This window comes from Pyrgilauda ruficollis, unplaced genomic scaffold, assembly GCF_017590135.1.
Source record: "Pyrgilauda ruficollis isolate IOZ18807 unplaced genomic scaffold, ASM1759013v1 scaffold37, whole genome shotgun sequence".
In the NCBI taxonomy this organism is placed as follows: domain Eukaryota; kingdom Metazoa; phylum Chordata; class Aves; order Passeriformes; family Passeridae; genus Pyrgilauda; species Pyrgilauda ruficollis.
The window spans coordinates 3,246,985-3,535,342 of NW_024525156.1; the positions used below are offsets into that span (position 1 = coordinate 3,246,985).

At 40.5% G+C, this 288,358-nt stretch overlaps 3 protein-coding genes across 14 annotated transcripts; all 3 read left to right on the forward strand.

Annotated features, from left to right (window-relative positions):
* The first annotated feature begins 52,534 nt into the window (after positions 1–52,534).
* GRB10 (growth factor receptor bound protein 10) lies at positions 52,535–197,434 on the forward strand. 10 transcript variants are annotated; one of them, XM_041475897.1, is made up of 19 exons: positions 52,535–52,671; positions 52,772–52,996; positions 67,836–67,870; positions 88,822–88,919; positions 113,899–113,992; positions 141,227–141,443; positions 144,156–144,297; positions 173,192–173,348; positions 179,052–179,167; positions 181,163–181,237; positions 184,307–184,444; positions 184,971–185,081; positions 186,352–186,450; positions 187,867–187,944; positions 188,600–188,752; positions 189,586–189,652; positions 190,639–190,726; positions 193,406–193,499; positions 194,331–197,434. In XM_041475897.1, exons 4-19 carry the CDS (start codon positions 88,869–88,871, stop codon positions 194,475–194,477), a joined length of 1,827 nt encoding a protein of 608 aa, XP_041331831.1. In that variant the 5' UTR covers positions 52,535–52,671; positions 52,772–52,996; positions 67,836–67,870; positions 88,822–88,868; the 3' UTR covers positions 194,478–197,434. The 10 variants fall into 10 exon arrangements, 8 of the variants coding, with proteins under 8 accessions (XP_041331831.1, XP_041331829.1, XP_041331830.1 ...); XR_005955822.1 differs by lacking the exons at positions 52,772–52,996; positions 67,836–67,870 and having other exon boundaries at positions 194,331–194,561; positions 194,949–197,434; XM_041475895.1 differs by lacking the exon at positions 67,836–67,870.
* A 22,074-nt stretch (positions 197,435–219,508) lies between these two features.
* Positions 219,509–272,595, forward strand: DDC (dopa decarboxylase). The gene is made up of 14 exons (XM_041475927.1): positions 219,509–219,568; positions 225,099–225,335; positions 231,959–232,072; positions 232,732–232,851; positions 237,229–237,363; positions 241,061–241,204; positions 247,467–247,533; positions 249,654–249,748; positions 251,599–251,666; positions 256,824–256,900; positions 260,636–260,655; positions 261,393–261,491; positions 267,756–267,857; positions 271,325–272,595. Exons 2-14 carry the CDS (start codon positions 225,135–225,137, stop codon positions 271,538–271,540), a joined length of 1,458 nt encoding a protein of 485 aa, XP_041331861.1. The 5' UTR covers positions 219,509–219,568; positions 225,099–225,134; the 3' UTR covers positions 271,541–272,595.
* A 4,753-nt stretch (positions 272,596–277,348) lies between these two features.
* Positions 277,349–282,477, forward strand: FIGNL1 (fidgetin like 1). Of its 3 annotated transcripts, none has more exons than XM_041476032.1 (2): positions 277,349–277,387; positions 279,966–282,477. In XM_041476032.1, exon 2 carries the CDS (start codon positions 279,974–279,976, stop codon positions 282,041–282,043), a length of 2,070 nt encoding a protein of 689 aa, XP_041331966.1. In that variant the 5' UTR covers positions 277,349–277,387; positions 279,966–279,973; the 3' UTR covers positions 282,044–282,477. The 3 variants fall into 3 exon arrangements, with proteins under 3 accessions (XP_041331966.1, XP_041331967.1, XP_041331965.1); XM_041476033.1 differs by having other exon boundaries at positions 277,381–277,391; XM_041476031.1 differs by lacking the exon at positions 277,349–277,387 and adding an exon at positions 278,509–278,619.
* The last annotated feature ends 5,881 nt before the right edge of the window (positions 282,478–288,358 follow it).

A 288,358-nucleotide genomic window follows, 5' to 3' on the forward strand; every position in this document is an offset into this window, starting at 1 on the left:
GAGACCAAAGGGACAAGACAATTATTGAGGTTAATGATGTCTTGGATTGCATCGACACAATTTTGGCTGATCTCAGAAGGAATTTATGGTACTCAGAGATGAGACTCTGCACCCACATAGACAACTGGGCATTCCTCCCACGACTGTGTTATCTGGCCTGCTGTGTGTCGCACATAAATCTGCTGCTGGTATTCTGTGCAAGGAATCCCAGGACCAAAACACACAGGACCAAAAGGGCTTGTGGTGGTCATTTTCCTGGCCTGCTCCTCCTCCTCCTCTGAGCTGCTCAGCTTTTGGTGACATTGGCAAAGCACTTGGCACCATGGTGTGCACACAGACATATGTGTGCACAGGCACATGGCAGAAGGAGTGCATAGAGAGGTTCTGTCCCAAATGCTTCCTGGAGACTTTTCCCTCTTCTGCCACTGCATTTCACTGCAGCTCAAGGAAATCTGCTTTTGCACTGTTGGCTGAAAGTTATGAGAAATATTGGCATTGACAGTTACCGTGAAAAGGAGCCCTTCCTCTATGGCTCTGCAAACTAACTTGGAGAATATATACACACAAAAGAACATCCACAAATCAAGAAAAAGAGATGATTCAAAATAATATAATTAAGTACTTCTTTTTCATCATGTTTTAAAATTAGTTTTTCTTCATGACAGAGTTCTGCTGGAAAAAATAGTCACTTCAGCTATTGATTGCAAACAATTACCCAAAAATGCTCACTTGTTTGCTTGCAGACAGAACCTCATTCATCACCCCAGAGAACAGGTAAAATGGCAAATTGCTCACCATGACTATAGGCTCATCCTCATTTAAGGCCTGTAATTGATACACTTAATGACGTGATATGTTTCTATTCCCTTGGTGCTGTGATTAGATGAGTGGATCTCTTAAACAGAAGAGTAGTGAAATAATGACTAGTGAATAATAGATCTTTGTTTGCATGCTAATACTCCATGGAATATCAGGTGTGGTAAAAAAAGTGGCTATCCCCCAAACAATTTGCTCAAACAAAACCCTTGTTCTGAATTCAAATGCTGTTTCTGCCATATCCAGTCATCTGTAGCCAGAGGCTTTGCAGAGAAAGTGTTTCAAGGAATGATTTAAATGAAAATGGGCGGCTGCTTGGATCATAAAAGAGGGAAAGAGTTCCAAGAGTGAGAAACTGCAGAAAAAGGGCCAAAATCATAAAACGTAAATTTGTGCTTTAAAGAATTGTTCCCTACTTTTCAGACAAAGGGAACTGCTTACCCTCCTCTCGCTGAGAAGCTTGTCTCTGGCTCTGGGAGAAGGGGAGGTTGTGAGTTTGATGGGAAGACGATGGAGAGCATAAAGAAGCGGCTCCAACCCCAGCATGTGCTGCCTTGTCATGCTGAGCTCCGGCTGTGCCCGAGGCCCCGTGCTGCTGACAGGCCAAGGATAAGCTCCGGTGCAAGGCCAAGGGCCTTTGCTGCTTGAGGAGAAGGGCACGAATTCTGCACCAGCATGGCCTGCAAGGATTTCACTGCTGGTGTTATCACGGAGATCAAGGAAGAGCGCGGTTTTAAAGAGCATTACAGAATATGTACGCATGCACAAGCACCGTGCATACAGGTAGCAGATATGATGGAATGCCCATGGAATGTGGGTGCGCGAGTGTGCACACGGGTGCATAAAGCATCAGATTGACAATTGAAGTTGGTTTCTAAGAAACAGTTTGTTTCTAACACACTTTGGGTACGTGATAAGCCTGACTGCTTGCTGAGGCTGAAGAGTTAAAACTGTCGCATGCTGTGAAAAGGATTTTTATATTGTTATATTAATCTTAAATTAATTTTAATAGTTTTATTAGATTTACTTAGGTATCTGCTTTGTTTGCTTCATTGGATTACCCATTATGAGGGCTAGATTTCCCTCAAACGTGGCTATATGCACGTTGCTATAGCTACCCCAGTTCTGGCTATTTTTTTCCATAAAGCCAGAGTTCTGAACAGCCTTCCTGTTCTAGCATCTGAAACAGTTCATCCATAGTTTTTGTATTCATGTGTGTCTTGCATTTAAGATCGCAGAAGCTTCTGTATCATTCTCCTCTTGTGAAAGGACCTTTATCTGAGGACAATTAAGCTTCAGTTAGGTACAGGAGGGGAAAAAAGGTCTTTGAAGAACACCTTTGAAGAATTTAAGAATTTACAAAAGACACAGTGAGGAAAGCTTGGAGAAGGAGAGATAAAAGCCCTCCTCTGCAAAAATTAACTAGCAGGAAACTAAAGAGGAAAGGCCAAAAAACTAAAATGCATCCTACAGACAGAGAAAACATGCACAGTTTTCTCATGTGTTCTCTTCTGTTGATGGAGGACATCACTGGAACTTACTCGCTACCAGGGCCAGAGGAGTAATCTGGCCTGAGACTCAATTTCTCCATGCAAAGTCTCACAGGAAAGAGTACTCTTGAGAACAAATACCATCTGTGTAGAGTGATCCAGGGGCACAGTGCAGTCCACATCCACAAACAACCCTCTGACATTTGTGTTCAGGTGAGACTCGAAGAATGGAGGGACATGCAGGCAGGTGGGTGAATTCTGATGTGAGACAGATGTTTTGTTGTGCAGACAGGACAGATGAAATCTTACCACCTTGGCAACTACTATATATCCTATCTGACAAAAATCTAAGCAATCCTTCTTACGTGGCTCCTAGCCCTAACCCTAACCCTAACCATGGCTCCTGAGGTTGCTTCACCTACAAGCAAACCCAATTTTATAGCTCAGAGTTTCTTATGCAATGTTCATACCAACAGGCTGACTGAGAAATAGTGTAGAGTTGGTGGCACAAATGCAGAGCATGGGGTCAGGGGGTGCACCAGCGTTTCCCTATTTGTGCTTGACAAGCCGAGTAGACATAGCCTAGAATTATCACCATCCTCTACTCCATCGACATCTCTGGTATTTCCTCTAGGCCCTGCAACTGGCAGCACTGGATTCTTATTTTACCTGGCATCTGTTGTTTCCTTCAGACCAAATGGTAGCCAGTGTGTCTCATACACTTTAATATCATATTAGCAAAGTCCCAAAATATGTTTGAACACTGGGAATGTGATTTCCTAAGATTACACATTGTCAACTATTTAAAAGTGCAATTCAAGGGTTTTGAATGGGGTAAACAAAATAGGGGAGAGAAATTTCTACCCAAGTAGGAGTTTTTAGCTTTCAGTTTGCCTGAAAATCCTTGAAATTGAAAAAATAAGGAAGAAATAGTTGGTTCTGTGAGGCATCCCTATGTCCTTGCAGTGACTGATTGCCTCACCTCAACCAGCCCCAAGTGCTTGGACTGAAAAACTGGCATTTAACCTCAATTTCACATTTCATTGAATGCCAAGTCCAAAGACTTTTATTATTCAACAGTTCATCGAAGCAGAAGGGCGTGACTCTTTGCAGAAACTGAGATTTCAGATTTGATGAGTACCAAGCTACGCCCTTATCACATATTGAATTACTTTATGATTTCTAACAGCACAGGATATACTGTCCAGGATGTACAGTGAAATCTTGCCATTCATCAGCAAATACTGTAAATGTGACCTTATGTTCCTCGAATGAGCTGTAGACACAGTTCACATTTCCCTGACCCCAGCTGTCGCCTATCTCGCCTCTCCTGAGAGCTCTCCCAGCTCCCTAAGGGCATCCTTTCCAAGAAGTACTCAGGGCCCTTCACGTCTTTCTTGGTGCAGTGAACTAATGATGTCTCCTTACTTCAGTCTGCAGGCTATACCCTCACGACAGCAGAGCACAGTGCCCTTTACATGCTGTGGGGTCTCCGTCTGAAATTAAATTCATGCTTTAGGGGTGCATAACTCAACTGGTGAACTGAGCCCTGGTTGCACTTTGGGCTGAGCTCCTCTGCATGCCAGTTTTTGCAAGTGAGAATTTCCTCTCTTCCCTGTTCCAGGAATCAGGCCCTGAGCAGATTGCTGTCTTTCAATTGCTCTCCTCTAAACTTTGGCAAACAACTCTGTTGCTGGGCTGAGGAGCACGGACTGAGGAGTCACCTTGAGACTGTAAATGTGTTCAAGGGGATGCTGCTTAATTAGGGCACTGTTTTGATCTTTCCTGCACCTTTTTTTAGCCACCACTTATGATCGAATGTTAATCATTTAGATAAGGGTAGTCTGCAACACAGACTCACTGAGGTTATATGATATGCAGCTAAGTAATACATATTAAAGCTCAAACTTTGTGCTAAGAAGCTAATGATCAAGTTATCTATGCCAAGGACACCTTGACCTGGTAACCTGAACAGAGACAGCTTCCCTTTTACCGTGGGCAGATGCAGAGGGCTCTGTTTATGTGACGGTGACTAATAATATTAAAGCAGTGTTGTGCTCAGAGATTTCTATTTTTCCTTCACCTCCTGCAGCACAATCTTGGTCATCACCCACCACTATATTAGTCAAATGCCTTCTGGGTATCAAGATTCAAAGTATACAGAATGTGCATAAAAAGTCAATGTCCTGACAAAATGTAGCAGAGACTAGCCTCCATAATCTCTTCTAGACAGAGGCACCAACATGTTTGAAAATCAAAGATAAGAAGGAAGTGGTGCCTTTCAAACCACTGATGGCCTTTTTTCATGAGAGCTTTCCCTTCTTTAACCATTATAATTTCATGTTCACTGCTCTCCCACTTTCATCCTTCACTGACATAATTTTCTTTGAAACCAGTTGATCTTGCTGTTACCCTCCCTTTTTTTTTTTTTTTTTTTGGGGGGGGGGTTGGTTTTTTTTTTTTTTTTTTATTTTTCTTATACCCACAATCATCTAGTGCAGAGAAACTTACCTCTCTTTTATTTTCAGGAGAGAATCCTTGACTAAGAAAGGATTAAAAAGCTTGACCTTCCATTTCTCTACTTCATGGATTTTAATCTGTTTGTACTCATGGTGTGTCCAGCACAACATATCTGCTATCTGCTGACTATGCTCATCTGGGTCTTTGCTTTGTAATCTGTATTTTGAGAACTCGCACTTTGCCATTATCAAGAAACTATGCTTAAGCAGGGAAATATGACTTATTTTGAACATCAACAGAATGAGATATTCATCACTAAACCATGTAGGAGTAAATTTGTTTACCTTAAGTTTTAGAAACAAAGAAAGATATTCTTCATATTTTCTTGGAGCAGCCCATTCTGCAATTCAATTAACTGTACCAAAATAGCAGAGTAATAACATTAAATTACACTGGGATATCCTAAACTCCCAGCACATTTGTTTAATCAAAAGTAAATGTTGTATCTACACAAAATTTTTAACAATGTGTTATGACTACAGCACGTCTCATAATATGTTATTAAACACAATAAAGAAAGTAATATAAAAACATCTGTTTGGAGGAATAATGGTATTTTAATGCAAATATCTGTCTATATTACCAGGCTGCTACAGATAATAAAAACTATATTAAATATGACTGAATTATCTAAAGTTTTATCTCCTTATTTTCTGGTTTGGCTTGGGCATCTTTCAGTTTTCAACTACTGACTGCTCAGCATGGTATTTAAGTTACCCAAAGACTTATTATATAATTTATTTATGTAATTGGTTCCAGCAATATGCTGAGTGTTGTTTGAAGCACAGTGATAAAAACAGCTCTCACTGCAAATTATTTACAGTCTAGAGAGGCATGGTCCAATTCCCTCACAGTTTAAATGCTCAGGACACAAACATCTTTTTAAAGTGTTAAGGATCACAATAGTATCCAGAAATTTCTCTCAACAGTAACAAGCTGACTGTGCACCTTTTGCTCAAAGTGTTCTCTGTTGTGGTTGGCAGTGTCACATGGGGTTACCTACTACTCTGTCTGGAATCTTCAGCCATCCTCAGCCTGGTGCTGATGGGCCCCAGATCTGGACAAAAGGGATTTTGGTTGTGATTTGCCTTGTCTCCAGTTCTCACACATTGGAGTGCTGGAGTTTGCCATCTCAGGAACAAGACAAGGGACTTCCTCTGCTCCTTACAGCAGTGAGGAAAAACCTGTTAAATCATATAAGGAAGGGATGGTCCCTGCCTCGGAAAAGAAATCTTCTGCTAAGCACTGTGAATCATATTAAATGCAGTAACATGATGGTTGTTAATTAAGCCATCATATAAAAAGGGGCTGCTTTAGCAATTTACTTGCATCAGGCATTTCTAAAATATATGCTGTCCCACCCAGATTTTTCATGAGCTGCGATCTGAGGACATGGCTCTATTCCCAGCTGTGCAGGGGAGATAGCATTTGTCATGCAGCGAATCAGGGCCAGATGAGGCAGAGCTGATTCCTGCAAGGCAGCTTAAACAGGTTACAGCACCTCACGCTGCACCGCGAGCAAGCTTAACCACAAGAAGAGCTTTGCACGAAGCAAAGCTTCAGGATTGCTGCTGCTTTATTTTTACATGAACCAGGTATCAGGCAGCACTCACCAACTCTCTCTCTCTCCAAACCATGTTTAATTTATTGAAACATTTTATTTATCACAACCACAGAGGTGCTTTAAAGCTTGAGATGTATTATGTCACTAAGAAATGCATGCTCAGAGAGGGTGAACTGTCCTGCCATTACTGTCATTACTATGGTCATTAAATAGAAGTTGTTAAGAGTTGTAATTGTTCTCCTAATCATTGCATCACATCTTGTTTGTGTTAGGGCAAAATGTTTTACAGGCTGGTCACAGTGCCAAAAAGTGACAGAAATTAATCACCTGGTGTCTCATTGTGGTCTGGGGATGCTGACTCAAAGCAAAAAAAATCCCAAGTCACCTCTCCATCAACACACTTGGCTGCTGAGCAGTGCAGCTCTGATCCCCCATGTGCTGGTAGGAGAGGTGGGTTTGGCACCCCGGCATTCCTAAGACATACACAGAACAGACACACACAAAAGATAAACACACAATCCCAGCAAATGCCCATTGTCCTCTGCTCACCAGGGAGAGGGGGTGCAGCAGAAAGAGGAACCAAAGAGAAGGCTGGTTTTCTTGAGGGCATTGCCCAGAGCTGAAGATGAAACCATATTGTTTTTAGATGGTAGCTTTCCAGGGGGAGTCAGCATGGATTTTATCTGGCCAACTGCCTCAAAATGAGTTGCTCTAAATCAGTCCCCTGGAATCCAGGCAATGTAAACCTTTCCTGTCCCCAGCACATGCCAACATTCACAGCTGCTAAGATGTGGGCATAGTCCTGCATCCCAAAAATAAATCATGACCATTGCTGATATACCCAGCCCTACGCCCCGGGCTGCAACTGTCTTAGAGGCCAGCTGTGGAAAATGCAAGGCGTTTGGATGCTTTGGAAGTGCTGGCTATAGAAGGGAACACAACAAAAGGCTTTTCATAACTCGTGAGAACCCAGAGAGACAATAGATGAAAAGCTAAGACAGGGCAGGGTCTGAGGTGGACAGAATGAAGTGGTTTTGGAGGTCATAAAGCACTGGTGCATTGATTTCTCTCCAAGCCATTGCCCATGTCTTCCCTGGGTGGCTTTGATGGGACTATGCTGAAGTACACCACCCAGAGGCTCTGACCCATGGGGTCAGATGGACTGAGAATTTTTGTGTGATAATTTCTTAGTCCTTATGAGACCCAAGAGAAGAACGGGAGAGTGGCAACCTGCTGAAGCCAGGCCAAGTGCCAGATAATGTAAAATGCCCACTGGAGGGTCCCATCACCTCTACTATGGTGGACTTTGGTTGCTGAGCCACTGGATCTTAGGAAAACCTAAGAACAGATGAATAGCAATTTCACATTGACACCGCTCAAACTATGAACTGCTTCATAACTTGACAAATACTTCAACTGCAGAAAAAAAGAAATCATGCCCAAAGCTCAGTATTCAGCCTTTCCTGTCCTTTGATCCCAAGAGATGAGATGATTGCCAGACTCCCACTTTATACTGATAAGGGCTGAGGCTGCTCAGCACCTTGCAGAGGCAGATCCTGGAGCTATTTATGAGGAACATTTGCATGCAACGATTTTAACCATTAGCTGAAAGAACATTGCAGTCTGCCAAAGTCCCAAATGCACCAGCTAAAAGTGGTATTAGAAGGATATTATTTGCTGCTACTGACTGTGTTTAAATACTGGGTTCTCCAACAGAAAAGAAATCTGGAGGAAAAAAACCTTATAAAAATATTATATCCTACTAGAATAGTCTAGACACCTTTTGTGAAAGACAAATGGTTTAATTATAAACTGATGCTGGTCAGAGTACATTCTTCTATCATTGCTACTGTGATTTTTGGAGCTGCAGTTTGTGGTTATTGTTTCTAATTTTCATTTTGGATGGAAGACAGCTCTGTTTTGAGAGGAAACAGGAAAGAAATTAGGCCAGGAAATTTAAGAGAAGATATCACACAGCAACTTCACAGCAACTCTTCCTATCAGTCATGAAGTAATTAAGTAATAACTCCACAACACCCAGCAATCACCTTTCAGAGCTGGAGAGTTACACAGACAAGACCACAGGAAACTCCATCTCTCTATAAAGTAAAGAAAATGACAGGACAGACTTCAAAATGCTGACACAGGCAGTAACTTGCTGCTCAAAAAAAAAAAGACGTGGTCAAAATGTGTTGGATAGAGAACACTGATGAGGTAATTTGTCAGATTATGAACTGCCTGAAATCTAAAGGCAGTGTCTGATGATGTACCCCCTTTCACATGCCCTTTCGACTGACTTCTCCCAGGCTCATTATCTAACCACATATAGTATGTGGTTGCTTTTTATCCCCCCACACCAAGCCTGAATAATGGGCAAGCAGTAAAGAGAAGATAACCCAAAACTTCATTCTCAAATGGCATAAAAACAATTAAGCATAACTGAGGATCCTGAGAGAAAAATTTAATTTCACTGCCTATATTTGATCCCATAGTCAGTTTAAAACATGACTTTTAAATGCAGAAATAAAGTTTAAAATATTTTTAGGTGAGAAGTCACACATCCTAGTATTCTATATACCAAAGGCCTGTGTCACTTAGGATGTGATGCTCAGATTTACTTATGTATTTAGAAATTAAATTTAGATCAGGAAAAATGGAGCTATTCAAAACAACATCAGCAGGTGCTGAGACCTGCCTGCCTTCTCCACTGATGCAACCACCCTCAAGGATTCCTCAAAATCATAAGAACATTACCCTGAGAAGGAAAATTCTGGCAGAGCCATTGTCATTTTACAATGCCGTGATAAAGGGACTGTTTGGTTCTCAGCCATGTTGTCCATACCAGTGTGACTAAGTCAGTCTCCACATTCCTAATTTGCCTCTTTTTTCAGGCCCCATTTCAGATAGAACCAGGTAAACTTGGTGAAATCTGGCTATTCTTTTGGATTTTTCTTGGAATGTTAAGAGTCTTGGACTTGTCACAGCCATCATCAAACAGGAAGATAGGAACAAACTTGGTGAAAGAAAAGCTGACCATGAAAATTGGCTGGCCTCTTGCACCCTGGGTTTGCTTGGAGCATGCACAGCTTCTCCAGGCTCCTGCTGATCTCACAAAGAGGTCTTGTAATGGCATTCCTCCACGAGGGACTCATCCACTGGAACATCTTAGCACCTGAGGGAAACAAGTCAGGCTGAGCAGCTCGGTGTGACATGGAGAGAGAAACAAGAGGGTCCCATGGCACGAGCATGACGTACTGTCTGGGCTGAAATGCACTCAGCAGGAGGGCGTGCTCTGAGTCTTATGTCCACATGTGACATGGGATTATATCACCATAAAATATGATGGCTTTGTTTTTTTATAGTTCTGACAGATATAGATATGAGCACTCAGGACAGCAAGGGTCACTGAGTTTCTCTGCACTTGTACGTTGTAGGTATTCAGATCCCAAATGTCCAAAGGTTATTCGTTTTCTGTTAGACCATCTGAAAAATCCTAGAACAACTGCAAAAGCCTTTGGGTTAAAACCTAAAATGAAAGCTCATATTCTGCAAGAGGCAGAACAAAGACCCTGATCATGGGGTTGAATTTCTAGCACAGATGCTCATTTTGGCTTAATTTCAGGAGGTTTTGAGTGCACCATGCAATTAAGCAAACTCTTACCCAACATATCCCAGCACTAGAGCTCTACTGACTTGTGTCACATGCAGATGATGCTCTGACCCTGCAGCGCTGCAACCTCCTTCACACTGAACAAAACTGTACATAACTTTTTTTGTTCTCCTTGCTGTAGTTTCAGGAAAGATAAATTTTTACATGGGAAAGAGTAAATAACATTATTTTGTTCTCACTCTAGATCTGGTAGTCACTTTTTACTTATTTGTTAAGCAGCTGAAGTCCCATAGGATGGTTTCTGAGACATGGAAGATAGTAGGTGGTCACAGCAAACTGGATTGGCAGGCAGCCTGGGGGATGTTGTTATCCTTTCCTAAACTGACACAACGCTGGAGAATAGGAGAATACAGTAGACGTCATATTTCCCTTAGCAATAATCTCCATCCCTTGTAGGGCAAAACTGTTCAGTCCTTCAGCATGCATAGTTTATCCAGTCAGGAAACATATTATTGCCCCATAAAATGGGGCACCTGTCTCATTTTCCATTAAATATTAACAGCAGCACCGTAGAAATTAACTGTAGTAGTGTTATTATAGTAATGTTCTGGGAAATCTTATTAAGGTGTACTGTGGATGTCAACAAACAGAAAGAAAGTAGGAAAACATGAAACACATGAAAATTGCAGACTGATGTGGTTTAGACATCACAGCATCCTTTTTGCACAGGTAACAAGTACTTCTTCATCCTTCAGCGCTGCGCTATAGAAGTGGTAGCGCTTATCGCTTCTGAAGTATCTTCATTATCAGTAGATAGCAAAGCCTCTGCTTAGGACTGCAAAGGGCCCTTGCAGGGTGCTTGTAGCAGAGTCTGGAAGCCAGGTACAACCACCTGAAGCCAGTTGCACTAGCTGCAAGAAGAACATTGCAGAAATAGGGCCAGCACCCTGCTGCCGCTCCCTGGCACCCTCTCTTATCCACTTAGCGGCGCTTGCTATATAAGGGACAGTCTGCCACGTCTACCAGCGACTTATATCCCACACAATCTCCTTAGCTCTTCTGCCTGGCTCCTGACCTTTGTGGGCAGAGTACACTGAGCTGGGGCTCTGAGAACCTTGCTTAAAACAGTCACGTACTTCACTCTTCCCTGCTTCAGCGCAGGCAGGAAGCGACAGTACAGAAATACCACACCGAAGGCTGTTCCTGCTGATTTCCAAGCCTGACCTTCCCGTTCCTGTTCCCTGTGGACAAGTCTCCTGAAACCTCCGGAGTGTGCTGGGAGTCTCCAGGCTTTCTCAGGGGCTTTGCAGTTCGTCCTGGGTTTAGCTGAGCTGGGAAATCTGCAAGAATAGCTTTTGTCCTGCTGCTGCTGTATTCCTGTTTCCCAGCCTTGCTGCAACAAAAGCGGCACAGGGAATGTTTTCGGTGTTGCAGATGAATAAGATTTTCCTGGAACGAATAAAAAGGTCAAATTTGATTCCCATCACAATTCCTGCTTGTGGGCTCTCTCTGAGACTCAGCCACTTCATGCTTAAAAGCCAACCACTGCCTTTCACCCAGATTTAGTCCTTTATACAGCAATTTATTTAAAACACTCAAGCAAATAAATGGTTTATCCTACTTTTGTGGACCCAAATTGATAACAAATGTTATAGATATGAAAGACAGAAAACCAATGAAGCCTCAGTTTTGATGTTTCTTTGTGTTTTTCAAAATTCCCAAAAGCAAAGCTTTTCAGATTAAACCATTCTTAATGTGCTCTGTTCTCACCAGTGGTATCCAAATGGTGTGGCCTGAAACACAGTAAAGACAGAGATGGGAAACTGAGATTTAATTGAAATTTGTAAGTTCATAAGCCAGAAAATAATTACAAATTACCCCAATAATTAGCAATAGGATCTTAGCTATACAGTACCTTCATACATTCTCTGTGGGTTATTTCCAGAAAGAAAGAAAGAGAAAAAGAAAGAAAGAAAGAAAGAAAGAAAGAAAGAAAGAAAGAAAGAAAGAAAGGGTGCTACTTTTAAAAATAATTCAGAAATGTCTATTTTATATAAATTCTATTTGTCATGTGAATCAGTCTGTGATAAATTCAGACTTTTGTCATGCTATGCATCTGCCATACACACCTAGAGGGGGCAAAGAAAAATTGTGGTGGGTAAGTTCTGAATAGAAAAAAGCTGCAGTAGGTTTTCCATATGTCCTAACAATCCCCAAAGGGAAGGAATATGAGAAAGAATATGTACCTGTCTACTCTCTAATCTTTGCCTTGATAGAGTTTATACCTGGGTATAGCCCCAGACTAAGCAGTTTGTGGGAATAGAAGGGAAATAGGGTATTCCACTGTTGGAAAAATAAGTTTTGTAGAGATTTGGAGGGGAAATTAACAAAACTTGACGTTTGAAGCAGATTGGGGCTTGTTTGGCTCAGTTCCAGGACAGACTCTCAAGGATTTTTACAATTACAGAGACCTGATGAACATTGTTTTGGGCTATCCCAGGAGTCAGCTGAATGATGAAAAGAAGATTTACAAATGTGTGTGGATTAAATGATCTTACAGCTGCTTGTAGGGCAGAGCTTTTGTTATTTGAACTGTTTGTAGCATCACATTATTTGTCCCCTTGAAATATTTATCTGATCTGAAATTGCCAGAGGGGTTGGTTTGCTGGCTTTTTTTTCCTTTTTTTTTTTTTTTTTTCTGATTGCTCTTCAACGTTAACCTGTTAAACATTTTCAGCCATCTAGTCCAGGTGTTACAATTATGCCATATAGCACAGCACGATAAAAATCCCGAGCAAACAACTTGCAGAATAACTACAGATAGGCATACCACTTCCCCAAAGCAAGCAGCAAATTTTTTCAACAAATTATATTTTCAGGCAAAAGTAGGAAAGATTTCATGACTGGTGAGTAGTCCAGGGGAAAAACAAAATGTCACAGAAATTTATGCAATGCTGGCTTTAATGATCTTCAGTGATACTTTTCTTCCAATATATGTTATTTATACACTATTTATTGAAGTCAGCCTTAAAGTAGAACAAGAATCCATCAAGTACATTCTTTACCTTATAGAATTTATATTCTGTCACTGAAAAATAATATGAATGGATACAGCAGTGTTTTAGATCATAAAGTTCAATTCTGGATTAATGAGGAGCATGCATCAACGTTATTTTATACTTTAATAGACAAATTGAAAAGTATTTTCTTGCCACACAAGACCAGTGTTACATTTAATGCCACAAAGACCTCACACACTTATCAAAACTGGAGTTTGATTTCTGAAAATGCTATTGCTTAGAAAATTATTTATGTGTAGTTATAAAGACAAAAAAAAATGGAGGCTATGGAGCTGAGTTCTGTGTAACGGCTCTGAGACTGAAAAATGTAAACAAATGAAAAATAGAAGCAATAATACAGTTCAGTTGTGTCTAATGGCAGATAATGTTGGTGATAAGTACTGTAATATGTTCTGCCTTCTTATCTGGAAAGACCACAAATAATGACTAACTACTGATAAAAATAACAATTCCCTTTGCAGACTCGCTTTTTCCCTTCCAACTCTATGTGGACTCTGTGAACAAGAGCCCTGTGATGATGATGACTTCTGAGTAACTTATGTGTTGTCTTGGAATAAATTTTTAATTTATGGCTGTGTTGATTACCCTGGCTGAAGGGGGAAAAGCTTGAAGCTCCCAAAGCCCCCACCTCCTCTGCTTTTTCATCCTCCGATGTTTTATTTTCCCAGCAGTCCAGCTGTACTCTCCTCATACTGTGTGTATTGTTGGGATTATCTTCAGCCATGTGAACTATAAACATGGCTCACTGCAGCCCAGCTAACAGAGTGGCAAAGGGCCAAGAAGGAAAATCATCCTCTTCATCTGAGAGGCATCTGGAAAATGGACCCAGAAAGGGTCTTTCCCTTGGTCTGCTGGAAGTTCTCTGACACCACAACGGCAAAGAAAAGCCCACAAAATAACAGAGCCATTGTTTCTAGGTAATGGAATACTCCCAGGTAATCATCATGACAACAAGGATTTTGATTCTGGTTGGATTTTTTTTTAAGTTATGAGAGAAAGAAAGACTTGTCCCCATTTGCCACCAGAGGCAGGGATATTGTCCAACAACACATTTTCAGAGACCAAAAAGAACTTGTGGCGCACAATTTCCAGTCATTGTGAATTTGGGGAACACAATTCCTCTGTGTCTCAGATCCATCACATGTAAACATGGAAAGTAAATCTGCACACTAATTTGTAATGTGTTCTTGTAGCTATAATGTCCAGTGTTGAGCTTACTGCTACAGAGAAGCACTTTATTTTACTGAAGTCTACCTGGAATAAGGATAACAACAGCAAAGGTTTGAAATCACTTAACACCCCTAGTGGAAAATTAATTCTCTTTAAAATTACTGTGCAGTAAAGGACAAAGTGGAAATTAAGAACATAGAGAGCTCTCTGTGTCTGTGGTGATACGGATATAACAAGGCGTACCAGGGCTAGTCCCTAATTAAAAGAGAATAGTTGTCTGATTAATGGGCAGCACCAGATGGCATCAAAGGAGTTGCCTTTTTTAGCTTTACTTAGCCATTCTTCAAAAATGCTTATTTCAGGCTGTGATGATTTTTTTTTTTTTCCCCCATAGGGTATCACCTATAAATTTATGTTCCCTCCACAAATTCCTCAAGTGCCTGGGAAGCAGCATCCAGAAAAAAACAGCTTATCAACCTTATTGGGAGCTGTTGTCAATGCTCAAGCCATATTTTCACTTCCTTACATCACATGCAATTTCCATTTTGGTGAAGGAGAAACGAGGACTTCACCTCCAGCCCTGGCTACTGATGTGCTGTGCAGCCATGCTGATGCTGGAGTCAGCAATGTTGGAGCACGTGTGGAAGCCCTGTCTCCAGCAACCCTCAGCACATATCTAAACTTTAGCTTAAAGGTCAGACTTTGCTTCTGACTTTTTCTTGACTCAGAAAGCCAATATCCTCAGGCAGGCAAGCTATTTTGTTGCATTTCATCAGTTGGTGGAAAGCAGCTGTACTGCTTAGCATAATTAACGAGGAGGTCACACAGTAATGCTTTGTATACAGTAGTGTTATATGCAGCACTAAGGCAAGTAATTACCCATAAAAACAGTTTCTTGTAAAGAGAGTGGGGAAAATCCCCCTCCCCTGAAAAAAAAAATAATGGGAGCACAGTACTTCCTTCTATTCATCACTAAAAACATTTCCCCTTCAGGTTCTTCAAGGCCAGAAAATCATTTACCAAAATATTCAGGAAGTAATCTACAACAATACTCATTACTGTTTATTGAAAATTTGCAACTGACTGTTACAAATATACTTGAAAAATATCCATGTAAAAGGAAGGCAGTTGCACACCACACTGTATTTACTACCCCTCCTGGTGTATCCAAAGGTAGTTTTAAAGATATTACAAGAGGAAATTCCAAATAGTTTCCTGTAAGTTCCTTTGCATACAACTTTTGTTCAGGTCTTTGACTACAGAATAATATATTTCTACAGGTGGGGCGGGGTGGGGGGGAAGCCACTAGTATATGCTCATTCATGACAAAATATTTCCTTCCCAACCAAGGCTCAAGCAGGAGGCACATTTTCAGAAGTACTGAACAGGCTGACTCATTCTTCAGGAAACAGAGAGTGCTGGAGAAGATGGCAGGGTGAATGGAATCCCTCTTAAGCTTTTACTGTTTAGAATAGAATAGAACAGACTATTTGGAAGGGATCTACATCACCCATCCAGTCAGGGCTGAACAAGTTAAATGTCTTTGTTGAGGGCACTATCCAAATGATCTAAAACACTGACAGGCTTTGGGCATTAACCACCTCTCAAGGAAGCCTATTCCAGTGTATGACCACTTTCTCAGCAAAGAAAAGTTTCCCGATGTCCAGACTGAACACCCCTAGTGTAGTTTTTTCTGTTGTCTAATTTGGGTTTTCTCTTTTTTGATAGAAATGCAGACTGGCTTCTGAAGAACCCAAGGTGGTTTACCACCCAAAGGTGGTAAAAGGCTGAGTATTCATGAGCAGCCACCTGACTCATTCCACCGAAGCAATGATATTCAGGCCCAGTGAAAGGCCTCTGGCTTTGCCCTGAGCATCTTCTCTTTTTACAACTTTTTACAACAGATGATAACACAAAGTGTTTCTCACATGTTCCTTTACCTAAGAAAGCTCTTTCAGTCTTTGCTGTAATCATGACATCTGGAGAGTGTGCTGGCAAACTCTCATGCTGACCTGCTTGTGCACAAAATATTCAGCGGAACTGGAGGATGCCAGATCACAACACTTATTACATAAGTTATAGCATGTATTCAAATCCTCAGTATGGGGCATTACTCTGTGCTAACACAGCAACACCTTACTCCATTTACAAGTATCACTAATTTTGCTGAGGATGTCCCCAGTGCAATACGAATCAGTGCAGCTGATCTGAAAATATCTGTACAAAAAATTTTAGAGCCCTATGTGAAGAAGGTATATTAACATATGAATTCCTCTGTAATCTTCTATTTTATACATTTTGTTTGAGCTTATCAGATGGTACTGCTTGAACATTTACCACACTGTCTAAAAGTAAGGAATCTAGTCCTTTCTAGTCTGTTGGGGAAGTCACCCATGCTCATCAACTATAGAGACAATTCAGGCAATAATTTTGAATTAGACACCTAACATTTGAATGGCCAAAGCTGGAAAATATATATATATATATATATATGTGAATATATATATATAAAATATTATATATGTATTAACAAATTTGTATTATATAAATCTTATACACAGGTTTCAGAATTTACTGCAATCCACATAACAAGCCATTTTCCCTCCAGCATATTACTGCAATATACCTGGCAAAACTTGTAACACACATTTAATGATGTTCCACTCTTTTTTTTCCTGACTCTTCTTTTGATCTACAGAAAGTTACCTGGTAACTAGAATTAAAAGGATAAATAAGATAAAGGTTAACTAGTGCTAACTGGCTTTACAAAAGGCTGCACAGATGTTAAGCATGTTTCCCAGGCAGGGCAGGCACCATCAACCACTCCCAGTGTGGGGAAGGTGGCACTTTGTCTTTCACATCTGTTACACAGATTTCTGCTCCTCATGGCTGGGACATCAGCTCAAATGGAAAGAGCATCTGGGAGTAAACAGGCTTGTCATGATGCACTCTGTGAATACTTTACCTCAGAAACACCTTCACATCTCGGCACTTTTGGCATTCTTGGGGGCTGTAGAATCAAGCTGGAGCCTGGGTCATGGGGTATTTTTGCTGCTGGACCCTGAAATATCAGGCAAAATCCTCAGGAGCGTTTTTCAGTGCACTGAAGAGACATGTTAATATTTCAACCTAAGACACAAAGTTAATAATATCCTAATGGCTGGCTCTTGGACTCCCTCCTCACAGAGACAAATGCTACCCACACATTCCTTTGCCCGATACACAGACAGTCATAACTTGGCGATTAGCGCGGTTCCAAGGTCTGCTGAGATAAATCACAGGAAAGAACTGCGCTGCTTTATATAGACTAATAACTTGAAGCAAGTTAGGAATGCAAAGAAAGCTGTAGGAAGGGATGTTTCTAATGAAAAGCTCTCTGTCAAAGATAACAGCAAGGAGCATGAGTGACAGATAGCACCAGCAAAATATGCAACACAGGAGAACCAGGGAGGAATCTGAAGCACAAACAGTCAAAGATGTAAAGGCAGTTTATAAATTCTCAGCTGATTCTGCCATTTCTGAGACATGACTAATATGGAGACAATGACAGTATGTGGATGTCTCAGAGAGAAATAAAATGGTTCTGGGGAGGGAAGCAGTGTTTGTAATTTATAAACTGAAAAACAGTAGTGTCTGTTTCCTTTTTTTTAAAATTATCATTATCATAGGGACATTGTGGATTATAAGAAGTAAATACTCTCCCAGGTATGGTTAAAATTGGTGTTAAATGTGAGCAGCATCTCAACAAAAAAGCACAATTGCCACATAGGAGAAAAGGAAAAATTTGGGGCATTCATTTGTCCCCTGCAGGATTAATGAAAAGGACAGTTAACTATCCTGAAGTGTAGAATAAAACAGGGTTGTATTTTGGCTTGTCTGCAATAATGCAAGGGTAACAAAAGGAGGGAAATAAAAACGTTCATTTCATGCAGATGTTACATATTCTGCATGCATCAATACTAACTCGAAGTGTTTTCTACTAAATTTTCCCTCCTCAGAAACAAGGACATATAAAAAATATTGTCTGTAGATTTATTCTGGCTGCTGCTTCTTTGATTGCAAAGCTGAAATAATGTACCCTCCAAACCCACTAATATTTCTATTGTGACCAGACTTGTCCAGAGTTTTACAATCCTAATTAGTTTCACAGTTGTCTTGTTGTTTTCCTGTACTCCCCCTCTGTCTGCTCATCACCATCTGCTGTTGTCCACGGTGTGATCTTAAAGGAAGTACCATCTCTTTGTTCTGCCTCTATACAGCACTTAATAGAAATAGCTCATTATGAGAATCCAGGGCTGAAATTCCTAAACACCATGGCAATAAATGTAGTGGACAGAAAGAATAATGAGTCTCAGAAACAGTAGAGAAATGCCCAACTCCTGGCTTTTGGGTAGTATCTCCTGCTTTTTGACTCTATCTTTTGTCCCTGTGCCATTTCTGCTCAGCCCATTACAAGAATTGCTGGAAGGAGTTAGATGAGCACACAGAGTTTGGTCACAATGCAGCCGTCATTTGGGGAAAAAAAGGCAGTGATGGATGTGGGAAAGGGAAAAGTGAACATCAGAACAAATCCTCTTTCAAACTCACACAAGTGCAAGTAGGGAAATATCACCTTTGTACTGTACTGTATAGTACTGCACCTCGGTACCTGTACTTCAGGCTGTCTGCTTGAGGTTTTTGCTCTGTTTTTATCAAGTCAGAAACATTTAAATGAAGACACATTAGGTGCCAGTGTGTCCCAATAGGAAATGGGTGTGGTCAGTGACAGGGTACTAAAGTGCAGCATTAGCTGTTAAGGATCAGCCCTCCTCAGTGTTCACCAACTCTTTCCAAGAGCGGTCAGTAACTGGGCATAATATTCAATGGATGCTTCCTACTTATTTCACTTCTGTCCCCTATTTCTCACAAGTTCTCTATGTTTGTTATTTGTACATACTAAGAACATGATAACTGGTTCATTCAGTAACTGAAAGAACTGATGACATAGGAACAACAAAACATAAGTATCATTTCATCTGGTAACTTATGGGTGGCCAGAATTTGGGATCTCTGCAGATGAACTGTTTTATAAATTCTTGAGGTTTAGGGGTCACGGGGTTGCTTAGATTTGTGATGAAGGGTATGGAAAATCTGAAAGAAATTGATATTTTTCGCTATTACTTAACAGAAAAGGGTAACATTCCCGAGGCAGGTTAGTTCAAAGGCCTTACTTGGACTCAATGTGAAATGTGATCAAATTGCCTCCAAAAATCTGAGGTTTGTGGCTATTAGAAACACAGCAGTTTGGGAGGCAGTGTATTGAACCTCAATGACTGGCTTTTGGCATTTGAACAAGTCAACATAAAATGATGAAACTAAATATTCAGGAGGACTGGTCTTTCAAAATTCCTGAAGAGACATTCATTTTCATAACTCTTCATCTTACATTGTGGTCTGTGGTATTCAGTTGCTCATAAAAATCTTTTAAATAGAATTGCATTTTCAAATAAGGGTGAACTTGTTGTTTACAGAGGCTTATTAATACTTAATCAATTGTTACAAAGTTAATCAAGCCAGTATGTTGCTTATTCCCACAGTTCATGCCCAGTTTCAGCATTCTCGTAAAGTACTTATACCACAAAGAATATTAATTTATAGGACTATCATGTCAAGCCTGTAAAAAAATTATAAATGCATCATTACTAAAAAATATAACCTTCCTGGATATTTATTTTTAATGTTTAGGATATCCACTTCTTAAATGAATGTCCAAATCTGTGCTATTGTTTTAAAATTATGTGACCAATTTTGCAAGCTACAGGCCTGCTCTAAAGAGGCGGATATCTCTGCAGCACATGCAGTCTGTCTCGGTGTAGGAAATTGCTGGGTGATGAGCAAATGCTAAGGTCATACTAGTTAGTTATTTAAGGTGACTTTCAAAGACCGAAATGACTACTCAAAAGATGACAGTGTTCCCAGGGAAGCCCCTAGCAGGGGTAACACAGCAACCCATTGTGCAGGGCAGCAATTAGGAGTGCCAGTGCTGACTGGAATCCTGGGATTCATTGTTCTTCCTGATTTTCAGGTCATTCCACCCAATGGACAGATGCTGGGGAAGTCATAATAGAGATTACCAGTTTGGGGATGCAACTTCAACAGAGGACCATGGGTTAGTGTGGGTTTTTCACTTGTCTGGACTCTGCTCAAGGGAATAACTTCTTTTGAGAGAAAAAAAAAACAAACTAACTATAATGAACACAAGTATTTGGTGCTGTGTTTGGGGAGATAATTGCCAGTGTGCCTCTGGCACCTCTGGGGAGCCATCCAGGCTCACATTCCTTTCCCTTCTGACACCCTGTGATCACTGGGGTAAAGACCATCATTACCTGTTCTCTGCAGAGGTGTTCCCAGGATGCACCAGCAGTTGCACCTAAAGCATGTGGATGCTTGAAAAACTTCAGAGCAGCAGTAAATGCCCCAGAAAATACTTGCAAGCAGTTTGGCAAGCCAGCTTCAGGCACATTCCCGAGAGCTGAACCCTTTCAGTGCCCCCCTGTCTGTGCTGGCCATTCTCAAATGTCATCATGGGGCTCTTGGCAGGGTGTGAGAAAGGAGGAATTGGAAGTGAAAGGCCTCCAAGTTCTGCCATGGAGAGACTGGCTGGTAAAACTGATCTTTCTCATGAAGTAGGGTCCCAGTGCAAGAGAGGTCAGCATATCCTATTGACGAGCTCCTCAGGGAGCTGGTTTTGTTGAGCAGTATCAGTATGTTCAGACCATCTTCCACCACCTGGGATGTTCTGCTCTTCCCCTTCCTTCTGTCTTGGACCAGACCAAATTAGGGGTACCTGTGTGTTCTCTTTTCCTTCCTTTGTCTTATTTTTTTGGCCCATTTGAGCTGCTCTAAGGTTTTTCTGGCAGCAGCACAATGACCACTCCCAATGGGATGAGTGCAAGGTGCATTTATGCAGGAGAACACATTGGGGGCTGCCTTAGCTTTAGCCTTGACCCTGCATCAGGCTCCTCACTGGGTAAGGCAGCCTGGAGGGCAGTCTGCCCCCACTGCTGAGGGATTACTCCTGTAGATCATGGGAATCAAGCAGGCAGATGGCACGGAGGCAGTGTTCCAGAGCATAGTGACCTGAGTGAAACCCAGGAGTAGTGGCACACAGCTGACCTGACTGGGTCTCCAAGTGTGGAGAAGGGATGTGAGAGTCCCTAAGGGGATGAACAAGCTGAGGAGCACTGAGAAGGGAGATTCCTGAGGCAACACAAAGACTGCAGCTGAAAGATGGAGGATTTACACTAAAGAAAGGGCACCAAGAAAGCTGGAAAACGTCAAAAAAGGGCAACAAGAAAAGCTGGAAAGGCTTTGCCTTATAGTAAATGACATAAGGATGCTGATCTAACAACTTAAGAGTGAAGATAAGAAATTGTTAGCACAATTTCCTGAAGAATATGGTCAAATCCAAATCACCTGAAGACTTTAAATCAAACTAGCTATGAAAATATGCAAGACAGCTGAAAAAATATTTGAAACTACAAAACAACAAAATTATGTCCCATGCCCTGAGTGTTGGGTAATCCAAAGATATGCATACTGCCATCTCAGAGCCCAGACAAGCTCTGCATCTTCATTATGAGCAACACATCTTTCTTAGCTAAGCTAGTACCTGCGAGCTGAGCAAATTCCTTATGCTTGTGAGAAAATATCTCTAATTTCAAGCCAAAACTTATTTTTTGTGTCTGTGTTTTGCAAAATTTTTCACTTTCTGTACAATAGGTCATGAGGAGGCAGGGAAATTTGTGATCATGATCTTATATGGGTGTATAACTGTGCAGTGGTAAAGTATTTACTTGTAGCAGATGGAATGAATATGGGAGAACATCTAATGTGGTAATTGACGCTGAAACCTAAGGCATTAATTAAATGTGTGTTCTACTTAAGGAGCCGAATAAATGATGAGTGACAATTAAAAATGATGTCTTTATAATTATTCCAATTCCTATTTATGAAAGTGGAGTGTGACTGCATATTAAAATATGATTGAAGGTTTGATGACTTGCTATTCTTTCACAGTTAAAACATTTGCAATTATTTCTCCCTCAGATTAGAGCAATGCATAGTGATGTAAAGTAAAACAGCGTAGGCTTGATTCTCCAGTCTCTTAACACAGGTTTTATATTGGCATATGGTGACTCCCTTAAGCAGAGCACTCCTCAGTTAGGGTGATTTGAATGGACAATTAAGCTCAGCATGATAAATACTGCAAATTCAATATGAACATCTGGGGATGCATTTAAGGATCAGTGATTCATTTTTTAAAATAATATTAGGTTAGGTTTGGAAAGTCTGGTGCCACTGTAAGAGTGATGATTTCTCCTTCCTGATGAAGCAGTGGGAAAAATCTCTTTCCTTCACAGGGCATAAGATTAGCCTATTCATAGAAGCCAGGGTCCTTTCCCTCAATCTGCATGTGTCTAACATATCTCTTTGAAAATGCTTAATTAGTATGGCAGATTCAAACTTTGCCAAAGGGCTGCATACCACTGTCTTCAGATTATGTTAAATAGAAGTCATAATTGGTTTCAGTACCAAGAGATGTTCTGAACACAATTCTCCTACACTTGCACAATGACTCTCTAAGGTTTCAGATAGTGGAAAATTCCCTTCTTTCGACAAGTGTTGAAAACTCCTCACAGTCGCAGCCAGAGTTGTTTAGGGTTTTTAACTTGTGTATTATGTAACCATTAACAGCCCCCATTTTCATTTATTCTTCAGAAGTTGTAAGGCAAATATTTTTATTCAGGAACAGAAGTTTGATTTTCTATTACACCCAATTACAAGGTAGAGAAGATGAGTCCTTCCTTTATTTGAATTTTATTTGTATTTATTTTTACTGTGCATATTATTTTGCCTTTCTTTCACCTTTCTTTCACCCTCTGTAGCTGTTGTGGATATGCTGTGGAACCAACAGTTCATATCTTTGAGAAGGCAGTAAGCTCAAGGCTACCTGGCAATGCTGTTGATTATTTTTACTGCAACTCTGAAAAGAAAGAAAACAAAAAGTGTGTGTATGTGTATATATATCTACAGGTTTGTTTACACACACACTAAAGATAAATATTCATTGAAGCTTTAAACGAAACGCCAAGCTGGAGAAGCTGGCTTTTGCACTGGAGTCTTTCCTAGACCCAAGGCAAAGGACTTTACCCTTGCCTGCAGAGCAGCAGCATCCTTGCAGCCTCTGTACTTGCTTCTCTCAGGGATGGAGAGGAGGGTGGCCAAGAGCCTGCTTCATCTGTCTGCTTTTCATCCTCTGGTGTTATTACCAAGCCTCCCTTTTCAGCCTCCATGGCTCACTTCTCCTGTTTATATATCCTCAGCATTTTTGCATTAAAAATGCTACCATCTTCCAGCTTAAGCCTTTTTGCTGCTGCCTCACTGTGATAGGCACCCCTGTCTGCTCCTGAGTGCTGCTGCAAAGCACCCTCCCTGCCTGCCCCAAGTCTTATACCCTGCACAGCTCTCCTTACTCTTTCCACCTGCTATGCAAGCATTTCTACATTTTCATTTTGTGTTTCTGTCTGGAAAACATCTTCTCTCTTCCAGTCCATTAGCAGGTCTCAGACATCTCTCTTTTGTGTTGATTGCCCCAGTCGCCTGGTGCATTGCGATACATTAGCTTCTCTGTTTACCTTGTTCAATTAGCTTTTATTCTGCTCTGAACTGGATTTTAGCCACCCATAATTTGTGAGTATTTACAATTAGATATATTTTGTAAGCCATTTGAAAAACAAGGTTATCAAGCTTCCAGATGGCATAAAATACTGGTTTCTGGATTTAGTACTTCTCAAGATAGAACCTGTAAAAATCGTGCCTGACTGGAAGCGTGGAAAAAAAGCAAGAGGGCAGTCCAACCACTGTGCTTCTGGGTTTTGTTTTTCCTCATTTTGTTTTCCTTCCAAGAGGGCCCGTTACAGGTGATGATTACATGGAAATAGGCAGTCAGTTCCAGTATGCATAAGATGCATCTGAGAGATGGTTAGGATGTGCCCAAAAAACTAACCAGGGGCTCAGAGACTTCTTTCTCCTCTTTGTGTTAAACACGATTAAACAAGATGGTGGAAGTGCTGACATTGTAGTTAGCTATAATAGTTTTATTCATGTCATAATAAAAATTCAGTATTATAATCTTATTAAAAATAGACAGCTGTATAATTTAGGATATTTTTTATGCAATGAATGTTAATGCTATGAATTATGCCTAAGTCACAAAATAAGGTGTTTTTTAAGATCAGCTCTCTGCAGCTCATTTGACCCTTAAAAAAGCACTTCACTTTTTACTAGTGCCACTACATTTTGATCTTTCTTCACTTTAGATTCCTACTTACTTTACAAAGCTACTGCTCATCACCTTATCTCCCCTGCAAAGTCCCCCAGACCTTTAATCTGTTTAGTCCACTTGTCATGGACTTCCTCCTCTTTTAATAGCTGGAATTCAAATATTCTCACTGTCAGTCTTTCTCTGGGAATATTAGACTCTCATCACAGCTTTCTCCTGATGTGGAGGATTTCCAAGTGCTGCTCCCTACAACGTCTTTGACCCAAAGCAAAGGCCTTGGTATTGTGCCTGGCCTTCCTTCAGCGGAACACAACTAATGAAACAACATGTGAAAGATAAATCTTATCTGGAAGTTCTTACCTAGGGAGGGGCAAATACTTCTATCACAGACATCCAGAGGAAGTCAGGGCTTGCTAAGAATCACAGACAGTAACTCTGCAGGATTTCGGACACCACAGAGAGTAAACGTCAGAAGGCCATCCCTTGGCTGCCCACAACATGACAGTGCATGGAGGAGGGAAAGCCACTGACTGGCAATCCCCTTGAGCAGATGTCCTACAAGAGAAAGTCTTTTATCTCATCACCTGCTGTGTCAAAACCTCCCCTGACGGCTCAGCACTGAATAACCACGAGAAGAATCTCAATTACATTACTGCCTGTGTTTCCTCCACAGTTATGTCTGCCCAGGAACTGTGATATACCAAGCTACATGTCAGTCACTTCCCAAAAGCCCCATAAAATTGTACATGAGCCATCCAACCCCAAATGCACGTGCTGCAGCACAGCTGGCAAAACAAGGCACACACACGGCGGTCTTTCTTTCAGTGATCCTATTTTACAATGTTGACAGAGGAATCTCTCCATGTTCATTTTCCAGTCTGCTGTCGGTGTTGTAGTATTTATATTACTGATGCATTTACATAATATTTATGTATTGGTACTGCTTTTACTAACCGGCTTTCCCACCCGGCAGTTGGCAGTGAGGCTGGCACCTGGCAATTGCAGATTTAAATGATAGTATTGTGCTCTTTCAGGCAACAGGTAGACACGGGTTTGGTGGATGTAAAGGCCAGGTAGTAAGGTAGGCATGTGGTAGTTATTCCTGTTTATCCATGCAGGCATACTAGGCTTAGGGAATCTTAAGAAGCTTAAAAATGCATAATGCCTGGTGGCAAGTCAGAGGATCGCTAACGTTGAGTAGAGAATTATCCCTTCCAAAAGTTAGAAGTACTGACAAATTACTGCTCTAAACTAATAGCAGTGTTGAAGACCTCTCTGCTAACACTATCAGATAAATGCATCTACAATCTCTGCTTCCCACATTTGACACCTCTTAAGGGCTTGCCTACACAATGAAGTTGTTCTTACATTGATTTTAAAAAATGTCATTTGGTTTATAAGTGATTTAGTTCAACATCATTTAAATAAATTCTTTTGAAAAGCATGTGTTTATATAAAACAGTGGATGCATGAGAGAATAAAAGCTCTACAGAAACCAACACCATCCAGGTTCTGACTTGGACAAAAATTGGATTGTTGTACGATTTCCAGTCTTGGATTCAGATGAAGCTATCTGCTTTGTTTTGTTTTGGTTCAGTTTTTTTTAAAATAAATTGTCTCTAGGCATTTTAAATTAATGTTATTTTTTTAATTACTGTATATGTGTATATATATTTATATAGGGTTATATACACACACATATATAGACATATTTTACCTCTGTTGACATAGCTAATGCTTTTATTCGAAGTCTTTATCTGGTTAGAGACACTTTCACTGAATAAAATGAAGTGCTATCTGAGACACTCATATAGTCCTAGTATTTCTAGACTGAAGTGCTTTCCTCTGTGAGATACAGAATGTTTAACAACTCCTTATCATTAATATGGTTGTAACTGATGTGACATATCCTTTCTCTGTTGTCCATCAATGTTCTAACACCCAAGTTAAATGAGAATTGGCAAAAGTGGTATTTCTTCTGTTCTGTGATATAGAAAGAATAGTCATTCATGGTTTGTATAAATTACTTCATAGGCACAGTTATATACAATACAGTTTCCTAATGAGGCCAATTCCCTAGGCAACAGCCCAAATCTGTAAATGTCTTAAGCACAGAAATACAGCCAGCAGGATGTCTAATTCAGTTGAACTCACTGGAGATTGTTTGGTACTCATATTCACCTCATCTCCATGAGCTGTATGCCTGTTTAAAGCTATGTATTGAGGAAGAAAAAAGTACTCAAATACTCCTTCCCAAGGGAATTTTTTTAAAACCTCCTTGTTTGCCCTGGATATTTTACTGCCCATGTTTTGAAAAATTGTTTCTCTCCTGAGATTCAAAACAACCTTCAAGAAAAACAACTAAGAAATTAAACTAAAGAAGCTATAAGTATATTTAATACAATGCCTTGTGGTTTGCATAACCAAAGAAGTCTGTTTTTGACTATTTTATTTTCCTGAAATAAAAAGAAGTTTCAGTCTTTTAGATTACATGCCATGAGATTATTTACTTTTCCTTTGGCTTGTCTCTCCATCATTATACCTCTTCTCTCCCACATCTCTAGTCATCTGTGTGAAAAGGTTCCATTACAAATCAGTAGCATATTTTGTCTTGTCAGTCCTTTCAGACAACTTCAAATGCACTTTTGCATGTGCAGCAACAGATGCATGTACTGCACTTTGATCAGCTAATTTCTTACAAGAAGACCGAACGGCAATGAGATAACTACACATGGGGATGATTCAGCTTGCTGTGTGTCTGGGGCACCAGAAAGTTTGGCTATGTCCTAACAGTACTCATAACTCTGAAACACACCATTCATTGGACCTGATAATTGCTGGTGTAGGTCACTACAGCATTATCCTGAAACCTCAGTGAAATGGCCCCAAGATAGAAAGAAAATAGACTTCGAAGCTGTTCCTGTACCGCTGCCTGCCATCCGTGCTGAGTGCTGCTCAGCCGGTCCCTGACCAGGAACTTGTGCCACAGCAGCTTTGCAAGGGCAATAAAAAGAGCAATCAATTTTTACTCCTCCTAAAGGACAATGCAAAGCATACATGCCTCAAACCCGAGCTTTAAAATAGACAGTGCGAAGGTTTTACTAGGTCATAAAAGTGTGATTCATTGCAACCTGTCTGACATGATAGGACAGAGATCACCTATGTGTTGGTTGCACTTTTGTTCCAGTGAACCCACAGCACCGTGTAATATTAACCTGCTAGACACGAAAACAAAAAGAAGCTTGAGGAACCCACAGGTACATTGCTCCCTATCTGTCAGAAAACTGCCTAGGGAAATTAGGTCAGCTAACTACTCAGAAACCGCGCTGGAACACAAGGGAGCTGAGATTTCTTTCTCTAAATTGCAGAGGGTTTGGCCTTCCTCACAGGGAAAGTGAAGGAAATTCCTTCTGCACTTTCATCAAGGTAGGGTCAGCAACTTTACAAAGCACAAGGATACACAAAGCAAAGGGACTCGCTATTTGGGCTCAATAATAAAGTTTTTTTAAGTCTATGTAGTGTTTAGTTGTGTACTGCTAAATGAAGGACTAAAATACTCACCTGTTTGATTTTGCTTGAACTATCCTCCCACTGCCTCTCATTTAGCTTTGACTATCCTCCTGCCAAGACCATGACCCAGTGGAGACTCATTATCTGATAAGGTATGTTATCAGGAATAAAAAGAAATTACTTTTCTTTAATTGTATAGAGGCATTGGTAAGGATTCGGCTCCTAGTATGATCTTGAATCTCAAATTGTGAACATTTGCTTAGCTGCTCAAGTAGATTTGAACTGCCACTTAGTAGGGGAAGAAATTCTCCTAGATCTGACTGGTATCTCTGCTGTACTGTCAGTTTGCACATGAACTCCTTTTAGCTAATCGTGAGCAAGGGATAAAAATAAATAGCTATCGAAAGAAAGCCTCTACAAATATGTCTCTTTGGAACCAGAATATCCAGGACCTGCTCTCTCCTATGCAACATGTGAAAAACACCCTGTAATTTGCTCCCCTTTCTAATTCCTATAAAGATAGGAAGGAACAAAATCTGTTCTTTTACATAAAATTAATAGGGGAGGTTAGGGAGAGTTCTCCAGCAGACACAAATGGAAGAGGCTTTTGAGGGAAAGCCCTTCCACCTTAAAGGCCTCTAGTAGGAAGTTCCTAAAAATTGCAACAGAATCTAGATGACTAACTACTGAGGTTGTTTGAGGACTTAGCCACAACACAAATATATAAAGACTGCAAGGTCTAAGAACTAATCATCATACAAGGAAGAAACAGTTTTTTGTTTTCCTTGTTTAGATTTTATGGGTCATCTGCCACTGAACTGTGAACAAGTCTGGGAAATGTGGGACTCTTCCCATTTCTCATATTTAAAGTCACATTGTCCAGCTCTGGATTTGGGTGTAGAATGAAACCTTTCATTGTGGGGCAATTCATTGATGGCTGGAAGACATTAGAGTTATTAACATCTGTAAAGTATTTCAGAAATTACGAGGCTATATAGTGATGAGCAACACAGAGGCCACATCAGACTAGAGCTTCATAGTCACCCAGGAGTTGCGTAATTGAGGAAGAAATGTGGATTCTTTCCAGAAGATGTCAAATTAAGTCCATCTGTACCGAAGCAGGACTGAAAAATGTGCATTGTATTCAAGTACCAATTCAAGCAAAAGCTCAGTCAGAATTTCCCTTTTACAGCTCTGTCTGATGTGTAGGTCTGCCTTTACTCTGATAGGCTCCTTTACACTTCTGTAGCATACATTTCTCTTTGTTATCTTTAATACAGACAGATTTAAATCCACATATTAAATTCCACTTTTCTTCTGCTAATTCTTTTACTGTTGCATATGCATTCCTCCCTCATTTTTCTTTGTTGCATTTCCTAGGGAGGCGGGAGAGCTAATTAATGAATACTCTAATTATTGGGAGGTAGGAATGTGTAGCTGAAAAACAGGGGCATTACAAATACTTAACTGAGGTATTGTAGGGACTGGGTGGTCACTTCATCAGAAGTCTGGGACCTCATAGGTTTTGGGCAAGAATGGTTTAATGCTCGGGTCCTGCTGCTGCATCCACTGCAGGAATTCCCCACTGGATGTCCGATCCCTCACAGTTGACCGCAGAGTGATTCTCTGTTGTGGGTTTGCAGGAGCCTGTGCTGTTTTGCAGCATAAGGGGATGCTTTTAGAATGTCAAGCTGTTACCCTTCATATTGTATTTTGACTGCATCTCTCTTCTTCCCTGCCCCATTCACTGAAGTGGTGATTGCAAAGCTGCTGTCGTGGTAGCTTTCCTGGTGGCTTGCATCCATGTAAATGAGGTGTAACCTCCCAGCAAACACGGCTGCCATGCATTTAGCCATGTCTGATGGACGCACTGATGAGCCTGGGTAACTAAGACAGAGGAAAGTGGTGAAGGAGACAGAGAGAACTTACAGGAACCAGTGTTGGAAAGAAGTCACTTAGGATGGCAGGCTTTGTGCAGCAACTTATGACTTCTGTATTACTAAAGCAAATAGTTTCCACCTCTCCCACCATGGTTCTTTTATTTTTGTTAGAGGTTTTTCTTTGCCATGGATCCACTTTCTCATGTATAAGCCATCAACTAGAAATTAAAATCCCTTTTCTCTTCAAAGAGAAGAGATAGTTTACCCATCCATTTTTTGGAGAAAGGAGTTTGCAATCACATTTTTCTAAATTTTGTTTTCTTTCACATACTGTCATGCAGGACTTGCACAAACAAGGAGAACTGACTAGCTAAAGAGTAAAGACATTAAAACTTAAAATATCAAGAGAGCTGTCAAACGTATTGAGTAAGTGGGGAGGAGTAGAAATTTTCTTCTAATCTCTTTCAGCTATTGTAAACACATCTCACTTGCAGCAGCACATCTTATCAACAGATGTTGGTTGTTCTTGTCTTTAATTGCTGCCGTCACTTTAGCTTCTAGCAGTTCCCGCTTCTACAGCTCAGTTGAACAAAAGGACACTTCTCCTCTAACCTTTTTGCTCTGCTATCCTGCCCCTCTCTGGGTGTGTGTCTAGGGGGGATGGATGCAGCTTCACTTTCCTGCTGCCATGCTCGCAATGCAGTGTCGCTGTGTGGAGGCTGGTGGTGTAATCCCCGCGTGCTCAGTGTGTACCACTGATTCAAAGGGTGAAAACTGTTTTCTTCCATCTGGTCCCAACCCTGGAAAGCTGCAGGAAAACTGTATGGCAGGTGCTACTTAAGGAAAGCTCTTCTCATGCTCAGACAGGATACCCTTTTTATCCCGCATAAAAAGTGGCAAAGTATTTTTCTCCACATAATCCTCTCAATTCCTATCTATTTGCTGCTCTTCTCTTCCTACCCCCACTACTGCCTTTTCTTTCTCCCATGGGACTGGCAGAATCTCAGAGGAAATAAGTAAAGCTTTCCTAATATAGAAGCTCATCTTCTCTGAAAACACTTCTCATTCTGTTAATGGAGTTCTGGAAATGTTTCAGTTCTCTCCCTACACTAATACTTTATTCTTTTCCTCTGATAGCTGTCCAAGCACCAGTGTCATCAGTTTTCCTAGCTTTATTAGCTCATTCTGCAAAGGAATGCTCAGGCAGTCTAACAAAATAATAATAAAAAATTGGCTGGAGAGTTTTATAGCTATGTACTCTCTTTAGAAAAATAAATATGCATCTGGAGACATCTTTCTGAGACCATTCCTTTACAGGGGTTTTGGGCTTCACAAATATATGTGCTCTACATACAAGTATCAGTGGAAGATAACATAGGTTGCTTAGTAGATTTACATATGTTCCTTTCCCCTTCCTCTCTTACCCTGATATATGCCTGGCCCAGAGCTCTTCTTCCTGAGTCTCCCCACCTATGATATCTGTGTTCAGTATTTGCAAATCCACTTGTAAAATTTTATGTAACAAAAGCATGAAGTGCCTGCAAATCCTCTGCGTAGAAGGGAGTGCTTTTTCTGTGCCTCCCTCCCCCACAGTTACACTAGTTCTGGGGAGAAGTAAGGGAAGCGCAGAGCAGCAGACATGGAAACGCTCTCATTCTTCAATGAGAGTAGGGTTTTCCACCAGGGAGAAGGTGCGGCTCAGTACCAGGGGCACGTGGATTTGCTGTGCCCAACGGTGGTCTTACAGGCTGCAGCAGAGAGGGAGGGAAGCTCAGGTACCCTCTCGTCCCCTCAATACCACAACTTGGAGATGGGGTGGGGCAGGGTGAGGAGGGAGCCTTCCATCTTCAAAATAGAAATTGTGGGGAGCAAGGATGTGCTAAGCACAAATGCACATAAGGGTGGGAAGTTGGTGGGAAGTCAGTGGGAGGAGGAAGAGTTCTTCAGAATGGTGGCATCTGAGGAGACTATGGCCAATTATGGCCCATAAGAGGAGAAATGCCTGCAGTTGCGCTGGGAGAGAACTACTTATACAGAGAGTATGAAGCAGGCTCAGTAAGCACAGGCTTAAAATACTCCACCTGCATTTTGGAGACATTAATTAGCACAGGCTACCTTCCTTGTGCTTCACTCTAGCTGCCCAGGATGCGCTTTCTCGCCTGCCCTTTTCCAGACACAACTCGTGCAGAAATAGGAAAAATAGGAACTGACTGAGATAAGCATCACACAAGACATGGACAACTGCTGCCAGGCAGAGCCCTGTCTTAATGACTTGTCCCAAATGTGCAGGAGGGGGGATAGGAGAAGAGTTGCCTGGGACGGGCTTCCATTTCAAACAGCCTCTCCCAGGGAAAACTAGTGGGTGCCCCAGTCAGAGTGCCCCAGATCAGCACATACAGAATATCCAGGAAGGTTGCAACATCTGCTCTGCCTGGTACCCTTTCCATTTTTGACCCATGAGGATGCCAGTAGAGCAGTTCTTTATCTGTGGTCTACCCAAAACTAAAAGTGAGGGCAAGAAAAAGAAACTGGATACCTGCTAGAGTAACTTGGTTGTGTGGCATGTAGTTTGGGAAGTGAACTGGTCTTGATAAAGGCTGGCCATACTGGCATCAGCATTTGGAGTGCAGATTTGGTCATAGCTATGTGCATAGAGTGCAGAGACAAAAAGTGTGTTCTCCAGCAGGAACACAGAATTAAGGTGCCACTTTTATGCTGCATTTTCATTAGTGGTATCTCAAAAATATCACTTTCAGCATGCCTTTTTCACTTCTCCCACAGAAGCATGAAAATTAACATCAGCTAACAAAATTTTCTATTGCTCTGGAGGAAATGTTGTGGAGAGCTGTTAATACATTATTTTATTATTTTTCTCATTTGCTTTTTTTTTTTTTTTAACTTTATCAAAGTTCAGTCATAATGAGATGCCTGATTATTTTCCTCTGGTTTGGGTTGGGTTTTTTAATATTATTTAATTATTTTTTTTCCCCTCCCAGAGTTTAAGACACACATAGACACACCTCAACAAGCAAAACACAAGACCCTTCATGTCATTTCCCACCAAATTTCACACTGGGCATGATACGCCAGCTTAGATAGAATATAGCAGTGAAAGCCACGTGGTGCCAGCACACATCTCGCAGGCACAGGCAGCAGGCTTGCCCCCTAGATGGCTGAAGAACATCTTCACCAACTGGATTCTGCCATGTGCAAGAATATAGCTGTGCTGCTCATGGAGGTGAGGTCACATTTGGGGGTTGCAATTCATTATTCTCTACCCATCCTTTATTCCAAGCGAAAGGTGTTTGAGCTTGCATCTTCTCTTGGTTGCTGCTGTGCCACCTGGAGTTGTCAGAAAGGGTCTGTTCCCACCACCTTTCACTTTACCTCTTGGTGTCAGCACCATTCATTCCAAACCAAGTGGGCTAAAGAGATATTGTGACTGCACATGCAGGAACACACACTTCCACAGTGCATAGGAGGAGAAATCATAGTCAAGTCCTAAGCTTCTGCAGCCCTTTTCCTGCATATCAAAATCCCAGGGCATCACACTTACCTGTCTTTCCCTGATCCTTGGCTGCACAGGAGTGGTTTTTTTCCCCCCCAGACTGAAGTTCTATCACTTACAGGTAGGTTATGCAATCCTGTACAAGAGTTAACTATACCCCAAACAGGAACCTAAACAGGGTGAAGGTCAATTCCTGTGAAAATATACTATCTGCTGCTTGGTCTATCGTTCAAATCACTCAAGGTCAGGTTTTATCTAATCATGCTTTCTTCCACAATTTTTTCCCTCCAATATTAAAGTAAAAGAAAAGCAATTAGATAACGAAGCATATGTACCTTGTTTTCTTGGATTGTTTCTCAGCTTTTTCCTAAATTGTCACTGCCCCTTTGGACTTCAGCAGTGGGATAGTTGCCAGGTTTCCACAGAGATGCAAACAAATTCTATGCAATAAAATATCATCTCTACATAATTTAAGTCCCAAATGTACATGGTGACAGTTTTATGTTTGAGTAATATGAAAATCCGAGATATTGGATGTGACTATAATTTAGGATCGAGAGCTGCAAATATTTCTGTGCCCTGGAATCCAGTTAAAATGCACCATTGCACATGCCGTGTTTCGGTGGTGAAGTATTGCTTGCCTCTGATTGCTGCAGGGTAAGAACTTTATTTTCCTAACCCATGATTTAATGCTTTCCACCCCCTGTAAATTGTAACTAACAATGCTCTCTATGTGAGCTCTGGTAGCCGAGGAGACAGGGGGAGATGGCTGCATCAGGGAAAGGGAAAGAGGGGAGAAAAGAAGGGCAAAAGAGTGGAACATCTGCAATGGGTTAAAAAACATTCACAACTTGCCTTCTAAAAGAACTGAAGGCTGAATATTGGGCCAAAACCCCAATTAGATGGTGGCAGTAGAACTCCTCTGATTTTGAAGGAGCTGAGCCAGTCTGAACCAGCTGAGAAGCTGGTCCGCACTTTCACATTTAGTGCCCAAAGTGGTTGGAGCTGGGGAGGTTTGAAACTGTACTCCTCACGTAGCATGGAGGGGCCTGCAGCAATAATGTTTGCTTTGGCATGGAGGTGGGTTAGTGTAGACCCAGCAGGTCCTGCAGTGAAAGGCTCCTTTCTGCTCTGAGTGATGGTGACTTGCATAAAGACAGCAAATTCATCCAGAGATACGCCTTAACCCACATCCTTCTTTAATGTGTAAGTCCTTGCACAGTGCAGACCTCAAGGTGAATCGATGTGGATGCTCTTGCCCTTGTTTTCTTCCCTGGATGTCCTCTGTTTCTCTGCATGGCACAGATCTCATGGCGTTTTCCCTGGATATCTATTCCAGACTCCCTCTTTAGCACAGCAGCAGTCAGAGTCTGTGTCAGGACCTGATAAACTCTGATGCTTTTGAAATGTCTCTTTCTACAGCTGTGGGTCTCAGTCAGGGAAAATGAGCTGCTGCATTTCCTCTGCCTTCCCTTTTCCATATAGAAAGCCCCTAAGAGGAATTTTTTGCTAAGATTTACCCATTTCTGGCATGATTTCTGAAATTTGCTCTCTTCTTCCTTCCTATCTTCTTCTCTTTTCCCAGGATGCTTGCTCTGGCTCCATCTCGTTAGAAAGATTATCTTCTCACAGCATGTGAAATTAAGAAGTAGCTGTGAGGAAACAGTGCAGATAGATAAGGGTTCCTCTCATCACAGGCAGCTTGATGCAAAATTTTTCAAGCAGTGCAAGAAGGCCTGAATGAGACTGAGATATAACAAAGCTCACATCCATCCCATGAAGGCCACCTTCTTTCCAAGAGATGAGTAACAAAGCAGAGGACAGGTGGACAGGGAATAGAATCTGATTTCTTTTATGATATAGTGATCAGAGGATATAAAAAAAAGAACAGCAGGCACCAGGTTTAAAATAGACAGAGATACTACTTTATGCAACTTATAATAAGCAGATCCTCAGTTTAATCACAGCATTTTGTGAAGACTTAAAAATTGTATGGGTGCAAAACCTGATTGGCAAATACATTAAATTAAAAGAAGATGACTCTCATGCAGGGAATCCCTGAGGCACAAAACATGAAGAACAGGGAACTACTGAAGGAAATACCACTTTGTGTTTGATCTGCTGCTTCATTCTCCTAGGAACATCTATGTATTGGCCATCCCTCCAGGTAGGGCACAGTGCTGGTGGCCTTGGTCTGACCCTGTTATGTTCACAGGCCCAGTTAGTCAGGTGCTGAGTGCCACCAGACCTGCAGCACTGCTATCTTTGAAAACTTAGAAAATAATGTGCTTGGTCAACTTTCTATCAAGACTGAATTCTGCCAAGGAACTGGTAATTCCAGATATTCTGTCCAGGAGTTCTGAACACATTTTCTTTCCATGTAGAGGAAAATGAATGCCCATGACAGATACTGACTGCACTTACCTATAAAAATTCACCTGATGCAAATCCAGTCTTTATACCTGCTGAAGTCTATGGTAAGATGGATATCCCACCAGTCCCAGAGAGATACACCAGTCATTCTTTCTTCGCATCCTCTGGGCTAACCATGTGCCGATATTCCTCACCTGACTACAGAATGGAAAAGCATCTGTGGTGAGAAAAAGAACACATTTTTTAAAACCAGCACTGAATGTGTTTTGTGTGGCACAACTCCAGAGACAACCTTTTCCCCTTAGCAATTCAGAAGAGTGGTAGTGGTGTGGACAAAGAACATATACATGCCACATGCAGGAATGGATGCCAACCCCTGAATGACTGCATTGTTTACTTCTGATGCCACATTAACTTTCTTCCAACATTTTTGCAACTGACACCAGAAATCCTGATGCAGAACATGTGTCTGTTTTCTTGTGGGAGCATCTGCAATACCATGGGTTTGTTGCAAGCTGGTAAATGGCAGTCATATATCAGCTGAGATTTGGTGGTGTATTATGTGTGGCAGCTTGAGCAAGATGCTGAGTTCTCAGACTGAAATGCTTTATAGCCAAAAAGGTCTCAATTTGGATAAGTTGTTATGCCACAGCACACCACACCGCAATACTGACATTTTGCTGCTGAGGCTTCTCAGGACCTATGGCATGTGAGTAACATTTATGATTTGAAAGCCAGGTTAGTAACATGTCCATTTTTTGATAGCTGGAAAAACCTCCACAGTTCTGCCAAGTATATAGGATTTCTTTTTATGATGCCACAGCTTACCAATCACAGTTTCTTCTAAATTATAGAATCTATACCATCATGTCAAGTTTCCTTGTCAGAAATTATTCGAAACATCTCGCTGCTGTCTGTCTAGAATAAACATCTTATGCTCTGAGTGCCTGGTGTCAGCTAACGAGTGTATTAATATTAAGCATGGGATCTTACTAGTTCCCTGCTGATTAAGGACTTATGGCCTGAGAGCATTCAGCAGTGGAACAGATCAATCATCACAACAAACTGATTATAAGCATTTCTAGGAATACATAACAGCATATGCAAATGCTAGATTCTGTCACTCTTCCTCACATCCAACCCTACCTTGCCAAACACCTCCTGCCTTCCAGAGCTATTCCAAGAGCAGGGATTCCTCAGTGAAACAGCAGCAGTGCATTTACAAATAGGGGACCAATTATGCATTTCTTCCATTCCCCAAATTCTCTTGCTTCAGCTGTCTGAACTGGATATCTAATACAAAACAGAAGACATGTTAGTACTAGTTCAAAATTGTGTGATAACTGAATTATGAGAGTTAGGATTTAGGATTTCTGAGGGACCTCCCTGGTAGGTCCTGAAGCAAATGAGGACAAGGAAGGAAAACTGTTTTCTTTCAATGTGATTGCTTTTGGTAGGATCTTCAGAGACTCACTTCCCACTACTTGCAAATTCACTCTACTTCATGAAGAAACATCAGAAATTACCATAATTTCTCCTAAGAAAAATGTATGTCTGAATTAATGTGTTTAATTAGTCGGTCTCAGTTCAGTGTTGAGGGCTGTTTAATTTAATATCTCAAGTTTACATATTTGCTCCCCTCATCTTTTTTTTTTTTTTTTCTTATTTATTACTGTTTGTCACACACCCCTTTCAAGGCGATATCAGGTTCTAGGACTTCACACTCCCTGATGTAGACATCTATACAGCATCTATATGGCTAATCTGGTATGGTGGCCATTGCTCAATAAACCTTCAGAAATAATCTGACCAGATGGATCTTCCTGCATATTTAATTTCTCCACTATAAATTATGTACCTACCTCTCACAGTAACTTCTCGGCACTTTGTAACTACAATTAACCCTCTGAGCTTTGATGTTGTATATAAAATAATTGGGGCCTACCTCTGAGAATGAAGTACTTAAGAAGAGGGATGAAGATGTTTTAGGGATAAACTCCCAAATATCAGGAAGATGTCCTAATGTACAGTTTGTTATGCAAATTAACTTACCCCATTCTGGAATTTTTAGTAATTCTGATTTTGCTGAGTGTGATGCGTGAGACTTCCATTTAAACTCCTCCGTCACAAATTCAGAATTTGGTTGTTTCTTTTTGCTTTCATTCAAGTTTTGATTGCCTGTAACTATTGGAAAAAGAAGGGCAGGAATGTGCTTTCAGCATGAGGATTTTTAGATTGGGTGGCTAGATGGGTCTAAAGGTGAAAAGTTTCGAAATTTACCTTCTTTTTCAGTAAAACCCATCCGATCTCTTTTAGTTCAGTCAACTACAGATCTACCTCATTTCCATTTACATTAATAGGAGTTTTATCCACTGCTTCAGTTGTCAGAACCCTCTACTGCAGTAAGAAATAGTGCAGCCAAGTTTATATCAGAGTTCCCATTTCAAGATGATTTTAAAATCTTTTATTTTTGACAGTGTCTCTTACATCATGATGTGATATACCAAAGAGCTGACACCCTGCAGGTAACAAAAGTTTCAAGGAGTTTTATTTGGAGGGAGAAATGAGACACTACTTGAACAGTAGCTGTCAAAGAAAATAGGAACTTAACATTGGTATGAAGGTAGATTTAATTGGGAGACATGAGGGAAGATGAAGGAGTGAGAAAAAGGAGATGACATCTGTTTATATTGTGAAATAAAAAACATGTTTATAGGCCAACACTGCTGTGAGAGATGGAGAATAATGAAGAAGTCAGCACTGTCTTAATCCTCCTGGTCTTTTTTTAAATAAACCATAATTTCATATGGAAAGTCTCACTTTCTTCATATCCATTTCCATCATACAGATTTAAGTAACAAATTGTTTGCCTTCTCAGAAAGCAATATGCCAAAACACATGCTAAATCCATGAGTAAAACTATGAGACACCAGTCTTCTGCTTACTTCAATCTATCTGTCCTTTATTTTTTAAATTTTAACTTTGCTGTAGTTGCCTGCAGTTGGTATTGGTTTCTGGGAGAGCTTGGAGTTGTGAACATCACAAGATGTCCTAAGCTAAATTTTGTTTCCCTCAGGTGTGTTTTGGTTCACTCAGAATTATAGCTGTCCCAAGATAGTATCTCCAAAATGTTGAAAAGACAAGCAAAAAGCATGTATACTAGATTAATATCCTACCCCTATCTTACCCTTTGACCTTTTCTTTCCACCTGAGTTTTCATCCTTTCTCTTGTTAATTTCTTTAATAAGGTGTGAAAACGCAAAAATGGGCAGCAGAAAAGTGCCTGTGGTAGTTCTGTGGCACCTCTTCTGTTTGATCTCCTCACAGTCTGCCACTCATCACAACTGCTCGCACAGCACCACACATCTGTCCTTCTGCCCCTTCTTGTCCCAGTCTACTGTTCCTTGCAATGGCAAACTGCCTTTTCCTCCACAGACCATCTCTTCCACCTTTTCAGCTCATTCCGGCTCCATTCCTTTCTTTCCAGAATAGTTTTGCGGCTTGACAAGGCACATGTTATTTCCCCTAGAAACACAAATTGATGGGTATGGTCTACCAAGTGTTTACATTGACTTTAGAGATTTTTGGATGTAATCCTCTCCCTCAAAAATATGGACTGTAAAGCAATATGTTATTTCTTCCTTGTTGGTTCTAGAGTGTTCCATGTAATACTGCAAACTCAGTCCTCGCCTTGCACACAGCATTCAGAAAGTTGCTGAATGTTGCTTCTGTGCTGTACATTTATTGACTGAAACATTTGAGTTGTTGCTTTTCACACTGGTAATTTTAGAGCACAGATGCCTAGCATGTTTACTCACATACCAGGGCTCACATTTAATGAGCAAAATGTCAAGTATATTGTTATCCACCATAAAAACTGTGAAAAATATCCTTGCCATCTGCAGTGTGCCTTCTGCTTCAGCCTAAAAGACTTTTACAAGCAACTACATGAAATTAGCATTAAAGTCAATATTTATAAATGGAACCACCTCTAAAGGGCCGGATCTTCTCCCCTCCCACACCCCCTGTTCCTCTGGGATCTAATGAGCTGGAGAGGCTGGGTGCAGGAAGGGAGCTGGGTTGTGCCTGGCTCCTGGTTGCAGTCAGGCAGAAGAATCTCCCTGCACTGGGGAAGAAGTGGAAAGAGAAGAGTGGTACTAAATGGCATTGACAGCATCCGAGGGCCAGATCCTGTGCTGGTGTCAGTTGGTGTAATGTCATTGTCCTCGCTGAAGTGACACAGCCAGCATAAATCTGCACAGTTTGGGTGACTGGCACAGCACTGTATTTGATCTGTGCTACCTGAGGATGGAGTCCGTAATAAGACTCATGGAATAGATGGTGGATTGTAGAGCTGAAACTGGGATTTGATAGACTGCCATCAGAAAAAAGTAATGTCTTCCAAGAAAATGTTTGCTAATTCTCCACCAAATGTAGAAAAAAATTGTCCATTTGTTCTGGCTTTTTACGCTGCTGAGGACAATGAAGATCGTCTGTTGCTGAAGTCTCTAGATTATACTGCAAGAATAATAAAGTGAACAATTAACAGTAATGGATAACTGCTCCTGGGCCTTCTCCAAGCAGCCTATATGAACTTTTAATTTTGCTCTTACAAAATCTTTAATCCAACCATGATTAGTGTGTTGCAGAACTGATATCTAAGCATATTTTGAAAACTGTTGCTGTCCACTGCTGTTATCCCAACATCCATAAGCAGCTGAAATTCCAGCCAGGTCTTCATGGGGCAGAGCTGATGAACCAAAGTCAGAACATGGTCCCTCAGCTGGGTGACCAAGATAACTTTTGCCATTTGTTCCAGCGGTTCTGCCAAGTGGCTCACATACCATTGGCTCCACCAAGCTCACATGAACCACAGCCTAACACAGACATCATGAAAGCTGGTCACTGCCACAGCTGGAGGCTAATGAAACAGAGAAAGGTAGCATCATTATATAATCCACACCACCTTGCCTTTTTCTTTGTACACATGTTGCACAAGGGGATCAGGATGAAAACTGCTGTGGTGATTAGCAAACACAGCATAAATATTTATCCAGAAAATTACAGATCAAATACATTTTAAAATTTTTGTTTATGGCTGTTTAGATGTAAATATATTTCATTAACTGGACTTTAAGAAGGGCACTTACGTGTTCCCTTAGAGTATTTCTAATATAATCATTGCTTGGGCAATTAGGCCACTCACTAAGCCACAAATCTTATCTTTCACACCGGTGAGTCATAAATAAGGGCTGAGTCACAAATAGACCAGACAGACAAATGGTGTCAGGAAGGAAATAAGATTGGCTGTGAATATATTTAGGCTGGAAATTAGAAGATGGCTGCAGACTACCTGAGGAATGCAATTCTGATATAGTTTCCTAATTGGGAGGAACCGAGCTAAAAAGAAGTAACTTAAATTGCTTTGTCATTTAGCTTCACAAGCTCATGAGAGGGGTTGCATGCCAAGTAGGAGAATTTCTTAAGACTGAATTTGAACACAGAAGTCCTCAAGGATTCAGAGTCTTTGCCTGCCATGACTACCTGCAATTAGTGGCCTGCTTACCCAAGTTGTCCCAGCCAGTCCTGTTGTTATCAGTAGTCCTTAGGACTCATACACAGCAGGGACAGATTGGACAGATACAGCAGTGCCAGTGTCGTCATAGAGTCAAGGTTCTGTGCAATGCAGACTCCAGTGCTCACACTGTGAGTGTGAACCTGTGTTGCTGTGGCCGCTGCAGAACCCTCCTGACAGAGAAATTGGGAACACCTTGACTTCCCATGATTGTACTCAAGGGCAAGTTCAATTATGGGGTATTCTATGATGGGGTGCACATGGTAAAATGGAGATCAACTAATAGCTCTATAAGCTAATTAAATGTTTTCCAATTTTAGTCCAGTGCAGTGACTTTCTGTCATGCAACCAGAGTTCCTGGGAACTCTTGTAATACAAATAATGTGATTTACAATGTTGGTTTACCTTTACTGGCTTCTGTATTTCTCAAGGAGTAAGGGCGAGTGGGATTTTTGCCATACATAAAAGACAATTTACTTATTTCCTTGGTGTAAATAATGCTGAATATCCTGATGCAGTGTCTTACATAGGCTGGAAGGATGTCTGTATATGAATGCTATCTGCTAAATGAAAAGAGTCCCATGTCTGTCACAGCATGGATTTAACTGAGCCTTCCAGTTACACATCAGCTCTGTTCTGTGCCAGGAGACTTGTCTTTAAATGTGATCCATGCTTTGCTGAGACACATTATGACTTAAAAATATTTTTCTTTTAATCAATCTCTAGAGCATGGATACACATTCCATAACATATTGCTCAAATCAAGTATTTTTACCTTTTGTATCCAGGGTACAGTCTTGTCTCTCTTGTTCCCTTTCCTGCATGCCCTTTGGTCTCTGTCCTATCATATGATACAGGCACTAGTGTTTCCCAGAGATATTCATGCTCAGTTAGGCAGCAGGAATTCACATGACATGATGATGGAATTATATAGCAATATATAATTCTCGTGTGATACTGGGCACCTGCATCTTCACTATAATGAGGGCCCTGTTCCCCAGTGCACCTGAATGAAAGGTGCTTTCCACTGCAGATATAAGGGCTATCTGACCACAAGATTCAGCATTGGTATTTTACAGAATCACTGAATCAGTTAAGTTGGAAAAGACCTCTGAGGTCATCGAGTCCAACCTATGACCTAACATTACCATGTCAACTATACCATGGTACCAAATGCCTCATCCAGTCTTTCCTTAAATACCTCCAGAGACAGTGACTCCACCACCTCCCAGGGCAACTCCTTCCAATGTCTAATCACCCTTTCTATAGAAAGAAAAACTGAAAACTTACCATCAGGTAGCGTTTCACTGTCCTGGACAAATACTTCTATTTCTTGCTGCTTCTTAATATTTGGTCTGTCCACACATAACAAAAGAAAGATGCCCTACCTCACTGCCTCAATGTATGGGAAGGTGAGAAGGCAAAAAAAAAAGACCTCCACATACCTCACTTCAGTTTCCTGGAAATAAAGAAAAATTAAAATATTAGTGTGTTAACAATCAAAAGAAAAAATTACTTTTAACTATACAGCATGTGCTGCTGAGTTTAGAGGTGAAGAAATAAAGTCTGACTCCAACTTGCATTTTGACTTCACTGGGACCAGAACTGGATCCTAGTTTGTAATGCAGCCTGCTTTCTTGAAATGTAGCCTGACAGGATGTGAGTGTCAGTGCTGACAGAGTAATACATTTATTAAAAACTATAAAGCAAAATATCTTTTTATAAAACTAGTTTTCTCTTTACAAAACTAATTTTCTGAACTGCTAGTAGAAAAATGGAATTTCACTCTTCAGAAACTTGTATTTTTTGTCTCCTGTGTAGTTTGCCACTGGTTCAGCTTTCTTTTTCTCCTTTTCTAATTTACACTGTGAAGATCATTATAAAGTATTTCTGTTATGAAAGAGTTCAATTTTGAAAACCCATGAGAAATCACCTTTCTGTAAGCATGAAATAAAATCCTCAAGAGGAGAAACCCCACTTCAAATCATGCCAAAGTTTCACATCTACCTAAGTTCTACTGCAAACTTTTCAAACCATGACATGTATTCCACACATATTCAACGTACATCTGAAGATAATGTTTGGCTCCTATATGTCTTCCTAGCTTCACTTCATAGAGAGTTTAGACCCAGTAAAGATCTGCTGTTGGGGATATGCACAGAAATTTATAGCAAAGTTGTTTGCTGTGTGCCCAGTGTTGTTCATGCTTGAGGGTTTTGTTTTTTGACCTCACTGCATATTAGAATAAGGTCTGAGATGCAAGCTTCCACCTACTCTCAAATTAAGTTATTTATATTGTACCCCAACATTTAGGCTGAAATTCTTCCCATTTCTATATATGACTGTATTGGTTACTATACCAGTGTAAGAAGTAGGAAAATCTTTCTGCTTCTTCCATGTTAAAAATGCTTCTTTCATTACTCAGGTTTGCTCAGGCCTGACTAGGGAAATATACTGATGCCTATTTATGGAGAGTTTCACCATCTCAGCAGGTTCCCTGGAACTATATATACCTTGTGCTGCAAGGTATAACGCCTAGCAGGTATTCACATTCAGAAATTCAGTTCCACTTTAAACAAGTGCTTAAAGTGTCCAAGAGGTGTTTTTTGTGGGCAAGCTGTTTCAAGAGTAGCTGGGTGCTCCCCATGGGCTCACAGGGAGAGCCTACAAAGCACAGCCCAGGACTGACCTGCTCTGGGTCCTGGTTCAGCTACTTACTTTCTTGTGGGTCTTGGGAAATTCTCTTTTTTGCAAATGGCTTTGTCTCTGCCTCTAACTAGCATCCCTTAATTTCATGTGCATGATGTTCAAGTGCCACGCTTGCAGTAGAATGCGGGGAGTTTAGAGATGCTGATTTTCCTTCAGACGGAGAATGGAAACTCTTGGAAAACTGTGGGCATGGGAATGCTGTAAATCTGACATGCGTCAGTTTCCCTATGTGCTAAAGCAGAGAAATCCCACTAACTCTGCCAGCAGGGCACTATAAAATTATGTTCATTATTGTTTGTGAAAGGCATCAAGTTTCTTAGATCAATACTGCTACTGAAGTACAAAGTAATAGTACTTCTCAAGGAGGAAGAGGATTGCCTTTTGAGCTGCCATCTGCTCCTGGCCTGACTCCAATTTCTTCCTAGTGAGTAATATGAAGGCAATTTCATTTTCACAATATGACATATGTAGCTCTAGGTCTTAAAGAGGGAAGAACAATCCACCAGTAGTCTGCCTCCCACTGTAGAAGCAAATTATCTAAATTAGAGCATAGTAATTAGACAGATTCATTGATTTGCTGTAAATATCCTAGCTCTATCATCAGTCCATTGTGGTACACAGAATGAAGTTTGTTTGGTCGTTTCTTAATATGGCATTTTCTACATTATCTCATCCCTGAGGCATGGCTGAAATAAAGGTCTGTTCAAACGCTTGCCAAACAATATTAGGATAAGAGGATCACCAAATCTTTGGCGGCAGAAGGGAGAACCTACAAAGCAATCAATGTAAAAACAGAAATGTCATCTGTCATCTTAAAACAAGGGCTGTTTGGAACAGAACTCACCCCCTTGAGGTGGGCACATGATCACAGAGGAGCCACATTGCTGCTTCGAGGGAGCCTCACTGCTGGAGCCCCAGTCCAGCTGAGGCCTTTTTGCCATGCAGCAGCCTGTCTTAATCTTCACAGAGTAGTTAGTGCGTGTTAAAAAGGCTCTTGGTCAAGGAGAAACCTGGTGGGTGTAACTGTTCTGAAAGTCTTTTCTGCAAAGATATTCTCTGTTCCCTTTCACTAAACATTTTGAGGTCCAATTAGCATATGAGATTAGACAGATGTGCACCTTTACATGACTAAGTTTAGAAAAACAGGATAAATCATAGCTAAATCTTAGGCAATCGGTGACAAGCTTGCCTGTCCCAAACATCCAGCTAGAGGTGGTGAGAGCTTCCTGAGGAGCACCAGTGGATTTCTTCTCACCTGCTGTAGTAGCTACTGTGAGACTCCCTGAGACTTCTCACTGCCTGTGGATGTAGAGTGCTGCTGAAGATGAATGTCTGAGCTACTGTGTTGTAACACAGGTTTATTGTTTTATTTCATGTCTGCTAAGGCATCAGAAGAAGACAGGGGCGATTTGACCTTCGTAACTTTAATTACATTTTTTGGTAGTGAAATGAAGAATCCTCAAAAATTTACTTCTCAAGAAAGTTACAGATTGCACTAAGAATATATGCAGACTATTAGTATACATCTGACAACCATGGAAAAGAGGTTCTGTGATAAAGAACAGCCATCACAGTTTTGAAAGGAGCGGAATCACAGAATCATCAAGGTTGGAATGACCCCACAAGAAATCTTCATTTTGTCAGGACAGCAACTACAGGGCAGTCCTTTCTGTTAAAAGACTGCTCTCTTATCAAATGAGGTACATCACTTTTTCTATATCATATAATTCATCCTCCATTTCTCTATAATAAAGACACACTAAATGCCTACTTCTGGCCAGACATTATGAAGTGCAAGTCCCATCAGTCTCCTTGGATGACTATTTTTCCAAACAGAAGGAAATAATTTAAACCAGAGAATGATTTCTTACTCCTTTAGTGGAGTTGAATAAATACACAAGACTCGTAGAAAATATACTTTTAAATCACTGCAGACACAATTTCTATTTTAACACAAGTTCTCAATGCTCTGTTTAAGCAGTTAGCTCACTGCTTGCTATGGATGGAGCAAGGGAATCTTTTCCTGCCAGTCAGTTTCTGAGAAAGTTTTGGCTTAATTGGCTAAGAAGAATTAATGAGAGACTATAACTGTACATTAACAAGGGATTAATTTGGATGACAATGCAGTGTACATTGGTTTTGGTTTGGCAATTTTTTTGGTAATTCTTGCACCAGGAAAGCAAAATATGACTTCCTTTGCAAATGGCAGTTTAAATACAAAATGTCTATTTCAGACTTGAATTGCCTATTAGACATCTGCATTTTGTTCATTTAAAGTCAAGGATGGGAATAGTCTCAAAACTTCACATCACCTGCTCTGGAGAATGGCTTGGAATATGACTTGGCTGCTATAGAGTGTGGTGGTGCCTACAGCACGTGGGGGAAACCAATCTGAAACACACCTCAGCTCTGCTCCCATACCCTGCAAGCCAGCAAAAGGCACACTGGCTCCCTGCAAGGCTGCGTTGTACAAAGGTACATTTTAATTCAGAGGATGCTGGGGTCTGCACACAGCTCAGCACACTGACTGAGGGAAGATCTGTTTTGGGTCCAATACAGCTGGATTGCTCTGCCTCTTCTTTCAGCTTAGTAATACCTACTTCTATGTAATCTATTTCTTGTTTACACCATTTAAATGTTTCTGGTTTTCAGATGGCACTAGCCTGATGATCCTGCTTCAGCTGTTGTGAAAATATGCTCTAAAAGCTACAGCCTGCAGGCAAGTTATGGCATTGATACTTTCTCTTTGTCTGTATTATTATTTTAATTGTCCCTCCCTCAGGAACCAAGAAAATACTTGAGACAAAATCACAGTGACACTAAGATCTCTAAGAGTTCTGCTACTGACTGCAGTGTGGCTGGATTTCATTCTGAGTCACAGTTTTTGTTGCCTTCTCTCTTTATCTGTGGCAAAGCTGTGAATGAGCACTACATTTTGAATAAATCCTGATTTCTCATGTCATACATGAGAATATAAAGTATAGTTTGAACTGAATCTCCTCCTATTGCAGTAGAATTTCGAATTTTTCTTCTAGTGTGATTTGGCATCCTAGTTAAAAACTTATTATGCATCAGGAAAGCAACTGACTTTGATTTGGGGAAAGTAAACCCTTTTAAGGTGTCATTTCGCTTAACACCTTTGATGTCCAAAAGTGCCCATTTTCTTCATCACTTCATTGGAACTGAGAGAATACTGCAATTTATAATTCTTAGTGTTGAATCAGTCTATGTGTTAATTGTGGAGCTAGCAGTGGGAACAGATGTGTTTTTGTAGAAGGGTGGGCTGAATGTATCTGTCTTTTTAATGTAGTTTCTGTTTGAATGATCAGTATTGCTTAAAATTCCCCTCTCCTCTACACCACCTTGTGTAACTGCTCTATTTTGTACAGTCCAGGAAGAGCACATCTCTCACTAGAGCTTAGGACTCCATCTCAAATTACAAAATGTCCCTGACTATTCAGCCTTTTGAAAAAGCTGTAAATAGAGATATAACTTACCTAGCAACAAAGAGTAGATCTCCACAATGTGGTCTATGAACACAGTGAGTTTATTCAGTTATGGTCATGCCATAGCTTTTCTTTTTCTGTCACTAGTCTTTAGACATAGACTACTGAAAAGTATTTTCTGTTAAGAAATAATAGATATTTGATATTAAGAAACCCTCTTGATAACTGAGCAGAAGATGAAGTCTCTAAACTTCTAAAACTAATGTATTTGATGAAGTTCTGGCTGCATCAGTTAAAAAACAGAACTAAGCAAATACTTAGTGGAAAACATGCAAAGTTTTGAAAATCTCAGTCTTTTCAGTCTTCTGAAATTCCATTTGTATCCTTTAGCTCATAAAGCTATATTTAGTGACTTTTTTTGCAAACTTGTTTAGTTTTTTTTTTTTCGAAGTGCTTTCATTTCCCCTTTCAGCTTACAGTGTCCACCATATACTGTGTGATAAAATAAATACAATGGAAAAGAACGATGTGGACAGAAAGGAAGGAGTGTTCCCCCTGTTTCCATCTTGATGTTAAAAAAGCTTATTTTTTTCTGGACATCTTTTAAAAATATTTTAAGCATTTGCTTCATTTATAGTAAAACCAACAAAAATAATTTTGAGTTGGTTTCGTTCCATATTAAGCTTTATTAAAATTCTACTCTGTTAGAAGACTTCCTGTCTATTTAAGGTGAAAAGCTTTGTCCATGACAAAAGAAACTCATTATCATTTCAAAGGTTGGTCAGCACTTTTGCCTATATACCTACCAGGAAATAATGACCAAGTTGACCCTTTTTAGATAGCTGGATTCTTTTATCAGTGCATTCTACTAGTTCAAGATCATGCCTAATGCTGACTTTCATATAATGCTTTCATGAAAGTTCCTTTGAGAGGGAAAGCAGTGGCCAGATTCTGATCTCTCCTCTTCAAATCTTCTGCTACTGGATTTTCATTTCCTAAATCAACGTAATAGAAAAGAAAATTATGCCTGTTCTCAGTATATATATGAAATATAATAATGTTTCTAAAGAAAACTTCATATCTACTAGACAGTTTTCATTAGTCTATTTAATAAAACATGAAAATGACCTTTTTCTCTCTTCTAACTAACTGAATTGTGAGCTTAGTGTCCTTTGGCTAAGTTCCAAAATGAAAAGTCACCCTGCAGAGTTCAAGTCTTTGCGGAATGCAAACCAAGTCCACAGTACTTGAAATCCAACAGCCATTTATTATCAGGTATTGAGTCTTAAATGTAGTGCTAAATAGAGAGAGAATGCCTATATTCTGCCTATATTTTGGACCTGGTTTTGAACTCTTAAGACATGAGAAACTTGTGTTAATGCAAGTTTCCTGAGAAGCATAAGTAGTAAAATCAGCTTTTCCTGGGCTTTCTGGATATCTTGAGGCAGTACATTGGAGAATAAAGGGATATCCTAAGCCAAATTGTACCACAGGCTCTGAGCTTGGAAGCTGCAGAGCAGCTCCAGCTAGCAGGGAATTGCATGCCCCGTCCTCTTCTCCCCCAATGGCCTGGATTCCCTTGAGCACAGCCAGGGAGTCTCATTAGTTCTTTCATCTTCTTCCATCATGGGACAGAGGAATCTGTCTTCTCTCACCCAAACCTTAACCACTGTGGAAAGAAGAAGAAAACAGGGAGCTGGGACAAACTTCTCCTGGGTACAAAGTCCTGAAGACATCAAGGCTTTTGCCAAGACTGTTTGCCTTTACTTTTTAGACTGTCCTTGAGCAGGAATAATGTTTACATAGTCAGAGCACATTATAGCCAACATTATTTGTTGTGTGCTTTTTCTTACAGAAAATGATCATCTTTTCTTCTTAGAGAAAATATCAGCATTTTAGGCTGTTATTTTCATGATACAGCATTGTGTAGGGTGTTGCCAGAGATTCACTATTTAGGAGAAAAGATAAGCATGTCCTTCACTGCTACTGAAAAGATGCATTTCTACCTCTCCACTTAGCCATTTTAGTGGTGCTATTTTGGATAAACAATCTTATGACAGTACAGTTTTGTCTTGAACGACACAGCTGTAGTCTAGGAAACTAAACATATCTTTGCTAGTGTTTTTATTTGTCAGATGAGTATTTGCAATATTCATGTGTACCTATTTTTTTAACCCACCACAAAATGAAAAATGTTATACTAATAAGACTTGAGCAGTTTCTTATTTTTGTATGTATTAGAAAGAAATTTAAGTACATGCACATGCTTAATAATAATTCAATTGAACATTTTATCATTGTCAAAGGCATCTTTAGAGGAATCCATCAAATCTTCTGATTTCCATACAAGTCAATTTACTGTCTTCAAAATGTAATGTTAATGGCACTCAGTGTACACACTGTAATCCTTTAAAATAATGTACATGGTAAACGGATATGTTCTCATGCATTAATAATTTAAAAGTTAATTTTAGGTACTTAATATGATTAACTGATGGATCAGCAGTCTTATATATGAGAAACAGTGAGCACACTCAAAGGAAGAGCATACTGGAAGGCAGCCAGGTGGCTGCCTGCGTGATGCTTCAAAAATACCTGAGTTTCATCCCTCCGGTTTCCCTTCAGTGTCAGATGCAGAGCATCACGGTCATAAAGGTGGTCTGGTTTCGAGATGGAGCATGCAAATTACCTCAGAGGTTGAGGTAGCAGGACTTTTGGGGAAGAAGGGGATGTTTTAGAAGGTGGGAATCCCTGCAATGCAATCCTGCTGGTGGCTGGCTGGCTCTGCAGCACCAGACCAGTTATATAACTTCTCTCCTTTCACTTCTCGCTTTTTGAGGACACGCTGTAACGCAGGGCTGTAAATTGATATTCTAGGGTGGAAATACTACAGATGACAAAGTATAACTGTTGCATTGCGCAGCTAAGGAATGTGCCGGGGGCAAATAGCATTAAACAGCGTGTGGAAGAGGCATGTGCTGAAGTCCTTGGCCATGCCCACAGCAGCGGGTTCTGCGAAAGCAGCAACAACTGGACACCTATTGCACAAACCCTGGTCAAACCATACAGGTACATTCATGGCTGCAAAAAAGATGGAGATTTTCTCTTCACTGGGAGGCACAGGGAGCAGACAGGTGGCAACAGGTACAAGTTGCACGAGGAGAGGTTTCACCTTAATTTTGATTCACTGAAAAAAAAGAAATCTTTTTGCAGTTAGAACAATCACCCACAGGAAAATCATCCCCAGGGCTGGGGCGGTGTCCCCACAATTGGAGGCTTTCAAGATGTAATTGGACAGGGTGACAATCTCATCCCTTTGCCATAAAAAGTTGCAGCATGCAATCTTTGGAGTTCCCTTCCAATCTGGGATGGATCTGCGTGTGCAGAAAGTTTCATGTAAGCATGTGGGACTGTGATGCCCGCCTACTGTGAGTAGGTGCCTTCTTGCCTCTGGAGTAATCTCAGGCAGAATCTGATACCACCTGCATTCACCTGGACAGGAGACAGCTTCTCCTTTGGTGATGCACCAGCACTCTGATGCTGGACCCACAAAACGCAAGATCAGGGTGAATACTGGCTCACAGGAAGGCAGGACAAACCAGCCCGAAGGTGGGAAGAGAGGGCTGAACGGGGCTGGGAAGTGACAGCCCACAGAACAAGGTCCTGATGGACTGGGTCAGGACAGGATAGGACAGGACGGGATGGGCAGCAGAGATGCTGACAGACTGAAGAGCAACGCTCAGCACTGCGTCAGGCGGAGATGGCTGAGGAGAGGCTGGGGGCATGAGCGGAGCGAGCAGCGAGCACGCAGCGGAGTGGCACGTGTGTCCAAGAGGCTGAGGTGACACGCTGAAGGAAACTGGAGAGATTATTTGAGGACTTGAACAGGGAGAACAAGTGGTGAGAACTGAGCGAGAACAGAGCGAGACCAGAGCATGGCTGGAAACACGGGGACCAGAGGGTGGGCTGATAAGAAAAGCATTCCTTTAAATACAGTAAAGAAGAGCCACGGAGGAAGAAAGAGCAAGAGCAAAGAAAATAACATGTTACATTTCAAAATATATTCAGCTCGGGCGCTCAGCCACAATACTTCCATTAGTCTACATGCATCTGTCTAGGAAGAAAAGCCCAGAGATTTCTCCCACTTCTCCTTGGGCTCAATTGCCTTTTATAGGGCTGACCACTTTCTTATGAGAGGTGTTTTTGCGTCTGGTGAAGCAAATATTCCTCTCTTCACAGAGCGTGACGGCTCTTGTTGGAAGTCAATACATTTTAAACCAGTAGCTCTTAGGGCGGGGTGCAATTTGCTTCCCTTAACAGAACTTTTCCACAGTCCGAGTTATTTGCAAGCTACTTGCAAATCGGATGGCTCGGAGCTACCGTGGTGAAATAGCGAAGGTCCCAGTGCACAGAAGTTCGCAGCAGCAGTCTGTAGGAGTGCTAGTGGCAGCCTGAGGATGCCGGGAGGGCAGGGCGCTTTGCGGCACGGAGGAGCTCCGAAGAGCCCACCGTACAGTCAGCACATGCCGGGAGCCTGCTCCGTGCTGTCTGGAGCGCAGGAAGGGGAGCTGGGGCACTTGCCCGGCGCAGTTTTGCGGGGAAAAATGCGAGAACAGAACAGGACCGATGAGGTTAAAGAAAAAGTCCACGCACAAATGCCTCGCGTGTGGAGATGCTCTGTTGGTTTTCTTTTAAAGACAAAACAGCCCTTCTCAATAAAAGCACACGCCGGTGCTACCTGCGGGTGAGCTTTTGTTAGAGGGCAGGAGACCCGCCACAGCCCCACGATCTTCCGCCCCCACCGCCGCTCGCTCCGGGACGGGGGAGGGCGGGCAGGGGAGCCACACCGCCCGCGGCCGCCGGGGCTCCCGGCCGCCCCCTGCCCTCGGCGGGCCGGGGCTGCGGCTGCGTGCGGCGGGGGCGGGAGCGGGGCGGGGGCCGCCGGGGGGCAGCGCGCGAGGGGAGAACGCGGCGGCGGCGGGCGCCGTTAGCACCGGAGCCGGCAGCGCGGACAGGCAGGCAGAAGTTTTCTCCGCAGATCCCTCCCGCAGCCCGGGGACGCCTTGCGGAGGCGCGAACGTCCCTGTTCGCGTTGGGTGTGTTTTGCTTTTTTTTTTTTTTCCCTCCCCTTTTATTTTTTTTTCACTTAATTGCTTTTTTTTTTTTTAATTGTATGATTTAATTTTTTTTTTTCAGTTTTAATTTTTTCTTTTGTTATTGTTGGTTTTGAGGCGCGTGGCTCCGAGAGCTCGCTCTCCCCCGCCCGCGCCCCGCTCCACCCGGAGGATCCCCCTCCCCGCCCGCGCTCCCGTCCCCTCCACCGCCGCGCACGACCCTTCCCCCGACCCCTGAGCCCGCCCCAAACTTGGCGGGTGCGCGGCGCCCGGCGGGGACGGTGCCGGCCGCCTGCCCGCCCAGCAGGTAAGGGGCCGGGGGACGGCGCGGGGCGCGCATAGGGGTGGCTGCTGCTGCCCCTGGGGAGCCGCAGCGGGGTGAGGCCAGGCCGGGGTGGGTGAGGGCTCGCCGGCTTCTCGGTAGCGGAGGCCGGTGGGAGGAGGAGGAGGAGAGCAAACTTCCTTTTCCTGGGGCCGCCGGCGAGCCCCCCCCACCCAAGTGCCCGCGGGGAGCGCCCCCCGCCCGGCGCGGAGCCCCCGGGGTCGGACGGGGTTCGCCGGCGGCCGCGGGGCTCGGGGGATCGGCCCTTTTTCCTGTCTCGGGGCTTCCTTGCCGCGTTTTGTTTGCTCGCCTGCTGCGCGCCTCGCCCCGGCGGTGCCGGGAGCCGGGCTTTCCCGTCGCCCCGCGCTGGAGGAGAGCGAAGACCTGCCCCGCCAACTGCTGGTGGTGCTGCTGCCGCCGAAACTCGCCGGTATTCCCCCCGCTCCGTTTAGGGCTGGCAGGAGGGCTGGCGGATGGGCAGATCGCAGAAATGCCACCTCGGGGTGCTGCCACCTTCCTACTGACCCTTGGCGGGGATGTGCCCGGCCCCGTGTGCCCGCCGGAGAGCGGCCCTGCCGAGCCCCCGGCCGTGCCCGCAGCCCCTCGCTAGCCCGGGAGACCCTCCCTGGGGGGCGGTGCGGAGCTTCTCCTGCCCCAGCTCCCCGCCGGGAGAGGCGGGCACGCATGGCTCTCATTGTATAACCGTGGTACTGCAAGCCGGGGCTGAAACTGTGGCATCTTTATAAGAACAGTTTGCAGTTAATTGGTTTGGCAGATGAACTCCTGCACAATCCTCCTGCCCGCTTCTGTTGCTCAAGTGCCAGCGCCCCCTCCCACCCCTTTTCCCCGCTTTCCTTTGAAGCGTCGCATAACTCTGTATTGCCAGTAGGATGGAAAGTGCTGATTCAGCAGCCAGGAGCCCCACTCCATCTGAAGTGGTGGTCTGCCTGAAATGCTCCCATTTGTTGAAATGGGAACATGTGTTGCTGGTATGTCAAAGCAGCATTGATCAGGTTTTCTACAACAGACCCAAAGAATGTGGTTTGCTTTTCTCTTCTCCAAGGCAGAATGAATTTGGGGTTGGGGCAAAGCAGGAGGGGGCAGGATGTGGGCATCTGCCACCTTCAGTTACACTTCTAAGGGTATCTGAAATCGTTTTGTCTCTTGAAGGTCCTTATGTGTTTTAACGGAGATGTTGTGGGATGTGTAGCAAGGATGCATTAACACTCCAGCTCCATCTATTCCTGCATTCTGAGGATAGTAGTTGTACTTACAGCTCTAGAAAAGGTACAGAGAAGGGCAACAAGGCTAATCCTGGGATTAAAAGGAGTGAGTTATGAGGACAGGTTAAAAAAGAAGCACCACAAACACATGGAGATTAGAAAACCTGCTTGGAAAAGGGGAAACTTTAGATGAGAGCTCTGGCTCTGCTTCATGATGCTTTTGGGGCTGAGGCAGGGTGTGGGAGGTAAGCAGGATGCTCTTCCCATGCTGTTAGTCTTTCTCCAGGGCTTAACCTCTCAGAGCAGCATAAGAAGGAGAGCTGTTCCAGGGCTGTATTCCTCTGGCTACCTTTGTACAGCTATACGTTAATATCAGAGCTGCTTGAGATTTATTTATCTAACACCAGACTCTTTTTAAAATTCAGCACAGTGTAGAGCAAACAGCAGAGCCTGAAGAGTACTGTTTGGTAGCCTTCCTGCAAGCAGTAAACCGACAGAGCAGCAGACCCTGACGCTTGCCTCTGGTGCTCATTATTCCATGTTCTGGTCTGATTTATTTTCTTCACTTGGATGTTATTTGTTCTCAAAGTAGGTCTTGTTTGCCCTGGCTACATATTAAAGATCTTGTGGTACTTCCATGGTTTTCCTTGGTTTTGTTAATCAAACTATCCTTTCTCTTAGCACTGTGTGAGTTGGCTTTTATCCTCGCATACAGCCACACCTGGATTTCAGTAGTGTTCCTGTGTTTTTTAATGAGTAGTCCAAAAGCTCTGCCTAAATGCAAAATGGATTTCTGCATCTCACTTGTTCTGCTGAAGTGTATAGTGTGCACTCTGTGAATAAAACAAGTGTTTGCAGCCCTCTGTCTTGTGAGTGCCTAAATGACTCTAGCAAGAATCGTTACGAAGGTTTTTTAGAAATCTTTGGTCATGTTCCCATCTGTGCTTGGGATGTAAATGGGCAAAAAGTATCTGGATCTTTCTGGCAAAGCTGTTCTTCCAAGGCAGGGAGTTCCCAGCTGGCAGAGGAGAGGCATAGCTGGGTCATGCACTGCTTCTGCCAGCAGCGCCGGAGTGTTGCGCTGGGAATTTGTTTTCTGACAGCCCCAAATGAGCAGATGTCCCTCTAGACTGTGAGGCACCGTCAGCTTCCCTGGGTGCAGGTAGCAGTGGCAGCAGGCAAGCTGGGGGGCTCCTGGGTGGTGTCACTCTGGGTGGGACCCTACTGTTGCTCCCTTGTGCTGCGCCTCTCTGCGCGTGGTTGTGGAGGTGATGGTGCTAAATGAGGCCAGATTTCTAGGTATAACTTCTGCCTAGACCAGCTCAGCTCTGTCTTAGGAAGTGTGTGTATATATTTATGTGTGAAATGCACTCAGTTGCTTTTTCAGACCACCAAAATGTGGGGTAGGGAAATAGGTGGTGGGGTGCCTTTTGATGTCTAGTGCTATGCATTTTTAGGATGCATTTAAGTATTTGCTCAATTAAAAATGTCACTGGTTGCAGCAAACACTGTGGTGAAACCCCTTACTATTTTCTGCTGGCCTTTTTATTCTAAATCTCTGAGTGGACTTTATTAATGGGGTCAGGGAAAAAGCTTCTCTTCACTTTGTGCTAACATTTCTGTCCATACTAGGACTAAGGAAGCCTGCTTTTCTTTGGATTTATCTCAGCTATGAGAGTATTGATGCCAGTTCACAGTGCAGTGTTTCTTAAGTGTGCCCACCTGGCCCAGTGTTTTCATAAACAAGGAAGATAACTCCTGAGACCTCTGCCTCTGTCAGGCTTGCATGCAGCTTGCCAACTGGCTTGGCTACAGTGTGATTGCATAAGCCTCCTTCTGTAGGAAAGCAGGCTAAGAAGTTAGGATTGTTTTTCTTGGAAACTGGACCTGCTCCTGGCTGTGTCCAAAATATACCAGTTGCAACTCTTCACCCAGGGAAATCTAGGAATGGAGATCCTTTACCAAAAAGTTAAAACCCCACAATCTTTTTTAGGAATTACAAGGGATGAGGTTGCCAAGGAATCCCTTTATTAGCATTGAGCTTTATTTACAGGTTTGCTGTCTTTACACTGCCTGCTGGTCAGGAGAGCATGTTGCAATCTAAACTTGGATGTGGCAAAATAGTCTTGACTCCCGTTACTTTTTCTCCCAAACCAGTGGTTGTTTTGAAACATAATATTGTGAAGTAAACAGAAGCCACCTCACTGACTTCTCTTTCTTTATACATGTTGAACTGTGCACTTCTGAACTAGTCCTGTGCCAGGTCTTTGCTATTCTCATGCCATCTGTTGAATTGGATAGCAGTTCTCCCTTTAGCTCAATATGGTTCCTCTGTCACATTGGGAATGTGGAGAGCACTATCCTAGAAAGCCAGATTCCACTATGAGGGCATCATTAGAGAAAACTGTTGGTCAGTATGAGGTGTCCTCTCTGCAAACATTCTCTTAATGTCTTCAGTGATGGAACAACTGGAATAGCCTGACTTTTTAAGATTTTGTTGGGTATATTCAACATTCTGTTTTCTTATATTTATTCCCCTGGATACCACCTTGTCAGCAGGTATGTGTGTAGAAAGACAGACAGACTCTACTTTTTTTGTACAGGTCCTTCATCTGAACATGGTGGTTATTGTTTCTAACAGCTTTGGACTTCAAATGTCCATAGGAGCACTGAATATCAGTGCCAAGAGTCCTGAAACTTTAATAAGGAGATGTTCAGTTCACACTAATGTGCATCCATTGACTGAAAACTTCCTTCCTTCTTTGCCTTCCTAGGATCTTTCATAAGTCATAGGTGGATCAGTTCATACAGAGCACATGGACGTAGCTCTCAGGACTGAAGGCATTGCAGGTTCACTCCCTGCTTTAGAGTAGTGTCCTTGTGAACAATTCTGTCTTTCCTGGTCTCTGTAAGAGAAAAGACCAGGGAATTCTGTTTAATGGTGAGGAGTCATTCACAAAAATGTGGGATTATGAGCACTGGGTGAGTCACTTTCCCTTAGAAGGTGGCAGCAGCTTTATGGGTGCTGCTTGGGTTTTTACAGGCAAGCAACCTGTAGTGGCACTGACCAGAGACTCAGGTGTGGATGGAACAAAAATATAGTCAGGATGAATAATGATGGTTTCTTCAAAGCCCAGCACTAATGCTCATTTACAAGTCAAGACAGCTTTTAATGAAACCTGCTAATTGCATCCCAATTAGTTAACCCGTGGGGAATGCAGATTACCACTCCTGAATGGTTACAGTAAAAGCTGTCATGAAGATCAGTTGTTTTAAAGTGGATGATCTTTTTAGCAGAGTAGAACACCTTCTCCCATATCATGGGTAATACAACATGTAACTACTGCTGTAAATTAGTGGGAGGGACCTTCTTCTTTCTGAATCCTTTCAGAAACCTTTGGTAAGTCATTATATTCCTGGATATCAAATGATAACTTTGGAGTGAGTAAAATGGTAGAGGAAAAAGTATAGTTTGCTGACATATGATGTGAAGTAAAATTACAGGTTATATCAAGCTTGTAGATTGCCAAACTAGATTTGGAATAATCTAGGCACATGGCATGAAAGTCTACCTCACTGATACTGAGAGAGGTGAAATGCATGCCTTTTGGAACTCTGCGGCTTTCAAGACTGCTGTCTTTGAGATTATGCTGTTTCAGGTATGATGGGATAAGGCATACTTGCTAGAATGGTTTGACCTCTTCTTGGAGAAAGGATCAGCAGTGAGAAATTCCCCCTTTACCACATGATGATGGAACAGACTCTGTTTATTCTTCCCTAAAGTGAGAACTGGGGAGAGGTTAAGCAGGGGTTGAAAGTCTTGATTATATTATGCTGTGTATTTCTGAAAAGAGCTTTGGGACAATGGTTGATAGTGATGGTCCTTGTATGCAGAGGTGATGAGTGCCCTAGACAAACTTCCTGGGAACACCATGGCCATCTCTGCGTTCTCTGTAGGCAGATGGACCTGCTCCTGGCTATGTCTAAAATATACCAGTTGCAACTCTTCACCCAGGAAAATCTAGGAATGGAGCAGATGCTGTAGAATATCTGAGAAAGAAACACGGTGCCCTGTTTCTGTTGTATTTTTTTGTTGGACTCCAGGGGAAGGCTGCAAGAGCTTTTCCCATTATCTTACCCTCCTGCTGTTGGGCTGTCATCTTTAGGCCAACAGCAACAAGTTGGGCAGCTGTGTTGATTTTAATGCCCAACAATTGTGTTAATGGTTGCAATATTAACCATTGGACAGTCTTGTTGCTCTAGCTGTAATAATCAATGTATTTCTTAGCAAGTCCTTTTCAGCGTTTGTGGAGGCCAAATCCAAGGACCATGGGGACGTTCCAAAAAAGACTGTTTTGCACAGACAGGGATGAATGGGGTAATTGTAAACACATGTTTGGTTAAACCACTAGCAAACCAACCTCTCATTCTTCCCAGCCTCCATCAATGCCAGCTTCTACTAGCTCATAACAGGACAAAAATAGGAAATGACTTTCCTGGCAGACAAACCATAGAGGAAATACCATACCATCCTGTTGGAATAAACCTATAGCCCAGTGGGAAGAAGCTCTCCTGCTGAGCGGCAGTGGGGATTTCTGCATTTGTTCACACAGTAAACATCAGAGCATGGTCCTTCCACTCCCTTCATGCTCTTGCTGCAGAATTTGTGTCAGCAGAGAAATCTGAGAAACTGAGTGTCTGCATCCAAGCTGAGCCTGTGGTTGCTGAAGGCATCTAAGCAAGGGTGGATAATACTCTACGAGACCAGTATCATTCTTCCATTATGCATTCCTGGTGAGAAAATCAATAAGCAGGGAGAATCTGTAAGTCTGCAGTGCCTTTTCATGGTGGAGATTAGCACTTGATGAATACTTAGAAACTTCTTTCAGTGCTCAGCATCTAATTTTCCCTTTTAATGACTTGATCTAGTGACTGCAGCTCTGTCCAAACTCATGTTGTTGGTTTGTAGCACAGACTAAGTTTTCAGAAGTTATTTTTTTACTTTGCTTAACTTTATTTCTGGGTTATCTTCAGGTACTAATTTTAATTTCGAAACTGTGAGGAAGAGAATCCATTAAATATCATCCAGATCTCTTTCACTGCTGATGTTGCTGTTAGTGAATTATCTGTGGTTCTGTGATTCTGATTTGACACTTAAACATATTTTTGGTGATGAAGTTGCAACTGGGCTCTGTGTCTGTGCATGCTTCATATATTTGTAGATGTCAAAACTAATCGGCAGCAAGGATTTGAATCCTTTACTAGACAAAAAACTGCTAGAAAAATTTTCCCAGATACTGACTTTATTGTAGGATGGTAGGACAAGATAGCTGTGCATTAGAAAGGATTGGAGCAAAAGTTTTCAAGGCTGAAAAAAAAATGGGGAGATGATTTTTTTTATTCCCTCCCTGCTTTCTTCTTTCCTTCTTTTCTGTGATGTTCATGTCTGCCAAACTACTAGGTACAGATTCAGATAGGAGAACGTTCTCTCTCCTTAAATGGGAATTGAGAGAGGGGGTGAGAAGGACTGGGGGAAGGTAAAAATCTGTAGGTTGGTCTTGCTTAGTGTACTGTTAAAACTCTGAGCATCCTTGGAAAGGAATGAGGAGCTTTTATTATATCAAAGCACAAGTGTGGAATTAAACTTCAAGGAGTTGGAAAAGCTAAAAATTCAGAAGGCTTTGGCACAAAACAAAAATATCACAAGCTTTCGTAAAAGGCCTGCTTTCCCTTCTGGCTCAAATGTATTAAAGTCCATTTAGGAGAATGTTAAGGGAGAAATATGTATTGCAAGACCATCGATTATTTCTGAATTAATGTCTTGGGGGGGATCATTCTTCATTCTAATAGCTTCTCGTGCTGACATCACCCGAGATGTCAGGGGATTATGTCAGGGGATGTCAGAGAATTCAGGCTTTGATATTGTGCAGAACAATGGCTCAAGTGCTGGCAGATGCTTTCTTGGTGGGTCAGGTTGCTGTTATTTATCCTGTCCATCTCTAACTGTGATGTTCCAGTTACTGTACATGGTCACAGCAAGAGATATAGTAAACAATTTCCAAGAGAAGCTTATCTGTGCAGTGTGATTGTGAGGATGAAGTACTTCTTGCCTCTGCATCTTATGCTAGAGGTAGATTTGCCATCATCTAGATGCACAATGCATGCATTTTTAATGCTTTATGAAAAAAACTCACCAGCTGTAACATTATTTTCTTGTGTTTTGTTGTATTATTTTGTTTGTCATTCCAGGAATTCTGAACTGAAGTCAAAAAGTTGAGTCCAAAAGTGGGTGGGTTTGGTGGTGGAGGTTTTTTCTCCCTGTTCTGTCGGTTGGTTTGTTACTGTTTTTTTTTGTTTTGCTTTTTTCCCCCTCCCTGGCTGTTGGGCACCTAGCTTTAGTTTTTAAATTATTATAATGAAGGCCCTTGTGGTTTAACCTGTCAGGCAGCTAAACGCCACACTCACTTTATTCCCACATCAGTGGGATGGGAAAGAGCATTGGAAAGAAGGCAGAACTCCTCAGTTGAGATAGAGACAGTGTAGGAGGACTAAAAAGGAAGGTAAAATAGTAACAACTGAAAAAGGGTATACAAACCAAGTGATGATTAGTGTAATTGCTCACCACCTGCTGGTTGATGCCCACCCAGTCTCCAAGCATCAAGCCACTGCCTCTCCCCAGTTCTTTTCATGATGCCGTGTATGATGCTGTGTAGTATGGAATATTCTTTTGGCTGCTTGGAGTCAGCTGTCCTGGCTGTATCCCTTCCCAACCTATTGTTCACCCCAAGCCTCCTCACTGGTGGGGTGAGAAACTGAAGTGCTGTTGACTTGGTGTGAGCGCTATTCAACAATGACTACAGCATTGGTGTGTTATCAGTATTATTCTCATCCTAAATCTGAAACACAGCTCTGTGCCAGCTTCTAGAAAGAAAATAATTCTACCCCAGCTGAAACCAGGACAGCCTTGTGAGCGGAAAGAAATCGAAATTGCCCTTTATGATGCTCTAGAAATGAGTAGACTGGAATGTCACAGTCCATGTGTGATTTTTATGAACTGATTCTTTTGATATACTTTACTGGTAGGCTATTATAACATTACACATAGTCATCACATTTAGTAGTTGAAAAGTTTTCAAAGAGGCTTCAAGAGAATTGAGCAGCGAGACTATGAGATGAGCTCTAGGAGTGGAGAGCAAATGCTGTTCGAGTTGCTGACATCTCTAATGTGTACTCAGACTTATTTCACATTCAGCATGTATTTTTTTTGTTCTAGAGCTGATGCTAATAAAGGTCAGGAAAAATCTCTGGAGTTCCTTGCTAGCAAAGGTGGGTTACACTCTTAACACAGGGGGAGTCAGAGGAGCATTGCAAAGGCTCTTGCAGCTGATGCAGTTTGGGTGTGTGGTAACACTTGTAATGCCTAGTTGAATTGCTGGATAATTTTCTTCCCCAGTGTGCTTTGAAAAATAGTGTTGATACAGCCTTCAGTAGGAGAATGGCATTGCAAGACGTCTTGCTAGTGTAAGCCTTTGGTAATTTTGGTAAACATGTAATTGATCTTCATTTACTTGGAAATGATTCCACATCTCTTCCCAGGAGCAGGAGAAGTTCTGACAGGTGTTTGGAAAATGGATGATTTTGAAAAATTCAGGGAAAGAGTCCTGTGCTGTAACAGCCTGAGTTTGTTTTGCTTGTATTAATCTCTGAGAACTTCTTGGGTCCTTCATGTCCAACAGTCCAGCTCTTCCTTAGAAAGATTTATTCCTCAGGAGTCTGATAAAAAATTCATGTGAGCTAAGGTGACATATCTGTAGGTGATGTGAAGTTGCCTTTCAGGTCAATTTGACAGTGCATGGTAGAGTTTCAGGGAGACAGCACATGTGCAGCTGTCAGAGAGGCAGGTCATTTCTACCTCTTTGAGTATTTAAATACTAATTTTTTTCTGTGTGTGAAAGCTCTTCAATTTGGAGAGGTGAAAAAACTTTTCCCTGGGAAGAGGCACGCTTTCATTTCTCAAAGGATGTGGGCCATGCTAAGAGCTGACTGCTACCAAAATCTGACAATGTTTTGCTGGAGTGTTTGGGTGTCTTCCCATGGGCCAGCTTGGTGGTTCACTGCGTGTGTGCATGGCTGACTCTAACTGGGTAGGAAAGCTATCCTGTGTACTTGTTTTTTCTGGGATTGATTTTCTTCTGGGTTAAGGGATGGGACCAGTTCTTGGAAGCATGTGGTGGGGCAGCTAAGGTGAGGTGCTCTTCCAGGGAAAGGAAGAGAAATGAGAAAGAGAAGGATAGATCCCATGTCTTTTCAGTGGCAGCAAACTGCTGGGCCAGCTTGGCAACCCATCAACTTTTTTTCTTTTTTTTTCTTTGTGAATTTCAACAAATCCTTTGGAGCTACACAAGCAAACAAGGTAGAGACTAAACCTGGTTTAGGAGAGGATCTCCAGAGCCTGCCAGTATTTGCAAGGTTTACCTGTTGAAGGGAGTTTTCTGCAATATGTGGGGGTTAAACTTGTGTTTGATCTCTTTGCTACCCTGGAATGTGGATCAAATAGATGCTGTATTTATTCATATCTTTTTAATTTTACTTCTTCTTCTAATAAAATGGACCTGTGGTAATGGGTTGTTTTCTTAAAATGAGCATGAAATGTGTCAGTGCTAGGTGGGGTTTTTATTGAGCAACTCAGCCGTAACAAAAATGTTACTCTTGCTTGTACATTTAAAGAAGATAAAAATAGCACCTTCACAGTTTCAGGAGATTATGTAAGGTATGTGTAGCTGTATCTTATCGTCATGAAACAGAGCAACTGAGGAAATAACTGGTAATAAATCCATCATTATTCATATTATGAAAAATAGTAAGCATGATAGCTGTTCAAACACCAGAGATTTGGTTGACTTGCTCTGAAATGTAGTGGTAAAACATATTTGTTTCAGACCAGTTACCAGCTGAAATGTTTTTTTTTTTTCCCTGGAATGTCTCATCTGTTCCCAGTCGCAGAATCACAGAACTGCTTGTGAGGTGGTTCAGCCCTTCTGCTCTGATCAAGAAGGGTTTCTGTAGCCAAAGTCAAATAAAGGCATTTGAGGTGACTGCTCTGCTATCTGCTGGGAAATGGTCTTGGTGGCTGTGGGGCAGATCTTGCTCTTGAACACCGGTGACTCTTGAGGCGCTGCCTTAGAGCTCCAGTTTCTCAGCCATGTTAAAGCTAGTCTACTTTAGCCTGGATAAATCCCAACCAAACAACAGCTCTGCAGACTGAAAACCAAAATGAGTTCTTCTGTAATTTCAGTTATTCTTTTCTGTGGTAAATGTGGAATGATTTTGGGGGCAAGGTGACATGTCATGGGTTTTCTTCATTTTACCAAACAGGGTTTGGGAAGACTTGGTGTTCAGGTGCTTGGGTTCAGGATTGCACAGCAGTGACTGGAGTTTCTCTTCAGAAAAGTTCTGAATAGTTTTTTCCATAATTTTAGCACAAAAATGATTGAGTTTTGACTAGCTCAGTCCTTCTGGCTGGATACCAGTTCCATTGTATGTGAACTCTTGGATGTATAGAAGACGAGATCTTTTCTCAGCCTTTGTTACAGGGACTTGCCTCCATCTAGAAACAGTTTCTGTCTTTTGCAAGGTCATTTGGAAAGTGACAAAATGCACATTAAATGTTCTCCCCATACCCTGTGTTTTACTTTGAGCACTCTATCAGCTGTTGACAGAAGTTCAGGTTTTGTAGCAGATGCTACTTATGATGCTTCAGTTGTTTGGCATAGCTGTGTCAGGTTTTGGAGCCCTTGAGATGAAGGAAGTAATGAATGAGCAGTAATTTCTTGGGCACACTAATGTGGTTGTGTACAAATAGCAAGTTTCTTCCTCTTTTTGGGGTATGTGGCCAACTTGTATGCTTGCCTTCAGCCATGTCTTATCTGTACTGACTTTGGCAGTGGTTCAGAGAAGATTCATCCAGCCAGAGAAGCATTCATGGGACAAGTACTTTTAAAAATTGTTTTATTTATTTTTCTAAAGTGTGTGGGGACTGAAGCTTTCTTCCTGTGTGTAACTGTGGCTCATCTAAAGTCAATGTTTGACTACAGACCAAGTGGTGTGGTCAGAGTGAATTTTTGCCTAAACCTATGTTAGAGCCATAAATTGTTGCATTGTGTGGGTAATGATGCTTTCATCCAGTACTTGGTCTTAGTCACCTCTTCCTGCCAATATCCTCTAATTCTGCAGTTGTGACTCTGTGAAACCAAGCAAGAAGTGTGTGAGGAGCTCGAGAACTCTTTAAATCCTTAGTGTCTTGAAAACCTGGAGGTTTCCAAAGTGGAATATATATGTACACTGGACATATTACTGTATTATACAGCCCTTTTATGGTGTCTGAGGGAGGTGTATCTCCTCTGCAGTTCAGTGCATGCTGCATCCAACACCTCTTTGGAATCCCTGGGACCTTAGGATGAAGCCTTTCAGCTATGTGGTGTATGGAGGGCTGGTTTGTGTTGAAGTTTGAGTGGGGCAGGGGGGCTGCTGGTCTTGGTGGTAATGTGGGAGCTTTGTAGGGCTGTGGCTGGAGCTGAGAGGCTTGGAGGAGGGAGCTTCTGGTCAAGTCTTCCTAGAGTCTTCTGGGATCCTTTTAAAAGTAGTGCTCTAATGGGGTGACTCAGGATACCTGACACCTTAGCCATGTCAAATGAGGTCCCTAGAAAACCAAGGGACTGAAAGGTTTTAATAAAAGTGATTTTTACCTGAAGTGCTGTCTCTGAAATCCATTAGCAGTTTAAAATTAACCAAATAGCCTAGGTAGCTTAAATGAATTTTAATGACTTTTTTGCTGCTTTTATAAGAAGACTCTATTTACAACCTTGTTGCTTTAAGTGCAGCCTGGATTACAAGTGTTTTATTTTATCAATGGAGACGATTTTGTAGCATAGCAGTAATCTTCCTGAAGGTTTGCCTGGCCAATGAAGAAGTAACAGGATTTGTGTAAACCAAAGCCGAGCAATCTGAAGTAGCTGTATCCTAAAACTGACCTAACCTATAAAGCTTTGAATTTTCATATCATCTTCCACTGGGAAACACCACAAAGTCTTCTGCTCTTTTGTATCCTGTAAGAAAGAATTGAGCCATCCCATTATTAGGGAGGAAAAAACGAAATACAGGCAAAAGATCAAAAATTTATCTAAGAGTATAAATGAAGGCCAACTAAAGATGGTTGGATTTTTTTTTAATTGTGATACGTACTGAAAAAGAAACATCAGAAACTATTTCAGTCTGGTTTTGAGCATTTGATTAGCAGTTTCTAAGTGACCTCTCTGCTCATATATGTGTTTTGTAGCATTGGGAAGGGAGAGGGAAAGCTGCTTTAAAGGGGCCATGCTGAGAACCTGGAAGAGAAGGCACTAAGAAGGGTAATATTGATACAGCTCAACTTTTTCATCCCCTTGATCTTTTGGAGATATTTTCCCTCCTCGTAGTGCACCCATTTCTCAGCAGTGTGAGATGAGAAGGAATCAAATTGACTTCCATCGTCACATGTGGCTTTCTAGTGTGACGCAGAGAAAAGGCGAAGTAAGCTCTTCTCTGCTGAAGACGATATGATGGGTGGGGGAATGTCTTCACTCACAGCATGGCTAAATCATGGCTCTGAAAATCATTACTGATATGATTATCTCTTTGGAGTAATGCTAGTGCTCTCTTGGAGCTGCTGTGAGGCATCTGCATGAGAAAAGCCTGCAGTTTTTGGTGGATGTTTTGCCTGTGTGATGGTTTTATCACTCTGTGTTTGCTCCCACGTCCCAGCTCATGGAAGTTAAATTCTCTCAGAGATGATGGCTTCTTCAAAGGTGGAGGAAGTGTTAGGAAAAAAATGGGGAGAGAAGGAGTATTTATACCACAGTGCGTAGTAAACATCCCACTTGTGATACAGGTAGCTAAGTTGTGTCTAAAACTTGGCCTGGCTTTGGTCCTGGTCTAAACCATAAGTGTTACTTTGGAGTGGATGTTTATGTGCCATGTCCTGTGGCCTGCTGGCCATTTGGACAGTCAGGGATTCCAGGGATAACCACATCGTGAGGCGCCTGAGCAAAAATGCTTCTGCTGAATGTAAATAGTGGCACAGTTGAACTCCATGAAGTGGAAATGTGTGCTTAACCTTTCTTAACTTCAAGTGTCTACACCTATGGATTTTATTTTTTAAAACCATTTTATTATCCCTTCTATTTTCCAGCCCTGTTACTATTTAGGAGTGACGAGTGCTTTGCCTTTGGGGACTGTCAGCTCGTGGTCCAAGATCCCGGTATCTGCAGTTATAAATCTGCAAAGTGGAGAGCAGAGGGTCATTCCTGATAGAGAGGGATGGGCACTGCCACTAATCCTGTAAATCCGCAGTGGGTCCCTCCCATGCACAGAAACCTCATCTTAGCTCCTGCATCTTAACATCTACATCTCCTTCCTTTGCTGTGATATTTACATATAATTCCTACTTCTTTAAACAAGAGGGAGTTGGATCTAGTCAGATTTGAGGAAAGCTGCATGAGCTAGCCTTATGAATATTTATCTTTGCATCAGCATCTTACTCAGGGATACTCAAGAAAAGATGACAAATGACTGTCTTTTTGACATGCACAATATAAAGCAAATGCAATTTCAAAGCCTCCCTTAAGCCTCTGTGGCATGCTTAAATATCTTCCAGTTGCACAGTTAAATGCTGAAATAAGGCTTGTACCCTGGATTTGTGAGATTTGTGAAATGCCTATCCCCAGCTACTTCCATTGATACAAACGGTGGAGGTCAAACTCATGTGTGGGCAGAGGGGCTGAAGAGAGAAAATTGTCTGAATAAGATGGTAGTGCTTGCAGTTATGTCTAATCAGAGTTCATTTCCTGCAGATATTCCCAGAGGTTTTGCATAGTGAGAACAAATGCAAATGCGGTTTGGAATACACTGGTGCTCACAGTCCATGAGCTAAAAAAAATTGAAGGGATTGAAGTTTTCTTGATTACCCCTGCCTGTTCCCCCCAGCTTCCAGAGATGCTTGCTACTGAATAAGTGTAGTGCCAAGCTACAGAACGATAGGATTGCACCTTGCAGTACTGTCTCCAGTTAGTTGTGCTGGTTATCTTCCACCCTCTTCTGCAAGAAGAAATTTCTCTATTTCTTGTATCTCTCAAAAACCTGACAGGCAGTGGAACCATGAGATGGTGATCTACAGCTTGTAGACTGAGGCTAAGCATTAAAAAATACACATTACAGTCTAAGTGGTGCATCTGCTATTTGTGCTCCAGAATGAGACTAAAGAGCAAAATTCATGGGGCTGAGGGTATGGTCCATGTGTCTCTCTATTGTCAGGTTCTGGTTTGTTTGTGGTGTTAGGATGTAGGTGGATCTGTGTATCAACAGAGGCAAGTGTTGGTGTTACACTTCTTGAAAAGGTATTTTTACACCTAAGGTTTTGAGTTGGGTGGGGTTTTTTTTATTTTTTTAAGACTGAGTCCTTTCAACCCTAAAGGTTACAGCTTGTTGGTATTCTCATTTTGGGTACTGTGCTTTGAGAAAAGAGAGGAGACAATGCATTTGTTAAGCTTTTTTTTTTTTTTTTGTAGCACAGTGCTGGATCTGGAGAGGAGACTTGATGCAGGTAAACTAGTTAATGAAAAGCTGGAGTGTAGCTGTGTTTCTGATGGCAGCTTGGTGGCAGTGGTTGGGGGAAACTGCTTATTCCTCACAGTCTTGGGTATTGACTCACTGATTTTTTTTCTCCCTTGAGCAATTTTGACTTGGTGCTTCTCTTTTATCTTTTCCCTATGCCCTCACTCCACCCAGTACAGCAATGTTTTCCTAAATCTTTGCTTTTTAAACCTTTCTGTTTCTTCTGAAAGTTGTGGGCATGGAGAAGATATTTTTCCTTCTTTCTTTGCAGCAGGCTTTCACAGATTTGAAAGATCTCATCATGACCCTTACTTTTGCTTCTTTTGGCTAAGCTCCAGTTAATTCTGTTTTTTCTTTTTTCCTCCCAGATGTCATGTTTTTCTAATTCTGTGATGTTCCTATTGCTTTTGCTTGGATTCTTTCCAGTTGATCTTTTCTGAAATTTGCTGAAGATTGGGTACAGCTTCATGCTGGAAGCTTTATCAGCCACAAGTAGAGCAGAACTGTTGCTTCATGATTCTCACATATGTTCCTCTATACATTCCTCTATGGTATTTGCCTCTTTCTCAACAAAGAATTTTCCAGTTTCTAAAGCTTGCTTTGAATTAAGTCTTCCAGCAAGCTGACAGCTTGAAGTTAGCAGCTTCCCCAGGTTTAATAAGTATCATTTTCTCCTTCATTATCTAGATCATTAGTGTTAGAATAGTGTGGGACCAGGGCAGATCTCTGCAGAGGTTATTCAGTATGTCAGGCTATTATGTGAGTGTGTCAATTTTTTTTTTGACATTCCAAGCAAATATAAGTCAGTGCAGTTGCTCTGTCACTTTCAAATCTGCCATTAGATGACTGTTTGCACTGATAACAGTAAGACAAAGCTTTCTTATCCTTTTGTGAGAATGCAATTTGAATCTTTTGATGTGGTTTTGCTAATGTCAGGGTTCAGATTCAGTGTCTATTGCTTCTGTGTTCCTAAAATACATTGTTCTGACATAGAAGGGTGTTGAGTTGGTTTGACTTAGTTTATACGTGAACAACCAGTTTTCTGTTGAGTTCAATCTTTTATTTTCTTCTTGGTGCTAGCCAATGGGTTTAATCACAAATGTGTGAATTAAGCAACAAATATAATTCTTAATGTTTTTCTTTCCACTCTTTCCCCCTCCCACTTCTGTAGGAAATCACTGTTTGCCATTCTCCAGCCTCTGCTACCTTGTCAATCCACTATGGACTTTCAAAAATAACTGCTAATGATTTGAAGCTTTAAAAAAAAAAAAAAAAAAAAGTTGGTCCTTTTTTTTTTTTTTTTTAAATCTCCCTTCTCCTATCATCTCTAGCAGTAGTTTGGGTTTATTTGTTTGGGGGTTTTTTTGTCATTGTTTGGGTTTGGATTTTTGTGTTTGGTTTGGTTTTATTACCTTGTAGCTTTTTTGAGAAAGTGATGAGTTGACTGACCTTTCCCTTAATCATTATTTTATTGCTGTGGAATTACAGTCAGTTTTTGATGTCTCTTGTTTCACTTTCACTTATTTTGCTCTTGCAATAATTGTCTGCAGGCTATTGCTCTTTTAGAGGAGTGCAGATGAATGGCCTTGGCTTGACCTCTTTACCCAGCAAGACTGACAGACAAACTATTGCTTGCTTTTTGTCATGTGTGGGCAACAGCAAAGCTTAAATATCTTGGGTCTGAGGATTAACTAAAAACTGAAGATGAGAGAGAATGAACACTCAGTGGCAGAAGGCTCTCTTCAAACACAGAGCAAGTTCTTTCATCCAGAATCGATATACTGAAATGGTTAAAGGGCAAATGCCAAAAGGCTGAATTTTTGCCTCAGCTCTTTTGTCAGACTTGACATTGAGAACAACATTTAGTTGTTGCCCCTGATCAGCTCAGCCATAATTCAGAAGCCATGAAAGGTTTTACATATGTTGCTTCTGCTACTGTCTGTGGTTAGAATAATTGAAAATAGAAAGTACTGAAATATACTGATGAACCCAAAATGCCTAAATAATGATATGATAAACTAGAGACCTAGTCTTGTGTCACCACCAGATCTAGAAGTGTGTTGGATAAGGGGATGTTGACAGAGTGGAGAGAGTGAACAATGCTGATGCTGTTCACAAAATAAAACCCTTCTGAAAAGGAACGTACAGTTTCAAGAACAGATGGTGTAGTGGTAATAGAGACTAACAAATTTTTGTTGGCTGGCAGCCGTCTTTCAGGTTAGGATTTTGTCTTTAAAGCTCTTTCATAGAGTTGACTTCCTTGCTGCAAAGTACTTCGTAAAAGGACAAAGTAAATTCCTCCTGGGACCTTGTTCTTCCTGGTTTAACAAAAATGAGATTACAGTGGAAGCGCAAGGTGAGGGACAGTCAGCTCATGGTGACAGGTAAGGCTTTGTTGGAGCAGCCTATGGATATTTTGGATTTTATTCTGCTCCCTGCACTCCAGAATTAGCATGCTGCAGGACGGTTGTCACCCCTGTGATGGAAGGTGGGATGACTGACTTGGAAATGTGCACAAGTCTTGCTTTGATCATCTCATTTCTTCTGCAGAAGAAGCATATTGTTTGTGAGACAGAGCTTACATAATCCTCCTTCTGTGGTGTGTGTAAACATATTTAACACAGGCCTTTTGTTTCTTGACTAGTTTAAATTTAATCCATAGTGTACATGCAGTGTGGAAGGGGACAGAAGAGGGGTGAGTTAGAGTGCATTTTAGATTTATCCTCTCCTTCAGTGCCCTAGAACTCGTGTGGATGCAAACCAAGCAAAATGGAGATAAAATAATCTCATTCTTATCTTCTATCTGTGCCCTAAAGACAAAGTGACTGTCTCTAACTAATCAGTGGTATTGCAACCCTCAGTCTTTCCTTGCTGGGTTGGTTCTCTTGTTGCACAGTAGCTGGGAGAGAGGCTTTAAATGCAGAATTAGCATATAAGCCTGTGCCATTTTTGGCTGGCTGTTAATGTTTAAAGTCTTTAAAGTCACCCACCAAAGACAAGGCAGAAGAACAAACGTTGGCCTGGGTATGTGGCATGTGTGTTCTTGTTTAACATCGGAATTTCTGGTATGGCCAGGGATGCATGCCAGCTTTGGCAGTACAGGGCACAGTTCAGATACTTAAGTACTGTACTAAAAATAACAGGACTATTTTAGACTGGGACCCAATTAGGGAGAGAATGACTTGTTGCTCTGCAATAAGTAATCTGAAGTAGCAGGCAGGCTGCAGTGAGCACGTAAACTCGGCTGTTTTGCTTGCGGAGCTGCCAGTTTTGACACTGCTTCCTCACTGTTTTCGTTAGATGCTTTTCCAGAGGTTACATTAAAAAAACAAATGAAAAAAAAACAACCCCAAAATGCTCCTTTTCTGAAGGCAGGCTTTATGTGCTTTAGTTCACATTTTGATATTGCAGTGTTTAATAGCATTACAGCTCCTAATCCTCCAGTGTTGGCTTGGGAAATTCCTAGAAGGCAGGGAGCGGGAGGTGAGGAGAGATGCTCTCCCTGACACACTGAGTGAGCTTCACTCTGCCACACAGAAGGGCAGTGAGGGTGAATTTGGGCATTCAAGGAGCAGAGGGGCTGTTTGAAAACAATTGCTTTTCCCTTGGTTTGCCTCCTGGGCATGGAGGAGAAGGGAGTATGGTTCCTGAAATTTGTTGCTGCTGCTGTTGTTGCTTTTCTGTGTCAAGAAGTACAGTGAAAATAACTTGCATATTTAACCTCCTGAAACAAAGCATTACTTTACACTTGACTAGTTTCTCTCTGATGGTTTTATTTTTTGGTGATGCTGCTGGCTGCCACCTTCTATTAGCTCGCTTGGATTTCAGTGAAGCAAGTTAGAGGAATCTGCATTTCTCAGTGCACAGTGTGTGTGGGGTGATGGGGAAGGGACAAGCATGCTCCAGCATCCAAATCCTCTGGTCCTGGAGTGTTTTCAAGTGATTGGCTGCCTCTGATCACAATTTTCTGCTACTGATCAGAGTGGGGTATGTATGAGGGAATGCTTTATGGAGCCTTACGCAAATGCTGCTGCGTTGGATAGACTTGAGCTGATGTCGAGATGAAAGTGAAATGCACCTAAAATTTCTATTTTTGTAGACATCTTTCTAGCATGCTATTTTGAGAACATGAAAAAGCCATAATCCTTGCGGTGTTGTGACTCTCATGCTGTTTTGAAAGTAGCTCTACTTTTTTTTTTTCAAAATAAAAAGCTGATAAGAGGTATTCAAGGTTTTGTTCAGCTGTGGTCTCTTAGCAGCATTCAGTGTGGTGTTAGCCTTGTTGTGATTTTGGGAGGACTTAATCATGTTTCCTTAATCATGTGGGAATCGTGTTCTTTAAAACCTTAGATTTCAATTTGCTCTTGTCTGGCCTGAAATGCAAAGGAGGGGTCTTCCTAGATGCCAGTTATGAAAACTGCACATTTTGTATTCGTTGCTAAAATTGCATCATGGGCGTAGTAAACTCCCAGGGAAATAGTGGGACAGGCATTTTGGCAAAGTGGATCATGTTGTGTGTTGTGGAGAGCCAGCATTTCGGTGTGTTCTTGTCGGATTGTGGGCTACACGTATTCTTCCCTCTACATGCTGCAGCAGCCTGCAGGAGTTGCTGTTGAAAGTAAATGTTACATGGAGGATGCCTAGCAACTGTAGTTTTTAGGTTGTGCCTAATTGTTCAAGGTGCAGATCTGTTAGATTGGTGCAGTGTTTTCTGGAGGATGCAGTGTGGCAGTGCTGAGGTGGTGCTTTGGCACCGTAGTTATGTGGCTGTTCTTCCAGCTCTTCTTCACCACTATCCCCATTAGGTTAATGCCTAGCACCCACAATTCTCATCCAGGAATATTAATTAAAAAAGAAAAATGTTGATTTGAATTGCAGTTGCTTAGGTAGAAAGCCTGCAAGGAGTTTTTCTCTGCTTTTAGACCCTTCTGCTTTTTGGTGAGCTGTGCTGCAGTTATCTGGAGTGTGCATGTTTATTGCTATCATTGCTATCCCTTATGAGCTTTCCCCAGTGCTTGCCTAAATTATTATTATTATTTTAACATATTTATAAATCCAGTCACCCCATGGGAAAGATTTTCAGGTTTCCTATTGATTTCAGATTATCTGAATTTTTCTTTTGAGAGGGAATGCTTGTTCTCTGGGCACTTTTTCTGTGTCCTCTATAACTGACTTGGTGTCTGCCTTCTTTTCCTTCAGCTGTCTCTTTTCTGTGCCAGATGATCCAGGACTATTCGTTTCTGCTTTAGGAATTCCTCCTCTCTGTACTCTTTCTAATTGTGTTTTACCCTTTCAATGTCATAACAGCCCACAGTTTTCAAGGAGTGGGTGTGCCCTGGGTTTAATGACTTGTCATGATTCTGCCTTGCTTGTGGCAGTTCTTGATTCTTAATACTGTATTTCCTTGTGAGATATTTTCTGCCTTTTTTTTTTTCCTCCTTTCCCTCTTTCCTCGAAGATGATATTTCAAAGAAGACTTCAGACTTCTGACACTTACTTCAGTGGTATACACAGGCAGGGTTATTCTTCTAGCACATTGGCTTGAGTTTGTGGAAATTAAGTCAGAGTTGCCCTTTTGGCTACCAATTTGCCTGTGATCGTGAGATCCTTGTGCTGTGCTTTGCATGAAGCTCCAGCTCTGACTGACCACATTATACTGCTGGCAAGCTTTGTGTCATCTCCCTGGTTGTCACATTTCAGAGAGCTTAAGGATATGTTGAAAAGAATGGCCGCTGTGGTAGTTCTGAAGACTTCTTGTATGGAAAACAGTCTGTATTTTCCTACCCTTAACTGTTATCCTTTGGCTGGGCGCTAAGGGGGGAACCACTCGTGCAAGCTACAGCAGCTCAGGTCCTTCTAAGAGTCCCTAGGGATAATGCCCACTTGTGTCTCGTTCATGCAGTGCCATAAGCTTTGGGTGGATTTGAGTTATAACTTCTGCAGAAGCTGTAGTGACATTTGCTCATACCATCTTATTGATTATTCATGTGTTATCTAGTTTTAGCTAGTTCTTTCAGAAGTGAAGTTTCTTCCTGATTTTTAAGTTCCCTGGATTTACCTGGAACTCATTTCTAAAAGCATATAACTTAACATCTTTCGTGCTATGTCCAGATCCCTGTAGGTGTGACACGGTATATAGAGCAATTAATAGCTTGATGTTTTCCTTCTAGAAATCTTGACTGAATTATTTCCATTGTGCAATTTACAAAAATCTTTTAATGCTGCTCTTAAAATGTAATGTGTGAGCAGTTATTTAGTATACATGGTGCCTGGTTGGCTTATTTATTTTGACTTTTTTAAATGAACAAATGTAACATCTCTTAAGGAACTAAAACTAAGCAGTCCTTACCTTTTCTTTCTGTCAAGAATCCTTGAAGTTTTGTAATCCTTGAATCCTTTGCAGTTAAGGTGAGTTTTGATGTGAGAGGTGGAGGAAAGACTTGATTTCCTGTATTGTACAGCAGAGCTGGTAGCTGATGCCATTCTACTCTGGTCTTTGGGTTAAGTCTTGTGCCCCAAGTTCACTCTGGGTATTTGCTTGAAGGCACCATAAACATGAAATTGATCTTCACTATCCTGACTTCTGGGGCTCCTGCCTTCGATTATAGGGCATGCCTGCACCAGTACCTCCTGGGTTTAACTTCTGAACTTGTGTCCCTCCTCTGCGTTGCCTGGTCTCAAATTACTGGGACACCAAGTTAACATCTTTGAGTAGACTTGGCAGAACAAAGTCAGAGGAATGTACTTCTTGGTTAGAAAACCTAAATTGTCAAGTTCTGCAGCAAAAGGATGGATATAAAATTTCCATACCTGAGTAAGAAGTCAGGCAGGCTTTCCACTAGCAAAGGAAAAGACTTGTGAAGCTCTCATGTATCTTTTGCAATGTTTCTAGTGCATAATTAAGTACTGCTTTCTTGTCCAGTCTGAGAACTTGTTTATGAAACCTAATATTGCCCTGTGAAACTCAACACTTCGCTGCTTAATACTACAGCTTTAGTGATACCCAGTGAGGTGGACAGGATGCTTTGTGTGTCGGCTGTTTCAGGCATCGTGAAGGCTAAATACAGCACTTCCTTCGCTGGCACTTGGAGGCTCCCCATTCCTGGGGAGGGGGAAGAAATGTCCATCTCAAGGGTCAACCCTATAGCAGATGCATCCTTAAAAAAAAATTAATAAAACAGCTGAGTCACTTGTTCATTCTTTTTCTTCCATGCTGCTGGCCAATCCCAATACCCTTGTATTTCACACAGGAGAGAGAAGGCAGACAATACTGTCTTTTATTATTCATACCCTGCAGCTCACTATCTTCTTCACAAAATACGGGTGGCGTCTGTCTGTCTCCACTTCATGGGAAAGATTAACAACAATTAAGGTCAGCAATTAAGGTTGTGAAAACCTTTGAATAACTGCAACATCTGTTCTTATACTAGAATAAATAAAATAAAGCTGAAGCTCTAATTGCCAACAGAGTACTTGCTCATATCTGTTTTGTAATTGTGGGCTTGTGTAATTTGTGTTGTTAACTGGTCCCTTGCTGGCCAGCATCACTGGTCAGCAGTCAGTGCAAGCTTCCACGCTTTTCCCCAGAGCCACATGCTGAAAGTGAGGGTGTTGGATGAGAAGTGGGAACTGTGTGTAAAGTGGGGGACTGTGGTGGTGGGGGTCAGGTGATTTCTGAGATGGCTGTGGGATGTTGTCAGCCCCTTACCTTGGACATAGCAGTTTATCCTCTGAACTTCCCAGTCCATTTTAGTGTCAAATAAAACCATTTTTCCTAAACTGCTCTTGACTCTGACTGTTTTTACTCTTACTTTGAGACAGAACAGGGTTGTTGATGGGAAGGTTACTTTTTCTCAGTTGACTGTCGTTTTTTCCATAAGCTTAAATTTGATGGCAAGAGGGCAACTAATTGGTCTGAGATGGACATTTTTAGAAGTAGTTATTTCCAGTGCTGCCTCAATGCCTGACTTGCATCAGAAAAAAAAAAACCAAAACAATTACAAATTAAAGAGAATGTCCTGAACTTCAATTAAGACCATTCACTCAGGTAAGGCAATTTTGGTATATAAGGATGTTCCTTGAATGGAACATTGAATGTCTGATGAATGGAGTAGAACATTCCAATTAGAAGGTACCTGTAGTGATCATTCAGTCCAGCTGTCTGACCACTTGCGGGCTGACCAGAGGTCAAAGCATGTTGTTAAGGGCATTGTCCAAGTTCATCTTAAATACTGTCAGGCTTGGGACATTGACCATTCTTCTAGGAAGCCAATTCCAGTGTTTGACTACCTTCTTGGTAAAGGAAGTGTTTGTGTGTATCTAGTCTGAACCTCCCCTGACTCAGCTGTGAACCATTCCCACACATCCTGTCACTGGATATCGGGGAGAAGGTTTCCGGCAATGAATGACACACTTGCTTAATTTTGTCTGACTATCCGGGGTGATTTCTTAACTTGTCTGCAGTGCAAATGGTCAGCAGTGTTGTATTTTCCATCCAGAGAATGAAAACTTCAGTGCTGCTCAAGTGCCAGGAGCTGGAGCCTAGTCCTTCTTGGCACATGTGGTTTCCACAGAAGGAGCTGTTTGTGTTCTGACTTGGCGCAAAAGCAGAGTCATTCTGCGCTTTCCAGTTGTCTTTTTTGGCGTGTTTAAAAAGTGGATCTCATTAGGCATTGAAACCTTAAAAGGTTTAACCTGCCTAAGACAGATCTGTGTTAAGACTTAGGGATCTACCTTCAAAGTCCGGTAGAAAATCGGGCATGTCTTTCTGTCCCTTAGGCCATGGGAGCAACTCAGGTGCTTGTTTCCTGGTGTGCTCAATATTTCTCCCTCCCCATGCATTGGTAGTGATTTTCTGTAATCCTGCATTTCTTAACTTGAGCTGCAAAGTTTTTTCTGACTAAGTGCTGCTTCTTGCTGTCATGGGAAAAATTATATCTGTGTAATTCCTGCTGCTTGCTTGTCCCACTGAGACTGACTGGAGTGCTGCATTAGGCAATGTGTTGTTGCATTTCTGTAGGAGCAGAATATGAGGGTATGCCTGCAGCTTAAGAGACAAGACTAGGAAGTTCTGCAACTGGGAACTTCTCTGGGAACAGTGGCTATCATCACCTGCCACAGAGAGAATAGCACTTCTGTATGGAGCAGCCTTCTCAAACCTGACTCCTGAGAGGCATCCAGCTTCAATGAACTACTTCTGTCTTGTGTTTTGGAGAGAAACATTTTGGGTTTGTATAATGAGGATGTTGTAATTTAGTTAAATGGGAGAGTCCTCGTGAAAATTGTGCTGCTCATTTTAGGCTGTTGACTTGTACAAGTTCCTGGACTGGAAAAGATGTATAGGCAAAGATGTATAGGCAGGAAACAAATGTGATCATTTCCAAGACATAGTGCAGTTTATCTAAGACCAGTAATGCAATAAAGGGGAGACAATATTGGGCATTGGTGGCAAATCCTGTGGTACTGCTGTCAGTTTGAAGGAGATGGGGAGTATTACAAGCTAGTGATTGCTGAGATCTGTAAGCATCAGAGCATTAGGTAAAGGGAATATTCTCCCTCTTCCAGTGACAGAAAGTAGCATGAAAGCCTGTGGGAGGTATTTGTGTAAAACAGGCAGTTGTGTGAAGCCATCTCTTCATGCAGAGTTGGTTTTTAATAAAATAGAACCGCTAATTAGCAGGGCTGAAATGAAAATCGAAACTTTTCTGATGAATCTGTCAAATTGATTGTATTAATGACGAGTGAATGCTTTTATAGATCAAAATACAAAGTAGCAAAAAAAAATTTGAATTGTTATTTTATCAATTAACAGTGGCAATTAGAAATTCAAATTTATGATATTCACAGAGGCTTTTGCAAGAGAGCTCATCTGCTCCTTTGATAAACATTTTGTTTTATTATACTGCAGTGTATTTTGGGAGAGGGAGAACTTTTTGGAAGAGCAAAGTGTGAACAAAATCTCTGCATCAAACAGTGAAAGAAACTCAGGGAAGGGAACTGAGATTTTTATTTTTCATGAGGTTGACTGAGTTCTGCCATGGCATCTTGCATCCTGTGCTGCTGCTAAAGCATCTCTTAATTTAGAGTTCATAGAGTTCACAGGCACATGTAAGTGCATATGTGTGTACAATATATGTATTATATACACAGACACCTGAGTGAAATTAAACCCTAAACATTGATGGGAGAAACTGAAGCTTTGTCAGGATTTACTTCTGCAGTACAGAGACCAAAAGTCTGGGCATAGTGCATGACTGGTCTGGCATAATTGTCAGTCTTGTCCACAGGTGCTGAAAATTTGAAGTTTCAGTGCTGTACACTGGGGAGGGATTTCTTTGGCTGTTTTTTTTTGTCTCCAGATCATAGATGGCTACATCTGGACCAGTTTTCTAAATTCGTGTTGTTGTCAATGGAAAGAACCAGGTGCTCCGGTGGTATGCTTCATTGAATTGTGTGGGTTGTAAGTTGCTTCTTGAGTTCATCTCATGCAAGCCCCAGCTTTCTCTGACATCCAGGTTGCTGCTGTGGAGTGAGATGGACTGCACAAAAGGAGAGCCTGTTTCTCCTCCCTGACTGATGTGGCAGTCTAGGCATGTACATTTCTCCTGTATACACACCACCACCACCTAGGCTATGTGACTGCCTTCATATCCTGTATAGTGCTCAGCTCCGTGTGTAGCCTGGATGTTGATTTGCTTCTGTGGGTATGTACTACAGGCCTATGAAACAATGTTGTGTGTGGGGGGACACTTGAATGCTGTCTTCTTCCTCCTTTCCACTGCTGCCAGTACCAGTTGGACAGCCGTGGAGGTGGGAGAATGCAGTTGGGACCTATGTGTGGGTTCCAGGCTTGGAGTACAGGTGTTTTGTGGGTTGAAGTGCATTGGTATACAGGGAAGGCACTTTGGCTACATCTGGAGCCTACACCCTTGGAGAACAAATGTTCCTCTCTGGCAGCTCTGGAGTCTGAAGGTTAACTGGGGATGTTCCTTGTTTAATGCATATCTAGCAAACCTTCAGTGCTGGGGATATTCAACATTTCATACCTCTGTTAAACAGCCACATAAGGCCTGACACAAGGCCTGATTTCCTTTATAGCACCCTGAAAGTACAGTAGGGAAGAAGCTGTTAATGTAGGTGGCTTGGTGAAATATTCTAGTCAAGTTATTTGGCCTGCTACTCAGCCTTCGATATGTAATCTTTTGGTACTGCCAAAATACCATTCTAATGAAGTTGACATAGTCTGTGAAGCCTGGGTGGTATTACTTCAGTTTTCTTCCCTGCGTTTTCCAACACTGCATTTTGAAAGGGCTAGTGGAAGCTGTGACACTTGCAACCTCACCACAGTCTTCATTAAGCTGGGATTTTAGCCACCTTATGACCTTCAGAATCAAAGGAAGAATATCTTCTTTCTTCCTCTCAGCAGGTACAAGTTAACAGTAGTAAATAAGTGTTCACTAATGCACATGAAACATGTGATCAGTTGGCCAGACTTCAGCTTTTTGTTGAACATTAGCTCTTGTACAAAATATTAACCTATTCTGTAGGTTTATTTTCTCTTTTGTTTGTACTTACTTGAAAAAGCTATGCCCTGTTTGTCCCAGAGTGGTATTATATTTGCAAGTAGGTCAGCATACTCGCTTTTGAGATGTCAGCTTGAAATTGTTTTTCAAGGGCTAAAAAACATAAGAGGGTAAGAAAGACTTTTGCATTGCTGATATCCTTTATTTATTTATTTATAGAAATTCTTAGCCTGTATTCAAGAATAGAGCACCAGTAACATTTTAGTTGTGCTCTGAAAGTCGGCACTGATTGCCTGCTGCTAACCGTAAGCCACCCGTGGATTTGAAGCTTGTGTGTTGCATAATGCCAGCAAATGCATTTGAGATTACAAAATGGTCTCTTTGCTCTAAGAAGAGATTGCTGTGATTTGTTAGTGAGGCAGCGTTAAAGTACACATGGGGTATCTGTGACATCAGTATCTTGAAACTACAAGCAGTTTTTTTGCAGTTGAGCGAGCTCTGGCGCTGTTGGTGCTTCCTTGCATAGGAGTGAATGAGTGCAGTCTCCAAATTGGGTACAGTTTTTTATATTCCAGTCAATCAAGGGCGTACGTGTTCCTTTAATTTCTGTGTGTTATCCCTTGCACTTCTTGCACTTCTTTATTATAGCCCTCTTGAATAGGCAGGATTTTCTGTTCATCTCAAGAGCAGCACAGTATTTGTTGGAGTTGCCTCCTTGCACTCCTTGCAACTAGAAGCAGAGTTGGTCGTTGCCTGGTTGCTTGGGGTTGATGTAGTCCAGAGCTCTCTTGGCTCTGTTGCATTATCACTTACAAGCCCTTCTGTGGTAAACCTTACCCTGCTGTACTTGAGAGGTAAAAGGGGTTTGCTTGTTTATTTTTGCTACTTGCTGCTGTTGCTTACTGTGGTGTCCTCGTCAGAATTGTTTCAACAGTTGAATTATTTGGAATAAATAATGTTTGGGAGAAGTTACCACAAAACTACTTGGAGGGTGAACTAACCTACAGTTGATGCTGGGGAATGCATCTCTGCTCACAGAATGTGATTTTTCTTTTCAGAGGCTAAGCAGAAAGTCATTCTTTTGAGTGCTCTAACCTCATATAAATGAGGTATACTGAGAGTAACATTCTCACTTAAGAGTACCTTTTATGGTATCTCAAAAAGATACCATCTTAATGAGTAGCTGGCAGTTTGAATTGAAATGTCTAAACTTGCCTTCTAGCCTCAACCATTTGTATGGGATGGGACTATGTAAATAAACCAATGCTTATTCATGAACATAAATCACAGATAACTGCAAAAGCCTCTTTCAATTGATTTTCTTCAAAAATGCAGAGCTTGATGTCTATATAAAAGCTTCTGATATTCCTAGTTAATAACTCTTCCCAAAAAATCTTGTACCAAGAGAACAGCTAGTGATACATGTACAATTACTGTGTTAACTATCAGCATTAAAACCTGTAAATTGTCAAAGTAAAAGCCCTAATGTCTGGTGTCATTGGTCCACAATAATGAAGTTCTAAATCCAGGAAAAGTATTTTAACCCACCTGAAAACGCTGGGGAGCAGGAGAGACCCTAAGGAGGGATGTGAATGGTATTGATAGATACCTGCTTGTTGCTTTCTGTGCACAAGTGTGAGTGTTGGTTTTGAAGTCAGCCTTATGGTCAGCCCTCTGTAGTTAGTATAGTGTAACCAAAACCTGGCAAGTTCTTTGAGAAGCTACGGTGCCCTCTGCATAAAGATCCAAGGAAAGAAAAACAGGCTGTGAATAATTATGGTGATAGATGAATGCATCATTTGGATGCAACAGGCTTAAAATGCTTGAAAAACTGATCAGTAGGTCATGTGATAGGAGATTGCCTTTTGTTGTTTCTCTTTTTTTTTAATATCTGTGTCCTTTGCATCAGCCAGGAGGGGGAAAAAAGGGTTTCTGCATGCTTTGGAAGATTCTTCTCCAAAACGAAGGAGTGTTGTAGAGAAATGAGGTAGCAGAAGCTGGGAGCAGGGCACCCTTGCTGCAGATTACTGCTCTGTGATTTGAAAAGTATCTCTATCAAACCTTTGCATATATATTTCAACTATATATTATTATGCACTCCTCAGCTGTTACTTTTACAGCCTCCTAACTTCTGTCTGGAGGCTGTAAAAGTAGCAGCTGAGGAGTGCATGCTACCATCTTGTCACCGTAGTAAAGGCAAGTTGAGTCTGGTAGATCTGTCCAATGGATGTTTATGGATAGGCATGTAGATTAAGATATGGTTTCAAACAGAATCTGTACTGATCTGACTTTAAAAAAAACCCAAAAAAACAAAGAGCGACACTGTGCAGAGGCTGATGAACTTAAAGTATTCAGAAAAATATATTGTGTGTAGTTTAGTCTCTGGGTTGGGGGGTCTAGAGCCCTTGGTTTTTAAATTCCACCGCAGAGCAAAAGGAAGGACCATTCACACCAGTTGCCTGTTGGAAACATAAAGGCTCAGTAGTGTGTTAAATGCAAAAAAGCAATGTTTTGGTAAATATGCAAGAAAAGCAGACTTTAATTGAGTTGGTACCAGAAGGTGAAAGTGCTTTTGAGAAAAACTTCTTATTTTATTTGGAGATCTGTCCGAATGTTTACTTCTGTGAGATGCCTGGAAAGCATTAATTCTCACGGATGTGCAGTAGGAAAGGTTTGCCAGCTCCTAATAGCAGTAAACAAAGAAAATGAAAGTTCACAGGTTGCCTTGTCCAATGTAATAGCTGCCACTGCAGAGGGGGTGATTCTGTGATCCTTTTCCCTTCCCCTCTTGCCCATCGTCTCCTGCCGTTCACATTGTGCCAACTGAGCTGCCTGTCACATCTAAGTTTATTGCATTTGCTTCCTTAGCAGAACACTAACCCAGCAAAACAAATGCGTTAATTAACACAAGCTGAACTCATTAAGGACCATACATGGCACAAAAGGGGGAGAAGGAGGGGGTGCCATGAAGCTGCTGGGAGGAAGTGGAGGAAGAAAGCAGAACAAGGGCTGATGAAGAGAGTGGGATGTCTGTCCTGTTTTTGGCAGTAACAAGCTATTAAATCATCTTGACTGTTGTATAACTTCATTCTTAAGTCTTCAGGTTGGATAATAAAAGCTTAAAATAACATAAGGAAATAATTATTTAGACTGCTTCCCAAAATTACAAAATTTTGGATTCTGTTTTACGAGAAATGTGACTAGATTGGGGTGGGCAGGGGAGGCAAGACGGTGACAACACAGAGAGAATGGAGACAGTGTTTTTTTGGTTCTCTGGAGGCAGTGGATGTAGTGAGAAACTATATATGCAAAACTGGAGACCACTAGTCATGGCACTCTCAGATGAAGTTCCCCTTGGGCTGCCTCACTCGTGTACCTCTCATGTCCCAGTCATGTATCCTTGCACCTTCCCTACCTCTGCATATGGCTTGCTGGTGGGGTTGTCTGCTGTGTACTACATGGGTTTTTATTTCAGTTTCTGTCTAATTAGCATTTCATTTAGACTTTGGTACAAGTCTCTGTTTAGTTGCCAGAGTTCCTGCTTCAAAACTATTGATTTGAAGCTATGAGGAGATAGAAGAGGATTTTCAGTGATCAAGGAAGACAGTGAAACTGCAGAGTTTTGTCAATATTTCCAAAGGTCATTATAGATCTGGGATTTGTTGTTTGGTTTTTTGATTTTGTTTTGTTGGTTTTTTTGGGTTTTTTTTTTGGTTGGTTATCTTTCTTGGTTGTTTTAGTTTTTTGATTTTGTTTTGTTGTTTTTTTTTGGTTTTTTTTTTTTTTTTGGTTGGTTATCTTTCTTGGTTGTTTTTTTTGGTGGTGTTGTCCAGTGTTGTTGGGCTAAATATTGGGTTTTTTTTTCTCAGGACCTTATCTTTGCTGTTAGTGAAGATGTTCTATCAGAAGGTGAATATGAATTCACAGGCTATGAGTCTTGAGCCCTTTCAAAATTTTAGGCAGATTCAGAAAACCAAAAAATGCTGAACTGCATATATGTTATTTAATTTTATTTGGCAAGGCTCAAAGTGGGATGGCATCAGCTCTCTGTGCTTCTTCTGAAGTATGTATCTGTTTTGGCTTTCAAAAGCCTGAATTGCCGTTGCCAAGATTCTTCACTTTTTGGCAAAAGTACAATGGCAAATGGCTTCCTTTACAAGGTGTAATATTTAGACTAACAGCTTTGCAATTAAGAATGGCAAAAGAGAATTATATTCCCTTTTTTTATAAGACCAGATTTTTTAGTATGGTTTCGTGGGAGTGTTTGGACGTAACTGAAGTGCTTTTGATTGATGATTTATATTTTGAACAGTGCTTTTGATTTTAGTGCGCAACACTCGCTTGAAATTTTAGCTAGAACAATGCTTTGTTTTCAAAGATGTTCAAAGTATTCCTCTAGTTAGGCAGTTGCTCCATATCATAGACTTGCAAATTCCTTTTGGGTACATATGTGTAACAAAATGGGTGTGAAAATACCAATTCCTGCAAGGAAAATGGGGAGAAATTGGGAAAGCTGCAGGTATTCTTAAATATTACCTGCTGCTAATCTCAGTAGGCCATCAGGGTGTTGACGATCATGTCATTAAGTCTTTTGTGGTTGGAGAGTGATTCCATTCTGGAGTGTTTGGGGACATGTTTTGGAGGAATAGAAAACCAAACTTGTTTGAAGGGAAACTAGCCAGGTATTATTTTTCAGCATGGGCAGGCTGGAGACTTTGGGTGTGAGGAGGAACATTCAGAGCTGGGGAGAGAAGCAAGTGTGTGTTTGAACTTGAGTAGGTGAGAAACCTGACCACTTGAGAAAGTGGTCAGTAAAATGTTTGAGGGGATGAATCCAGTTCTGCTGACCAAGTGATTCCTTTGGGAGGGTGAGGGGCTTTCTCAGTGTTGTAAATTGACACAGTCTCCACCTGAAGCTATCACTAAAATAGGGGAAGATGCTTTAGAAATCCTTGTGTGTACTGATTGCTGAAGCCATGATGAAATCTGATGGCAAACTTGTGTGCTGCTGAGGCTGTTTTTGTCTCCTTGGTCCAGCCACCTCAGGAACCCGATGGCACTTTCTTTTCAGCCCACATAGTCATTTAGGCTTCATTTTTGTGAGAAATTGCCTGGATCTTGCATGCAAAAGCACATCTGGGTCTTGCAGTATCGGTGCAGCTGGGGACATTGCTAGCTGTCAGGTCTTTCAACTAGGGAAAATTCACTGGCATGCCTCATGCTGCTTGTATCCAACTTTATTTCCATTGTAACTATGGCAATAGGAGTAGACTGGTAAGAAAGTGTCGAAGTATGGGTGCTCATGCCTGTGTTGCAGAGGGTTGCTTGGTGTATCCATAGAACTGCCTTGCCTCATCTTGTAAACCTGTTTTGGTGATACAGATAAAACACCGGTGCATGTGTGTGTATAAATACATGTATGTACACACACGTCTACAGTAAAAAACAGAACACTTTCCTAGATGGTATGAAGTAGTGAGGAGCCTACAGCCAGGAGAACAGCCAGATAAAGTCTTGGAGATTGCTCCTTGTGTAGACCGAGAGGATCTTTTTCTCCCTGGGTCTTCAAGACGTTAAATCCAGTGCAGTAGACTTAACTCAGGCAGTTCTGAAGGTAAGTTAGGGGAGAATATTTTTAAGACTTTGTTCTAGTTTCTTAGGAAAATCCAGGGGTCTGCAAAACTTCATTCAGTCTTGTGGGGAGAAATGAATAGTGATACTTAGTGTCTGAGAGAATAAAAGATACACATTAAAGGGGGAAAGGTTTTTAACATGTATGTAAAACTTGAGATCTTAGATAAAAGACGAAGATTTTTCCCCTTCCCTCTTTGACAATGGTTCAGCTACAGAAAGCAGAACATTATAGAAGAAAAATGATTAAATACTTAAAAGGTTATAACATTCAACAAATTTGTTAAGTTACCTTTTATAACAGAGCATAAATCCAGTTTTCAAGAGCTCTGGAGCTTGTCTTGCAACTCTGCCAGGTTAAAATCCTTTTCTTTTTTTTTTTTTTTTCCCTCCTCCTCCTCCTGTTCCTAACTAATCTGCAAGCAATTGCGTTTTAAAAATTATTTTTCTCTTGAATTTAAAGACTTTGACAGATGGCACATGTAGAACCTGGAAAACTTCCTGAATTGGCAGAGTGACCATACCCCTGCCATTTTCCTACCACAGTATCCGTAGGTGCGTAGGCTGTGTCTGCTTCCAGAGTGCTGGGCGAGATACCATTTCCTCTGCTGGGAATGTGCAGATAACAAGTGATAAATCAGAAAAACATACCTGGTGATGGGCTTAATTTGCAGTTAATAGACAACTTAATCTGCTGGTTAGCTGAGTAATTTGATTGTGACTTAAACAACCCATTCAGAGTGGTGACAGTCTCCAGGGTGCATACCTGCAGTGTTTTCCATACACGATTGATATCAATCTTTTAAATCTTGTGAGTTTGTTTAGCACTTTTGGGAGGCTGAGACATCCAAGCTGTGCCTCACAATAGTCCATTCTTTATTCTGGAGAATGTTATACCAAAAATTAGTCTCTTGACCTTTGAAACATGGTTTATCATGACTCTCCTTCTTTCAGGGCCTCTGTCCAAGGTAGAGCTCTGAAGCCAGTAAAAGCGCATGAAATCTCCTGGTTCTGAATGTTCACAGGCTGTCTCGCTCGATGCTGCATGACACTTGTTCTCACCACTGAATGTCCTGAGTTTTGTAACAGTGATCGACTACATAACTTGTTTCCTATTTACAATCCTTTGGAATTTCCCTCCCTCATCTAAGGCATTTTAGGAAGGGCAGTAGCTTGGCACTTGAATACCTCTTTGTGATTTGTGCTGTGTAAATTGTGTGGAAGGAACATGTATGTCTGTGTGCAGCTACATCTGATGAGAAGTGACATGCTAAATACCATGTTCAAAGACAACAGCACTGTAAAAATTGATCTATTTTTCTTTTTAAGGTCATGAACACATGAATTGGTGTAGAGTTATGTCCTTACGAAATTTATTACTTGTTGATGTGGTACAAAGGACCTTAGGTCTTAAAGGTGAGCAAAGGCTTTTTGTATTCCTGGGGTAGGACTAGGTTGATAAACTGCTTTTAGACAGATCAAAAGAGATGAGATCTTAAATCAGTGTTAATGTGTGACTGACCAGGAATGATACCATCTAGAGATTATTGCTTTCCTCTGTTTCTGCAGTGTTAACAAATGAATACTCAAGAATGTATCAGCAAAGCGAATGGTTCTTGATAAATTATGCAGTCTTGACTCCAACTATTGTTTGAGGTAATTTATGATCTTCCACTGGTGTAATGGGGCTGTGGCATAAACTGCAGCACGCCCTAGAGTAGACAAATTGGTCTGGTATTGTTTCGGAACATATTTAATCTATCTTGCTGTAAGTGAATTGGAGCCTTTTGCTGAAATGTCGGAGGACCAGTATTTTGATGTTCAGTCCTAAATAACCTACCATTAAACTTGCAGCAGTTGTGCCTTTTCCTGATGTCTAAATACTGAAGTGATAGTAAACATAAAACTCTTGCAGTGTAGAGCTCAATTCTTTTCCTTTACCCCTTTATGGTAACTTTCTTTAGTCTTGTTGGGTTTAGAGGCTAAAAATACAGATCTCTTTATTGATGCATTTTACCAACTTCATAACAGCTATTTCAGTGGCTTGCTTAATTTCTCTGTAGATGTGCTTATGAGAAAGAAAAAAAAAATTGTACTTCCCCAAGTGAAAAGACTTTTAAGAGCTTTTGTTAAATCTGTGTTTAATTCTCCCGGAACAAACTGAATGATTAAAGTGAAATCTACAGATCAATCTTTAAAAGTGACTGCAAACTTTTAGGTGTGGAGAACTAGTTAGAAGGCTGTAGATCACTCTTTATATGTTTAAAGACTAGCAATAGTGCAAGTTGAGTAAAGTGCCTACAGATGCTTGATGTGGCCTCCCCCCCACTTTGAATCCTGTAAGATTTTGGGTTTAATTTTTTTTTTCCATAGTATTTGCTTACCTAGAATAAATAACTGGATTTGTGCATATTTGGCTAAATGGATTTTCAGACTTGCTGTTGCCAAAACCAGTTTCCTCCCGGGGTACTTGGCTGTATGAATTGATCGCTGCAGAAGCCCAGTAACTGCTTCCTGGAAAGAAGTTCCCAGGAGTTTGCCTGCCTTATTGATAGAGGAGGAGGCTACCATACCTCAGCCAAACTCATCCTGGACCTAGATAAAATAAAGCTTCCTTGATGAGTGCATGGTTTGTGGACCATAGGCAGGAAGTTGTTCAGGAACAGTTTGTCCAAGATGTTTTTTTACCCTTGTCCCTCACTTAACTATCCCATAAATTTTGCTGACAGCTTTGGTTTGTGCTTACCAGAGAGCAGTGGGTAGCCCGTTTAAAACTCAGCCTTTTGTTTTGAACACATAATTGATAATTAACAGCAAGCCAGACAGGAGCTTGCTTGTAGTAGAAGTTCTGACTGTGCTTTGCAGCCTGCTTTCTCTTCCCCAGTCATACCTTTTTCATCTACTTGGAGGTGGCATCACTTGTCTTACACTGCCAGGGGTGTGTCCACCCCTGCAGGTAGGAATAAATGCTGGAGCAGCAAACTGTGCTTCATTTATTTAGATTTATTTTTGTTTCCTTTTTATGAGGTGGTTATAATAACTTTCTTGACATTGTCTTGAGGCAGTTATAATAACTTTCTTGACATCGTGTTACCTTCTTATTTTTAGCTCTTTAGCCATATGTAGCTCAAAATGTTTGCAGATTTCTTTTCAAGCTCTATTTGATCACAAAGTGGTGCTTTAAAGGATACACAACTCACCTTGCCAAGTTGTTGCTAATAATCACTCAGAAGAACAAGTGCAAGACCTAAATGAATTTGTATGTGACAGTCTGTTTGATATATTGTGTGAGAATAAAACCACCGGGGAAAAGGCAGGCAGAAAAGGGTAAAGGTTAGAAGTTCTGTTTGGAGGCTGATGCTGCATAATGATCTTGGTGATCTTATGGTTTTTAAATGATTCTGTGATAAGTGACTGTCATCTTAATTAACTCAGAGATTTCAGTGTTTTCTTTCCACAATTGAAAACATAGCCTCAGGTGGTGAGAGCCAGTTTTCAAATGCCTAGGGTTTTGCTGTGAAGGGAGGCCTTCATTTTTGCCTAAACAGTGGAAATAAAGCAGGAGCCACACAGCCTGGGAAGTTATGTTGGGTTTTTAAATTAAATATCAAATTGAATGTGTTTGCTGGGCTACAGGCAGCAAATGTGCACATTTTCTACTTCAAGTTGATGCAAATGCTCATCACCTCATCTTGATCTTCTCGGTCTCCCTCCTCCAACTGTTTTCAATAATAAGTTGATGAAATGTCTTCAGTATGGTTTCTGACAGTTTGTTTGTACTCTGCAGGTCCTGGGAAGCAGTAGATGTAATTTGAAGAAAATTTGAAGGAACAAATGGCTTTAGCTGGCTGCCCAGACTCCTTTTTACATCTTCCTTATCGGATAGTAAGTTGTGAAATTGCATGTTCATGTCAGCTTGTAGCATCATATTGCTGTGTGCTGGTGATTGATTGTGCATTCAAACTTTTCATCAAACTGCTAATAGCTGTCTGGCAATTCTCTGGGTTTTGCTAACATTTTGGAAACAGAGCCTCTGTTACCATCCTGTATTCAAGTTCTGATGCTGAAAAGACTGTTGTTAGTATATACGGATTTGATATTTGTCTTTAAAATAGCCATTTCCTAATTGGGAGAAGGTACTTGTTTTCAAAGAAAAGGTGGCAAGCTACAATCCCAGTGAAATGCCTTGCATCAAAATGTATCAGTTTGCAGAATGCTATATTTGTAGGAACAAAGGCAGAGATTTTTACACTTGGTTAGATCCTATGTTTTTGAGTCATTGTGCTGTATCTAAGCAGCCAATATGGCATATTACAAAGAGTATATTTTAAAAATCCTCAGCTAAATTCAAAGGTACTTGACAAAAATGCATGTAGAAGTTCTCTTTTTTTCCCTGGGCAGTTTTAGTTGGCATAATGCTTGCTTTGTATTTTTTATGAAACTGTAAATTGCTAGTTTGGATATGATATTTTCTTTGCACTTTTTATCTTCTGTTTTCATAATATGATTACCGCCCTGAGGATTCAGTTATGATTTTGGACCCTGCAGATACACAAATAATTAAACAGTGTCATGTGACATGAAAACCTTTTGCTTTTGTCCCAAGAGAAACACTGCTAGTAGTGATTACTACAGTCATGCTACTCATTTGGAAGAAAAGCAAAAAACTAGATAAAAACAACAACATTCCCAAAAAATCTCTTTAAGATTAGGATTCATACATGTTGTGTAATATGTCAGCTTACAATTTTTTTTCCCCAACAGGAAACCTCTAATTAGTTAAAAGTCTAATGTTAGTATGTGCTGAGTTGTCAGCTGAATGTACCTGAAAGCTTTTCCTGATTGCAGGAAAAACCTAACAGTTCTTTTATAGCTTCTTTTGCACCTATAAAAATAGACTGGACTTTGAGAAATCGGATGTCCTGAAAATCTGTTACTATACTTGGATCTATGAGTTTAAAAGAATATGTGAATAGATGTGCCTGGACTTCATAATTTTGATGCACTGTGAAATTATGCTTCCAATTCATTTAGAGCATCATCTGAGTCATGATGTGAAGCTGAGGGAAAGGGGAGCTATGTAAGAGAAACTTGACATTCTAGGCAGTCATTTCTGAGCTGCAAATTCTTTAACTGAGTGTCAATCTCTCCTGTGAAAACAGTGTCTTTAGTGGTTCATAGGAAGTAAAAATGTAAATTTTCATTGGTACTCTCCTTTCTCTGACAAGCCCTGTAGATAATCTGCTTTAGTCTGGGGCAGTTGGCAGACTGGAAGTGTCAGAGCAACATGGGGTGACTTAAGATGGTGGGAAAGTGACTCAGTTATTTTTGGTCAAAGCTTACTGTGTATTAACTACCCTAAGTGCTTATAACCAGTTTGAAGACTAGCTCTGGAAGCCCATTCACAACTACTGTGCCTTCTGTCAGAACTGAAGTTTGCATTAAAAAAATCCTGAACATCTGTTTTTCCACCCCTACTAAATCTGACTTAGGAGCTTTCATCAACTTGTCTTTCAAATTTGGCTGCAGTGAAAGCATTTTGTTGGTAAAGGGCTGAAAGAAGGTTAAACTAAATATGCTCTAGATTAGAGTGTAAAGAAGTATTCTATTTTTTCAGCACATTTTCTTACTTAATGTGAATGAGAAGCTATGAAGGACAGCTCCAGAGATCCCGAGGTTGGGACCTTAATGCTGTAAATTCAGTATTAGAATAAATTGACTCATTGGAGGTTGGGATTATATTCAAGGCAAGAAAAATGAGAACCTGGGTAAGTGAGTATGCCCTACAGAATATCCTTTAGAATGTCTTGCTGCCAATCCAGCTTTCCTTATTTTTTAAAATATTTTTAGAGAGATGGACAAAGTATAGATCTCTGACTTTCTTACTGGACTCTTTGTTTGCAATGTTTGATGCTTTCAGAACCTTTCAGGTCTTGTTTAAGAGCTTTTTTTTCTTCTTTTTCTTTTAACTTTCTCAGGAGTTAGCACATAAACCAGTCACACTGAGTGCATTCTCCTAGAAATAATCTCTAGCTCTGTTAAAAAAAAAAAAAATCAATACTATCTTTCAGTGGCTTTCAGGAGTCCTTTCCAAATTCTTGAACTCTTCAATAAAAATCCAGCAGTGAGAATTGGCAGTATTTGTCTTCTGTTCCTGGAAATTCAGAACATAGTCCCAGAATTTCTCAGAAAAAATGGGATGATTTACTGTGTTTCCGTTCTTTTGCAATCTGTAGTCACAACAGTATTTATGTGCAGTGACTTGAACTCTTGGGGAATAGTTAGTTCTTTAACCCTTTGCTTTAATTGTACAAATCTCAGTGACATAAATAACAAAATACCAGGCTTTTTTTCTCAGTTTATGAAGATAAAATTTTGGGCATACAGGAATGTTCTGTTCATCTTCCACCTTCTGCGTTCTGTTTGTTTTCTCATGACCAAGATGCAGGTATGACTTCAGTAATAATTAATGTAGTTTGGTTTTAGTGAGTTGAATTCTTATTTGAGAAAGAACTTGTAACTTGGTATGAAATAGACTACAAGCACTTGGCCACAAAGTAGGGAGAAAATGGAAATTGCTTTCTCTTACGTCTACAGAGCTGTGGATTTCAGGATTGCTAATAATCCTTTTGATCAGATAAGAGTGCAAAATAGAGCACATCATACTTGAGAAGCTTTGTGCACTTCAAGAGTAAGAATTAAATACATAAGAGAATTAATCAGAGGCTAGCTACTGTAATGAAAGCCTCTTTCAGTGATGTCAGATTTGAGGATGGGGAGGTGATTTGCTGCCAATACTAGAACTACAATAACAACGTTGCTCTGCCTTTGTCTGTAGGAGCAGTTAGGCAGAGGTTCTCCAGGTTTTAGTATGGCAGCTTTGATCCTTGTTTTCAGTAAAATGATACAGTAAGTTAGAAGACACCTTTGGAGGTCATCTGGTCAAAGTCCATAGCATATTGTTTTTCTGGAGTGCTTCATCTTAGTGAGTGTGGTTTTTTGGGAAACTTGCTTTTTTTATTCTCAGGGATGGCATGCTTAGATTAGGCAGCTAGAGAAGAGAGGGTTTCTCTTTTAGTGAAAGGGGAGGAAAAAAACCCTTTTGATTTGAAAAAAAATCTCTAAATTAGTTAGATAATTACCTTGATGGATGCAATAATTCTTACCCTTGTGACATCCAGATGCCTTCTATATGTCTCAGTCATCTCTGCCACTTCGGTATTGAACAGTCTGTTATTTGTTGTTAATATAGGTAAACATTCTGCAATCCATGCTTGTGCGCATAAAATGTCTTTTATCATAAAAAACCTGCATGGGAAACATTTGTTTGCAGAATTTGTCTCCAAGTGAGCTTGGAGAAGGCGGTTGAAACCTATGTTTTGGCTCTCATTGTCTGCCTGACACTTTTTTGTTTGAATATCTTCATTGGCTTGGCTGTTGACAATTGTTTATCTATTCTTTGGAGATGTCGCTTGCCAGTTGTGGTAAGAAAGGTGCCAGGCCAAAATGGTTCTGGTCATTCCTCTCCTCAGCTGGGCAGGGAGAAGAAAACATAGTAAAAGGCTTATGGGATGAGGTAAAGGCAGGGAGAAATCACTCATTGGGTACCATGCAGGCAAAACAGACTTGACTGGGGAAGTTACTTTCATTTATTACCAGTCAAATCAGAGTAAAGTAATGAGAAATAGAGCTGAATTTTAAAAACACACTCCCTCCACCCTGTCCTTCTTCCCAGGTTCTACTTTGCTTCCAATTTGCTCTCTCTCCTCCCCTCCAGTGATGCAGCAGGATGGGGAATGGGGTTTCCAGTTGGTTCATTACACATTGTCTCTTACAATCCTTCCTCCTCAGGGGGAGGGCTACTCACACTCTTCCCTTGCTCCAGTTTGGGGCCCTTCCCAGGGAGACAGATCTCCATGAACGTCTCCAGTGTGGGTCTCCTTCCCACATGAACATAAGTCCCTTCCGTGGGGTGCAGTCCTTCTGGAACAGGCTGCTGTGCCTTGGGGGGTTCACAGGGCATAACCTGCTCCAGTGTGAGCTCTTCTCTCCATGGTTGCACAGGTCCTGCCGGCAGCCTGCTCCAGTGTGGGCTTCCCACGGTGTCACAGCCTCATTTGTGCATCTACATGCTGTGGCACAGAGGCCTGGATGGGCTGTAAGTGGGTCTCTGGCTCCCCTGTGGGACTCTGCAGGCTGCAGGGACACAGCTGCTTCACCACGCTTTGTGCCATGGGCTGCAGGGAAACCTCAGCTCCAGTTCCTGGGGCACCTCCTCCTCCTTCTTCACTGACCCCAGTTTCTGCAGACTTGTTTCTCTTGAATATTCCCACTCCTCTCTTCATCTGCAATTTGTTGTGGTTTAGGAATGATACTCCTTGCTTTAGTTCTCCAACTGAGACTCTCCAAATCACACTGTTGCTGGGTCACCCCCCAGTCCTACTACTGGGGGTGGCCAGAGAGGAGAATTGGAGGCACAAAAGGCAAAGATAACAGGTTAAGATGAGAGCAGTTTACTGGAAACAGCCATGAGATAAGAAAAGGAACAGTGACAGCAACAATATTGACAACAAAAGTGTTTCTTAGAGAGTGATTTCACATGCAGGATGCTCAGGGAACCTGACCAGTGCCAGGCTTGCTTGTCAGGAAGGAACCCCTTCTCAGAATCCTCCTTTTCCCACCCTGGGCGGTGAGGTGAGGTGGTGTAGAATAACCTCCCTGTCCTAGTAATGCCACCTCCCAGCTGCTGCAAACATTAACCCAGTCTTGGTCAGAACCAGGACACAATTGAGCACATACGGGTTTTTTTCCTCACAGAAGCCAACCTGGTCCTTCCCCCCACTCCCAAAGCCTTCTCTTGCAAACCCAATACATGATTTTCAAGATCCAAAACAAACGGTGGCTTAATTTACTCTTATTAGGCTTAAATGTACAAGGATTCTGCTTGCATAAAATTAATCCTGGAGTTTGGGTTTTTCACCCTTAGAGGGCAATATGGAAGGACCAGAGTGCACAAGCAGGCTTTCAAAGTCCTTGGGCATAGCTGAGTGAAAAAACACCAGATGCATTATTACATTGCATCATTCTTCTACATATTGCATAAAGAAAAGCTGAAATGTGCTACTGCCAATGCAGAAAGTCATCAGATTTGTGAAATATGGTGTCAGTCAACAGATCTTTTATTGACGATACTCTTGTTTTAACAGTTTACATGTATGTGGTGTAGAGGGTTGACGGACTGGAGCAGACAAAGTACAAAGCAGCGCGAACATTAGTGAATGTTTTTACAAGACATGTTGCCTTCAATATGAAGTTATGAAATCTGTCTCCCTGAGTGCAGACTGCAAATGTTTTTTACAGAAAGAGTTGATATTGCTTGTTAGTTTTCATTGAAGACCAACTGAAGCTAGATTTCTAGCTTTTATTTTTCTTGGAAAGAAATCTGTTTAAAAAAATTGTCCCAAAAACAGTTGTTTTCATTAACATTAAAATAAAAGTGTGGTGCTTACCACACTCCACTTAAAGAGGAGTGGAAGTCTACTTGCCACCATTATGGTGTATCATGAGAATACTTTATATGAAACAAAATAACATCAAAGAAATTTGTATCTTGCACTAAGCTTATATACAATTGACTACGGTTTCCCTTCTGACAAGAAATAGTAATAAATCTTTTTTTTTTTTTTTATTTTTGATGTGCTAGTTTACCTTTCTACATTTCCAGTCGCAAGCATGTACCTTACTGTTTGCACTTTTGCTTTTGTGTTCTGATTTACAGAAGTTGGTTGGCAAAACATGAAGTCTTTTTTTGAAGGTGAATGCAAGCAAGAAATTTCAAGTGGTTCAGTCTACATTTTCCAATTATATGAATTTTTTCAACCCATTGAGAAAAAAGACTTAAAAACACTCTAGTGGTCAATCATACCATTTGCTACTTGCATTACTACTACCATTGGTCAGGAAACAACACAGATGTTGCAAATCAAGTGAGGAAATAAAGTAAAGAAGTTTAATTTTGCATCTTCCTGTTAATGATATCATGCTTAAACACTAGACTGACCCTGTCGTTAAATGCAAGCAGTCTCTTGATTTAGCTCTGATTTTCATTCATGCTTAAGCCTACAATTTTCTATTTTTATACTTGAGGGAAGGTTGAGGGGGGATCCTAGGAATGTATATAAGTACCTGAAAGAGAACAGAGCGAGGCTTCTTTCTCTGGTGACCAGAGCCAGTGGACATGATCTCAAACACAGGAGGTTCCCCCTAGGTGTTGGGCAGTGCTCTTCCACTGTGAGAGTGACTGAGCACTGGCAGAGGTTGCCTAGGAGAGGTGGTGAAATCTCCATCCTTGGAGATCATGCAAAGCCATCCAGACATGATCTCAGGCAACTGGCTGAAGGTGGCCCTTCCTGAGCAGGGGATTGGACCAGGTGACATCCAGAGGTCTCTTCCAACCCCAATCATTTAATGATAGTGTGAAAATCAAAAGCAGTGGGTCTCTTCAGGTTCTACACAACTTTTAAGATGATACTTCCAGACTGAAAACATACCCATGTTGATAAGAACAGAGTATTTTCTGCTGTTCTCTCACAAAACTTGATGAGAACATTCTGAAGCAATGGTAACAATCAGTTTAGCAGACTATAGCACCAAACAAAATCCTGCATATTTTTTCATGAGTTGGATCTTTTCCAAATGAGTAAATATTTAACAAGCTGTTTACCAACTGGTTATTTTGGAGAAGTACCAGTATGAGTTTTTTCATGTTAATAACAGCTCTAATTTAACAGAAGAGAGTTGATGTACCAGTCCTGAGACAGCTTCACACTTCAAATGCCTGCATAAATATAAAAAGACAGAAACCTGAAATACAAAGGAAAAAGGAATGGAAGTTTTTTTTTTGTTTTTTTGTTTTTTTGTTTTTTTTTTTTTTTAATCCTTTGAGTGTTATAGCCAACTGGAATTACATTAGTGATAGTTTGGGGGGATGTGCTTTTAATGAACCTTCCTCATACAGATGTTCTGTGCTCTACATTTGAGTAAACAGTAACCAGTGGAGATTATTTTGTTTCTTAAGCAGAAGATAATATTGCTGTGTACTTGGAGCTGTCACTTTTCAAGAAAGCACTGTGGCTCAGATAGTTCTTAGTGTTGTTGTCCATGCCAGTTGGCTCAGAGAGATCTTTTCTATCCTTGGAAAAGACCAGTGATATAATGTTGCCTTATATTTAAGTATTTCCAAGAAATATATCTAGATACAGACCTTGCATAAAGTTATGCCCAGTATGTTTTCTTGCGTTACATAGTCTAAAAAGAATCTGTGTGATTGAAGGAAAGACAATATCTCATAAGCATTTACTTATATATTTTTTTAAAGTTAAAAAAGATGGGGGGAAAAAACTCCTCCAAACTACCACCCCAAATCCTGTGATTCTGAATGAAGCTGTTTGTGTGATCAAATCTGAGAAGAGAACTTTCCTGTTTTTGGAAAGAAACTGTGGGTACAGTTTCCAGACTTTATTGTTCTTGTGATGCCTCGTGGCAGAGACCTCCTTGTTTCTACACTTGCAGACTTTCTACTCCAAACTCAAGCTGCTGATTCAAAGAAGAGTGGAGAGCCTGAACTCACTGTGGCCTTGGTGTGGTGAAGGTGCCATTTACTCTGTAAAGCTAGGGATAAATATATCAGGTCAACCTAGTACTAGCTATGACTGAAATCAGTCTTTACCTGCTCTTTTTGCATCCCCTAAGAACTTCCATTCCTAATATAATGTAATCTGAAGTGGTCTTCTAAAAAAAGTTATTCCTAGGTTCCCACAAAACCCTGCCACTTCTTGAGGTGTGTCTTTTATTTCCAGTCTTGTAGGTATGTTCCCTTTGTGAAGAGGTGGGATGGAAAGTGCTGCACAGAGCAAGGACTTGTACAGCTGACTTTGCTTTTTCAGGATGGAATTTTACCAAATTGATCAGCTTTCAGGAATCCTTCATGAACAAGGGGCCAGATTATTGGTATTAATGGCCTTTTATGCTAGATAGTATTGATATTTTAATCCAAGGCATTAAGATACAGTGTTTTTATATCTGGTTTTGAAAGAACAGTGAGCGATGAAAGGTGGAACACAAATGCCCAGCAAAGCTCTCAGGCTTTACTGCTATTTTAAGATAGCTTTGGCCTGTGTGCTGGTACGACCAGTGTGCATATTTGAAATTCTAGCCTCTACAATGAAAAGACAAGCCCTCGGAAACAGCCAGTGGTTTTGGAGCATGCTGGTCCTTTGCAAGCTGAATGTTAAACAATGACTTAAGACTCTACTACACACTGGCTGTAGCTCTTGATGTCTTACACATGGGCTCCATTTTTTGACATAATTTTGGCAAGTGGGGGAGCCTGGCAGTCCTTCATGCTAGAGGCCTTAGCTCTAATAAGGCGCTTTAGTTATTAGCACAAGTAAATAGTTGTCCATTTGTGCTTCATTAATGCATATTAGTCATACAGTAAATACTGTCATGCTGGCAAGTTCCCCAGAATAGTGAATACTTCTGTACAGTTCAGGGGGGGTTTCTGACAAAGTGGTGTTGGCACCTTTCTTGAAGAAGTTCTTGAAGCTAGTAGTGTAGGAGAGTGGCAGGCCATTATTTCAGCTCACATGAGATTTGTAGGATTAATACTTCAGTGGAGGCAAAGAGGGATTTTTGATGAATTTTATGCTGTTGCAGTAGGTTCTTCTCAAGTATTCAGTTGACTTTTCTACAGCCTTCAGCTATATTGAGGCAGGTTGCTTTGGGCTGTAGGGAGTACAAATGAAGTGCCTGCTCTTCTAATGAAAATAGATGTTCCAGAAATCCCATATGATTGTCCAGTATTGTAAAATTTTAATGATGTGCTTGAAGAAACCTAGTTTGTGCAGCTAGATGAAATCAGAAGGTGGCACAATGACCCACAATCTGTGTAAGTGTTCTGGTTTCTTGAGAGATAAGACCCTTAGTACAAGTGGTATAAAACTGCCAATGAATATGACTTGTTCTTTGGAACAGCCAGTGTAGATTTAAGAGTTGCTTTTTTTTTTTAATCCTTTGAGTTCCTGGCAGCAACTTCTGGAAGGACTTGCTCCATACTCTTGCCAACTTGTCAAGGCTGACCAGCTTCTGGTTCTTCATATTGTCATCCTCACCTGTTTTGAAGAGGAATGTGTTCTCTGCCTCTGCACTCGCCAGGATCATCCTCTGATTAGTTACTTACTCTTTTGAAGATAACAGAGAGCAGCCTTGCTAACATAGTGTTGGTTAGCATCCTTGGCATTTTCTAATGCATCCTATCTGCTCCTAGTTAGCTTGTCTGATCCTTAACTTTCCCTTGCTGTCAGTAATGGTTCAGTCCTCCAGATGCTGGCACTGTGCTCAAAGAACTGGGAGACATGAAGAGGAACTAGGAAAAACTGAGGCAAAAAAATCATTGGTCTTTTGTGTCATTAGCTGCTGGATCCCGTGCACAGCTGAGAACTAGCTAAACTAATAGTAGCCATCCTTTTGTCCTTACTTGCCTATATAACAATGCCTTGTTTTTTCTCTGCATCCTTTGCTTGCTCCAGCTTTTCTGCATGGGCACAATCTCCATGATCTTTCTGTGTAACCTCTTCCTGCTTTAACGCTCTTTGCATTTCAGCATTTTAGCTGAGGCAGGAGATGCCTGTCCATTCAGATGGCTTTCTGCCATTCTTCTGTGACTTTCTGCATGCCACAATGGACCTTTCTTGAGGTTTGAGTAGGCTGTCCTGCAAGATCAGATTGTTGCTCTGGGTACCTTGGTTCTTCAGAGAAGTCTGCTGTGGGAACCTCGCACGCAAATCCTTGAACAGGCCAAAAATCTGTTTTCCCACAGTCCAAGACTGTAATTCTGCTGGTAGTCTTGCTCTCTTTGCTTACTCATTACTGTCATCTCTGCATCATCTCTGCTGCCATCAACCTCTTCCTCCCCAAATGGCTCTTCCTTGTCTGTCAGTTGGCTTTGCCAGCTTGTTGGTCAAGCAGCAAAATGCTTCCCCTGTTGGCTCACTGATCACTTGTGAAGTTAACTTCAACCCACTCCAGAAATCTTTGTAGAGTCCAGTGCTGGCTGCAGCTGGAACGGCACTGTTTGCTTGTGTGTGGGTCAGAAACGTGATTTAGCTGATATGTGTCAAGTTTCTCCTCATCCCATGCACCTGGCTGCAAAAATGGACTCATTTGGTTTGAGCAAGAGAGGTATTCTGAACACGAATCTTCTTAAAGATGCTGAGTGCTTCTTTTGGGAAGGAGTATTGAGGTGGAAAATAAGGGACTTGGCAGTGTGACAGAAGCAAAGGAGAACCTAGAGGTGCTAGCCAATTGTCCAGGTGTTTCCTGTCCCAGCACTGTTCCTTGTGGCTTCCCAGTCTGGCTCTTGCGACTCAGTCTCCTGTCGTGGCGCTTTCCTGGCTTCCCTGATGTTTACTCTCTCTCACAAGGCTTACATCCAAGTGTCTGCCATACTGCCTTCTCCAACGACCTGCTGCCAGCTATATCTCCCCAGGACTGTCCTTGGGGTGGTGTAGGGAAGCTCCCCCTTGCTGAGTGGCATGTGAGCATCCGCCCTCAGATCTGACTGATGCTGCTGTCCTTTGGTCATGACTGCCTCTGGCTCCGAGTTATTTGGTGGGGAGGCACCTGGGGGAGTCCTGGCCAGATGCTCCCCTTTCCTCTCCAGTGTGGGCCCATTGCAGAAGAGATGCCATCTGCACTCCTGGAGAGCATGGAGGCAGTGCAGGGAGCAAGGGCTGGAGAGCATGGAGGCAGTGCAGGGAGCAAGGGCTGACAAAAGCCTTCCAATGCACTAACTGTTTTATTGATTGTAAAGGGTTCGTGCCTCGCCTGGCAAGGCTAACATCTCCCTTTCCTACCTCTGGGTTTTCTACCTTTTCCATCTCTGGCAGAGACCTGATCTCCCAGGTTTTCCTTGGGTGGTTGTGTTCAGGCTGGTGGAGAGTAGTGCCTGGGGGAGCTTGGGAGAAGATGTTTTAGCTCTCCTGGAAGGAGATCATGGGCTCTTTCAGGAAGACATCTTGGCAATTATGATGTTAGGAGACAGTTAACTGTATTTATGGGTAGTCCACTTCCATGGGACATCTTTCCTCATCACTCTCTGTGGGGTCCTGCCACCTGGTTGGGTGAAGCCCTCTGATCCTCCACAGTCTTTCTGTGTGCTTGTACCCTGTTCCCCCTCTGCACATCCTGCTTCTTCCAGAGCTCTTTCTTCAGCTCATTCTTTGTGGCCACACCACCGTAACCTCTTGCTATGACCTTTTGGAAAGTTTTCTGCAGATGGTAACTCCAGGATCATATGTAACATACATGTTACATACATCCATAAATAATCCATTTATTAAAGCAACTTGTTTACTCACCCACACATGCCCTCTCAAGTTAGGTGATTTTTTTTTTCCTTTTCAAATTCAGGACAGACCCAAGGAGTTTTTCAATATCTAATATTTGAGGTAGTCACCTTAAGTGTTCTGTAGCTGGAAGCATTTGTAGAACCTGTTTCGTAAGGTAAAAAGACTTCAGAGCACCTGTTTCTCTACTTCTGACCGCACAGAAGTGTATAAGGCAGTGGTTTGCAAATTTGATGGAAAAAATTCCTTCCTATGTATTTGCTGGGGAGATTTCTGTATGAAATATATTATTCTTTGCCTTGATGTGAGCAGAAGGGTTAACTGAAGTGTGCTAAAGATATTCTGAAAAAGGCATCTCTTGCAATCTTGTTTTTTCTGGAGTCCTTTATGTCCTTGGAATTATGACAAGCTGCTGGCTGTTGAACATGAACTGTCTGTATGGTTAAGTCACAAGCCATAACTGCTATGCTGGATGAGAGCAAGTAGGAAAAATAGTTTTCTGACAGTGTATCTTTTGAGTATGACTTGCCCTGAAGATTAAAATAAACCCAAACCCACAAGACCAGAAACTTCTCATCCATCATCTGTCCCGGTAGCATCTTCTGAAACAGGGATGTTGACACAATAACATGTATTATTATGATGTAAGACACATGCTGTCAGTCTTGTAGTGTGATAGTGAGCTTCTAGGTAACCTGTCACAGTTAATTTTCCTGGCTTGGCTAATTAAGTAGTCTTCTGTTTATCTGTATCCAGAAGGTGGCCCGTTCCTCTCACCCACAGCTCGATTCTGAAGCCCAGTTCAAAGTTTTTCCTCTTCTCCACCTTATCCTGTGATTCCTTTTTTTTTTTATGTCTGATTTGACTTTAATCTCAGCAGGAATGTTTACCACTACCTTTTATTTCATAGACCTGCATTTTTGGGTTAGAAAGAATAGCTCAAAACTAGAGGAAGCAGTACAATAAATACTGGTTGTACTGGAAAAGGTGCCACCCTGAATTAGTCACCATTCAGCTGAAGTGTGGTAGCTGCTCATGTGCAAGCTGCCAGCCCCTTGAACTGCAAGGTAAACAAGTTACTTCCCCTCCCTGGTCTTCAGCAGTGGTTTCACAGAAGAGAAAGAAAAGCCACTTCAATACCGATTGAACAGCAGCTCCTCCGATTGCATCCCATCTTTTCTTGGAGCGAACAGTAGAAATCCATTTGCAGAGAGGTTCTTGAGGTTGATAGCAGTAGTGTTTCAGTGTTGCTAAAGCCAGCTTGATCAAACATTGCACACGTGGATTTATTGCAACTGTGGGATTTCTTGAACTTTTCTTCTGGCTGGCCAGGTTTGCAATCTCTGTTCAAATCTCCTTGTTTGGAGACCCTTACCTGGGCAGGTCTTGTTTTGAGGTGTTTGCTTGTTTTGTTTCATGTGCTGCCTTGGCAATGTTTGGCACACCAGACCTTCCTCCAGTAGCATACTGGTAGTTAAGAAACCCTTTTGATCTGTTGAGGCTTTAATGTAGCCTCAGAGACTTTGTGTGGAATTAAAGCAGCTGCTGCTAACCGTGTAGGAGTGCCTCAGTTGTGCTGTGGATAACTTCCTTGGATGTGTCCAGTAGGTGTTAAAAGAAGTGGCGAGGAGCTGTATAAAATAACTGGTCACTTGACACACTTACACTGTGAACAACTTTAAAACAGAACAAAACTAAAAGAAAACCTTCCAAGCATGAAGAGGTGATTGATGTCATTGCTTTTAGTGTACCAGCTTCTGCAAAAACTGAAGATTTATACTTTGTATTGTGTTTTCTGGGACAGCGTGCAATTTTACATGTAATTTGTTACTATTTAAATGCAAATTGCTGATCTTTTGTAAATTTTCTTCCTTCAGAGAATGCTAAGTCAATAAAGATTTTCTGATAAAGCCATCTTCTTAATGCAGGATAACTGGTAGAGCTACTTGCAATTAACTCCCTTTCCTCGAGGAAAGGAAAACATGGCAGCCACTACCTTGAGATGGGTAGATACAAGTATATATTTTTATTGATACTGGAACAAATGTAACACATTTCATATGGTACCTGGGTTTTTGAAAGTTAGACAGAGATAGGTAAACTAGGCAGGGCATTGAGAGAAGTTCTCAGGCTAAAAAGTACCTTTGAGGCACTTGGATTTTACTATAGTCAAACCTAGATACTTGTTTTTCTAAGTACAATGAAGATGAGGAAAATCAGAATCATTTAGGTTGGAAAAGACCTCTAAGATAATTGAGTCCAACCTTTGACAGATAACCACCCTATCAACTAGACTATGACATTAAACTCCATGTCCCGTCATGAGCACCTCCAGGGACAGTGACTCCATCATCTTCTTGAGCATTTTGTCCCATTGTTTAACAGCCCTTTTCATGAAGAAATTCCTCTTTATGTCCAACCTCAACCTTCTCTGGTGCAGCTTGAGGCTGTGTCCTCCCATCCCATCGCTGGTTGCCTGGGAGAAGATGCTGACCCCCACCTGGCTACAGCCTCCTTTCAGTCAGTTGTAGAGAGCAATCAGGTCCCTCCTGAGCCTCCTTTTCTGCAGGCTAAACACCCCCAGCTCCCTCAGCCACTTGTTGTAGGGCTCATTCTCTAAAGCCTTTACCACTGCCATTGCCCTTCTCTGGACTTGCTCCAGCACCTCAATGTCTTTCTTGTAGTAAGGAGCCCAGAACTGGACACAGAGACTCAAAGGTGTGATGATTACTGCCCTGGCACTGCTGACCTATTTTTGATACAAGCCGGGATGTCATCAGCCTTCTCGGCCACCTGGGCACGTGCTGGCTCGTGTTTGGCTGCTGTTGACCAGAGCACCCAGGTTCTTTTTCGCTGGGCAGCTTTCCAGCCGCTCTTCGCCAGCCTGGAGTGTTGCATGGGGTCATCGTGACCCAAGTCCAGGAGCTGGGACTTGGACTTGTTGAACCTCATATAATTGTCCCTTTGATCCAGATCCCTCTGCAGAGCCTTCCTGCCTTGTAGCAGATCAGCTCTCCCACCCAACTTAGTGTTGCCCTTGAACTTACTGAGGGTACACTTGATATCCTCAGTATCAAAGATACTGAAGAGGACTGGGCCCTGTATTGAACTCTGTAAGTTTCTCTCATTTTGAGAAACTGCAGTAAGACAGTGATGTACCGGAGTAGTCAGAATGGCTCATGTTGTTAGTCTTATCTTAATTTTTGTTTTCTTTTCATTTGTTATGAATTGACAATTCCTATGTTGGTATTTCTGTAATGCGGGCTGCAGCATCATTTGTATTAGAAATTTTGCCAACCATTGTGTGCTAACACTTGGGGGTGGCAACTTAATGAAGTCTGATAGAGCATCGTTGTGAGGATTTTTTTTTCAGGAAAACTGTTTTGAACATCTGAGTGAAAGGTGCAGTTATGTATGTGACTTTCTTAGAGATGTATAGGTTAAATGAGATTCATACGTAATTAAGGAAAGAAACACAGACATTCAGGCATGTTGTTCTGTTGGTAATGATGAGGGGGTTTGTGCTTTTTTCCTCCTATTCTGAAGGCTTACAAAGTAACCCATTACTGCTAAATATGCAGTACAAAACAACAATTTAAAGTACCCATATATTGCAGACTGTTTCTTAGGCTCCAACATTTTTTTGCATAAACTACATTACTGATTTACTCAGACTGTAACCCTGATATATGGTTAGGGGAGAACACAGCAGTCTGTTCCAATACAAGAACTGATGCTAGGTTATTAATCATGAATAATTACTGTGCCTTAGACTGGTAGACTGTGATTTCTGTGGGGTTTAAGGAGGGTGTAGAGCAGTCAACTGAAGTGTGCAAACATTTGCCCCATATCTGAGATTCTGAAATGTCTTTTTTTGGTTTGTTGTTGGTAAGGCTTGCTGTTTCAGAGATGTGTAAAGAATTAATTCTGTATTGAATTGTGAGCAAGTCACCAGAACTACAAATGCCCTTGTCTGAAGTGAGCAGTGAGTTCTGGGGCAGATGGCACCATGTAACAGGAGAATGGATATTTATCTGAGCAGAAAGGTGTATGGTCCAGGCAATTAGGATCACAGGTTTGATCAGATGGAATAGGCACTTCTGGACCTGGTTAATTGTGTGTCTAGTTCCAAGGATCACTGTTGGGAAGGAGGGGAGGGAGGGGTACCAAGCACACCCTAAATTTCAGCAACTGAGCAAATGGCCTAGAAAGTAGAGTGATGAGGTCCACGTTGCTAATAGTTGAAGTAAGGAAGGATAGCAAAGTAGTCTTGTATGAATTTGTTAAACATGACACTTGAAATTGGTCAGATTATCAGTTTGAAGACCTGAAGAGAAATTTCATTAGCAAGTGAGTTTGCTCACTGACATCCAGTAAATTTTAATGGTACATGTGGGCACAGTGGCTCCTTCCCCACAGGAGGTTTATAATTTTATCACTTCTGTTGAGGGCTGTGAAGAACCATCTTCACTTGCTGGCCCATTCAGATTCTCAGTTTGAACCTGAACCATCACAAAGACAAAAGGGGTATAGCACTATTGCCATAAGAGAGCAGACCCACATTCAGATGGTATAAATTCCTCTGTGTTTCATGCTGCTTGTATCCCTTTGTTGAGTTTCATCTGTCTTGATGTCTAGGGGTTCCTAGCTATAAGCTTACATACTCTTAAATGTAATTTAGGTCATCTGGCTGTGGTTGCCACTTCCCAAAGCATAGAGATTTGAATATCAATCCATGAAGAGAATGCACTTGTATGGAAACAGTGGTTCCTTCAACCCAGGTGGCATCTTCCCTTCTCTGCTTCCTTCCCTGGTCTGAGACACACAAATGTGTTGTTGCAGTGCCAGATCCAGAGTCCACCAGCTATCCTTTCAAGCACTGAGCCTTCCAAGGTTAATTCAGGGCATCATTAGCCTGTGCTAGGACAGACTGTCCAAGGCATTTTGTGGAACGTCTCCTGTCCACGTGGTAGAAGGATGCTGTCAAAACCTGACTCCCAAAGCCAGTGTTCTTGGAAGCAGCTGGCCTAACCCTAACCAAAGCTGTAGCAGGTTTGATGCCAAGTAGAACAGATGAGCTACCTTGTATTTCACAGGTCTGAGCATGGGGAGGCCAGTGTGTTGGAAAGGATCAAATTTCCTGTACTTTCTTTCTGTGTTACGGCTTCCCCCAAAATAATAGATGAGATTTTTAAAAATTTGTTTCTTTTTTAATACAAGCTTAAAGGAATAATTTTGAAGATGTTTTCTCAGACTGGACAGGTGTGTTAGCAAGTGTGTGATGCTGAAATTTTCCATTGCACCAGAGTACAAATATTCATTCCCATAATGTTTCTTTTTGTCCTTCTGATGAAGAAGGAATATAGTCTGTCAGTGCATTTCAGAAACTTGGACAAAAGTGACCCTGGTAAGGATTCTTGAATAGGCTAAAGGTTTTATGAGCAACAACACATTGTTGTGGGTTGTATTCCTCCCTTAGATTGTGTGAGCACCATCCAGTGTAGTAGTTAACAGGTATGAACTTGTGCTTTTGGCTCAGTTTAAGTACTGTAGTCTGCTCTGTGTCAGTTCTCTTATACAAGATCTAACTAGAAAGCCTCCTTAAAAAAAAAAAAAAAAGAAAAAAAAAGAAATATGACATACTGCATTAGGTTACATTGTCTCATGGTAATAAAACTCAATTTTTAAATTGAATTCTTATTGATAAGTACAGTTCACTCTAACAAATACCAGATTTTTCAGGGACTTCAGTGTTTGAGTCAGTATTGACCAAAACCAAAGAGTTTAGAACATGCAGCAAAAGATGTAGCTTTGAACATGTATCTTTGTCAGTGGTAGTCCCTTGCCAGTGAGAGTGACTTGCTTTGGAGGTAAGGCTAATTTGCAATTAAGTACAAGCTAGAGATACATTATCAGGTTCTGTGGGTGCCAGCAGAAGAAATAAAATTTCCATGTAAGCATGCTACTTTCCTACTGTGAAGAATTTCCTAATATAAACTTCATTTATTCAGTGGTGTTTTGTTAGAAATGAAAAGAAACTTAGCTTGTTTTTTTAAAAAAAAAAGTTAAAGGATACTTTATCAGTAAGTCAGTACTTCATTTTTCTAAGTACTTTATAGGTGAAGACACCTCTAAGGAATGATTGCTTTCACTGAGAATTTTGTGCAATTGTTTCTTTTCTGTATTTCAAGAATTTATTTTAGCTGTAAACTATGTAAACTGTCTCTAACAGCCACAGTGGTTTAAATCTCATTAAAAATAAAACAAAGCTTTTAGTATTTCTAAGGCTGTCAGTTGGATTCCCTCATTGCTAGCTGATTAAAAGACAGCAACCATGATGCATTGAGTTGTCTTCTACCATAAAAAATGTCATTCTGGTCCAAGAAGTGCACACTGTGGAGTATACTATCCATTTTCTCTGTGCAGAGTATGGGGAGACAGCTCAATTTTTGCAAAAGTGGTTGCTTCCTACTGGGAGAGGACTGCATCTAGTGAGAGAGTTCTTGCCAAATGTTGGGTTCAGGTGTGTTGAAAGCCTTGTTAAAGCCAGTTTTGCAAAGATCAGCTTAGAGAAGCTGAACCTCTGGTGTTAGCCTGTATGCATGCTGTAAAAGTGCATTGCTGGAGCTGTCAGCTCACACTCACTATGCTCACTCCTGCCTTACTAGAGAAATGCCTTTTAGGAGTAAACAGCTGCTACCAGATACTTCTGGAGGTTGCTAGCTGTGGTCCAGCTCTTGGTAGACTACATTAATTATTTAATTATTTAATTAATTTCCTGGATGCCATAGAGACACTGGGAGTTCGACAGGGGGTGACAGAAAGAAGCTGGGTGATGTTGCTTTTTGGTTTGCCCTGATAGCAATTGCAATGCAGGTAGTGATAAGTCACATAACTAGACTCCTAAAAATAAATCTGAAGCACCTTCAGAAAAATAAGTTTCTGGCTCAGCTGTAACAGTGGCTTCTATAACTGTGTTGGGCTATAGCTTTTAGGAAGAAACACTTCAGTGGCTTGGGGCATGCACACTATGGGGTTTCAGTGTTGACAGCAGGGTCCAAACCCCCAGGTTTTTTTAGACTTGAAGGTTTTCTGATCAGTGAGTTGCTAAAGCCCAGAGGGGGTCAGGAGATAAGTTCCTCCAAGGTCAAACTGACAAGCCTTTCTGCCTTCCCCTGTATCATGGGACGTAATATAATTCCTGTGATTCATTTAACAAATTCTCTGCCACTGCAGAGACATGGACCACGGACGCAGGTCTGTCTTTTCTGTCAGCCTCATTTTCCTTCTCCCTTCGCTAATTCCTGCTCTGTTGTAGCTGTTGTATATGTTGTGTGGTGGGTTGGTAAGTCTGCTGAGGGTTGTAGGAATGTGTGGATCACAACAGGTCTGTGTGCCCTGCCAGGTTATCGTGTGTTTTCAGTGATTTGTGGCACAGAGGATTGGAGGTGCTGTGGTGTGTCGGGAGGAATGTGCTGCTGCCTTTGCTGCTCCTTTAATCCCAAACTGGCTTGTTTGTTCTTGGTCTCCAGGGTTATTGCTCCCAGTCTTGACAGCCAGTACTGTAAAATAAGAAGGATTCCTGCAGTTAGTGGCTTTGCTACTTCAGGAGAGAAAGCCCAACTTTTGACAAAGCTAAGTGGCTTTATTTTAAGCCCTTGTTTGTACAAGCTCTCTTAGCAATGGGAATGCTAAAATTCTAGGTTCACAGTTACTCTGTTGACTTACTGAACCTTTCACTTGGCTCTTACCTAGTCAAATGACTATAGTTAAGAGGCAGGAAACCAGGTTACAGGTCTTTAATTATGTAATATGTGGGTTGTCTGAGAATGTGCTTTAAAGTTTTTTGCCTACTGTGCAAAGCCTGTGTTTTCTTTATTTGTATGACATGTTGAACACTATGGCAGAAAACAGTAAAGCATACACACGCTGTTTGAGTAAACTTCAAATTGTTTGCAAAGCAGTGACTTTGGACAAACCCAAGAACCTTGCACTTCCCTCAGGACTCTTAATTGGAACACATTTCCTCAAACTCTGGGGTGTCAGCTTGCTGAAAATGCATTGTACCAAACAGCTGTCTGGTAGGGGACTGTGCTGCTGTGTTTTTAAGAAAGGAACGTCACATGAATTACTAATCAACTGTGGAGTTTGGATTAGAATTTGAACATTGGTCTGGATATGTCAATTGCACTTACTCTTATAGCCTGTATGCTTGCCTTCACAGGGCTAAGAGTAAAAGTGAGTGTGCAGAAACTCTGGATGGCTGTGGATACCAGTAAGCTATAGGAAAGTTTACTGAGATGAATAGCTGGCTACTCGGCACTTAGCATAATTGAGTCTATTATCCTCTTTGTACATTTGATGCTTGAAGGAAACCAAAGCTGCAAATTCACGGTATAAAGAATCAGCATAGCTTAAAAAGCGGTGCAGGAAGTTACTTTACATAAATGAAAACAGTCTTTTGTTTGGAAAGTGAAGAATCTTATGAAGCATCCTCAGAAGAAATGCTGTCTAATCTGTTCATTGCCTAAGGGAACTCCAGGAGCATGCTAAGAATAACATTACTGAGTCAGGTAAAGAAATGTTTGTCTATCTATGTCCTTCTTCTAAGAGCAACAAGTTGCAGATACAAATTTCTCCAAGTATCCCCTTTCTGCTTCTGAAGCCTGGAGCTATGTCCACTTTTTCACGGCTCTTGGTGTTTGCCTCTTCAGTGAATTTTTGTAGTTGCTTTTTTGTCTGGGAACCACTTACACTTGAGCACTCTGCAATAGCTTCCTCAGTCTGTGCTAACATAAGGTACTTAATTTTGCTTTACACAAGTTGCCTGAACAGAGTAAAGCTTGGTGGTTCAAATAATGACTTTGCTAATTTTCTCTTTACGCCCAGCTAGTTTTAAGACCTGTACCTTGGTGTGATTAAGGAGCACCGCCAGGTTGGCAGGGAGCTCCTGTTTGGCAGGAGTGCCCTCTCTGCAAACTGAGGCATATCTGCCGTGATAGTCTCCTAAATTGCAGTGAGACCCGTCAGCACGTCTGACTTTACTTTCTGTTGTGCTGGACAGTGTACAAACATCAGAAGTATGTCATGATCTTGATCGTTTGCTGTGGGACTGCTGGCATGAGTACGCGTGACTCTTGCTCAATTGAACCTTTTGTTCAGGGGCATGGCAGTGTGGGTTTGCAGGCAGCTACAGTAAATCCAAAACCAGGGACTGTCGTCTTGGTGGTCTGGACATCCTCAGTCTGGCCATGCTCCCAGGAGCTTCCGAGAAGCTGTGCTGCCACTTGTAGCCTTTCTTCATCTTGTAAACTTGCAGAGACTGCTGAAATTAGAAGAAGCTGAACCCTTCAGGGGATTTCCAGACTTTTCCAGAAAGCTGCTCTGTCTCCTCTTATGCTAGACCCCTTTCTTGACAAAAAATTAAGGAGAAGGGAAGTATAAATGAAACCTCATTATTTGTACATTCAAATCTGCCTCCTCCCTTCTCTAAGCGCTATTTACCTTTAAGATTATCCTGAATGACTGACTGGATAACCTTTGCTGAAAAAACTAGGATGAGAGAAGCAGCAGTAGAGTGGTAGCAACACACTGGTCTGTCTAATAATGCTGTCTCATACTGATAAATACTCTTCTGAGCTAAACTGCAGGTGGGAACAGTGGCACTCGGAGCCAAAGAGGTGATTAAAGAGCACGTGTGCAGACAGCAGAGCTGCTGTAGTATATGTCTGGGTGATTCTCTGATTCAAAGATGAGATTTAATGTTTTCTTAGATAACTGAAATGCTTATCGTGCTAGCACAAACAGCAGCAAACACTGTATGTCATAGTTAAGGAGTGCAACTTGAAAGGCTTGGTTATAGATTGAAAAATAAATCTAGATTGTCCTGGTTACTGATATGTAGAGATAACACTGTCTATGAGTGGACTTTGGCTCTTAAGGCGATGCAAGCACGTCACATTTTGTGTCATGCAACACAGGTTTGCAAAAGGACACTGTAATCTGACCTGTAATGATGGTGTGTTTGGCTTTATGAAATGCTAATGCTTTAAAGGACCCTGCTTCAGGTCCTTCTAGCCCTCTTGCTAGTCACTTGATTAAATCATCCTTGGTCGCAGAGGCTGACTGACAGAGAAAACAGCACATGCAAAAAGTCAGTGAGGGCTAATGCTCAGCTAGTTTCTAAAAATACTACAATAGCTGGATGGTAAAGTAAGTTAAGTAACATGCTTTAATTTCATATTGAGAGCATTTATTGGAAGAGGAGGGAGAGCTGGGGATTAAACCATGAAGCAAACAGATGACTTGCTTGGAGGCCGCTTTCAGCTGCATGGGGTATGGTGACGGACCAAAGCAGGTGCCCACCTTGCTTGGGGGCCACGGCCTCAGCCCTGTGCTGGGGCCCGACAGCAAGGCTGCTGGCACAGAGTAATTATATAACTTTATTTCCTGCCCCCCTCCCCTTGCTTCTTTTACCCTTGTTCCAGCATGTGATCTCCACAGCAGCTGGCCGAGTGCCAGTGTTTGTCTGTGCACAAGGGACACAAACAGATTCTGGAGGGTCATGCGAAACTACCCCTGGCTCTTTAAACCTCACCGCCCTTACCTTTTCCCCTCCACTGCCCGCATTGCTCTAACAGGTGTGGCTTTGTTTATGCACGGCCTGTCGCTTTGCTTTAGCACCTGGGCTTTGCTGGCCCGCAGTGTCCGGAGGAAACCTTTGCCTCCCTGTTTTGCTCAAGCTGCAGGAGAACTCTCTGGATCTTGTGGGCAGGCATTTGCACCGGGCCAAACAGGCAGGGGCATCATCTTTAAAAGGGCAGCACCAGCAGTCATTAGTCACTGTAACCTCTGCTTCTGAAAACTTTGATCTACTTTACCATGGCTTTGGCTTCACTTCGTGAGTAAGGCCTGTGCCTCTCAGCATCTTCTGGTACAAGATCTAAGGCGATTCCAGAGAGGGTGTATCCTCTTCCTGTAAATTTTTGGCAATTGCTAGTTAAAAGAAATAAAAGTCTGGTTTAATTGAAGAGTTACGGCCCTGGAGCCAGGTGAAACCTTGAAATAAGGTCTCTCAGTTAAGTGTTTGTGTGTTACGGCTGTGGGAAACCCTAATGTAAAATCATGCATCTCGGCCCCATTCCGCCTTTGTTACTACCTAAGTACTTCATGAATCTTGCCTTCCAGAAGAAACTTTTATATTTTGGGACAACTGAAAACACATTTAAATATGTGACAAATAGCTTATATCTGGTTTTCTTGTTCCAAGTTTTATTTCTCTTGAGATGCCCTGTTGCTCTTCCCAGCCAAGAGGCAATCTGTCACTGCATCCTGTGTTAGACATTGTGACTTCTTCCTGGGAAGTGGAACTAATGCTGCTAAACTGCATCTGTGAGGTTTTAGCTACCCTATAAAAATTGGTCATGTTGAATTTCATGGAGTGAAACGCACAGAGAAAAGCTCTGGGCTGGGTAGGGATGTTCTGAGTTATCCATGCCTGTGATGCTTACCTCTTAGCCTTTGTACTGAGAGCAGTCAGCTTCAGCTTTAAGTTTTGACTGAAACTTTCCTAGATAAGCATCTCCTCCCCACTGCTGCCCTTGGCACCTTGGAAAAATTACAACTGAACTTTCTGGGGAGCAGAGTCATAATTTTGTATGTCTGTCCTGCAGTTGCCTTCTTATGCTGCAAGTCCCAAATTTCCTGCCTCAAATTTAAAATGGAGATGATGTGGGTCAGGTTAGTGATGGCTGTGTGGTGTCCCAAAGAAAATGAGATAAATCCAGTGAGAATGACTAGTGCTTCAAAAGTACTAATAATGTTACAATGTGGTTGCAAGGGATTTGATGAAAACAGGAGCTCGTGAGTTGCTTGTTCCTAGTAAGTGTTCAGTTAGCTCCAGTGAAAGAGCTAACAAATACATACCGCTGTGTTTCAAGAAAGTAAGAACAAAGACAGTTGTGCTGACAGAAGGTCTGATGTGGTTTGAGGTTTTTTTTGATTCCTGAGAAGCAATAACAAAAACTCACTAGATAAGTGAGATGTGGCGCATGAAACAACAGCCGCCAGTGTTGTGAAAATCAATGTGAAGAATGTAAAGAGCTATAAGGGGAGATAGCCAGTATGGAGGCAGATGTTTGAGTGGTCCCAGTTGTATCTGGCATTGATAGATGGATGCCATTTGTATCTTATCATACAGTGTTTACTCAAAAAAACCTTCCTTAGTCATACCACTGTTGTCAGTTTCTGTCTTATAAATGCCTATGGGCTTCTGAACTGATCCCTGATGGTGATGGCACTTGAGAGCAGTGCTTGAGTACTTGAACCAAAGCTCAATCATTTGCTGAGACAGTCTCTTCGATGAAGAGATAATTTATTTCATGTACTGTATAACTGTATAGAGTTCTAGTCCCCAAACACTACATCCATTATGATTTTGAGCACTAGCTTGTACTTTGTCACTACTGGATTGAGGGCTCATGGTTGTGTGTAGTTGAACTGCCACTCACTGTGTGCTTGTTTCTGCTCTGCCTTAATTACAATGTCATTTGCCATAAAGGTGGTTCCTGTGTTTTGACACAAAAGCAGGTCATGCCATTGTGTATTTAGCCCACACTTGGGGCCCAGTGGGATGATGTGTATAGTCACGTATATCACACCAGCAGCTTATGCTTGGTGATACATCAATGCAGACAACTTTGCACAGTTTTCCATACCCACCCTTAACTGGTGTGTGCAAAGGTATGCCAGTTTTGTAAAACCACGCACCTGCTCTCAATCTCCTTCTCATTATTCTAAAATGTGACTTATCTTGCTTTTCCTATTTTCTTGTTTATATTTAAATTTTCCTGCTTTCTCCTAGTTGATTTCTTTGGCAAGATCTGTGAGAAACTGTGGTGTTTTAGACTTAGCCAAATTCTGTTTGTGTTAAAACTTCATGAAACTTGATCTTGTGAGAATTCCAGTATGAAAAAAACAACAGGTTGGCATCCAGAGCCATGGATGTTTGTCTAAACTGAACTTCTGATTTCTCTTGAGTTTTAGTAGTTCACTACTGAATCTGTTTCAGTCCAGTTAATTAGTTACAAAGCCCTAAGCCACAGATTTGGAATTAAAGAAAACAAAGCCCCAAGCCTCCACATAATTTGATGCAAGAAGAAACTTTTGTTAAACTAGGAAGTGCATTTACATCACTGTTTCTCCGTTTGAAACGCAAACTGTTGTACTGATGAACCAACAGCACAGTCATTGATTCTGGATCCATGCCACACGTATTAATGTGACAGCCTCGTGTCCCCCCGTGATCTGTTCCCCCACCTTCTCTGACATTGGTTTCTCCTTTCAGAGGCATGGCAGGGTTTTTTGTTTTGTATTGGTGGTTTGACTCCATGTAATGTAGCTTGCAGTGAATACAGAATGCCTGGTTTTGATGAGATACTGTGCTCTTCTGTTTTTAGGACAATGTAGATCAGACTTCAGCTCATGGTCGGCGGGATCTGGTGGAACCAGGTTTCCAAGAACCATCTAACCGCATCTCCCTGAACCACCAAGGTAAGGAATAGTGCGTGGAAATCCAGAGTTCTCAGGTGAGTGCAGACATGGTTTTGCCTCCATGGCTGTTTCTTCTCACTGGGGGAAAAAGAAAATGTTCTGGATGGCTGAAGAAGGAGAGCTGAAGAAATTGATTTTGTCACAACTGTTCTTTGAGCTGTGAGTGAAGGTGACAAAGGACTTGTGTGCATCTCAAACCTCATAACCCAAGATACAATTACTATCTTGGGGGATAGGGACATTCTCCTATTTTTATGAGTGGGGAGGAGAAAAGTACTGACATTAAATTCAACATTTGTAATGTTAAGGTTGCATTTTAAAAAAATCTTTGACTTCCATAAGACAGGCTCTGGCTCAATGTCTGCAGTAGGAGAAGAAAAAAACCCCAACATATTTACTTGCTTTCCATGACAGAAATCAGCTCATTTGTGAAAAGACGGCCCTGAACTAGATGTTGTAATGTAGGTGTAATAGTCTAGTTTCTGTAATTCAACAGGACTATTAATAAAAAGCTAAAACAAATCTTAAAACTCTGTCTTCACTGATTTCTGTCTGTTCAGAGACCTAAAAGACAACAGTTGCTATTATTACAGAGACTCTTCAGCTCAGCTTTATTGTTTTAGGTTTGAAATAATTGATAACAGTGTTCTTTTAAGCAGTGAACCCTCTTACCCTCAGGCTTCCTGATGGTTTAATTTGAAACCAAGTCCTTGAAGGTCATCTTCAAATGTTGTTTCATCAGTGCAACAACTAATAGTAATGCAGACAGAACAAGACTATTGAAACAAGAAAGATTATAAGCATATTACTTAAAATATTTGCCAAACATGACATGCTTAACTTTTCCTTTAAAAATTCAGCTTTTTTTAATTTGTCAAGGGCAGCAAGACTTAAATTCCATGACTTGTAGATTATCAAGACAATTAAAGTTGCACAAATAAGTCCCAGAATGTAATGAGGATTGTATTTTAACTTGCTCCCCTTTCCATGCTTTAGGTGTTCTGGTGTTTTCTAAAGCTTTGTTTTCAATGAAAAGAGAAGGCAACAGGTTGCAATGTTGCACCAATCTAAAACTTAGAGTAGCAGAGGCAGTGTGTAGTGGCATGTTTGCTTGCACAGAACACATTTTAGAAGTTCAACTTTTCATTGTACTTTAGAATTAATAATGTTATATTATTTTCACCTATGTCAAGATGTCCAAATTGTGGAACAGATCTATACATGTGGCTTCTGAAGCTATTTGTAAATATCCCCCTTTAGTCAAGGGATTTGCAGGGTGGTTGGGGTGGAAGTACATCCTGTGTGGTCTGGGTTCATGTGTTTCAGTGCATGTGTCTGCTGCTTTTGAAGTCTGAACATTTATAGAAGAAATAGGTAACACTCTGTTTCGATGGCAGAAAACGCCAGCTTTGCAACCTGACATTTTCCTATTTCCTGTTCAGGTCCTTCTTTTCCTCTATCAATATTGTACTGCAAAAGGATCCATACAGTGTCACCTGACATGTGGCTCTTTCTCAGCTGCTTTGAGACAAATGTTCCAATTAATTTAGGAAGCAGCTGTCTTTAGAGAAAATGGTTTGCATAGGGGGTACTGGCAGTTCAATGCCTGTTTCTCAAGCAAGACCCATTTTATGTTTTTCCCCTGTACTTTTTGAAGTAAAGATTGCTTATGCATCCACAACTTATTTGGGATTTTTCTTCTATATCAACTGACTGACAGCAATCAAATCCACTGTTTCTAATATCTTTCTACTTTTTTTTTGCTGCAATAAGTGTATGATACAGTATCAATCTTGATGCTGTTATTTTAGTGGTCTGGATTAAGAACTGAAACCTAAATGCTCAACGGTGGCCTTTAATGCTGACCTGGGCTGTAGGAGTTCTGCCTTCTTGCAGTGTTGGAGGGAAGCAAGGTCCCTGCTGCTTTGGTACCCTCTTGGAAATGGAAGCGGCCATAAGCGTGATGTTACGTCAAGTCTTGAGTGTTTGCTCTGCCCGAGTAGGAGCGTCTAGGCTCTTTTCATAGCATATGAAATATATATTCTTGTCCAAGAACTTGAACATACAAGTATTTTTAGAGCTGGCATATATTCTAGAATTCCAGATTAATGAAAGAATGCAGAAAAATACAACATGAAGAGCGTCATCTCAGGGAGTTATGACATGGTCTGAACTAGCTCCCATATGGTTATATTAGTCACACAGTAAATAGGAAGATTAGATTATTAACTTGAAATGGATTTTTACATTCTGTGGCCACTATTTGCTTTGGTTTTTGTTATTCTTATACTAAACTTTGTTATCCATTACTTTTTATTAAAGCCTGGCTGGCACTGACACAGGTTTAAAGCTTGAAAGAGTAAACCTGTATCCAGAAGCAACTTGCAGAACCACTGCAAATTAATGTTTGGTGGTATGCCTTGATTATGTCGATGATAAAGATGTTTGGAACAGACTATGGCAATTTTTTGCTTCCAGTTATAGGCAACATTACTTGCTGATTTAAGCATATGTCTATTAGCCTAAAGCTTTCTGTGATTGGCATGAGCAGAAAATGGGAAAGAATTAGAATTGGCTAAAATAATTCCTGTTTAGGTGTTCTCTGCCTTTTTAGTGTATTGTGCTTTAAACACTGCAGCTGAACTTTGAGCAGCCATAGTGGTTACGTTGTTTTATGTGTGCACTTGCAATTCACACCTGACCACATTGCTCAGTGAGCGCAGCAGATTTGCCAGTTTCTGTTGAACATTAACTTGTGGTCCTTTGCTTTTCACTGGGAGAGCTTTCGGTACAAGCACCTGCAGTTCTGAACCAAGACTGCTTTCCATAGCCTATAAAAATGGTGATTAGCTTCTTCCCAGGCATCTGAATCCCTTTAACACAAACTGGAAAAAGAGCATTCAAGTGGAGACTGAGATAGCCCTGCCAACTGTCCCCGCGTGAATAAGCCCTTTCTTGTGAAGGGTATTTCAAGTGCATGTTTCCTGCTGAATCACTGTTTTTACACAAGCAGATGCTTTATAACTCTTCGGCTTCTTCTTTCAAAAGAATGTCTTGTATACATTGGGGAGCAGAAGATGGTTCTGTAAAGTGAGGAGTCTTTAGAATAGGAAGGTTTCATGTGAAACTAATGTGCAAAATTGAGTGCAGATGGAATAGTATTTTTTTCCTAGAAATAGTTTAATAACTCCTTTTGTGTAGGTATGCTGATAAACTTGCTTACTTTAACAATGAATAATTTTATATCTAAGCCATTACTTAGTTTATCACTTCTCAATGATTCTGCTAATGGGGCAAGTTTTGTAAAGGTACTAAATGCAAAGAGTGTGAACTATGATGTCTTTCCTATATTCCCCACAGGATACTTCATAAATCAAATGTAATAGAAAAGAACAAGCTGTCTTGCTGAACAATACTAGTATCCAGTAATGTAGAGGAACAAATATGTTTCATATATCTATTAAAAGTTAGAGAAAGGTAAGAACAGCCAGCATATGGCATTTAATAACCAGCAAGTCTAAGTATTTCTGGAACAGTCCTTCCAGAAGCTGTAGTAAAGCCTCCAGGCTTGAAGAAGAAAAATATGTCTAAACTATGTGGCTTTTTGAAGAGGAAAAAGTAGGAGGTGAAGATACAAGCAAAGTAATTATTTATCATCTTCAAAAACACCAAGAGGAAGTGAGAGCATGCTTAGGAGGCAACATCAGGTATTGTTATTTCCAAAACTTTTTCCTTCTCACTTTGCAAAAGATTCAGCAGTCACAAATATTTAAAATTTTGCAATGACAAGTTTTCTGCAGTGTGTAGCCTACAGTACTTGTACTCTGTCCAGTAGTGAGAGGCAGAGCTGGGGATCCACAGTAGTGATTTTTCTTCCAGTCCTTCCATTCACACAGGGATGCCATTTAGAGGCCTTCCACAAAGGTGACGGGCTCCCGCATTTGTTCTCCCTTGACCCTTCCCAAAGGGTGCTGCTGGTTCTCCTCTCTAAGTACCCTGGCAGTGCAGCCTCTGTTCCCCTTGGCTGCTCTGTGCTGCTGCTGTGTGATGCCACCAAATTTAACCTTGAATGTGTCTCAGTAGCAGGACGAAACTGTCATGTAGATTTCCCTGTGCTACTGTGGAAGACCTTTGCTATATGAATTGTGATGGCAAAATGCACTATGCTACAGAAAACGCTAAGCCCAACAGAATTTGTTGACTCTTGGACTACAGGGGTTTTAAGCTGCCCACCATGCCACTGCTGTTTCTCTTCTTGCTCCATACTTCGGGTGTTTTCTTTGTTGATATATATTTTGGAGCTCATTTTTTCTGTTTGTTTTTCTAGCAGGCAGCAAATACAGCCAACTTCAGTCCCAGATGTGAAGTTTATGGGCAATTCTTTTTATTGGTACTTGACATGTACTTTTTGAGATTGCATAGCCACTTCTAATTCAGAATTTTAAAGCCAGGCATAAATAAGGCACATTCTGTCACCTTGCCTTTTAGTAGAAGTATTAGACATGCAGTGCTGGCACTTTCTGTATGTGTGTACTCATGGGATGATTGTTAGTTTCTGTACAAATGTGTTTTGCCATGGGTCTGTGATGAAAGATTTATCTTCCTTTTATTAGTGCATTCACACAAAATCTTCATTTCCCAAGGTGCTCTCAGTTCTTGCTGGACTTGGTGCTTTTTATCACTGCAGTTTGCAGACAGAGTTGAGCTGAACCTTATGGTACCTCTGGCCCCACAGCCAGGTGGCTCCTGCAGCAGCAGAAAGGAAATGATAAGGTTGTTTTAGCCAACAGTTGTCCTTTCTTAAAAGCCTTTGGTCTTTCTTGGTTGGTGATAGGAGGAAGTCTTGCTGGTAGTGAGATGATGAATATGCTTTGGTTATGGATTGGGTGGGCCCTAGATTTCCTGCCTGTATGTACAGACCACTTGGCTCCCAGTGAAACTGGAGGGATCCAGGGCATCTTGCCAAAAGTTGCATCATGCTGCAGTCGACTTTTGAGGTGGATGCTGTCCTGTACCTTGCTGGCTAATCATTAATACATTAATTTTTAGAGAGATAGTAAATGTCAGCATGGTGGAAGCTTCCCTTCAAGCACACTGGAACAGTCCTGTGTCCAAAAACTATAAGCTCATGTAAATACAGGCAGACCTTGGAATGAGCATGGGTGTAGGTGAAGTATTACCATGCCTAAGATTTAGCCCAGGGAAATAATACTGTGTAGCACTCTTTTTCTCCACCACTGTTGTTATTACTTGCTTTTAATGTATTTTCTTCTGTATTTGCCTCAGGATAGACATGGGAGGTTGAGGCGATGTTGTTATTCATTCTGTAGCTAAGGGGGAGTGTGTTTAGTAACAGTCAGTGCTGCTTCTGAAATGCTTCAGTTGTGGGATCTGACTGGGATGAGTTGGTTATCTGGTGTGTCTGAAGTAACCCATGTTTTTTCCAGAATCCAGCTGGTACTGAATTGAAAGTGTAGAATGAAAAACAAACATTGTTTGTATTTTGGAGACAATACTGCCAGACATTCATGAATTCTCGTGCTTTGTATAAATGTTGTTGTCATTGTCCAGCCTTAGAAAAAAGCCACCATTAGTGCCAAAATGATTTACACTGACTAATCTTACGCGGAGAGCGGAGGCCCTGCTTCCTGCCTAGCTCATTACAGTACCTTTGTCTTCTTTTGGAGAATGCTTCCATTTATATTTGGTGATGAATCATGTTAGCATGGCTACTAGGAGGGCACTCATAATAGCTGTGTAGAAGTTTAACTTCCCTCATTAGATTAGTTTCCAAACCCTTGGGCTGACAGAACTCTGAAAAAAAATTATGAAAAGACAAGACAGTAGATTGGTGTATAGTACAGATTGTTTCAGAGATCTGCAGCAAGCTACAGGAGACAGATGAACTGAAACTGATCGAGTTTAGCTGGAAGACTCTGTACATAATGTAATGAAGATTGAGTGAAAACAGTGAAACGAAAAGAAACAGACCAAAAGATATTTAAACTGTAGCATATTCAAAGAAAATAAATTGTAGGTAACTGATGGATTTTGTTTAATTTTTATTGTATGTTTTAATTTTATTTTTTACTTTACTTTTTATTTATTAACTTTTTAGTATCAGCTTGAAAATCATCAGTTTTGGACAAATTTAAAATGAATTGTGTTTCTCTCAAGCCACATGATATGAATAAAAAAAAACATTGTAATATCTCATAGTTGACAAGCATGGTATTTTAAGCCTGTTTATAATCTAAGGATTCATTTTGTCAATCTGTTGAATTTCTCTGACGAGACAGGATTCAGTGAATTCAGTGCAGGGAAGGAGCCCACTGTCTTGTTTGTATAGGGTTTGCCTTGGGTCCTTTGTTCATTGGAAGTTTTACAAGGTGAGATGTAGAAAAACATAAAAATTTTAAGTAAGCCTAAACCAAGAAGTACTATAATATTAAAAATTAATTTTAAGCCTTTTTTTTTTTTTTTTTTTTTTTTTTTTTTTTTTTTTCCCTGTGGCCGATAGGAGAAAAGTAACATTACTAGGTTTGCAATGACCCTCTTGCTGTGCTGGAGGAAGATGCTTGCTGGGGCAGAGCACTTGCATTGGAAGAGCAAAGTGGAATTGGACTGGGAAACTGGGTTCCTTGCTCAAGATAGACCATGATGCACCATACTCATTCCTCAGGGACTGAAGCTGTATGGATGTATGACCTCTGAAATAGTGGTTTAGGATTTTTTTTATACTGCAGATAGGTGTTCCTCCAGCTTCTCTTTCAAGATTTGTATCTGCTGTTACCATGGCACAGAAGGGAGTAAATTCACAAAGCATTAATTCAGGGTAATTAGAGGCTCTTTTCTTGTTCTTGTTAAATTTTTGTCTAAGGCTTTGGAAAGGGAAGGTGTAAATTGGGCATCTGGGTGATGAGCTTCTCTTGCTTCTTTACAGATCTGTCTCAGAAAGAGGCATTTACTTCCCTCACCCCTTATGTGTTACCTCCTTGAAAACAAGTTAGCTTAGTGCTAGCATAAGTGTACAGCGATGACTCTAAGAAACTCACCACAAATCAAATAGAGAGAGACACTGCAAAATCAATTGTAAAATCAAATGTCCTTTTTAATTCACTTTTGTCTTTAATATTAAAATATATGGATTTCCTGCTGCCACGGAAGAAGAGCAAATCAACTGTTCTTTTTGCATCCTTTGGCTGGGTAATGCAAGAGTCAGCATGGAATGCCCTCTCTCTTGGTGGATGTGCACTCGGGGGCATCTGGTGGAAAACCTCCTCCCTGTGCTGCAGCTATTGTGCAAACACGGCTCAGGGGAGCAGCACGATATGGGGGTGTCCTGATTCAGGGCAAATTTGGGAGAGAACCTCCAAATGGCTTCCTCTAGAAAGGAGATTCAATGAGCCCCTCCCCCAGCTGGTTCAGGAAAAATACTTCCTCAGAGAAAAAGCGGGAAAAACCTGTGTGTTTCACAGGCAGAGCATTCACCAGCACAAAAACAAAATGACAAAAAAATGGAACAATACTGAACAATAAAACCTCTTGCCACTCCAAAAGAGAGACAAGCTGTGACAGTCCCCTTGGTGGGCTGCAGCTCGCCGCACTCGGTCTCTGATCAGTCCCTCCGGTGCTGGAAATGCCACAGCCCAGGCCCGGCTCGGTGGGCCACAGATGCGAGTTCCAGGTGCTCCTCTGGGTGTTCAGTCCAGAGCAGGTTTGAACAGGTCCAAAGAAAAGAAAGAAGCCACAGTCCAGGGAACTTCTTTGCCTCAGCTACCTAAAACTAACTAAAAGCAGAGCTTGGTCCTGCTGTCTGTCCATCCGCAGACAACACAGTCCAGGAGCAGGAATGTGGAGGAGTGAGTGCAGTGTCTGAAAACAAACTCTGCATTTTTTCTTTCCCCCCTTCACTCTCTGGAACAAGTCTTAAAGGTACAAAACTTATTATCCAGCATAAACAGACCAGATGATTGGGGATAAAAGCGTCCTGTAGCCACCCCAGGACAGGGGGCTCTTGGTGAGGGGCTGGGGTGCCAGGGGTGGGCACCTGAACACGCTGCTCTGTTGGGAGTGTCTGCAGGAGGCCGATGCTCACATCACGGATTTGTTCACGTTTGGCAGCTCCTCTAGCCGCGTGCCAGCTCCGTGAGGTGATGCCACCGGCGGCGCAGACACTTTCTGTGCCGCTGCCACCACTGCAGTGGTGTTGGGTCGCCCGGCCCGTCGCTGAGCAGGCGCCTGTGTGCGGGCAGCCTGCTGCCACAGCCTGGCTGGTGACGCCGTGGGAGGGAGAGCACCTTGAACGGGCTGAGAGGGCTCCTGGCGGGAGCAGCCTGCAAGCCCTTCATGGGGCTGATGCTGTTCTGGGCATTCCCTTTCTCGGGCTTGAGCTCACGGGTCTGACGCATCTGTTTGAAGTGGTGTGCCTGGGGAAATTCAGATATCCGAGGGAAACCAGTGGTTCAGTATCGACCTCGTGATGAGGTGTTTCTCCCAGGTATCAGGGCTGAGCTCATTTCTTGTGTTTATCACACGTCTTTCATGAGGGAGTAAAACTGTTATCCTATGGGTGGTGCACTCCCTCCTCTTTAAGTGTATTTGCTTAGCAAATGGCACCATTCCATTGCTAAAGCAGTTAAATGTGATAGATTTCACTATTTTTAAAATCATTTTATATAGTTATTTATACAGTCCAACAGGTATTGGGGCACTTCTGGTCTCAGGTCTTCCTCTGCCTACTGAGCAGCATTTTTCTTCCATTTGAGTTAGTGGTCCAAAATTGAGCTAAGTGATCTGAAATATCCTCTTCTAATTTAATCAGTGAAAGTTAACTGTAAAATCATGGGATGAGCTCTTATGTTCTCTGGCATAACTGTATTGCCTTTATGTTTTCTTTTGTAATCTGACTAAATTTCTACTGTCAACATGTTAGAGCAAAGGGATGGAAATTAGTAGTATCAACACAGGCTCTTTTGATAGCTTCTGGATGACATTTTTAACATGGCTGGGTTGAATTCTTGCCTGTGCTACTACACCCTCTTCCTTTACGTTCTTGGATTTTGCATATTCCCTGTTAGGGGGAATGTTTTAAGTGTATTTAGCTTTATATAAGAAGCTTTTGAACCTTTTAGTGAAGGTGTTATAGCCAAATGTCAAAACATGGCTGTGGGCACTTAAAATAGTCTCAATACTAATGAGATTTCCAGCTAAGAAAGTTGATTTATTATGTAGCCTGGCTTTTAATCATACTATAACAATGACAGTTGTTCAGTAAAAACGGTGTCTCTGCAACATCAGAATATTAACTTGGAATTCTGACACCTTAATCAAAATCAAATTCTAAATTTTAAAGGCATTTTGATATATGAAGGGGAAGAATATATTTAGAGATGGAAACAATCCATATTCACTGCAGCTGTACTGTTACATATTTTGAAAATAATCTTTTAAGAAGTGTCTCTAATTTTTGAGATAAAAGTACATTGTCACTATGCAAGGTCAGCTTTAATGGAAAGAGAACTGACTTTCAGTATCTGATTACATGGAAAGCTCTAGGGCTTTAATCTGGTTTCATGACTCTGTGTTCAAATCTGAAATAAATCTATTCTGCTTATTCAGACTTTTAAGAGTATCATCTGTCAGAAACTGATTGCCATTTATCTGCAGCACATGGAATATTTGAAATCACTGTGACTGTTGAGGGGAGGCTGTTTTATTTTATGAATCCCTCTGCTTTGGTAAAAGCAGACAGATTTCTCAAGAGAACAATGTTAACTGTGCTTCTGTGCTTTCTGAAGATGATGGGGGGAAATGGACCCCATTTTCTATGAAACTGATTTCCAAGAGTGTGGTAGCAGTGGTGTGGTCAAGTAGGGGCAGATATAATGTCAGAAACTTCTCCCTGAATTAATATTTGTTAGACTTCATCTTTGCAAGAAACTTTTTAACAGCCTTACTTCACCTGAACACATAACGAATTTGGAATCAGATTTTTTTCTTTTTTTTCCAAAATGAAATTCATTTAACCAGATAAAGTCCTGATTTGTTCCTATCCCTGTTAAAAGCACACTGAACTGATTTTTGTTCTGTCTCTGACCACCCATGCACCTTTGATCTTCCTTGTGATGCAGGTGATTTTTAATAGCTGACACAGTGCAGCCCTCTTGTCTGCAAACAATTCTGAGAGATGTGTATCTGAGTTTTGGATTTTTGGTTTCCCCTGACCTTCAAAGTTATATTTTTGGTCTCTGTCAAAGTAGTGAGAGGGTGGAGAACAGGCAGTACAGCTCTTAGTTTCCTTCCATTGTTTGTCCCAATAAGTGTCCTAACCTTTGATTTATGTCTCTTCTTTCCCATGCCTCAGGTGAAGAAAAGTATAAGTTAATTTGAGCTTCATCTTTAAAGCAGAGCTTTTATCATCTTAGAAATTAATACAGAAATTCACTTTGGTACTCTTATAAAAAAATAAAAATTATTAAATAAAAAAACAGCGAAACAATGTCTATCTCTGTAACATTTCTAGGGGTGATAAATAGAACAAAGGTGAAGAAAGACTTGTTTGCAATAGTAAAATGTGGCATATTTCTGATACTGCAGTTCTCCTGCAAGCTTCTGGTGCTCTTAAAGGCTTCTGGTGCTTTAGGATTCATTCCACTACTTTGCGCTCCTCCTTTTCACTTGTTAGAGGAAGAATTACAAATGCTAAACAAAAGTTGTCCTTGTGCTTAAAAATTAAATGGATTTTAAAAGTTGGCTGACAGTATTATAGCAAATTTAGGTTAAGCAGTCTGAACAAGTATAGAATTTGTGTAAGTTTTTAGTATCCTGTTCTGCACATTAAAACAATTTTCTGGAGCTTAAGTACTAGAAAAATGGGATTGTCGCATAGAGACATAACACATTGTACAGCTGAGAGGAAAATGCCCAGTTCAAGTTAAGCTTAAACATGGTCTTCCTTAGAAATGTCTTTTCTAATCTGTATATAAAATAAAGACTGCTTCTGCCAGATGACTGGGAAGTTGAGGACTGCAGATTTTAAGATTTTTCTAGCATAGGAATGTATCTCTTCTAGTTGAGACAAACAAATTATGCTGGAATGCACTCATGGTCTATATCAGCAAGTATACCTTAACTCAGTTATGTCAAAAAAGAACATACACTGTGGTGTATCAAAAAAAAAAAAAAAAAAAAAAAAAAAAAGGATGTAGCTAAATATACTTGGCTAATAAATTTCTGTGGTTTTGGGTCAATGTGAAAGTAGGCTTTCTTAGTGGCAGAGTTATGTTTATTTAAGTATCAACATGATTTTCTATGTTTAAAAAATGATGTAAGATTCATGAATGAAGTCAGACTTCAGATACCAAGAAGAGTGTAAAATGGTACAGGCTTTGATTACAGGAACTTTCTGGTTCTTTCTGTGAGCCCTGTATCTCTGCAGAGTGTCCTGCCTGTTTACAGCCAGTCCTTGCTGAAACAATGTGATTGACCTTGGGCTGGCTGGCAGCTTTATAGGTAGCAGGGTCCTTGTTGGGGGGGTTGGTTATTTCTCACTCCTTTTGGAAGTTGTGTAGAGTAACAAACATCTGCAGCCTCTGCTGTGGGGTTGCCTGGACTCTTAGGCACAGATGGGAATGAGGGGTTGCAAACTGCAGTAGGTGATGATGGCAGCAGCAGACCTCGCTGCTGTGTGGTGGTAGCTAACCAGGCTGCTCAGAATAACTGGACTGCAGAAATCATGGCAGGATGATGACAAGTGTGTGCTTCTTCACGTGAGCATGCAGAAGCAGCCATGGGCTCTCCACCCCACAGCCCACAACCCCGTCTGTGTAGAAGTTGGGAAATACTTGCTAGGATTGGCCGCAGTGCCTGTGTGGAGCAGGCAAAGAGTTAGAAGCACTTGTTTGGTGAATCGGCTTCTACATGGAATTAAACAAATAACTGTAGATGTCTGCCTACATTTTCCCCAACAGCAAAATAAGGATGCTACTATTGCAGAACTTCTGTCAAATATGTGGTTGAGATCTGCTTTTTGAAGACAAAGTCTCACTTCAGCGTTATTCATGGTATTAAGTTGAAAGCCAGTTCTGCAGAGATGAAGTCAAGACTGAAATGAGAACATACGTGAGATTGTGTCCTAATGCATTGGGTAAATCATAGGGTATTACTTTGATATGATGGGTAGCCTTTCTGTAAATTTGTTTGTGTGCAGCCTTTGACATGGAAGTGATGAGAGATGATGCAGCCTCTAAGTACCATAAATGTACTTTGATTGATGGTCCATAATTCTTGACTCACAGGAGGGAGTAGGTCAGTGAATTAAGCTGAAGGGTACTTGAAGCTTTGTGCATGTGGGGATTGAAATTAAAGTTGGGAACAGTGACCAAACTTGCCAGATGACATTGGACCATATACTTTAAAAAAAAAAAAAAAAAGGCATTAAATGTGGGATAAAGAGATAAGTTAAAAACACTTGAGGCATAAGTGAAAAGCCATGGAAAAGCCATGGAGTTTCTTTAAGATGGTTTTAGTATGTAGCTGAAATGAAGCTATTGAAAGAGCTCTAATTTGTTTTCATTATTGTAGGAGCCAAGATGTCTACTAATACAGTATTTATGTTCGTGGTAAGATCTTTCTACCATTGTGTATCTCTATAAACTTTCTGTTTAAGAAAACGACTAAACAAAGCAAAACAAAAAACCCTCTCAACCCTTCCTCCCTGTGGCAATAGTGCAGAGATTTTTTGGGCCAGGATACATGTCTCCTGATGTGTTATGCTGGTGAAATACAAAACAGAGAGATCTCTTTCTGAAGAGCAAGTTTAGAGATGAATCTGTCAGACTGTTGGCTCCAAGGCAAACTGAGACGATCAGAGAAATTTGCTGAAGGCATGGCTGGGGTGAATGCCTCCTTTCTAACAGTGAGGGTGTTTGAGCAAGAAGACTTGATGATCTTCGTGCTGATGACTTTGCCCTGAAAAGAGATGTTCTCAGACCATTTTCATTCCCCAGGGTCTGGTGTCTCCCAGGGGTTTGATGGTACAGCTGCGTTGGCACTCTTCCTAATGTACTTGTAATAGCAAAAAACCACTTTCTCTGAAGGAAGTTTATTCTGGTTTGACAAGTGAAATGAAATGCAGCAATAAAAGCATTCTTAGACACTTATACTGGGCTAGAAATACAGATATTTTAACAGGAAAAATAGTAGAAATGTGGAGTCACTTCTATTGAACTGGTGGTTTGCAACCTTTCTTTGTATTTCAGGCAAACGTGCAGACCTATACAAAATTTTATTGGAAGCATGTGGGAAGTCTTCTAGTGCATCCTCAGTTTTGAGGGGCCAACAGACAGACTTGCTGATGAGGGTAGAATTGAGAAATGTTGTTGACAGCGTGGACACTAGAGAGGTTAATAGGGTAGAAAAGAACATAAGTAGCTCTCAATGAAATGGTACCCTACTGTGGTGAAAGAAAAAGACAGAATCTGAAATCTATTTGAGTCAAGTATAAAAGAAGGTGTTGCTCTTCAGTAAGATAACTCTCAAAATTAGTTCATTGCAAGTTGAAAGGAAGCCCATATGGAGTGTCTACTTTGGAGAGCTGTTGGAGATGGAGGAAACTTTGAAGTGGTTTCCAGTGCTTTACATGGTGCAGAAGCTCTTGGTGCAGGTCTTTCCTGTTCTGAGACCATATGTTGGTGTTTTATTCATTTTATGGTTAGAGTTAAGTGTGTTTAGGTGCATAAACGTGTCAGAAAAGAGAAATAACCTTCATTTATTTTTCACTACTAAAGATTAAAAATACTTTCAGGTAACTATGCATTCTGATGCTGCAGCTGCCTTGGCTTGTGCCTTAGGTTGCAAATTTGTCAAATAAGGAAACAAAGTCTGTGCTTGTTTGTTTGTTTTTCTATCAGATGGTCTTCAGGTCCATCTAAGAAAAGATTGAGGAACTTCAGTGAAAATATGTTGTCATATCAAAGAAAATACTTTTGAAATTTTAAAGAGGAGTAAAATAGCAAAAGATAATATTGTAGTCTTGCATTATTTATGGTGCCTGTAGCTTTGAAAAAAAATCTTGTGGTGTTAAGGCTGTCCCAAAATGAACTAGAATAGTGCATTTCTGTAACTCAGATTTCTTACTTTGTCTGTAAAGCAGATATAGCAAGCTTGAGACTTGTTTTAAGCTCATGTAATAAGAGGAGGGGATAAAACCCCTGAAATTTCATAATTTAATAAAATAAGCAAAATCTATAGAAAAAACCAACTCTGTTGTAATTTGACGTCAGTTCTGCACTAAAATCTTTTACCACAGTGCACCATTGTAACAATAAGATTCAGTCATCACTGTCTTTCAGCTTACCTGGCTGTGATAAGCAGCACAGTATTTATTTCTGCCTTTATGTAAACATTGTGCTGCAAGTGGTTCATGACAGCACTTCAGCAGGCTGTGTCATGTGAGGATACTTGAGAAATGCATCAAAGGAGCTGACATTCTTGCATTGAGGTTGAAAAAGGTTGCAGCACTTCTCTTAAAGCGAAGAAACTTCAAGGGGAAGATCAATCTGAATTTGTTACGTTTTCTAAGTCTCTTTGTGCCTATTAAAAAGGACAAGATTCTGTCAAGCTAGTTGCGTTTTCAGCTAAAAAAAAAGCCAGAGTTAAATGGGGCAAACCAGCTAAACAAAAAAACCCCTTTCAAAATACAGCATGAGATGTAGCTAAACTTGGAGTTCTTAACAGCAAGCAGCTGCTTAAGTAATTAAAGTATATAGGGTGCTACTGACCAAAGCAATTAGTATGTAATTTCATTAATCGCGTTAGGATTGCAGTAACAATATTTAAGTCTTTCTGTCCAAATCAAGATTGCAGGCAATTTGTGCCATGTCCAAGATGAGGTTGGGAGCAGTGCGATGTTAGGGTGTGTTACAGCACCACTGTCTGAGTGGATCTGTTACTGCGCAGGAGCATCTTGAACTGACTGTGCCTTGTTAACCCTCCTAATTAACATACATTGCTCGAGAATTTACATGTGCATGCACTTATAAATTTTCATAAGCTAGGATGGCAATAAGTTTATATTTCAAACAAGGCTTCGTGGGGGCTGCTAATTTTTTTGTTTATCTTTGCAATTAATTTGTGAGCTTTCTTGCTGCTGTTCAAGGGCAAAAGGGAGTTACTGTTTTTGTGTATGTTTTTGTGGTTTGTCCTTAAGTGGTTGAAAAATCTTGGAGAGCTCAGGCACAGTAGAGTGTTCCAAGTCCCTCTGAAATCTGAAGTACTGCAGATGATAGGTTTTTAAGTTGCAAGGTCTGCAACTCAAAGACAATTGGGTGATGAGCCCCGTGACCACAGCTTCTAGGCTCCAGAATAACCATAAATATTCTTCAGAAAGATGACAATGAGTTTTAAAGCCTAAGCAGAAAAATACACATTGGGGGAGAATGTGGAATATACTAAAGTCGAAATACAGGTCACCTCTAAAGCTAGGGTGGCATCACTGATGAGTCACTCGGTCAGAGAAGCGAGGCTGGGAAGGCCTGCCGCTGGGACACCCGTGGGTATTATTCCTATGGTGGCTAACCTGGAGGTGCTGACTTTGTTAAAAAGCCACTGAGAGAAGTCCTTCAGAGCCTTCAGGCTTTACAGCAACACTTCTGGCCTACCTTGAGCTCTGTCCTGTTGACGCATTGCCTCTTTCTAGGTCTAAGCCTTTCTAGGTCTGTAAATACGTGGGTGTGCTTTTGGCAGAGCAAACCAGTATTCTCTGCTTTTCTGGGCTGTATTTCAGAGCCCTGTGAAACAGAGCAAGGTGAGCAGGTTGTCTCACCTCTTGAGAACGTTGACCCTGTGTCCACAGGTTTTTGGGGCATCTCTCCTAAGAGGGGTACTGGGGTGAGTTAAAGCAGGGCAGTGCAGGACATCAGCGAGCTCGTTTGAGCATGCTGGTGGCATCCTTGTCACGTGGGGTAAAAGAAGTGGAGACAGCCTCATAAAAAGTGATGGTCTGTTAACAGAGTACCCTTAAGGGAAAATATCTTGTGTTCTGTTTCCAGCCTTGTTCTGTGGACATGCAAGGAGGTGAGTAGGCAGGGGATTGGGCTCCATGAATGCCAATTAGATGGAGAAGAGCAGCAGGCTGATTTCCCAAAATCACAGGGTATGCCCTGCGTACCTGAACTGGGAATGTGCACAGCTTGTGAAATCAGGCACGTGGATCTCAGAAGGAAAGCAGGCATAATGGAAAAGTTTGTTTTGACTCACGCGGAGCTGTGATGAGTCTTCTGCATAGCACGCCTGCAGGTTTCCCTTCTGGGTGAGCCTGATCTTGACTGATTTTGACCAGTGCAACTTGCCTGTGGGATATAAATCACGAAGGAAGGACCAGGCTTTGCCTAGCTGAAAAGAAAGGAAACTCGATTTGGTGAGTTCAGAAGAAACATTAGCTCATGGTTTTCTTAGGCCTAAATAAAGTCAGGCTGATGTTACTGATTGTCAATGAAGTTTTGAATGGTAAATGTAGATTACTTGTTCTTTTGTGTTGTTGCTGGTCTCAGGGTAGTTATTGATGACATAATCCTTGATTGGGGTTGGGGTTTTTTTTGGTTGTTATTTTATGTTAAAAAAACCAAAATAGGTTGACTTATGGGAGTTCTTAGAATCAGTGTAGTCATGGCAGAGGGAGGCATCACAGAGCTTTTATAAATGCCTGTTTTCCTCCTGAGTGGAGTGGGGTACAGACACCTTCAGCGGTGGCTCCACACCGCCATTTGGGATGAGACTGCAGCAATATGCTTTGCCATCTGGGGATCCGTGCGCCAGGACTGGAGCGTTCCCTTCTCTTGCAGTGGAGGTTCACGCTTCCTTACAGCAGTAATTCCTCTCAAATTATCCACCCTTTGCTGACAAGGCCAAGGGAGGAGATCTCCTTATTCTGCACCCCAAAGGACTGTGTGATTTTTCAGAAGCAGCTGCTCAGCTTGCCTGAAAGAAGAGCCTGAAATAGACAGCTGACTTGGGGACAGCAAAGCTGTGTGCAGATGAAATTAAATGTGTGCCCCAAAACACTGCTCCTTTAGTAGGGCAGAGAAATGTAGGGAAAGCTTATATCGAGGTGCTGCCTATGCAATAAGAGGACATCTGGATGGCAGCTGCCTTTGTCTCTGAAGTGAAGCTAAGGTAGCTAGGCTTGCTCATCATTATTTGTTGGGTAGTGGGTTTAAAAGTCAAGTCAGAGGCAATTTCTAATGTTCTACAAGAAAGTTTCTACAAGTCCCCAACAGCCTCTTAAAGGAGGCTTTTTTTAATGCAGTGTTGCAATTCCAAACAACTCTCCCCCAGTTTAGTCTCTTGTAGCTATTTTACCAAAATAAAAATGCAGTTAATACTGAACTATTAAAGCAACAGATAAAAAGAAACCAAAATTACCCTGGTGTTTACGCATTTTACTTTTTCACGACTTTGGTTCTGTTAAGTTTGACAAGAAGTACCTTAAATACGAAATATTCCAAGTTTTCTGCTTTGTAAGTCCATCGGTCATAGCTAGGTAACTATTATATGCTGAAAACGCAATATTTAATTAACTTGGAAGAATAGCTGATTCATTAATTGCTGTGTGCAACTTTTGGAACTTATATTACGTCCTCAAACATGCTTTCTAAGCCAGCAACAAACCTGTTTGAAGCAAAATTCAAAACTCATGGTTTAACCTTAGGAGTAAAGGTTAGCTGGGGTATCAGGTGATGAGGGACACACCTAATTTAATAATAATACTTCAGCACCAGCTCTGCAGACCCATCACTTCCTGAAGAAAAATGCTAATGGACATTCTGGGTTAATTCAACCACTTTTTACTTGAAAGCTTTGTTGAAGTTGTTGTGAAGTTGATTTGAAATGAAACCCACTAAGCAGGAAGGCTGGAGTTTGCTGGCTGTCAGGCAGGGACTTCCCCAAGCAGTCGGGCAGTGCTCTCTTGGAGCAGGCACCGGTGCTGGGGCAGGCAGGGCATTGCAGGCTTTGGCTGGAGCTACGGCAGCGCGTTAGGAGGTTATGCACGATGTTTCCCGGAGCAGGGATAAAGCCTGGGCTTTCTTGGCAGGATGGGAGGGACTAATCCGTGCAGTGGTACTTATATTGATTTGTAAGGATTGTTCAGCTGGGATTACTCAGCTGGGTATTATGGTGTTTAATCAGGGAGGGAGAACACAGGTTCCCGAAAGGAAAGCAATAGATGCTTTGACTGTTTTTAACTTTGCCTTTAATAGCTTTAGATTTGCAAGACACGTGTAGCTCTTCTCATCTGTGTGAATTTTAAACTTCCTTTTGAACTGTGACTTGTGTAGTAGTGTTGTTTGTCTATATTTGATTAGCACTCTCACTTTTTTCCTTCTTTTTTTTTCGACACGGACAATAAGAATAAAATATCCAAGTAAAACTTTAGAGAAGCACTATGAGTAGAAATCTGTATATGGAAAATGGTAGAATAAATTGGGAAAAATAGTATTTTTTTCATGTAAACATAATAAAAATATTTAATTATTAAGTATTTTAAAGCTTTTTATTCTGTTTCTGATGGAGGATTGGGTAATCTCAATAAAAATGCAGCTAAACCTGACCTTTTCTGTGTTGAATTGCAGCTCTCACTGATACAAGATATCTTTTTAAAGCCATTCTCTCATAAATATGACTGTCTAATATAGTATGCAATCAACCATTTACCCTGTGGTCATCTGACAGTATTTCAGTTCACCGCTTTATTGCCGCCCAGTGTTGTGCTTCTTGAGCTCTGAGCTGTAAGTTCCTTAATGGCTCAGTAGGTTAACATGGGTTTGCCTGTTGTCTGAAAAGCTCCAGTGGATTTTCTGTTTGTTTTGTATGGGCTGCACAGGCCAGAAGCCCTACTGCTGCCCAGGTGTTCCATGCCCACATCATCCTACAGGGTAAGTGACAGTCTTTGTATGAGCATCAGGGCTTGCTTTCTCAGTTTTGCTGTTGAGGTAAGGTATCAAGAGTGTGGCACCCAGTTCATCTCACCAGGAAGGTAAGACTTGAATGGAGAATCCCTGGGGTCAGTTGATCTGTCTGTGTCTCATGTTCACTCTTTCTTTTCTTTTTTGTCCTGAGTTAAGGGTAGGCCACAACAAGGCTATAGGTTCATGACTACTCCTCACAAAGTTATGACAAGCTTTAGCTTTCCTTCTGTTCCTGTCTCCTTCTGGGCCAGGAAAATCCATCTGGCCTGTGCACTCTATGATGTATTGCAGCCTTCACCGATGTAATCGCTCTGTCCTTGAGGGTTTTTTTGAGGATTGGTCTCTTCTGACCCCAGGCTTGGCAATTGGGAGAATATCCCATTCTGCCTTCTGTGATGCTGATTCTATCTGGGTAACTGAGGCTGGTTTGGGTTTTCCTTGTCTTGATAAACCCAAACAACGAAATGCTTTCTTTTTAAAAGTCTTTATCAGTCTTTTTCTTAAATCAGTGAATTAAAAGCAGGTGGCATGAGAAAAAGGTACAGGAAAACCACTGAACCTCATGTTCATGGAAAAAACCCACAGATGTTACCAGTTACTTGAAAATCAATTTTTTCACTGGATTTTGTAATCTGCTCAAGAATTATGGTTTCCCGGAGGTCTGCTTAATCTGGTGTTCTGCTTAAGTGATGTGCTTACTCAATAGTTACTCTACAGCAGTGGTTGTGCAGGCACTGGCCTGCAAAGAGGGCTTGGAAAGGCGACCGGCTGATTGCTGTCATCAGCGATAGCTGGACGAGGGTGTGCTCGCCCAGCAGGAGGTGGGCAGTCCCCATGTGCAGTGACACAGGATCAGCTGGTGTCCTGTTTGGCTTTGAGTTCAAACTTTAGTGCTTTTTTTAGGAAGGAAGGTATGCTTTCTTCTCTTTTTTTTTTTTTTTCCCCAAAGCTGCAAATTTTCTTTGAGAAAATGGGTATCGGGAATTCTGTTTTCTAAATGGTCTGCATGAGTCTGGAAAAGGGACTGGCCATGACTTACATATTTTAATCTTATCCCTTATAGTTGGAACATGTGCAATCAGAATTCTAGATGGTTTAGATGATTTTCTTGGATTTCAAACTCCTCTCATACGTACATAATGATGCCATTAGTGCTTCAACGCTTGTGTGTGCAGTAGAGTCTAGCAAGAGTTCAGCAGTGGTGGTGGTGGTGATAACATTCTACAGCAATCATCTGTCAACCAATATCCATCCACACCACAAAAGGACCAACCTGACTCTGCAGTCCTTGGGTTAGAAATGGGAGCATGTACAGTGGGAAGTGCTTCTGAATGTTATCTGTGAATAATTGCAGCCCAGTAAAATCTCCATCAGAGATGTGCTTTGCTGTAGTTTATTAGGAAAATAAGCAAATAAACCCTCCTTGTCCATCCTTCCTTCCCCCAAATACCTAGCTTTCATCATCTTCACTTTCTGGGATGTCAAACGTTAGGTGTGAACTGGACAAAAACTGAATTTTTCATTTTTTAGTCTTCCATTTTTTTCTGTCAGAATCCCTAAAACTCATTTTACCCACTAATCCAAGTGTACAACTTCATTCCTTCCTGCTGTAGGGCACCTATAGCCAGTTGTTCCTGTTACTTATTGAAGCTTCTGTTTTTTATGAGCACCTTTCATATGTAGCTTGTTCCTATAGTTGTTACCTAGCAACGTTAATTTTGTTCAATTTATTTTGTCTTCTATTTCAAGAAATCTATCAGGTGTGTTTTCAGAACATATCTGGAGTCCGACCATGAACCTTTAGAAAGAGGTGTGAAATAATTTACAGAGAGTTCTCTCCAGCACCTGTAATTATGTATGTATACTTGGTATCAGCCATCACTGCCATACTGGCAGAAATGGGAATAGATGTCTGTGGCGTTTAAAAATCACCTGGAGAATACTGGAGCAGTTACAAGTTCACTGTTGATTTCTCTGTGTGGTTCTCTTGTTTCAGTGTGCTCAAAGAGCACAGATGCCTATCTCAATTTCATGCTCTTTTACCAACCAGCATCTCTGTTTCTTGCCCTTCTCTCCACAGCATGGTCCATTTAGCATTTTGCAAGCTGCACATGCACTGATGTGACATTTTGTAGGCCAGCAACCATAGTTACAGTACAAAATAGATGATTTCACTTAAGCTGAAGAACATTAGAATGCAATAAAGGAAAGGAGCGCAGAGGCCCATAAGGAGACTTACAGGACATAGGTAGTTTTGGGGTTCCGGCTTGTATTTTTAATTCAGACTGTGGCTACTCTGGGGTTAGTGATGCCTCTAGGACACAAAGTTGTGTTTGTGTTTTCTGCTTTCACTTTAAATGAACAAAAATACCCTCTAAGCTTCTAATGTTCAACTGAGGCAGTCTTGATATTTTTGTAATTCTGTCTGACAGCCTTCTCTGATCTGGAGAACAGTGTGAAAGCATAGGGTTTGCAAATGTTTTTTTTATATTGTCTTTTTGTTTCTTGTGCTAAACTTCCCATCCATATGGAGCTTTCAAGAAATCAGGAGGGGAGAGATTGCATAGAATTGAAGCTGATATTGGAACAGAGGGTGTCATTCAGCTGTAGCATCACTGTAGAGGGCACTGTGAGGTTTTTAAAAAATTGTAAGAGATCTGCTTATTATCATCTACCTTCTGTTGCATGCATCTCTCAGAGGTGTAGAAGCTGCCAAGTACTAAATACATGCATCCTTAGGGGGCTGTGGATACCAATTGTATGAAAATTACAGATCAACTGGTGCCTGTGGCATTAGTGGAAGCTGAAACCAGAGTATGGAGGGATATGCGACATTTGTGTAAATATAGCAAGTGTAGTAACAAGCTCAGAGGGAGAAAGTAATAGAGGAGTATGAGTGTTACCTAGAATGGACTTCTCTTTGCATCATTACAACTGTGTGTTGTCAGTAATAGTACCCTTTCAAAAAATTGTAGTGATGGAGATTTCTGAAAAGTCTTTTTAAAATGGCATTTGGACACGGTACTGGAGGGACATGCTACAGTGCTCTTGTGCCCTTAATATGAGGGGTAGTCTTAGAAAGGGGTTTATATACACATCTCACTGTGGTAATCCTTACCTGCATTTTTGATCCTAAAACATGAGATTTACACAGTGCCAAAACCCTTGCAAAACTTAATTGCATCACCAGTATGAATCAGAATAGCTTACATGTGGGTTTAGAGGATTTGAAACAGGATCTTGAGATAGATACCACAAGTACTTTATATGTCTTTTTATTTCCCCCCTTTTCAAATTCTGGTACAGTTCTTCTGTTCATTTTACTTTAAATGCATTTTCCCTGTATCACCTGTGATTTACATAGTGTTTCACTGCATCATCAATGCAGGATGGTAGGCTGTATGCAGCTGTGTTCCTTTTCTTCCACTGTTTCCATCTGTCTCCTTGAGGGTTAATTCATATGTGCTGGAGAGGCTGCTTACAACTTGGATACCATGCCCTACTCAGCTAACTTCAGTGAAATCTTACATCAGGTGTATCATAGCTTTTTTGTTTTGTCAAGATGGCTCTTGAGTGTGCTGCTCTGAAACTCATTTTGCTGGTGTTAGGTTGTCAGATAGGAATAGGTGATCAATCAACAGCTGTCTGTTTATAGATACACAAGAAACACTTGTTTATAGATGTGTTGTTAGGTTTCCTATAGTATCAGACTTAATTCCATGGCGACAGAAAAGTGCTATAGTCTTTTTATAAATCATCTACTGAATTCCTAGTAGCTCTTGCATTAGTTATCTCTGGGGACTGATACAAGGGATAATGCTGGATGATTAAATTCAAAAATGAGCAAACAAGAAGGAAATTATTTATTTTATTAAATAAAATGTTTTTACAAGCCTCTTAAATCACAACTAATTTAGGTCCTGTGATGTTTTTCAAAGTGTTCCCCATGAACTGTGGACAATATGTGAAAGGGAAGGCTGTTTGCTGAACATTCATTTAGAGACATTAAATGCATCCTGGTCTGTAGTCCAAAGCTGAGATTCTTTCCATGTTTATCCCTTTTTCAGTAAATAGAATTTCTGTGATGCAGTGAGCCCCTTGACAGCCGTGAAAATACCTGCTTTCTTCAGGAAGCTGGCACAGCTGAAGATGAGCAGGATCATTTCAGCTTTGTGTCGCTTCAGAATAAGTGGGATCCTGCTTAGTCTTGTTAGCTGAGCTTAACATGTCGAGGCCAACAACTACCAAAATAAGTAAATAAATGAGGATCTAGGGGATAGAGAAGGGCTAGAAGGAGAAAGGCAAGTGGGACATGGTTAAGTACAGATTAAAGTTTGCTCAGGCCTAATTTAGGGGTTATCAACCCTCCTGTGTTATGCTCAAAAACATTAAAAATGTATTCAAGGTGCTTTATTTTTAAATGGAGCATGGCAGCTTACCTACCTAGCTAGCTTAACTAGCTTAGTAGAGTTTTTGTAAAAAGGTTTTCCTCTTTCCTTGAATGTAACTTTTAAATCTTTTCTTGTAATTGAAATCATGGTGTACTTTACCAAAAATATTACTTGCAACATCAAGTGGAGCTGGTTTCTGAACAAAGCCAAAGTTTAACAAATTGTGGGCAAAGAAACAAAAGGAAGTTCAGACAGCTGCCAGTGTGTGCACTTTGGTTCTAGTTTGGGAAAGAACATAGTTCACAGAAGAATCTACAAAACTGCCAGTACCCTGTTCACCACCAGAAGTATGTCAGACCTAGGTTTTGCAAGTGTTCTCATTTAAAAACGACAGTCAGAAGCTAAGGGCTGTTTGCATGTTTGTGCATGGAGGTGATAGGTAACGCCTGTGCTGTTCAGTTAAAATGGAAGAATAGACCTTGAATATCCACTTTCCTACTCCTTGATTTTATGAACAAATTCAATACAGATTAGGAAAATATCATTTTGTATCCCTGGAAGTGCATGTATGCACGGTATTTGGGGAGCTGGAAGCTCCTCAGCTACCTGTAACTCTGCCTGCTAGATTCTTTCAGGTCAGTCACAAAATCTGTGTGGGCATGGTGCTGTGATGGATCAAAGTCCAATGATCTGCAAATTTTGCTGTTTACTAGCAAGCCTTCTCAAAGTCAGTTTTGTAAATTTTTTTGGTGTTTTTTTATTTTATTTTATGTTATTTTTTTACATAGTGTTGTCTTGATGGAGGTGGAATCTCACTGGTTGGTAGAGATAGATACTTTGAAGGATTGCACTGTATATGAAATACACTTCTGAACAGTATGCCTGCATATGGTTGAAACAGTTAGAAATCCTGTGGAGGGCTTATTTAATTTTTGTTTAGTTAAGCTCTGTGGAGAGCCATCACAGTAACATCCTGGATTACTTGGCAGGCTGAGACATCTGCTGGCACTTCCGAGGTGTAGGCTACGGCAGTGAGGTTTCCTATTGCATCATGCTGAAATCTTTCCAAAACATAATGGTATTTAGCAGTAAATGCCATTGTATAGAGATGAAACTGTATGAAATTCAAGATTACAGGCTTTGTCTTCGAAAAGCTTAAGGATCTTAAGGATCTTTTGCTCCTGCAAAAGTTTTATAGCCAGTCTGAGGGCTATTATCGACAGTGCTGTACCCACGGAGAAAAGGAGCTGACAGAGAAGTGAAATCAGATTCTGGACTTCAGTGCAGCATATTATTAGGAGAACTCTATATGCACCTTGTCAGTGCCTTTCCTGTTAGAAATTGAATTTAGGTGTGTAATTGATATACTTAAATGCCTGCTAATGGTAATTGAATGCTTTAAATTATGTACTTGTTTTGCTTAGTGTTTTGCATGAAGGACCTCATTTTGTGCGTATTAAGCTACATAGGACACCTTTGCAACTATATGCTTATTCAGGGATAGCTTGAGATGACTCTTAATCATTCCTCCCCTGTTACAATCACCTGAAAACTTAATGATCTTGCAGGCTAATAGCTTTGTCTAAATTGTTAATAAATTAGCACCCTCAGGGACCAAGCCATATGGACTTCCACTGAGTAAATGCCTCGACTTTCTTCCTTTTCTGCTTTTCACCATGCTAAACAATTGCTGTTAGTTGCTGTAATTTACTCCCTGACTCTGTGGTCAGGGTCTGTCTTTTATGTCTCCTACATCCAACCCCTAAGCTTTTACTTGACAGCCATCTGACACCCTACAGGTCAGTACTTTAGATGAATGATAAAATTTAAAAGCCTTGTAATTCGGCCTCTCCCTCTTTATACTCCTACTTCTGCGGTTCCCTTGTGATTGCTCAAGAAGTGTTTTCAATATGTCCTCTCCAAATAGGATAAGAATCTGGAGGATGGAATGAAATTTAAATTGCAACTCTGTCTCAAGATCGCTAAAAATAGCAGGAAAATTATTGTAGACTTTGTCCAAGAAAAGCAAAGCTTAGATTGTTGAAAATGCATCAACTAGCTGACATACAGAGAAGATGGTGTAACCTAGTGAAGGTGAGTCTTAGTAGTAGTGTAATAGCTATTAAATACAAAAATTGAGGGAACTTACCATAAAGAATTGAAAGGAAGAAACCTGGTTTTGGGGTGGTTTTTTTCCTTTCAGTTTTGGTGGTTTTTTTCTTTTTTTTTTTGACATGTGTTCAAACCTTGAAATCCTCTTGAGTACATTCTAAGTGAAGGCTAAGTGGCTGTTACTTTATAGTAAAGAGCCTACTGACTTGCAGTGAGAAACCTGGTGTTTCAGGTCACTAAATAGAGCTCAGGTGTAGGGGCATGACCAGAAACCTGTTTAATTCTGAGCATGTATTTTGTTCATCCAACACTGAGAATGGAGGCCATCAGCATCCCAATACAGTTGCCATGTAAATGCCATGTTCAGGTCTCATTATGGCTATCAGGGCATGTTGTTGGTGGACAGAAATTGAGTGATGCTGTTTTAGATTATATCCTCAAGAAATGTGATATTTGTACAAAATCATTTATGGTATCTAAAAGAAAATAGTGCAGCTGGTTTCAAGCTGCTTCTGATGGTTCCTTTACCTAGAAAACATGGCAAAAGATTGGATATTGGAAAACACAATGTGTTTAAGCTGCAAAGCAGTGTGTGTTTGCCAGCTCCATCGCTTGTCTTTACTTTCCATCCCTATCATGAAGAGTTTTGTGAGGCAGAAAGTTTGCAGGCAGCAGTGGCATGTTTTGCCAGGCCAGTTGATACAGCTGGAAAATAAGGGCGCATTTTTGGCTGCAGAAAGCTCTGTTGGGTCAGGAGTAGCTGTTCAGGCAGTGGCTGTGCTGTAACCAGAAGCAGATATCGATGTGTGTGTTCGTCAGGCTGCTGAACTCCTGATAGGGAGTGATGTAACTTGTGGCTAGGGAGTAATTACAGTGCTCTGCAAGAGGAGTTCAGAGAGTGGTTAGTGCAAAGGGCTTGCAGAGTTCTCTTGTCTTGCAGAGTAATTATGATCGTTAAGGAGGAATGATTCAGCACAAGTTACTTATTTACAGTGAGGTAAGGTGGCGTGTATAGAAAGGTTGGTGCCCTTTTTAGGGACTGATGTTCCTCCAGCCAGCCACACCACATCCTTGGTTGATTTAATTTGTACTCTTTAAGGTGGAAGTCTATCTATCACACTGCAAGAGCAAGGATACAGATAGATCTTTTTATATGAAAGTCACTGGACTGCCCTTCAAAATACCATATCACAAAAATACGGTAGGATTTTTAACAAGATGTAATAGTCACTTGTATAATGATATATTCCAAGACTGCAGCCCTGTCTTAGTTTTTTCTCTTTTAAATTATTCAGTCTTGCAAAGTATTTATTACAGTGTTGGACAATCTAAACTTGATACTTGGCCAAGCCAAACTGAGGTATTTTTAAGTGATATGCTTTGGAAATATATGGCAGTTTATCAGTAAGTGAAGTGGTGCTTCACATTAGCATTGTCATTATTAAAAATCCCAGCAAAGTCTGGTTACACATACACACACACACATATGTATAGAGGGAGAGAGAGAGAGTAAATACTGTAATATTTATTCTGTGTCCATAGCTTTTCTCCATGGAAGACAAAACAAATCTCCATTGCTGGCTCTTGCTTGTTGTGGTTTTCTACTCTAAGAGAAATACATTATTTCTGCAATAATAATTTGAACTGTAAAAATGTAGTTAAGTAATTATGTTACAATTTTACTGAAATGTAGTCTTTGCTCTTGCCATTTCCTTTGCTTGGGACTTCCAGGTGTGTTACACTGCCTTTATTTTGTCTTTCAGATGATGATGTGGACCTGGAAGCTTTGGTAAACGACATGAATTCCTCATTTGAAAGTTTATACTCTACATGCAGCATGCAGTCGGAAACTGCTCCGCTCCTCCAAAATGGCCAGCTGAACCGCAGCCAGCTGCCCTCCTCGGGGTCCAGCACCCTGCAGCCCATGTCCCCGAGGCAGAAGGTGCAGCGCTCCCAGCCTGTGCGCATCATGGCAGTCAGGTAGGGACAAGGCACTCACCTCCTTTTCCATAGGTTGTCATGAACTGGCTTCAAAAGAACTATATTTTAAAATAGCAGGTCCACTTGGGTAAGGAACTTAATGTTAGACTGGACTTGTGCATAGAAAAGTGTACTAAGTAGGTCAAGGACATAGTATTTCCATGTATTATCACCCTTCCTCTAGGCAAGGTTTGATGTTTCTGCAGTCACGGATCTGTAGGAGTGTGTCATTGGTACCAGTTGGCAGAAGCTGTATCCATATTTGTATTTTTTTCCAAAGTGTTAAAACCAGTGCTCTCATGTCTGGTGTCCACTGACAGCCTATAGGTTTTATTAAACATAAGGGATCATGTAGATAGATGAAGGTATGCTCAACTAGTTTTGATATACAGCAAGTGCCTCTCTCTTTGTGGAGGTTTCCTGAATGGTTTAAGACCAACAAACAAAAAAAGAGCATGTCTTAGTTATGTATCGGTTCTTCACAGAGCACTCTCAACTCACTCGAGTGCAGTATGTAAGTCATTACCGACAAAAACTTTTAAAGTTGTCCCCCTGTTGTAATGCTGAGGACTGGAATTCAGGCTTCAAGTGGAAAACTCTTGATGTTGATGGGAGAGTACATATGTGATGTACAGGTTCTTAAAATCTTTTTAGGCAGCAGGAGAAGGGAGCTCCTGTCAGCATCAGTAGGCAAATTAATTTCTCTCCTGCTAGTTAACAGTTCGTTCTTTGAATGAAGTGAAAAGTAAAAATGTAATAAAAGAAAGTGTAGAAAGGGTGGCTTCTAACTCTTAACACTGATGTATTGCTTATAGGAACGGTGTATGTAAGACAGGCAGCTTTTCTATTTGAATGGATATGCAGTGCAGCTAAGTCAGCTAATGATGCCATCTCTACAGGTATTTCATAGTTAACCTCGAATGGGGCTGTACTGGAAAAGGTACTCTCTGGAGTACTGTAGCTGTTGATATTTTGTAAATATCCCAGTCAAAACACTTGAATTTTTTTTCGTGTTTGAAAACTTAGAAGCTCCTATTTTGAGAACACTCTGCCTTTTTGAAATCTGTACTTCCATGCACACCAGAACATCCTGTGTTTATCAACATCAAAGAAGGTAATGGTGAAGCTTCTATTCAGGGTTATCTGGACCCATCTTGTTTGCCACCAGAACAGAGTGATTTGACTGTGATCTCCTAGGAGCACAGGTTTATGTGTGTATCAGTTATGAAGTAAATTATTCAGGCAGCAGTACAGGCGCAGCAGAGCACAGCACAGAGAGCTCCCAGCTTCAGGAAACCACACCTTTCTAATTGTATTGAGTCTTTGGTTCCACTTCTTACAGTGGAGGTCAGTCAACAACTTGCAGCACAGCACTTTGTTGCACAGATATGACGTGTCTACTGGTCTGAAAAATCTTACACTGTCCTTTTACCCTATGCTGGAGAGAATGCACACATGGGGAGCACAAAAGAAATATGAAGCAGGTCAAGTAGTTGTTGGCATAGTTCATAGTTACGATTGGAACTTGCTATTTATTGCAACCCCCCCAGATCTGTAAGACTCATTCATGGAATACCAAGGCAACTAAATTGCATGACAAAGTTACCTGTGGAGCAGATTTCACAGTAGTTAAATTTTGCCATCCCCCAGCTAGAGGCAAAGACAATGAGAGTACCCAGAGTGGGAGATGCTGCCATGGACAAACCCAGCTGTTGTCTCCCAGGCAGCTCTGTTATGTAGGCTCTGCTTGCTGAAGGCGTGCAGAAAAATGAGAGCAAACTGAGTTTTTAATGATTTGCCTTTCAAATTCAGAAGTTAGTTATTTGGAAACTTACGTGATTGCCACTAGATGGTGCCTTCTGCTTAGGCATTGAAGGGCAGCTTGCTGCAGTCAGCTAGTGCATCTTCAGTGGTGATGCCCTGGCAGCAGGGAATCCAAAAGCCATCTGTGTAGTCACGAATAGGTCTTACAGCTTTTCTGGTAGGTTTTAGTTTTTCTTTTGTTGGTGTGGGCACTGCAGGTGTACTATAAACTGGAACTTGAAACTCTGCTGCATGTAGACTCATGAGGCATACTTTGGTGGATGCAAACTTGTCTGAACAGTAACTGTATGGTGGGGGGAGGGTACAATTCCAGCTAATTGCCTATTGCTAAAGCCACGTCTTTGCCTTTTCGTTTATCTGGGAAATGCCAAGTTGCTTGGAGATAGAATCTGGTATTATAATGAGGTGACAATATTGGTTTAAGTCTCAGCTTAGAGAACTCTACAGTAGGGTACATGTTTGTTTTCAAATCCACTTGGAATTTGGCTCTGAGTGACTGCCATTGTTTTCTCCTCTTTCACATTGGTTTGGAAGAGCTTTACTGACTTTCTGGCACACACAGCTTAAGCTTGTAATCTAGTGCTTACAACAGTGAGTACAGATAGATATTTCTCTTTATTTTATTTGCACAGTTACCTCAGTTACTCAGCCAAGTAATCAAATTATGAGCAACAAAACAAGCATGGATGCCTGACTGGTCATTTTTTACATGCAATTACCTATTTTGCACTAGGAGTTGCTGTAACTGTATAGTAGTTACCCAGAAAAAGAGTGGGTTTGATTCCTTGTCTTTAGTGTCATTATCACAAACCCTGAGGCAGGAGAGCCTCAAGAGGTCTAGTGATTCCAGTTTGCTCCTCTTAATGCATAGTGCTTCTCTGTTTACAGGCGTCTTCAGGAAGAGGAGCAGCAATTCCGAACATCGTCTTTGCCGGCCATCCCAAACCCCTTCCCAGAACTTTGTAGCCCCGCAAGCTCTCCAGTGCTGGCCCCTGGATCTTTACCTCAGAGTCAACCTGCTAGTAAGCATGTGAGTATGGGATGAAGCTTTGGGTCATCCATTCTTGTGCAAACCAGCAGTGGACTACTTCATTTTGAAGGCAGAAAGAAAGCTTCCAGATAAGTAAAAGCACTTGTGGACTTTGTGAGTAGGGCAGCACTGGCCGAGAGAGTATCTTCAAATAGGCTTCAGCCTTTTTTTAAAAGGTTTGTAAGAAAGATGTGTAAAAATTAAGTAAGCCTCTTTCAGATAAATGCATGTTGTGAATGGAGCAGTAATGCTTAATATCCTTCAGATTTTGTTATTCAGCCTAAATATTTACTGATTCTGAAGTCAAGTGAATTATCTTAGAGTTGGATGAGGATCTGTGCCTTTTATACTAGGTGTCACAAAAACACTGACAAGCTGAATTCTTGAAAGACATGGTGGTGCTTTATTTGCTGTTTTTCATGAAGCTGCTCAAAAAGAAAAGGCGTTCTTAGAGCTTATAACTAGGCACAGCTCATTGTAATGGGATTTAAGGGGAAGGTTGTTCCATGGAAAACTGGTGGAGTAATTTTCTGGGTTCTTGGCAGTTAAGATAGCCCAGACTGAGCTCTCATATGGTCCAGAGCAGTAACCTCAGTGACACAGAAGTTTTTCTTCTCTGTCCTACTCCACTCTATAAGAAACAATCATCTTTTGTTACCATTCTTCAAGCACACTTGAAGACTAAAGCTGGGCTCAAAAATATTTATTTTGTCAACTGTGCTGACCTGCATGGGAATTAAAAAATGGGTTACTCTGACTATTGGTTTACAACAATTCTGTTCTTGAGTACCCACAAATAGGAGAAGTTCTGTGCCACTGCTCAATTAATTTGTAATTAGCAAAATTATCTGGGAGATAAAGGGCTTGGGTACAGCTACAAGCAGAGGACCCAAATGTGTGTTCTGTGTTGCGCTACAGCGCCATAAACAGCTGCCTCCTGTCCTGAGAGACACAGTGCACCTTCACTGGTTTTACTGTATTTCTTACCCATACAAGAGAGACAGGTAACCAAATCATGCCCTGGGAAAAAATTGAGCCACCCCATTGGGAATTTAGTACAGGGCCCTGTCAGAGACCCAGGTACTGGCTAAGCTGTTGTGCCAAGGCGGTGTTGATGTGACTCTGGGGAGAGAAAACCAGGGGCAATTCTGCCTCCTGGCACTTGCCAGCAGGACAGCAGCAGAGCTGTCTTTCTGAAATAAACTTCAGTTTCTGATGAACTTGTGTTTACCTCTCCAAATATTCCCCTGGTTCAGGGTTTCTTTACCTTTTAGCTCTATGTTTTACTAAAATTACCCAAGCCACCCTAAACTTGGCTCAGTAAAACCTTAAGGAATCCTAAATGATCTGTGAGTCAGTTTTTGATTGAATTTAGAAACTAGTGGTTTAACAGCAGATAAATATAAAAATAACCAGCCTTTTAATGTATGTAAGAAGATGGCTATAAAGGCAGAATAGAAGATCTTTTCACAAGTTTTACCTTACAATTTTTTAAAAGATTATTCTACCTTACTTTAAAATGAAAATTTTTGACAAATGTTTTGAAAGCCTAAAAATGCAATCATTTATATTGTATAGATACGCTTGCTGCTGAATTTTTTAATCAAAGACAATCCATTATAGTGGTAAAACCTTTTAGGGTACAAGCTGAGGAGGTAAAGCATGTTGAGCAATAATGGTTTATTTTGTAGATGCAAATACACTGTTCATTTCAGCCTATCAGCTCATTGGAGGCAGTTGAGAAACACTGGCTCAGGGTGAGGGAAGAATAGGGAAGTGTTCTTTTTCTTTCTATCAAATTATTTTGCTCTCTTTAATGAAGGGTTAGAGAAACAAAACTGAAAAAAACCTTCTGTTTTTAAAGTATGAATGGTAAAAGAGAGTAGGTTTGGTTTCTTCATGAAGGAAGAAAACTATCTCAATTTTAAACATGGAATATCACTGGATAACAAAATAATCTCTCTGTTCAACCTCCTCGTAATTTGTTTAACTCAGTTCCCTTCACGGGAGTCTGCTAAACATCATGAGTAAAAAAAAAAATTAGTAACTTAAGAAATGTTATACATGTTTACAACCCATTAAAAAAATGTAGACTTTGGGAATTGGAGTAAATTATTTTAGGACATGCTCTGGCTGAGATAAATGTCCATCAATACAATACAAACTACTGATTAATAAAACAAGTTATGAGCTTAGTTAAAGGAGTGTAATAACAAGTTTTAGTACCTGGCAGTTAGGGAAAATAAGTTGTGCTCTGAGGAAAACATAAATACGATGTTAAATGCTAACCAAGGTAAAACATCAAGATGCTTAACTTAGGTTCTCTGCTTACAAATTATGAACACAGATTAAAATTGGAGATGGGAATCAGCCATTCTGCTTACATGGAATATATGAGGTGCTGGTGAGTTCCTTTGGTGCTTCTTGAGCATTTACAGGTAAATAAGCCAACAGCAGTTCCAGCCAGCAGCGCTGCAGCTCTGATCACACAGGGCATCACAGCACACACGTGGTTTGGAGGAAGTGTTGCCTTTGGTCAGCTCAGATTTGTGGCACTTGAGAGGGTCTCAGGTTAATGTAGCCTTTGGGGATTTCAGAAATAAAGTGAGTATTTTGTTTGCTGACCTTGTGAAACTGTGGAGAGATTACTGGGAAGCTGGAGGGTCTTTGTAAGAAAGGAAATTTCAGTATTGTTCCTCCTGGAACTCCTTAGTGTTATTTAATAATTGTAAAACACAACTCTGCAATGATAAAATGTAGTAGTGGTTATGCAAGAGGAATTTAAAGATCCAGTCTTGTTAAACATACAAGAGTCTCATGTCATATTGCCAAGGCTTAGCATAAAGAAATGCCAGCTCTATTCAAGCTTTACTAAAAGTTGTACTTTTTCCCAGTGTATTGTTTCCTCTAGGAAAAGAATGTGTGTGAATGAAAGAGTGAGTAAAGAAGCATTCAGGTCATAAAGCTTGAATTACATTTTTGGCTGAAAAAATTGATATTGTCTTTTCATGCAAAATTTTATTCTGTAGCTGGAGCCTGGCATACAAATTTCTTGTTGATTCTGAGTCTCTTCCTTATTTTTTTCATGTAGTTGCAACTGCTTTTTTTAACAAGCAGTTCACAGCATTGCTTTATGCACTGTTCTGCATTTGTTTCCTACTCTTGCTTCAGCAAAGAAAGATAAAAACACTAAAGCTGTGAAAAATAGCTGTAATAAACCTTTCTTACTTTTTTGTGCTAGGTTCTTTTTTCTATCTTCTCATGGTGACAAAGCATTTTCTTTATTGTACTCAAAAGAGTACATTTTTTGGAAAATATTTTTACGAGATCTGTTGGGTAATGGTACTAATTTCACCACAGCAGGAAGCAGTGCCACCTCTAACTCTGCTACCAGTCAGGCACTGAATACTGCTTTTAAAGCTGATGGCTGCAGCAGTGTACTGCAGCTGCCCCCCAGAAGACAGACAACAGTGGGAAATAACAGGTCTTCAGTTCTAGCACAAAACTAAACACACGTGTAGGCAAATGGGATAGTCATTTAATGGGAGAAGCAATCTGGGAGGTAAAAGTGGAGTGTTAGGCTTATTGAAATAATTTTAGATTTGTTTTTTAGAGGGTGCTTTTTTTAATTCTGGATAATCTTCTTTGCTTTAGAAAAAGAACTTAATCTTGTGGATAATTTTTCTCTGAGCACACAAAGGTTGAGAAACTAGTGCATAATTTAGTAGTAAAAGACTTAGAAGATAAATAACGGTGAACTTTTAGGTTACATTTCAAAGGCTGTCCTGCTCTGAACAACATCTACAACGTGTGTGCTGATAGGGTTGTGTGACCAAACAAAAATCTGGTGATGGACATTCAGAAATTATTTGTAATTAAAGAGATACATGCCTCTTTGGAGTCCAGCAGTATGATCCTTTATTGCGGGTCGGCAGGTGGAAATGGCCCACTTTGAGCTTAGTTCTATAGTGAAAAATATTAGATATCGGGTTGTGAATAGTGAACAGCAGATGGGTCTGTAAAAAATGGCACAGCTGAAGTTTTGGTGATGTAGCCAACCAGCTGGTGAGCACCTGGATGAGAAATACCACCTGGTTGTGCTGTTGGGTCAGTAGCTACTTCAGTTGCTGGTGTGGTGAGTGAGACAGTGCAGATGTCTTGTGCTTGGAAAACCATGATCCTTCAAGTGATAACTGACAAAGAACTCTTAAGTCCCTGAGTTGAGAGCAGCAATGTCTGTGAGCTTGGACAGGAGGCTGACAGGAGAGGAGCTCCCTGATCAGTGCATGCCCAAGCATTCCCCCTCTTCATCTGTGCCTGGTTTTGCCCTCTAAGTATCACCCATCTGCCCACCACCACAGAGCCCAAAACTTCAGCAGACCTCTGAGAGCACTCCCACGTTCCATGCATGGAAAGGGCAAGAAAAGGCAGGAGCAGGAAGGACATGATCTGGGTGACACCAGGGGCATTCCATTTTTCTTTCCCTTTTCCCCACATATTTATATGTCAGGCTCATGCACACCTACAAATACAAGATCAGCCCATGTCTGAAGTGGGGGAAGTTGGGTTGCAGGCTAGGAGGAGGGACAGCTGAAAGTTTTTAAACCATTGTTTACTTAACAGGATAAATAGGTTTGTCTAAGAAAAATGGAAACCAGAAAATTACACCAAACCAAGACCAAACATTTGTCCAAAAGATTGCTAAAAACATCAGACAGTTACCTTACTGCCAATTGAAATCCATCTTTGTGTGGCTGGTATAAATGAAGAGCTAGTTGGTAGCTTAGGTTATAATTTCTGGTTGTGTACAAATATTTTGGAAAAAGCATGCAATAATTACATGTAGGTCACTGCAATGCCACAGGATATTAGGCTTAAGTATCTTGTGTGAGTCAATGAAGCTTTCAACTGTAAAAATAGGGCAAATTTCTCACATCCCCCCTCTATACAGCCCAGGCAAACTTCCAAAAAGCAGTCTGATGTACCCAAATTATTTACTCTTTTCTAGCAAATTAAATTCACAAGTGGGTATGAATTAATGTCATTCTTTTTTCCAGATTTAGTTACTCTTCAAGGGAGCTTGTGTAAACAGACTTCTTAGTTTTTATTGTTCTAATTACACCTTATGATGCACATTTTTTTATTTTTCTTTCCATAAAACTTTTATATTGGCTCTTTTGAAGATGTGGATGTTGATTTTCTAAAGAGAAGCTGTATAAAAATATGAACTTCAGTATAATGCAGGCATTATGTACTAAGTTGGATTTTGTGTGTGTCACAGCAAATTTTGTACTTGATCCTTCAGTGGAACAATCTTTTGCAACAAGACATTTTGAAAATAAATACTGACATCTAAGTGAGTCAACAGGGCATTACTTCCTTTAAACAGGCCAAATCTATAGCTGGATATAATCTGGTCATTTCCTTAGGTCTGAGTCTAGGCATTCCCTTTGGCCCAACTTTAAAACATGGGTTTTCAGGAGTATCTGCCATGACACATCGTGCTGTTTCTCTCAAATCTTTCTTTGCAGCAAGTCTCTTACACTAAGTAAATAAACCAAACATAAATTGCGCTGCAGCATGTTTAACTCAGATGCTTTCTTTAAAGGCAGTTGCAATTGTGTTTGGAAAAAATAGGGAAAGAGCAGGCGTCTGCTGCAGAGCTGTGATCTAACTGGATGAAAGCAGGCCTTTGAGTGCCCCTCTCTCATTTGGAGAAATAACACTTTCCCAAACTAAATGAGTTAAATTTGATGAGCACGGTAGGAAAGATGTTGCATTACTTGTCATCTTATCTCCTCTCTCATGGAAACATGTTGTCCTGATGTCAGGCTGGGGGTGAGTTCACATCATGCTGAAAGTCGCATTTATTTATTACTGAAGAAGAGAATGATGAATACCTGAGGTCTAACAAGTTTTCTGGACTAAGGTAAAGGCCAGCAGGCCTTGGTGCTGTTGGTGGGTCTGCAGGCTCTCCAGCTGGAGCCCTACACATGGGCTGCTGAGGACTGGGATCAGCACAGAGGCAAAGCTCCTATTTCTCCTTCCTCATGCCTCTTAACAGCAAGAAGCTTTGTGGTAGAAAGAAATAAGTCTTTTTGTTCCTGCTTTTTGGAAAGTGCCAGAACAGTAGTGTTACAGTCCCAACATGAACTACTGGAAATATGAAAGGCATCTCATGCTCAAACCCAAGACTATGTTATTTGTTTGGATTTTTTTTGTTTGTTTCCAATGACACAAACCTGGCCCAGCTCCCAGGAGCGTTTTGGCTCCCTACCTGGAAGTGATGCTCTGGCTGCGGGGGTGTGCTGGGAGGAGGGCTGTGTGCTCAGGACCAGCAGGGAACGCTCTGTCCATCCGGTGGATGGAGCCAACCTGGCCCAAGCCTGCTTTGCTCCATGTGTGCTGGTACCTCACTGGGTCTCCAGGCACACAGTAATACTTGCAGTTGTTTTAAAAAGCTGTTGCACAGTAATAATACTGAGCAGCCTGTAGTATTTGCACCAGTAGCTGCATTAGTGTGTCCATGCTGCATTTTTCTGTGTGCATCTTAGTTACGTGTGCACTTGCACATTTTGTTGCAAGTTCCTCTTGCTGTATTTTATTAGTAGTAGAGTAAGAGTATAACTTTGCTGTTCTGTGTTTTGATCAGGAATTGACAGAACTGAGGAGCAATCAGGCTGAGAAGGCAGTGAGAAATGGAAAAGCATAATATGGGAGGAATTCTAACTTTCTCTGTGCCTAGTGAGGCAGGCAGGAATGGGTTTTGGTGTAAGCATAAGTGAAGTAGGGAATTTAAAAAACCCCAGAACTAGACTGAGTGACCGTAATTATACCATAAATGAATGGTTGAGATGAATCAGAGATATCTGTCATAACTTTGTGCTGATAGCCTTTAAGGAGTCATTCAGCAAGGTAGGAACAGCCGCACTGAGTCTGTGTGACATCTGTGCTGCCTGGACTTGAGGTGTGAGTTCAGTGAACTGCAGACATTTTGGATAGAAGCCTTTTTGGACCTCTGCTACCCAGAGGGCAGGTGAAAGAAAGCACCAGTTCATAATTTAGAGCCTCTGCTGTGTGTATCCTCTGTGACCTTGTGGCACCAGTTTGTTGCCAGCAGCTGATAGGTGAGCTGACCATGAGGTCCTTCCCAAGGTGAGCTGTGGCAGCTCTTGCAGAGCTGTGCTGGCACCTGCAGCTGAGCTGCTGGTGATCCCTGGTGGATGCTGTGGATGTATGGAGTGCAGGACTGGGAAGACACCCAAGTTTTTGCTTGCTTACTGGCATCTACTTCTGGGGATGGCAGGCAAAGCCAGTGTTTAGTTTGTTCCTTTCCAACCCATCAGCACAGTTGTTTCTTAAGTGTGAGGAGAGATGCTGTTCATTCAGAGCAGGTAAAAGGCTTCTTTGGACTTCTTTTAATTTCCTGGACAGTGACCTGTGCCCACAGTTAAAGTGGGAATCTGTTTAAAATGTCCATCTTCACTCAGGTGGTGTTTGTGTGTGGATGCGTGGGGAAGAAGGAACTTGGAGTAAGTTCATTGTTTTGGTAATAGGATGTTCTTGCATTGTGCCAGAGCTTGCAGATATGGTTTTGTTCCATTTCCTAAACAGGGGGAAATGTCAGTTGGAATTTAATAGCAAGTTAATTAAATCATTGTGGGATGAGTTTAAATTGTCTATGCTTTTGATTCATCACCTCCTATTGCTATCAAATTCTTATTATATTATTCTTCCTCCTAATGAGAGTGCACAATTACTGTACTAAAAAGTGATTTTGTTTAATTAATGTAAATACCTTCAATCTTTGCTTCAGCCTGGCTGTAATCTGAACATCATTTACAAAATTTACATAAATGTGAGTTTAATCTGGACTTGCTAAATGACAAGCCATCATTGGTTCATGGAAGCTACATCTCATGCTTCTCCATTGGTATTAGGATTGCTTGTTCTCTCCAGTGGTAGACTCTGCTGCTGCCAGGGTTACTGGAGCTGGTTTCTCCTGCGGCATTTCAGGAGGCAACAGAATTGGAAATACTATAGTTGTGCTTCATGCCTGGACTGTTTGGGTTTTTCTGGTGTTGCTGAGGGAGAAATGAACAGTGCTCCGAAACAAAATGGCCTGACGATCAGCTGGAAGTTTGGATGCAAGATCCCTCCCAAGAGCATGTTTCTGGGGAATGTGAATAAAGTAGCTTTGTCACACCAGACTTACTTGCAGTGAGATTTCATTAACAGCAAAGAAAACACTGTTCTGTAATTTTTTATGGGAAAAGGGGATGAAAGTGGGAGAGACCTTTAAAAGCTGCTTCTGTGTCTTGCCAAACAGGTGCCACTTTATAGCACCCAGGTCTTTTTAGCTACCCCTTTCATCTGCCTAGATTTCTTGTCTGGCCAGAGTGAGGAACTGCTCTTTTTTGGGGGGTTATTTGGAGATGGGCTATGAGGACACTGCTTCACTGTACACACACACAAAGTTTACAGTGTGCATTGTCCATCCAGACATTTCATAGGAATGTTATCTCTGTATCTGCTGCAGAGGAAGCAGCTCCTGAGTGCTGGGACTGATGCCTGTGCCTGACAGTCACCAGGAAAGGTTGGCTGCCTCACCATGTGCTGACCCTGCTTGTGTTCCTCCTCTTGTTTTTTTACCTTCACTTTTAAAAATTTTCTTTCCTTACCATCCTTGCCAGAATAGGAAAAAACTGTAATAAGGAACAAAAACTGCTTTTAAAAAATGCTGAAAAAAAAAGGAGGTGCAAAACATTAATGAGATATTCTAAGCCAAATAACAGTGTCTGTGTAGTAAAACACCTGGATTTAATTTTACAGACAAGTCGCCCTCAGGCTTCTGTGAGTCATTTGTGAACATGTCCTTGCCTGCAAAATTTAAGAGCAGTTAATTACTCTGAAGAAACTTACTTGTCACATTGTTGCTGGTTACACTTATTTTCCCTGTTGCTTACTAAAATCCACCAAAAGCAAGATGACCAGAGTGTTTCTGTAGTTTATAAATAGCTTTACAAATGTTTTCAGCAATTTTCATTCTCCAAGTACTCAGTTCTGTGGAACAAGCTATAGATGGGATCTTTGATAAGCATCACGTATCAGGTACAGAATTTTAGCATTGAAAAATACCTGTTGTGCTTCGGTTTGTGAATGCTTTTTACTAAGTTGTCACAAACTCCAGAGCAGTGTATACATATACACACACACACACATATCTATATTATTGTGTATAGGAGAAAATGAAAAGATTGCTTGCAATACTGTCACCTTATAATGGGTTTATGGGACAGCTTGAAAAGAAATAGGCATTAAATATATAAAGATCACCCTCTTCTTCATAAGGCAAAGAAAAGAAAGCTGATGTTATGGGAATAACAACATCTAGTCATACAGATAAAACCTTTTATTTTGTATTCTCCATGTGTTTTTCTGTGTTATATGCTGGTTTGTTCTATGTATTTTTTTCCCATGGCTGACCTTTGAACCTTTTTCTTTAGCAAACTAGCTTGTTAAAGCTTTGTAAAGCTCATCCAAGTGAGGCTGAGCCTTGCCTCTTGTTACAGCCTTGTCAAATGAGCATGCTCTGAAAGGCAGACTCAAATAATGTTTTGCTGAAAAATGCTCTTGTTGCGCTTGAAGCTAATGTCATTCCATTTCTAGCATTTAAAAGGTCCTAAATATATTTGAGAACCTCTTTTGTTGTCTTCATGAGCAGCGCTGAGACTGGGTTTTACTCCTAAATGTGGACCCAAGTCAGTGTTTTAGGTGAAGGTTTTGGTTTATGCTTTTCGATTTTCTTTGAACGTACTTACCTGCCATGATTTGCATGCTAGTCTGTTGGGGATTTTGGTTGTTTTTTTGGCATTGGGTTGTTGTTGGGGTATTTTTTGGCTGCACAGGTGGAAAAGGTAATCTAAATCCTGAGTCTTTCATCTTCTGAAGAGAGAGGCTGTCAGTTCAAGGGAAGTGAAGTGCTTGTCAGCTGGGGGGGTCATGAGAGCACTACATTCAGTCCCAGGGTTAAAGATTATCAATTTCTAACCATTTGTACAATATAACACATTTCTTAGTATTTTCTAGGATATTAATAAGAAGTGGAGAATCAGGAGGCTGCCAGCTATATTTGTGCAAATGTACCTTCGGTATAATTTCTCTTTGCTCCCAGTGAACATTCAGTTCTGCATTACAGTGCATGCAAGTTACAAGTGAGCGTTTGCTTACAGCCTAATTAAGCATAGCTTAGAGCAGTACTTAATTGCAACACTTCAGGTAATACAGAGGAACTTCAAGCCAATCTGACTAACAAGAAATTAACTTTGTGCTCTGCCCGAGGTTGTGCTAGCTGCTCTGTCTGTAAGGTTTCATTGTGTCTTGCCTTCTGTGTCCATGGAATAGCACTTGGTCAATCTTCAGAGGTCACAGAAAAAGCTTTTAGGATCTCAGTTAAAGCAAGAAATTCTGCAAGAAGTGAGGCAGAACACGTGTCTTTCAGTGAGTAGAGTCTTTCAGTGAGTAGAGAAATTGCCTGTGCAGCAGATGCTGGCTTTGGGTGTCTCCAGCAGTTCATCTATTGATGTCTGAATGGCTCTGAGGTGAAAGACTGCTATGATGGTGTATAATCATTAAAATGAAAGAGCTGAATGAACTTCATAGGAAGCTTTCTATACGTTACTTTTATCTCTTAAATAAATAAATAGCCTAGTAGCTCTGAAGATGGTAAAATAAATTTTACCGCACTGTAAACATGCTCACATCAGTTTCTCTGCTTTGCTTCTTTCCCAAACTTTCTCCAATGTGCAGCTGTAAAAGCTGTGATGTTTAACTCATCTATCAAAATGCTCAAGGATGATGTGCTTGCAAAGAGCTTGTTTTATCCCTATGCTAGAGGCCTGGAAGTGCTAATAGCCCTGCATTCAAATACTAGCCATTAAGAAAGCAGAGACTCTAGTAAAATTCCAGGAAAAAGATTGTAAAAAAATGTGTGTAGTGTCAGACATGATTCATAGTGGATGCTTTCTTTGAGTTTGCAGCAGTCTCTGCTTTCTGCATAATTGAGTTCATCTCTACTACAGTTACGTCTTTTCTGAACATATTAGGTGCAACTTAATGGCAATATCTAGGTATGAGGACTGATAGATTGTAGGGGAATTAGTTAATTATCTTAATTTCTTTATTTTAAAATACATTAATATAGGGAAGGAGAAAGTAATTATTTCTTCATTTTAAATTATGTCATGATATTTATATAAAATTTCACACCAGTAAGGTCTCACTGAGTTCAAGAAATACATTGGAAATACTTGAAGGTGTTTAAAGTCTGACTGGATAGTTGCTCAGATTACTTGGCTTTGACTTGCAGTCAATGCAGAACTCTGACCCTGATATAGAAGGACTTCTTCCATGATTTTTTGTTCAAACCTAATTGTGTTGGTGCAAAATTTTTGCAAGGCCAGTTTTTCTATAGTGACTTAATAGATCTGTTGAATGGTTGTTGAAGAGTATTTCTTTATGCTGGACAATTCTGCTTTTGCACTACAACCATAATTAAGTGTTTTTGAAGGACATATTTGACTTTGCATAGCATGATTGCAAATTAGATTTATATGCTGTAGCTGAATTACCAGTATCTGGAAATAAATACCTATTTTGATTATTGATTGCATATTGAGTTATAAAATATGCGCATTAATGTAAGACAAACTTGGAGGTCTTTACCTATAACAGACAAGTAGTAGGAATGGCTAGTTCTCATAATTTTTGCTTGCGGTGGCATTTTTTTTTGCTGTTGGAAAGTAGCATGTAGACTAATGAACATATCCTGCATAGTTGTTTTTCCCACCTACCTTTAGAGAGCCCTTTTCTGAATTTCAGCTTGGAAGAAGTGGAGATAAAAACCTTTAACTTCAAAGAATAGTATTGGAATTTCTTGGTGAAGAAATCCTGATGTTTTTGTGTCCAGCTTCATATCCTAAATGGTCAAATCAGCAGTCGGCTTAAACTCAGTGCATAGGTCTCATAAAAGTTCTGTTAGAGATTTGGGTTTAATCATCCTTATGTTGTCAGATGCAATGATGGTAGTCCCAGCCTTTTACTGTATTTACAGTCTATTTACAGACCTCTTCAGGTATATGCTTGCTTCTTTTCAAAAACAACAGCAAGTGCTGTTTTGGGAAGGTGTTGCATTCCATATTTTGCTTGATGAGCCTTATGGTCTGACCAAGGGACCTTGGTGTGTGCTCTGTTCCTCCTCACATCTTACTTGGGTTGCTTGTCTCCAGTTAGTGGTGACACAGGGAAGTACCTTTAAGTGTTTTCATGCTGTCTTAGGGTAGCAAAGCTATAAAAGATGATAGGTTGCACAAGTGCCTCTTCCTCTTTCTGTTGACCGCAGGGGGAACCTGAATGACTAGTGAAGACAGGATGTGCTTTGACTGAAGTGGCTAGTGACAGCTGAAATGACTGCTACCTCTGTGTAGTTCAGGAGGAATGTAAGCCAGGTAGTGATCTGTGATCATGAACATCCTTTCCTTACCCTATGTTACTGAGCTGTTTTATTAGGACCAAATTGGGCCTGGACTCTAAGTGGGAAATTGTTGTTGACCATGTGCCCGAATGGCCATGTCCTCAGTTGCTCCTGGAAGAAACAGCAGAGTTTGTTTATCTGGAGAGATGCTGGCAGCTCCAGGGCTGATTTTTTCTATCATTTGTTAAGGGCCTGTGGAAAATGATGAGTTTCATGTCACAGTCTTGTGCAAATTCAAGTCAGTACTCTTCCACATTTGTTCAGTAGTTTCACTTCCGTGTGCTGTGTTCAGACATTTGAGGTAGCCTTTTCAATAGAGGATTATAGATAAGATTTTGGGAGGGAATACAGACTTTCATGGACAGATAGTTTTAGCCATTGGTACTTGATACACAACAGTGATGCCAATTTTTGAGGAAAAATAAAATTTAGTAACAAATGGGAATCTGGGCTGGGGAAGTAGCTCTTCTTCAAGAGCCAGTAAGCCCATTGAGAGGAGAGCAATAGCAAGAGTTTTTAAGGGAGAGGGTTGAGGAACTGGACTGCCATTTCAGAAAGTAATTTACCTCTGATTTGGTACTAGGGAAAGCTACCTTTAGCTCTTATTTTCTGTAGAAAAGCAAATGCAAGAAACTTGAGTTGGTTTGTGAAGAAGGAAGGAGGTTTAATTTCCCCAACTGATTATCCTCGTTATGGACAATCAAAGTCATTAAGATCTCTTTCGGATGCTTTAGCTAACTAAAAATGCTGAATTTGTCATCTCAAGGTGCTTTCCATGTTGAACCCCAGAATGAGGCTGCTGGTAATTTATCTAATCCAGTCTGTACATATGGAATATAATGGTGTCTGCAGAAAAGATCAAGACATTTGGCTTTACGGGGCACTGTCCATGGAAGGGAAGTGTGTTATATCACACTCAAAGAAGTGTACCTTTTGACTTCTTCTTTAAACTGGGTTTTCATAGTGTACCTGAAGAAAATTAATGCACTAGCTATTTTGTTACGCTTTAAAAAGTGCAGTTCATAGGGTGCACAGGTTGGCAAAGCCTTGGTTGATGTGAGCCAAGAAAACTTGGGTTCACAGAAAGAAGAATCTACAGAACTCTGGAAACAAATCCACAAAACCACTTATTTATTATGAGTTACACTTTAGGTCTGATTAGTGTCAGTTATGTTGAAGAGTGTATAAGCAACAGTTGAACCAAAAATAGTTTCAGTACTGAGTGTTTTTTGTTACTACTCTGCAGGTAAAAAAAAATTTCTGCTTTTGCTGTGTGTAATATTGTGCAGGAAGATGGGGGACTTGTGGAACAAGCAAGTGTTGTGACACTTTTCTGTGCTGTACAAAAGGCAAGATAGATGTTCCTCCAGTAAGAAGCCTTATACTCTGCCACCACCCAAAGCCACCAACCTTCTGAAGCTTGAAAAGGCAATAAAATTTTTCTTACATTTAGAATTGTCTCTACATGAATGAATTGAAAGTGGTAAGTAGTGAGATTTGCTGAAGTCAGCAGATTGGTTTGACACAGTTACAAATGAAGTATTAATAAATAGTTAATATTATTATTGCCATTTATTAATACAATATATTTTAAAGGACACTTCAAAATAAATTAGTTTTCTTATGTACAACTGTGTATTTAACCTATGAAATTCTACATGGCAATTGAATGGAAGAATTAGATATTGAAATTTGAAGTGTATAGAATGATATTTAAGTGTATGTTACTCGTTTACATAAATACAAGACTGCAATAAGCATAGAGATAAGGGAAGCAGATCTTCGTATTCAGATTTGTATCAAACCCAAGCTGCTGTTTGGGGAAGGAAGGGAAGGGGAAAACACTGTTTGTGTTGAAATATATTTGATTCAAGTTTTGCCTAGTAGAGACTATTAAATTTTTATGTTGCCCAGGACCCTAAGATCCTGAGATGTTTACTTGTCCTTCCTTATACATTGATCTAAATTGTACTTTTCCCTTTTGAGGCTAGCTTTCTTAAACTTATGTCGCTGGGTCTGTGAGCCAAGTGCACAGCATTTTAAAAAATGTTTTATTTTGACAGGGAATGGAATTATGCACTCATGAAAATAGAAACTTCAGAATAAGAAAGATGTCCAAAGGATGATCTACCTTCTTCCAGTCAATCTGGGGGGGGAAAAATGAGCTTGGGATAAGGCATTTTCCTTTAATAAACCTGACACCAGTGCCTTTATGTTCTCTTTCATTTTCTCTGTGGTTCAGTTCAAGAAGGTTTCAATGACCCAGATTTTTTCTCAGCATAATCCTAAAGAAGATCCATGATATAAATACAGAGCCATCAAAATCCTTTGAGAAAAAATTATCATTCGTGCCAGGACAGAGATAAAGTTACTGGTATCTTTGCATGGTGAATTTCTTTAACCCCTTGACAATAATTTACAGAGGGGAGAGAGGGGCGGAAGGAAGCATGCTTGTAGGTAATGACATTTATGTGTTACCTATAGCACATAAAAATACAGAGTCAGCTCCCTTGTCATTGCCTTTTGGAGTCTTGGAAATGGTTGATTTCTCTATGATCAGCTACAGTAGGCCACTGTTAAAAAGATTTCCCACTTAATATCATGCAGAATTTGTTTCTAGAGGGTGTCTCTTCTCTTGAAAGATTCACCCAATGTTTGCTCTTTTCCTCTTGTGATTTTTTTCATACCCTCTTGCTTGCACTAAACAAAGAAACTAGGCGTATGAGCTATTTGAATATAATTGTCTTTTAATACAGGTAATTATTTTAAATGTTTAATGGGATCCTCCTGAAAATTGTTGCATAAACTTTACAATTAGAGAGAAGGCTCTTTGATTGCATTTGTGTAAGATATTTAATTGAGTGGACAGCACAGAGTGAATATGTTTGGAAATTATCTCAGATTACCTGCTTGTAGGGGGATGCCTATAGGGAGGAGAAAGCTTTGCTTCCAATTAACTTCAAAGATAAGATAGCTTAATTGGAAACTGACTGTGCCTTGACAGCTTCAGAGCAGCAGTGACTTCCATGTAAAATAATCTGAAGCAGATGCTGAATGAAGAAGTAGCATTTTCTTTCATGCAGCCCTTGGCATCAGATCTCTGGCATTATGTTATCCAGTTCTATATGAGGAAGCATTTTTTTATCGTGACATTGATTTCAGCGCAGTATGTCATATTTATACCTACGCTGTTAAGTTCATCAGCCTTTGACAAACAAACCATAACACTAATATAAAGGGAACCTCGAACCACTTTGGCTTAGCTTGGGAAAATAGTGATGAAGAATCCTACAAAAAGACCCATTTAGAGTTCCTGATCTATGATCAAACAAGATCTTCTTTATGCTTTTAGTTAATGTCGTGGTTATGTAACTTTTCACTATCTGTATAAGAGCTTGGAGGCTAGAGAAATGGGCTGCAAGAAAGCTTGTGAAGTTTAACAAGGGCAAGTGTAAAGTCCTGCACTTTTGAAGGAACAACCCCAGGCATCAGTACATGCTGGGAGTCACCCAGCTGGAAAACAGCTTGGCAGAAAAAGACCTGGGGGTCCTGGTGGCCTCCAAGTTGAATGTGAACCAGCAATATGCCCTTGCTGCCAAGAAGGCTGATGATATCCTGGGCTGCCTCAGGCAAAGCATCGCCAGTAGGTTAAGGGAGGTTTATTCAGCACTAATGAGGCCACATGTGGAGTACTGGGTCCAGCTTTGGGCTCCCCCAGAGAGAACATCCAACAGGCCTGAAGAGATGATATGGGGACCGGAGCATCTGTGCTGTGAGGAAAGGCAGAGAGAGCTGGGACTGTTCGACCTAGAAGAGAGAATGCTCAGGAGCATCTTATGAATGTGCATAATTACCTTGAAGGAGGGTGCAAAGAGGACAGACCCAGGCTCTTTCCAGTGGTCCCCAGGGTTAGAACCAGCAGTAATGGGTACAAATGGAAACACAGGATGTTCCCTCCAAATGTGAGGCAACGCTTTTAACTGTGAGGGTGACTGACTGCTCTCAGTTACAGCCCAGAGGGGTTGTGAATCTCCATCCTTGGACACACTCCAAGGCACCTGGATGCTGTCCTGGAGAAAGGGCTCTAGGTGACCCTGCTTGAGTTACAGGAAGGATCAGGTAACCTCCAGAGATCCCTTCCATCCCTCAACCCTATGTGAGCCTGTGATTGTTCCTAAACTTCTATAATGAAAAAAAAAAACCTTCAACCCAAAAAACGGTTAAAGGTGTGTCGATCTTGAAACATATCATCTCTTTCTCATGTCTTTAATAATAAAGTTTGGAGTTACGAGGGTAAAGCTCCCTGTTAATTAGTTTATAACTACTGAGTTTCTAAGAGTAATATTTTTGCTTGCCTGGCATGTGCTAGCATTACCAACATAATCTGCTTGAGTATCTTGTAAGAATTCTATTAAAATTTGCTTTAGTGGAGGGATTTCTATGTTGAATGTTTGGATCTTATTTTGTTATGAATAGTACTGAAATTGAACAATGGCAATCAAAGTACACCTAAATATGTGTTCGGTGTCATATATCAGTAAAAATAGAGGAGCCAGTCGTCTGATTTATAAATGATGAGAACCTGGACCAGAGCACTTAGAAGATAATCTGTTCTCTTGGGAAATCCACAGCCTTAGAGGCACGGAAAAATAACGTCACTCAAATGCCTATTCAACTAGTCACAAGGGATAGAATGAAAGATTACCAGTTGGCAAAAAAGATGATGGAAGAAATTTAAGGGCTGTGAAAAGAGGTTTATATGATTCAGTGCAGCTTTGCACTGAAATCTGTTTGATAAGCAGCAGTGGAATACTGATAATGATGTACCTGCAAAGGAGACAGACGTGTGTAGTATGATGGGAAGAACTGGGTGGGGAGGGTGTATTGATATCAGGGTAAGAGGAGCTGCTCTGGAGTAAGTGTTGGTACAAAGCAGCACCCACATCTCTGCACTGTGACCTGCAGCAGGAGATGCAGAGAGCTGACATCTTAATCTTCAGGAGCAGGCTGAAGAGAGGAGCTGCAAGAGAGGAAGCATGGAGCAGTTTGTGATACTTCAAATCAGGCTGCTGAGAACTGGGGAGAACACAAGAAGGGAGGGGCTATTACTTGTTCATCCACTCTGTTGCCTTTAAAGCAACTTGTGTGTGTGCCTGCTGAATGTCTTACTTATTGTCGCTTTAGCAAAGTAACCTTCTTTTTAAAAGTTGGCATAAATGCTGCAGACTTCAATCCATATAATACAATCTATAATGAGCTAACTACTTCACTTTTGAGCTACTGCTGCTCCAGGAATTAATGCCTGGAAACCTCAGTAAATGTAGATGATAGGGGAGAGCTGGAGGACATTGTTGTGAGTAGGATTGTATAGAGGACCATTTAGTTGCCTTTGTTTCTCAGCTTTTGGTAAAAACTGGTTGATTCCTTTCAGTTCATAATAGGCTGAATACCAAGCTGTTTCTATAATGTCATGGATTGCTTGTTCGGCATCTTTTTAATTAGTGACATTTTATTTAGTCCAAATTAAATATGCCAGATGTAGCTGATTTAGTGGCTAACAATGATGAGTGAGGGGAGGGAGAGCTAACATATAGCCGTCTGTTCTCAGGGAAGTTTTTTTTTTCCTTTTAATTTTTTTTTTTTATTTCTAGTTCCAGAGGAGAAGTTGGAGTGGTAACCATGGCAGCAGGGAATTTGTCCCTGTAAGCTAAGCAAATGGTTGGGTTGTGTGGGGTTTTTTTGTGTTTGTTTTTTTGTTTGTGGTGCCCCTATTCAGAGGAAGGGGTGTGCAGAGTGGTCTCAAGCAAGCCCTGGAGAGGGAACTTGGAAACAGATAAGTTAGAGATGCTTGCTGTGGACTTAAACTTGAGAGTTGATCTTCCTGTAGTGTGCATGGAAGGATGGGTGCAGCAGTGAAGCAGAGCAGTGAGAGATATGAAAAATTTCTTGGTACCTTGGATCTCTACATGACGTATTTTGGGGTGGTGTAATTAGACACTGTGTGCTAATAAATCTCTTGTATTATTGTTTTTGGATTTATGCCAATATTTTTCTCACTTTTGTCCACTGAAAATGAAAAACTTTTATTAGGTGGGAAGAGAGTGAGATTTGCATGGGGCTAGCTGCATCAGCCCTGGAAACTTCTGCTATATCACGCCATTATTTTCCTCTGATACTTAAATTTACCAAAAATTAAACAGCAGAGCAATTTCATGGAACAGTTTTCTTCCTATCAAAGAAATCACTGAAATGAAAATTGCACATGCCTTGGGGAGAGGATAACATAAGCTGTCTTCTTCCATTGACATAACTTTTCCTGGGTAAAGATCTGCAGGGGGTTAATTCTGGCCACACAATCAATGCTTACACAGTTGCGCAGAAATCCCCTCCCCACCCAATGAGAGCAGCTCTGTTAACAGCATTTATTATGTGCATGTGACAAACTGACCCATAAAACATCCTGAACATTGCAGGCAGCAACAATTAGCTGATACTCGCTGCTTGGAATCGCCGGCTTCCAGAGCCGGTAGCTTGGGAGACGGGAAGTTAAGCAATATTGCTGAATACTGTACGGCGCGGAGGCAGTTGACGGCACGGCCGGGCATTAGGGATGCTCTGCCATGCTGCTGGAGTTAAGCCTGTCACCCTCTCCTTATAAAGCACCCTGCTGCTGCTGCCAGAGCAGTGCAAACTCAGCCCGCTTGGAAAAACCGATTGTGCGTTGTGCCCGATGCTGTCGGAGGGCAGGAAATTTGTATTTCCAAGTGTGCTTGAGCTTTTGGGATTTTCAGTGCATGGAAGCCATTGTGCTGTACATTTCATAGGGTGTTTATTCTTTAAATGGTCATCACTCCTTGAGTGCCTGCAGGTTACGGACAGTTTTCATGAGGAGTCTTTTCTTCATGTTTTGCTTTTTTTTTTTTCCCAGTAGCTTCCATTATCTTTTTCACTGTGCTAAGTTGTTCTCATCTTCATATTTTCACACTTAGGTTGGTTGTAGTCCTTGTATTATGTCTGCATGTGACATATCATACTTGATTCTTCTCTTATCAAGCTTTCCATGTTGAATTCATAGAGGTTGTTCTTAAAAAGTTTCTTTTGTTTTGCTTTCTAGCTTCCCCCTCTCTCCTGGCATCTTTGGTGTAACTTCCTCTCCTGGGATGTCATTGCTTCATCAGGATGTGTGTGTCCATGTGTGTGTGTGAGGAATAACGGAACTCTTGTAAAGATAGATAATTGATTTCTTTATTCTTTTTTTTTTTTTTTTTTTTTTTTTTAATCTAGTGCAGTGCTGTATCTGTTTCTGAAAACTCTTTTCATGCTGCTGAAGTCAATGCTAGCCTGTCTAGGAGCTGGGGCTTCAGCTAAGAACTTGTTTTCATTAATTTTTTTAATTCATTTTATCCCTCAGGGATGCAGAGGAACCCTTAGGAACTGTGCTCTTGCAAGCACTGGGGAACAGATTCACAAGTCCTTAAATCCTTGGCTTTTTCTCTTCTTGTGATTACTTTTTTGGGAGGATGGAGGAAGACACAGGAGTGGGAAGAGGGTCTATCTTTGTCTTACCCTGTATTGCATTCTAAGTTTAATTTCTGTTCAGCCCTACGTATTAATGCTTGCTTAGATTCCTCTGCTGCCAGACTAGGTAAATTGGATTGCATTTGTTCAAGACAAATTTCATAACTATTGGTTCCTAAAATAATGTGTTTGTTTTGTTGTGTCTGGACATTCCAAATACAGTTTATTTGGCATTGTCCCCAATTGTTGGGCTGCTCGTTTTGTTCTATTTCTGTTACTACATCAACCACAATCAAAATGCCAAGGTCCCATTTTATCACATAAGAGACAGTCACCACCCCAAAGGTTTTCCCATGCATTAAAAATGCATACATTTTCAAATACCAATCCTCAGTCTCCAAAGACATCTTTGAAAGCAGTCTCTGGTCCCTTTCCTATTAATATGTGGCTGGACCTGTAGATGTAAATAGCACGCTGGAGCCAGGTCTGGGTGTGTGTGCAGTTCTTAAAGGTGTTCCTGTTGTCTGCTCTGCAACCTCTCTGCTCCTCTCTCCTGAGAAAAACATGCAAGGGAAGGGGGGCTTTGTGGCCTACCCACACAGAAGTTCTGCTTGGATAATTGTAAATCAAAGTGAGAAGCGAACTGCACATTGCCAGGCCCTGTGCTGGAATCGGTTTTTGGCTCATAGGGTGGCCTGGGCCCTAGATGACAAGGGCCTCAGCTGCTGTTGTCACAGTGTTCTACTGGGAAAGAAGGAGCCATCCAGGTCTTGGGGACCTGTACCATTTTCCTAAATCCAATGGGAATCTGTTCCCTGGAGCCTTGTTGCACCCTCTGCCAAGCTTCAAATTAATGTGGTTCTTGTGGTTGGAAGCCTGTGCAGCAAGGAAGATGTGGTAACAATTCCTTTTCTACAGAGTAATTTATAATGGCAAAGCAATTTAAAATACTCAGTAACTAGCTTGGTTACTTAAGGATTTAATCAAGAAATTATTATGGTTTTTCTTTATATTGCCCTTTCTAGGGTTGTTAGTGATTTAAATTCTGTTTGCAAGAAGTTTTGTACTAAACCTTGCTCTTGGAGCAAATTCAGACAATAAATAATGCATTCTGTAAGCACAGCTGAGGAGAATTGCAAGCTATCTAGGGATAAATTGCACAATAAAATATCTGAAAGATAAAGGTTAATGCCAGCAAAATAATTTAATGCCTTTCATTACATAATCAAAGGAGTGTAACAGTGTCTGTAACTGTCTTTTTTAATGTATGTAAAGGATCTTGAAGCCAGAAAGAATTTTTGCATAAAAAGCAATTGCTGTTAGGAGGAGCTGTGTGGAGAGAAGGGAGCACATTTACAGACTTACAGTCAAAACTAACAGAAAATGCTGGAACAGTCTGGACCCCCAGCTCCAGAACTGAGTGAGCTGTTGCTGCACTCCCTTCCTGCTGGTGTGGACTGTCGAAGCCTATACAAACTGCTTCCCAAGCCTTCTCTCTTCCAGCATTCTGCAAATACCCTGAAGCTTCAGCAAAATTCATAAAAGGCCTATTGTTACTCTTAGAAGGATTGAAAAAGTCTTTCTCCTTTCTTTTACCTAAAAATGAGAGGCAAATGAGGAATTGAGTGGGAAGATGTGAAAATGTCAAACAGGTCAAATGATCTATCTGAACATCTGAACATTAAACCAAAGTGGGAAAGAGTTGAAACAGCTTTTGGGAATACTGTCACAAAATTGATGTGTTGTCTGTATGTAGGTATGTATCATTTAAAACTGCATTCCGCTATTTATTTTTAAAATATGGAAATTACAGGGTAGCAGCTTACAGTTTCCAAACCTTCAGCCTCTAAGTATGTGCACACACATAGAAATAAATCTTTTGTTCATGCAGGCAGTGGTTGTGACTTGAAAATGTGCTCTGCACAGTTGTATATAAATAGCTGAGATTTTTGAAGATGCTTCAATGCAGTTGCTATACAATGCTAAACCTATACAGAGAGCAATACTTTTAGATTTAAGAAATACTTTAAGTTTTGAGAAGATAGAAGCAGATAATTCAGTGCCCTCAGAAAAAAATAATCATTTTCACATGCAGTTTTAAATTTGAGGAGGAAAAGCTTTGGCTTGTTATTACAACATTTCTATTTTAAACTTTAGTAGTACCCCAAATGTGCTCATTGTATATGTTCCTTTAAACGTACTTTGTATACATGCAACATAACACACTTTGCTTATTTCTTTAAGCTCAAATGTCAGCAATTGCCGTGTGTAATTCTGCTAGTTTTGACTGGGGTAGAGTCAGTTTTCTTCATAGTAGCTGGTATGGGGCCATGTTTCGGATTTATGATGAAAGCAGTGTTGATAATTCCAGAGATGTTTTAGTCACTGCTCAGCAGGGCTTACAGAGCCAAGGTCTTTTCTGGTCCTCACCGCATCCCTCCAGCAAGGAGGGGAGTGGAACACAAGAAGCTCAAGGGGACACAGTTGGTGCAGCTGACTCCAACTAACCCAGGGGAAATCCTGCACCATTTTGTATCATACTTGGCCTATGAAGCTGGGGGAAGAAGAAGGATGGAGGCAAGGGGGGAACATTTGAAGTGATGGTTTTTATCTTCCCAAATCACCATTACTCATGATGGGCTTTCCTGGTGATGGTTGAACACCTGCCTGCCCATGCAAAGTGGGGAATGAATTTCATGTTTTGCTTTGCTCATGTGCATGGCTTTTGCTTTCCTGATCAAACTGTCTTTGTCTCAGCCCACCAGTTATCTAACATTATTCCCTCCAATTCTCTCCCCCACCACACTGGGGGCAGTAAGTGAGCAGCTGTGTGGGGCTGAGCTGCTGGCTGGGGTTAAACCATGATGTAAATAGTGCAGAGAGATGTTTGCTTGATTAATCACCACGGTGGCCTGAATTTAGCCAACATAGCTTACAGCATCCATCTTAAGTCCAGAATCAGGAGCCTTTGTCACGTGCTTTAGACAGTAAGTTGCTCCATCTCTCTCCCTTAGTTTCACAAGGAATGTAACTCTCTGGAATTACTGGGTGTATGTGTCACTGGGTGTTCATGGGTTCAGGAGAGCTAACCATCCGAATACCAATGCTGACTTGAACCCGGCGCTAATCCTGCCCTGCCCATCCCTGTGATTCCCAAAACCTCTCTTGCTGGTAGAACCTTCCTGGGGTTTATGACTTCAGTATTGGTTTTGATGAGCACTGAACTTAAGATGACATTATGATTCCCCTTCAGGTCAGATTATTCCTCTGACCCTTGGAAATGGGTTTAAAATTCAATAGCCCAGTGAAGGCAGACAGAATGAGCATTTTGAAACATGGCCAACTAAAGCAGGGGTTTGTGGGATTTTGTTTTGAGGTTACTGTTCTGAATATGAAAGTCATAGACTAAGTTCTTGATCATACAGCAGTTGTTCTCATTTGTTGTTCATAGGCTTTTAAATGTGTACCTAAATATAGTGTATGCCAGAGGAGAGAGTTAATGTTGCTATGAGAACCTTAACCTCAGCATTTCCAAAGGTTTAATGTGTATATGTAGGGGGAAAAAAGCAATGATCAAATACCTCACAGGATTTTTTCTTTTAAGGAAGTACTATCTGATGCCTTGTGTATAAGTGATCTTATCCACATTGTATTGCTGTTACCACTGCTGTTTGTCTGAAGGGCTATTTTCCTGCATGAACAGTGCAACAGAGAAGGCAAAAAGAGCCATAGGGTTGACCTATATATTTATTTCATTGCAGCAGTTGAATTTTCCATGTCTTACAAAGCTGTCTTAATAAAGGGGGACTGGCTGATGCTCCAGCATGTAGATGTGGTTGACTGAGTTCTTTTCCTGTCAGGTGTGCACAGAGCGTGCTTGCAGGCCTTTCTTTTTCAAAGGTTTGTAACTTCAGGAAGCAAAACCTGCCTTTATGTGTTGCCTTTTCAACCAGGCAAATAGGAGTTCAAGGGTAGCCTGCAGGCTGAGCTTGAGTCTTCAGCAGCTTTGTGTTGACCGGTCCTAATTGAAAGCTTCCTCATTCCTCCAATGATTCTGACTCTGCTCTTGTGAGCTGATAAGCTTTGATTATTAAAAGCTTTTAGAAAAAAGATCTCACCAAAACAGGGTTCCAGTGAAAACAGCAAGTATCTGCCTAGTACATAGGTGCCTTCTGCAGTAAATAGCGCTTCTGGTTACACAAGGTACATGCATAGATGTCAGTTCCATTTTCCTTCTATGTACCTCACTGATTGTATGATTATCATGTCTGAACAGTCTTGATGAGTGAAATTGGGGGATGGAAGTCAAAACTTGCTGAACTGATTTTCTGTTTGTGCAGCTCTTAGTAATGACTTTTCAGTGTACTTTAATAGCTTTCTGTGAAGTCTCTGATCTACATCTCTTATAAAGGGAAACTCTAAAAGAACTAGTGTACTGAAACCTTTGATCTATTAGATTTCCGTCAGAGGGCCGTCTGATAACTGGTGCTTCCTTTTTATGTTTGGAGTCATAACCCAGGATAACATGGGTTGGTCTGCACTGATAAAAATTACGCTGTTTAATTTCAGATTGTAGAATTCAAATTTAAATCTGTTTCCCACTGAAGATTTTTAGCATAACATTATGTAAAAGAGTGAATTTCTGTGATCATTGTGTATAGTCATAAGTTTTGTTTTGCAGAAAAAGGAAAGAAATAGCATAAGAAGTGGAGAAGAATTGATGTGACCATCACATGACTGTTTGGGTTTTCTGGTTTTTCTTGTTGGTTTTTTTTTTTTTTTTTCCCTTCACATAGCTAAAATACTTGCATTACTTGATACACAGAAAATACTGAGTGAGGTTGAGGAACTGAGGCTGGAAGATGAAAGAGCCATGAAGATACTCAAGATATGCGACCCATTATATGAAACCTCTGAAGTGATGAATATTAATGTTCTTTTAAATTTTTAATTTTTAAAGTCTTTTTTGTCTTTAGAAAAAAGAAAAGAAAAGCTTGGGGGAAGACTTCTTCCCAGAACAATGGTGCAGTCTGTTATCTGCTCCTTTGCGCTGTAAAGCACTGAATGTTCAGCCAATATAGTGCTCTGGTTGGCTTAGCATTCTTAACCTTAATTTTGAATAGAAGGTGCCTTGTGCTGCTGACGTAATTAGGGCCTTTTGTAAATCACTGTTGCAGGCAGTCTGCTGTTGCATTTCACTGCATTTCTCAGAGGGATGCAGCGCAAAAGTGTCAGACTAACTTTTTTAACCTCTCATCAGGCTAAGTGTTTTCATTATTGGAGTATTTTATTGGAGTGAATCTTGCTTAGTTTTCCCTTGTAGGTAATAAGCCCTAAACAGTTTTGGAAATGAAACAGTGTTTCTGCTGGATGCAGTTTGAATAGGGAGCCCTTAAAGTGGGAGGTGCTTCCTTAGGAAGAAAGAAAGAGAAAAAAAGGAAAAGTGGGAGAGTTGGATATGACCAATTGACTTTAAATTCAGTTCCCTCTGTGATACAGAAATACTGTTATCTGTGTCTTCTGTCACATAAACTGTCAGAAAGTTAAAGGTGAAGCTTTGTCGTCAAGCTGGTTTCGTATTTGTGGTTATACTTCATAACTCTGCAGCGTTGTGTGGAGGCATAAAATCCCCTTACCTTCCATGTAAGCCTCTTAGGGACTGTTGCATTCTTGCCTCTGCAGAGGCACAGGGTTTCATCTCACTTCTGCCTCTCTCCTGTCTCCTGGGGCAGGGTTCAGTGCAGGCCATTACATCCCCTCCTGATGCAGTGTTTTATATCTGTGATGTCAGTGGTGATACATGGCCTTGCACTGTCCTTGATGGCAAACACAGCACTATTAATAGTCAGTGAAGTTGACTTGCTCATTGCTGAGTTCACGCTGCCCACCCATTGCACTTCAGACCCTGGTTAACACCCCAAGGGCTGACTGGTCCCATGTATGAACATGTCCATGTTTGTAACCCAACTCCCATAGTGTCTGTGGTGTGGGGATAGTGGGTGCTGCCTCCAGAGCCTGGCTCTCCAGAGGAGGGAACATGGCATTACGGCAGTAGTAGTTTGAAATGCTGGGTACTTCAGGGGGGCTGGCATCGGCATCAACATCACTTCAGATTCTGGGCAAGGAGGGGGAAGGGTGGGACGTGTACCCCTGACCCCTTTACTTCACACTGAGAGAGCACAGCATGAATGAGCATAAAAGACAGCTGCAGCTTTCTTCCAGTAGCCACAGGGCATTAAGGCTTTCCATGCTTGGGAGCAGAGAAAAGTGTGGTGGTTGTCTTACAGCTCTCTTCCACCTGCACGGGCTGGAGAGGCACCCTCAGCAAAACAGCTTTGCCTCTCTTCTGGGACTTGGCACTGACAGTGATCAGGTGCTGTCTGTACCACTGCCTTGTTCCCAGCAGGAAAGGAAAAGAGGCGGGGTTTGTGCTCCAGGTGTTGCGAAAGTGGCGATTGCTGTGGCGTATTCCTGATTCGGGCTCCCCTGTGAAAGCTGAGGCAGAGAGCAGAGGGCTGTGCTTCTCGTGACTAATGAATGAATGATGTCACCAGGTTGGTTCCCGAGGCAGGAAATCCATCCAAAATAGTTTCGTTTCAATACAGAAAGTGCAGTTACGTGCAGAATAAGCTGAAAGTACAAAGGAATTCTTTCACCACCAACTTTTTGGTCCAATCTATGGCTATACTATAAAAAGTAGAAGAAAAAACAAATATCAAGCGGGTGTTAGTCCCTGCCATTCCCCACTAAAACAAACAAAATAGCTAATTTCTGTCTTGCTGCATACTGGCTTTTCGGTGTGCTTGCCCATCCTGGGAGGGAGCATGAGAGCTGCGCTCCCCACTCGCACACTGCGGTGCCGTGCGATGCCTGCGGGGAGTCTCGGGCATCGATCCACTCGTGTGGCCCCGTCCCACGGGCGCGCTGCCGAGTGGCGGAGCGGGCCGGGACCGCTGCGGGTGTGATGCGGGACTCTGCTGCGACACGGCGCTAGCGACACAACAGAGACTTGCCCGCAGGACAGAAAACGGGGACACCCCCACGCCCAACAAATTCCTGCGTGTATGAGGATGCCTCTGGCTTGGCTAAGCGTTGGCAGGAGTGCAGCCGTAACATTGCACAGCACGCATGCCTTCCCCAGAGCAACCGGGATTCCCCCTCCTCTCCTTTCCAGAGCCCACTTCTGAAAGAGCTGGCTCATCCATGCTGCTGTCAGATGAAGCCGTTTCCTGAACGCGCGGGTTTGAGTCACTTAGGCTGGATGAGGCTTTAACTCCTCCCTCACTGGGCTCGAATTTGTGCGTAGCCGGGGCAGCGGGGGGTGGGGGCGGCGCCGGCCGTGCTCGCTCGCCGCCGGCGCGGTGGCACCGCCGGGGCGCGGAGCGGAGCCGGAGCGGGCGCGGGTCGGGCCGGGCGGGGAGCGGGGAGCGGCGGCGGAGAAGTTCAAGTGCCCAAGTTGCAGGCGATGACATCAGCGCGGGCAGGCCGGGCTGCGGGCGGGACCGGCACCGGCGCCGGGGCAGCAGCACACGCGTGCCGGGCTCCCCGCACCCCGCCCCGCCGCCGCCCCAGGGGCGTCAAGCGCCCCGAGGTCGTCATAAAAAACCCCACATTTCCTTTGTAATTCCTTTTTTTTTCTTGGGGGGTGGGGGAGGCGGGAATAATTTGGAAGTCTGATAGTGTGTGGGAAATGATTACATCAGTCGGAGGGAGGGCTAGGATTGGTCTGCACAGTGTGGTTTGATTCACTACCGCAAAGATTGCGTGTAACCCTTTGAGTGGAGCTCTGGCAGAGTTGTTTCCCTCCCCAGAAACAGTCCCCATAGCAGGGGCTACGTGACAGGTAGGGTACGGCCGCCCGGCACCCCAGGCGCCCAGCCGCAGGCTGCAGAGGGTCGGCGGAGGCAGAGAACTAACTCTCAAGAGGCAATCCCCATTTAAAATGCCATCTTGTTCTTCCGACTGCTGCCTTTTACGTGCCGTTGAGGTAAGATTTTCCATATCGAATTACCCTCTAGGTTTTTGTTAGACTCTCCTTCTCTAGCTAGGATGCGGAGCGTTTTAAACACGGAGCTGATTTAAATCTGGGACCTGCACATTTGCCCGGAGAAATAATTTTGCGGGAAGTGTCTCTCGTTTGAGCAGAACAATGCAAAGAGGAAAGCATCTGTATAATTCAGGAGGTGGGGGAGAAGGTTCTTGACTTGTTCTCTCATCCCCATTGATATTTAGGATGTGCAGCGTAGGCACATTTGGTTTCAAACTACTTTCAAGCTAGGATCAAAAGAGAAGTCAGGGCAGGGAGAGAAATGTGTGGACTGTGCTAGGTAATTGATTTGCCGGCAAACTGTGAGTGGGACTTCCACACATGAAACAATCAAAAGTTAGTGGGAAACAAGAGAGCCATTTTTAATCTTTGGGGTCTTGGCCTGCTCCTCTGTGAATGTTCAGAGGCCTCCAATGGGATCGCAATGAAAATTGTGTGTGTTTGACTGGATGTGATTTCTCTCGCCCACTGTTGCCAAAGTATTCTCTCGACATTGTTTCACGTTTGCTTGCCTTACACAGCTTTATACAGAACCTGCTCTCTCACTTTTCCTGTGTACGTGGTCATATTAACCCTGCTGAATCTTTGTTTAGTGCAGGGAGGTGTTGGGGAGGGGGGAGGGGAAATAGGTCTAGTGGGCATCGAGAGAAAGTGTTATAAAGTGAATCATCCATTTCATTTGTCCTGCCGAGGTGCTTGGAACCCTCACACCAAGAGGATGATGCTTTTCTACAGTAGCTGTGTGGTTTGCCTATGTTCAGAGCTGTTGATCTGTAAGTGTACCCTTTATGTTGCAGGATGTAAAAGTCTTTAGTGAAGATGGAACAAGCAAAGTGGTCGAGATTCTAGCAGACATGACAGCCAGGGACCTCTGTCAGCTGCTCGTTTACAAAAGTCATTGTGTGGATGATAACAGCTGGACTCTAGTGGAGCATCACCCTCACCTAGGATTAGGTAGGGAACGGTCAAAGGGGTGGCATGGTTACCTGGGAACATAAAACGTGTAATTCATATAAATGTGCTTCCAGACAGAACGTTTTCTTTTCCACTGCTTTTATTTGTACAATTAGCTGAAGTCACATATGTGCTTTCTGTGTATTACAATTTGATGTGTTAAGCGTTTTAAGCCTTTATTTAAAGTCCTTCCCTTATTTCCCATCTTCTGGGTTTTTTTATTATAAGAAAAAAAAAGAATTGTCTAATCTTCACGCTAGCGCTCTGTTGCTACCTTGCTGTGTCTGAAGCTATTGCAAATAAACAGCTTAGGCAAATTAAGCTTGATCCTTAGAGTACGGTCCTATGAAACAGCTCAGCTCATCACCAGCTGGGAGACCTGGGTGAACAGACTCAGCCTTACATACCTACAGTAATGCTTATGAAAGCTAGACATGCTGAGGTGGGGGAGGGGGTTGGCTAAACTTGACTTCAGGCAGGGAAAAAATGGTGGCACCACCCGCAAATCCATGGGCAATTTCTGGACCAGAGGTGGTATCTGCTCTCCAGGCAGCGGCTCCTCCACCTGATTTAAATTAAGGTGTCATGGTTACAGTTTCAAGAAGGCAGCAAGAGGAAGAGCTGTGGGGAATTAAATAACACCGTGAATTGGTTTAATTACAGTACCTGAAAGGATCTCATGTTATTCAGTCTTGTTTTTCCTGTTATTTTGTGGCACTGATTAGTTACAGGGTTCTGCTGTGCAGCTCGCAACAGCGTATCGCTCAGATAATACTATCTATAATTCTCCATGGCATACAATAACGCTTTAAAAAAGTGTAGCATTTGGAGTATGAGACGATATACTTCATGGGGAATGTTTTTTCTAGAAAACAGAAGAAGGCAAATCATAAGCTGCAGTCGCCAGCACTGGAATTGTGAATGCTATCTGTAGCTAACAGAGGGGGTTTTATGTCTAAAAATGTAATTCAGAACCCTTACGAATAAAAAAAGGAAATGATTTGCTGGAAATGTGATGCCCTAAACCAATACTGTTAAACACTAATAAATTCACTGCTCTGCAGACTAACACTTAAAAAAGCCCCAAAGACATAGGATATCCTGATTAGTTAATGTTTTTATTATCTCTCCTAGTGTAGAAATATATGAAAAAATTAACATGAAACACTCACTGGTCTCTGTCTGTGATATACTTTCAATTCTGAGGACATAGGATGAGGTGAAGAATTAAGGTATAAATTACAGAATCTTTATCTCCGTAGCTTAATACACCACATGCGCTTCTAAAAACCTTTGCAAATACTCAGTTTTATCAATGCTCATTAAACTACCAGGCTCTCTCTTTCTATATTCTCTTTCCCATCATTGCTGATTACCAAGGTATTGTGTAAACAGAAGCCTTCTCCTTTGTAACCAACATCCTTCTCCTGCCAGATTCATTCAATGATGCCACAATTCAGTGTTTGTGACATCACAATAGCTTCCATGGTGACTAATTGTGCTGTCAAACTCTGGTGTGTGACATCTCTGAATGAATCGGGCAGGAGGCTGATTAGGAAATCAAAAGCTTCTGTTTACACACAAATAACTTGGTAATTAACAATGATGGGAAAAGAGCAAGATACTTATCGGGCTGCATTTATATACATGGGGACCTGCCTGCCTTGGACCTCTGTCTCACACTGAAGCACAAAGCAGGCCCCCAGAGAAGCAGGGTGTGCAGGTTGGGGCTTCAGCAGCCACCAAACTTGGTTCCACAGGGACGGCCCCAGGGCTGTCCGCTGTAGGCCACGAAGTAGATCTCTGTGAGAAGTAATGCAGCCTTTGGGGGTGTAAAGCCAACAGACAAAAAAAAAAATTAAAGAATTTTTAAAAAATGTAATTATACAGATTTCACATATTTGAAAGGATGAGGACAGGAAAGAGAATAAATTCATTCACTTAACAGGAGACACCATCATCCAGTTTATTAAATTGGGGGTCTTAAGTATACATGCTCAATAAACTTTAAATACCAACTGTCCACCAGTTTTGGTTGCAGTTTGAATTTTTTATTATTTGGCTGCTTATTCCTAGCTCCCATGTAGTATTTCGGAGACTGTCAGGTCAAGGTAGTAGTGTGACTGCAGCCTGGATGAAGTTATCATCAGGCATCTGATGGTCCATAATTGCTCCTCTAGGTATAAGATTGCTAGTCTAAGTATGAAACAATGGTGAATAAATACATAGTGTGAAGAGAAATATGGTTAAAGAGCAGTCAGAATTGTGTGTTTCTAGAAGACATTATTTCTTACACAATACATCCTTGCTGGCATAGTGCTCTAGGTGGTAGTCTTGAAGCCCACCAAAAGAGAGGAGTTCCTTCATTTAGTTCACTATGTTTTTTTCCTCCCTGTATTTTGCCTAATAGTACTTAGAAAAGAGCTTGTCTTGCAGAACCAATTCATTGTTTTACTCTTGGACAGACTGAGGACAAGATGAAATTTTTTAAGCCAGCTGCATATTTATCATTGCATTGGTCTTTGAGGTCCCACTTTGTAGGGAACCCCCACCTCACTGTTCACTTCACACACATAGCCAAGTATATTCCAAATAAAATGTGTACTTACACATGACTTTAAACACCTATTTGGCTGTACAAGATATTTGTGTTCTTGCTGGAGGCAGTGGTGTGACAATTTGCCATCACACTTGCTTGATTTGACATTTGAAAGTGGTTCCTACTGCACCGTACCACTAATACCTAAGCACATTGTAGTCAATATTTAAGCAGTCTGTGAAATTTGAATTGGTCTCATTATTTCACATGCTACTATAAGTATACCTAACTATATTTATAAATACCACTTTTATAAAATGTGGTATTCTCCCTCTGTTCTATTCCATACTTAACTATCATCAATTTAGGACAGGGACAGAGATCTATATATTGGACATTGATGAAAATTATAATGGTGAAGACATTCATGTAATTATATGTGTCTGGACACTGAAAGAATCCTTCCCTACCTACACACTTCATTTTTTGAGCTCCAGAATTGACTGTACACATTACTAAATACAATTCAAGCAGGAGAGAATGTAGAGGGCTCTGAAATATGTGAGAGTTAGAAGAAGGCATTTCTGCAGTTTTGTACCTGGACTTTTTTGTTAACGTGTATTGATTTCCCTTAATATGAGTGAATTAAAAGTGGAACAGTTAAACACAGCACTTGCTTAAATGCAAAATCAGGGTGGGCTCTTTGATACAGGGGTCCACCTGTCATTTGTAGTGATTCTCTGACTGGGAATTTTGGGCTATGCCTGTGAGTTTTTCATGATGGAATCCAGCTCCTTTTCCCACCTTGTATCACTGCTACAGTTTAGTAGAAGTTCTGATAATAATGCAGATTAACTTGGGTGGGGTGGGGGAAAAGTCTGTTCCAGGAAGTGTGTAGAGGAGACTGAGTGGAGCCTATCAGATAAACTGAAAGGACACATTTCTGGTCACTTCAACAGCAATGCCACTTGAAGACAGACTGACCTATTGAACTGAACAGGCTGACATCTGTGCTTCTAGTTTTGTAGCAGGAGGCTCAAAGCAGGGCTGAGGCTGAGTTGCTCATGTGTCAAGTTCATCCCATTTGTACCAACCGAGTGCAAATTACCAAGCACTTCCCAAGTGTATGTATTACTATGAAGTAATAGCAAACTGACCAGGACTAGCTTCTTTTTTTTACATGCACATGCTATGAAATGCTGCACCTTTTTTCCAAGATGGCTTTGACCATCAAAATGAAAATATAAACATTAAATCTGCAGGAATATCACCAGAGAATCTCAGAAGGGTTTTGATGTAGTTACAGAATACATCTAGGTCACTTGTCTAAAGCATCTAAGAAACAGGCACTAAGTATGTTTACACAAACTAAACATTGAAATACAAAACCAATTCACAAATGTTCATCTATACTTCATTTCCTCAGAACAGAATAAAGAGTTTTTTCCCTGACAAGCAATTTTTAATGTGTTAGGAAAGAGAAGACCACAACTTTGGGTGGTGGCAGAACTAGACTGTAACAGGACATGGGATCTTTTGGGGCTCATACTGTGATAAAGCTTCATACCAATGTAATTAAATGTTTTTTGAGGGAAGCATAATTTTAAAAAATAGGCCCTTCACCCTCATAGGCCCACAGTCTTCACCACAATGTGGAAGAGATTTGACTTCACCAGTTGCTTAAAAACCATGATAGTAGCACCAGATTAGCAATATCTGAAACTTTATCTGCAAAGCCCCTAGAAATGAGTAGGTTTAGGTGATGAATGCTGAGGTGGTGCCAAATGTCTTTTACTAACAGCCACCCTGTAGCAGTATAGTTGTGCACTTAGTCAAAGAACTAACCACTAACCTAAAGTGGTCTTACACCTGATGCACTAAGAAACAGCTCTTTGTTTGAGAGCAGCCCACTATGGAGGTTTTTCAATGTTAACCCCTTTGAAAATGCAATCTAGAGCAAGGCTGGACATCGCAAATGCACAGTAAATGCTGAAGTTGTCAATGAGCTGGTGATGACTGACAGCCTAAGTGCGGAGAAAAAGATCATGGAGTCATTCAGTCATAGGTTAAATTTTCAAAGAACACCACATAACTGGTGAGTTCAGTAATTCAAGTGATATTCCAGGGCTTGCTCTCTTAGAGATGCCAATGACTGCTTGCCTTCTATCCTGAAAACACCCCAAGAGAACTTGGGTGGCACCCTGACATTTCTTATTGTAGGAATACAAGAATTGCAGGAGCACAAAGTGGGGAAGGGACTCTCCAAACTTCTTTGGTCAGCAAGTCACAGGCATTTTGTTTAAAGTTTTGCAAAAATTATGTTTTGACCTAATTTTTAAATTTTGTATTATATAAGGCATGAAAGCACTGACTAGTTAAAACTTTTGAAAAATACCTAAATATTTTCTGAGAAAGTTCTGAAAACTTGTCAAGATAATGAGTTCATTAAGAAGTGCACACTTAGTCAGTTGCCTTCTTTGAGTTACTGCTTTCAGTGAATTGGGTTTGTTAAGCTATCTGTTCATGCTTTGATGTGCCATTCTTTTGACCAGAGAAGTGGTGGTTATGGGCAGTTACCTTGTAACCAAATCTAGAGCAGAAAATTGCCCTGTCATGTGTACAAAACATTTGTCTCTGTCAGTATTCCTGTAAAGTAGATCCTGTGACCTCTTTCATAATAAACCCCATTGTCTAGCATCTACAATAAAGGCCTGAAGTTCACCTTGAAATGGACTGATTTTATAGAGTGTGATCAAACACTGTATTTCTGTGATAGTTCAAGACCTAACAGTGGCCTTTCTGTAACTTTTTTGCCCCCTTAAACCTACCTTGCCAGTTCCACAGCACACAACCAGTGCTGAAAGAAGAGGTTTGTCTGTATTATTGTAGCTACTGCACACAAAAAAATCTATTGCTTTCTCAAAAGTCTGTGCTTATGAAGCTCTGATATAGGAATTCCTTGAGGAACACTGTCATATAATGTTAAACTTTGTAATACATTACAAAGTAAAGTATTGCCTCATGGCAATATGGTTTGAAAGTTAGAATGTATTTTGCTAATTTCTTAAAAGGTAATGGAATTACACTGGGTTGTTTTAACTTCTCTTCTTAGTTGGTCTCACTTCTGGTTGGCTGTGTGTTAACATCATGTTCTTTTTCCACAGAGAGGTGCTTGGAAGATCATGAGCTCATAGTTCAAGTTGAATCCACCATGGGAAGTGAAAGTAAATTTTTGTTCAGAAAGAATTACGCAAAATACGAATTTTTCAAAAATCCCATGGTGAGTCTCATTACTTGGTTGTTTACACCACAGAGGGGTGGATTGCAATAACATTGCTGGGCACTGTTACGTCTTAAACGTCTATTTTTATAAAAACAGGCAACCAACTAACAGAATTCTTTCCAAAGAAATTTTAACCAATGTTTAAATTCCTTGTACTTTCCTCCTAGCTTAAAAACCTCAAGTGTTTTCAAAATGTTTCAAAATGTCTGTAGTTACATTGGAGAGTGACCAAGACAGGGAAGTTTTCATTAGTTCAAGAAAAACAATCAGAAGCGCAATTTACTCATTATTGTCAAAGTTACTTGATTCAAAGCAAATTCATCACATAATAAGCAGTATCTAAACCTTTTGATTTCTGACTGTAATCATTAATAAAGCACCAAACCCATCTGGGTGACCCCTAAAGACTTACTCCATACAAGGAATTTCCAGTTTATTGTTAGATATATCGAACATTGTGTCACCTATGGCTGTGCTTTACTAGTGTGCTTTGCCTTCTTTACTGATCTCAGTAGCTTGCCCTCTCTATATGCCCAGTATACCCATGCTTGAAAAGTACTGCATGCCATACCTATTCCTGAATTTTTAAGATCCTTTGAGTGTTGTAATTTTAAGCTGGTTACTGTGTAACTGCTTATCTGAGGAAGACTTTTTCACATTTTATCCAAACAATTATGTTGGAGCAGACTGTTGTCATGAACCAGTGTCAGCTGGTGCGACCCATTGAGATAGCTGAGGAAGGGTAATCCAGAGGTGGTTAGGTAAGAACAGATTTTGGGTCAGTCAGGCATCTGTGGTGCAAGAAGGAAAAAAGATACACGAGGTCATGTGTTAACTCACTGCTGAAGTAACTGTGCATGATAAATTAATTCCTTTCCTCATAGATGCAAGTGCACAGTTGCTGCATCCTCACACGTGTGCTTGCATGTACATTTGTCATCTGCTGGTGCTTGTTTCAGAGTCTGTGCCTTGACTTACTCTGTGAAACATTTCTGTACATGGAGTGTTCCTAGTTTTTCACTTCTGTTGATCTCACCATCTGATAACCCATGAACATCTGAGCGTTGTACGAAAGTTTTGGTATCATAGGAGCTAGAGCATTAGTTTCATGTGGTATATTTTAATTAATAACAGAGCATGGGAGTAAAACCCAGAATGCTTGGCATTCAGTCCCAGGCTCCTGCAATCACAGAATAAATCATTCTTGTGGTGTAAGAATGCGAAGGCTCCCTATCCGTTGCATTAGCTGTTGCCATATGGCACTGTTTCTACTCAAGAGAGGCTGGTAAATGTTAGCTTTCATAACTCATTGTGCAACTTACCTGGCAGAAGGGTGATCCCTCTTCAGCCCTTCTCTTTATGCCCTAAAGACTGAAATTTATATTGCCTGAAGAGTGACAAATGTTCTAAACTGGAAATGTTTTTGTTGTGATTCATCTTGTTATAATCAGTCATTGTTTTGTTTCAGGCATTTCTGGATGTCTCCATGCTTCAAATAATGTTTAAAAACTCCAAGAATGATTTCCTGTCATTGCTGTGTATAGTAAATTCAGTGTACCAAATTATACAGGAATTTTGAAACATAGCAGATGAAAGGGGAACTGGAGGAATAAATCTGAAGTCAAGTCATTGGTGCAATAAGCAAGGAGTCACTGCATGCTCAACTTGCAGGACCATTCATCCTTATCTTCCCAAGAAAGTAGAGGCTGGTAGAGATCCCCAAAAGTCCTAGGTAGAAGAGGAAGTGAGAGGAAAATGCTGCATAACAGATATTTTAAAAACCCATAATCTGTCTGTGTGGGCATCTGGTGAGCAGAAGGAAGGGGAGAACTGCACTTGAAAAGCCCTAGTATTACTTTCTGTGTCAGGGGATCTCCAAATTGATTTAATAATGATAGTTCCAAAAAATTAATGACTGGAAGAAAATGTCACTAGTTCTCTGTAAGTGTTTAAATATAATGTGACTTCCAATTGTCTTCTTTTTGTATCTAGAATTTCTTTCCCGAACAAATGGTTGCCTGGTGCCAGCAAACAAATGGCAGTATCCCACAGTCACAACTTTTGCAGGTACTGTAAATTATCTGTATGGACAATGAAGGTGGAGGTGGCGGGGTGGGGGATGTTGAGAGGCAGGCAGGAAGGAAGAGAATTCAAAGGTGTGGAAAATAGTCAGAGAAAGACCAGTATAGTGAAATAGCACGTGGGGCTAATGTTGAAAATACCTGACAAAGATCTTACCCAGTGGCACTGAGGTGTAAATTTAAACACAAAGTATTCATAGCTATGGTCATACATATTTGTTCCATTAATACTCAGCTTATTCTGTGGGTGTCTGGTTTAGCTACCTGTTGTTACTCACAAACAGTCTTGGAAAGTATATTTGTAGAAAAATAAATATACATTTTATAAAAGGCAGAACAGAAGTATTCTTCTGTACTCCACATCATAGCACAGGAGAAAGTGTAAAAATGCAAGTGGATATTAGAAGATGAGTTTGAGATGATGAGAGGTTTTGCTTTTGCTTTTTGTGTCCCATGTTTGTGCCTGGCAAGAATTAACAACAAGGACCAACTTCCCCATGGTTCAGCCAACTAGCTGCCTTTTGTATAGAAAAATAATGCCCTAAGAAGTAAGTGCAAATAGAAATTTGTACACAGTATTTGCAAAGTAATCCCATTTAAAGCTCCCCAGGTTAAATTGCAGGCATGTTTATGCATACATGTTGGTAGAGTTGTGCACTCTGTGTGGTGGTGGCATGTGCACTGCATTTATGCTGAAGTTCTGGTGTCACTCTACAGTTTCTTGCTTGCTCATAAAGGAATGGAGGTGGTGGCATAGTTAGTTGGCCTTCAAGGATGGTGCTGGAGGGTGGGCTACCTCTCTGACCAGTAACTGATTCACTTAAATCTCTCAATTTTAGCACTCCAATCTAAGCCTCATAATCTATAAATCCTTTTCACTTCACTTGTTTTCTCAACCTGTGGGCATACAACTCCAGAGCAAAATTAAAACACAATTTATTAGAGAAGTACTGTGCTAAGAACATAGGACCATGATGCCTGGAAGACAGTATCATGAATAACAGGCAAATTATAGAGCAGAAGCAGAAATATATGAAGAATACAAGCATACAAGTAACTGATTTTAGATTTCTGTCATTTTGCATGTTTGCAAATATATACTGACTCTCTGTTTAAAGACAAGTTTCCACTGACTTTTGATCCAGTGCACTCATTTTGTCCCATAACCATACTGTAGTCCATTAAAATCTGATTCCACATTCACTGAGAAGAATTTAAAACATTAGCATCACTTATGTCTGGGAAACAATCAAACAAAAAAAAAATCAAGCCAATTTCTGGAATTATAAATGAAAGTCATGTGCAATGAAGTTGTAATCAGGAACCAAAACTGGCATGGACTGGCATTGCCACAGACTGGTAGGAAGGGAGGTCTTCACACCTTGGACCCTTCTTCCTATAATTTAAGTGGAGATTTGAATTTGCTTGTTAATACAAGCAGTGGGACTCCCCAAAAGACAAGATGTTCTTGAAGATGGAAAAGTTTTGAGGGCACCTCATGTGGCAGCAAAAGGAAAACCTTACAGCTTCATGAGGTATGAGTTTGCTTCTGGGAAGGCTCAGAAAGGGACAGTCCTGAAGAAGCATAAGTCATGGGAGTTAACAACACAAGAGGGTGGGGGAAAGAGGGTGAACATATTCCCTCTAGTTCATTGTTTACCCATAAAAAAACCTATTTTTGTTCCAATTTTTATATTAAGTACTTCTTTTGAAAAACACACAACCATTTTTCAGAATTTCAATGGCATTTGTAATTTATTCAAGATAAACCTCCTTCAGCCTAGTAGTCATTAAGCATGTTGCAGCTGAGGCCTCTTAGAGCAATTTTGCTGGTTTTAATTACACACATGACACGGAAGAATATTAAATATCATCTCATGATATCATATACTGCATTAAGAGCTAATATTTTTAGTCATGACAATAGCATTAAAACCAGTGGAATCTGTTTTCCCTAGTCGTGACCTGGCTCTGACATACAGAAAAGCTTGCCATCTTAGTTTACTTTTGTTTTAACTGACTGGACAAAAAGAATCTGTTCTCCTTTTGGTCTTTCCCTTTCATAGCTGACAAGTGGATTCATAGTACAAACAGCAAGAAAATTGATTGTTCTTTCCCATTCTGTTAGATGAGATGAGGAGGAGGACTGGAAAAAAAAATTAGGGTTTAATGGAAGTAAGAATTCTGACACAGGGTGCTGGTTTTGGTTTTGTTTCCTATGGGCATTATCCATACCAAAACACAACTTTGCAGAATTGCTGAGACATCTAGGCTAACCAGACTTAGGCATTTTTCTTCATACTGATTGAATTTATTAATTTGGCATTTAACCTAATGATCAAGTCTTCTTGTGCATTTAAAAACCTGGCCTGTTGTAATAAGGGAGCAATCAATCAGTTCTTCTACCATAATTAATTCTTCCTTCCTGTGATATATCAGAAATCAAATTATTTTGTATGTGGTTCCTCAGCTTATGTCAAGAACTTAAATGCTTTTCAATCCTGAGGTCTGATATAATTGCTGGCACTTACTTGACTGCTCTACATTTCATTTTCAGTTAAATACTCCGTTGTCTGTTATACCTCTTGTCTTGGGACAACATGAAATCCCTAAATAGGCTCTTCCCTTTCAAAAACTTGAGGATAAAGACGGAGATTTTAGCCAATATTTCCAAGTTAGACAATTTGCCAGAATTGCTGTGACAAGGTATTATTTTAAGAATTAATAAGCTCACTTTCTCTCCCTTCAGGCCAGGTGCAAGACGAATGGGAATACAGAGAAGCAGTAGCTTTTTTGAGATTTAAGTCTTGATGCAGAGAATAGGAAGGTGTCAGTTGCAGGAGGAGATGGCCGCGTAGACAGAATGGAGGAGCAGGAATGATATGTTTTGGTCATAAACCAGATTAAACATCTAGGTCACTTTAAACCTAGTGTGAAACTACACCTCAAGTCAGCAAAGTGATTTGCCATTTCATTCTCCGTTCTGCAAATACAGTGACAATTTTACAATTCATCCATAGGATACAATGTTCATCTACATTTTCCTCTCCAACAGAACTTTTTAAACTCCAGTAGCTGCCCTGAAATTCAAGGTTTCTTGCATGTGAAAGAGCTGGGTAGGAAATCATGGAAGAAACTGTTTATGTGCTTGAGGAGATCAGGACTTTATTGTTCTACAAAAGGAACTTCAAAGGTAAGATTAGAAAAGAAGTTGCACAGTACTAGCCTGTGAAAGCATTTTCTGCTTTTACAGTGGGTATTTTTTGCTGTTTTTTAAAAATCTCCACACAGTGTTCCCATTTTTTGTTCCACAGAAAAAGATAAGTAAGGCATGGTCAAATGGCAGTCGAGCTCTCGGCTCTCAATGCATGAACACAACCATAGAGTTTCATTATAAAATAAAAACAAACCAGCCAGGCAACATCATTGTGGCCACTAAAGTTGTGCTAACCTTCAGATTTCTCTGGACCAATGTAATAGGCCAGGCCATTTTTAATGTGATGGGTTTGCATAAGTATTTTGTGAGTCTCCTGTACCAAGCACTTTCTGCTGGTAGGCTGGTATTTAAGGTGTGTGTGCCATGGCCACTTGAGGCTGCCTGGGAGAGGAGCAGTGTTCATGCACTGCCCTCTGTTGGAGGCTGAGCTTGAGAGACTGCAGAGCTTGCACATCTTCCAAAACCTTTCACTTACCTGTGCTAAATCGTGCTATTTCCCCAGGAGCCAAGACATTTGCAATTGTTGGCTGACCTAGAAGACAGCAATATCTTCTCGTTGATAGCAGGCAAGAAGCTGTACAATGCCCCTGCAGAGTATGGATTTTGTATAAAGGTAAATCTTCTCACTGAGTTCCTCCAAAGTTTCAGACGGTGTTGGTAGCCCAGAGTCACCCCAACCCCCAGCTAAATGGAATTTGTATGTAAAAACTCTGCAAGCCGTTTCTGTCACAAGGACTTGATCTTTAACATCTTTCGTTTGGCAAGCATGTCCTGTGAATCTTGTCATCATGTTTTTTGTGACACTTTTAACACTTTATCTGGTACTCCTTTGGTTTGGGAAATTTTTGTGCAAGAGCAGCTCAGAGCTGAAGCATGGTGTGCTTGTGAGATGGCCTTGGTTCACCTCAGAGATGAAAGCTTTTCCAAAGTTCACTAATCAAACAGAAGAGTTGCTGTAGACAGTAAGCACCAAAACTATATAGCAGCAAAGGATCAAGCTCTGATGGGGTGCAATTTTATCATTATTGTGGGCCAGAAGTTTGCCTTTATTAAAGAGGAAGAGTGTATTGGAAAAATGAATGTAAGAATAACCATTTGCCTTTGAAGATTTTTAAAACTGTTGTGCTGAAAGATTCACTTGGAAAGTATTTCAAAGGTTTGAAAAGTGTAATTTTCTGGAAAGAAAATAAGACTGGGAGCTGATTTTATGACAGTAGTGAAGTAGTCTCCTTCCTAGCAGCCATTCCAGAGCTAGACAGCAAGAGTTTGCATCAAAGAGACTGGCTGCAGGACACATCCTGAACTGATGGAAGCAAACTTTCAGTACCCTCAGTTATGGAAACTTTCATCCTTCTTTTCAAAATGGGGGTTTGTAAAACTTCTCACAAATTTGAAAACAAAACAAAAACAAAAACAAAAAAAAAAAAACCAAACCAAAACAATAACAACAAAACCTCAAAAAACCCCAGACAAACAAAAAAAACCCCCTCCAACTACCAAACCCAACAAAACTAAGCGCCCAGGTCTGGCTCTAGCATGGCCTGAGTACCTTGTTCCTACAAACTGCTAGGACTGCAGGTTATTTCAAACCATACAATCACAGAAAACCCTGAGTTGGAGGGGACCTACAAAGATCAATGACCCCATCTTCTAAAAGTCAGGAGGCACCAACATTTGATCTTGTTGGATCCAGCTGAGAAAGTGATTTCCTTCCGAGCATGCTCAGCCTCTCCTAAGCTTTAAATTCAGTGTGGTGGGAGCTTTTTCTGGCTAGTTTTTAGACTAATACTGTACCTGCCTTTACCCTGCTTACAGTGATTCTAAGCTTACAGCGTTGTTGGTTTTCTAATGAATGTATCTGACTTCCCTCTAATACTTTAAAGCCAAACAGAGTGAGAAATGAAACTAAGGAACTGAGGTTGTTGTGTGCTGAAGACGAGCAAAGCAGGACGTGCTGGATGACTGCCTTTCGACTCCTCAAGGTAGCTAATTCTTCTACTTTTGCAAAGCTACACCTAGAGTTAAGTGGCATTGGTTATTTTGTTAATGAGACATTACCTATATGTTCTTAAATATCATCTGCTCCAAAACAATACAGATAAGAGCAAAATGCCAAGCAGACCTGTCCCACCTAAGAATTTAAGCATAGGACTAAGATCTATTCCTTCACATATGAATCAAGTTCAGTTTTAGTTTGGGATCCAAATTTGAGATATGAGAACGAATTAAAAAACCTGCTTAACAGGGTATTTTCAAGTTATCACAAAGTTAAAGAAAATATTTTTATAATGGTAAGTGGTTCTCTTTACCAGAACAGCATTCCTTTAGCAATTTTTTTCCATTTTTCTATTAGAAGAGGTAACAAAAATAAGTAACCCTATATCTGGGTGAAAGTCACTCATATCTGAGACCACGCAATGAAACTTCTTGATAATATGATAGGAAGCTTCACTGCTTTTTGAAACAAAATCAGGATGGAGGGAACTGAGGAGAAAGCTGACTATTTGGTGCCCTTTGAAGGGGGGAACTTCCTGATCTTCATAGGAAAATGTGCATAAATTCTGGTTTGGTTCTAAGTCTTTTTCTGAATGTTCTGCTTTGAAAACTGCTGTGTTTTTCTCTCCACCTTACTACGTCCTATGTACTGAAAAAAAAAGACTTTGTTTTTAAGATGCACCAAAAGATGATTAAAGGTATACAGTCAGCGAAAATTAAGGCTTTGCCCCAAGGCTGTGTCCATAATGCTCCTTTTTATTCACCATCTCATTTAACTTTCCATAGTCCTGTATTACCCTGTTTGGAAATGGTATAAACTGTTTCATTTAGAACATTCTGTAAGCAATGTTGCTCTCCTTCAGCACTGTGCCTCTAAGGAAGGCACTGAGTAGCTGTTTACCTATTCTAGCTACCAGTGTTGCTAAAATTCATCATGTTCAACCAAGGGCATGACTGGAATTCAATCATCTTATTTTTTTTAAGATAAGTACCAAGTGATAGTGAAATTTATTGAAAGAGCTAGTGAATTAGAAAGGTTCTTATTTTTTATCACTATGAAAACTGAGTTTGAATGTCTTGTACAAAATTTCTTTAAGTTCTAGTGGGTGAAAAGGAGGGAATTAGTATGTGTGTTCTGATCTCGATGAAAGCTTGTATTCTACAAGGAAAACATGATTGTAGCTGAGAGTGGCAAAAATAACCTGTGTATATCACTCAAGCTTGTATTTTTTTAAATAAAACTTTTTGTGCATATTTACTCTTTGCCATCTGCCAATCACTATTACTCAATACAAATGGCTTTGGGACCTTGGTCTAGTATAAAAGTGGTATTAAGAAATCACTACAGTTTTTTTCCTAGGGCATATATTTGAATAATAATGTCCTTGTGTTTCTGTTGGCAGTATGGAATGCTACTGTACCAGAATTACAGAATTCCCCAGCAGCGAAAAGCCATGCTTCCACACTTTTCCACTCCAGTAGTAAGTGATGAACTTTACCTCACTGATGTATGATGTTGGAAAAAATACATTTTTTGCATTTTAAAAGTGGAAAATTTTACGCTACAAAATGTAAATTCAGCATTGTGTAGCAAATCAATGTAAAGTTCATGTTTTGCATGAGTACAGTTTTTGTGGTTGGCTCTCCATTATCTTAGGCTTACATGATCCACATGATTGAAAAATCTTGGCTACGTCACGCTCTTTGAGATGTACGGCACAGAGAGACATCTGGCTGTCTCTGCAGAAGCCAGCTTAGGTCTGGCAAAACTAACATGTAGATTTCCTAAAATATGTTGGGCCAAGAGCTGACTGTTAACTACCTAAAAGGGAAGAGCCTATATTTGGATCCCAACTGGCCCTGAAAATGACTGGAATATAGTAATAGGGCAAGTGGGCAACTTGAGCAAACAGATTTTATTCTGAGCCTTTGAATCGTCTCCCTCCCCTACAGTTGAAAAAACATCTATTTTTGTGTCTGTGAACCTTTTGAAAGGAGAAAAAAATGAGATGTATTTTCTATGCTGTTGAAGGAGGACTTTGGATAGTGTTCTGAAACCAAAACAGTTTGAAGTGAAACTCTCAAGCTGGTTTTTTCTTTCCCTGTTTTTTGAAACAAGTGAAAATTCCTTTTCAGAGAAGTGTATCTGAAAACTCACTAGTAGCAATGGATTTTTCGGGGCAAATAGGAAGAGTTATTGAAAATCCTGCTGAAGCACAGAGTGCTGCCTTGGAAGAAGGACATGCTTGGAGGGTAGCTATCTTCTCTTCTTTTCTATTTTTGCAATCAGTAAGTGTCTGTTGAGAGCCAAAACACAGAGTGTGCTATGATGTTAGTTCAGTGCTGGTCACAGTATAGCTTAGCTCCGACCTGAAGCAATCACACTGCAAGCATGCAGATCTGAAAGTCAATATCCATCTTTAGCAAAACTGTCACATTCACAACAACCTTCTACCACTGCTTCTCTGTCCCCCTAGTGTCCAGAGGAAAGTTGAGGGGGAAAGCAGACCCACCAGAACTTTACTGCCAGTTTGCAAAACCAGTCTCTGAGGAGGAATATGTCAAATTAAATGCTTCCCCACATGGAAGAGGCTGGGGCTCTGACTAATGGCTTGCTCCCAGTAAGTTTAATTGCAGAATATACAAGAGGCAGGACCTCTTGCAATGAAAACTGATGTAACTTGTTTATAGTGTCTTGTGGACAGACAGCTGCAGTACAAGTTTTCCCACATGCTCGTCTTTTAGGGAAAAGGAGTCATTACTGAAGCATTAGCTGGTGCTTTATGTACGGGAGGGAAATACTGCTTGATTTACTGAGTGCCTGGTGTTTTGCCTGAGCAGAAACATATCAGTCTTTACTTTTTTTTCTGTCTTTTTTTTCCTTTTCTTTTTTTTAAGATACTGAGCTTTCATCATTAACATCTGGCTCGCGTTTTAAGCCAATTGAAATGAGCTGCTGCTTGTAGATTAGCCCCCTTCAAAGTTGCATTTCTTTTTCTCATCCTTGCATTAAATCTGCCCAGCCCCCAGTTTCCTGTAAATTTAATCTATATTGCATGTGCACTAATTCTCTTCTCCCGAGACGTTAGTGTGGATTTAACGGTAATTCATTTTCTCTATAGAAACGTAGCACAAGAATGAACATCTTGGGTAGCCAAAGTCCACTCCATCCTTCCACACTGAGTACAGGTAAATTCTGATGGTTTGTAACCATAGTATCAGAGGTCTCTGTGGGTAAAGAAAAGGTACATTTCATACAGACACAGAGTGCAGCCATACAGTACGAATGCCTTGATGTCAAATACAATCCTTATCGGTAGCTCCTGTGTCATTAACGTGCCTACCCATACAGATACCATAGAAGGAACTTGTTTTCCTTTGATGGCCCACTCAAGCTTTTCTTTAGGACTAGTCTTTTGAAACTCATATTTTGTAAAAATAGACACTCCATAAATATTTCCATTTAAAATAATCCAGCAATTAATTTGCCATTTTGGACAAGGAAAGTCAATGAGTAATCTTTTAATCTTTAAAGAGTAGAAATGAGAGTTTTCAAAATGGAATTGTTCTATAATAACTGAAAAACGTAAAATATGCAAGTCCTCAACATTTCTTTGAGACTGTAAATTTATTAAAGCAACAAGAAATTTCATATTAATATCCTAGACTTCTTGGAGGAAACACAGCTATTTTCTCTTGCTATTCTGTTAACAGAATTTTAAAATACCATTTGAAGAACAAAACAATAAAGATAAAAATATTGGGGGCTAACGTGACTCTTGAAAGCACCATCTAAATTGCATTTCTGTATTTGAGATTTAGAGGGACTTGTTTCTAACTCATTAGTTCATACATTGAGTTCTAAGGAATGTTAGTCCTAGTGTGTTCAAGAAGCTATGAGAAGGCAGTATTATAAGAGACTTCTCTCTTTCACCTAATTGTGTATCTGCAAATTGGAAAATACATGGAGATATGATGCCTCTCTACTTGGTATATTAAGTAGATGCATTTTTTATATTGATTCTTTTTTATATAGGTTGATGGAAGATACTTTATATTCTGTAAGAGATCTATACCCACTTTTAAAATGTTTAAATAATTAGTATGTGAAAAAAAATGGTTGCATGTGTAACTGTTCTTAACCATCCTCTCCCTCTTTTTCCTCTCACCTCCAGTTATTCATAGGACACAGCACTGGTTTCATGGCAGAATCTCTAGAGAAGAATCTCACAGGATTATTAAGCAACAAGGGCTTGTAGATGGGTAGGTATTCTTGTTGCACAGTATTTATGATCTGACAGTAAGCTTTATAGATGAGAGCACAACTTACGATGTAACAGTTTACAGGTTTATAGCATTTCTGAGTAATCTGATTGTTGAGTAGTCCCGTTATAACCTGCCCGGATTCCAAAAAGTCAGAGTGTGTGCTTGTAGGAATGGATCCTAACTTTTAATTTGAAAAGTAAAATCTTAAAATACACTTAATTATCTTTCTTTTTTTTCCAGCAGAGGTAGTCAAGTTTTAGATTATAGAATTTGAAGTTAGTTAATTCTTGTAATATGCGTTGAGGAGATATTTTTCAGGCAAAGCTGTACCTAACCATTTGCCAACAAATTTATAATCGGCCATCCGTGCTCTTCTGCATGAATCAGAGCAGCTAATGGTGCTTGCTCACTATTTCTGTTCTAGAGCAAAGAAATGAAAGTACCTGTTCTAGCACTCTCTTAAATGTCTGTGGTCATTATTTAAGTATCTTCTGAGCATCTCTGTTTTGATTATTTATATGGAGTTACGGTTATTGCTTGAACTGCATTCAGCATTGTTGATTTGTAGGATGGGGAAGGCATGGTTGCCTTTGGTTCACTGTCTTCATTGCTCTCAGGGTTAAGGTAGAAACATCCATGTTGGCTTCACAGGAGACAGTGAAGTTCAAACCTTTCTTCAGCATTTTCTGATTCAGAAGCAACACTAATCTTTCTGAAGAAGAAAGACGAAAATATATCAGGGAAGTAGAAATTGCTAGTGCATATACATATATATATTCATCAAGCAGTGTTTGCTTATTTTGGGGGGGGTTTGTCTAGTCTAAGGCTAGACAGGGGGTTTTAGCTAAGCAGGTTCAACAGAAAAGAGAAGCTGAGAGCACTGCTGACTTTTTGTGTTTCTGGTTTTCTCACACTATAATCTTGGGCTCATTTTGTTTTGTTGCCTTAGGAATCTGGTGGCCCATCCTTCCTGAGGCCTTTTTAAACGTGTTCATGTGTTTGATGCTGTGTTAAATTTGTGCCCAATCAGCTTACTCACTGTGGAATGTAAAAACTGGTTAGTTTAGCCATAGTAAGGTCCACCAGCAGTGACACAAGAACCAGGTTACTTACGTGCTCTGAGATCTAAGGATCATGATTTTCAGGGTGGAAAACTCTTGCCTATGTTTTCCTGCTCTGTGTGTTCTTGAACAAAAGAAGGTAGAAAGTTAAGTCTCCTGATGGTTCATGGAAGAGGCTCAACACTGTATACAAGGAACTGATGCTGCTATCTTGGATATCTCTGGAAGTTCTTGCTGGGGATGCATCTCTCGTAGCCACACATTGTTTGTGTGGAAGCTGGTTGCTTGCCAGAGGTTGAGTAAACAGTTGCAGCATCAGTTGTGCAGACCTTTGCTCTGTGCCACCAGCTTAGGATACCATGCATGATAAGAAACGGCTAGATGAAAAATAATTGAGAGATACCTGCATGAACTGCAGCAACCACAGGGCAGGTATGGTCTTTCTCCCTCAAATGGATGCTAATTTATAAAGGCTTTTGTCCCTTTTCCACACATTTGGTCTTCCTAGGATTACAATGGAATGTTCAAATACCATGCATGGTTTCTGAGAGTGGCAAGACATGCCTGTCCCTTACTACTGAACTCACTGGTTATGATGGTGGATTTTTCTGGTACTGATATTTCTCAATGAGTTCTGAGGAGCTAGAGTAAAATCTTTTGGGTTCTTAAGACTACAAGTAGTTCTTTCAACTGCACCTTGGAAACGTGTGTTCCTTGCTTAGTGGTCAGCAATTAAGAGGCCTGCCCCAGTCCTGTGCTCAGCCATCTCTCAAAATCCACTTGTGCTTCCTGCTATAAGCCTTCTGCCAAAGGTATATTCTTTTTTCCTGTGGCATGGAGAGGATCTGCTTCCTTAGTTCATAAATATCAAAGGGAGGAAAGACGGGGTTTTTTATCTAGCTTTTTTCCTCCGCTTCCCAGTATGGACGGATGTTACATAAAGTTTGGGGTAGGACTTCAGTTTTGTGGGTTAACTTAAAAAGTGACAGCTACGTGGTTTATGATATTGGTAGCTGTACGTCTAGTGTACATTTTTTTCCACATGCTGAGGGGAAAATACTGTGACTGTTCTAGAGGAAAAATCAGTGTGTGTTTTCCCCATCTTGATAATTTGGAAGCTACTTAACTGGTAAATAATTTTAAGAAAGTATTGACCTGTTTCTGTGCAATTGCAGCCATTTAACCTACACATAATTTTGCTGACACTGGATTTCTGTGAACTGATGCAAGATATTGTAGTGGGAACAGATTCCCATATATTACTTTCCCATCTACAGAAATTCATATTTTCTCTGGAATTAAATGACAGCATTTTCTTCGTGAGAGTACATATCATTAATAGAAAGCTGAGTTAGAGAGAACCTTAAAAAAAACCTCATAAGTACATTCTTAGGGGAAGAACTACCATCATGTATCTTGCACTTCTTGTTTATTCATCTGTTAATGTTGCATAGCCATGGTATAATAATAGAAAGCAAATTGCCAGTTACAGAATCACCTCTTAATGCCACTAAAGAAGAGTTCGGCAGTGGCACAATATTGCTTAGTGGTTCTGATTATTTAAGAACAAACAGATGGGGGTATTCAATTTGTTCTTAAAAATGTTCTCTCCTAGATTATTTCTTCTCCGGGACAGCCAAAGCAATCCAAAGGCATTTGTACTTACGTTATGCCATCATCAAAAAATAAAGCATTTTCAAATCTTGCCGGTAAGTAGATTATTTTTGATACTGATTAAAAAAATCCAGAATTTTAAACCGTTAAGCTTTTGCCAACATCTGAGGAGATCTCTTATTAATTACTGATGTAACTAACAAGGATGTTTCCATTAGCAAATATATAAGTGGATATTCTTTAGAATATTCTTTAATCAATCCAATGTCTGATTAAAATTATTGGTTAACATTGCTGGAAAACTGTTGTAAGTCACTACATTACACAAGTCTGTGTAATGCACAGAACTTGTTCTCTGTGACTGTCAGAGACAACAGCAGCTATTGTCTCCCTTTTCTCTTAAGCAAACATAGAATAACTTTGGGAAACTTTAAAAAGTTTTATTCTGGAGGTTATCCAATAATGTTGAGCTTCAAATAACATTACACAGAGATGTTGGAAAACAATTTGATTTTTATCTTGATCCAAAAAAGTGTGAAAAATTTAAGATTATATAGACCTTTTCATTGTTCCAAACCCTTTTCTATGGTTTAGCTGGCCAATTTTACAAAAAGTTAACAAATCCTTTTAGGGTATTTTTGTTTTATCTAATGAATGCCAGTGCTGTCTGTACAACTTTCAATTACTCTGCCCACAAGTTTCCACTTTCATAAGCAAAATGTTACAAGTTGGGTTAAGGTATGTTTTTTCTAGCCCTGTGCCTGGTTTCATAAAGAACTGCAGACACTGTGTCGTTTATGCAACTGAGTGCCTACCGAGTGCCCATCATTTATTTATGTCACACACTGGTGGTACTCTCTAAGTTTTTCCACTTGTGTCTCTCTTCATGTGCAGCCTAACTTGAAAAGGATATTTTGTTTTCCTAGTGTGAAGATGATGGACAGATATTTTTCAGTCTGGATGATGGGAACACCAAATTCAGTGATCTAATCCAGCTTGTTGAATTCTATCAACTAAACAAAGGAGTCTTGCCCTGCAAACTCAAACACCACTGCATCCGAGTGGCCTTATGACCTCAAATCTGATTCTTGCTGAAGACTGGATTTGATAGAAGAGTAATTGTAAGAGAACGTTGACACTGGGGAATTGGCAGATTTGTAAGTTGGTTAAAAAAATAAATATTATGCACCTTGGGACTCTGAAAGGGATGGATTCGACAGGTGCCAACAGACCAAGATTGCTGGTTTGTCTAACACCTAAGAGTGATTGCTGCTGAGTGTCCCAGCATCCCAAAAATGGGGGGAGGGTCTGTAAAACAATGAGTAAATTTGAAACAAAACTGGAAACTATCTTGGCTGGGTCACTTAACAGGAACAAGTGTGAAGAGAAATCTTTGAAAAGAACTCTTGCCCTGGAATAATCTTGACAATTAAGACTAGTGTGTTTACTTTTTGTATTGATCACTTTTTTTGCACTCCTACTTTGTTTCGGATATTGTATGCAGCCTATATTAGGAGCTGATGTGGCTTTTAAAATTCATGCAGGAGTTGGGTATTAATCTGCGCCCTAAAATGTATGGAATGCTTCAGCCTAAAAGGATCTAGAAGAAAATCAAGAAGTGTGTGTGTGCGCGCGCGTATGTCTCAGTACTTCTCTGGAGACCTGAGGTTCAATGATCTGCCGATGTCTTTGAAGAAGCAATGAGGATACAATTCTAAAAGAACATACCACCAATATACGTACTCTTAAAACTGTTGACTTGTAGCATTATGGCTGTAGTACGTTGATGGCATATTAGTGGCATCCAGTCATGCAGAGACTGTATTAGATTCTATGCACAAACTTTTATTATTGGAGTGGTGGTTTGTTTTTTACAGCCTTTTGACTGTTTTCCTGAGGAAACTTACTGTTACTAAATAGAGTAGGACTGAATGACTACACTTGTATTTGAAACCACCATTTTTTGTGAGAAGATTCTTCTGCAGGTAGTCTTAGTATGACAAAATAAAAAAAAAATTAAAACCAGTGTTTTTAGCTTTATAGCTCCTTGAATTTTCAGACTGTTTCAAAGAGCTCTTTCAATAGAGTAAAGCTACAGTGACACAACGCTCTCCTGGGGATAGGGCATAAGAAGAACTGAACCCCTTCTGCTTCTTGTAGGGCAATGAAAGTTTACATGGTGAGAAGGAACATGCTGGGAATAGAAACAGATTTGATTGTGAAGTAACTGCTGGCAATATCATCCGTTGAGGTAACTGGTGATCCCTGTGTCATGTGTGCTACTGCACACCAGTACCTGTGGCAGACAAGCATGTATCTTGCTCTGGTTCTGGTTTGTCATCAGAACTACTTTATTGTCAATGTTTAAATTAATTCTTTAATGTTTACTCAATAATTCTTTCTGATGATAAATCAGTATTAAAGTCAGACAAGTCCCACTTTGATCCTGCAGTTGCAACCAACCATTCCTTCAGCAACTGTCTGAAATGAAATAACTTCCCGGTGCTTGGTGCCATGAGCCACAGTGAAAAGTATTCCACCCTGGGAACTTGCAGAGTGTAGTGCAGAATGGAGCATTTGTAAAACGGTAAATTATCTACACAGGCTAGTTAATCCTTAATATTTGCCACTGGGTTTGAAATCCTAGCCATCTGAAAGGGTAAAGAAGGAAAACCAATCCTACACTTTTAGGTCTTCATGTAGTGTTAAGAATAGCTTAAGACAAACCATAACCTGCCTGAGTCGTCCATATCAGCTTAAACTATGTCAATGGTATAGAAACACTGTATTTTAGTTTACAGAACACATTTAGTATTTTTTTCCATTTAATGTCTAGATACTAAAAATGAAGAAACTTGATTTTGTTTTTAGTAGAAGCCGTTTTTGTTTTGTTTTGTTTTGCTTTTTTTAATTGTACATAGTGAAATGAGTGTTCCTGCTTTCTAGACAATGTATTTTAAAACCTTGAAATTAAGCTAACTTAAGTCTGACTTCACTTTGCATGCTTCTATTTGGCCCCTATTAGGAGAAAAAAGATACTTGTTATTGACTACATTACCAGTTTAATAAGACCATTTATGCTGTAGTTTTAAGTTTTTCTGTTTACATAGCTTAGTGACAACCATGCATTTTTCCCAGTAGGCAGATAGTATTTGCAGTGTTTCATATTTATAAAAAAAAACTTTGCATCTTATTTAAATTGAGAATAAAAGTTTGACTATGAACCATGATTTTTGTATGTAGATGGTTGACTTAGTATTTTGTACTCTTCCCAGCTAAAGTGAGCTGTTTTGAGAAAGTGACCACCTTCAAAGTGGCAACAATCTTACTTAAGCAGATCACTGCTTTGTCTTCTTTCTGCTGGAAAACAGTCAATGCCACCTTAGTTTTCCAACAGATTCAGCTGGCTGCCAGCTCAGAATACCAAGGACTGAAGGACATTTGACTCTTATTTTTGTATTTAAATGACATGAATGTAAAGGGGATGCTCAGGGTTGTTTTGGAGCCTGTTGAATTTTTATCTTTTTGCCTGTGATTTTATTTTCTAAATAAATACTTCATGTAGCAATCTTGAATATGTTGAGAAGGAAAATGCCAAACCATTTTGGTAATGAGGTTACTAGTTAAGTTATGTTACGATAGGTGTTAAAGTACAAAAAACTTTTTATTTGTTAATTAATCTTGAAGAAACACGTGCCTCAGTTTAGATGTTTTGTCTTATCTTTTCTGCACTAAATACCTGACAGTTTGACCAATCAATGCACCTTTCCAGTGGCAAGACTTGCTTATCGTAAATTATATTGTCACAATGCAAGATTTAGTGACTGTAAAATGGAATAAAGTTTAAAGTTTCAGGGAATGCAAAAGGTATTAACTTAAGAGACAAAACCTTTATTCAATATGCTTTGCTTCATACTGTAAATAGCTTTTTGGCTTGTGAACCTAATTGTAATCTTTCAGGTATTTTTGTACAAATAAGGGACTGATATTCTGTTTCTTGTAATTAGAAATAAACGTTAATACAATGCTATTCATTTTATATTGGAATGAATGTCGTCCTTTGGATATATCAGTACACTGTGTATCTCTTGCCTCAATTCAGGTTAATTGAGTAGGTCATGTTAAATAGCTTTTAAGAAGTTTGAAGAGGAGAACACAATCCCCAAGATACCTTTATTCTGGCTGTTGTCTTTAATATTCCTACTAGGATAGACTGCATTTTTTTAGCAAAGAACTTATTCACTCCTTTTGTTTGAGAAAAATTACTGGGGATATTCTGCTATGATATTTACAGTATTCATTTGGGAAGGCTGCTAGAATCATATCAGGAGAACACACTATGACCAACTTTCAGGTGATAAAGTTATAACTCATTGAAAATGCACACTCTGCATAAAACACTTTATTGGCCTGATAGCTGTTGGATCAGAAAACTTCTCAGTAGTACTTCCAGAAAGCAGTTGTTTAGCCCAGTAGTCCTTGTATTTGAGTGGTCTGTCAGAATTTGGGTGGAAAAGCATCATCTGCACAAAACACATCTTTACATAAAATTTCCAGGGGGGGTGGAGGAGTGGGGTGGAGGGATTGGTGGTTCTTTAGGCACGTAGAAAAACAGAAGGTTGGGAATATTTCACTTTTATTTTTTTGGATGCCATCTTCACCTGTTTCCTCCTTGTTAATCCATAGAAGCCATCAAATGCATTCCGCTCTGGCTTCTGCATGTTATGTCTCCATGTGATGTCTCCATATTGCACTACAGCATGAGTTAATTAGTATGTTAGCATGATGGAAATCATTCATCAGCTCATAGAGGCAGCGTACTTCCTTTGGATTTTGATATTCCTCAAGGTTTTTTTCTATCTGGGCATGCATGTTAAAATGCTTAGAATTCACTATCCTGCATGCAGTAACTTACTTTTTTCACGAAGTTTAAAGGGACTGCAGATGCCTATTTCCTGCTTGGCCAGAGGAGTTGAAACATTGAAACTGACTCCCACTATGATCATTAAAAGTCACAGACAATAATTTTACACAAATCTGTTTAAAAAATACCCAAACAAACAAACAATAAAAATCAAAACCAAAACCCCACCTTGATTTATTGTATATATTGCATTTGAAACAGACAAGAAGATGGAATTAACAAAAGCAACACGGTAAGAAGATCTCAGTAAGCCTGCCCCGTGGCAAGGTAGTGCTGCCAGCATGTTTGTCCAAACTGCCCACCTCTGTGGCAGATGCAAAATAATATCTGTGAAATCTGGCCCTTGGCATTAGCAGTGGGTGCTTGGGCTATCAGAACATCACCAGTACAAAGTTAGTCTGGACCAGAAGTGTTACAGATTTTAATTACTTGCCTGATAGGTTTGTGCTTCTTTTCATTAGTTGCAGAACAACAGACATGATCAGACATCTGATCCCACATTAAGCATTCTAGCATGAAGTTCACCAGGCAAAACAGCTTAAACACATTCGGACCTGTGAATAAATCCCTATCAGACTCATGTTTTACAGCATGTGGCTGCAGAACTTTCATCCTGATACAAAGAACCCCTTAAATTAGGATTCCTTTAACACTAAATTGTTGCTTCAGTCTGTACCTGCAAAAACAGATGAGAAAAACATCACCAGATGAGCCACTTCCCTTCAAGTTGAACTTTTGGTCTTTGTTATTGCTAATTTAGTAATGCTTTAATCTGGTTTGTCAATGTCCAGTCTGTAGACTGCTTTGTGTCTCAGACATTGTTTTTCTGACATCTTGGAAATTTCAGTAACAATGTCAGCAGATGGAGGGAAAAGATACCTTACTCTGAAATATCCATGCTGCCTTCATTTGGATTGCTTCTGCATCCTAAATCTTAAGTCTTCCCTCCTTGACTTAAAAGACAATTTAATTAGTATTTGAAAATCCAACATAACCACAATTATGTCCAAGGCCTATATGAGTTTCATTAGATATTGTGGTTAGGCACATCTGAGATTTGAAAATTAATTTGTTTGTGTAACACACATTGCAAACCCTTAGCCCAAAGCCAATTCTGCTCTAATTGCTTGTCATTTTGCACAGATACCAGCAGATGTTTTAGCAAGAAACACAGGTTCACACAGGACACTAAGCTGTGATTAACAGGCTCTTACAGCACTTGTTAGTTGCCCAGGTTTGTTATGCTTTTCTATAACTGTGTTTTCTATCCCTTGGCTGCAAGATCCTGGTGCCACAACTAAGGAATAGGAAGGTGGAATTGCAAACATCTGCTGGCCCTGAGCAAAAATACAGCCTGGCTTTATGGACCCTGAATGTCAGCTTGGCTGTGCTCAGAGGTACAACTTCTCAGAGCTCAGAAGAGAGACAGGGAGGGAAGTGGAAGGGAGAAAATAATTACTCCTGGGCAGTATTGTCCAAGGGCTGTTTGGGTGTGACTAGGAGCACAGAGAAGACAGTGTTGTGATCCCCTGAGTGCTGCACACCGCTCCCTAAGAGTCAGTTTCTCCTTCTTCCCCCAAACTTGTGAAGACACTTCTGCATAGAGACTCCCATCGTATTTGCCCTTTGAAACATTCTGCAGAGGTGTTAGGACTGGCATCTCACATTACCAAGGAGAGAAACAGCAGTGGAATTGGTGTTCTCTACAGCCTGCCCATTCTCCAAAACAGCCTGTCCAACTGCCATTAGAAGAAACGAAAGGTGGGGAATGGTAGTATGGTTCTGCCAAGGACGATGATGATTAAAGCAAATGGCTAAGCACAGTCCTGAAAGTGTACAATATCATTGCTCCACAAAGAACCCTAGGCACATCCTATTTTAAAATTATTTAATTATTTAGACATTTTCATGACTTGATTTCCTTCACAATACTTCTCTTTGCTGCTGAATTTGAGCATGATAACAATGTGCTCTGTGTCACTCTTACCAACTCCTAGTTTTCAAAAGGTTGCTACAGCACTCTCAGAATCAAAAACAAATATAGAAATGAATCAAGTTGTGAGGATTGGAGCTTCCTGAAAACTCCACAACATACCTAGTTATGAAAGAATGTAAATTGGTAATTATAGAATTGGTGGATAGAAGACTTGTTTTGTTTTTTTTTTCACTAGATAGTAAGGTTTGTGAAAACAGCTGGCTGAACAAGGGTGAAAGTCACTGAAGGCTCACAAAGTTTGCCTCAAAATACTTCAAATTAATTGCTGTAACAAGCATTTGACTGCTCTAGAAAACAGACGGCTTCAGAGAAGCGCATGTACCTGGGAAGGGATTGCATCCTCTCTCCCTAAAAGTATAAGACAACAGGAACTCCAATGACAGCAGGAAAAGAGACTTAGGATGCAGTACAAATGGAATACCAAACGTGAATGTCAGAGGAACAATCAAATATATAATAAAACAGTTCAGTGAGCTAGTATAGTAGATTTATAGATAAACATAGGCAGCTGAGCAGAAACAAAGCAGTTATGATATTTTTTGCTACATAAGTCGCCTGAAGTATGCAGAGGACCAGAAGTATTTCTTAATAAACTGCTCATATAATCTCTTGTTTTGTCCACCACAAAATGTAGCACATGGCAAAAGTTCACATGGCTTCACAAAGGGCTTCTATCACATTATGATAGAGAAAACTCAGCTGATGGATAATAACTACAAAAACCTTTTTCTCTGAAAGTCCATTGGTCATATGTCACCAAGTGGCAGGAGTAGTCTTCCGGGGAATAAATCATTACTTAACAGCACATATGTAAGTACATCTTTCCTGCATGTCCACTAAGACAAGGGCTAGAGATACCTTTTATCTGATCCAGTAATGTGCCCACATGAGGGCTGGCTCACACAGAAGTAGCAACTGAAGGCAGCACTTAAGACCTGAGGAACAACCGAGAAAATCTGCTCTACAGTCAACTGGAGGCTCCCTTTGACTGAATTAAGGCTGGCCTTAGTGAAACAGTCATGTAAGTATGGAATTTTCTTCCTACCACCCCACCCCAGGAAGTGATACCTGCAACAGCTTTCCTGTCCTTGTACACCTTCCTCTGTTCCAGCCTGCCACTGGCAAGGTTTGCTGCGGGTGTGCGGGCTGCCACAGCACAGCTGAGTCCAGCAGGGCTCTGAAGTTGCTCAAGAGTAGTGTCTGGCTTCATTCAGCCTCAAAATTGGGTCATAATTGATCAGGACTGAGCTTTCGAGGTGTCCTCTAAAATGAGTATTAAACAGAGAATAGGTGCTACTCCCTTTCCAGTCAGAAATGAGTACACTATAAGTTGCATGTAAATGGGTATCCCTGGGCATTTTTGTTCAGCAGTGCACAGGGACATGTTGTAAAGGGTTCTCCTAGGTAAAACGCAGGTTTTCCTTATACCATTGACATCTGGGGAACAGGAGGGGGTGTGCACCTGCTCGAGCCAGGTGATTTTTCTTGCTGAAAGCTACAGTGCAGCCGGAGGGAGAGTGCTGTGCTGGGGTGGGCAGGCCAGGAGTGGGGGACACATTGGGAGCTGCCCAGGCTCTCCCAAGCCACCCACTGCTGTTCATGCAGGGAGAGAATGGAAGGAGTAAATCACAGAATTTTTAGGCTTGGAAGGGATCTCTGGAGATCATCCAGTCCTGTGCCCTGCCGTGGCACAGTCACCTAGATCAGGTTAAAGACGAACGTGCCCAGGTGGGTTTTGACTGTCACCAGACACAGACTCCACGACCTCCCCTGGGCAGCCTTTTCCACCCTTAATGTAAAGAAGTTCTTCTTTATGTTGAGGTGGAACTTCAACATCAAGTGTTGAAGTCACCTGTGTTTTAGCTTATGGCCACTGCTCCTCATACTGACTCTGGGCACCACTGAAAAGTCGGGCACCATCACCTTGACACCCGCCTTTGAGGCATTTCTGTGCCCAGCCCATCCCGCCCTGGAGGATCCTGCTGTCTCCAGGCGTCAGAGGTGGCTGGGCTCTGTGCTGCCTCAAGGAAGGGCTCACCAGGGCTGGCCCCGGGAGCTGCTGCCCTGCGAGGGGCTGTGGATCGCCTCTGACAAACGGGAGCTGGCGACAAGAGAACCCCATTTTGCTGATTTCTAGTCTCCGATTCTGACAAGCCTAAATCCTGGAGTAAATCGCATGAGCCAGCTGACACACAGCCCGGGCTGTGCCGGCCCCGGAGCCGGGGCAGGCCGGGCTGGCGAGGCCGCGGGCACGGCGGGCTCCCGTCCGCTGCCCCGCGCCGGCAGAGGGCGCGCAGCCCGGGCCTGCCCCACACGGGGGCGCGGGGTTCTCCCTTGCTTGGGGTTCCCTTGCCTTGTGGCGGCAGCCTTGGCTTCGTCTCCTGTGAAACCGCTGTAAAACAGCTCCAAGCCCGGCCAGGGTGCCTCCGGCGGGGCTGCTGCTGCAAATGGCAGCGTGGCGCACGGCTGGCAGCGGCGCCCGCCCCGTCCCCGCCAAGAGCAGCATGTCCCGGCTCGGGGACAGGAGGGTTTCGCCGTGCCGGCAGTGCCCCTGTGCTGCCCCGGGAGCTCTGGCTCTGGGGTTTCCCGAATTGTCCCACTCGCTTGCTCGTGTGACTCGCTGGACATCTCCGTGGCGTGGGCATCCTCCTCCCGGCAGAGGCAGCATGTGCCGGGGCTGCTGGCTCGCTCCACCCCATGTCTCGTTGGATTTTTCACCCAAGGCTCTGTGAATAAGTGAGAGCTCCCACGTCCCTCCTACCGCCATGGCTGTGAATTGCGGCTGGATGAGCCCAGAGGTTTCCTGGTTTCCCTGTGCTGAGAAAGAGCGGCTGATAAAGCTGGCACAGGGCCACGCCAGGTTAATGGTTAACGAAGGAGTGCCGGGTGAAGCAGCGATAGTTGCTGCAAAAGCCGTACAAATTTCTTGAGATTAAAATTCCTTAGCCACTTCTGGTGACCTCTTCTTCACAGGGCGACTTTGAGCTACAGGGAACTAACTGTAGGGAACTAAAACCAATACCTGTTTCCAAGATACCTGGAAAAGGAGTGAAATCCCCAAAAAGGTAAGGATAAATTCGGTAATGTCCGAAAGTGAAGCTACCTCTGCACTTTCACCAAATAATCTGATCCAACAAACCCATGTAATTTGTTAGGTATTAAACTAGTCAGTGTTTAGAAGTGCAGCATAATATGCTAAATGTAAATATTTTAATTGACATGTGCTTAAGCCAGTTTTGGTGAAAGAGTCAGGAGTTCATGAAGTATTTTGAAATCAAAGCTTTGCAGTTCACAACATTTTTAAGAGAGCCTCTTCTTAACTGCTGCTAAAAAATGAGTTGAGAGCACTGCTGCTTAAGGGAAGCAATGTAGAGGGATGGCATTACTAAATGGTGGTGTACTGAGCAGTCTTGGAGCTGGATCCCAGCTGACAAGGTAATGTTATTAATATTTTCAAATTTGATCAGAAGAAAAAATTCTTACTTGTTTGAAAATTTTGTGCTCCTAGTCCTTGAGCTTGGTTTTGTTATAAACCTGTCACATGAGGTGTATCCTCTTGTAGAGATCCTGTTTATGGCTCAGGGACTGAAGTGATCTTCATGTGTTGACTCTCCAATTTTATGTGGGGCTAAATGTGAAACAGCAAAAATTATTACAGCGTTGCTGGGATTAGAAGAATAAGAAGATGCTGAAATTGGGAAAGGAAAGGTGAAATAAAGTGACAATCACTATTTACATTACAGAAATTTACTGATTATGCCAATGGTAAATAAAAGGGAAAAAGAAGATACTGTAATGAAAGGTCAATGAAAACCAGATTTGCAGTATACCTGTGACACATGCTGAAAAGTTTCCTTAGGTGAGTGTTGCCTCAAGGAAGAGCAATCCTGGAATTTTGATATTCAAAATATGCATCCCCCACCAGCAACACAAAGGGAGGAAACTGGAATTTCTTGCTAAAATTGCTAAAGGCTGTTTAAAGTTGTAAGAGAGTTTCTTTGGTCAATTGATGCACATCAGTGGGAAAATTTTGTATTGCTTTAGTGTATGTTTCCTACTCTCTTCTTTCCATTATGCTGTGTCCAGTTCTGGGCCCCTCAGTTTAGGAAGGATGTTGAGGTGCTCAAATGTGTCCAGAGGAGGGCAACAAGGCTGGTGAAGGGCCTGGAACACAAGCCCTTCAAAGAATGGCTGAGGGAGCTGGAGGTGTTTATCCTGGAGAAAAAGAGACTCAGGGGAGACCTTATCACTCCTTACAACTTCCTGAAAGGAGTTTGTAACCAGGTGAGGGTTAGTCTCTTCTCACAGGCAACCACTGACAGAACGAGAGGCCACAGTCTGAAGCTGTGCTGGGGGAAGTTTAGGTTAGATATCAGGAAAAAAAATTGTTCACTGAAAGAGTGATTGGGCACTGGAATAATCTGCCCAGTGAGGTCGTGGGGTCACCATCCTTTGATGTGTTAAAAAAAGACTGGATGTGGCACTCAGTGCCATGGCTGAGTTGATGAGGAGGTGTTAGGTCATAGGTTGGACTTGATGATCTCAAAAGTCTTTTCCAATCCAGTTCATTCTGTGATTCTGTGAAGAACTGTTCACCTCATTCTTCTGAGTCACAAAAAAGGTATATTTTTTCAATCACAGGTAATATATTGTGTAATCAGAAAAATACATGGCCAACAGTGTTTCATTATTGCTAAGTGAAAAAAAAATTCAACCTATACAACACACTCAATTTACTTCCAGCATATCCTCATCCAAATCCTGTTACTCACCTCTGTTTCCTCTGCATGTCCACAATCCTCCAGTGTTCCTCTGATGAGTGTCTCCCCATTAAGCCAGTTCATGCTGATTATATTATTTTTTTTTCTCCTAGCAGTGATATTTTTCCTGTAGAAAATTGTGGAAATGAAACAACTGTTTTATTGTACATTTTTCACGTCTCTTGATCCTGTGTGGATTGTATTGCTATCTACTCAAAACCAAATGAATAAATAGGAGAAGAAATACAATGGCAAACAGTAATTTCTTTGAAAATACATTGGGGTTTTAGTTTTAGGCTCTTTGTCAGAGAGCTGGCAAGAGCATTGTATGCTTAAAAGTTGCTCTTAGAGTTTACTATTAAATAATACTATATAATTCCCTCTTTTCCCCTCCACTCTCCTCTTGTTTCGAAAGAGGTTTTAAAAATCGGGGCAAGTTTGCTAAGCTTTGTGAAGGTGTAAATAGAAATTAGTTTTATCTTTCCTGGTTGTATGTTTTTAGAGGAATTGGGTGGTTTACATGGAGTCAAATGTAGTTTAATGTTATTATTCTTATATTACATCAGACATACTACTTTATTCCTGAATTTGTTTTTTACAGCTTCAGAGGCAGACAGAGAGATTTTTTCCCTAAAAGGCTGATGACTGATGCAAGGATTAATGGCAGCACATGATTTTTTTTTTCTTTTTTTCTCCCTCAGTGAAGTGCTGTGCTGTGAGTCTCAGTGTAGGAACAGGGGGTGACTTGAAGGCAAAGATGTGACTCCAATACTGTGTCACCTATCAAAACAGCCTCTGTAGAGGATGTATCTCCCCATCTGTTAGGTACAGCCTATCTTTGCAAGGCTGGATATGAAGCAGAGAGGTTAGGAATGTTTTGTTTTGAACAAAGATAAAGTGGAAAGGTTTCAGTCACTGAAAGGAGTATAAGGAGGGAGGACATGGGATTCATCTGATCTTAACACTGGAGGCAATTGAAGCCATAGTAACAGCAAGCGTGCATTCCAGTAGAAGCTGGAATATGTATAACCCTAAGTCAGGGTTATTATTAGCATTTCAGAGTTTCAAGCCAGTCGTGCCAAACTTGGGTTTGTGACATTCCTTATGCTTCAGATTTTTAATTTTTTTTTTCTTTTTTTTTTTTTTTTTTTATATACCAAGTACCATCTACTGTCTGATTGCTAGGGCAACGTCAAGCACTGGTGTCAGCAGTACTGGCATATAATTTGGAGTTCACTTTACAAAAAGGAAGGGAATAATTGCTTCCTGCTCAGTAGACAGGATATAAGTAGCAGACTAAAATTGGTGCAAAAAGAGGTCCTAGAAAAAAAATGCACTGGAGTGTATATTGTTTAGGAAGGCTATGAATTCAGCACCAGAGTAATGCTGCTGCTAAGTCGCTTATGACACCTCCCTGTGTTTTAGCCTCACTTGCACTCAGTTATACTATTGACAAACTATGTCATTTGAATGAATAAACCTCACAGTTTTTAGATTTTCTTTTTTCTGACACATGACAGCGCAGGTACAGTTAACATGACTTAACAAGAGGGAAGCATTATTACTGTGACTAGTCATGCAAAAAAGCGAGATGGGAAATTACAGATATACTACATATGGTGCCTTCTGCTTTTAAAAACAATCTGAGCTCTGAGAAGTAGAAAGGATCCAGCTAATCGTAGAACCAGCTCTATGAATTTCAAGGCAAATATGCATTTCCAGACACATGGGACAAGCTGAAGACTGCTGAAATGTCAGCATGCTGGGAGAATGGCTGGCAGACACCTTTTCATCTCGGACAATACCGTAAAGGAAATGGCCTTTCAGCGTGGCAGATATTGTCCCTTTCTGTGCTGCTTCTTTAGAGGGAGGGAGAGAAAATGAATGCAAAGGATTTCAGAGGAGGTGTCATTTCTTTAACAGCATCCTGTGGGTGCATTATCTTGCAGAGACCTTTTTCTTTGTCTCTTAGTCTGATTAGCACATGTCTTTGTGCAGTTTTAAAATGCTTGGACAGTTTTCCCTTAAGAAATACATGTGCCTTCCAGCAGTTTTAAATTGCTCTTGATATGTTTGATATCCTTATAGATCTGCAAACCCATCAGAATCTTGCTGAGTTCTTGACTGTAATTCTTCCTGTGGTAATTATATTTTCTACAGTTTTAACTACACATGATGTGAAAAAGTGTTTCCTTCTGTCTATTTTTAATGTGCTGTCTTTAATTTCCCAGAATTGTCCCTCTTGGGCTTTTAGAATTTGAAAAACAGAAAGAAGTTCTTTGTCTTCTCCCTGTACTCTTTTGCTCTCTTATGCTTTCCTTGGTTTGTCTCATGTTGTTCTGTTTTCAAAGCTAACCAGGCCCAGTCATTTGAATCTTCCCCAGAGGACAACATAAGTGTCTTTGAAGGGAAATCTTCTCTTATACTCCAGGAGGGCACTGAAATCTTTTTGAAAGTTAAAATCTGAGAGAATATTGAATGATCGAGAAATGTTCCAACAATTGATCAAAAGTCACTAGAATATTTATCCTCTAATTCTCCAACTTGTTCTTAGTGGATCCAAACTTCTTGCTATTCTTGATCATGCTACTTATTAAACAGAGGTTTTCATCCAACAGTGCCACCAACATTGGTTAGACTAAGTTTGACCCTTAAGACTCCTTAACGCTCTCTGTATCCTGTGTTGCTTCAGATTATTTGTACTGAGCTTCCTGCAACTCTGTACTGACTATTCAAGATGTGACATTCCTAGCTCTTCTCCCCAGTTCCTATGGCTGCATCTTTAATAGGAAAAAAGGAGAGGGGGGAGGGGGATAATGGGATGGTGGAATGATACTCTTTCACTGCAAGTTTTTTGTACCTCACAGATATAAAAGCCCCCAGGTATTGTGGCTTTCATATATTTTAGGCAGCTGAAGTAGAGGACTCTGTGACCTCCAGCTGTGGTTACGATGGGACACAGAAAGAATGGACCAGAAAGAATACTCACTATAGTGATATAGTGATGGGTAGTGAGAGGTCTGAGGTGGGAGATGATGGGTAAGCCTGTATTCTAATAAAAGACAAATATCTAAGAGAATTTGTGGGAGAGAAAGAGGAATATTGTGTGTATCTCTCTTATGAAGACAGTCTGAGGGAGCTGGGACTGTTTAATCTTCAGAGGAGACAAGTGAGAGGGGACCTCATTAATGGCTATAAATATCTGAAAGGAGGGTATCAAGAGGATGGATCCAGGTCTTTCTCTGTGGTGCCCAGCAACAGGACAAGAGGTAACAGGCAGAAAGTGATGCACAGGAAGTTCCACCTAAATATGAAGAAGAACTTTCTTGTGCAGGTGGCTGAGCACTGGAACAGGTTGCCTGGAAAAGTTGTGGAGTCTCCCTCACTGGAGATATTCACAAACCATCTGGACACAATCCTGTGCCATTTGCCGTGACCCTGCTTGAGCTGGGAGGTTGGACCAGATGACCACTGTGGTCCCTTCAACCTGACCCATTCTGTGATTCTGTGGTCTGTTGCCCAGGATTATTGGCACATACTGAAGATGTTCCATAAGATGATCATATTTTCTGCCCAAGTGTAAAAGACCAGCTAATTTTATGGATTTCGTGTTGCAAGTGGAAACACTCGGGGAACAAAATAATTTATTTTTAAAAAAAAAGAAATTATGGCTAGAGAGTTTCTTTTTGAAATATTTCTAATGAAAGGTAGAAACTAGGAAGGTGTTAGATGTCTTCATATTAAATAGTAAAAGTTTAATTATTAAAAGCAACTTACTGATGGTCTTAATCTATGAGGAAAATTCCTTCATATCAATAAGTTTCCAAAATAATGTGTAAATAAAATTTAATATCACAATGTAGAATCAGAGGAAATTCTTTATTGTGAGAACTTGAAAACCTCTGCATGACTACTTAACACTGTTATTATTAAGGACCAATGATGGCGTATGAAGTCAATCTTTGTAACAAATGCAGATACAAAACTACAATTTCTCAGAAACAGAAGTCCTGAGACCAAATGCATTTTTTGGTATTCATTCACCGTAATTAACCAATTCAACTGATTCATTCAAACTAACCTATTGAGCAATAGAAAGCATTTGTGAAGCTTTGTAAACAATAACAGCTAAACCTTGAGGAATGTCCACACTCAAACTAAAAGCATTTTGCACCCCAGCTAGAGTACCACTGCAGGCATCCCCAGCCAGTCACCAGCCAGCAGCAGGGCCCTGGCCTGAGCCAGCAGGAAAAGCCAGCAACCTCTGACTGGATGCACACCTTACACATACTGCTGTGATTTTCCTTTTTAAATTTTTTTTTTGTTTTTTTTTTGTTTTTTTTTTTAGCATTTTAATCTTCTTTCTTATGGCATATTTTTCTGTTTCTTCACTATTCTTTTCTTTCCAAGGAAATTTATATTTAACGTTGGCATCTTTCCCTAGAATACTCCTTTTTATCATCAACTATAATTTTTTTAATTATTTAGCTGTACATTCCTTGTTTCTTGAGGCTAATGACATACAGCCTGTACTCAGGTAGGTAGAGAGGCACATGCTTATATATGTTAAGCTTCTCTTACAAGATCTTTTCAGACTCTCAAAAGTCCTTCATTTGCTGGTTGCTAACATGACAGGTGCCTCACACGATCTCTCTCCTGTTTTCTGTTGCCTTGTACATGCCAGGATTTTTTTCTTGGCACTGCTTATGGAGGCAAAGACTTGTCTCCTTGTTTGCCTGCCCTGCCAGCTCTTAAATGGGCCCATATTGTACCATTCTCCTTGTGTACCTGGGCACCAGGTACAAAGGTGTTGATTCCTGAGCAAGTATTGCAGGACCACCTCTTGAGGCCTGCCACATCTGCCAGGATAGGGACCTGTTGTTGTGCTAGGCTGCTGAAAATGGCATTTCTTATAATGAAAAGTTAAAATTCAAAAGGTAAAACCCAGAGCCTTGCAAATGTGTTTTGTGCTAATGAAAGATAAGGCACAAAAAATAGAATATATTATTCTGATTGTATGTAAGTGTGAGGATTCTCTGTAGCTGCATCAGCAGCTCAGCTAGTTATAAGGCTGATCTCAAGAATATCTGCCCACGGCACACAACTGTTGTGTGAATTCATGCCCTGGGTTGTTCTTACGCCTACCTCTGCCTCCTCTTTTTCAGGGTTATTGATACACATTTCTATTGTACATCCTAATGAGTATGTTCCTGCCTTTGGGTGATTTCCATTCCAGCTCTAGCCAAAAATCTGAGATGCAAACATATTTTTTGTCTAATTTTCCTTTTTCTAAAAAAAAAAAAAAATATATATTTTTATTTTTTTACAATTGCAGTAATTTGTTACCATGTTGACTGCTGTTCTGTTCAGCCCAGTAATTACTTAATTGCATACTAGTCCTTAAATGACTTTAAGATTGAGTGGTGAACTACTCATTTGCTACTACTGTGGCTTTCTCACATGTTTCCTTTCAAGGTTAAAAAGCAAATAAGACAAAGAATGTCGGTCTTCTTTGCTACAGTTTTTGCTTTATTTTGAAGGCTCCTTTGGACAGTGGTTTTTTAATTTTTCAAGAGCAGACTTTCTTACACTTTTGAATATATATTTCTTAAAAATATATTGTGCCCTTTTGGAGTAACAATTTTTGATGTAATACCTCGTTATGAATAGTCATTTTAAAAGCACATAAATTTGGTTAAAATTTCATAGCTGGCAGAAGGAGTGAGATATTAAAAGTGGTATAGGGAAGCCAGTGTTACTAATATCACAAAATAAAAAAGGTTATTACAGATCAATAAGTACTGTGTGTTAGTGCCTTCTTTCTTATCTGTTCTTATTTATCCTGCTCTTGATAGTGGTTGTTAAAAAAACACCTTTTGGTGATCATTTTGTTTAGAAAATCATCCCTAATTTGAATGTTTCATTGATTTTGAAACTTTAAATGATCTTGATGTTATGCAGATTCTTTGGTGGACCTATAGACTTGTTTATGCTGTTTTACTGGGAAAGGCATATTGACACATCTTTAATTTATCTTCCTTGTTTTGAGGGTCAAGTTCCATCACAGGAACAAGGCTATGGAGGCTATTTGCTGCAAATTGCATTCAAGTATTTATTTTTATTGTACGTACCTTTGGTACACAAATTACAAAAGTTGTGCAAAGAAAGGTGTTTGCTATTCTGAAGTTTTGAATGTTATTACATCATGTTGTTACAACATAATTACAATACAAAGATTATCACATCTAGTACAGCTGACCTTGCTGCCAGGTTTTGATTTGTCATCTTTTTTTTTGTCATCTACTGCTCAGTAGAACTCCATGTTAGAAGTAAATCCAATACTTGTTTTCAGGAGAGGATTAGGGGTTTTTTGAAAAAAAATGCAGTTCCAACAGACAGTTCATAGTTACTTTAGCAACAGAAGCCTCTGATAAGTAGTGGAAATGTTTCGAAATCACTAAGATGATGAATCAAAATTTATTGTATCCAAAGTAGGCTAAAACATTATTTTGCTCAAGAAAAGTACATGTTAAAAGAAACTGGAAGGAAAACAGAGCGAACATAGACATAGAAGCACCATTCATTTATTTGAAAAAGAGCAGGAAGGTTATCTTTTCAACCAAACAGGAAATGTTATGAACATGAATGGCTTATTCAATAGATGTTTAACAGGACAAACATAAAAGAGAAATATGAAATAGGTAATGCTAGATGATGCAGTGTTACTGAGCTGTGAGTACAGGAAGTTGTGTCCTCTGCTGTAATTTGGACATCATTCCCTTCTTCACTGCGCAGTGCCTCTACACTCCCATTTTGGTCCCAGGCACAATATTCAGCCCATTTTTCACTAAGAAAAAAAATTGATTTTTGATGTTTGATCGGGATGTGAAGAGCTTCACTATAAGAAAACCCACAGCTCCACCTATCTCTATTTCAAATTCAACAGGCAGAACTATAGCAAATGTTCTGAGTCTTAACACAGGTTTTGAATCTCTTATTCCCCAATCTTGATCCACGTGCTCGTTGAGGATGCTTCTGGTCACCTGGTCATCACAGTTTTACAGCTTGTCTTCCTGGATAGCAGCAGTAGCAGCCAGCAAAGCTGAAAGCTGCAGAGCTGAAAAGAACTGTATTGTCTTGGGCATGCAGAAATACTGCCAGGCTTTTTGTGACAGCTTACTATTCTAGCATTGGTAGAAACCAGCTCTTCTTTGTAAGTATCCACTGAATATAGTGTAACACTATTTCTCATGGGATTTTATTTTTCAGTGAAAGGGAAGTAAGGAGATCATGTAATTAATCCTTTGTTTAACATAGATTTGAGTTATTTCTTTCAGCAGTGTTGCAGGATTGGAATGTGGTTGATACGTGTTGTACTCACAGCTGAAGAATCTTGAGTTAGGCTTTATATATATATATATATATATATATATATGTATATAGTGAATTAATTTCCACAATTATTCTTCTTGAAGACTACAGTCACATAAAATGTAGACCTGGGTTGTATGAGCTGGTTATTGTGTAAGATAAAGTAAATAAATTATAATTTTGATGAAAGATTATTGTGATTTTACATGCTGAGCATACATATTAAGAAAGAAAATGAGCAACTAATGTAAAATTTTAACTGCTTTTAAATCATTCACAAGTCAGAGAATGCAAGTACATAGCTGTTTTCTACTTTTTGCTTCAATGGGCAACAGTAATAAGTTGAGATTGGTGTGTTGAAAGAGAGAAACTGAAAATATCCCCTAGAATTCAGCAGAAGCTATGGACAGGTAAGTTATCTTGCTTCATTATATTTTACAGTGTATGTAACATAAAATGTGGCAGTGATTCTCCTTCCCTAAGCATAATTTCACACCATTCTGTGTTCTCTGAGCACTGAAAAACAGTGAAAAATTACATTTCTTAAGCACTCCCTGCTGACAAAAGTTAGCCTGGTGGTAGAGGTGGAAGAGATGTTTCTTGAGACTACACAGAACAAGATCACTTAATAAGAGAGTGCTTTTTTTAAGAGTTACCAAGAAGGAAGTAAACAGAAATCTCAAAATTTCCAAAACTTTCCTAGACTGTCTTTCAGAGAATTCTGCAGAATATCGGACTGCTGTGAAAACCATTTGCTTCTAGACTGGCTCCATCTGACCTCAGCACAGAGAGGTTCAAAATTTTTGCTTCTGACCAGAGACAAACACTGCCACAGTTTTGACAGAGTGTGCTGCCACTTTAAACCTGGCCTAGATTTAGGCTGTTTGGATTCCAAATCCAGCTGGAGCCAAATGTGGTAGCACAGAAAAATAAGCTGGAAGAGAACAACCCTTTCTAACAAAATATTTTATGGAAAATTCCTCTTAGAACTTACCCAGCGTTTCACAGCATATGGCAAAGACTTGCATCTGTACTTGAAAGCAGGAGCTTGAACTAAGGCCTCTGAGTACAAATGTAATGAATACATGGGACTGTCCTTCTTATTAAACTGCCTGTCTCTGCCAGTAAATCCTGGCTAAATGAGAGCCTGTCTCTCCTAATGATAATGTGGAAGCTGTGATTATCTGAGGTGTGGAAGTGAACAAGATCATAAGGAGAACAGATGGCAAGCAGTTCTGAGTGGGGAGATGGCTGGCTGTACTGTGGTGAAGCTACCTGCAGCAGCTTAAGCTGTTATCTTTCCTGGCTCACTGTTTTCCCTCCTAGCTGGAGATGATTACATGTCTTATGGAGTTGGCAGGATGGAGCATGTGAACACTTGGTGGCTCTGTCACCTAATGTCACAGGGACTGGCAGATTCTCTTAGGGATCCTTGGTAGAATGAGAATTTGCTACTGGGTTTTAGGTGCAATTAGACCTTTATTACAATTAAACTCTTAATTTTCAGCATAGTTTATTGTTATCTACAATTTGTAGGATTTAATGTAGTTTATTGCACAGTTTTTATGAATTATACTTTCAGCTAAGCAAAATTTGTAATAACGATTGTAGCTTTCTTACTATCAAGAGTCTAATTACTACGCTTTTAGTTACTTGGACCCTCTGCAGATCATTTCAAAATCTTAGTAATCAGTGCATGATACAATAATCATAATCTGGACTCAGACTTTACCCAGGAGAAATGATTCACTCCATCTTCAGAGGAAGAAGACAGCAGTGGCTGTGTCCCAGACCATTGGGGGATCACGGGTTTTGCTGTCCAGCATCATGCCTTGCAGCTGTTTGGTTTTATAGGAAGTATTTCATGTACTGTTGCATTTCTGTATTCCAGATCAGGTGTCACCACATCCTGGTAGCAGTCTTGAGGGGCAAATAGTTTTTTCACAATGCTGACAAGGGATCTGGCTGTTCTGGAATGGGGGTCATCGCATCTTGGTGACAACTACGGTGTTGAAAAGTGGAAAAGAGGAGGTGATACGCAACCAGCATGCTTACATGTTATGGCTGTTTGTCTAAGGAAATGGTGTTGGTTATGCTAACCATATTAGCAGGAGTCAGGAGCAACGTCACATGGCTCAATGGAAAGACTCAACAGTGTAAATGCATCTTCCTGCACTCAAGCAGGTGGGCTGTGTACATATATCACTCCCATGCCTGAGGCAAAGAGAGCAACCCAGAGCAGAAGGGAGCAAATATTACCTTACTCATTGTTTCAGCTGTGAATGGGTGTCCATGACCAGGGAGACCCTGTGCATGTGGAAGATCTGGTTCCCACTCAGTGCTCTCATTTCGGGATATGTGTGTAGTGGGTTGACCCTGGCTGGATGCCAGCACCCACAAAAAGCAAAAAGCCTCTCTGTCACTTTTCTCCACAGCTGGACAGGGGAAAGAAAATGCAACCAGGGGTTCCTGGGTTGAGATAAGGAGTGGGAGAGAGCACTCATCAAATACTATCATGAGCAAAACAAGCTCAAATTTGGGATATTAATTGAATTAATTACTAATAAAATCAAAGGACAATAATGAGAAGTAAAATAAGTCTTTAAAACACCTTTGCCCCAGCCCTTCCCAGACTCCACCTCCTCCTTCCCGAGTGGTGATGGGAGACAGGGAATGGGGGTGTTATGGTCAGTTCATCACAGGTTGTTTCTTCTGCTGCTGAGATAGAGGAGTCCTTCCCTGCTCCAGCATGTGGTCTTCCCACAGGAGACAGTCCTCCATGAACTTCTCCAATGTGCTTTACTAAACGTAAGTTTACTGAAGATTTGCATTGGTCTTTTCTGGAAAGATGCATGTGTTTGCACAGAGTGAAGGGGAGCCAAAGACACCTTTGTAGAAAAGCTGACAGGGAGGTACAGCAAGGAACACTGGTGTGATCCCTTGCCATAGCACTTGCTGGGCACCAACATACTCTTAATGAAGAGACTCCATGATGACGTTCTCATCCTTTCAAGAATGATTCAAGTCTTACAGTGGTGGCAAATGCTCTTCCAAGCTTATTGCAAGTGCATGGCCCTTGTGCCAAGGTGTTAATCACAGTCAGTGATTAAAATAAATTAAAAACACCCTCTCAACCAAGCACTGTGTGTTCTTTGATATTTTTGTAAACAGTGATCTGAACAAATCACTTGCTCAAGAGCAAGTGCTGCATTGTGTTCCCTCTTATCTCAAGCCATCTTTGTTCCTCATGCCTCATCTGGGTCTGTCTTTTCATCCACACAGGGGTTATTCCATTCATAAACTAACTGCTCTAACTTGCTTTTCTAACATGAGGTCTTCACAGCACATTTAAGGCCTCGTAGCAGTTCATCTGTCAGCCACAGCTTCTGTGAAGCTGACAATAGTCAATGCTTGAGAACATTCTTTCTGTGAGCAGTATATGGCTGGATGGGTGCCCTGGCAGTGCCTACACCCCTAGGTAAGCACATCTCAGCTCACAGCAGAAGCTATTCCTATCTTGGTATTGGAAGACTCTGCCTACTGTGATTGCAGCCTGCTCTCACTGTCTCTGTGACTCTTCACAGCCTGTCAGTTTTTCTGTTGACACTTTCTCAGTTCATCACAACCTCTCTTTTCTGTAGGCTTGCTTCCATAACAGTAATATGCTCAGGCTGCCTCGAACCAGCAAATGGTACATTAACTTCTCTGAAACTGTGTGTGTGAGTCTGTGTCCATGTTCTCTTTGTTAGCAGTTCCTTTTTTCCTTCTTTGGTTTACCTTCACATGTTCACACAACCAGCAATAGGAACTGAACAGGGAAAACAAGTCACACATAAAATATTTATGAAAAAAGAGGATAGTTACTTTCCCAGTTTGTCAGCTCTCTCTCAGATTCATCTCCTGGCTAATCTGTTGCAAAGTCTACTTATGTTCTGCAGGAGACTTAGGTTTTATCCTCATACGTTGAGAGTAATCCATCTGTTTGTGTCAGAAGGCTTTATTTAATTCTTACTTTCTTCCAAAGGAAATATACCCTTTGTTTTAATTAGAAAATTGTTAGTTGCACATTTTATCTAAAATACTCTTTCTTGTCTCATGTTTGTGCTTATGCAGATTTGGACCTTGTTTATGGAACATAAAATCCTTTTATGTTCCGTAAACATAAAATCCATTCTCACTTGTTTGTGTTTCTTTTACCTTCTCGTAGATAATTTCCTGTAACTAGTATTTTTATATTAATGGAAGACTATGCTGGGGGGAAAAAAGAAAGACAAAGATAGGGTTCTACTACTGTTCTCTTTTTGAAGGAGCAGCTGCAAGGAAAACTGGAAAAAATGCCTGCAGTCTCCAACCAGCATCCTTAAACTACAGACACAGAGTAAACCAAATACAACAAACCAGTGGGTTTTTTTATGCATAGGTAACAGTTTCTGTTCCTTTGACACCTAGACACCAAATGTGGAAAACAGGCACAAACATTGTGCTAGATCTCTAATTAATTGTTTCAAATTATTTTCTCAATGTCTAAGATACTGAGTGTATCTGAGTCAATTTAAAGCCCTTCATGTTATAGCTCAGAACAGGTTATTTCAAACAATGTTAGGCTCAGTGAACTACAGCCCAAACACATCTTCATCAAATTTAGTACCTAGACCAACACCATGAGGCTAGCATGAGAAGAGTGTCAGGCTGTTCAGCTGAGGGAAAAACTAAGTTGGGAGTGGAGCCATCTAATCATAGCTGGACTAAAAGCCTGAAGAAACTGCCTTTTCATTTCTAACCTGCACTCTACAGTCATGGAGGAGGCAAAAGCTGTTAGAAAGTAGGTACAAACTGTTTAATCCCCTCTGCTTTGATCTATGTTTTTGCATAAGGACTGACAATGGAACTGCAGTGATTGATAATGCATTGTCTGCTTCATTTTCTGGTGCTGTGCTGGAGCCTCCTGTTCAAACACAGCCTCTCTCCCACCTCATTTGCAAACCAAAGGGTCCAGTAAAGGTAATAAATCGGTGCTATTACAGCATGGGCACAGCATCATTTATGTATCATCATCACAGTCAACTTCCATGTGCAAAAACATATTGAAGCTTGTCTCTTGTTAGCTGTGAATAATAGGTCTGTTGGGTGCTTACCAATAAGTCCCAGCCTTTAAAACTTTTGGGATCATCTGTTATTTCTCACACACTGGTATCCTGAATTTTGGAGCAGTTTGGCACTAAAGGAGGAATCTCTATTGTGTTTCAGTAGTAAGCAACATTGTTCTCTGTCTATGAAAGAGAGGGTCTGAAGGGTCTGGAACAAGTTCATTAGGTGTGACTTAGCCAGAACCTGTGATAGAAAGCTTAGTGATATTCCTTTTGTCCACCTCAGAAAGATTCTGTTAAACAAAGATTTGTTTATTTCCAACAGTTAATGATGAGAATTATGAAACTAGTACAAGCCAGAAGAATTTCTAAATTATAGAATAGACATGGAGCATGATTTTTAGAAGGGCATTTAATTCCCGTTTTCCAGTTTGCCTGTTGTACCTTCACACTTAATTTCCTTTTTCTTCCGGAGAAATAACAAAAAGAAATATTTTAATGGAAAATGCAACCATTGCCTCCTCACAGCAAGCTTTACAGGTACAGCAGAGAAATAAAAACACATCAGGTGACTTTGAGGCTGTATTTCAACACTGATTAAACCAGCATTTTAATACTCCAGTCTTAATTTTAGTTTCCATTTTTAATTTCCTTTGAAAGTTATTGACCTTTTGCAAGCCATTTGCATGAAACATTGAAGTGAAATTTCAGTTATCTTTAAGTTTACTAGGGACAACTTCAATTTTTGCATCTCTTATACCCTCACAACAAATTTTGAATTTTCAGCCTTTTCAGTCAAATTCAGGAAGAAAAAATATATAGGAAAAGTCTCCAAAACACCTGTTTTTCTGTGGGGTCCCAGTGTGCCCAATTTGTAACTCTGTGAGCTCAGGAGTTGATTTGAGGTGGAAAATGTCTCAGAGGCGGTGGCAACTGACTCTGGGGTTTCTTGGTGATTTTCAAGACTGAAGAAGTAATCATTACAGCAGCCGACCCGGGCATTGGAAATGCAAGTCAGATCATAGAATAACATCTGGCACAACAAGTGCAATGACGCCAGAAAGCTCACCTGGGGAGTTTAGGTACCAGTTTTATTTTGAATAGGCTCTTCCAGAATTGTAGCAGAGTTGTCATTGGTCTTGTAACATTAGAAGAGAAAACACTGCCATGACAGTTTTAAAAAGCTGTGACTTACTCCTCCTTCACAAAAAGGTTTTCTGTGATAATGGACTGCAATGGACTGGAGACTGGTGCGAGAGCAATGACCATCCCAAATCTGCCACACTACCTCTCTATAAGCTGTTTAGGACTATGAAATCCTGATACTATTTTTTTTTTTAGATTAAGTTGACTGAAATAAAAATGACAGGAAGTCACCTGGATTCATCTAGGAAAGTGAACTCTGCATAAAAATTCTAGAGTAGGAAAACCAATCTTAAACGCTTAGAATTGCTTTTAAGTGTACATATGATCAAAGAGAGAAACTGGAAGAAGTTGGATAAAGCTTATCTGGGGATGTTTATTCCACAGCTGTATACCTGGGCTTGCAGTCACTTGAGTGGTACTTCAGTCATATCTGTGTTTCATTCCTGGCAATAATATTTCACAGAAGTGAATCAGAGCACTTGCTGTTGCTGCAGCAGCCTCAGCAGAAATGTCCCGGAGTGCAGCACAGACAGGGAGCATGTGATCAGACACTCGCTGCTAATGAACTTGTGGATGGAGCCCCTGGAAGAAAACACAGGGCACTGCAGAGTTAACCTAGGCAAGGGCCGTTTCTCCGTCGGATCCTGCTGCTTTTCAGGGAGCTTCCTTTGCGAGGTATATTTTGGAGGAGCTGTGGGAGGGGGAGATGCTGCTGCTGCATGTTCAGTGCAAAGCCCGTGGCTGTGATAGGCTGGAGGGACATGGATACTCTGCCTATATATGCTGGCAGCTGCATCCTCTCTGCTTTGTAGCTGTCACTGAGGAGAAAAGAAGGGCAGTGAGAAAGGCAGGGGAGAAGCAAAAACCTTACCAACTCATTGTAAGTAATATTCTATGTCCTTAAGGCTTTATGGTTATTAAATTCAAGTAGGTGCATTTGTATTAATGCAACAATTGGTTATGGGGAGTGGGATCTCAGTTAATAAACAGCCAGCTTGTGTTATTTTAGGGATGATGTTAACAATAATAACATTTATTTTTAATCCAAGTTTGCACAATGTAATGTACACCTGTTGTGTTGTGTTTGCTTTTTGTTACATCTGATGTATGTCAGCTGTAACTGTTTATATGCGTTTATGTAGAATCCCATGTATACAAAAGTTTCTACCTTGCCTTTCCAAGTACAGTAGTGTTTGCAGTAACCAAGAAGAACTTGAGAAATTCTCTGCCAAATATTCTGAATAATAGAATTTCAAGATAAATTAAATGCATTACTTTTTTAGGGTGAAGTTTTCCTCAGAAATAACCCTTTCCCATCACTGTAGTAAGACCTCAGCAGGGAACATTATGAGGTTGCAAACACTGTGCCAGTGACAGTAAATTAATACAGCCAGCAACTTCTGGAAAATGCAATTCTTTAAATAAAATGTAGGGGTTATAACATATACTCCTAATTCTTGACTGTGCAAAGGTAGAAATACAGTGTAGATCCAGTTCCTTTTTATTTGTGCTGAAATAAAATCCATCCTTTGGCTCTTTTTCTGGCAATATCCTATTGCCAGCAGAGGAAGTTCAGCTTAACAGTGGCAACAGCTGCAAAAACCTTCAGTTGGGTTCAGTAGCAGGAAGTTATCATGGCTTCAGTGGTGTCACTGAAACACCACGAGCCCTTAAATTACATTTTGGTCTGCAACAATCAGTTGGCAGAATAGAAAATGTACTTGACTCATTGGAAAGAGACACAGTTATAGCTGTATTTCCTCAAAAAAAGTAAAGTTTTAGGTGCTATTAATGTGTCTATGCATTCTTCCTGTCTGTATTTATAAACAGGAGCTGCTAAAAGATTTTATTTTGTTAGCTGTTGTTTATTTTAGTTTGATCAACTGGAGAAGAGGGAGACATAAAATTATAATGCATCAAATATACCTCTCTCCTCATTTGTTCTGCTTTTCCTCTTTTCCCTCTTTTTTCTGCTTTTTCATCTTTTTTTCTTTCTCATAATGAATTTCATGGTAGCATTTAGATATATTTTACATTCATATTTAGTAAATATGAAAAAACCCACCCAGATTCTAAAATCATAGACAATGCCTTTTAACAGAAATAATGAATAAGCTGAATGTTACCAACAAAGTACTATACCTATAAATATCTTTAATAATTGCTTGTGTGTAAATTACTCATTTGTATGGTTCAGTTTCAGATAAAGTAGAAAACTGCTGGCAAATGAAGATATGCAATCTCAAGACCAGCAACAATTTTCAATAACTTTAGTAAAATAAAATGTGTCTGTATTCTAATTTCAGTGCTCTGAGGTAGGAGTAGTTTAAAAAAAAGCAACAAAGGATATGTCAACTTTAAATTGTGTAGTATACTTGTCCTCTAACAAATTACAGCAAAATAAAAGACCAAGGAGTTTATATAGGAATAAGTAAAAAAAGATATACTGATGTAATTTAAGGTTTAACATGTTTTTATTTGGTTTTACCTGCAGTTTAGAGCAGAACTCAGTCTTTTCCAGTAAAGTCGTATTTGATCAGAAGTATGCAGTGGTGACAGTAGCCATTGATTCTTGCTGGGAACAAAAATGCTCAGGCAGAATATATGCTTGTTAAAATTGTATTTTATCAGTCAGAGTGAGGCTGTCAATGAATTTGCATACAGACTACTTACAGTGTGGCAGAGGCTGATAGTTAGGCACGGCACCTCCTGAGAAGCTGTGCTCTCCTCACTTGGAGTTCAGCTTGCAGATACTGAATATGCTGAACCTCATCCTGGGAGGTGTGGGATCTTTCAAAGTGTGGTGACTTTCTCACTCTTTAGAGGCCTTCAAGAAGATCTACTCCTATTAAATACTTTAGAAAGAGGATGAGTTTCTCTGAAATTTCCCTTTAATTTTGGAAACTTGGCTTGCATTATTTTGCAGTTTAAGTTCCTTCAAGTGGATATTTTGACTGCATGCAGACTGTAACACACATCCCTTCAGAAAGTACAGATCCTCTCTAACAGCACTTTCATTTTAAACCCTAAGGTGTGAGTTCTCTGAAATATTTTGCTTTTTAGAAAATCTCTGTATTTTAAAAATATACTGGCATAGAGGGAAGGTCTCTCCCTATGCATTGTGTTGTTGCATTGTACATGAGTTTTATGTGTGTGCAAGTAGAGATATTCTGTACTGGTAGAAAGATGAAGTAATTTGCATTTTGATAGTACTCACTAGTGAGCATTACAGTTGTCTGCTGGAGATGGCTTCCATAGCAAGTACTACTTTCAAGCAGTGAAATGAGATCTATAGCAAACAGTTCAGGAAGAGAATAAAAATAGGGATGAAAGGGTAATGGGTCTTGTCACTCACAGAGGAACAGATATAACATGGGAGATGAAAAGGATGACCACTGTGTTCCTGCAAGGAGTGTGCCTTCACAGTTCCCCCGTGAGATACGTGTATTACTGTAGGTAGGGGATTTTAGGAAGGAAGATGCATGAATAGAAAAAAACAGATTTTTAATTTCTTGGTGTTGTCTTTGGAGGAAAGAAGGGTTAAATACTTTGCTTCAGATTGAAGCAGTTTGACATACTTCACTGCATCAAACTGAATTGTCAAAGTATTAGAGATTAAGTAAATATTAGTTCATATCAATTTATAACAGTGCAACCACTGTAGCACATTTGGGATGAAAGGCTCAACCTTTGAATCTTAACATTTAAGCTTCTGGGTTCAGTTACTTCCATGCAAAACAGTGGGTTTCCCCTGTAATTTAATTTTTTACCGGAATTTTGCTATTGCAACAGTGATTAATGACAGAAGCAGTGCAGCCAAAACAATGCTAGGATGAGCCAGTGAACCACCCATTCTTGGGAAGAAGTAAAGTTACTTTATATTTATATTTATTTATATTTATTTATATTTAGATATAATATTTTATTTGCTTATCCTGATATCCAAAAATAACTTTGTCCAAACTTCTAGTAATAAAAATAATAATATCAGCATACTGTGTAGCAACAAGATGATGTAAATGTCACATCCTATAAAACATACCATGTATGTTCTGGTAATAAAAGTAATTTTTTTTTTTTGATAAAGTAAATTTTTTTTCTGTGTGTTTGTAAGCTGTGTTGAGCTTACACATAATGTGATTTAATTTATGCCATTTGATTTGTATTTTAGGAAAAGACCACGTGATCCACAGAAGTTTTTATGTTAAGTGGTCCCTTTTATTTAATTACTACCAGGTAAAGCTAGGGAGTAGTGTAGTGATGCTCTTACGCAGTGATGCTCTTACCTGTCTTGAAGCTGTACTTGGGGTTCACTGGAACCACAGATGTGGAATGAGATACTCAGCTGAAGTGATCTGTGTGTAGAGGTCTGTAGGAATAACTGTAGCACTGTGGTGAGCAACAGCAGTCCTGGAAACACCAGTCCTAATGTTCTGAGTCAGTTCAGTCTCAGGCATCTCCCACTAATTTGTCAGTTGTTTGTTAAATTCTTTTTTTCAGCTTTCTTCTCTGAAATCAGAGGAAAAAATAACAGATCATCTCATGCAAGTTCTTTAGGGCATGCTGTAGCAAAGAATCCATGAATAAAGTAGCATAAAAGAAATAAGAATAGTGTGACTTAAGAGTTAAGTTAGAGATGCATTGAAAAAGAAGTGCAACAGTACAGTATTTCAATTTCTTCTGGCAAAAAATATCCAAACCAAAGAACAGAGCCTTGGTGTGTAATTAGATTGCTGCCACATAAATGCATATTGATTGCTGCAGTTCATGCTGATTTCTTTAGAGAGTTCATTAAAATTTTGAGCAATGAACAAAGATGTGTTAAATGAAAATGCACATAAGATTTGGGGAGTATGTAAAAAATTGAGTTATCCTGATTTTAAAGGAATAGAAACGAAACTCCTCACTTAAACACAGGTTTTCAAAAGGGAGTTGACACACAAAGCTGCCCACTGCACATTCTAAGGACTGTAATGAGCACTGATAATGTATTTCCAGCAACGTAGTAGGAAGATATGAGAAAGGTCCTAATACCCCTTTATGAAAGGTAGAGACAGAGACAAACACTTACATGATAATGAAAGATAACACTAAAACTGTAGTAAAATCGCAACAGGAGCAACCATCTCTGGGGATCTAGAAGTCCCTACTGTGCAAATCCTTGCTCTCCCAAGTGTTTCATGACATACAGCAGCACCCTGCCTTCTCAAATAGAAGCAGCAGCTGCTCCACACAAATCCCAGATCCTCTGTTTGTAGCAGCAGAGACATGTCTAGGACTGTGCTTATTAATGTCTTTCTCTTGTGATGTTACAGTACTAATTCAAATTTAACAAAGCCCAGGAGGTTCTGTTTTCTCAAAATTCTCAGTTAGAAATCATTATCACAAATACTTGGTGTCTGAAAAATTGTCTTCTACTTATCTATTATTCACATTGTGCTTAATATAATTATTTCCTTACCAAGTGAAGATCTACAGGTGTGTGAGCTAAGCACAATAGTTCTTGAGACCAACAGTGAGTATCCTTTTTTCTCTTGCCAGTCTTCTGACTGGATTCCAAAGAACAGTATCCCTCAATCTGAGCGTATAAAGACTCTGGGACACTTTTTTGGTACTCAGTGGATAAAAAGTTTCAGCCATATATTATTCACTGAGTACTCAAAATGCACAGCTAGACAGAGTAATAAAATTGGGTGGGCCAGGGTGGCAGGAGCAGGTACTGTTATATCATGAATTTATGCTTGCAGAGCACTTTGCAGACAAATTCCAGCTCATCTCAGCTGAGCTGTGTATCACCTTGGGTGTGCTCACACATTCTGCCTATCTCCAAGAATGCCTGGAGCTGCAGACCAACGTCTTGGAAATATGGACAACCCCAGACAGAGCTTCCTCACATTCTCCTGCAAAATACAGTACACATCAGCTTGAAGTGAATTCTTTTTGAAACCTCACAAAGTTTTGTAGATGACAAAGCATGTGCATTTGCAGTGCAAGAGTAAAGAAGCTAGATCTTGAGGCAAGACAGGAGTTGAGAAGCAGCTAAAATGACAGGACAGTAGAGTGGATCACTGTGATTATTATAGCTTGTTATTGCAGATTATAATAGAGACACACAGCAGGCTGTTTTCTTACACTTCTTCTCCATAAGGCAGGAGGGAGCGGATTATGTGCCACTTAACAGTGCCACATCCTTGTGTCAACCAGCAGCTGTAGGAAATAAATCTGTAATTTTTGAATCTTCATCAGTGTGCTTCTACTGTTCTTCTGTGCTAAATTTATTCTCTATCTGTATTAATCTAATCTACTCATATCATGACCATATGAGTCTTCCTATAAATCCTAGGAATAACAGGTTTAAAACTAGTAAAATTCTCTTTCAAAAATAATTGTTTTTTCTCCTTCTTTTCAAGTGTTTTTCTGAGAATAGGCCCTAAACTCTGATACCCATGGATGCTGCAGAATTCCGCAAGAGAGGGAAGGAGATGGTGGACTATGTTGCAGATTACCTGGAGAAGATAGAGAAACGACAGGTATTCCCAGATGTGGAACCAGGATACCTACGGCCCCTCATCGCAGACTGTGCACCCCAGGATCCTGAGAGCTTTGACGATGTCTTTAAAGACATTGAGAAGATCATTATGCCAGGGGTAAGAAAAATGGAACTGTAGTGTAATGTTCAATACTGCATTTAGGTTTTCAAACACCTTAAAGAAAGTGTGGGTTTACCAACATAAGTACCCACACTGATTAACTTTTAGAAGGCAGGAGTCAGCTTTGCATGTTGAATATGATCTAACTAATGTTTTCCATTCTTCCTAGAAATAATCAAATCATTCTTTTGCTTCATGAATGTTTTACTTTTGAAAATAATTCCCTTTCCTCCCTTGAACTGTTTAAGACAAAACTTCAGAACTTTCAATTTCATGTGATATTTTTACTACTTTCATAACAAAGTAAATATTTTACAAAATAGTATTTTTATTAGTCTGCTGTGCCGAAAGTGTGTCTTCAAGCTGATCTTTAAATGTTAAAATTCTCTTAGGAGACTTCTTTTTATTAGAGAGTTGACTAGAAAGGATTCTTCCCAATACTTGTTCTGTTGACATAGTCTCTTAAATGTCAACTACTTCTTGTAACTTCTAAGGCAGACGACCACTGCCTAAATAGTAGTCCTTGAATAGATCAGGTTTGGACAGACAATGCAGAACACTTGGCAAAGCATCTGGCATTTTTTCAGGCCTCAAATTTTCTTGTTTTTCCACTCATGGAACACCTTTTTTATTTTAAATATGTACTTGTCTCCTTAGGCCTTTAAGTAGCTTGAAGAGAACTGAATTATTAGTAGATGTTAATGAGGAATCCCTCCTTTGGATCTCTTCAATAAACACTTTGGATTTCTTCTCTAGATGCAGCTAGGTTGTGACGGGACTGGACATCACAATCGAAATGGCTTTAGTCAGTGTACTGTGATGCCAATTCCTTTTCATTGACCAATGCAAATATTTGATATACAATATCATTTTATCTTGTTTTCCTTGGAGCCAGCCTACTGTACTTTAACAGGCAAAAGCTCCAATGAAGTCAGTCGAAACCTCTGCACTCTTTTCAAAGATTTTAGGATGAAATCTTAAATCCAAGGGAGTTAAATCAATGCAGATTAGATAAGAGAATTATTCCCAACACATGCAAATACTTTAATTGCTTCTCATAGATACAATTGCCCTTTCTTTTTCGTTGGAGGAAAATAGTAATGTCTGTGAAGTAGAAGAGAAAACACTTTGAACACCTGAGAACTTTCAATAAAATAATAATGCATTAAAAAATAAGAGATTAATCACTAGAGAGTAGAAAGTGAGACATTGAATTCCAATTATGTCATCAACATGTCATGTTCTCTCTTAACTAAATCGACTTTTTCTTGATATTTATGTGCCCTGCAAATAAATTTACGAAGTGATACATTCTGAAGAAAAATCATTGTATCCTAAATTTTTCCACTGGTGTGCAATGTTAGAGACACAAAGAGCACAATATAAATCCCAGTTCTTATAGTAATGGGCACAGAACCACGAGGTCCTGTATAGTAGAGATTGGACGGTATCTTGAGATCATTTGATCCATCTCCTCTGCTCAAAGTTGAGTCAGCTAGAGCAGGTTGTTCAGGACTATGTCCAGCTGGTCACTGAATATCTCCAAGGATGAACTCTGCTGTCCCGTTCCAAAGTTGGATCACCCTAACAGTAAAAAAGCTTATTCTTATGTTTAAGTGGAATTTTCTCTATTTCAGTTTCTGCACATTTCTTGTTGTCTTGTCACTGAGTACTTCTGAGAAGAATCTGGCTTCATCTTCTTTTCATCTTTCCATGAGGTGTTTATACACATTAATAAGGTACCCTCTGAGCTTCCTGCAGGCTGAACAACCCCAGCTCTTTCAGATGCTTGTCACATGACAGATAGAGCAATTAATCGTCTCCATGGTCTTTCACTGGAATCACTCCAGTATGTCTTTGTTCCTAGTACTGGAAAACCCAGAACTGGATGTAGCATTCCAGGTGTGGCCTTTCCAGTGCTGCATGGAAGGGAAAGATCAACTCTTTTGACCTTCTGGCAGCAGTTTTGTTACCATGGCCCAGAATGCTCTTGGATCAGTGTTTGCTGCCAGGGTGCATTGCTGCCTCATGTTCAGCTTGGCCACCAGGTCCATTTCTTCTGAGCTGCTTGCCAGCCAGTCGATCCTTGCTCTGTGTGGGGCAGGGGGTTATTTCTCACCAGGTACAGGCTTTTGCATTTTTTTAGTCAACTTCATGAGATTCCTGTTGGCCCATTTCTGCAGGCAGTTAAAGTCCCTTGGAATTGTAGCATGACCACACAGTGTATCAAACACTCCTCCCAGTTTTATATCATCTGCAACATTGCTGAGGGTGCACTCTATCCCATCATCAAGGTATTTAATGAAGTACTGGCCTTTCCCCTTCATTCTCCATGTGATCTAGCCTTTAACACTTCCAGGGATGGAGCACTCACAACCTGCCTGGGCAGTTGTTTCAGTGCCTCACCACCCTCACAGTAAAAAAATTTTTTTTTCAAACATATAATCTAAACCTACTCTCCATTTAAAATCATTCCTTCCTGTCCTATCACTACATGCCCTTGCAAAATGTCTCTCTCCATCTTTCTTGTAGGCTCCCTTTAGGTACTGGAAGGCCACAGTTAGATCACCCTAAAGCCTTCTCTTTTCCAGGCTTAGCAATCCCAATTCTCTCAGCCTGTTCTCACAGGAGAGGTGCTCCATTCTTCTGATCATCTTGATATCTGTCCTCTGGACTCATTCCAGTAGGTCAGTGTCCTCTCTTGTACTGGGGATCCTAGAGCTGCACACAGCAGTCGAGGTGGGGTCTCACCAGAATGGAGGAGAGGTGCAGGATCCCCTCCTTTCCCCTGCTGCCCACACTGCTTTGAATGCAGTCCAGGGCACTGCCTTCACCGCTTCTTTCCTGTTGGTGAATGTGCAGTCCCACAGCATGTCCCACATTTTTGTCAGTTCCTCCACAGTTTCCTGTGGTAGGTAATTATCAGTGCACTCCAGAACCCTCCAGACTGTGTCCTGCTGTGCTGTCTGTCCAGCAGATGTGAGGACTATGACCTATGAACATGAGGTTTTTTCCAGATGTCTGAATGCTGCACTCATGTGCTTCTGATCAGGTGGTCTGTAGCAGACACACACCCCCAAATATTTCCCATTACTATATCTTCACCAGTCCTGACTCACAAGTTCTTGACTGGCTCATTGTCCATTCTCAGGCAGAGGCCAGTGCATTCCTGCTGTTCTCTTCCATAAAGGACTATCCTCTGCCTCGCCTTCCTGGTCTGACTTCCTGAAGAGCCTGTCCTCATCTGCTGCATGCAGCACTTCAGTCATGCAAGCAATCCCACAGCATCTCTGTGATCCCAGTGAAATCACAGCCCTGTACCTGCACACAGCCTTCTGTTTCCTTCTGTTTGCTCCCCATGTGTTGTGCCACAGCTTACGGGTGCTTCAGAGAGGCACCCGTTTGTCTTGATTCCCCAGAAAAAATGTGAGAACTCCTCTGTTCTGGCCCTGCCCTAATGCTGACCTCTCAGCACTTCCCAGTTTATGTAGATATACTGGGGATTGGTCTGTTTTAGCCTTAGCTTCTTTCTGAGTTCTCTCATGTCCATGTTATCCTTCCCCCTTTCCTTGCCAGCTTGGTCCATCTTCTTCCCTTGATTGTGGGTTTTCCTCTCAGTCCCTCATCATTCATAATTTAAAGTTCTTCCTTACCAGGTTATCCAGCCAGTCTGCAAAGATGTTTTTGCCCTAATTGTTCAGGTTATATTTTCCCTTAATCTTCTTCCCATGTTTTTCCTGACAAGAATAACATTTAAAAGTACATCTAGTGTTTTTTATCTGTAGGATTTAGCCACTGTTTGACCAGGGAATGTCTTATATCCATTTTATAAATGAAGAACTTCAGAAAGGGCTTTTTCAGAATGAATAAGTAATATGACGTATCATAAACCCTTGTTTTGCCTGTAAGCTATTGGTGGCTCATAAGTGATTCTTGTTTCATTCATGCTGACATCTTTACTGTGTTAGTTTTTTCAGATATTTGCTACTTACTGTATGACTAAAAGTGTGAAAATGGTGTTCGTTCAGAAGGGCAGGGATCAATTGTGTAAAGTGATAATAATGCAATGTCGATTGCTGTCTTCACCCTGTAGGAGAAAAGCGTTCATGAGTAGTGAAACATCTTTAATTGTGATATGTAAGGTAGACCTTCAAAGGGCAGTCCACCCAATGATAATGACAATAATGGTACTAGGTTCCTGATTCTAACACAGAGACAGAGGGAATAACTGCAGAACTCTGATCTCCACAGCAGGCAGACAGTAGGAAAGGTTCTGCATGTAAACATGTCAGTCTCCTTTCACTCTCAGATTTGTTTTGTTGTCCTTCTTTTTAGAGCCAAAAATGATTAAGTAGTTGTAACTGCAAACTCAAGATGCTAATTTTCCTCCCATTGGATCCATTAATCTATGAACTTTCAGCTGAAGTGCCTATCCTTAGCGTGTGGTATAGGAAGACTATTTCTTAGACTAAGCAAGTCAGAGAAAGACATCCTTAGAAGAAATCTTGGAAATAGAATGTCTCTGAGAAGCACTAGAGTGGTAATTAGAGTGAATCCAAGACGTTTGCATCAGCAGAGGGCAAAAAACCCAGGCATCAATTATGTCAGGCTCTTTGCAATATCTGACTAAGTGTATCTGTTCCAACATGGTGAAAAAAAAGAATTTTACAGCTGCTTCAAGGGACGGGGAGGCAAGAGGAAGAAGCACAGCTGCACTTGCCCCAGGGCTTTTAGCTTTTTCGATTTGTGTAAGTGGTGCAACTGGAATCTGCTGTGTTTCATCAAGCAAATGGCTCCCAGCTAGCAGTCAGTTTAACTTGATTAACCTAAGATGAATGTCACAAGTCTTACAGATCATAGAGGATTAGAGCTGGGGAGATGAACAGTGGCAGCTCTGGCTCATTACAGGCATCAGTGAAAGTTTGTGCCTGTGGATCTTATCGGGGACCACTGCTTCTTGAATATTTTATTGTTTTCCCTTGGAGAACCACGTCCTATCCAGGTTTTTTTTCTGATTTGTGAAGGAAGGCATTTGCCACAAGAGCTCTAAAACTTTGTTACAGCAAAGAAGGATATCCTGACCAAATACGAGATACAGCTGAAAAGATTCACAGTGGATTGTCTTTGGATAAGTGATTTGACAGGTTTCAACCTAGTGGCCATTAAAAATGAAATCTTGAACATAGGAGGTACAGGGCTAGTTTAGAGAGTGGAAAATTGTCATGGATAGATGTTTTCATGTGAAAGAGATGTGCAAATTTGATGGATAGAAGATGTTTTCATATGAAGAGATGGGTACACTGCAGCAGGGAAAGTGATACCTGAATCATTCTGTCAAGAGTTTAGACAGTTTCCCCTTAGCATGGATCACATCCCTTAAAGAAGAGTTGGTTGTTGGCGTGAGGAAGGTTAGAAGATGAAAGAAACAGATTATTTGCTGCATGCAGAACAGTGTGGTATAGCAATTCCTGAGTTAGCTCTAGAACCAGAAACCTTATCACAGACTGGGAGAGAGGAGTGTAAATGCTAAAATTCATCAGAGAATGAATATGGAACAAAACAGCACAGAAACACTGAACTCAGGTAAGAGATAATGTATGGTCATACTATCCTCCAGCTGTAATAGAAGAATTCCAGTACTAAAAAGGAAATAAAATGATGTAAGAAAAGGCTAGCCTTTAATAACTTGGCAACCTCTAGACTTCCAGCTATGAAAAAAATCTTACATAGATCTGCTGAATTCTTGCTTACAGCTGTGGAAGCACTTTTTTCAAAAACTTGCCTTTTACCTTGAATGTAAAAGCTATTTTTGCCAAACATATCACATATCACATTATTTCCACTGAACACTGCTGTGTGGCTGTGCATTTCCTGCTTTCAAATTTTATTAGATTGGAGTTGTGGAGCACTATCAAGTATCTCACAGATCCTTAAAACTGCTTGGATGTTACATAAGAGAATTCTAAATATTGCTTTGGCAATTGACTACCATTTATGCAGTTACCATGTTGTTCTCTCATATTAGTTCATACAAAGTGGAATTGTATGTAAATCAAAACTTGTTAAAGAGAGATGGGAGTTTAATTTTCTACAGAAGGTATTATTTGGGATGGGTTGTTTCATTTTGTGGTGAGGAGCTGTTTGGTCAGATTCACTGCCTGAGAATTAACAAGCAACATGAGAGTGTGGACAAGAGAGTTCTGTGGACTTCTGCTGCACTGAAGACACTCATCCTAAGTCTGTTGCATGACAGAGATGGAAAACCAAAATACCAGAGTCCCTGGCAGTAGAGACTCAAGAGCAGTGAGCCTGAGCTTGCACAGAAGCTCAGGCTGCTATGACCCCACAATTCTTGTCTTCTAGGAAGGAAAATGGAGAGCTCTGATTTTGGCGCTGTTGGGGGTTTGGGGTAAGAACTTATTTTTATTTTTGAGTAAAAGCTGGCTGAAAAAATTACAAAAAAAAAACAAGGTAAGTTTTTCTAAAAAATGGAATCCTGTGTTACAGCCAGCTAGTCAAGAACTGTTGGCTTGTCACAACCTCTAACCTTTTTTGATTTTGTGACAAATTGCTTCTGCTTCCTGTGTTAGTTAAAAATAACTATTTTCCACTTAATACAGGTGACTCACTGGCACAGTCCGTACTTTTTTGCCTACTTCCCTTCAGCCTCTTCCTTCCCAGCTCTTCTTGCAGATATGTTGTGTGGTGGAATAGGATGTGTGGGCTTCTCTTGGGTGAGTTTACTCTGGTGTGGTAATGGTGCTTCACTTTGCCAGAATTTTAAGCATTTCAGTAACATTCTACAATGAAATTATTGATTATTAGCAGTGAAGTCACAGGAGTATTTTTGTAGGCAAATTTCCTTGATGAATTAAGGGTTTTCACATAGACACCCTGAATGATTCCAGGAATAAAAGGCTATTTCCTCATACAAGTTTTGCTCTTGAAAAATCACCAACATTTAGAGCTAGTGATAGAAATGCAAACATACTGGTAATCCAGTAATAAGTATGGCTATAGTTTGTTATTGTTGCCATTGTTGTTATTTCTATTTTCACCTGATGAATGGAAAATTTTCTTACAACCTCCACATTCATATGAGGCATACTCTTCTTAAAAGTGGCTGGTATTTGATGTTGAGAAAAAATATGCAAGATGAAAATCCTAGCTTTGACATTTGATAGTCATGGCCTATTTTGATATTTTTTAGTAAGTGTTGGAAACTATATGCACAAAATGGTCTTCAGGTCCCTAACTTGGCTGGTGACATTAGTCATCTAGTCTCTATAGCAAAAGAAAGAGACTAAGAGAGAGAATTATTCTTGCTCTGGTTGATCTGATTTCTCTTAATGGTCTAGTGAGATTATTCCCTCTGCTTTGTTTTTCAACACAGGCTGCAAGTCCAGCTTGCACAGAGCTGGAGACTGTCATGCTGGATTGGCTAGGGAAGATGGTTAATTTGCCTGAGGAGTTTTTAGCTGGGAAGGATGGCCAAGGTGGAGGAGTCATTCAGGTAAGAGGGGACACGAAGAAAGAATACAGATTGAGTTCATGAAATAATGATTTTGTAAAATCTTTGTACTAGGACACTAATGAAGGAATTTTTTTTTTTTTTTTTTGCTGCCACATGGGTTCCTTTCAAATTTCCAGAAGCACTGATGGTCTGTGAGAATGTTTATAGGTAGGCAGGATCATTCATGAAAGTATTGCTTTTGTTTTTTAGAGCAGCTGATTTCTAAAATATTTCTCAGTGAGGAATTGTTAGTAGTTCAATTTAAAATTCAGGCTTAAAATTCAAATCAGAATTGTAGGATGGAGAATTCAACTTGTTACTCAGTGAACTGAGCTCATACTTATCAACAATATGCAGCAATGTTTCATAGCTGAGGTTAGAAGTCTACCATTTATATGTGCAATTGTTTATTTCAGTTAGTTTCCACAGAACCTTGGAGATAAACTTTGATTAATAGAAATAGCAGAATGTAGTAAAAATTTTATCAATTTTTGCCAAAGAGGTTGAAATTTCTTTAAGTTTTTCTTATATAACAAAAGGAAATATCAGTATATTATAATAAAATAAAGAGCTGTTTAAAATGTGAACCTAAGCAGTTCTACCAATAGATAATACAATTTTGAAACTACACTGCATATCCAAACTAGAAAAAAGTCCCCAAACTTTGACGTTGACTGCTGAATGAAACTTAAAATGTCTGAGCAGATAACCTGAACAGTAATGAATATATCATCAAGGGGCAATCTTTCATGCATAATAGAGCTATGCTGTTTGTCAGCCATGGCTCCACTAGCACGTGATCATTCTGCAAATGCAACTCTGGTCACAGCTATTATTCTGTCTAAAATAGATTGCTATGAAGAAGATTGAAATGTAAATAATTGTTCTGTGCTCCTGTGATAATCTCTGAAGTCTGGTCATTGAAGGCCAGGGCACAATCCATTTTATCCAAAGACAGGCTTCCAATATACATCTGATTTAAATGCTAGAACTGGGGGCTTCTTTCTTTGATCTCAGCTGCAAATGCCTATAGTGTATTCCAATGAATTCTTCCCAACATCTACCCAGGAAAGAATGAATTTAATCCAAATGCTCTCATTGTCCTAGATGGACCTGTACCTACACCAGTGTATTTCCAGTATACATATAGTTCTTTACTCATCTGCTTGCTCTGTTAGTATCTTTATCATGAGGATTGCTAGGGAGAGCTTTGTGTTCAAGAAATCAAGCTTCCCTCATGCATCGTAGCAGCATCTATTTTGTACCAGTTAAAGCAAGCAATTATGCCTGATTGTTATCAGCAGGAAATATTTCCCCCCCAGGCTGACAGTGCTGGATTGCCCATAATTTTCATCAGAAACTGGTCATTTTCAGAATCGAAAGTGGGCTCTCTGTTCCAGCTTATGATGCAGTCATTTGGGCTGCAGATCTTGTCTTGCTCTTGAAACAATAATGATCCAAGCAAGAGAGTGTGAGGCAAAGACAATGTGTGTGAAAGTGCCAGTCATTCTGTTCCTAAATGCCAAGTAATTATTGTGCTATTGGGTAAAACTGAGCCTGTGAAAATTGCCTCTTAATTACATTTGAAAGTCTTTGTCAATATGAAGCACTTTGTTGTTGTGTGCAAGATGACACTTCAAAATGGTAAAAGATGAAAGAAAATTTTAGTTCAGAGCTCTGGTGGACATGAACATCAGCTCTTGCTGATATTTCCTCTGCCTCTTGAGCCTGCTTGCCATGGCAACCTTTGTTTGCCTGTGGTAAAAGCAAAGGTATCATCATCCTTCACTTAATGCAGAATACAGCATTCAAGAGGAGAAAAAACAGCTTTCAAAAATAAGTGAGAAAGCAACTTTCTTCCTGAAGTTTGTAACCTGCTGTTCATTCTAGATAAATTGCTGGAAAGTGTACCTGCTTTGAATTTTAAAGAGTTTTCTTGCTCTGCAAAGAAAAAGTATTTTAGGGGTGAGACAAAATTATCTTTGGCCTGGCAAAGAACACTGCTGATTTATCTTACTTGTCAGTTAGCCAAGTAGTTCAAGAACCAAGGCGTTTTTTTTTTCCCTCAAAAATATTTAGCACAAGACTTTGGTGCCAAGTGTATAGAAGAGTATTGCAAACCAAGCAATGCAAGCAGTGGGAAAAGCTTCAGTGTAAAAAAGGTGACTCAGTATAAAAAATGTGATTTATCGAAACTGAGGCAAGGGGGAAAAGCCTGTGTCTATTGTGAGACATCCAAAAGCATTTCCAGGTTGCTGGATTCAGGTACCTTTAGGCTATGTCCCAGCTGTATATGAGGAGGCAAAATTCAGCTGGGAAATATGCCCTTTTCTTTTCATCCTTGTTTCTGTAAAAGGAAATTCATACAAGAACTGTTGTATACATTGACTACGCACCAGTATAGATGAAGAGCCAGGATATCTGGGTGCACTTCTTAGGAAGTGGAAGCTATTCTTCAGCCTAAGTCATTTGACCACCCAGCCACCAGGTGATCACCAGAATAGTGGGAGCCTAAATTTCCAGATATCAAATTAATGCCTTAGCCTTTATAATTTCTTACAGCCATTTTCTTTTATGTATTAATGCCCATTTTTGTAATATGTGTATTCCATTCATATCCTGGAAATGCACCTACAGTGTAAATGATTATTTTATTTCATCTATTTTGACTTTTTAGACAGAAAAAGTAGGAAGATTTCTCCATGTTCTGATATTGTGATGAGAGCTCTGTCTTGCTACAGACCATACACAGAATAACATTATTTGAGGAGATGGCCAAATTATGTTTTCTGTAATTAAAAGACCAAATTTCCTTTGCCCCTTGCCTCCGCATGGAAGTTCTACCTTACTTGACCAAAAGGAGTAATTGTATCCTAATTCCATACTGTATCTGTAATCATTCCCTCAGTTGCTGAAATACTGTATGCAGCAGCAGCAGGTATAAAAAATGCACAAAAAATGCAAACTAGTGCACAAAACTCTCCAGCTTGTGTTAATGCCTTGGGGTCTACATTCCTCAAATCTCACACTACCAGAAAGGCAGAAAAAATGTATTAATCATTGGCAATGCATTCAATGAGTGTTCCGGGACTGTCCTTTTCCCTGATTACTACAATTACGTTGAATTTCAGCTGGATTGCATTCATTCACTGTTGAGATGTTGACATGTGTAGAAGGGAGCTTGGTCTCATATGAGTAGCTCAGCCAACTTCAGTGTAGGAGAATGATCCCAGTGAGTTCAGACTTTCTCACATATGAAATCTGTCAGATCAGGCTCACCTTCAGAGAAATAAAACTGCTTCCCAAATATTTAATTATTTGTTGTAATTAGTAAGTATACTCAAGTCTTCAACAGAGGGAGGAGAGAATTTTGGTACAGGACAAGAAACATCACTCCAAAATTAGTTTGTTGACACTGGGGTTATTTCTGAGACAGAGTTACTAAAATGAGTGACTCTATTCAGAGCACTGTTATGATTCACATGATGTTTAATCAACTTTGAAAGGATCTAAAAACTTCATCTTGCTTACAGACTCCCCAATACATTGAAACTTATGAATGTGTATTTACAAACTGCTATGTATAGTTTAAAAGAGTAGTTTAGGGCATGTTTCAGGTGCATTTTCTAGATGAAAACTGTATAAAGAATTTCTGTGAAATTTACTGATAAATTGATACAAAAAATTATTTCTCTTATCACAGTGTATCCAAGACACATTTTAAACTGATGTTTTGTGAGTTAAAGTGTAATTTAGAAATAACGTGTCGCTGTTCTTTTCATCTTTGTTGGTGATGAAGAAAACATACATAACTAATACTTTGAAGTACAATTAGCTATATTGAATCATAGCAGTTTTGGTTTTTCGGTGTTTTTTTTCTCTTTTAGTCACAATAATTTACTTGCCCAAGGTAATTCTAACATGAAAGGAGGCGTATAATTAGGCATGTGTCTTGATAGAAGTGAGAGTTGGCATTCAGGTTGTGATGGAAATTAGATGTGCAGAAATCCAGAGTAACAGAAATCAACAGTTACTCTGACATTGTTATGAATTAAGAGCAGACTGGTGCCTGGTTTGAGAGCCTTTTCACATTTAAGTCTTAGTGAGTCCAACTTTGTAGCACTTGGTTGCAAGGCTGTTGGCTAAACTGAACAAGTATAGAGATTTAAGAGAAAAGGCAGAGGCATTGGGAAGGAGGCGACCAAGATCAAGCAGAGATTCCTCCCTTGCTGCAGACATATTTTCTAAAAAAATGAAATTGCACAGTTTCTCATCTGCATTTTCTGTTAACTATTTCACAGATTAACACAGAATGAATGTCGCTTTTCTTCTTCTGCAATGTTTTCATTTTGAATTTTCCCTCAATTTATCCCACAGGGAAGTGCAAGTGAGGCCACCCTGATTGCACTGCTTGCTGCAAGGACAAAGACTATCAGACAGGTGCAGTCAGAGAAGCCTGAGCTGACAGAAACAGAGATCATGGGCAGGCTAGTGGCTTATGCTTCTGATCAGGTGAGTATCTCTCATTAACTTGGAAACAGTCTATACTTAACAATTTCTGCCATCTGACTAGGCAGGTAAATTTAGTATAAACTCTTTGGATTGGAGACTATTTGATTTTGGTGGTTTAAATCTTACTGTACATCATAAGTGTGTTCCACGGGGGTCCGTATTGGGAACAGTGTTGTTTAACATCTTCATTAATGACAGACAAAGGGATCGAGTGCACCCTCAGCAAATTTGAAGATGACACTGAGCTGAGTGGTGCAGTTAACACACCTGAGGATGGGATGCCATCCAGAGGGACCTGGACAAACTTGAAAACTGCTCCGTGGGGATCTCATAAGGTTTAATAAGACCAAGTTCAAGGTGCTGCACCTGGATCAGGGCAACCCCCAGTATCAGCACAGGCTGGGGAATGAACAGATGGAGAGCAGCCCTGCCCAGAAGGACTTTGGAGTGCTGGTGGATGAGAAGCTGGACATGAGCTGGCAAGGTGTATTCATAGTCCAGAAAGCCAAACATGTCCTGGGCTGCATCCAAAGCAGCATGGCCAGCAGGGCCAGGGAGGGGATTCTGTCCTTGTGCTCTGCTCTGGTGAGACCCCACCTGCAGTGCTGCATCCAGCTCTGGGGTCCCCAGCATAGGGGGAACATGGACCTGTTGGAGTGAGTGCAGAGGATGGACATCAAGACGATCAGAGGAATGAAGCACCTCTTCTGTGAGAAAAGGCTGAGAGAATTAGGATTTTTCAGCCTGGAGAAGGCTTTGGGGTGACATAATTATGACTTAAAGTCTATAAGACAGATATGGGGGGACTTTTTACAGGAGCATGTAGTGACAGAACAAGGCAGAATGATTTTAAACTGTGAGTAGGGTGATTATATTAAAGAAATTCTTTATTGTGGGAATGGCAAGGCATTGGAACAGGTTGTCCATAGAAGTTGTGGATGTCCCACCTCTGGAGGTGTTCAAGGGCAGGATGTGTGTTCTGTGCAGCCTGGTCCAGTAGATGTCCCTGCTCATGACAGTGGGATTTGCAGTAGTTGATCTGTAAGGTTCCTTCCAACCCAGGCCATTCTATGATTCTGTGGTAACGGAACTGCAATGTCATGTGTGCTATCATAATATAAAGGATAAATATCCAGATGTCAGTGTCTTTATAAAGAGCTTGTTTGAAGTAAATAAAGATAATTAAATAAGGTATTAATTTCAGTCGTGTTTAGTAAGTCTAGGGTACCTTTTGTCACATCCAGTCTTCTATGTCCATCTGTGCACACAGTATTTTCCTCCTACAAGCACATGTGCAAGCAAACATCCTCCTCCTATATGCATGCATGGGTACAGATGCATGTACACAGAAAAACCTAATCCATGAATAAAAGCAAATCAGTCACAGTACTTGAAGCAAAAACATTTTTTTTTCTCTTTAAAAAAAAAAAAGAAAACCTTTAAGATATCCATCTGCCAATCCAACTAAGAAATCTTGTAAGGAAACATAAAACATAATCCTTGGTTTCTGACTGTGAGTGGTATTTAGCAGACTGAGTTACACTAAATTCTCAGCAGGCCATGACTATGAGAGGCTTTTAATGTTAATGAAAACAAATTCTGCCCATGTGAGTTCTGCTGCTGCTATGTTTCTAACACGGTAATCCTACTGAAGGGCCATGCAATGTTGTTTCTCTTAATATGTGTGACATTTTCTTTCCTACATGTCAATGATACAGAAAAAACCCTTCTTTTAGTACTTACTGTTTATTTTAAAGTAATATCTGATGTGCAGAGTAAAATGGCCAAGTTTCAGCCTTTCTTTGATTTACTACTAAGTATATGTTAGAGAGCACTGTAGAAGTTAACACTACACTTGCTCTTTGCTGGTGGGAAGAGGGATTACACTTGCATGGTGAGAAGATTCAAGACAAGAAAATATGAGAAAAGATAACTGCTTTCAAGAGGTACAAAGGATATTTATCCTTTCTTTTTGTTTGTTTGGGACCCTAAGGTCAGTATTGCGCAGACCACCAGTCCCAGAGCTATTACCGATCCAGTGATGCACAAAACCTTTTACTTGTTTTGACTTTTTTGTCCCATATAAGAGGCTGACCTGAAATGAGGACTGACAGGCCTTCCTGCCTACTGAAGGTCAGAGGATCTTATGTTTACGGAAGGATTTGCCTTAAGATACTGCTGACCTTTCCAAGCAGATTGTTACCAAGCTCACCGTTCCTTCTGCATTAAGAACAGACCTGTGTGACTCATAGGCAATAATCCACGAAAGAAAGTTCAACGCAAACCATTCAGTGGAAGGGAAAGCTATTCACTGATAGAGCCCAACAATACCAGAATGCATTTAAAGAAGAATCTTGTTACAATTTTTGAGTCTTGATGAAGCAGTTTAGAGGTTCTGACTGGCTAATGACCTCAGTGTATTATTGTAGTTTGCTTATTTGCAATTCTAGTATAAATAATTTCTAAAATACATTTTTCATTATACACTTGAACGAAGTATGGTATTGCTATGCCACACACCTCATTTTTCCACTTAAAAAGTTATATTTCAAGTCTAGGCTTCCAAATTTTCTCAAGTTGGTGCCTGATTAGTTACCAAAGCACTTTGAAAAGGGGCACTACTGAGACACAAATTAATGGTACATCTGCCTTTAAAACATGTAATTCCACAAATATGTCTAGCTGAAAGGCAAAAACTTCATGTAGTCTAGTTCAACAAAATTCTGGATTGTTTTGTGATTATATGCTAAATTAAAATAGAATTAATAAGCAGTCTTAGGCACTGGCAAAAATCAACAAGGAGATTGTGAATGAGAATAGTCATGATAGGAAAAGATGAAGCATTTTCCTCTTTCACATTAATGATGATTAATGAAATTATAGAAGATAAAATAGCTTTTCTGGTTGTTTGTTTTAATCATGCTTTAAAAGAGATTCTTTTGTGGCTAATGTAGCTTTCATTGTCAATGGAGTTTTTATCCTGTTATAATTCTATTGTACCTCAGAAATTTATGAGAATTTCTTAGTGATAACTTTGTTTTTATTTACAGAGATGTGATTTATTTTCTAAAAGAATATTATTTCAGGGGAATTCAAATTAAGTATGTTGTGAATAAAATAACATATTGGGCATGATCCTTACTTGCCTAAAAAAGTGAATGAATGATTGAACCACAATGTAGTTAGTATGTAATCAGAACAAAAATGGTCATGTAAGAAAATATCTGTCTGTACCATACTGTGACAAGTATAATTTTAGAGTTCAGAAAAGTTATACACCATAAAAATATGCTAGCAAGCACCTGAATCATTATCAGACAAGATGATTGTCTGCACATCTTTTGATTGATCTAGAGCCAAATCCTGAAGCTCTGCATCAATCCTACCATGTAAATTAAAGCTCTCACTAAGGTTAATGGCACTCTTGTCTAATGTGATCATGGCAGTGTTCTCAAGGGTGTGTCAGGGGTTGCTATTAGTTTATTTTGTGTGTGTGTGTATTTATGTATATATATATGTGTCCATCTACTGATAGGAAAGGTGGAGAAGTATGTATCTATTACATACCATCAACAGTCCTAATATCTCAAGTATGGCTTTACTTGAAAGGACTTACTTTTTTAGTTTGTAAATTCAAATGAACTTCTTACATTCCAGTAAAAGGTGTTGGTCTTAAAACTTGCCCATTTCCTTGTAGGCTCATTCATCTGTGGAAAGAGCTGCACTAATTGGTGCTGTGAAGATTAAAAATGTTCCTTCAGATGACACATTCAGCGTTTGTGGTTCAGCCCTGAAGAAAGTACTGGATGAAGACAAAGCTGCTGGTCTTATACCATTCTTTGTGAGTACTGGATTTTAACAAATCAGTGGATAAGATTCTTTTGGTATTAATAGATGGTCTCATCCCTAACGGAGGCACTGGTAGGCAGCTGGACTAGAATACTAGGAGAGGTTCCATAAGTATTCTTTTGTGCAGGAGGAGAAAATAATTTGAGCAGCTGGTTGCACTTCTCAGCAAAATGATGTTTGGGGTCAATTTCATAGTTGCATGTAGTCCTGCAGTGGTATAATGTCCTAATTCCTGAATTCTGAACTGTTTACCTTTATTTTTCAGGTTCCAACTTACTTACAAATAAAATAAGTTCAAAGGCAATAAATTAAATGATGCTATCTCAAGGTCAAGTGTCTTCAAGAAACAATAGTTTCCTCCTGATAGTACTTTAGCAAAAAAATGAATCTCCATAATATACCCCAAATATTATCAAGATCAGACAGAATCAGGTAGTTGTCAGTAAGTAATTAATCTCTAGCAAATGAGCTATAGAGAATGCAGCTGTGGAAACTTTAGGTGTCACCATTTCCTGTTATCTGTCCATTTTTTTATTTTTTTTCCCCAAAGATTCCTGCTTCCACAGCAGGACAGCAAAGGCAAATATAGTTATGTATCAGTAGCTTAAGCTCATAATCCCCCAAGTTTTGACATAGAGTATTGTTAGATTAGATAAAATTCTAAAGTTTGGTTCTACCATGATAAGTACCTGATCAAAAAGAAAAATTGCTTATTCATCAGATCTGCTCCTCCTACCAGTTCAGAATACTGTTATTACTTCAAGTTAAAACAAGATTTTGCCATTTGGTTTTTTCCCGTGAAGTAAGTAACTTCTGTTGTGGTTTTGTACATCACCAACAAAATTCTTTGCTTATTTCCAAGCATTATGCTCTACTAAACTTGATAAGGACCACAGGCTGCATAGATGTCGTAAGGGATATAACATGCTACAGAAAATATGTTTTTACTGGCCTCCACTGAAGAAAAAATCCTCACACAATTAATTTAGAAACTGAGAACTTCAGAAATGGGATTTTTTTAAGAGATTCAAAAATAAGTCACTTTTTTCACAGAAAAGTCATGTCTGACAATGGTTGTTTCTTTTCTTTCATGTTGTAACATTTTGAAAACGGATAATGTGACTTAAATTTCTATGAACTGTTTTCAGAAGAATTAGAAGATTAAGCTTGCTTATACTCATGGATTAGTGCCAAATGGGACAAAGAAGCTTAAATTTCTCCAGGCTCTTTTGAAAATATAATCTTTTTACTCTTCTTGTTATTAACCTTTATGTAATATGAGGATGACTAGAATGAGAAGTGATTTTCATATGTGCAGAACACTGCTAATTTCTAGGGTGCCTAGAACTAGTGAGTCTTTAGGATGACCAAGCACATCCTGACAATTGCTTTACGATATAACAAGATTCTGACTGAGAAAAAAAAGCATTTCTAGGGATTCCAAAAAGAACTTTTTTTCTGTGGGACACACCTATTGAGGTGAAGAACATGCCACAAGGCATGTTTTATTTCTCTGTTTTATGATCCCAGCTCATAATACTTTACACAGGATCCTGTTTCTATATCTCACTGTTAATTTTAAATGATTACAAGTACAGCAGGATATCTTCATGCAATAACTGTGATTGTCTTTTTTCCTCAGCTTTTGTCCATTAGCAAAAAAATGCCACCGGCCCTTTACAAATATTCAGGCCTTATTAATTTTTCTATGCAAAAAAGAGAAAAAAGTTTCTAATTTACGTATTCAGTGACACCTTTACAGAGGGTGATTTAACTGCTGGTTTTTTTCCTCTGTTTGTTTAGCTTTGCAGGCTTTCAAAGACAGCAGAGGCTCTGCCTGAGTTCATACAGCCTGTATCGAGTCTTCCATTTATTTGTGTACATAAAATATGTCAGCTTTAGCTCAAACATTATCAGTATGGCTGGCCTCTTAACTCAAAAGGTGTGTTAATTCTCTGTCATGCTGAGCAGTAGTCCATGCACTGTATTAGTGCTCCCTTTTTTGGCTTGCAGATTTCAAAAGCCTTTCCATTTCTTTTGTTCTTGAGTAATTTGATGCTGTTGTATTTTGTTCTGGCGACAAAGATATGCACATTGCCAAGGAAACACCTTACGCCACTTGATTCCTTGTCTCCCTGTATTCACTGATCCTTCACTAAGGGGAGTGATCCAACATCAAAGCAACAAGTTTGATGGAAGAAATTCTGCCTGAAGAGACTTGTGACAGCAGAGACGTCATTCCTAATGAAGACGTCTTGTTTGCATTCAAGCTGCTACAGTCTCCCTTAGAAGCAAGAAAAGGTTTTGTAAGGGATTAAAAAGAAAATACAAGTAAATTGCAATGCCTTATAGGCATCTTTCTTCTCTTAGTCTTAATGAATAAATGAAGAATCATTATACTGAACTTGATAGCAGTGCTTTCCTTGTAGAGGTGAGTGGAGAATCAGGGTCAGATTAGCTTGATGTGAAACAGATTCTGTCATTACAGCAATCTGTTAACTAAAGGTTTGCTTTTCACATACATAGGATTTGGCAGTCAGCCTTTTTTGGGGACAGGCATTGTCTTTAAAAGGAATCTTTGCATTCCTACCCACCATCAATGTCCTGTAGCACTAGTAATGTGTATATCATTTTGTTCAGTAAAAGCTGTTACCACTAGGGTACCCTGATCTCTACTTTTGTTTTCTTTCTTTTATTTCTGAGTTCAGACTTGTGTTAATTTGTCTCTTTCAAAATACTTTTGCAGAAACTGAAACAGATGTATTTTCATATAGTAAAGCAAGCAGACTGTGCAAACAAAGCACTTAACCATGTCAGGTGTTGAGGCACTAAAATTGCCACAATTTACTAAGGAGCCATTTTCCGGCACAGATGATGTGCAGCCCTTGATCTGGCCCCAAATTAAAGGGGGAGCTTTAAAGCACATGCTGAATTCATGTCCATTTCATTAACTGTAAACACACACTGGTGGTTAATTTACACCTGTGTGTAAATGCCTCCCTCAGTTGGGCCCTGTGCTCCCCGCTTGAGACAGACCTCTGTGTTGGCAGACTGTTGGCTGGGATGCTCAAAAGTGAAGACCACTAAGTTAAGCACTCCTAAATTCAGATAGAGTACCCACTGCATTCAAGCCTGGCTCACCTAAACGTGTGTAGGTGGCCTGTGAGCTTTGTGCTGTCTTTCATAAGTCAGCACTGACAGATTGCAGCTGGCATATACAATATACTTCAACGACCTCAACCAGTATAAAGCTGCTACAACACAATTGCCTGCTGCCCAGCATGAAATCTCTCTGATTTTAGATGAAATGACTCTTCTGAATGTGATCCACAGGATATTAAGAAGCAGGCTTTTTGTATCCAGACTCACTCGGGAAACAAATCAGAATCAGACTGATAGAGAAGCCATCTTTTCAGTAGAACACTTAGATCCTGACCACAGATTTCCATTTGATAGAAACATTCTTCAGACACGTACAGATGTCTAGGGTGATGTTTCTTAACCCACAGTTTGTGAATGATTGCTGTTCTGTAAAATGCTGAATGGTGGTTTAGAGAACTGTTGCAGTTTTATTCAGGCCACAGACATTCTCATGAGTGCAAGCTGGCAAGAACTGAATAGGAGAAAATAAAAACAATATGCGAACATTGAAAGTTCTGCCTCATTTTAGTTATTTGCAAATGAAAAGCTTGTGGTGGAACCATGCAAAATGTGTCCACATCTTTTTCAATAGCTGTAGGAGGTCTTCCAGTTGAAAAGATTGAGAGTAATTGCTCTCAGGAATCATAAAGATTCATGTATGTTTCCTGACATAGCTCTCCATTTCAGGAAACTAATACATGAGATGACTGAGTTAAGCATTTTAGCTGCTTTGTATTCACAGCCAAGGGCTGAGTCAAATTTGAAGTGCACAACCTGAAAAGGAAAAGGCCTGCAGGCTATACTGAGCCATCAGTCCCATTTCTGTGATGCAGTCTGTCCCCTGCCCTTTGCACAAATGTGATTTTTCTGGTGTTACACAGGCTACAAATTGAGTTAGATTCATTCTGTAGTACTGGGGCGGGGTAATGAGAGTCCTGACAAGGGCAGATGGTGTCACTCTAAGTGGTTTCTGAGAATTAAGGCAAGTAGCTTTGAGGCTTAGACACCTGCAGAGAGGAAAACAAAATTATTTTAGAAATTGAGGTATACTTTACAGAATAAGCCATTATTTAAACAACTAAGCATATGTTTCAACTCATATAATCTCTCACTGAAAAAACATGCTTCTTATCCTGATTAGGAGAATACCTTAACTGCAGCACAAAAGTACTATCAATGTGTAACTTTTTGATATGAAATTTCCGTCATTATTTTAATTGCTGGATTAACCAAAGCAATTTCACTCTAATCTTGTCAGAAAATTCATACCGTATTACCATAAAATATAAGTGTAAAAGCAGAGTTAAGTCTGTAGTGCACTCTTTTTATCTCCCAATATATGCATATTCCTTATGCATATAAAAAACCTGGCATTTTCATCATGGTGCCCTCCGTTATGATAAATATATTTTCACTCCATACACACATGCCTTCTTATGAAAAATAGAAACCAAATATTTTCCTGCTATTTAAAAAAATACCCTACAATCTTTTCAAAGCACCCTCTATCAGTGGATGATTAGTCTTCCAGAGAACTCTTAAACGTACCTCAAGGCACTTCAGTTTTCTGTTCTTCTGTGTCTCAGGAATATAGGAGGGCCCAGTATAGATAAAGATCAGATTCTATTGAAGGAAAAGTATGTTAGCTTAGGATTTTACTAACTATATACATACAATGTGCTTCTCATTTTCAGAACTCTATTTGTTCCAAACTCTGATTCTTAGTAGCTTAATGTAGAAAAAATACTGATTTGTCCCCTTTTTATTTTAGTAATTACTTTTTTCCAAGTTTTTCTGGGACAGAATGTTTGTTTCTTGAAAAGTCCAGTGGATGGACAAGTATAATTTAGGTTTTCCTTTCTCTTCTTGTTGGTCTCATCATGAATTTGCTAAGGGACACGTACACACAGAAAAATGTATCTAGTTCCAGATATATAGGGAAAAACTGTAGGAACAAAATATTTTGCTTGACAGTGTACTTGGCAGAAGAGGTAACCAGAAATACTAAAATAAAAGAAGCAAAATTCTGGGTTTGGCATTTTTATAATCATGTCCTAGCTGTTCTGTAGTTTATGTGTGACCTTGGATAAATTGTCTAACTCTTTTATATTTCAATACTCCGACTATAACACAGCATACTTTATTTGTCTATTTAAACTGTAAAGTGTCTTTTATTATGTAAAAAATCTAGTAAAAGACAAAAAGCATACTCAGCCTTTATTAGTGCTTTCAGAAATAAGACAGGGTGTTTAAAACATAAGTGTAGCAATGAAAAATAAAATAATGTCAGTTTATATGCCCTTGGTAGTTGGGGATTTTTTGATTAAAATTCTACCTGCATATTCGCAATAAATTACAATAGCTCATTTTCACCTAGTTATATTCTCTTTCTACTGTGAAACTTCAGCATGTTACCTCTGCTTTTGGCCCACTGGTCACACAGAAGGATACATTAAATGAGACATTAACAGAACGAAGGAAGAACTGTTCCAGTGTTTTAGGATGGATCTGGGAAAAGAAGTTTCTCTGTGAAATAGTCTTGCAAGCCAAGTAGTGAACATATGCTGCTAGTGAACAGGTTCCAGGTTGCAGATCTCTTGAGCATAAACTGGTTACAAATCTCTGTTGCAGAACTGTGGCTCTGATCAAGACAGCAACATTTGTCGATCTATTCTGTCAAAAATAATTCCAGCACCTTTGAGTTGCTCAGGTTCAGAATTTGCTCATGTACCATGAACTGCAGTCATTTTGATGGGATTTGCATATGTTAAGGTAGTATTGAGCCACACAACAAGCATGTGGAACATACAGAAAATACATAAAGTATAGCATTAGCACAACACTGTGCCTACATTACAGTACTTATCACTCAATTTTATATAAACATTTTATTGTATGCATCTGCTTCAATGGACTGTTATGGGAGCTTTGAAAAAAACCCACCCACAGTCTCAAAAGTTCCACTAAGGGACTACTTGAGTTCCACTAATGACTAACATATTTTTTTTGTTCTATAGTGTCTATTCTTTTTGTTTATTGCTGCCTTTGCAGACCATTTTTCTCCTTTGGTAATTTTCTGTGCTGTAACACTTTTTTCTTTTTTGGCTCTGCAGTTCTGTGCAACACTTGGAACCACCCCTTGCTGCTCCTTTGACAAACTGTTAGAACTGGGTCCTATTTGTAAGTCTTTGCTGCTTCTTTCTAAAACTGCAGATACCAGTTTAAGCCATGCTGAGTCATTTCCAGGACATTATGCAGTGTCAGTGTCCAAATACAATAAAGCTACTTTTAGATGAGACCTTCAGTTACAGTTTTATTTCTAATATTAGGTCAAGCAGCAAATGTGCATTCTCAAGCTGTTAAAAAAGTTAGAGGACATTGCCTTAAGGGTTTCTTTTCTAGGGGGAGATATATTTTGGAATACTGTCAGTTAAGAATTACTCTAATGTTTCAGTTTGTAACATACTTGTTCAAGCCCTTGTACCTGCAAGGGCATCTAGAACAATGCTGAATATCAGGGAAAAGTTGAACTCTTAGTTCTGCTCTGCACCAAGTGCTTTGTTTCTGCCTGGTTCTAATAACTATAAAAGGCAGGGAAATATGCACCAAAAATCCCCCATCTATTCTTAATCCTTGCTCTCCCCTTCCCAATTTCCTTCCTCTTCCAAGAAAATAGGACAAATGCCAGTGTGCTTAATACAGTGATCGAGTCATGGACTCTTCATAAGTATTTCTTTCTCTGTTATGGTTTGTTGTGTCAAGCTTTGATCTGCAGCAGGGCTTGGTCAAATCCCATGTTTGCTGGCTGATGAAAATGCTACCAAAGCACACCATATCTCTTCAAGGGAACATTTAGAACAGGAAATCCATAGCTGTAAGCCACTGGAAGCAACTTCATAGAAACACAGCTTGATTTGATGTCCTGTTAATTTATTCAGGGGCTTGCATGGTGGTCATTTGCTCTGTGAGGTTTGCTGCCTTTCAGCACAAGCCCCAGTGGTTTGGTTTCTCCCAGTCCTTTTTTAAAACAGGTTCCTAGTAGTTTGCTTAGCAGCTACAGATTATTTTGCTGTTTGTGTTATTCCTAAAGACATATTAAAATAGTGGCACCAATACGTTTAGGCGTAGCAATTATCATGTATTTCACTTGAATGATTCCCTGCTTGTGTAGCAGAGCCCAGCAGAAGGATGGCATAGCAGTGAAGTCACAAATCTCATGCTACCTTTTCTGTTAGCTTTTCTTTTAATTTTCTCCTTAGCATACATGAGCAGCAGTTCTATGACATAAAGGCAGTGTCTCAAACCAAGTATATTTAAATATAGATAATCAGTTAAACTTTCAACATGCTTTAAAATAAACCTAAGTTTGGGATGTTGTGAATAATATTTTATTGGCATTCCCAGGCATTCTTGCAAAAAGAAAATTTAGTTCACAAGAATGCAAATTTCAGCATGAACTTGGTGCCCAACTGCAGATCTCAGTGGATGTACCTCTGTATGTGGAAATAACCATCAGAATTATTTGGTGGCCAGTGAAACGTGGGCTTCAGCCATAAACTGATAGACCACGATTGTTACTGAGTGCATTAAAATAGTGTTCTCTAGTAGAGTGTGAATACTTAATTACAGAGTATGCGTGAGCTGCTCATATGCCAAAATATTTCTGCAGAAACCATTCAGTGACTAATCAAAAGTAGCACTTTCTTAGCATTTCAGTGCTTGCTTTTGCCTAAGTGTCTCCATCCTTGCAACAAGTAGTTTACTGCACATAGTTCAAAAGCATGTGCATGCACATTTATCATTATGTAAAAAAAATACTGCTTAGAAATGTGTGTGTGATTCATGAGTTAGAAGTGGGGAGCACAGCTAATATTCTATCTGCTCCTGCAAAAGTAGTTTTATTACCATAGAAATGATAGCTAAATCTCTAGATACATTTTTGAAAGTGTATTTTATAATGGTTCTTAAATCAAAACCACAAAATGATTTATGCTGCTTAATTTTGGTAAGATAAACCTAGATATGATGACCTTATGGGTCCTTTCCAATGCAGGATATTCTGTGATTCCATGCTTCTTTAACTTTTTTCCAGTAGAAGTGGGAAGGAAGAATAATACGTTATCTATATAATTTATATATTAATGAAAACCCAGATGGTGGAAACATTTAATCTCTTAATTTAATTACAAATTGGGAAAATAATAACATCAAAGAGAAATCTCTCGGGCATTTGGTTTCATGCAAAATAATTGGACTTTTTAATCAGCTGTTTGATTTATTTCCTTCAATTATTTTTTTAGGTAATAAGGAAAATATCTGGATGCATATTGATGCAGCCTATGCAGGAAGTGCTTTCATCTGCCCTGAATTCAGGCATCTTTTAAATGGAGTGGAGGTGAATGAGTGTTTTTTCTCTAGCAGCCTGCTGAAACCTTGCTCTTTTATAGAATCTGTGTGGTTTTTACACACCCAAGATTATTGTCTCTTCCAGAATCTCTGAGTAAGCTGCACCTCAGTTTGCACTACCAATCCCTGTACATTCGATTGCATTACTTAAATTTTTAAATTTTTAATGGTTTATACTGGGATTATGCGAGTACCCCTCTATAAGAAGTTTGTCGTTCAGAATAACAAGTAGTACTGAATCAACAAATAGAAAAGAGGAACTTTTCCCCAAATATCGCTAAAGACATATTTGTAACATCCTACATTACACAAAAAATGAGGAAAAAAAATAATTTCGACAAATTAATGAGCTCATTATGTCTGGTTTTCGTCTTACATCCTGAAATTCATATGGTATAGAGCGAGTAGCTGTATCTCAAACAGACAGGGTTTAATAACCAAGAGACCTAAATGAAATATTCCCTTAACAGCACTGCTGTTCCTTTTCCACTGCCTTGCTGAGCTACTTGGCATTCAGTTGCTTAGATAAGAGTACTTCAATTTCCTGCTGCTCCCCTCAGTCAGATAAGTCCTTGTCTTCCACATCAGTGGAGAAAATATTACTGTTTGGTAAAGCCAGAAGTTTAAACACAACACTGATAGGCAGTGAGTAATGAAGAAGAGGCGGGAAAACCCCCTCACAAATAAAGCATTTCTTTTTGTCTCTTTTTTATCAGCAAATGAAGCTTGTTGTAATTTCCTGTGGGGGAATATTTTTAAAATTATTGTTATTGGTTCCTGAAGGAAATGAAACAGCTCCCTTGTCTGGGCCAGCATTTGTCATAAGAGTAAATATTTATCAACCATGAATAGGTTTCCTACCTTATATAGTACAGGGTGATAGCAAGATAGATGGATAGATAGATGAATAGAGAGACAGGCATATCATCTTCTCTGATTGAAGCATTTGTTAATTGTTTACAGGTGACAGGGAAGGTTATGAGAAGCAAATGAGAACAGAAAAGTGCAATATGGAATAGTCAGACCTTGGTGCTGCTGGGTCCCCATCCCCAGCTTTTTAAGGCTGGTGACATCTGCCTTTCTTAAAACAGAAAGCCTTTCTGAAATCCTTGCCCACCTGGGTTTCTTCTGATGCCCCACCTAAACATGTCAAGTAAACCAGGCCTGGCACATGGTATATAAATATGTATTTACTGCAAGAGCTTACTTTTTGGTGGTTTTTCTTTTGATTTAGATGAAACAATAATTTCTAGTGAAAGAAAAGACCCTGTCACAAAAAAAAAAAAAACCAAAAAAAACCAAAAAAACAAAAAAAAAACCCAAAAAACCAAAAAACAAACTTCTTAGTCAGTTGTAATTTTTTGAAGGAATATGATGTGCAGATCCTGAATTACATATATAGTTTCTTGCTATATATGAATTTTATGTGTATTAGTTCCATATTCTTGGACGTAGAAAGCATAGGGAATTATTATTGGAAAATGTGATGTGTACCCCAGTGAATGTTTCTGAGTATGCAAATGTATTTATTTATTTAAGATCACAAAAAGATATTTACTTTTCCACAAGATATGTATCAAGAAAGTATAATTGTAAACAAATACTCAAAATGTTGATAATACCACTAACCTAACTCCATACCTAATGTGAATTCCACTCCCAAAATAAATGAAGATTTAACTCCCAACAGTTACTAAATAGGGTGACATCAATATGAACATTATAAAGACCTGATTCAGGAATTGATTTATAGTTATACAGACAATTTGACAAAGTCACATCATTAGCACATGGATCCTTTTCTCTTTTGTAATTCTGTTTTTATTTATCCATTCTCAGTTTGCAGATTCATTTAACTTTAATCCTCACAAATGGCTCCTAGTGAATTTTGACTGCTCTGCAATGTGGTAAGTATTACAGTAAAGGGAAACATTACAAGAGACAAAAATGAGATTATATTAGTTTTCCTTTCTATCAGTAGACATTTCTTGATATTTTTCAACTGAAATGGGGAGAACTGCATAGCTTTAAATCTTATAAATTATTTACAGAATTCAAACTTTCATTTAATCCAAGTTTCCAAAGCACAAAGTTTTGAAATAGACCTGAGCTCTGTATTATGTTCCAAAAAGAGAGAGAAGTCCCCAAAAATCTGAAGATTTATACTTGCTTCATTTTGGGACTGTTTAAAACATAAATAAAAAAACTTATTTTGAGCATATCAGTGCAATGAACAGCATGCTAAACAGGTTTTTTTGTTTCTTTCTTCCTTTTCTTTTCCATAACATTTCTTTTTGTTTGATTCTTTTAAAAGCCATTCTAAAAATGTTGAAGATTTGGCTGATGAAAAGCAGTTGATTTCAAAAAGGCCTATTTATGTAATTTTGTACTGACTTTCAGTTTTCCCAGATGACAGCCGAGACATTTTGATATTAAATGGTGCTGAAATAGAAACCCCTAGACAAAGCAAAGTATCATGGCAGTAATGATAGCATGGGTTTGTTAAAAACATTCCATAGATGATCCTATTTTGCCCCAAACTAAATGATTACCAGCATCACAATTAATGATACTTGTTAGCAAAACAGCTATTCAACAAATGCAGACTATTTATCAAAATAAATGAAAACATTTATTTCAGTTGTAATAGAACAAAATTTGCAAAAGAGAAAAAAAGAAGACTCCAAAACATCATCCAGAAATAGGTCACCTTATTTAAAAGTGGAATAAATGTAAGACAGTGATCACTCAGGTGCTTTTGGTTAACCTTCATCTCTTTTAATTTCCCTGGCAAAGTTGACTTTTCAGGTAATATATTATGGTTTTTATTTCAATATTTCAGCTGATGTAGGCATTTTAAATCTTCCTACACATTGTGGTTTTTTCTTTTCCTTAGGGTAGATGGCTCACATTTTGACCCTAATTCATGAGTAATGGCAGCACCCCATAACATGCTGTGTCTCTGTGTGTAAGGAGGTGGGAAGATGCTGAAACAAACTCCTTCGCTAGTTCCTCCCATCTTTTTCTCATCACTCAAAGACATTGTTAAAAACATAGCCACTTGCAAATTAGACAATACACTATCATTTTCTTTAATGTTTGTAGAACAATGAGGAACCACAGTCTAGTCCTGAACAATTTAGTTTCTCATTAATTCTGCTTTCCCTGAAAACCCTGTGGAACTATGTTAAAGGCTTTTTACCTGGCTTTCCAGTAAAACAAGTTATGTACAATCATACTCTGAGTTCCCATTTCAGGTGACTTTAGGTTATTCTTAGTAAAACTTAAACTTCAGACTTAGGAAGATATTTTTTCTGCATTTTGTTTCTTGTTGGGTTTTTTTGTTTTTATTTTTAGATAAGCCATTGCATAAAATGCTTGTTTTTATAGGTAGGAAGATTCCAGTAGAAGGACTCTGAAGAGACCTTGCAACATCTCCTTACTCAAAGTAAAAATTTCACAACTATAGCCACTTGGGCTTCAAGTCAGATAGGCATTTTTCTATAGGGGTTATTCACTTAATACAGAATAAATGTACACTTAATGTACTCTTTGACTTGAAGCCAAGTCCATTGTCCAGCTAATTCTAAGACCCACGTCCAAAATTCACCTGTCTTACCAACTGTAGCACTCCCTGAGGTGAAAAGTAACACTAAAGGATGAAGGATGGTAAGAAAAAGTAACTGTGAAGGATACATTCTCTTAGGATCCATGAAAAGTATAAGTACAATACTATGGTAGTATGGAAAGAGTTCAGTAAACGCTGGACACCATTTCAGAATCAAAGTAATCTGAGTTCCATTGATGGGCAGACTTCAAAATAACTCAAACTCCTCAGCACTTTCCCCAATAAACACTTGCATTTCTTTTCTCTTCAAGCTGATTAAAATAATCTACCCATTTAGATCTGTAATGTAATTGTGTTACTACTCAGTGCAATATGTGGCACTGATGTAGTTTCAGATTTGGAGACAATTTCATTATAAACCTTTTGTAAAATATTCTCAGACTTCCTGATGTACAGAAAAGAGCAGTCAATTTCCTATAAAAAGGAATTTCATAAAGCCAGTCCAAGAAGGGTGTATATTCTATATTCAAATACCAGAGTCCTTTAGACACTTTGTCTTGAAACTACAGTCAGTTTTCCTGACTTGTTTAAATGATATTCTGGAATATTATAAAATAGGACTGAGTGTCTTCATTCAGAGAGAGTGAAAATAACAATCTTGTGAAGTCTTGATATTTTTTACTTTTATTACTCTTTTTGGAATTTAAGTGTTAACTTTTGATTAGGAAGGGTGTTTCAGTAACTGGAAGAAGGTGCTTACAGGAAATACTTATCTGTAGATCATAGAACACAGAATAGTTTGGGTTGAAAGGGAACTTAAAGATCATCTACTTCCAATCCCACTGTCATGGGCAGGGACACCTTCCACTAGCCCAAGTCGCTCAAAGCCCCATCCAGCCTGGTCTTGAAGAGTGCCTGAAATGAAATTGTATTTCACTTTCCCAACTCCAGCTGAATAAACTTGAACAATCTACTTGAACACAAACTGAAATTTTCCTGCTGGTTCATAATATGAGGTCACCTTTTTATCTCTCATTAAAAATGTACAAAATAGAGTGAGGCAGTTAAACGCTGCAGATGTGCAATTCAAGTCACTTCTCACAGATTTTCATTACTTATTTCACCAAGAGGTTTTTTTTTGCATTTTGTGTTATGAATACTTAATATGAATCTGTGCTACTTAAGTTAGGTCTTGGTCTATTAGCATAACATCCAGCCTTAAAAAAATTCTAGTTTACCAGTATAATTTGTGGAATTCATATTCACAGGATCACAGATTCATCAGGTTGGAAAGGGCTTCTGGAAATCATCTAGCCCTATGATTTTCTTCCTGAGAGGTAGTCAGGGAACATCTTTCAGGCTGGTGGATGTGTGCCTCAGAGCCCCTTTAACAGAGAGCCACCCACTACAGAGAGTCACTCAACTTTTCTTGTTACACTAGCCACTGTATGGCTCCTGATGTAGGCTCTCCTTGTTTGCCTTGCTCAGAGACATCTTCAGACCGCTGAAGAATCATACCTGATTTTGCTCTGAATGTTGGAGGGTCGAGGTTGGAGCCCTGCTTATTTTTGATCACCAGGGTCCAAGGTGTCTCAAGCTCAGTGTTATCCCCTGGAGGTGTGTGGTTCTGGAGCCACATATGTGTCTTGTAATGCAGCCATCCGACAACAGGTCATCCACCTGTGCACACCTTGTGCAGGTAAAGGACTTTTCTCCAGGAGAAAAGGCTACCATTGCAAGCCACCAGCTGTACTGACACCTCCTTCCTTACCAGTTCCATCTGAGTGAGAGCATCAGACTTCTCAGGGGCTGCCTCAGGCGACACAATGGGTTTGGCTCCAAGGTGGGGGCCCACCATTATGGCAGAGACCTTGAGCACTGAGCACTTTGGTGTGGACCTCCTGAGCACTTAGGGCTTGCCTGAGGTGTGGACCTGCTTGCAGAATGCAGCAGCATCCTTCCTGCATTCCCTGCTATGGAAACTTCCATGTCATTTTTGTGTGTTCTAAGCTAGATGTAGCTACAGAATAGTTACCCATTCCATTGTTTTATACAGCACCTTACAGGAGAAGAAATAAAGTGCTCACAAAACATCTAAAGACATTGCTTGTAACTTGGATAAGCTGCATGGAGAATGAGCTACTGAAACACAAATATACCAAAGTAATCAAATACTTCAAATAAACTACAGTAGAACAACCTAAAATTTGTTAAAAATATTTATCCTAATTAAACCTGGTTTAAATTATTTTTTCTTCCTTTTGTCCACGGGACATTTTCAGCAATAATTAGGTTATTCATTGTTTTTATTTTATCTGAAAATCTGTCATTATTTTTCATATGCGTAAGTTTACTTATTTTCAGCCATGTACTTCCCATACCTGAAGGCAAATACTTAGCTGTTAACCTTGGTACTTCCCTGACCATTAGAGAGACGAAAGCTTTTTGTTTGTTTGAATAAGATGTTTTATGACCACAGTCTAGATGTGAATGAGGGTGTGAGTATGTACTGGCCTGTGCATTTATACATACATGCTAAAATATTGGAAATTAGGTTTTTACTTAGAAATTTACAATTCTACATTAAAACATTAAAACATAGAAAAAAGATTTGGACTTTTGTCTTTTAGAGTATCCCTGTGTTAAGTTTTGCTTACTTTGTAATATATTTATAGGCATAATATAAAGATGTAGCAGTCTTTCCCTTTTTGATTTATGGTTTCTTCTTCTGCCTCTATAAACCCCAACATTTGTGAGGTGAGTCAGTCTTACTCAGCATGAACCATGAACCAGAAAAATCTTGTTATTAATCACTGGCAAAACACCTTTTATTCTCTGTAAAAGGGACACACTGGCTTTTGAACCTCAGTCCAGTCACACCACCCCTAGCTGGCAATAGTAAGTTACACTTCTCAATGTAACATTGTGCTGTAGAATGCCTGTCAGGAATTGTGTATCCAGCTAATGGCAGGGTGGTACAAGAGGGGAGCCAGAGTCAGAACTGGGGGCTTGTCCCTTCCAGTGGCTGCTCTTGCTACTTCCACAGCAGCATGGAGAGAGGGTGGCCAGCACCCCCAAAGCCTCAGCGCAGCTTTGTGTGATGTTTAGGAAGCAACAGCTCTTCCCACGCAGCTTTGTACTGCAGTAATTTCAAGACAACTTCTGTTGACTGCAAACATTAACATTGCTTCAGCTAGTCTCACATTCTGGTGTGAGTGTCTATCACCATAAAAAGATCCTCTATGTCTGTTTCTTGTCTGTTTTTAAATATGCAGTCGTGCAGTTATGCTGCCCGTTCCTGCTGAGCCTTACACTTAACTGCTTGTAAGTACAGTACTGATATGGCTGTGAAAAAGCACTGAAAATGGCACAGGCTGTGCTCAGGAAATATGCCAGTTTAAACACATTCAATTTGACTTCACTTCTTGTGGAAATTTAATCCCTTAAGTCTTTATTCTTAAATGTCTCAATTTGATTTCTTTCTTTTTTTATACAGGGTGAAAAAAAGATCAGATTTAATAGGTGCCTTTAAATTAGAACCTCTTTACCTGCAGCATCACCATCAGGAGTCTGGTAATTTTATAATTAAATGAGATTATTATTATTTTGCTTGCGCTCTGATATTTAATGGGAAAATAGGATTTAAGATGAAAATGGCAATTCTTAAACTACCCAAGTTGTTTAGGAGGCCGTTTCCATTTTCTGAGCACTCTAGGGAGCTAAGCTCATTAAAGTGCAAATACATGTCTAGTGAGATTTTAGTTAGTTAAAAGCAATACAAGAAAAGTAATTTCATAAAGCATTATGCATTACTGCTTTTGTATTAGGATTTCCCCAGTTGCAGACTTACCACTGATTGATTGCAGGAGTGTTGAGAAAATTCTTATTATCTTTTGGCTGTCAGATAAATATATTATTGGGTGTTGTGTAACAAGTCCCTTAACCTGTCTTCCCCAACACATCTTTCTCCAGAATGATTTCAGGATCTGATTTGGTTCTAGAGTTTTTAAGGTTTGTGACTTTTTTTCTTAGTTATTCGTGCAAGCTCTTATTCAAATTTTTCAGAAACACTTGTGAGGAAAAAAACACTCCCAGAAACTACAAAGAAAGCGTGAACTGTGTTTGCTGTCTGTGCTCTGCTTTTGAGTGATAGCTTTCTGGGACATTGTGCTGTAGCCCTCATGCTCTTACCCTGGCTATAGGGAAAGGTGGTAAGGATGGACTGTCTGTTTTGTACAAAATGTTCATGAAAGCTCTTTACAAAATGCTCACAAAGAACTTAAAAATCTCAGGCTCTCTACAAAGCTCCTTAATGGATTCGTGCTGGTCCTTGCACATACTTAGCCACTGGAGAGCGGTATTTGCCCTCCTGAAGCCCATTTTTACACATCTGGTTATTAACTGAATAATTGTGAAGAAGGTCACAGCAGTGCACAGTCAACATGTGGTGGAAGTTCCCTCATAACATTCTGAAGAGAGTGAATTATCTGTAGAAGGTCTTACCGTATACTCAACCTCATCATTTTCCTGGAATTGCTGGTGCTGATCTGTGTTCAGAAGTGCATCCTGTTATGGCTAGGAACTCATTGACATTTAAATTAATACCACCCAGAATTCCACTATTCACTAAAAAGCCCTAGGAAAAATGGATTCATGTGCCTTAATCCTGAACTAGCACAAACCTTGCATTTTATTTCTTTCCTCCATTTCTAAGGAATGCAAACATAGAACAGTGCAATAAACAGGAACATGCAGTATTTCTGGAGCTGATGTTTACCTTCTAAAGGCTCAAATGATTAAGAAAAAAATATACTTTTTTTTGCCTTTTTTAATGGAATATACAAGTTACAGCAAATACACTTAAGGGACTAGCTTTTACTTAACATTCATCAAAAATATTTATCTTCAGGTGAAAAAATTCCAGCCTTAACTAAAACGAAAATATGTTCTTGGGACAACTGATAGTGCTGATACAAGAACTTTTGGTCTTACCTGGATTAAATAACACCTGAAGAAAACCAAACCTTTCTTAAAAACAGGTAGTTTCAGTAAGGCCACCTAGTTGGCCTAAAAACTTTATCACCCAATTGGAGAAAGAGTTTTTTAGCCTTCATCTTGCCTTCAGAAGTGGGATAGCATGTTATGTGATCTAACATACTGATTTCAAGGAGATCAGCTGATTACTAGCAGTCTAGAAATGCCAGTTTTTTTCTATGCTCCATTTCCATGTGATACCAATTTTCTAAGGAGTTGGACAACACTTTTCAAATGCAAATGCCTCTGGTTAAACTTCCAACCCACACTTACTCCTTCAATAAACACAGTCAAATTTGCTACATGAAGGTGCTGCAGTCCCCATTAACCCCTGTGTGATTTGTGGGATGTCAGCACTCCTGAAAATATCACTTGCCAAATGGAGGGTCTTGAATTCTCAGGTCTGAGAATTCCTGTCCTGGTTTACTAAGTAAATGAAGTGGTATTTCTGAATTCACTTATCTCTCACTCAAGAATTTAAATGAGTGGAAAAATATCTCTGTCCATGAGCAATTACTCTTATTAACCATATGGCAATTATATGTGTCCCGAAGGGGAGAGTCTTTATTTTGTCATTAATTATAATTTTATGTGATTTGCATCACCACACCAGAAAGATTATACTAGCTTGCCTGGCAACCTAGGATATAGGTCAAATCCTCATGGCAGTGTTAGAAAAGTGCAGCTTTATACTCTATTGTGAACACCACATACGCTCCCACAATGCAGTTCCTCCTAGTTAAATACAGATGTAAGACTAAGGCTTGTAATCAAGGAATCAAGCACTAATCATTGATTACATTCTGCTTCACAGCTTGTGAAAGGCGTTGTTGTGGATCATTAGACATAGCCCCTTACAGGAGCGTAGGATTATTTATTTGTCACCAGTTGCTTTACTCTCTTTGCTACCAGTCTTGCAGCTATCAAACAGAAATGGCTGCTACAATGCAGAAGAATAGGAATGTTATAGATTTTCCTCATTACCAAGCAGAGACAACCACATTCATTTCCAGAAGACCAGGAACAAGTTAATGATTGTTGGTTGCTTTGTGGATTTGAGTTTTTTACCATCTGGAAACCAACAGAGCGACAGGTTAAAGAACCTAATGGCCTTCTGTTACAGGGAAAGAAGGACCTTGTTTTTTCCTATATTTTGGCTGCAAATGAGAGAACATTGGCAAGAGAGCTTGTAGCACAGAAAAGCTTGTTTGGTTTTTTCCCTGGAATACATAAAGGCTGAAAATTATGTAAATGGCATATACTGGTCAAATTCAGAAGCTACAGTTCAACCTTCCAGTTAACAATTCCAGGAACATTCAGCATTTTCCCAAGGAATCCAAGTACATACTCTCCTTTGAAACTTACACTCCAATGCAAATAAATAAAGCAGAATAAGGAAGCTAAGCAGATGCTTCCTAGAGAAGTGCTTTAAATATTACGTCAGTTTAATTTCTGTTACTGACTTACAGCAAGTAACTGACTGTGTTCAAGTTTACTTTACTGTGAAATCAGTTGAATTCCTTGATTCAAAGAAAAGGTAGGTGAATCCTGACACTGTGTGCTTATGTAAAAGGACAGCTAATAATGCCCTCTGCTTGCCTTCCTGGACTGCTTTGTGGCTTAGTCCATCTGTTTAAGGGGCTTCCACTCCATCAAAAGAAAAACCATAAAAAATTGCAGAATACTGTTCTCCAAGCAGGAACAGGTCAATTCTGAGTCAATTTTTCCAGTCACTTAGCAGATATCCTGAAGAATTAGCAACAAATATATGCATGAGTATAAAAGGTATTTAGAAGTGGATTATTTTAAAGAGTGTTACCAGTTCACTAGGGTAAAGGCAATGACATTTCACAGCAGAGAATGGGTTGTGAAGTGAGTCTGGGGTTTCTGCAAACTGTTTAAACCAAAATTAATAATAGTTATTTTATCTACTGCTTGTTTTCCCTATAGGAAGAAAATAAACATAATATTTGATCTGCCATCTCCATAGTATCTGCAGTATAACTGAAAGAAAAATAGTGTTTCTTCTGTGAACTGTTTGTTAGTGGCATATTTTGTCTAGCTAAGGAACGAAGGTTTTGCAAGCACCTTCATTTAACCTGCTGCCAAGTACCCAGCTAGATATTTAGTGGTGCTGTTGACACTGATGATGCAGAAGTTTGCAGCAGATGTAAAGGATAGCTAAGATACTGCTTTTTCAATAACATTAGAATGATTGAAGTCTTTGGCTGTTGTGATGATAATGCAAATGAACATTTTTTCTTTATTTTCCAGGTCTTGTAACAGATTATCGGGTAAGTACAGTATCAATGTAATAATTAATAATATTACTTGTATGTATTTTTAGGACTTTATTTTCCATTAGTACCATAAACTTCCAAACTTTATGTTTCTTTACAAGAAGGATGCAGCTCACTAAATTTTTTAACAAACAGAAATTTGGGGGGTTTTTTTGTGTTTTGAAAAAAAAATGCTTAAAGGCAGAAATTGTCTTGCATGTGCAATATCTTCAGATTTAGTCAGCATAAAGAAATTTTCTAAAGTTGTGGGTTTGGTGGTTTTTTTCTTTAACATAGTGAACAACACAATTAAAAAAAATTAAAAGCATCTCTATTTTAATCTCTTACCATGGAAACACTGTTGTTTTGAAATGGAAAACGTGCCTGTCTTTCTAGATACTAGCCCCACAACTTTAAACAAGCCAATGTACATGAGTTTCTCAGATACCTGTTTTTCTAAAGCCTTTCAGGAGAATTCAGGATGCACAAAGAAAATTTGATTTGCCATGTGACCTTTCCATTCTGACTCCGAACTCCTTTGCCAATTTTAATTTGAAAATTTTGAGTATTAAATGGTGTTAATAAACAGGGATTAATAAAGAATAGGTATTTCTTCTATTATTTGATCCACGTCCAGCAACCGCCCATAGGATGTGGCAATGTGGCTCACTTCAAAACCATGGCAGAGCATGCTTTCTGCTGTGTCACTGCAGTGGTGGCCTCTGACATGGGCTCTTCTCTCTGGGTTGCAGCACTGGCAAATCCCCCTGGGCAGGAGGTTCCGCTCCCTGAAGCTCTGGTTCGTGCTGAGGATGTACGGGGTCAAGGGGCTGCAGGAGCACATCCGCAAGGTGACTGGGAATTGCCTTCTTGGGTACCCTGTGGTGGGATGGCAAGGGAAAATGAGTTGGCTGCCTGTCTACTCTCCATGACTTCTGTACACATCAGAAAGCACAGGAAAAACAGTTTGAGGCAGCTCAGTTCAACAAGGGTGCTGCTCGTTTGCGCCATGTAAGGTCACCATTTCATATCATGGCTGCATCAAAGGTGCCATTCATTTTGTGCTCATCTTTAGGAAAGAAATGTCTCAGAATTTGGAATTTCTACAGTATGGTACCACAGTTCCCTCTCAGATTAAGCCAGAGCACATAGATGGTTTTATTGTGGAAACACATGGATATTCATTACTTCTTTATTTTATTAATGTGCATGCATTGATAGGATGTTTAGATTATGATTAAGGAATACAGTGATTTATTTGGCATGTCTGACTCTGCTGTTGCTTTTTTAATGTCTAAAATATATTTTTGTTAAAAAAAAGAATGTGTACAATTTACAGTCTGTTGATACTGTTATAAGTACTAAGTTTATTCTTGATGAAAAAAGGAGGGTTTTTTAATCATTAAAAAACACATGTGGCACCCATCTAAATTCTCTGTAGCAGTAAAGTCAAATTCAAGCATACCTTTCCATCTTTATGAAGTTCAGGGAAACCTCTAGTGAGGGGAGATCCATGACTTGGTTCTAAATATTTACAAAAATATCCATTAGCTAAGGACCTAGCCTAGCATACCAAACTCCCTGCAGACAAACATTGCTTTCAATTTTGGTACTAAACAGAAGAATTCCTAAGAAAAGCTTTGGAAGACTCATATCAGTTGCATGGCCTTTTGTCAGGCTGGTTTCCACAGGTTAGTATTTACATTCAAAAAATTCCCTCTTTCCCTGTTTCCCACATATTTCCCTGGCTGTTCTGCCAAAAGCTGCTTGTCTTCATAGAATCACAGCTGAGGACCAAGCATTGGTATTTTCTGTAACAATTCAGTTCAGGAAGGCTAAGCAAATTAATATTTTCTTAAAGATATTGACTCCAAAGAAAAACCCTTATATGTTTCCTCATTTGTAAACGTGATTCAGACAGCTAAGATTTCCAAGAGCTTGTTGAAATGAGTGTGTTTGGTTTATATTTCTAAGGACTAAATTTTTCTTCAGTACAGATATAAAAATAAGTTATGAAAAGACAAGAGGGATAATTAGGTGAAGAATTTTTCTCACTGTATACATCTTGAAATTGGAACCATTAAATTAATTTCTCCTCATACCTCCTTACACACCAGCAATGAATGCTGGTTCAGTGGGTTCCAAAGCATCTTAAAAAAAAACCCCAAAAACTAATTTATATCTACAGCAAGCCTCTGTTAAACTTAAATTTCAAGAAAAAAATTGCATTTCATTTGTTCCATAGCAGAATTTAGGGTATCTCTTGTGAGTTTTCAGATATGTTGATAAAATTATATCACTAGCTGGAAAATAAAAATTCAAAATGTGTTTCTTATCTTGTACTTTTTCCTGTCTTTTCAGGAATTATCGTGAGCTCCAGGTAGATTGTGATGACTTTTCTTTTGGTAGAGTAGTAATGAAGTATCTAAACCAGCCTGAATAGGTAGGTAGAATGAGAAGAGACCTAGGAACGGTGACAGAGGCAGGTGTTGCAGCCTTCCAGTGGAGCACAGAGGGCTGGAGCTGGGGAAGCAGGAAGAAGTGGTCTCTCTCTCTCTCCCTTGTTTTATGAAGGAGCTGCCCTGAGGAAAGGGTAACAGAGTCGGGCAGAAGAGTGGAGGTTTGAAGCAGCTCCTTGGGCTGGAATCTGGGAAAGGAGGTGCCTAGGTTTGCTCCTAAGTCATGGAAAACTCTAGGAAGATCTGTGCAGTGTTTATAGGTTTCTAGTTAGGCTTCTTTTGTGCAGCCTGGTGTTACTTACAAAGGGATTTGAGATTTTCAGGAGATGAGCTTCTAACATGATACAGAAAGAAAAAACCACTGTAGATCCTTAAGAACCCACCCTATTCAAGTTTCTATGTGGAAGACCAAAGACGTCCATAACTATCTCTTGAGAAACCTTTTTTTCTTGATGTAAACTGTTGCAAAAATTATTTTTCCTACTCTTTTATTAGTATATTTTAAGGAAAATATGTTTGTTGTGTTTGCAGCCTTAAGGTCTACATCAAAATGACCGGATAACCACTGCAACTTGGCACTTGCTTGAGGATGGCATTTAGGAAGTAAAATATTCCCAGGAGATGAGAATGTGTGACTTGGATTTAGATGCAGTAACTTTTTTTGTTTTCCAAACATTCCAGTTATGCACTCTTTTCACACACAGCATGTCATATTAATCCATTGCAAAGTATAGGTTTTAAAGCAGTGGTAAAGGGGAGGATAGTCATCTTTGAAGGATGTGGGGAGAGACAAATACAAATTTTGGAGTTAAGTCCTAAAGCCACAGAGGAGATGTAAAAAGAGGGCAAACTCAACAACAACAGTCTTCTGGACTGATGCCAACCACTCAGAGTCTGTATAAATGTGAAATCCAAATGGTGCATTTGTAAATGGCTCTAATTTGCAAACCGCTTGACCATCTCTTTCTTATTCCTTTGTTGGTTTAAGTCCTCTCAAAGAGCTCAGAAGTAATTTGCAAAATCTAGTACGCAATCCCTATGAACATTGTGACTCAGCTGAGTCCTCCTTAGGACCAGAAGTAATCAGTGTACTGAGGATAATGAATGCCATTAAAAATTAACAGTAGAGTCCAAGAAACTGGAACTGTAAAGAGCAGCAATACTAGAGATAGTATTTGAACTGGAGAGTAGCACAGTCCAAGTGGCTGTTAAGAAGACTGTTCTGGCAGCATTTGCCTTCAGTGTAGTGGAATGCAGGCTAAGGCAGGCAAAGAAGTGAAATTTATAGGAGAAAAACTATGAAGTGATCAAGACTAGGGCAGTATGCTTATCTGCATATACACAGTAGTGTACTCTGATGCTCCAGAGAAGCTCCCTGCAATCAAAAGCTATTTTAAGTCTTGAAGGCGTTGCCCAAAAATTAAAATTGAGTTTGAACACTTCAATGCCGAAGCATTCAAATTTAAATTTATATTCATAATTTTTGTTATTTACTCACAGACATACATAGGAAAATACAGATTTTTTTAAAATAGGGACCACTTCTTAGTGCCTCACAAGTTTACTGTTCCTATTACTGATTATGTAAGATATTTCCCTTAATCCAATAACCAAATTAATTAAATCCCTTGTTTCCTTTCTCACTCTTCTGTAGAAGAGCAAAGGTTATGTACCTGAGATAAAAGTGACACATAAGAATCCTCTTTTTTTCAATCAGCTAAATTGCACTGCAAAGACTGGGACTGTTATTCTGTTCCTATACACAAAGATACTTCAGGACACTAGCACAGTCCATGTGATTCCACTGTGAGAACGCCCCTGATGGAGGGATTGCTCAAATAGCAGTTTTAGAAACAGTATATGAGTTGGTTTGCTTATGCCCACACTTTTGTTAAATCAAATAACAGCTCTAATAAAATAATTTCGAAAAGTTAAATAATATTTGAATACCAACATCAAGTTAATGGTGCTAGAGACACAGCTTGACACAGATGTCAAAATCAAAAGCACTTGGAGAATAAAGATATCCATAGGGCAGGCTTGGTATGTACAAATTCAGCAGAAAACTGACAACAGACTGTCAGTCTTTTACTTCTTCTTCTTTCCTATCCTCAGTTTCAGTGCCTGCAGTTTTATTTTCACAGTGTACCTGCCTCTTTTGAAAAGCTGAAACACTGAAGCCACATGTGTCCTCCTGTGAATTATTGCCATGCTCACATCCAGAGCGTATGTACAGCTTTTGGACTTAGAGAGGCACGTGTGACACCTAAATGCCCTGCAGTTCCACAGAACTTGGACTTCCAGGCTTAAAAATATTTAACTTCCAGGCTCAATAATATTTAACTTTACTGCTGCAACAATCTCTGTAAGAGCAATTCAGGATAACAGCTTATGGTTCAAAGGTGCAGGGCCTTGGGTAAAGCTATACACGTGAAACTCCAGTTAAATCCCCTCTTTCTCTCATTCCAGTTCAGTAAAACCTAAAACGCTTGGTGCCCCCCAGTGTCTTTACCAATTATTGCTATTTGTTAAGACTTGCTGTGAATAAAAGTATTTGCATCCAGACATGAATGCAAATTACTTCCAGAATTATGGTTTGTGACTTACCTCAAAATTTTCTATTTTCCCTTTTATTTCTTTCGAATTCTTGAAAAATCATTTAGTTCAAGAAGTGGACATAAGTACCTGCTATAAAATGCACAGCTTGCATCTGGAGTTTTCTTGTACAAACTTCTTACAGTAAGCCAGATCTTAAATGTTTGCTTTATTCAATTCTTACCCAGATAAATTTTGATGAAATTCAGCTGGTGATTACATTCAGCTGGACAGTTGTGAAATTCTTATCTCATTGAACATGATTTGTTTTATGGCTTTGATTTCCAAGACATGGTACATGCAGTGCAGAATTTTGTGGAGCTATGTAAAAGACATATTTGATTAAAGCTATAGAACATGAGGGTAGGAGGAGACAGTAAAAGCCTATTAAAACACCTGTGCCTATTTTGCATATGTTTTTCATGCGTATTATGCATACAAGTATCTGTATGTATGCAGATACTTCTGGTTGGATTTCACAGCTATAAATTCATGCTCTGTGTATTAGCAGAACGTTCAAATGCCTTGGAAGGGATTGAGGGTTTTATTGGTCTCATTCCTGACTCAAAGAGCTTTCAGGCTAATTTTAGAGGGAGATGATAAATGGATGTAACAAACAGCAGAGCGGAAGTGGTAACAACAGGAAAACTGGTTGGTTACATAGGGTACCAGTAAGCCCAATATGAAGGTTTTGAAGAAATATTTTGATTCAATCTAAACTATGTTTTTCTATTTTAAGAAATTAAAAAAACACCAGAAAGCTATGATTAAGATTGCAAAATGTGTTGGGTTTTTTCTTCTTTCTTTTTCCCTTTTCTGTAGCTTCTGTTTTGCCTTGTCCTTTTGGAAGAAGTTCCTGTGAGATGATACATTCCACATTTACCCTTGACCCAAAGTAATATGTTTCATTTTTGTTTAATAGCCGTCTTTGAACTTACAAAAAGTCAATGTGCAAAAGCACGGACTTAGTTGTTTATTTTTGTAAAATTATTTGCAATCCTAAATATATAAAAGCTGAAAAATCTTTAAACTTGACTTGTAGGTGTTTCAGATAATTTTTGGTATAGATTGGCTATTGCATGAAGACAAACTATAATTCAAATCACTGGTTGCTGTTGTTGTCTTACCTTTTTTTGTTGGTTGTTTGGTTGTATTTTTTGGCTTTTTCTAGAATAGTGAACACTAAGTTAATGGTATAGCCAGTAGGAGGGGGACTGGATAGGGTACTGCAGGTATCTGATGAGGATATGTGTTGGTTTTTTGAAAGTGCTTTTAAATTAATTTTCTCTTTGAAAGAAAGCAAAGAAAAACATGGTATGAGTATGCAAGTAGCACTGACTAATGTTAAGACTTCCCAGCTGGATTTTAGTGTGTCTCCTGGTATTTTTCCTATTTATTTGAATTTTGGCTTCATCTTCTTCAAAATAATTGCTCTAGCTTGGTGCCCAGTGTCATCCTTTTTTGCCTCAGTAACTTCTCCACAGGTTTACTGAGATTTGCTGTCCATTTTCTTGCTTATACTGCCATCAGCTTTTTTTTCAACTGAACCTGAGCACCCAGGTCAGAATAGTGAGCAAGTTCTCCCTTTCTTCAAAGATTTCTCATATTAAGTGAGCTATTTTAAAAAGTGTATCTTCCCAGCTCAATTTTCACTGAAATTGTGACAATTTTTTCCCTGTATATCTGTGCACTTCCCCCTTTCCCTCTAATGACTTCTGGATTCTTTAGCCATTCCCAGCCAAAACTAACAGTGGTGTAAAAGCTAAAGTAGAGTTATTAAAATTATTTACTCTTAATGTGGTATCATATCAAATTGTGCTGAAGTGTCTCAAGAAGCAGACCAGCACTGCCTAAGACAGACTGAGATCCTAATACAGCAATGGCTCCATATGGTCTCTGGAAGTCATAAACGGGATGGAAGTTAACACAAACAGATGGCAATATGTGAATATTATCACACAGCAGCAGAAGGAACAGAGCAATGGAATGGAAAATACTTCAGCACACCTTTTTTCTTGGTGAATCAAATGTATTCAATGCAGATACTCTTTCTCTTCTCAGCACATTAGACTGTCGCATCAATTTGAGCACTTAGTCCTTCAGGATGAGAGGTTTGAGATCTGTGCTGAGGTTGTTTTGGGACTGGTCTGCTTCCGGCTGAAGGTAAGGCAGCTAAGATCTCCCATTTCTTCTCTCATGGTTTATAGCAACACCAGAACCTGCAATTGAATACAGTCTTTGTAGTTGATTATTTTTTAAGGGAAGTAAAGCGAGTTTTTTTAGAACAAAGCAGATGACAGAAAAAAAGCTTTAGACAATTTTGTTAAAATTGAATCAAAAGCTTAAGAGAAATTAAAGCATATTAAGGTATGGAAACATACAGTCAAGGCAAACAAATGTTTAAACCAGTCATATAAAATTACTTACATTCTGTGTGTGGGAGCTTTGATAAAGATGACTGTTTTAGTATTTCCCTAGACTTCTGAATATGATGAGTATTACTTGTTTCTTGTCAAGTTAATTTCTTATATGTATATATTTAATATTCTATTTTATTTTTTAAAAAACTGAGTTAAAAATCAGAGCACTAAACACTTTTATTTAAAGAGTGGTTTTTCATCTATAAAATTTGATGGTAAAACTGGGAAAATAGAAGTAAGATGTGTTTAGAACAGGTTACATGGGAGGCCAACTTTCCTGGTCTGCTTTTTATTGCTGAACATGATCCTTTTGCCCAAAATCTCTCAAAGTGCCAAGTTCGTCGATGTGGAGGCCTTGCCCAATGGAAACTAGAAAATTCTTTCTGCACTTGGAGCATAAAAGCTGCAGTAGCTGGGAGAGCTCATTTGTTTCAATTCGCCATTAAAAGGGAATCAGTGTCTCAGTTTAGGTAAAGCAGTCATTTTCTAGAAGAGCTTGCAGCTAAAGCCTCTGCAGAGGACTGCATTGTAACACTGAATCTGATCACCAAGCGACAATAACAATAACAACAGCACTAGTGTTTTCTAGTTAATGTGATACCTAAATGAGCTTCTGGTTTTTCAGAAGGCTTGCAAGCACATCTTTTCTCCTTCTGGGTAGTTTATTTTTAACAATTTCTTTTCTTAGTCATTCAGTTGCCCCAGTTACCTGAGTTTGATGCAAATAGCTGAAGAAGCTAACAAGTAAATAGTAAAGTAATGGTGAGTTCAGCTGAAATAGGAAAATGGTTTTGTTTGAATTTATAATGTTTAAAATGAAATTTAAAAAGACCCCATGTTTAAGGGATCAGACAGATTACAGAATGTAGTTTTTCCAGTCAGTGGAAACATGAATATAATCTATTTCCTAACAAGAACTTTTAAAATATGTTGAGGGATAGATTCTGTGGCTTTTATTGCTCAATAACAAAATGTTGGTTGCAGTCCGCTCTCTCACATGGAACAAGCAAACACTAGTTTTGCAGATCCAGACACAGCTGTTAGTCAGTGCTCTACATCTACTTTGAAGGAACAGTTCTGGTGAAATAGAGCATAGCAACACAGGAATTGTCACTTTTGATCAAACCAGTAGCTCATCTGCATCTGTTCTCCTGTCCCTCAAGATTCAGAGGAAGAAATCACATCTAAAGGGAAAGACAATTTTACAATAGGAGGTAAATGTTGGACCTTTAGCAAAGAAATAGTTGAACAAGTTGTAGAATAAAGGCCTGATTCCACTGAAACCCAGTGTTAAAAGAGCAGTGTTTTTATTTCTTGCCTACCCAATCCAAAAAAAGAAAAAAAACCTAACAAGCTTTCAAATTAGGTTTTTACAGCTATTTTAGCAGCTTTAATTGCTGTTTATATCACTCCTTCAAAAATCTGTCATTTTTATAACTCATATAATCATATAATTCATACAACTTAGAAGTAGGATATTTGTAACTTTTATGTAGTTACAGTAGGATTAAGGGTCAGGGGACTTGAACTATATAATATTGCAGAGCTGTAAAAGTACAACTTTTTTTTCTTATTTCCTTTGTTCTTGAGAAGCCCTTTCAATTTTTTTTTGCTTAGCTGTAACTTTTAATTCTTTGTCTTTCACACTGTCGAGCAAATGGACTAATTACCTGTGACTTTCATATTATAATTATTTCATCAAATATGTCATGCCAAAGGGTTAGTTTTAGGCCTCCTTGTCATGACTGCAGATGAATACAAGTCAAGCTAGTAATTTCTCCAGGGGGGTGAGAATGCTGTCTTATTGAAGCTCACAGACTCAATCAAAGCTGCCTTCTCAAAGCTCTGGGAGAGGATTAGTCACTACCAACTTCAATTTGACGTGACACCCGAGTGTCACAGCAGCCCTAAGGTGGAGCTGTGAGAGTAGAAGAGAAGAAAGATAAATGAATCTTTCTTCTTCCTCCCTTCGCTCCTGCCAACTTAACATCATATAACTGCTCGTATTGCCTGAAAGTCAGTGCTGTGCATTTGATATTAAAGGCAAGGATTGTCATTTTAATAATGCATTACCTTTGATAAGAAAGCAGGACATCATTGTCGGCAGTGACTGACCTGTGATAGGTGGGGACTTACAAAACACCAAAGTTGGTCCATTTTCTTAGGAGCATTTCAGTCACATAAATATCTCCTAGAAGAGTAAGGCTAAGCCATGAACTTTAGGACTTCACACCAAATTCATAATGACTTGTGCTAAGACAGAGCAAAATTTTTACTTTGGTTCAACTCTTAATGCTTAATATAGCCTAAAATGTGAGAGTGATGCATTTATCCTTGCTGCCAGTGCCAGTAGGAAACTGTCTGCCTTATGCTTTGGTTTTATATGAAAAAGGCGAAGCAGGAAAGTCACAACTGAATTTCAGAGGTGGTGTTTTCTGGTCAGGATGTTTTCAAGAAGACCAATACTGCCACAGTAACACAACTGCTGCTGAACAGAGGGATTTGTCCATTTGTAACTCTTTTTCCACAGCCAGTGCTCAGTAAGGGGGCACTGCAGTAAAAATGCAGATGCTCCCAGAATCTCTTGCAATTATGCATTCCCACCAGTGTAATAGAGAGAGTAAAGGTTGCACAGTACCTAAGATATTTCCTCTGATGGATTCTGTGGTGGGTAACTCCTATAGAAGTTGAGGCAAATACTTTTTTAGGGTTTCCACTGATCATATGAAACCTAATTATACCAGGGATATATTACCTTAAGAAATTATTAATTAAGGGTAAGACTTCATATTCAAAAGAATCTCTCACAGCAGCCATGCTTAAGTGAGGAAAGTTATTACAGCTCACTGCAAAACTTCCTCCCATGTTTGTTTGATTAGATCCAAGAAGAGTGCAATAACACAGATACAATAATGAATGCTTTTAACGTAGCTCATGACCTCAGGTCACAAAAAGGCAGTCAGCTATCACAAATGCCCCAGTGTGAGCACTGATTCTAAACTGAAGGTAATCTCTAAATCTCTTTGTGGCTCAAAACTTCTCTCTTACATCAACATCTTTTTGTGATTCTTTGAGGGCAAAGCACTGAGAGATGAGAGGGTGACTGCTTGTTACTGGTGCTACTTCAGCTTGGCTGCTTGGTGGGATTTACATTTTCCAGAATTGTTTCTGAAATTCATTGCCATATCCTTTGAATTACAATGATTTCAGGGCTCAAATGAACTAAATGAGGCACTTCTAAAAAGTATAAATGATGCCAAGAAGATCCATCTGGTCCCGTGCCACCTGCGAGAGAAGTTTGTGCTACGTTTTGCTATTTGTTCCCGCACAGTGGAATCCACCCACATCAAGTTTGCCTGGCAGCACATCTCACAGCTGGCAACTGATCTTCTGAAAACATGGGAACAAAATCATCACCAGCAGTAGCAGCAGTGAAGTATAAGTGGAGATGAGGTAATTAACTGGCTTTCTCTGTGTTGCCAAGTTTTATTTTAGGTGCAGGTGGGAAAGTCAAACTATGAAGGAAAAAAGTACAAAACCTGTTGTTATATAGCCCAGCTGCAGTAGCAAAATCCTTGCCAAGTTGAGTTGTAACCATAGTCATTCCTTCTCTGTACTGTAGTTTCATCTTGCCTGTTTCCAGGATGCACATAGCCAAGGAGAATTGAGCTGTCATTTCTTACCAGTTTGTAGTCAAGAGCATTTGTTCAACCAAGCAATGGAAATGGAAGGGTTGGTGCTCCCTCCACTGTCCCCATTCACCTCTAGCACACCCCCTCCTTTCTTCACAGATGAAATTAAGAGGTCTTATAACCAGTTAATTTAACATTACTATGACTGCAGGAAGAACCCAAGTTGGGGAAGTTTAGTTCAGGTTCTAAATATGTTAGTATCTGAATAGGCATGCACAAATGTTGCCAAGATTTGGGGCACTATCATGTCACGATACACTTGCTGCAGGAATTTTGTAAATGAACAAAGGACAAAGGACTTCAAGACTTCCTTCATTGCATAGCCAGACTTAGGGGAATGAGCACTAATCAATTACTAATTATCCTTCTCACAGGTTCTCTACTTTCCCTAAATTGTTTGCTTTTAAAACAGCCATTTTGTCAAATTCCCGCAAATAAGTTATGCTGGCTATTGGTTTCCATACTGATCATTCATAATGAGGTCCCTGAAAAGCTCCTCCTAAAGAATTTTGTCAACAGCTATGTGCTACCTGGTATTCTATATTTTTAATCAAGTTATTATCAGCAGTGATTACTTGAAAATAGTCAGTAAGATATGTTCTGCACAACTGAGTTGTGATTTTTTTATAGCTACCATTTTGATTACTTCATGGTGTAATAAATCTTTGACAAAATGTGCTAAGAAATGTGATGTCAAAAATATTATTACTCTTGGTTTCTCAAATTAGCTAGGAAACGAGTAAGCAAGTGACAATAAAAATAAAAAGTAAGAGAACGAATCCCCCATATCAGCTTTGGTGTCCCCATCAGTGGTTTTCTTCCATTAACAGTGATGAATGGAAAATGAAAATACTGGAAAACCTCTTTCTGAGAAAGTCAAATCATACATATTTGACACAAATCATTGATACATCATCCTGTCAAAGGCAGGCACAGTAAAGAGCTAAAATGAAAGTTAGAGGTGAACGTCAGAACAATATCAAGTCAAGAAGTACTTTTGCCATTTTAAAAACATAAATTCCAGACAGTTATTTCTGTGTAAATAAGAACAGCTGCTCCAAGAATAAACAGAATACTAATAAGAATACTCCAAATAAGAGTAGCTGCTCCAAGAAAAATAATAGGTAGGATAAATTTCTACATTTGCATTTCAATCTTCCTTTTTAATGCTTGTATTAACTTCTACAGTCTGTTGAGCAATGTGCACAACTATTCAGTTTTCTTTCTCCATCCCTTTCAAGCATACTTCCTACAGTTGGGAAGTTGCAAGTATACCTGGGAAAATGGATCAGGACAGTTAATTTGGCATGTGGTCTGCTCCTACCTCTGTTTTTCCTAGTCCCCTACTTCTGGGTGCAAACTGGGAAGGATTGCTATTTCTATAAGGAACTGATTTCCCAGGTAACAGATGAAGAAAGGGATAACCAATGAATTTGGTAAAACCCAGTAACACTTGAGCAGGTGACTGACACAAGACAGTCAGCTACAGTGTCAGAAATTTTGACAGCACCATTCTCTTCAGAACCAATAGGAAATCCAGCTTCTCTGTGGTAGCACAATGCAGAAGATTGGTAGGCTGAAGAGAGTGGAAAATGCTGGCAGTTGTTGCCTTTCCCTGTTACTCTATTTTTTTAAACAAAATATTCAGATCGCATGACCTGGAAAACAACATTCATCCATAACATGTATCTTCCATGCTGATACAATTTTACAGCTTTTACATTATGAAAACTCTAGAATCTTGGAGCCAAAGAATTACACTTCTCTGTTAGACAGACTAGTATTTTATATGTGAAATATATAACCAGGACTGCCCAGGAAAAAAAAAAAAAAAAAAAAAAAAAAAAAAAAAAGAGAGAGAGAGAGATCAGATTTGGATCAAAGCTATCACAGACTAAATCCAGGATAATTCCACTGAAATGAAATGGAGTTGCTTTGGGCTTAGGTGACTGTAATTGAAATTAAAAATCTGACTAATAAGTATTGGAAAAAAAAGGCCTAAGGTAAGGCACCCCTAAACTGAACATAAGAAGATTCTGCTGGAAGTCTGCTCCATGGAAACCAGAGCAGAGATGAATGATGCCTGCCTGTGCGAGCCTCAAACTGCTTTAAAACTGGGATGCAGGCAGGATGCACACCCAAACCTAGGAGAGGTGAAATGTCCTCAACAACCCAGAATTAGACATCGATCCCTTTAGACATTTGTGGGAAAATACTGCCAAAACTGACACTGAATTAAACATTTCTCAGTATCTGGATATCAGTTTAAGAAGTGGCTGTTGTGCAGATACAGAAACTCCTGTTGTCGAAGAATTTAAGATAAAGGCTAATTTAAAATATAGATGAGCAAAAGTTAATTTTTTGGGTTTTTTTAAAAGAAGTGACGTTAGTAAATCTGTCTAATAAACAGCAGTGATGAGGCCCATGGAATTACATTTCCCCCTGGCTAGCCCAGTACCAAAACCTGAAGTTCACAGTTCTGGTGTTTCTGAAATTATAGAATGATTCAAACATGTAACCAGTGAAGGCCTTCATAGTATTCAGTCTCTCATACCTTCTTTTCTCCATGTGATAATTCCTTCTTAGACTATTAACATTAGGTCATCTGAAAAGGAAATATGGGCTGTGTAATCCACTCAAGAAGAAGCATTGAAAGGAACGTTTTAGAAAATAATGTAACTGCTGTTTCTGTCCTGTAGCTTTGCAACGTATCTGTATGTGAGAAACACTGTATTTATTAATAGTTAATGTTGACCTGGATTTATTGTGCCTTGTGTGCAAAAGCTAATATAGCCTGTGCCGATGAATACTGTTTGATAGTAAAAGTAATTACAAAATCCCAAAACTGTACTTTAGTAGAATATCCACATCTCAAGGAAGACTGCAGCTATTAGAGAAGGAGGGAAAAACCTGACTTTTACTTTCAGGAACCTCAATTTATTTTTTTTAAACTAGCAGAGTACAGTTCTTACATTCTTAATGACAGATTATATTTTATTACTGATGGTGAAATATTGAAAATGTATGTATTTATGAAAGTATTGGTAATATATTTTACTCTGAACTGCATTATAATTATTAAATTTTTAATTTTTTCTTGCGTTTACATACAAGATTCTGCTTATGGCTGTTATATTGTTGTTGAAGTACTACACATCACCATGTGTGATGAGTAGTAATCACATTAAAATTGCCTTACAACAGCAGTCTAAACCTTGGGATATGTAAACTTGAATTGCTCAAAGACAGCAGCAAATGAGAAATAAAACTGAGGATCCTGAAGATCAGGGTGGTTGGTGAGGGCAGGTTAAATAACCATCAATGGATAATATCTGTATGTCATATGTAGAGTTTGTATGTGCTAAGTGGAAAAATAATCAGAAGTCTAATGCTCTAATTATGATTTGTGAGCTGTTGACTCCCTTTAAAATCTGTACCCAAAGCCTCCTGAATACACATATAGGTTTTAATTGACAATATAAATAAACCAAAACAAAACTACAGCTATTGTCCCTTTGTACTTAACTAAGCTGTTCTCGTCTCATTCATGCCAGATGTGCTGTAAGAGGCCCAACTTCCCCACTCATATCAAGTCAGTGCCCTGACTTTCACCACCAAGGACTTTTTTCAATGCGCCCTTCAATTGCTTTGCATATGAGAGTTGGCAAATTTTCCTGCAGGAAGTTTCCTCCTCAGCAACAGGAGTCTGAAGAATACCTGGCCATATCCAGAAGGGCCAGTGCTGACCTTTCTGCCAAGTTCTGCACAGTGCTGCAGCTGGATCTGCCACTGGAGCCACCTGCCCTGCTTTGGCTTTGGTTTGTAGCTCCGGTGCCATCCGGTAGGACAGGGAAGGGACCCCTGACATCAGTCCTGCCTGGCTGCAGCCCACGTCCCCAAGGCTGCTTTGCTCCCTGCCTCTGTGCAATCCCAGGGAGATCAGGCAAGCATGCCTCGGGAGAAATTTGATGGCGGCAGCATCACACACTATTTAAATGTTAGCCCACTTGGGTCTGAGACGATAGCTTGCATACCAGCACAGTTTAATGTGCTGTCTGCACTGATGGCATAACAAGCCTGATGTGTAACAAAAACCTGACAGTAACTGCAGGAAAGGTTCCTCATGGGAAATAAAATGTTCACCCACACACAAGCATCTCTGTTAATACCAGAGGTGTAACTGCAGCTTAGAGCGCTCATTTGCATCTAGATTGGTGTGCTAATTTGAACGTGGGTTGGTGTGATCTAGATGGGGACTCCACCACCACACTCAGTTCATGGGATACTTCCACATGGACCAGCATCTTTTGCCCTGTATGAGCGTGTCATTCTTCTTGTCCTTGTCAGAGCTGCTCTCCCAAAAAGGGCTGTGCAGCAGCTGTCGTTTTCAGGAGTGTTAGACAGAGTCCCCTTGTGACACTGCCGTGGTGGCTGCGGCGGTCCTGCAGCCGGTGCACAGCGGTAGAGATGACATAGGTGGCTGCAGAGGTCAGGTCTCGTGTGCCTAAGGGCCAGGTACCCATCACAGGCTGCCAAGTCACCGCCAGGGCTTTGTGCTTGGGCCATCACTGATGGAACCTGCCTCCTGTGGCGCCCGGCCTGCACGGAGGGCTGCTGCCAAGGACAGAGCCCGGGACACACTGTCCTGGCCGCCTGTGAGCCGAGCACAGGGCATCCAGAGGGCCTTCCGACTGCCAGCAGAGGAACAAACAGCGGGCAGCGGGGAATGCTGGTGGGATGCTCTGCCGGTTTGGGCAGCCAAAGTCGAGTTTGACACAGGAAGAGCCACAGCAATTCTGCTCCTTAAATCACCGAACTGAAGGTAAAGACCTCGTCTGCCTCACAGAAATTGCACATCTCCACGTTCCCATTTTTCTATTGCTACTGAAAATGGCCTGGACAGGCAATAAACGTGACAGAACCTGTCACATTCTCCAGCCTCTCTCTCCCTTCTCGGCTGCTGTGACCTTCAGCGGAGGAACCAAGGCCTGACCACAAAGCTTTTTCAGAAGGGTGCGAGCAGGGCTGGCAAGGCGCGGGAGCCGAGACACCGGCACCGGGGAGCGCCCGGGGCCGCCGGCAGCGGCTTCGGCGGGAGGCGCGGGAGGGACCCGGGAAGGACGGGGGGAGACCAGGGGACACGGGACGGACCCGAAGGGCACACGCTGAGGGATCCGGGAGGGAACACACCAAGGGCACGCGGCACGCACGCGGAGGGCGCACGCGGAGGATCATCCCCCCCCCCCCCCCCCCCCCCCCGACCCCTCAGAGCAGGCGCGCGCACCCCCACGCGCTGCACTTGGCGCGGAGCCGGCCCCGCCTCGCAAGGCACGGACCCCGCGCCCATTGGTCGGCGAGCACCGCCGGCGCAGCCAATAGGGAGCGCCCGCCCTGCCGCGCGCCGTCCTTCCCAGCGCTGCGGGTGACGTCGGCGCGGCGAACCCGCCCCTCTCCCCCTCGGCCCGTCCTCCCGGTCTCTGATTGGCTGTGTCTCCCGGCGCGCTGTTACCCGATTGGCGGGCGGGGCGGGGCCGGGCGCAGAGCGGGCGCGCGCGGTTGGCGGCGGTGGCGGCGGCGGCCGGTGGGTGCGGGGCGCGGGAGCGGCGCGGCCGGGACAGAGGGGACAGGGAAGGGAGGGGAGGAGGGGAGGGACAAGGGAAAGGGGGAGCGGCAGGACTCTCTCGGGGCTGTGGCCTCCGCTTCCCGTGCCCTGAGGGGGCACCCGCCCGCCGCCGGGCCGGCCAGGGCTCCTAAGCTGAGGGGCCGTGGCTGCCGGCTGGGTAGGGGCGGCGAGGGCTCAGCCACGCCCAGGCAGCTTCCCGGCTGGATTCCCGGCTGGATCCCCGGCCTGGGGGCAGTGAAGGGGCGGGTGTGTCCCGTACCTGGCTGTGTTTCCCCGGGCCCCGAGCTGGGCGAGCTCGTGTGCGGCGGCAGCGGCGGCTCCCGCCCGCTCCGCGCTGAGGCGAGCGCGCAGCCGAGTGCCAGATCCATTGGCAGTGCTTGGATACAGCCCCGGCTTCAGGCGTGCGCACGGAGTACCCTGGCCTCGTCTGGGAACTGTTCTGGCTGAGCGTGTGTGCATGTGGCTCGCTTGGAGAGAAGTTGTAAGGCTGTGAGGACTATTAACATGGGTTAGACCAGGGGGAGAGAATGGTGCCCGACGGTGTTTAAGATGTATATAAATAACTAAAGGGTGGATGTCGAGAGGGTGGATCCAGGCTCTTCTTGGTGGTGCCGAGCAATAGGACCAGAGGCAATGGGCAGAAACTGAGGCATAGGAAGTTTCACTTGGATGTGGGGAAGAACTTTACTGTGGGAGTAACCATACTGGAACAGGGTGGCCAGAGAGGCTGTGGAGTCTCCCTCGCTGGAGATGTTCAAGAACTGTCTGGACACAATCCTGTGCCATGTGCTCTGGGATGACCCTGCTTGAGCAGGGAGGTTTGGCCAGATAACCACTGTGGTCCCTTCCAGCTTTGCCCATTCTGTGACTCTGAGAATAATCAAACTGAAATCTCAAACTGGTTACCACTGTTCACTTGTTATGACCTTCCCTCAGTGCTATGAAGGTGACCACTGAATCCTTAAGAAAGTGGTGGTGAACTTGAGATTTTATGTTCTGAATTATGGAAGTATTTCTTTGGGGCAAAACTTTTCCAGAATTTATGCTTTTATATCACTTAAGATATTTTTGATTCAACAGTTACAAAAAAAAATTACGTGCACAGTGAAAGCCATTTAGAGAAAAGAAGTAAAAGGCTGCAGCCTTTTGTCTCCTGTTCATCTGTCACTCAGCTGTGGATGGATGATGATGTGAGTTTGTATCAAATTTTCTTGGAGCAAGTTACACTTCTCACGGTACAAAAGTTGGCAGTAACTCTTCGGTGAGCAAATCTTACTTCTGTGGTTTGGTTCTGTTTGTTTGTTTTAATTGGATTTGCTTGTAGAAATGCCAGATTTGCAGGTAAAATGTATTTTGACTTTTCTAAACAGCTCAACAAATTTGGGCTGTAGTAAAAAAAAAATTCAAACCAAAATGATTTACATCCTTGTTACTTGTCGTGTGTGTAACCATATAAGCATATGAGCAATAAATATACTGTGCTCTCTGTTGTCTAATGCTGATGCCAGACTTTTTGCAAACAATTAGGGAGGACACCCTCACATAGCGTGGATTCCTTCAGTTCCCCAGCCTGGCATGAACATTGCACCTGTACTTTCCTCTGCAATCCTACGCGGTCCATAGCTGATCCAGAGAATTGCAACTTGACACACACTCTGTTGGAAGGGTGCAGAGTATATGGACGTGACACTTTGCAGAGAAAGAAAGTACCTCGTGAACGTGGGCAAGTCATTTCAAGTCAAACAAAATACTCCTCCTGAGCCAAATGTCATCTTCCCTGTTTCTTAAAAGAAACCCAGCACTAAAGGAGTTTAAATTCCACTTTCTGAAACTGAGAAACAAGGATTGCTTTAAACACACAAGATCTTTTCTTCTCTAAAGTGTAATATGGGGACCTTCTATTGCCTTCTAAATAGAAGAAATAGTTTTGAACATTTTCTCGTAATCTGCTAATATTTTCTTAATATGAAAGCTTGCTACATTCAGGATTATTCATTCCATTGTTATCTACCCTCCAAGACACTGCACGCAATTTTACTTACTAGCTTAATTGTTTCATTTTTATTGCCATCACTGGAATGGATTAAATCGTTCTGACAGTGGTGTATCCTCTCTCCTCTGCTGCACTGTGCCATATTCTGTCAAATAAGAATGAAAGCACTGGTGATTTCATTTAACAAGGCCAGTTTTTGCTTGGCCATCTGTTACCATTCTTTGCAGCCTACTTACCTCCCCAGGAGACCTCTGGTTAGAAGCAAACTCTCTTTTTTCTTTTTCCCCCACTTTTTTCTTTTCTTTGGACAAGGAAGAAAAGAGAACCTCAGCCTAAATGCCTTTGCACCACAAAGCTGGTTGCTTTTTGAAAAGATTAAAGTGTCCAGACTGGCTAAGTAGCTTGCAAGACCTCCTGCTCTGTTTCTCACAGTTAAAATAATGTAGGTTTTCCTGTGTAAGTATTTAGGAAAGGGGGGAAGCAGCTGGTGCAAATGGTGTGAAATGGCATTTTGTAACTGCAGGTATTTTCTGTCTGTTCCAGCATCAGTGATGGAGGCCCCCACCCCCAGCGCGGTGCACCTGAGTGACTGGCAGGAAAGTCACTTTGCTGTCACCTCTGGCACCTGCACGCCCGGGCAGAAGGCAGATGGATACCGTGCCAAGATCCTGCGCATTCAGTATGCATGGGCAAACTCCGAGATCTCCCAGGTCTGTGCTGCCAACCTGTTTAAGAAGTACGCAGAGAAATACTCCGCGATTATTGACTCTGGCAACGCAGAGACCGGCGTGAATAACTATGCAGAAAACATTTTGACTTTGGCAAAATGTCAGCAAAGTGACAGTGACAAGTGGCAATCTGCCTTGACAACAGATAACGTGTTTGAATTGAAGTGTGTGCGAGAGAGGATGCAGGCTGGCAAAATTTTCCGGAGCTCTCAGATGGCACCGACAGATGCCCGTGTACGAGCTGATAAAGGGGTCAGCGCCTCCGCGGCTCCAGCTCTTCCTAAACTCGATGTCTTCGGCAGTACCAGGGAGACTGAGCTCACTGCTGGCTCAGCAAAACGTGTGAGTCAGGCACCAGATCTTCTTGGGCATCCCTCATCTTCCAAGTCACTTCAAAGCAGTGTGCCTCCTGTGACCAGAACTCCAGACACACTTCCTGCCACAACAGCCTCCTTAAGCAAGCAGGTTCTTCCAGGTTTCCAGGCAACTCCGCTCTTTGGAAGTAAAGAAGCCACTAATAGTAGTTCTCTGAAAATGTCAGGTAACTGTTGTGATGGACAAAATTCGTCTCTTTTCAGCCAGTCAGCTGTACCTGCCTGGTCTGCAAATTCTGGGAAAAGAAAAGCGTTCTATGGTCTGGCTGATGAAGGCAGCACAGCTGTTCCTAGCCTTGCTCCATGTCAGGCTTCCATTTCTACAGAAACTAATGGTTTTTCAGGGCAGAGAAACAGAAATGAAGAAAGCAGTGCTCCTGGGTTTAAAACTGCAAAGGAGCAGCTGTGGATGGATCAGCAAAAGAAATGTCAAAACCAGCGTGCACCAGTTTCGTCATATGGAGGCATGAAAAAATCCCTGGGTGCAGGCAGGTCTCGGGGTCCATTCAGCAAGTTTGTGCCTCCAGTTCCAAAACAAGATGGAAGTGAAAATGGAGGAGCGCAGTGTAAGCCTCATGTCGGGGAATCAACAGACCCATTGCTGCCTGTGGATGAGCGGCTGAAAAACATAGAACCAAAAATGGTTGAACTCATCATGCACGAGATCATGGACCACGGGCCTCCGGTCAGCTGGGATGACATTGCTGGAGTCGAGTTTGCCAAAGCCACTATAAAAGAAATAGTGGTGTGGCCCATGCTGAGACCAGACATCTTCACCGGCTTGCGTGGTCCTCCGAAAGGAATTCTGCTTTTTGGCCCCCCTGGGACTGGCAAGACCCTCATAGGCAAGTGCATCGCATGCCAATCTGGAGCAACTTTTTTTAGCATCAGTGCCTCCTCTCTGACTTCCAAGTGGGTGGGAGAGGGGGAGAAGATGGTCCGTGCGCTGTTCGCTGTGGCGCGGTGTCAGCAGCCAGCGGTGATTTTCATCGACGAGATCGATTCCCTGTTGTCCCAGCGCGGAGAGGGGGAGCACGAGTCGTCCAGGAGAATAAAAACTGAATTTCTGGTGCAGTTAGATGGGGCAACAACCTCCTCTGAAGATCGTATCCTGGTGGTTGGAGCAACAAATCGACCCCAGGAAATTGATGAAGCTGCCCGAAGGAGACTGGTGAAGAGACTGTACATCCCTCTCCCAGAAGCCTCTGCCAGGAAGCAGATTGTCACCCGGCTGATGGCAAAGGAGCACTGCTCTCTGAATGAAGAGGAAATCAAACTCATAGTCCAGAAAACCGATGGGTTTTCTGGGGCAGACATGACACAGCTGTGTCGGGAAGCTTCTCTGGGCCCTATCCGCAGCCTGCAATCCATGGACATTGCAACCATCACGCCGGAGCAGGTACGGCCCATCTCTTTCCTGGACTTTGAGAGTGCCCTGAGGACGGTGCGGCCCAGTGTGTCCCCCAAGGACCTGGAGCTCTATGAAACCTGGAACCAGACGTTTGGCTGCGGCAGATGAGCTGCATCGCAGCTGTTGCACAGGAGCAGTTCAGGATTTCAGCACCGCCACGTATTAAACCTGTGGCAGTTTAGTGCCTCTGCACTTTGTTTTGTTTCTGTCCTGGAATTAAAACTTCTCATGTTATACAGGCAGATGTCCAGGCTCTGGCTGAGGCTTTGCCAGCTGAAAAGACCATGAGGAACTGCTGCTCATGATAAGAGAAGTTGCTGAACAGCAGTGGCATTGAAAGGCTGGCAGCATTTACAGGTTGCTGGGAGAGATGGAAACAAATGTCACCGATGTTTAAGGGGAAGGTTATCAAACCTCACAAATAATTGAAAGGAATGTTGGAGAAATCTTGCAAGGTTCACCAGGCTGTGTCAGTAAGGGATTCAAGTAATAGCAGAAATACCCATTTTGGGTAGGAGTATGGCACAACTAGATAGGGAAGAATAATTAGAGGTGCTTTGTTCGGGAGGAGAGGGTGGAGGTGGATGTGGACTTGTATGGAAAAATGGAAGGGGGGACAAAAGAGGAAGGTCTCTTGAGTGTTGCTCTGACAGTCTTTTGGCTCATCACTGCAGTCAATCCCAGCTTCTCATTAAAAACTTCTTTTTGATGATTTTCTGCTTGACCTTACTTTCTGTGCTGCATCAGCATGTGTGCGGTGTGTTTTATTGGAAGGTCTGGACACCTGCAGGTGGAGAAGAGGCCAGGGGTCTTAGGGGCTTTAGGATCTCAGCCCAGCTGTGGGGTAGCCAGTGTGGGCAGCCAGGTGCTGTAGGGATCCAAAAGTCACTGCCAAACTAAGGGCTGGAGAAGCTGGCAAGGAGGAAGAGCAGGATTTGGAAAGAGCCCCCAGTGGCAGGACAAGGGGGCTCAGGGTCTGTTTGGTAAACTTGAATCCCATGGCAGTGTCTGAAGGCTCCGTGAGTGAGGTGTCCTTGTGAAACTGGAGAGTGTGATGGTTGTGTCACACTCTGGTGACCTCCGAGAGTGCTGGGCTCTAGTGGTCAGGAAGGAGGAATCCCATGTCCTAACACCTCCTGGGTTCCACTGCTCCTTAAAAAGTCCTCATGCATCAATGGTAAAATTCTTGGCTAGCTTGTATTTGGCATTCTTACCTAAGGCATGAAAGAATGCACAACCTTTTATTCACATAACCTGTCCTTGCCCGCTGGCTGAGCACAGCTGCCCCTGAGAGGAAAATAAATGGAAATCTTTGCTTTGGATTCCTTTGTCAGTGTGGCAGAGCTGGCTGCTCTGCTCTCTGTTCTTCGTTTTCAGCTTCTCTAAAGAACTTTTTCTCCTACTGGGGAAAATGAAGAGCTTAAAAGCTGCTCTTCCTCAGATTTCTCTGAAGTTAGATGAATGTTTGACTGGCATTTTTTAAAGACATTTGGAAAGTAAAGGGCCCAGGAGACTACAGTGAGCCTTGAATTCAGAATAATTTGGAAAGCTTAGAATCTCTTAGAGCTCATCCTGATTTAAACAAATGAGTCAGATTTATTCATAGCTCATGATTTTAGTAAAGTCTGATATATATCCAAAATTGTTTTGCAGAGATGTAAAAATTCTGGTATGGGAATTTATCTTCATTTTTGAGACAGTGAAAATAGAATAATTAGATTATTCTGAAAGAATAAATGTGTGATGTGGTTCAAACCAATCGACTTTTGTGCCACTTGCGTGAAGATTATGAGATTAAGCCTGTTCTTACAAGTTCCCTTTTGGAGAGCTATAAACACATACTAGGTAAGATTTTTGATTTCTCCAAACATTTCTTTAAATTCATTGTTCAGGCAAGTGAAATGAAACACCAGAGAATTTTAATTTTTAAGTCAAATTAAGGGTTGCTCAAGGGTTAATAAATGCATTATATATGATTAAATAATTGCTTTATTTATGCTGGGAATTATTCTGGTGTGCTGTGAGCATTCTGTGGTCATCTCTGCATCTGAATTTTCACATTTTAATGGAAGCTCTACAAGGAGGAACCATTGAGAATCCACATGGTGACAGAGAATAAAGCTCCTCCTGAGGTGACAAGGACTGAGACAAAAGTTCTGTGCCTCTGTATTTGTCTTCTGCAAAGTGGAACTTGTCAACAAGATAAAAGGTAGAACCAGACAAGGCTGTTGTTCTTCCTCCTACTTTTTAGATTATTCATTACAAGGATTACATGAACATGCTTTTTCTTTTTTTTATTTTTTTTAAACACGTGGAAATAGTGAAAGGGAGTATTAGGTAAAGTTTTTTGTGTTGCAGTAATGATGCAGGTGACACAACCATCTCTTCAGCCATGTAGAGTTCTTTGGGCTTTGCTGCAGAGCTCAGAGCCAGCAGGACTTGCAGTTTCAGCCCAAGAGGAGTTTCATAACCCTCTGTAACAGTGCCACCACACAGCAATTCGACTGCCAGGAACATAATTTCACAGAAAATACAGAAAATTGCACAGAAAGAGGGCATGATTGTAATTTAAGGGAAATGGTGCAGATAAATCCACTTTAATGGATCTGTTTAGTGTATGGAGAAACCTGTGTACTTCATTATTTATTCTTTTTGGGTGGCTGATCTTTGGAAGAAGAAATGCACAACTCTGGTTTTGTGGTTCAGCAACACTGGGTGCACAATCTCTCAGTTTCTTTTTAAGGCAAATAATTGCAGTCCTGGAAAAGTCAGGTCTTATTAATAAACAAGGCAATTCAGACTCTCAGTGCTTCTTGGATTTGAGTTAGCTAAATTGTCTCAGAGCTGTATGAAGTCCCCTGGGGGACTTTCATTTGCAGAAAACGGTGCCAACACATGTAGGGGAAAAAGCTGATGAGGCAGAAATGATCATCACCTGCTAAGGGCGAGTGGATGGAAACCAGACTGGCCTCTTAAGGGCATCGCTAAGATTTTTGAAATTCCTTTTGAAAGTCCTTTTGAAATAAGGCAATTTCCTTCTAACAGAAATTATGGAACTGCTCACAAGCCAACGTGACACTGGAACACAGCCCACCAAACCAAGCAGCATGGGCTGTCCCCTGGGCTGCAGTGCAGGCAGCTGCTCCCTGGGTCTGCTGGAACCAGCCAAGGAGTCTGCAACCCTTGCAGCCCCTGCAGCCCTCCCCTACTGACACCTTCACACCTGCACCCAGCACAGAACAATTCATCTGAAAGTGGGATAGCAAAGATACAGACACAGTATTCCCAAAGTCCGCATTTCTTAGCCTTGCTTTTTAATGTTTTGTTACCATTCTGTATCTTACCTGTAGAAAATCAGTCATGTAAGATGCTATAGATATAAGCAGCTGTAGCACTAATAGAGTCTCTAGTACTTTTTTTTTGTCCCATTGGTCGAGAAGTTTCATATAACCTTGGGTCATAGCTGTGAAGCCAAAATAGCATTATCACAGAATTATGGGTCTGGAAAGGACTATAAGGAATCTGCAAATTCCCACTTGGTGTAAGGTGAATTAATTTTTGTGATTCCTGGTGCATGTTTTGCCTGGTTTGTTCTTTAAAAACACTCAGTACTTACAAAAACCTTGGTTTCTTTTTGGACTTCATCCCCATACCAGTGATATGATCACAGTCAGGACTTGACATTTTCAGTGGATGCCGAGATGCAAACACAGAGTGGTAAATGTTTAGTGTTAGCCATTAATAAAGTGGCTTTCTTGCCTGGATTCTTCTTCAGCAAGGTTGAAGGTGAGTAAAATTCTTCCCTAATGTCTCCTCTCAGTTACTGTGATGCAAGTGTTCTGTGCCTTATCCTGTCTGTATTTCTCACATCACAGACACAGGGAATGGTTTAATCATCCCCTTGGTAGCAGGTACCTGAAACAGTTGAGATGTCATCATTTGGCACTGCAATACTACCTGTACTAAATGAAAGTCACTCTTCCACTCCTTTTAATAATTTCCTGTTGGTTAGACTTCTGATCACTTCTGTGTGCTCATCTCTCTTCCGTGTTGATACCCCAAATGAGAGTGCTCGTCAGTGATAAGGGATGGAACTGGAGCAGAGCAGGACTGACCATGGCTGCAGGGTGGTAGATGAACTTTCACTGTAGTGTTCGTTTTCAGCAAAGATGTTCTGAAGTTGCTGTGTTTTCCCCTCTTGCCCAGGTTGGTTTCAACAGCACAGTTAGGCAGAGGAGCCTCCCTCTTCCATCACTAATAGTCACCAATGAATCCATTGTCACAGCTGCAGGAAAGACCCACGTGAAATCTCTGGCATGCCTTGTTTGGCTCTTAATGCACTTTGATTATGGCTTTACAGCTAACTGGGCAGAGGTGTTACAAAAATTTAATAATTTCCATCTTCAGAAAATATCACAAGAAAGACTTGGAGGTGTGTCCTGTGTCCATATTTCCATATTACCAAGGCACATAACCTGTTCTAAAGGAATATTAAGTTGTTTTCTTGTGCCTAAGATGGAGCAGTAAGCAAAAGGCAATATTGTTCTCTTGCAGAAACTGAGGGGCAAGGGAGGTGAATGAAAGCTGAAAGGATGCTGTAAAGAAAAAAGATCTGCTTTCTGGCTGGGGGAGAGATGATGCAGTGCTTCCTCACTGTAGGTAACTGGGGAAAAGGGGAACAACTGCCCTTTCTTCACCCAGGCATGACTGGAGTCGTTAGCTGGGCAGGGAAGGGGGGAACAGAAAAGGGGAACCTTCAGCTGTCCGAGCTCAAGCAGGGACAAGGCTGCTGTACATGTGACTCAGGTGCAGCTGAGGTGTCTGTCAGGTTCCCAAAGAACACCCTGAGCCCGAGGGAGCCCCTCTGTTGGGGTTGGGTTGGTTTGCAGTGGTCAGGGGTAGGGTGGAATCTTGGCTTCCGTCGTGCCTCGGATCTTATCACATCCTGCTTTGGCCACTGCGCGTGCAGCGCAATCAAACACAGCCAGGCTGCTTGAGGCTTTCCACCAAAGGCACGTGAGAAAAGCTCCCAGGAGCTCAGGCCTTCCCTAAACTGTGCTGATAGAAAATTCAAATTTCAGGTTAGTTGGCCTGGTTTTGGAACTGGCATGCTGCGATCTGAAATTCTCTCTGAGCTTTGTAAAATGGAAGCACCTGAGCACCAAGAATTAAATGATGGCCAGCCTGCTAATGCATTGCTCTGAGAGACTGTCTGGAAGGACTGTGTGTTCACAGGGGACAAAAAAAGCCGGCTTTTTTATTTTCAGAAGTAGATCACAAAATTCTGGGCAGTGGCTTGTGAAAATTCCTACCAAAAAGCCGGCTTTTTTATTTTCAGAAGTAGATCACAAAATTCCTACTCAATTCTTACAGGTTTTGAGTTCTGTACTATGGGTTAAAATGTAGTAGGATTACATTGCCTAGGCTTCTGCTTTTAAATTTAGAATGGTTTTTACGATTTTCGATTACTGGTGTTAGTAAAACTGTCATTTATAACTTTTTGCCTACAGCCAAAGGCAAGTGTGTCTCTGCCAGCTGGGGCAGTTCCACCTAAGCCTGTTGTGCAGGATCATTTTGATTAATAAATGTCTCCAGTCCCAAAATATTCCTCAGTGGTGGTGAAGACCTACAAGTCAGTTTTCTCCTTTCCCAAATGAGTAATTGTATTTTGTGACACTTGCAACTAGAGACTGCTTCTCCCTGCTGGTCTGATATAATCAGTGAGATTTCTTACAAGAGCTGTTGTGAAATGGCTCGTGCTGGCATACTTAATTCAATATTCTGAAGAAGGAGAATTTATTTGACCTGTGGATTTTTTTAAATTTTTTTTTACCAAATACAGAAAGAAAAAAGAATTCACTTGAAATATTGTATTTTTTGCACACCAATTATTTGCACTACAAAATGGATAGAGATCTGGTATAGTGAAGGATATAGCAATTTACATAGTAATTTACATAGTAATTACATAGTAATTTACATAGTAATTTACATGTAGAAACTCCTGATTTTTCTTAAGTAATGGAGAATTGTTTTCCAGAGAGGGCACAAACTCTGGAAGCTGGTATCTGCAAGCTATTCTGATGCCAGCTTCTCTCAATAAAAAAGAGAGAAAATTCAAACAATCAACAGAGAAAATGTAAAAGTACTGCGGATGGGGAGATTGATTACATGTAAAGACACAAATTAACGTGTGCTTTCAGGCTGTTTTGTCATTGATGATGTATTTTGCAATACCTGTCAATGGCTTATTGTTATATAAAAACATATATCTAGAGGTGATGGGACAAAGCAGAGAAAGAAAACCACTTTCAAAAAGGTCACAGAACCTCTGGGCTGGCATAGCTACAACTGGAGACAAAGAAAAATCTTGTGGTGACAATTCTGTGATCAGTTCATTATTTTCTGAACATGCTTTGTGAT

Excerpts from the sequence above, each read along its gene's own strand:
- GRB10 (XM_041475897.1), top strand. The coding sequence starts at position 88,869 with ATGGCTTTAGCTGGCTGCCCAGACTCCTTTTTACATCTTCCTTATCGG. Across the intron at positions 184,445-184,970 it reads CTACAAAAGGAACTTCAAAG|GAGCCAAGACATTTGCAATT; the intron begins GTAAGATTAGAA and ends CTATTTCCCCAG. Across the intron at positions 189,653-190,638 it reads TCCTTCCACACTGAGTACAG|TTATTCATAGGACACAGCAC; the intron begins GTAAATTCTGAT and ends TCTCACCTCCAG.
- DDC (XM_041475927.1), top strand. The coding sequence starts at position 225,135 with ATGGATGCTGCAGAATTCCGCAAGAGAGGGAAGGAGATGGTGGACTAT. Across the intron at positions 232,852-237,228 it reads AAGGTGGAGGAGTCATTCAG|GGAAGTGCAAGTGAGGCCAC; the intron begins GTAAGAGGGGAC and ends TTTATCCCACAG. Across the intron at positions 261,492-267,755 it reads TGCAGGAGCACATCCGCAAG|CACATTAGACTGTCGCATCA; the intron begins GTGACTGGGAAT and ends TTCTCTTCTCAG.
- FIGNL1 (XM_041476032.1), top strand. The coding sequence starts at position 279,974 with ATGGAGGCCCCCACCCCCAGCGCGGTGCACCTGAGTGACTGGCAGGAA.